Source organism: Chenopodium album, chromosome 1 (genome assembly GCF_948465745.1).
Source record: "Chenopodium album chromosome 1, dcCheAlbu1.1, whole genome shotgun sequence".
Taxonomy (NCBI): Eukaryota; Viridiplantae; Streptophyta; class Magnoliopsida; order Caryophyllales; family Amaranthaceae; genus Chenopodium; species Chenopodium album.
Genome location: NC_137834.1, coordinates 26,064,127 through 26,352,484, shown reverse-complemented (window position 1 = coordinate 26,352,484; position 288,358 = coordinate 26,064,127). Strand labels below are relative to the sequence as shown.

General features: G+C 36.3%; 5 protein-coding genes, 7 long non-coding RNA genes and 15 other non-coding genes across 30 annotated transcripts in view; 18 read left to right on the top strand and 9 right to left on the bottom strand.

The window, feature by feature from the left end:
• Positions 1-3,288: 3,288 nt before the first annotated feature.
• Positions 3,289-6,787, bottom strand: LOC145576962 (uncharacterized). Its single transcript, XR_014098588.1, has 4 exons — positions 6,374-6,787; positions 6,087-6,260; positions 4,033-4,282; positions 3,289-3,916 (listed from the first exon to the last, which is right to left on the bottom strand). It is a non-coding gene; the product is annotated as an uncharacterized LOC145576962 (long non-coding RNA).
• A 3,362-nt stretch (positions 6,788-10,149) lies between these two features.
• Positions 10,150-14,160, top strand: LOC145576901 (uncharacterized). Its single transcript, XR_014098577.1, has 3 exons — positions 10,150-10,268; positions 10,375-10,629; positions 13,972-14,160. It is a non-coding gene; the product is annotated as an uncharacterized LOC145576901 (long non-coding RNA).
• An 8,811-nt stretch (positions 14,161-22,971) lies between these two features.
• On the bottom strand, positions 22,972-24,203 carry LOC145630209 (uncharacterized). Its single transcript, XM_081682463.1, has 2 exons — positions 23,746-24,203; positions 22,972-23,566 (listed from the first exon to the last, which is right to left on the bottom strand). The coding sequence occupies exons 1-2, from the start codon at positions 24,201-24,203 to the stop codon at positions 22,972-22,974; spliced, it is 1,053 nt and encodes a 350-aa protein (XP_081538589.1).
• Positions 24,204-53,269: 29,066 nt separating this feature from the next.
• On the bottom strand, positions 53,270-56,428 carry LOC145630200 (protein FAR-RED IMPAIRED RESPONSE 1-like). Its single transcript, XM_081682452.1, has 8 exons — positions 56,203-56,428; positions 55,892-56,108; positions 54,668-55,808; positions 54,418-54,507; positions 54,236-54,325; positions 53,676-53,795; positions 53,448-53,594; positions 53,270-53,362 (listed from the first exon to the last, which is right to left on the bottom strand). The coding sequence occupies exons 1-8, from the start codon at positions 56,426-56,428 to the stop codon at positions 53,270-53,272; spliced, it is 2,124 nt and encodes a 707-aa protein (XP_081538578.1).
• A 12,040-nt stretch (positions 56,429-68,468) lies between these two features.
• Positions 68,469-70,264, top strand: LOC145576836 (uncharacterized). Its single transcript, XR_014098572.1, has 4 exons — positions 68,469-68,844; positions 69,486-69,618; positions 69,714-69,798; positions 69,916-70,264. It is a non-coding gene; the product is annotated as an uncharacterized LOC145576836 (long non-coding RNA).
• A 58,316-nt stretch (positions 70,265-128,580) lies between these two features.
• Positions 128,581-138,577, top strand: LOC145576739 (uncharacterized). Of its 2 annotated transcripts, XR_014098559.1 has the most exons (4): positions 128,581-128,817; positions 132,984-133,156; positions 135,396-135,452; positions 138,436-138,577. It is a non-coding gene; the product is annotated as an uncharacterized LOC145576739 (long non-coding RNA). The 2 variants fall into 2 exon arrangements; XR_014098548.1 differs by lacking the exon at positions 135,396-135,452 and having other exon boundaries at positions 128,607-128,817.
• Positions 131,248-131,350, top strand: LOC145564089 (U6 spliceosomal RNA). Its single transcript, XR_014094743.1, has one exon. It is a non-coding gene; the product is annotated as a U6 spliceosomal RNA (small nuclear RNA).
• Positions 131,872-131,987, bottom strand: LOC145566370 (U5 spliceosomal RNA). Its single transcript, XR_014095406.1, has one exon. It is a non-coding gene; the product is annotated as a U5 spliceosomal RNA (small nuclear RNA).
• LOC145564497 (U1 spliceosomal RNA) lies at positions 133,002-133,164 on the bottom strand. Its single transcript, XR_014094843.1, has one exon. It is a non-coding gene; the product is annotated as a U1 spliceosomal RNA (small nuclear RNA).
• Positions 134,530-134,726, top strand: LOC145565022 (U2 spliceosomal RNA). The gene has a single exon (XR_014094950.1). It is a non-coding gene; the product is annotated as a U2 spliceosomal RNA (small nuclear RNA).
• Positions 135,828-136,024, top strand: LOC145564717 (U2 spliceosomal RNA). The gene has a single exon (XR_014094890.1). It is a non-coding gene; the product is annotated as a U2 spliceosomal RNA (small nuclear RNA).
• A 606-nt stretch (positions 138,578-139,183) lies between the features above and the next one.
• On the top strand, positions 139,184-139,286 carry LOC145566780 (U6 spliceosomal RNA). Its single transcript, XR_014095489.1, has one exon. It is a non-coding gene; the product is annotated as a U6 spliceosomal RNA (small nuclear RNA).
• A 648-nt stretch (positions 139,287-139,934) lies between these two features.
• LOC145565985 (U5 spliceosomal RNA) lies at positions 139,935-140,050 on the bottom strand. The gene has a single exon (XR_014095337.1). It is a non-coding gene; the product is annotated as a U5 spliceosomal RNA (small nuclear RNA).
• Positions 140,051-149,020: 8,970 nt separating this feature from the next.
• Positions 149,021-149,217, top strand: LOC145564901 (U2 spliceosomal RNA). The gene has a single exon (XR_014094926.1). It is a non-coding gene; the product is annotated as a U2 spliceosomal RNA (small nuclear RNA).
• A 2,021-nt stretch (positions 149,218-151,238) lies between these two features.
• Positions 151,239-151,399, bottom strand: LOC145564194 (U1 spliceosomal RNA). The gene has a single exon (XR_014094767.1). It is a non-coding gene; the product is annotated as a U1 spliceosomal RNA (small nuclear RNA).
• Positions 151,400-153,247: 1,848 nt separating this feature from the next.
• LOC145566776 (U6 spliceosomal RNA) lies at positions 153,248-153,350 on the top strand. Its single transcript, XR_014095488.1, has one exon. It is a non-coding gene; the product is annotated as a U6 spliceosomal RNA (small nuclear RNA).
• Positions 153,262-157,918, top strand: LOC145576646 (uncharacterized). 2 transcript variants are annotated; one of them, XR_014098527.1, is made up of 4 exons: positions 153,262-153,375; positions 154,955-155,038; positions 156,261-156,323; positions 157,815-157,918. It is a non-coding gene; the product is annotated as an uncharacterized LOC145576646 (long non-coding RNA). The 2 variants fall into 2 exon arrangements; XR_014098521.1 differs by having other exon boundaries at positions 154,907-155,038.
• LOC145566147 (U5 spliceosomal RNA) lies at positions 154,668-154,783 on the bottom strand. Its single transcript, XR_014095369.1, has one exon. It is a non-coding gene; the product is annotated as a U5 spliceosomal RNA (small nuclear RNA).
• A 6,178-nt stretch (positions 157,919-164,096) lies between the features above and the next one.
• On the bottom strand, positions 164,097-164,212 carry LOC145566484 (U5 spliceosomal RNA). Its single transcript, XR_014095431.1, has one exon. It is a non-coding gene; the product is annotated as a U5 spliceosomal RNA (small nuclear RNA).
• A 3,915-nt stretch (positions 164,213-168,127) lies between these two features.
• Positions 168,128-168,324, top strand: LOC145565135 (U2 spliceosomal RNA). The gene has a single exon (XR_014094973.1). It is a non-coding gene; the product is annotated as a U2 spliceosomal RNA (small nuclear RNA).
• A 79-nt stretch (positions 168,325-168,403) lies between these two features.
• On the top strand, positions 168,404-169,814 carry LOC145576586 (uncharacterized). The gene is made up of 3 exons (XR_014098491.1): positions 168,404-168,468; positions 168,896-168,957; positions 169,410-169,814. It is a non-coding gene; the product is annotated as an uncharacterized LOC145576586 (long non-coding RNA).
• Positions 169,282-169,385, top strand: LOC145564108 (U6 spliceosomal RNA). Its single transcript, XR_014094749.1, has one exon. It is a non-coding gene; the product is annotated as a U6 spliceosomal RNA (small nuclear RNA).
• A 3,751-nt stretch (positions 169,815-173,565) lies between the features above and the next one.
• Positions 173,566-173,760, top strand: LOC145565364 (U2 spliceosomal RNA). The gene has a single exon (XR_014095018.1). It is a non-coding gene; the product is annotated as a U2 spliceosomal RNA (small nuclear RNA).
• A 1,259-nt stretch (positions 173,761-175,019) lies between these two features.
• On the top strand, positions 175,020-196,263 carry LOC145630189 (uncharacterized). The gene is made up of 5 exons (XM_081682443.1): positions 175,020-175,644; positions 175,777-175,978; positions 195,145-195,526; positions 195,631-195,797; positions 196,041-196,263. The coding sequence occupies exons 1-5, from the start codon at positions 175,020-175,022 to the stop codon at positions 196,261-196,263; spliced, it is 1,599 nt and encodes a 532-aa protein (XP_081538569.1).
• A 26,207-nt stretch (positions 196,264-222,470) lies between these two features.
• On the top strand, positions 222,471-225,117 carry LOC145576490 (uncharacterized). 2 transcript variants are annotated; one of them, XR_014098419.1, is made up of 4 exons: positions 222,471-222,668; positions 223,447-223,599; positions 224,264-224,327; positions 225,006-225,117. It is a non-coding gene; the product is annotated as an uncharacterized LOC145576490 (long non-coding RNA). The 2 variants fall into 2 exon arrangements; XR_014098440.1 differs by having other exon boundaries at positions 225,009-225,039.
• Positions 225,118-241,161: 16,044 nt separating this feature from the next.
• On the top strand, positions 241,162-241,863 carry LOC145630172 (uncharacterized). Its single transcript, XM_081682424.1, has one exon. The coding sequence runs from the start codon at positions 241,162-241,164 to the stop codon at positions 241,861-241,863; it is 702 nt and encodes a 233-aa protein (XP_081538550.1).
• Positions 241,864-285,010: 43,147 nt separating this feature from the next.
• The window catches only part of LOC145576397 (chalcone synthase), a 4,265-nt gene continuing 917 nt past the window's right edge, over positions 285,011-288,358 (top strand). The window contains exons 1-2 of the mRNA XM_081634197.1: positions 285,011-285,240; positions 288,092-288,358. The exon at positions 288,092-288,358 is cut by the window's right edge and continues 917 nt beyond it. Coding sequence (XP_081490323.1) covers positions 285,060-285,240; positions 288,092-288,358 — 448 coding nt within the window. The 5' untranslated portion in view covers positions 285,011-285,059. The remainder of the gene's footprint in view (positions 285,241-288,091) is intronic.

Below are 288,358 nucleotides of genomic sequence, written 5' to 3'. Positions count from 1 at the left end.
GGAGGAGAGAGAATTGTTTTGGGTGTTTTTATCCCTCGAGAGAGTTATAGCTTGAAGATTGGTCCGACGCGCTCTCTACCTGCAAAATACGGAGACTCCAGTTGGTAGGAAATTCGCTTCCGACGATCAAGTTAGTATCGGTTAAAGAGTACAAAAAAAGTGCGAAAAAGGTAAAAGTGAGATCTTCTCAGATTTCGAGATTAGGTGTTTTCTCTGATGTGAGAGAATGTAAGGTTGTTGTAATAAATGAATTGTAGATGCCCCCAAAATGGGAGGAATTTCCTTATTAAATATTATAAAAGCTATCCAAATAAGAAAATAAAGCGAGTATTTAAAAACGACCGAAAATAAAAAGTGTAGCAAGTATTTAAATCAGAAGGAATAGCTAATATTTTTAATGAGTAATATACGGAGTATAAAATTATAAACATTTGATATCAAAATTGTACAAATCGAGACAAATTTAAAAAGATCTTTAATCCTGTTCTCCACCCAAATACGCCACTCCCAAACCCAACCTACAAAACCACCCAAAATGGGTTACCAAACCACCCTAAACAAAACTCGTTTTGGGTAGTTTGGGTTTGGGGTTTTGGGGTGATCGCTTATGGGTTGGAGAAGGGAGGGGATGGGTTCACCATAGACAGTGGAGGAGAGAAGCTGGTAATGGGTGGTAGTAGGGGGGGTTCGAGGGTGGCTAGCCTTTTTTTTTATATAATTTGTTTATTTAATATAATTATAATTAAACATTTAATTAAAATAACAAAATACTATTAATAATAATAAAAAAAAAAAAAAAGACTTGTTTGGTAGACCGCAGGTCATTTGACCTACCCGAGTATTAAAAGAAAATACCCCTAAAAACTTAATTTATTTTAAGTTAATCGAAAAGTTAGCTTATATTGAACTAACCACGCAAAGAATAGTTTATTTTTAACAAATTTTCCTACTTCCTCCGTTATAGGTTATGTGCAACAATTAGACATTTTCCCTCTCTGCTTTATGTCAAATCGTTGCACATAACTTGTTACGAAGGTAGTATTTACTACAATAGTGTACATTTACCGCACATTTAACTCATCATCGTTGGTGGAGCTGTGTGCTTTATTTTAGAGGTTTACTTTCTGAAATTTCAATAAGGGCTTCACAAATTTTAGTAACTCTTGAACTTTAAATGTTACTCTGTAGGTGATTTTTTGTGTAGCTTATATGAAATTGTCCTCATTCAAATTTAACATAACATTTTCTTCAACTGAATTAGATTACATTTCTCATCTCATCACCCATGAAGTACTCTCAAGCTATACCATTACCCCATTACCAGTGGGAGCGCAACTCACTTTAACATCAACGCGAACATTGTTATCCATAATATCATCAAACATTTATACAACAACCTGAAACAACGACAAAGGAAAGAACATTGTTATCCATTATAAAGACAAAGATAGCAAATTTTAACTTGCAACATTCCCACAAATTCACCATCAATTAAATACAAAATTACCCAAACCAATCTATATACTACCTCCGTTAACTATTATTTGCAACAAAGGAATATTTTATATCTCACAAATAATTAACGGAGGTAGAATATACTAAAGTAACAACCGCTGATGTCATCACTGCCTACGTGTCACTTTTTTATTTTATTTTATTTTTTCCCTCCAAAATACATGGATGATGTCATATTTTTCCTTTACAAGCTACCCTATTTAACATTGCTTTGAAAATTAAATTCCATTTGAATTTTTAAAATTTTGGTTTTCTATAGATATTATGTTATTTAGTTATTTATGATTTGTTAACAATAGTTAATAATATAATTTAATTGAAATTTCCTAATTAAATATAAAAATTATGCACTTTTGGGAATTGTATATTCATATTTAATTAAAAATTAATTAGGAAAACGGAGGAAGTATTTATTTTATTTCAATATGTGTTAAAAGCTTATAATTCAATTCTTATTATAAAATCGTGCATCGCACGGGATTAACCTAGTAACATAATAAGGAAAAATTACCAATCACCAAAAACTTATACACAGAAATGTCAACCTTATCATTTTTTAACACGCAAAGGAATCAAAGATGAACACTAATGGTTAATTTTCTCACTATGACTAACTGATACAGTTTTTCAGAGTTAACAAGAGTTACTATCTGTAACTGTATATGAGGTCAGTGGAGTAACGACCTAATTGAACACACATCACCCGAGGGAATGTCACATTATAACGAAATAAATTTGCCCTTTCATGTACCAACTAGACAATTTACTAAAGTATTACTCCCTCCGTCCCCGATTGATAAAAAAATCACGAGAATCAAGGAGAAATAATAATAATAATAATAAAAAAAAAAGAACATAAAAAAGTAAATTTACATTGGGTATGCAATAAAATAGAGAGAGAAAATAATTAAAGTACATGGAAAAGTAAAATTTATATGGGAAAGTTAAATTTACACAAATATATTTGCAAATGTTAAAGAATTTTAGTGAAAAAATAATATTAATGGTACTTGAAAAAAGCAAATGTGACTAACATTTTGAGTCACCAAAAATGACAAAAGTGGCTATCAATCGGAGACGGAAGGCACATTTGATTATAATTATGCCACAAAATAATTACTCCCTCCTTCCCTTATTGAAAGTCCCTTATGGGGAAATTTCACGGGAATTAATAAACATAAATATGTAGTAGTAAAAGTACATTGAAAAGATAAATTTAAATTGGGTATGTAAAAAAAAATAGAGAGAGAAAGTCATAAAAGTACATGGAAAAACAAAATTTACATGGAAAAGTTAAATTTGCACAAATATTGTTACAAATTGGAAGAAATTTTGGTAAAAAAAATAATAATTTAATGGTTGTTGGAAAAAGAAAATGAGATGAACATTTTAGGACTAAAATTTAGCCAAAAGGGACTATCAATGAGGGAGGGAGTAATAAACATCATACATTTATCAAGGTGATGAACTTAGGTGTTGTTTGGTAACAACTAAAAACATAGGAAGTTGAAATTCCTAGGAATTGAAATTGTTTGAAGTTGTTTGATTGACAAATTCATGGGAAGTAGAAATTCCCATGAATTCCCACTTCCCACAAAATGGAGAAAGTAAATTACCTAGGGGGAGCTAAGTAATTTGAACTTTCCATGGAAATTTCCACTTTCCTTGAACCAAATACATTTTAGAATTTTCTTGGAAGTTCAATTTCATGACAAAACAAATTTCCAAGGAATTTGCAATTCCTACATTCAACCAAACAAGCCTTGGATTTTCTCAACAAATATAGGAGTAGAGGACCTTTATTTACAAACAACATTTATTTAGGTAAAGAAATTTTAGACACGCTCACTTGTAAAAAGGTATCAGCAAACTTCACACTTAAATTAGTTAAATACATATTTGGTTAGCAACATGACGCTTAACATCCAAGAGAAATTACTGCAGTCTGAACCTGGTTTTTAAAATAAAACTTCTGATGTAATAGCCTCAGTTGTCACCAAAGACCCCAATACAGTTCTCATCGACATCTTTAAACACTCTGCCTCACTTTAAGACAGGACCGTGTTAAAAGCAGCAGACTCCTAAGAATAGACCAAAACATTTGAAACTTTTCCAAACTATACTTCCTGTCAAGTAATTGTCGGAATATAAGAACCAAGGAAATTAGTAGTCTGAACCAAGGAAATTGTTGTTAAATGAGAAGTGATATAATGAGAAGCAAGATCTCTAAGTAAAGACATATGGAGGCTACTGAAATTTCAAAGCATCAGCTAGATAAAATGATGGTACAAATTCTATACATGTGATTCAACCTTCTTACCCAAAAAAAAAATCTTTCTGATGAAGAGTCAACTGTGGGGAAGCCACCTCACAACAACACAACGAGAGCCTGCTGATAAATCTGGCAAATACAAACATCAAATAAATCTTTATAATTCTAATTGAAGTTAGAAGCATATGATATCAAAATCAAATGAAAATTTAAGCTTACGAAATATCATAAAACAGAGTATATACCCATTAGTGCAAGAGCCTCTACATCTAATGGGCTACTGGGACTTGGTTGAGGACTATGATGAGCATCATTGTCTCTAGAAAATATTTCACCTAAAGAATTGATTTCAAGGGCCTCCTCCAGAGGAGGGGAAAAGTCGGGATCAATTTCACCATTTTCAAACTCTTTGCGAATCATCTCAATCTCATTGCTTATGCTATTATCATAAGCAGTGACACATTGCCATTGCCGGAAATTGCAAGCACCTTCTCCCTGTACAATAGTATAAATTCACAAAGTTGACTAAGCTAAAAAGAGCCAGCAAGCTCAATATTTAAAATCCAAGGAAACAAGAAATAAATGAAAATAACATCAAGTTACTAATTAATAACGATAGATAATGAGATAATTTAATGGAATTGCAGCCAAATTAAGATACTAGGGGAAGACGTTTTAGATGGGGGATTGCCAATTTAAGAATAGACATTTGGATATCTCAACTACATAAGGAAGAAAGATCATAATCAAATGATTGCAAGAGAAAAGCATTAGACCTAAGACGGCTACAAGGATAAGAATGATTGGAAAAATTCATCGGTAGGAATTGTCCAATCAAAACCTCGGCATAAGCTATAAACCCCTTTATGCAATACTATTCTGTTGCAAAGTTGTGTAACTGAACTCAGGTAAATGGAAACTACCTCAAGTTCACAAGTATTCATGGTTGTGAGTGACAGAATTTTTTTGGGATTTGCAGCCTTATTAGAACAAGGGAAGAGGATCCAACAAGGGTATTTGACGCGAATTGAAGACTCTAAGAAACATAAATTGATAGATTAGTTGTCATTCTCTTAGGAGTTAATTAAGTGCAAACTGCATTGGATAAAGCCAGTAGGCATCTTGGCAATGTGTTTGGTTTACCTCCATTCTAAGTTTAAAAAGTGTCGCATATGACTAGATTCCACTGGTACTTCCCTTTAACATTGTTTTGGGCTTGCATTGGGTAGCTAAGTAACTCCCATCCCATACCTAAGCTAGTTCATCTGAGGTTAAAATCTGTTGATACCCCCATGGCCATGAAATCATTGAGCCAAAACTTTGTGCCATGCACCTATACAGCTGCACTTGAAAATTGACATTATACTATTTGTAGGCTAAGTAGTTCTTTGTTACATAAAGATTCAAGGTTACTGTTCCATGGTTCTACACTATACTAACTTCCAATATACACTTAATAACACATCTCCACCAATGTCTACCAAACCTCAATGTATTCATGTCAGTCTGTCCTCCTTATCTCCGTTACTATAAGAACCTTTTGTAATCAATGTGACACATTAAATATCACCTCATATCAACCTAAATCAACATTAGAGATTGAACGACAAGTTAACAACCTTCTTCACCATTAAGCCCTTCTTCGGTTCTCCCTTACTCCCAATACACAAATGTACAATTTTACATACATGATCAACAGGTTCAACACAGAATTGGAGCAAGGCACTAGTCAAAAAACACCCTTGCTTTTAAAAAGGGGAGAAACTTGTGATATCACACCATAATAGGTGTAGATGTCATAAGATCCATCATGTCCAACTCAATAACCAAGATCCCTCGACACACTATTAAATTCAAAACATTATTAATAGTGGATAATACAATTACGGAGTACAATACTTCTTGAAAGAATTGGTAGATGTAAATCATAAAGAGGTTCGATGTCGGCTATCATACCAAAATGACAACTAGGAGAATGGTGTAATTTTACCTTGATCATAACTCTTAAGTTACTTGACAGCTAAACACTCCCCCCTATCTAAAAAAGTTCACACTTTTCATTTCTGTTCGTTCCATCATTTTCTCAAACTTATTTACACACTTTCCACAAGTATGAGTCTGTCATTAACATCACCAACATTCCAAATTCTAATTCAATAATACCAAAATCCAAACTTAACGGTCAACATCCAAAAACATAAATTAACACTACAATATCAATTCAAACAGTGGTCCCAATAAAATCAAAACACATAAACAAAAAATAAAATTCATTCAATTTTTCCAGAAAAAAGCTTACCCTTTTGATTCTGCAAGCAAAATACTTTCGACCAGAATTAGGGCCTTCTTTTTCAGTTTCAACCCTGCAAACTCCAGCCCCACATGAACAAATCGGATAAGGCTTAGGACGATCATGCAAAATCTCCCTTTCCTTCAAATCCTCACAAAATTTGAAGTACCCACAATGCAATTCCTGCAACCAATCAAAAACCCTAATTAAAAACACAAAAACCGTAATTTAAAGATACAATTTTTAGGGAATTAACAAGAAAAGAAAGGGTAGCCCAGAAAAATTGGGACACTAACATAAACATTTGGGCAAGTGTAGAAAAGTTTCTGAGTTTTAGGAGTGATTTTGATTTTTCAGAAACCTCCTCCGCAACGACAATGAGTGAGCGGGAATTGTTGGCCAGATGATATTGCTGTTGTTGTTCTTGAATTGTTGATCTTCTTATTGTTGTGGTTGTTAAACCCAGATGAATTTTCTAGACAATATGTGGAAAATTGTCCAGAATTATTGCAATATTCCTTCCTCTTCATCGTTTAGTCATTCAATTTTGATCATTTTGTTTCACTTTTTTGGCTTTTTTTTTTTGAAATAGAGGATGATCATTACTACCCTTTTGGTAAAAATTTTGAAAACATGAGAGTTGTACTGTACACGTACAGTATAGAAGGAAAAATTTGTAAGCTTTGCGTAAAAATGTTGAATTGTCAGAGTTCAGAAATTCTGGGATTCAAAGGACAATTCGGTTGTATATGGTGGCGCGTGGAAACTTGGCAAGTGAGAAAGTCGAGAAGTAAAAAATCAAATTTGTGGGTTAATGGGCTAGGCCTCTTTTGGATTTACTCCTTCCGCTATGTAATAAAAGTTACTTCAATAGGCGTAACACCATCTCCAATGTTGAGACTTAACTTTGAGTATTAAAATACAAAATGAGTTATTTTTTTACCTCCAATGGTGAGATCATACTCACTTTTCAATTTAGCAAATCAGGTTAAGTTTAATTTTTCAATGGTAAGACTCTCTAAAATATACAAATGTCACTTTTAATTTATAGCCTTGTAAGATTAAAAAATGATTAAAAAAAAAGGGTAAAACTTAAATAAATTACAAAATATATTAGAATATTGACAAGGGCCCACACTTTTTGTCAAATAAGACTCAAAGTTGAGTATCTAAACTTAGCAACTTTTTTTTGGAGTTGCTAAGTTTAGATACCAACTTATTGGTATACATTGCAAAAAATACTCTTTCTCTCCTAAAAATACTTACTTGAGTCTCACCATTGGAGAGGGTCTAAGAGTAACCCAATATAAATAAAAATTATTTACGTTTTATTAGTAAAAAATCACATTTGAAATGACTAAAAATCAATTATTAGTGATTGAATGTAATTAAATTACCTTTATAAAACTTTCCTGGTTGTCTATTTATATAAAAATTGTACTCCGTATATGTTTTAAAGTTACCTAAAAAAAACAAAAGATTACACTAAAATTAATTAAAAATTACCCTTATACTGCTCGATGTACACTAATATTAGCGTAAATCGGGTGTATATAAAATTTTTTCATAATAATATAATCCCAACACTATGGGTTTGTTCTGATTTACTATACTGAATTGAACTGAACTGAATTGTTTTTTAGCAAAAGGAAATCATGAACTGGACTGAACTGCACTGAAATTAAGCTGAAGAGAACATGCCCTATGTTATGAACAAAGTTTTAGGAAAATAATAGGGTCAAATAGGAAAGAGAAATAATAAAATAAAAAAGTTCTATTAGTAGGTTGGTATGAGAAAAAATAAATATTTGTGAAAATGGGATTAGTAGGAGAGATAGATATTAGATAATATGGAGTAATATAAGTGTATCCTTTTCCAAATATGAATGTGTTGGAATTATTACGAAATATATGTAAAAATAAATTGTAGCAATTATTACGAATGGGAGGAGTGTTTGTTCAAGTATTTATTTATTCCATGTTTTAATAAGTGTTACACTTATCAAATGCATAAATTAAAATATTTTAAAGGAAGAAAAACATACTCGTATCAAATTATAGTTGAAAATAATATTTTGCACCAAATGCATAATTAAACTACCATGTATTTATCTATTATCACTACTTAGCTAATTGGTTACAACAACAATAACAACAAGCTTTAATTTAATTTGGGATTGGCTAACATGAATTATCACATGAGAAGCGTACGATATAAAGAAGGGACATAACAGGATAATCAGTTGAAAGAGTTTGAAAAAGGTGAGTAAAAGAAAAGGCCTTCACGAAAAATAAAGGGAGTTTTCATAGAGAACCAAAAATAAAATTCAAGAAAGTTTTAAAAGAGAATCAAGAACAAAATTCAAGAAAGTTTAAAAGTACAATAGTTAAAAAAAAAAACGTTAGAGTAAAAACAAGGGGGTTTAAGAAAACTTTAGCAAAGCAAATACAGTTCATAATAATCTATCATTTATATCGATTCTAATCTATTAAAAGGCGATTCTAAAAACGTTTATACACTACGTAGACCCCTCATTTCGCCATGTTACTTACTCAACTTCTTATTACGCCGTGTCATCCATCAACACCTCAATATGTCACATCATCCACACAACCAACAATACTCATTGGAAAAATATATGGATGAAAAAGTTCAAAAACTTGACCTTTTAGAAGAAATAATGTTATTGCTTAACCATCTACGCCGTTTTCAATTATGATTTAACCTTGCACAATAAATAATATTATACTCCAAAGTATTGAAGACACATATTACATACAAACTATTAGATGTTCTTAAAAATTAGTAGTTGCACAACTATAAAAGTAGTATTTCGGAGCAACGCCCAAGTTACTCACTAATTTTTATAATCGCGTGAATTTAGAGGAAAATAAATATGTATTGATAAAGTTGTTCACATTATTAGGCATACTTATTACATCAAAATAAAATTAAGCATATTTATACATCAGAATTAAAAATAATACTCCGTATTAAATTGGTATTAAATACAGAGTAATGAATATTATTAATTTATTATGCATAACATGAGAAATAAACAAGTTAAACAACTCTGCATATAAAAGGAAAATGTTATACATAGCCTTTAAGGCTACATATAAGCATTAAAAATACTCTTGAAAACTGTTTAAAATTAGAAAATCGTGACAAACTCACACTAATTACACTGATTTACGCGTGTTTTTGTCATAAATTCCTAATTTTATACAATTTTTTACTCCCTTCATTTTTTACTTGTTCCATTAATACTTTTTTGTACTATTTAGTTGACCCACTTTGACTAGTGTTTATGAATCATAAATAAGATCATATATAGTATTGTGACTACTGCTAGAGGTGATCAATGGGCGGATCGGGCAGGGCAAAGGTAAAAAAAAAATGACAATATATCGGGTTGGGTTGGGCCGGGCCAAACTTTGGACCGGGAAATGTGTGCACAAACCTGCCCAAACTAGACGAGCCAAGCGGGCTTTTTGTACTAATTTTGGCCCGAGAAAAAAAAACAACTAAAATTGCATAAAATTGATTTCCCAAGCCCGTCATCTTAAATAGATTATTACTCTGTAATATTTAATTATTGTGTTTTATAATTATTGGTAATTAAATACGAAGTATATTATTGGTCAAAATTGACATATATGCCAAGGTTAAGTGGGCCACTTAAAAAAGGTCGTAAAACTGTGTGTTGATTAGACAAGATGAGTAATACTAAGGGTCAGTTCACTTCATCTTTATTTCAGTTCAGTTCACTTTATTTCCTAATTTTCTTCTCTCATAAAATATTTTGTACAGTTCAGTTCCAATCATTTCAGTTTAGTTCAGCTCAGTTTAGTACGGAGTAAGGGTATGTTCTCATACGTTTATTTTCAGTTCAGTTTAGTTCAGCTCTTAATTTCCTTCTTTTATAAAATATTCAGTTAAGTTCAGTTCAACTGAATTTAGTCAATGAGAACGGATCCTACTTCGTAAATGTGAATATACCATAAACAAAACAAAAAGAGTAGTATAAAAGTAGGACCCAATAATGAAAATGACAATCCATAAGAGCAATGGAATTCCCATTTCGAGTATATATAGCAAAAGAATGTCCCTGCGGCGGAGGCTTGTGCCGGATAAGGACCTCCACCACCCAAAACAACCGTTCCTACTATAGCTGTCCCGGCAGAATGGTTAATTAGTCTGCATTATCATTAATTAGTTAATTACCACTGTTCTATTACACCAAATTCCAGTATTGATTGTTCTAACAATTCTTGTGGTTTGTGTTATGGGCAGGAGATGCACTGTGGTTACTTCGGATGGTGCGATGAGGTGGAACCGCTGCCACCGGTTGAGTTTCTGGGTGTCGGAGAGCTGCCGCCACCGGTTGAGATTCTGGGTATCGGAGAGCTGCCACCACCAGTTGAGATTCCGCGTATCGGACCTAACCGATACCCGGAATGCCCTTGTGGTGCAGGAATTTGTACGCTTAAGGTTCATCGACATGGGCCAAATGCTGGTCGTCAATACTTTGCTTGCCGCATTAAGAGGGTAATTTAAATTTACATCTTCTTCAATCATTGTTGGTTTTGTCCGCCATCTTTTCTACATAATTGGAGTAATGGCCATAATTGATTGAAAATGAAGGAGTTTGTGAATTATTTAAGCAAAATTAATTGTTTCTGCTTCTTTGAGAATTGGGGAAAATGAAGTTTAAGTTTGTCTTTTACAGAATAATAAGTACTTCCTCCGTTTTTTATTTTACTTAAGTGCCCTTTTGTTTGTTTTTTTTACTGTTTTTTAAGTTCCCTAATAAAAACGTGTTTTTTTATAAAAAAAAAAAAAAAAAAAGTAGTCAAAGTCAAAATGTGTCAATTAAATTAACCGAATGTAGTATAAAGTATTCATCAATTTGTTTAGTATTTACATAAAACCTAAGATAAAATAAAATACAGGGAAAATAATCTTTCTAAAAGAGCATAACTTGATTGTTTCCATAAATTGTAAAAATGTATTATTCAATGAATACTCCCTCATTTTCATAATGTTAGTCCCATATACTCTCTACGTTTCATAATGTTAGTCTCATATACTATTTTGGATGTTTCAAAATGATATACTCATTTTGAATCTATTCCTTTTTTATTTTATTTTATTTTCCTAATTCGATCTTATCTATTAATTAACTAATACTAAAACAAAACATTAGTGACATCATTTCTCCTCAAAACCGCATACGTGTCGCTTTCTTATGAAATATTTTTCCACCTAAAACCATTGATGATGTCATTATTTATTTGTGATACTTTTAATTTTGATATTTTTTTATTTTTTTTATTTTTTGATATTTCATAAACAAGCTAAGTAAATGCTTTCAACTTCTTTCAAAATAATAATAATAATAATAATAATAATAATAATAATAATAAAATAAAATAAAAAAAAAAAAAATCATTGGAGTATAGTAAATTGAATAGCAACTTTATACCTTTCTTATGATTTAAAGATCTACTCTGTATTATTTCCTCTCCTCAATTCCTTATCACTAATATTCATACGTCCAAAAAATTCATGAAATATTTAAACTACTATGTATAGTCGCATATTCATTTCAAGAAATCTCCTTCGAATGGGTTTATATCAAAATTGAAAAGATTAATTGTATATACAAGTGCTACACTACAATTTTTTTAGTAAATCATAAAGATTAACATTATAAAGTATCAATATTATTTAGCAAATCATAAATATTTTTAATACGAAAAAAAATATTAATATGAAAATCATTTATGTTGTTGCTTTAGTTCAAAGTATATTTTCAAAAATTGTACTTACCTCTCTCTCTCTCTCTTTTATTTTTTATTTTTTTTAAGTTGGCACATTTTCTCATTAGGTAAGTTTTTTACCTTGTATTTGCTTTAACGTTCACTCTCATTCCTTGTCCTCTCCTTAATACGTGTATCCTAAATTGAATGCGTCAATTAAATAAAAACAGACGAAGTATTAGTTTTATCACATTTATTATTTATTTAAGGTTAAACTTGTGAATATATTAAACTTGTTGTTTTTTCAAAGTAATTTTTGTTTAGAATTTCTTTATTTGATTTAATATGTTATGTATATGTTAAATTCATACTTTGTTTCTTTATACTTACAACACACATTTTATCACGGTATTTAAGAAAAGTGGACCTCACATAATATAATACACTTAAAATTGGGATAATAAGTTGTGAGGAGTATAATCAAGTGGACCATGTGCTTTAAATAAAGGTAATAGTACAATTTTTACCATAAAAACATTCTTTTTATAGTGTGTTGCAACTATTGTGATATTTTCAATTATAGAGAAGTGTTCAAATTATAAAGAAAGGGAGAAAATATATATATTGTAGATGTTGTATAACTTTTTATTAATAGATTTATTTTACTTTTCAACAAAAAAAAAAAAAAAAAAAAAAAAAAAAAAAAAAAAAAAATCTTAAACTTGTGAATATTGTTATTAGTATTCATGAACAAAAGGAGATATAAACATTTTATAGAGTTTTGAAGTTTAAAATTTTTTAAGTGTCAAATTGTTAAAATTTATGTAATAATTAAATATATCAATGATTGTAGATATGCATTCACAAACGTGAAATAAAATTAAATGGGTAAGTCTTGCCACATAGTGTGGCCTACTGTGGCCACATTCAATTATAAGAGTAATTTTCATTTATATGTATTAATAACCTTATTTCACAATAGTAACCTCATTTTTTTCACAAGAGTAACCTCACATATTGTCTATAAAAGTAACTCAAATCAATCAATCAATAATCAATAATTTAATACTAAAAGCGAAACCAGTGATGACACATGTCATTCACTGGTTAAAATTTTTCCCTCCATTTTTCTTTTCCTTTTTTTTTGTATTTTTTTTTATTTTATCAATTCTTCATGAAAATTATTTATAGCATATAATATTCACCTAATGAAATATTCTTATATGTATATATTTTTTATGTTAAGTAATTTTTGTAATTATTTCTACAATATTCTCATGCTAATATTTCTATAATAATTTCATGCTAATATTATAATTTGGGAGAGCCTTACTTCTATATTAATCTCATGCTAATATTTTTTTATAAGAGTATTTGATGTTTCATTATTTTCCTCACCTTACTTATATATCATAATAAAAAAAAAAAACCTATGACTCACTCATTTTTAAGAATTTGATTTTTACATATATAGAAAACTAAAGTTAAAGTTAACTAAACTTGTATAAACCAATGTGTATGTCAAACTACGTAAACAAAATAAGGACGCGATAGGGTATATAGCATGGGTTCTAAATAATCAATAGACCCTAATTTTTTTTTTCATATTTATAAAGTCTAACACATCAATAGCCTTAGAAATTTACATGCATCATTGTCAAAAAAAAAATGTCAATATAACTATTGTTTTTTACGTTTATAAATGTAATTATTTGTTTATATATAATTGTTAAATTAATGTTATAGTTTGTTAAATAATTTTATAAAATCCGTGCATTGCACGGGACTTTAACTAGTTTAATTATTATATGATTAAATCAAGTAATTTAGAAATTAGTAATCTTATTTGTTCATTCGAGTAACCCCTATTATTTTGTTTCAAAAAATAAAAGAATAATTTCACTTATTTAAGAGAGTAACTCCTTTTTCTCATTTAAGTAGCCTACATATACGTTAAGGTAACTCTATTTATTCGTTATCGTGACCTTTATTACGTAACTAATTGTCTTTTATGTGATTATGTGAAAAGGTCACGCCATATGACTAGTCACATATAAGAATTTGTGTAAAAATTATTTCATCAAAACAAATATTTAGTTGATTTATTAATATCATGTGTGTAAATCAGGGACACGGAGCTTGTAATTTTCACCAATGGTTGGATCACGATGAAATTGAGATTGACTCCTGCCCACCACCACCAGAAACACCATAGCTTACATAATAAGGGGAAGATGAAGCAGTTGATGCATAAGCTATTAACTTTTGGAGGAGAACAGGTTTTAGCCTAAAGAACTACTAATGTTCATTACATGTTGGTTTTATGTAATCAGTGATTAGTACTAGTATGGCGTAAGATTTAAACTTAGGTTGAAGTTAGTTTAAATTGCTGCACTTCACATTTTGTTTTTGATGTTGACCATAAAGTAATACTAGCTGTAAACTTGTAACTTGCGCTTGACTTGACTAGCTTGGGATACCCTTTATGCTAAAGAGAAATCTATACTTGGGAAAAAAAAAACACACACACACATAAAGTAGGAATCAAACTTGAGAGTGAGAGTTTGAGACCTCTCTTGGCAAAGCTCACAGTACTAGTACCAAGTGAGCTATCAGCTATTATGTGTGAAAAAAAAAAAAAAAAAAAAAAAAAAAAAACCTTTTAAACATTTTTGGCAAAAGAGAACCCAAATGTGAATTTTTTTTTTTTTTTTTGTTAAAGACTATTAGTGTCTCCAATTTATCCTAATTATCTTTTAGCACTCACTTAACCCATTTTATAATTAAATTCATCTATAAAATAAGAAAAAAGAACAAAAACCACCACCCTCCTCCCTTCCCCCTAGTAGTAACCCTCCTCCCTTCCCTAGCAGTAGCCCTCCTCCCCCAAGCCGCCTTCATCCCCTCATCCCCGGCGACCTACCTCCAGCGTCGGCCGACCTCCCTTTCCCCTTACCCCCGGCCTGTTGCAACCCTCCATCTCCCATCGTACATCTAGCTCTTATTTCTCCCTCAAACACTCATAAACGCACTACCAAAATTTGCTAGGATATTTTGGAAGTTTCAAATCGAGTTCTCCCACACAATCAATGTAATTTTGCTTCGATTTTATATTATAATATGCTTGAATTTTGCAAATTTTAATTTGTCCGTAAATCCTAGAAAAATCGATTTGGGGTGTATCTTGCTTGCAATTGATGCTTGTTTTGGCTTTGATGCTAGGATAATTTAGAAGCAAATTACAATTAATTTAGATTTGATCAGAACAAATTAGAGCAAAAAAATTGAATATAGCTTACTTGTGGTGGTCGCTGGCGAGGATAAGAAGTAAAGCGAGGGTCGATCGGCGATAGAGGTAGGTCGCCGAGGGTGGAGGATTTAGGCGACGGATCCGATGGGGGAGGGGGTGGTTAGAGAGTGATTAAAAGAAAGGAAAGAAAATAAGAGAATAATTAACTGAATTAGAGGACAACTGGAGAAACAGGTTTCTCCTTGCAAAAAAAAAAAAAAAAAAAAAAAAAAGGTAGTTAGAGCCAAACAAAACTATCTGAAAATCCAAAAACCCGATCCGTATTCGACTCGAAAACTGTGGATAACCTATCCGAAATTGATTTCGAATCGGATATTCGATTCGAAAAAATCGGATTTCGGATATCGAAATATTAAATACTTCCCAAGGCCCAAATACCCCATAGCCCAAATAACTAAAGTAGCAAAGTGAGCAAACCCTAACTCATTCGTCCCTTCATTCTCACTGTCCCCCTCTCTCTTCTCTCCTCTTTGCCATCCTCATCGCCCCCTTCATTCTCACCGGCTCACTGCCCCTTTTGCCTTCTCTATCTCTTCTCTTTCATCCTCTATTCTCCTCCTTCAATCTTTGCAATCCGGTTGTAACACCCTAGAAATTCATTTCCTTTAAAATACCTATTTTGCTCTTTTTAAAACTCAAAAAGGAAAATCTAAGACATTACCACCACCGTGAAAACAACTAAGTCAATTTATCAAAGACACACAACAGACGACTCTCTTTAAAAACCATTCAAAATAAGTTAACTTAAAAGTTTAACCAAAAGAAAGTAAAGTCAAATCAAAGTCAAACAAAATCAACCTACAACTTGGAACCATTGTAGGCCTTTCTTAAAATGCAACAAATACTTAAAAACCTTTGCGTTAGTCTCACAAGCATAATGTAATATAATAATTAAAGCAATAGACCACATCAATCTTATAGACACTAAGCATGGTTCGCTCTTCACTCATGCCCATCATGAATATGGTTCATCACCTGAAAAACTCATCTCTACTTGTCCCCGCTATTCGCCAGTAGAAATGAGTCGTCGTAGGGCCAAGATAAAGACAAGACTTACAAAACACACAAACACATAATCAGCAAAGCTGAGTATATAAGAGTAATTAAACACACTAACATGATTTTGTCTATCAACACACAACTTACCTTGTTGCACCTGTTTTCAAGCACACAACATACAACAAAACTTTCAAATAAGTAACTAAATAATTTATTTAGTTTTGATTACGCATCGAACGAGTTTCCCTCCTAACTTGCCCCAATAAAGGGGTACTAACACGGAAGCTAACCGTGTCAGTATAAAAGAACCACTCGTAAGTGGTGGAATTCCTGCGCATAATAAAATGGAAAGTACAACGTCATGTACCCCCAGTAGAAGTTATGGTTAAATATAAAACCCCATAACTCCCCCCATATGTTCATACTCAAGGTATATACGTTCCAAGAGTTTTGGTGAGTAATCTCTTTCACTTTACGTTATTTACATTTTATTAAACTTGGTGATGACTCTCAAACCATAATAACATTAAGCATCATAATTATTCGAACAATTAAACAATCCAATTAAATTATTGAATAATTAGTGAACACAAAATATTTAATGTTAAACCCTTTTTAAATCTACCTCGGTGTCAAACACACCTTAAACGCTTAATGCGCCAAAAATCCTATCCCTTGGTGTTGAAAACACCTTAAGTGCACTAAGGCACCAACATACAATTTATTCCTCGTGTACATAGACACTTACATAGCTCCTTTCCCATGCTTATAGCATCAATAACAATTATATGAACCATAATAAAATTCTCTTTTAATATTCCAAACCAAATTAAACATGCTTTCTATCATGCTATAAATATAAGTGTGGTTCATATTCAACATGCCAAACTATTATTTTCCAAATCATTAATCCATCACAAATAAATCATGTTTCATAATTCAATCACCAATATCAACCAAATCACAATTTCCATTCATAATCTAGCATGATACTACTTGTAATCAATTAATCACATCTAGCATGCTACTACATCGTCAAAAATATGCTAAGTACGCGAACATACCTCAATTAAGACCTTAAAGTAGTCAATTACACTACAACAATTCCCGAATCAAGTCTCCTACATAAAGGGACAATAATACTATATTAATTATCCTTGTATACACAATTTTCAGCAACTTAAACTCACTTTAAACAACTTATAATAATCTGAAAATTATTTTAAAACCCTTAAATAATCCCCTCTTTATGGGTAATTAAACTCTTTCATTAAAATCACAATTTTACTTCTTTAAATAAGATTCCAGCAACATTATTTAATTAAAACTCCCCTAAAAACTTTATTAAAACATACTTTTATGCCCAATTAATTAATAAAATCATTAGGTATACAAAAGCCCCAAATCAAATTGTATAAGAACCCTAAAAATTAAGTCTTTAATAAATTAGAAACCCTGACTTTAATCACATCAAAATCTGAAAATAATACTTATAATAATAATAATCTGAAAGTATTAATTAAAATCTTTAAAATGTGGTTTTGATACTAATTAAACCAATTTTAAATAATAAAAAACAAGATCAAACTAAATAACAAAGCAAGAAAACAAAGAGGAGAGAGAAGAGGGAATCCACGGTGGGGTTGCTGGATGGCGCCGGCTGGGGTTGCCGGCCGGGCGTCGTCGGCGGAGCAGGCCGGCGGTGGTTGCCGTGAGGTGTGGCTGCTGCTTTCACGTGATGGAGGAAGGGGAAATGAGAAAAAGAAGAAAAGGGAAATAAATCTTGACCTCTTTTTGACTTTTGTATGGGAAATTTTAGGGATCTGGTAGGTATATATAGTGTAGGGTAATTAGAGTAGGTTTGAGCTTTATAAAGTCATGTACTCACATGATATAATAGTTGACCCAAACACAAAAGTAGGTGACAGGCTAAAGTCGTATTACCCAATAAAAAATAATTCCTAAATCCTCTAGCTAATGCAGATAGGGAAGTAGGGTCGAATCCACAGGGAAACAAGTCTTTCTATTCCTAATTAGTTATTATAATATAAATTATTAGGTAACCAATTTGTTATTATAAAGGAGAACTAAACTACTAGTAGGAGTAAAAGTGGAAAGGAATAAAAGTAGGAGGAAAAACAATGAATAAAAGGCCTAGGGCATAGGTTCACCAATAAATAACATTCCAGGGTAAAACATAATAATCAATCATCAATGCATACATTAATCAGATCATAAAGGGCTTTCTCTACGTATTACAATCACAGAATTAATCCACCGGTATTAAATCTCATCTCTCGAATCTCGACTTAATTAACCATTTATAATTTAACATGCCTATTGAAACTAGACCTAAACATCAATTCTCATCTCTCGAATCTCGAATCAATATTGTCAAACTCATGCATAAAAGATCAGGCCCAATCTAGTCACAGAGCATTAAACCAATCAATAGGAAATTAATCTAGCATTGATAATTAACAACAATAAATTACCCCTTCATATTATTTATGGATCCCCACAAACCTTAGAAAGGAAACTACTCACACATAATTAAGCCTAAACTAATCAAAGTAATAAAACAAGACATGATCAAAAGAATAAATAAATAACTAAGATTAAGAGAAAAGGAATCGTTACCAAAGTAATCAGGAATTAAGAGTAGAGTTAAGAACAAAGTATTAGAGAGATAAACTAATCTAAAAGCTAAGTAGAGAGAGAAAATCTAAGAGAAGAATTAAGAAAGAGTAAAAAGAAGATACTAAACTCGCTTAACGGAAAAGTATTTATATTAAGCAAGAATCCTAAACTAAAACAAACTTAAACGACGATTAAACCGCCTAATAATAACACGCGCCTGATTGGGCGAGGCACCGCCCGATCGGGCGCGCCTTTTTACTCATCAGGTGTGTTTCTCGCGCCCAGCTGGGGGCCAGCTTTGCTTCCCTCGCCCGACCGGGCGCGCCTTCGGGCAGGAGCTCTTTTGGCCGGGCGGCACTCTTGGGCCACTCTTTGGAGTTCGATTGGGCTCCAATTCTTCGGGCCAATCCGGATTTCCTCTTCGGATCTTGAATACTCGGTTCAAATGCCCCAGTATCACATACACCGAGCCCTTAATCACCGATTCGATGACTCTAACCAGCCCTGGGCTATGAAGGATGGTCGTGCATCTCCAATGCTCGTAGATACTCCATAAAATCCCGGGAAAATACTTTAAAAGTGCAAATCCCTACAAAAGTCAACCAAATCTACGAAAACACTAGAAAACACCAATTAGTAATAAAAGTGGCTCTAAAGAGCCAAAAACAATACTAATTATGACCAAGGGACGGGGGTAAAATACTATATAAAATAAACATATCAGTAGGATGAATTGATTTATTATGAAAATGGACTACATTTGGATTGAATATTTATTAACCCAAATATTAAAACGTATTTTATTTATAATCCAATAATTTAAATAGTTTGACCCAAAATATATTTTAATTAAATAAATAATAAATAATATATAATATATAAAATACATTAAAAATATGGAGTATTACACCGGCAACCCAGCTTCCTCCTTCGATTCTAACGGTTGCAATCCCACCAACGGCCCTCGCTACGCTCTCCTCCAACCACCGTCATAAAAAACCGCAACGACCATACGCATCATCGCTAGCTTGAGCTTCAAACCAGCAACACCAACAATGGCTTTTCTTCTCACTGACAATTGAATTTTTTTTTTTATTATTATTTTTCGCAATTAGTTTACAGATTTGTGTTAAATTTCTTTGTTTTGTACTTGGTTTGTGCAAAAAAATTTTGTTGGATTTTTTATTTTTATAATTTTAGTTTATTTAATTCTTTAGATTTAAGTACCAATGAATTAATTTTATTCGAGAATTGATGCAATATTAATTTTCTATATATCAATGGCTTTAAAAAAATTGTCATTTATTAGGTTCGGATATTGGATATCCGAGCTATCCGATCTGAAATTTTTGGATATCTGATCCATGCTCACCCCAGAAGGTGGTGGTTTTCTTTAACTAAAAAGCTTTAAAAGTTTTTTTATTTTTTATTTTTTTAAAATGGTGCTTTTCAAAGATTTATTCCGACAAATTTTCCTTATTTGTAAGATAATAGTCATAACACTTCCTTGGTTCTTTTATCATTGCACCATAGGGGTTGTAGCACAAATTTTTTGTTGATGGAAAATAGGGCGAGAGAGAATGGTAAAAATACGAAATTGTCAGTGTTGAAATTTAAGGGTATATATAGTGTAATTATATGTGAAACTTCTTTAAAAGGGAAGTGCTGGAATGTTAAAAGAAAAAAAATGGAGGAAGTGTATATATATAGGATATAAGAGAAACATCTATTTAAGTGAGGTTTCAAATTTTGGTAATGGGGAAAAACTTTAAGGTTTGAATGCCGTGATTTTATAAAATGTTAAAAACCTTAAATGGTTTGATAATTATCATAAAATGTTAAAAAATTTTGGGGTTTGGATGCCGTAATTGACATAAATGTTTTCCATTGGAGATTATTGAATTTAGTTTTTAAGTTTTTTTTTTTTAAAATTTAATTTACCATAGTTAACAAATTAAGATTTTGGCATGAGGCCATTTTAAGGCTCAAGGAACCAATTTGAGGTGAAAATTGACATAAATTATTAGAAATATCTCTGGTAACATTTCTCGATTTACATGTGGGAAAGTTGACCCCTTAAAATTTCAGAGGGCTATTAATGCTTAAGGGTCAAATTTAGCAAAATAGTAGTGATAAACGCATTGGTATGGATTTTTTAAAGGTTGGTAAGGAGAATGGTTCTACTTTTCCGAAACCTTTCACGGGTCCTCTCAACCTGGGTTGGTAAGCTAGACACTTTTGGAGTGGAACTCCAAAATGTCTCTATTGGAGTTTAATCCAACAACCTAGGTAATGAGATACAAAATTTACTACTACTCTACTAGACCAAGACCCAGCTTTATAAGCTTCTGGGCAGAGCAAAGCTGTGCTTCCACATACTACGAAGCTGAATAGAACAGATTTTAGCAAAATAGAACAGATTTTAGCAAAATAGAACATAGCGGAGCAGAGCAAAATTACACTCGTATTAGGTATGTATATAAGAAAATCATATTCTTGTACGGAGTAATATCTTAATGGACTGACCCAAAATAACAATCTTAAAAATAAGCCCATAAATCGTACCTTCTCGAGTCTCAAACTCTCAACCCTTAACGCGCTCTCTCTCTTTCTCTCTCATATATAAACAGTTTCGAACTATCATCTTTCAATATCACCAACTCATTACCCTAATTTCAAGTCAGCTGCGCTATTTCTTCTCAGGCGCCCCCCTTTCCTTCCTTTCTTAATCTCTTTTTTTTTTATTCTTTGAAATTCTCTGCAATTTTAATTCAATCAAAACCCATTAACCCTTTCTTGATTTTTTGATTTTTTTTAATAAAAATTGAATCGATGATGTTGAAAAGCAGACGGGCGGACTGAACTGATGCCGTGTTGATTGTCTGCATTGCTCATTTCCTTGAGTTTATCTGAGAATTTTCAATTTTTTTTTTATTTTAAATTTTTTTTTTTATTTTAAATTTTTTTTATTTCTTCACTATTTCTATTTGATTTTTAATATTTTAATTGATGAAATCGAATTCCAGACATCGGCAGGTGTTTATTGTGAATTACTATGATAGACCGTTTATTGTCTGGAAAATTAAAATAAGTGCTCAATCGTTGACTGGTAGTATATAAATGTTGCTACTTAGATACAATTTGTGCTCTAAATTTTCAATACACTCAATTTTCTTCATTTCTTCATTTAATTTAAAGATGTATTAGTGTTAGTGTCGAGTATCCGACACGTTTAAGTTTAAAAATAAACCCAGACATTAAGTCAGGTAACTACTAATAATGAATGGTAGCAACCGTTACATGGCTGGGAAATGAAAGATGGAGAGATAAGTTGATGAATGAGGTTTCTCATTTATCTTCATTGTTTCTCTTGTAAGTGTTCATCGTTGCCCAATAGTATGATTGTATTGCTATTGAGCTACATCTGGATTCAACATCTCTGTTTTTTTTGGCTGTAAATTGTTAACCATTAAATTGGTATGGTGTTAGATTATTATAAATTAGTTGCAAAATTTTTTGTGGAAAAAAGATTGATTATGAGTTTGAGTTTCGGTGGACAAATTTGGACATGGTGTAATTTTATTTTCATAGGGCCTTAAATCTGATGAGCAATCGGATTTGTTTTTGAGGATTGAATCAATATAAAAAGGAGTTTTGGAAGACTGGGATCGGCAATCCAATTAACTCAAAATGTTAAACCAAATCACCAAATAAAATCAGCAATAAAACGCGCAGTAAATAACGAGGGAGCCCCACTTCTTAGAGATAAACATTTTAATTTATCTTCTCTCACAACTTTATGTGTTGAAATTTGTGACATTTTTTTATTTTACTTTTATCATTTAAAAAATAAAAGAAAATGATTAAATTGTGAGGAGATTTATTCACTAGTAATTTTGACCATATTGGAGCTCAATACGACTGATTAGAGATGGGCATGGACCGGGTGACACTGTACGTACAAATTTTTACCTAGATGGCTATAGGCAGCATGGGCTCGGCACGACACTGACACAGCCCGGCATGGTCACCGACATGACATGGCATGACGGCCCACTTGTGTGCCGTGCCGTGGTAATTATCTACCCTTACATCCTAGAGTAGGGAACTCTACTTACTCCCTACATCCTTTTTTTTTACACACAAACACCACAACAACTTTATTAAGAGAAAAACAGATCAAGGTACATCAAGAGCAACAACATTAGTGACACTAGGGGGAACCTCTTCAATCCACACCTTTAAATCACTATAAACTCTACTTATATTTGCTAATTTATGGGCAGCCTCATTCCCCTTCATTCCCACATGACTGACAACAAAGGAAGAACAACAATTTGCTAGCTGAAAAATGTCGCCAATGACAGTACCCACAGCAGACTTCACCCGAGCGCCCCTTTTGATCTTGTGATACAAGTTCAAGCAGTCAACTTCCTGAATGATGTGTTGAAGACCTGCTTCCAGAGCAATAATTAAACCATGTCTCGCAGCCATCGCCTCCGCAACTTCTATATCAAAAGAACCCATCACCAAACAGCAAGTTAACACCATAACATCTCCCAACCAATCCCTCATTATAGCTCCAAGACCCACCTTATTATCCGCAAAACGAGTTGCATCAGTATTCACTTTATACACACCCATAGTAGGAGGAGACCAAGTGTGGCTGCTGCTCGTAGAGATGCCCACACAAGAAGCAAGGACCTCATTTGCCTTAGAAAACTCGCCCACCAGACCTGAAGCTTTCAAAATGACATCTTCAATCAGTATTGATCTATTATCAAAGAGAAAGGCATTTCTCTTCAGCCAAATGCCCCACAGTAAACACCAAAACAAGTCCCACCAGAATTTCTCTTTGAACTTAGAAGCAAGGGAAAAAAAAACAAATCAAGCAGGGAGTTCGAAGCCAAAGGAGAGGTGTCTAAACGGAGCGGGGAAGCATACCACACCAACCTAGCTTCCTGACACAGGAACAGAGAATGCAGAATGGTTTCAGGTTCAGTCCCACAGCAAGGACAGGTAGAGTCAACACTCATACCACGCATAGAGAGGGAGCTTCGGACTGCAATACTTTCATGAAGAACACGCCACCCAAAAAGTTTGATTTTTGGGGGTATGTTAGACTTCCACAACCTGTTCCAAACAGTCGAATTTTCTGCCCCAGAAGAAGAAGCACGAGACTCAAGAGAAGCCCTCAATTCCACATGATAAGCACTTCGCACGGAGAATTCACCATTCTTTGTAAAGTGCCAAGTCCACACATCATCCCCACCATACCTAGCAATAGGAATTTTAAGAATTTCCTCAACCTCCCAATCAAGGAAATGAGAGCTAAGAAGGCCAGCTCTCCATTCCCCTTCGCAGATTAAATCACTCACAACAGAAGGCTTATTATCAGCACGAGTTTGCATAGGAAGAGGTCGGAAATCAGGAAGCGAGGGAACTCTACCTACTCCCCCGTCAAAACGACACACATAGTACTTGATTTCACTTTTATCTATTTCCACTATCTTGTTTACTCCGCCGAACCCTATTTTCCCCCAAACTGATGGTTTGATAACAATTTAGATAGGATCAACGTCGACGTTTTCATCGTGAGATATACACAGTTATACACTTTGTATCTTAATTTTTTTTATTTTTTTTTATTATTATCAATTTTGCAACTTCTCCAGAAAATTCTAGCCATCAAATTATTGTGGTTTCTTATTATTATAGTTGAATTATGTATAATATACTCTGTTTTGTGTTAAGTTAATTTGTGGTGTATTATTAAATTACAAAAGTTTTGGACACAAAGATTAAAAATAGATTTTAATTATTGTTCTACTTTTCTTTATAATTTGATCAATACTCGAAGGGTTATTGAAACGTAATTTTAAGTTTATCATGGAAAAAAATTCTGATAAATGTTCATTTTTGATTTCATTTTAATTCGTAAAAATAGCAAATGCTCATTCATAAAACGAATAATGTTTATATACATACCATTAATTTTTTTTAAAACATACATATCATTAATTAAAAAATGAGCTTAATGAATTTTTATAATTTAAAATTACTTGTCAATCATATAATCATTAAAATTTTCATATTAAGAAAACATAATGTTCATTTATTCCTAATAAAAAGTTTATTTTGAAAGCATGCACTAATATATACAACGCTACAACACTGTGTAGACAACCTTTATGTAAGGTTATTCTTATTCATTGTGGATTTGTGGAGTATGTCCAATACCTAAAACAATAATGAATTTAATACAAGTATTTAAATATACTTGATCATACTTCTATATGTTCATTTATATGTTATTGAATGTTCTAAGTCATATTGTATTACGTTTATATTATTAAATGTTAAATTAGACACTTATTTTTATTTCAATAATAAACGATATTATATATTGGTTTTGTTTTTGTACATATATATCAAATCAGGAACCCGCAAATCGAATATATGCCTCAACTAATGTGTTTTAAACGATTTTAAAGATAAAATGATGGTCGACAAGGAGATTGCTGAATGAGTTATAAACAATTTATTGTCAAAATAGTATTTTGTTTTTAACATTTTTTATGTATAAATGAGTTATATTTTTTGTATTTCATAATTCAGACTATAATCGATATTGTTCGCTAGATTGTATCATCTATTTAACTATATGTTCATTACCATATCATTAAATGTTCATAAATATTAACATAAAAGGTACTCCTTACTAATATGATTCTTTACTCTTTTTCATTGATAAATCCTATCCTAAATAATAAACCCAAGAAGGCTGGATAAAATCTTAGGAAAAGATGTCCCAAATTGCCAGCCAATTCACCAACAAAAAAAAAAATCATTAAATTATACTTGTATATTTAAATCCTAAGAGTAAAATGGATAAAGTAGTGAGTTAGTGACACACCAACCTTGTATGGGATGATCTCCTAAACATTATAAAGTGTTCATATTAGGAAAGTAACATGTAGTAACATGTTCATAAATAAAATAAAAAATGTTCAGAAATCTAACAACTTGAAGTAATAATGATTTAACATTTTGTCTAATGCGAATATGTACATTTTACATATACTAGGATGCTCAATTTAAAAGACAAATATATATGTAAATTTTGGAAGCTAATGTTATGATTATTTCTAATTTAAAAATTCCTTCTCATAAAGTTTGTACAACTACTGCAAACAACCTTTCTAAAAAGTTTTTAATTTTTTTATTATATACAAATGTTCATTTCATATTTGATACATGCTCATTTTATTTTTATTCATGATAATTTCATACTAAACAATTACATGCATTTTATTTAAATGAACATATACATAATACATATATTTAAAGGTTCATTTTGATACTAAAACACTTAGGGCCCGTTCTCTTACGTTGAAATTCAGTTCAGTTCAGTTCAGTTCAGCTCAGTTCAGTTCAGTTCAGCTCCTGATTTCCTTCTCTTATAAAATATTTATTTCAGTTCAGTTCAGTTCAGTTCAGCTCAATTCAATTCAGTTCAGTTCAGTTCAGTTCAGCTCAATTCAGTTCAGTTCAGTTCAGTTCAGCTGAGTTCAGTCAATGAGAACAGACCCTTATTATATCATGTATTAGTTATCGTAGACACCTAAAAATGTCTCCCCAAAACCAAACCCGATGATGAACAACCTTTCATCGCCATTATTGGTCGGGTTGAGTATTTAATTTTTGGAGTGCTCATTTCCCCAAACCATAACTTATTTTCCTCTTTTCGTGCCTTTAAACCCAAAATAATTCATTTCGTGCCCTTTTTTATAAAAAACGTTTAGTACAGTTTATTTTGGTCCATAATCTGGTCCAATTATGGAATAGTTGGATGGGGCTTTAAAAGAGCTTTTCAACGATGTATTATAAGCCCAAATCCGAGTTATAACAAATAAGTTATGGCCAAAATACTAAACCGAGCCCAAACCGAATCTAAGCCCACCTTACCTACGACCCAATGATCATATGTAGGATATAAAAGATTTTATCCCATTCCTAAACCAATTAGGATTAATTGGAAGCTTCTATAAGTTTCTAAAAGATCTTAATTATCCTTTTTGAAAAGATAAGATTAAAGAGTTTGAAATTAAATAAAACTTTTCTTTTTGAAAGTCCTAATTCTATTCGAATTGAAAGAAGTTCAAAGATAGACAGATATTATTTTTGTGCCTCATAGTTTTTATCCAAATTTTATATGGTTGGATAGCCCTTGAAATTATCTTTCCAATGATATATTATAATATCAATTCCGAGCTATAACGAAAAAGATATGAATGAAATATCAAACTCTATCCAAAACTAACACTGTCTCACTATTTCGAGTTTTCGACCATATCTTTTATTCTACAAAATATTTTAATCTGATTCTAATTGGGTTAGAAATTAGACTTCAAGAGCTTTTCAAAGATATTTTTATTTATCTAATTCCAATTTCTGAATCAAAAGATATGATAAAAACAAAACCGCAAAAACTGCAGTCTATCGAGTTTTATTCCGATTTAATTCGTATCTTATCTTGTTTTTTCGGCCCCTCTTTTTCTCTATAAATAGAGGTCATATCTCCTCTTTTTCAATCATCAACAAGCTTGATCACAAAATCATTCTCTCTTCCTCTCTTTTACACCAAAAACCATTCTCTTCTCTCTCTCTCTCTCTCTCTCTCTCTCTCTCTCTCTCTTATATTCTAAGCCTTAAACCTATATTTCTTAATTACACCATTCTTCCCTTAACCACTCCAAGGAGCCCATACTTAACCCGAGGTTCCGTCCTTACCAAGGCGTGAAAGGTATAATTAACTGAGGGTTTGGACCAAATCAACTCTACTTTTTATTTAATTTAATTTCAATTTGATTTTTATTTTAATTGAAGTTACTAACAGTTTATTCATGATGTAGCAATTCAAGGGAACGCGGAAAGTGAGTAATTAATCACTTAATTACTCTAATTTTTATTCTTGTGTGCTAGTATCATGATTATGTTTATAATGATTTGATTTGACTAACAATTTATTGTTGAATTGCTTCCAATATTAATGTTTATTCTATTATTGATCACTATATTGCATGTTTAAAGGGAATATGTAATTGAAAATCACGCCTAATAAGATAATTTGGACAACCGATTTAGGTTCCTTTTTAATCTTGTTGTTTAATCAAGTGATCACTAATATTATAGAATTATATGTTGCATTAATATTCAACCAATTTAGCCTAATAATAGTTTGGAGCAAATTGAATCTTTGTTTGCATGCCTTTGAGATCGCAGGAATTACTTTTCACTATAAGAATCGAGTAGAGGCCAATACGGGTGAATGTGACTCCATGACTCACTTCGTATCATCATACCTGACCCTCCTTTCGTGGTTCCGAACCATATGGAGTTAGTAATCTCATGGATTATGAATGGGGTGTAACCTTCACGGATCAATATGTCCCTTTTCGTGGTTGCCTTTTATGATTCGTGAACGGCTTACAAGTTCCTTAAAAACTTGTTGGCGACTCCCCACTTTCCTTGTCCCTAATCGTATTATGTCAATTCCCACTTCCTATGAGTGCCAAGCATATTCACAACATGTTTTTACGTAGGCGCACTTCGAACGACGCCGACAGTTATATTTATAAAATTTATTATATTATGTATCAATGAACATTTACGCATATAAAAATGAACATTAAAAAAAAATACATATTTATAATACTAAATGTTCATTTGCGTATTATTGAATATTTTACAATTAACATATCTTATTATTTTTATGTTATTAACTTTTAGATATGGAGTACTTACTTTTTAATTAAAAGATGTTTTTTTTTTCATCGGTCAATGAATAAATTTGCAACTGATACGTTAACCGCTATAGGTTATTTTAATGCTAATGTTCTTTTTTACAACCATTAAAAAATATGTTCATTTAAAAAATATTAAATGTTCAATAATAAAATTAAAGTAGTTTGCCAGCAATTTCGAATTTCCTCTGTTCGATATTCAAGCCTCATCGCCATCCCAAATCAATTCAAGCCGCTATGCTTTCTCAGTGACGAACGATCCATGGTGAAGGTGATGCGATGAAATCATCTTCCACATCTACTTCTATTCCATGTAATCAAAACCTTCCTTTAAATTTCTGCTTTCAATACGCTTACCACCGCCATAACCACGACTACCACCATAACCACAACTGTTGCCACTAGAAGCACGACTGAAACTACCATTAAATATAATTTCGAAGATCCGAGATTCTTTATACAAATCGAGTGTTTTAAAGTGATCAATTTTGAGATTTTACCGGAGTTCATACTGTAGACGGGACAAGTTATAGATTGTCGCCGGAGAAGAAGAGAATGGCGGTGAAAGCGCCAAAAATGGACGGACTATAGAGTTTATAAGGATATATATATATATATATATATATATATATATATATATATATATATATATATATATATATATGTATAATTTGGGGATGAGATGCGATGATAGTTGCTATAATTTGTAGGGGGGATAAAGGATGAGAGAGATGTAGTGGGGAAGGGTGTAGGGTTATACAGTGGGGAGGGGTGTAGGGACTTCTACCTACCCTGGAGTGTAGGTAAAAATTTGTACGTGCCGTGGACACAAAAATGAAATTTTGGCACGGCACGGGCACGGTGGCCGGCCCGTGGGTCGGCAAGCTGACACGGCCCAGCACGACAAGCATTATTGTTTTTTGTTAAATTAATAAAATTATTTATATAAATTTAAACGTAATTTATTAATATAATCTTAATTAAATTAAGGTTGTTCAATTAAAAATATATTAACATTAACATAAACAATTAATAAAATTATTAATATAAACTTAAGTTGTTAAAAAATTAATTATATATCGATTTTTTGTAATATACATATATATTAAGAATTAAAAAAAAATCGACTTGGCACGTGGCCCGGCACGGCACAATCTGCTAGGCACGTGGGGCCGTGTCGTGCCGTGGGTTGGGGTGTACCAAAAGTTGGCACGACACGGCACGACCCGGCACACTTCCCCCCTTGACGCGGCCTGTGACGGCCAGGCACGCCACGATGTCCATCTTTACCTGCTGCACCCCCTTCACCCTCCGCGCGTGTCCTGCCCCACCCCTTTTCGTTTATGAATTTTATTAGATTTTCATTTTTATGACACAAACTTTTTGTTCATCAAATTAATATATTTTCTAAATTAAATTTTAAGAAGTTTTTTATAAATAAAAATGAGAGCAAATTTATTTATAAAGATTACTGCGTTCAAATCATTTTTATTATAAGAAATATTACATCATGTTCGTTTTTGTTTATTCGTGTTTCAATAAATGTTCATTTTTGTATCATTGGATGTTCATTTCAAAAGCAACGTGTAAGTTTTACAACGCAAATGCATAGGTCTTAGAATTTTAAAAATATAACTAAAACCTTGTTAAAAAATAATTTTTAATATAAACTAACTCAATTTAATTACAATAATAACGCATTTCCATACAACTATTCCATTACATGTAATTCTTTTATAAACGTGAAAATGAACCAAATGTACATATGTGTCTGGTTAAATGAACATTCTTTGTTAGATTTGGTATAATAAAGTGTGTGTGTGTATATATATATATATATATATATATATATATATATATATATATATATATCCCTACCATATAAAAAGTTGAAACTTACTCTTATGAATAGTGTGTTGACGTTATATACCCTTAAAAAAATTTATTTACCTATCTACCCTACGTTTATTATTTGACCTCTTCCTCTCTTCCTCAACTTTCAATAACTAAGGGTTCGTTTGGCATCACTGTGGTTTTCTGTTTTTTGGTTTTTTAAAAATATATTATATATGTCACATAATGAATCAAAAGTTATTTAGGCTTATTAAAATCATGATAATTTTGAAAACTGACAACAGAAAAGTGAAAACACCTTTTTCTTGTTTTCTGTTTTTGGTTTTTAGTTTTAAAAAAAAAACAGGAAACTGAAAATAAAAAATGATGCCAAACAAGCCCTTAAGTTATCCAAAGATCACTACTTTTCATCTTTCTCTATGATCTTTGACATCACCACGGTCCACATTCACAATAGCAGGTACTCTTCTTCTCTATTTTAAAGACTTTCTTTGTCCTTTTTCTATATAATGGTGTGCATTTCGTTTTCTCAATCAAGGGTTTCAATTGATTGATTTTACCAATTGCGCTTTTCTTAGGCTTTTACACCATCTGAAATATGATTTAATTTATCAATATGATTTAATATTTCATCAATTGTTTCCTCTTCCTATACGCCCCGTTTCACTTGGTAACTTCATTAGTTGTCATTAGTATTTTAAGGTCTATTTGTATATTTTAAATTATTTTTTAGATGTTTTTAATCGAACATGTTTGTTGATGGCTTTAACATTTCTTCCCAGATTCCTGGTAAATTCATGCGTCTTTTGATTTTTTATTTCTTTTTAATTTTTTTTCTTTGTAACTTGATTCTATTGATAGTGTTCTGAATTTTGCTATATTCATTGCTATTTTTTTTAATGATAAGTTATATTTCTATTGTCTGTTGCTCTTAATTTGTAGAAGTTATATTTCATTTGTCATTAGTTCATGTTAGCTTATTTACTTTTAGTAGAAATTCTGAGATTGTATATGGAAGACTATTATTTAACCTGAACTATGTTGCCAGAAACTCTTCACTTTACTCGCAAAACTAATGTCCAATAATTCACACTCCAACATCAGTTTATTATTGATCATAATTATGAGAATTTTCATAAAGCAACCACGCTTGATACTTTGATAGGGATCCATATGTTTACACAAAATTCCAGTTTATCTTCAAGATAAATTAAATTTGTTTATCTTCAGGATATACTCGGTATTACAAATTGATAGTAAGGATAATATGGACTTTACATGCCGCTTACAGGGATGTATGCGTGTGCTCCTTGCCATGTACGATGCCGCGTGTGTTGACCCTAAGTTAACACCGTTAGCTTGTCCATCAATAACTCCGTTAGTGTATTTGGCCCAATAAAAAAGACCTATACCTACATATATAATTTCTTTTCGGTTAAATTTTTTTTTTCTTTCTGGGTTGAAATTAGAGGGTTACAGTAATTCAAAGTCTTTGATTGCCGGTGGAGGCTCTTATCTGAAGACGATTACTAGCACGGTCATTGAGTGAAGACGATTACTAGCACGGTGTTCGATCTGTAATAGATCCAGTTCAAAGACAAGGTCAGTTGCATTCAAACCTGTATATGTTGATGCAAAGTAATATAGTTAATTCATTTGTTTTCGATTTAACTCAAAATAAAGTAGTCAATTTTCAATTTCAATGTGTAACTTCAATTTGTATATCACAACATTCATTCAATTGTATTAATTTCAAATCCTCTGTAATTAGGGCTTATTATATTAATGGATGAATGCAACAATTCTTCTGCATAGTACTGAATTTGTAATGCCCAGTAGGTGGTAATTGCGCCGGTCTGTTTAGGGCCTATTTAATTGTGTGATTAATTTGAATTTACTGGGCATGTTATTGTTTGTTATTATTCGATATATAGTAGTTGTGCTGTATTATCCTCAAGTTAGTTTGTTCCTTGCTAGTGAAATGGGAAAGCGAATTCGGCAAGTGACAGAATGCAAAGCTGACGAGGTATAGTTTGTGGAAGTTTTATTTTTGTTTTTTAGGATTGCTAATCTATTCATAACTCGTGTACCGTAATGTAATTGATCCAAGTGTATGTTTAGCTTAATTATGATGATTTGTTTCGAGTAGAGTGGCTTGGTTCAGGTTTCATTGGCAAGATGCAACAACAAAAGTGTTGTTTTGCATTCAGGACTTTTTAAGGTAAAAATGGTTGGACATTCTAATAAAATATAGATGTTTATAAATTGTGTTAAAAGTGGTTGATGTGAGTCTCTCGCTGCTGTGTGTATTTTTTTAGGATGATAGTTTGAGCGAAGGAGGGTTGATGAAGGCTACCGGGCAAGTTTTGAAAGAGCATTCCATGTCCTTATGTAGACTGAGTTCTAAGAAAACCTCCTTAGACACTAACAGCTTGAATTAGTTTTATATTCTTATACAAACATTGAACTAAATATGTCTACTTTAATGTGCAGCCACCTAATATTAGCTGTCGTATCCAATCTTTTGGTAGAATCTGTCAGAAATTTGATGAAAAAGGGATTAGATGGGTTACGGAGATGGGTTTTGGAGGACTTCTCCATTTTGTATCAGACATGCATTTGCCAAGGCAATTAGCATATTGGGTTATGACTAGAATTGATCCCATTAATAGTACTCTAATTGGTACGGATGGGCGTGTGATTAGGTTTTCAAAGAACCAAGTCCAGTGGATCTTAGGAATTCCGAATGGTTCTAAGGTTGTTCCAAACGCAAAACTTATGGAACCTGAAGCACGTTGTAAGGTACAACAATTACTATTGAAGTACGGGAAGTCAAGGGAGAACAAATCTATCAGATCCTGTGGACGTGTTTACAGTTCAATTGGTATTCAAGTGACAACACAAATGATGGATAGATTGGAGGGTAATTTCGAGGAGGAGGAAGAAGAAGAATTCAAGTCACTTTTCCTTATAGTTGCTCTTCATATGGTGTTGTGTCCAACCCAATCCCCACAACTAGCTTCTGATTTGTTTCCTGCAATAAGTTGTGCGAAGGATTGCGCAGAGTATGATTGGTGTGGGTTGGTGTTGAAAAAATTGATGGATAGTGTTTCAAGTTTTGCACGTCGATTTTATGCAAATGGATATGCTGGTGGATGTGGTGGTTGTGCAATGTTTTCTATTGTAAGGAATAAAATTAAAAATAAAAGTATATGAATTTGTATTTACATTTTAAAATTCAAGTTATTTAAATTGCTTATGAGTGTTCATTGTGAAAATGCAGATATTGTACCTAGATCGGCTTGATAGAGACCCCGTTCAGTGGGAAGTTTACCCTAGGATTAAGGTTTGGAATATGAAGGAAATAGGAATGGCAGCGAAGGCTGATCGCACACGTTCAGGGGACTTTGGAAAGTTGGGTGTAAGTAAAGGAAAAAAGATGGATTCTAATAAACTACTTAACATGTTGAAGTACTTGGTTATGATTGTTGTGTAACATATTTCTATCAAACATGTCTGCAGTTGATTGATGTGGCTTATGGTGAAAGACATAGTAGACTAGCACGGGATACCGGACCCCCTCTTCCAATGGTGGTGCTTAATGTGAGTTTGATTGAATTAAGTAGAATAGGTGTAGGTGTTTTTTTATTTATAGATAATGGCTATAAGTGTTTTATATTGTTTGTGTAGGATATATCAACTCTGATTGTCGCATCTCGTGAACGTTGTAGATGTAAAATTGCATGTGCTCGGAAGAAGAAGAGGAGATTTCCTGATGTTATCGAAGAGGAGGAGAGTTCATGAATTGGAAGAAACCAAGGGAAAGCTCGATCAATTGGAATATTTTTATTGGATAATCTTGTAATTTGTTGTGATGTGTTACATTTTGGACAATTTGTTATGTGTAATACTAGCACTCTACCTATGCATAAGTCCCCCTGGGAATGCATATCCGGTAACATTCAAGATCAGTTAGCTGTGAGTCTGGGAACAAAAAAAATAAGGAAACAAAATATATTTTTTTAAAAAAAAAGCAGAAACCAAAAATCATTTGTTGCATTGTGCTTTTATGTAGTCCATCTATTGTTGGGCTAAATAGAATGGTAGTGTTTGTTTTATTTTGCGATTGCTTGCCGTAATTCGCTGCGTAGTAAAATTGATATTCTATCTGCAAAGGAAAGGCACAAATGTTGAGCCCAAAGTAAACCACATAGCTAATGGTGTAGCGACCCGCCCAAATCAACTTTCATGGTATATATAACATGTATAATACAATAATTTGTTTTATAAAATAGAACATAACAACAACGAACATATAAGACTTGATGGAGTAGTCAATAAAACAAATATAACGCGTTTAAAAAACTTTCATTTATTTCTTGACCATGTTTATTTAGATTAATTTTGTAAATATTTTATAATTTAATGTTATCAAGTAAACACCTCAATGTAGTCATTAAGTGGTAATGACAACTCCTTAAGATTGTCCCATTTAGCATTACTTAATAACATATTGGTCTTAATTGGATGTCATCGTATGGATAATAATATATAATGGTTAATATTAGCAAATTTTGGTCTTAATTGATCTTCATTGGCTAACAACACCTCAATTATCAAAATGGATAATAATACATTTTGGTCTTAATTGGCTGTCATCGTATGGATAATAACACCTCAATTAAGCTAATTTTTTGGACCATATAACTTCATGGGCTGTTATATTGAATAGATTAATATTATATGGCCCACTTTTAGGCTTTAAAACTTAATTGGGCCTAGACCCAATACGATGAATTCAATTGAATTGACAAACTTGATCTATAGTAAGGTAAGTTAGACGGCTAATGGATGGACACTAGGGGTGGGAATTCGGGTCAGCGGGTAGGGTTCGGGTCAGATTTCGGGTAAATTTCGGGTTGTGCTTAAAAATTTAAAAAATAATTTAAAACTTAATATTATAACGATATATGACATTTTGGTCAAATCGGGTCGAATTCGAGTTGTTCGGGTTCGGGTCGGATTCGGGTTCGAGTTGCTCTTAGTAACTTCGTGGCGTGTTCGGAACGGGCTATCGGGTCGGGTCAGGGATTGCCTTCTAGAACACATCTATCTATATCTATATCTATACTTAGTATTTAAAAACACAAACCATCATCCCCATCATGCCACATGTAATTAAAATTTAATTTTCACCAACGCCACATGTAACCTTCCTTCATTAATTAATCCCCTTTCTTATTATTTTAATAAAGAACTAGCTTTTATTCCATACATGTATGAATGTTCCCTTAAAAAAAATAAAAAATTACATATATGAATGTTATTTGATTCAGTTTATCAAATACATCTACAATTACATTCAATTATCACCCCTTCTTGACCTTCACAATCTATTAATTTTCCAAGTAAAACACATAGAAAAACAAAAAGTTACTATTGCACCCTTATAAACATCCCGTGTATTGCACGGGTCAGAAGACTAGTTTACATTAACGAATATGCACTTAAAGTACATTAAAAATGAACAATAGTTATATTAGAATGGACATATTTATGCCGATGACAATTTGGTTAATCAACGTTGTAATTTAATATATATAAGTAAAACTCACTCCGTTTTAAAATTTTCATCCCATATGGAATCAAGCACATAAAATATGAAAAGACATATATTTGAAATATAATTAGGTAGTGTGTAGTAACAAGTTTACAAGAGCAATGGGTATTTATATTGTTGTAGGTATCACACTAAATTGTTTATTTTGATTAACTTTTTATGTTTCAATGACAAATAAGTCGAATTAAATTTAGAATATACATACCCTAATACCTTTAATCAATCAGTATCTTACCAAATGAACTCCGGTTTCAGTTTGTTACTCACATATACTATTTTTAGGGTTTGTTAAATGATGTCCCGGGTTTGAAACTTTTAATATTCCGTATCATTAATATTGATTACATTGTTGATATCAAATTCCATATATTAATTTGACCTTCGTAAATCTATATATTTTTTTATTATTTTAGAACAATGCTTCCCAACATACTTATATGAAGCCATTTGGTGCACATCTATTGAGATGAAATGAAATGAACTTATAGTATACTTAAATGAACATATGGTAAAGACATCATTATTAGTTAATAATACGATTATATAAACGAAGTATTATTGTAGGCGTCGTTCGAATTCCAACATTGCTCCGTAGTGTGGCCCCTTCCTTAATGGTACTTGCAATGGGCATTGGGATTTCATTTGGCGCTCCTTTCTTCAGGTTTTGGCTCTGGAAATGGTCCAATAGGCGTGATCAAGCCTTGACCGTAAAGGCGATCAAAGGCCGCATCATAAGTCATGAGTGTAAGTTCTTTTCTTCTTGGGCAATGGAGTATCAAGGGCTAACACTTCATTGATATCAACTTGGCTTATATTGTTGGTAGTATTTTCGTGCTTAGAAGACGAAGATGAAGGATGGTCGTTCTTCTTGTTTTTCCAAGTGTTATTATTGTTACTACCAGCAGTCTTTATTAGCTCATCCTCGATATTGATGCCGATGTCGTATACAGCTTCGAAAGTGTTCAATGGAAAAAATTTGAGATGTTCCCTATATTTATGAGTCAGATTTTGAATAAAGAGGCGAACCATCTCTCTTTCTTTGGGAGGATCTACCAAGAGTGAAGCTGTTTCCCTCCACCTGTTCAGGTAAGCGGTGAAGCCTTCATTCTCTTTCTGTTTGAGAATGGAGAGTTCACGTTCAGAAGTTTTAGTTTGAATGTTACACTTGTAACGATTCATGAAACTGTCGGTGACATCTTGCCAAGTCGCAGTACGCTTGGCATCTAGGGAATAGAACCATTGTTGGCAAGCATGTTCTAAGGAGAGAGGGAACACCGTAGGGAAGAGTGTTACGTCCAATCCCTTAAGAACCATGGTTGCAGAGAACGCCTTCAAATGGAATATTGGATTGTCAGTAGGCTTGAACTTTGGAATATCAGCGGTGGAGAACTTTTCGGGGAGTCTATCCTTCACATTCAAAGGAGTGGGAGGCCGTTCCACATAAGTGAAATCCTCAGAAATCTTACTCATTTGTTCCTTCAGTTTGTCAAGGGTGGAAATAGTGACCTTGTTTTGTTCCATGGTAGTGACCCTAGTGGTAAGGGTTTGCATCATGGAAGACAGTGCCTCAATGGATTTGTTGATGTTCTCAATGTCTTCTTTAGTGGCCATTGAAAGGTGATGAGTAACGGAGATGACAAAGTTCTCTTTGAACGCCTATTAGATCTGAGAGATTGCTGGGGTAATGGCTCGAACCGTATTGATCTATCTCTGTTCCTTGAACAAGTACTGTGAAATAAAACAATTCACTTAATTGTTTGACTCATTGCTCAAGATAGAAAAGGAAGGAAAAAATAGACATTTGAAAACAGGTGAGAAAACTCCACTCATTTTTTTTTTATTATGACGAAAAAAGGGTGCATGAACCTAATATACGATCATAAACGACCTGGTGCACGACTCGAGTCGGAACATAAAAAAAAGTGTGTGGACTATACTTGACTCGTGAGTGATCAAGTGATGTTATAAGACTCGTGGTATGATCGTATGGCTAGACATGTGAACAATAACCAAAATGACTAACGCGAGGACCAAATTAATACGGAAGGCTAAACTGACGCTCTTTTTTTTTTTTTTTTTTTTTTTTTTGAAAAGGGGTGACGTGGCACGGGACACTTCTCCCGTCAGACGGGATATGTTCCCGTGTCACAGTCAAATTTTTTTTTTTTTTTTTTTTTGAAAAGGGGTGACGTGGCACGGGACACTTTTCCCGTCAGACGGGATAAGTTCCCGTGACACGGTCAAAATTCCTTTTTTTTTTTTTTTTTTTTTTTTTTTTTTTTTGAAAAGGGGTGACGTGGCACGGGACACTTCTCCCGTCAGACGGGATAAGTTCCCGTGTCACGGTCAAAATTTTTTTTTTTTTTTTTTTTTTTTTTTGAAAAGGGGTGACGTGGCACGGGACACTTCTCCCGTCAGACGGGATAAGTTCCCGTGTCACGGTCAAAAAAAGATTTTTTTTTTTTTTTTTTTTTTGAAAAGGGGTGACGTGGCACGGGACACTTCTCCCGTCAGACGGGATAAGTTCCCGTGTCACGGTCAAAATTTTTTTTTTTTTTTTTTTTTTGAAAAGGGGTGACGTGGCACGGGACACTTCTCCCGTCAGACGGGATAAGTTCCCGTGTCACGGTCAAAATTTTTTTTTTTTTTTTTTTTTTTTTTTTTTTTTGGTTTTTTTTTTTAAAAAAAAAAATAATAATTTTGAAACGTTGCTTGTTTATTTTTAAAGGGAGGATACCATCCGACTTTAAAAAAGAGACATAAAAACAAGACTTTCCCTAAAATATGGTCAAAAAAGTGGTGCACGACTTGAAGCAAAAAGTGTGTAAACACGACATGTGAGTGATTAAGTGAGGTTATAGACGTGTGTTTTGACCGTATAGCTAGACACGACTCAATACTGAACACAAAAATCGAGAAAAAAGACTGACGGGACACTTTCCTGGGCACCGTGTCACGGTGCAGACTGGCGTGACACGGTTAAGACTAACCGTCAGACGGTAGTTTTTACCGTGTCACGGCACTGTTCACCGTGACACGGCAGAAAATGCCGTGACACGGTGCACAGTTCCAGGTCAGTTTTGTGACTTTTTTTTTATTTTAATCGATTTTAAGTCCGTACTAATTACTATGTGAGAAAAAAAACCTCGGTCATGGGTCAAAAAAGCAAACACATTAGGGTTAGCACCGAACAAACACATAGCATGTAGGCACGATGGTGTAAAAAAAGTTCGCAACCTAAAGTCAAGGTCTATGTTCAACTATTGGTCAAGCGTTGGGTGTCAAAAGGGTACCATGGTTAAGAGTTTGGACGCGTTAGCAAGGCAGCCTCCCTTGAGGGTGTATGCCAACGGGCGGCTCCGCGAGTTCGTGATGAAATCGAACTCGACTCCATGGTTTGGGTGGATTTAATAACTCGGATGAACCCTTATTGCCATGAGCGTTTTTGGGTTGATAGAGCTTAAATCCCCCGGGGCTAAGACGCATGTAGAACACATACGTTTTTTCAGAAAAATCGAAGGAAGTCGACTGTGGGAAAAGAAAATAGGTCACCGGACAGTTTTTAGGACTGCCGTGACACGGCAGAAATTCCCGTGTCACGGTACAGTCTACCGTCAGACGGTACACTGTACCGTGACACGGCAGAATCTGCCGTGACACGGCAGTCAGAAAATCTGACTGGTGCCCTGTTTGCTTTTGCGCGCAACCGAGTTATCCAATTTTTCCTACGGGACAGACCTGAAAGCGACGTTAAAACGTCTATGCAGATGCAAAAATGCCAAATTAATCACAGGAATATTTTTTTAAGAATCTTTCAAGTCTCATCCACTCATCTTAATTAAATACCGATCACTCAAATCGATAAATAATTAAGAATCCTCCCCAGTGGAGTCGCCAAATTGTAGGCGTCGTTCGAAGTGCGCCTACGTTAAAAGCATGTTGTGAATATGCTTGGCACTCATAGGAAGTGGGAATTGACATTACAATTAGGGACAACGATTAGGGACAAATAAAGTAGGGAGCCGCCAACAAGTTTTTAAGGAACTTGTAAACCGTCCACGGATCATAAAAAGGCAACCATGATAAGGGACAACGATAGGCAACAACGATTGACCCGTGAAGGTTACACCCCATTCATAATCCATGAGATTACTAACTCCATATGGTTCGGAACCACGAAAGGAGGATCGGGGATGATGGTACGAAGTGAGTCATGGAGTCACATTCGCCCGTATTGGCCTCTACTCGATTCTTATAATGAAAAGTATTCCTGCAATCTCAAAGGCATACAAACAAAATATTCAATTTGCTCCAAACCATTATTTAACTAAATTGGTTCAAAATTAATGCACACATAATTCTAACTATTTGTGATCACTTGATTAAACAACAAGATTAAAAAGGAACCTAAACCGATTGTCCAAATTATCTTATTAGGCGTGATTTTCAATTACATATTCCCTTTAAACATGCAATATGGTGATCAAAATAAATAATAGAATCAATATGAACATAAAAAGAACCAATTTAATCATAATTCTAACAACAGAAAAATTGTTAGAAAAATAATAATAAAAAGAGCATAACTCTTACTTTGAATCTGTTTGCTTGCAACTACAAAATAATAAAACGAGTTAGTAACTTCAAGGAAATAATAAAACAACAATTAAATTAAATTAAATAAAAACAAGGTTAATTTTGGGGCCAAACCCTCAAACGATTCTACCTTTCACGCCTTGGTTTAAGGACAGAACCTCGAGTAAAATATGGACTCCTTTGAGTGCTTGAAGAGGGAATTTTGAAGTGAAAAGGGTAGGCTAGTGTTTAGGTTAAGAGCATAGAAGAGAGAAAATAAGAATAATAGAATTCTCGTTGCCCCGTTCATCAGAAATGAGGGGGTATTTATAGGGAAATGTGCTGAGGGAGCACACGGAACCCTAAAATGATAAAAACCCTAAAAAAATATCCCGTGACACGGTCAGACCGTACCGTGACACGGTTAGACTGCACCGTCAGACGGTACAAGTTCCCGTGACACGGTCAGTCTTTGGAGTGTCGCGGGAAATTTTCAGAAAACGGAACGGAAAACGCGTTAAGGGTTTGCGCGGAAAGGACGCGGAGCTTCCCGTGTCACGGCAGACCTCCCGTGTCACGGGAAGTCCCACCGTCAGACGGGAAGAGTTCCCGTGACACGGTCAAGCCTGACCGTGACACGGTCAACTCCAGTCCACTTTTCCGTCTAAATTCATTTTTAACCTAATTTCTTTCGGCTTTTTGAGTGCCGATTGATAATTACGGGCTTTTTTCTGACTTTTAATATTCGGGCTAAAATAATAAATAAATAAAATAAAATATTTGGGCCAAAAATAATAATAAAATAAAAAGGTTTGGGCTTAAATTAAAACTATGCTTTTACCAAACACCAAGACTGATCCATGGACCTTTCAAAAATATGAATTTAATAAAATACGATTTTTTAAGCACTCTCGGGATTAAATACTAAACCCGACCAACAGTGGCGGTGAAAGGTTATTTATCATCGGGCTTGGTTTTGGGGAGACATTTTTAGGTGTCTACAATTATATACTAAGTAAGCGTCATAGGCCATTGAAATCCGTATTAGGTGAATAACACTTGACTCAATTCACTCTTAGTTATGTGGATTTTTTAATTCCTCATTTTTAATTTGCAATTTGGTTAATCATATCTATCTATTATGATTACGTGAATCTATTTAAGTATCCCGTCACAACCTTAAAATTGGTGAATAACACTATAATTATCAAGTCACCTAATCATTTGTTTAATTATTTTTTTTTTTGGATTGTTAATCCTCTCTATCTCTATCTTCTATAATTTAGTAGATATATTATAGTATCCCGTCAAAACAATTTGATTTTCTTAAATATGTCACTTTCTTTCGTAACCCTCTAATAAAGTCGTCCCTTTGTATAAAGTTTTAATGAATATCACTTCTTAATTATGACATATTTCTGTAACATTTGTACTTCGCCTATAGTATTAATTTATTTGGAGAAGTATTATTATCAAGTTTTCAATCCTCCTTTTATATTTTGCAAAACTTGTCTATATAAAAAAAAAACCTTGCGTCGTGTTGAGTTGTAAACGCTTAATAGTATTTATGTAATTGGACAAATGTTGTATACGCTTTATGATGTATACGCTTTAAATTATACGACTTGTAATAAATTCACTAAAAATCCCAACTACATTATATTAGGGTTTTGTTTCCATTGTCGGTGGGTTCTTTATATAAAGGAAGTTGAGCCTCCTCTTCTCATTCGAAGTTCAAGGAGTTATTCCAGCTTCATCCCTCTTGTCCTCTTGTCTCATCCACAATACAAAATAAATATTAAACAACTCGTTCATTACAAATCAAATATGCCGAGACGATGTATCACCAAGTGCCACACCCCAGCTCTCTTGTTTTTTGATCCACCAACCGGATTAGAACCAGAGTTTGATTTCACTAGGTATGAGTACGTTTTCGTTGATGATGATGGTCAAATTCTTGGTACCCTACTAGAAAATACTGTTTGTGATCTCATCCTCAATCCCAATCAAAAGGATAATGACCTATACAACACCCTTTTCATGCGTAAGATATGCACTGATGATAGGCCACAACTTGCTCATATACCAAGCATGTTTGATACGTACCCAATCAGAACTGAAATTGAGCCTTTTTTGCAATGGTGTTTATGTTCTAATCCACCTTCGTCTTTCAATCCCGAAAATATTAGACCTGCCTTACATATACTTGACCCTAAACCTGTCATAGATGTTGATGCCCCTGTATGGGATTTAGACAAAATTTCCCTCCGCCTATGTGTGGGAGCTTACACAAACACATTTAAAGTCTTTAGAGTCCCTTACTTTCCCCTTTTACTTTACCTCTGGGTTGGTTTTGCTGAATCTGCCGGATATGTGGCCGACTATCATAAGGTGGATTTAACCCCTTTTAAGGCTGAAACAGCTGAATTCGTTACTAAGGGTCGCTTTGTTTCCCTCCCTCCTGAATCACAAGTTTGTGTCTGGAATGTTAGAGGGATAGGTAGACCATCATTGAAAGACCATTTTCAACAACTTTACGATAGACATAAGCCTATCATTGTTGTTCTGGTGGAAACAAGGCAAGGCCATGAGAACTTGAGTGTGCTTGTACGTGATCTCCCAGGGAATTATAGTTTTGGGTATTCGGATCCAAAAGATGGGCTTTGTGGGGGTATAGCCTACCTTTGGATGGCCGACGTGGTGGCTGCCGACGAGATGAAGTTGTACTCGGACTTTGTTAGGGCGGATGTGTATTTTATGGTAAAAATTCATTTGGTTCATTTTTAATTGGTTAAACAACTTTGTACTAATAATTTTTATTTTTCCAGGGTCATCCAAAGTCTAGAAGATGTTTATTTGCGTAACTTCTCAATGGCTGAAGGTTTCAACTGTGGTCTAATCTTAACCAACAAAGTGTATTTTCAGTTGTAGTGCTTTTAATTTTTTAATGTTTTATGTATTAAGTTAATGTAATCGAACTTTATGTATGTTTAAACACAGCTAAATAAGACTGATTAGTATATTATGATAGTTATGACTCGTACTTCATTTATGTATTAATTGTGATCGTTATTGGCAACACTAAGAATTATTACCTTAGTGACCTATAATGCGATAACCATTTTAATTAACGATCTCATAATAACATGAGTAGGTTTTATATTTAATTATTAGGTAACTATTAAGTTGTAAATGAGTACATGGTTCTTACTCAACGTACATTTAATTAGGGAAAAATTATATAAAAAGGAATAAACCATACATTAATATTTAATAATTATAAAGATCGTAATGCAACAAAGCCTGCTACCCAAGACAGTATTAAAGCTAAAGTAATTAAGTTATTTTGCCTATATAATTATGACTTGAACTCTCTAATCTCGTTCAACAAGCATTCATTTTGATCGATAAGTTCTTTATTTTTCTTCTCAAGCATGTCTATCCTGTGATTATTTGTTCCATAATCAGGTGAATCCCACTTGAAAAACCCACAATCCTTTGTTTTATCCTGCATATTAAGGGAAAATGCTTAGACTAATATATGTAATTGAGAACTTTGTAAAAACAAATTGTTGTGATATTACCTGCCAGTATGGGCATCCAAAGAAGCTTCGACCATGGTTTACACCTCTACGAACTAACGACATCCTTGCTGGGATCCCATGTCTGCACTCCACCTGTTTCGAGACACTTCCAGAGGTAGAAGAAGAATGAGAAGCCATATGAAAGTATAAAGTTGCACTCCACTTCCTAGTTGAATTTATATGTGGTGCAACGTAAATATTGACGTCTTCTACCCTCAGTATTGAGATAGCGTAGATTGCACGAGTTGTATTTCACATTGGGCTACACGCCTACATCATTTCAGGATTAAGGCCCATAGTAAGACTTGGGCTACTGGCACCAACTACTGTGTACGACTTGCCCAATTAAAAAAGCCAAAAATTTTTGAATAACGAATACATTTTTATTCCCTTTACATTTACATTGTAAGTTTATGATTTTATTTTAAGTCCGTATTTAGTTCGCTTTGGTGATTAATATTAACTAACCCTTAAATTATTGACATATCATATATTTATGGACTCATGTTCCTTTTTTATTCGATGATTTCCTAGATGTGTGTTTTATAGTTTGCTCTCGTCTTAATAAAATTTAGTGGGATAAACTCATGTAAATACTCTAAATAGTGGTTCAGAATAATTATTAATTTTACATATTTTCTTATTTTACATATTAATAACACTTTAATTACTTGGTTTATGTGGAAAAGCTGAAGTGAATAAAATAAACTAAAAACCCTAAAGCCCTGTGTAGAAAAATAAAAATTGTCAATTCCTAGTTTATATTACAACTGTGACATGTACAACTATTTTTCGTATCTTTCACTTTCATCAAATCTTAACAGCATGTTTCGATTTCTATAGTAGAGTATAAAAGATATTGTTGTCAGAATAAACTCCAGATTTTGTTGAAGTGTGCTTTGGAAGCTATTACTCTCTTATCTAACCCATTTATGTGCATGGGCCCCAATGGAATTTTATTAGTAGAAACTAAAATAGCAATACCTTTCTTTCTATAATTCTATGTGTATGTATGTTGGGAATTTCAAGACATTGGAGTGACGTAGGCTTTCCCCTATGGTGAAGACTTTTAATCAATACAAAGGTAAATTAGGTAATTATGGGTTATTCTTAACTTTAAATTATATATAATAAATCTAAAATTAATAATTTATTTAAAAAAAATTATCTAGGCTAACGGAAAAATTAACTTGACTCATCAAATCCTATATGAACTCTCATATATTAACCATACAAAACATATTATGAAATTTCGGTATGCATATTACTCTATAATTAAATAACAAAGTTGTTTATACGAAACACAAAAGATAAAGGTGCGAGATTTGTAATTAACTATAATTTTACATTTCGTCAAAAAGCTTTTTGTGAGTAAGTGAGACTGATGTATGTATTTTTGTGTCTTAATAAATATAGGAAATTCATAATGCCTTCCCCACATATTATTGCAACTTTGAAGAAATTAAGAGGACAAAATTCAGTGATTAGAAGGTTAGGAGGTAGTCTACTAAACCTTTATAAGATACAATCAACGGTTGGTATTAATTTAAAAAATATAAATCAATCAATAACATCACTGTATGACATTATATCACCCCCCTTATTGTTCATATTTTGTATAATTTTATTCATTTCCATAATTTTATATAATATTTTTTATAATTTTATTCATTTCCAAAATATAACTCCGAAAGAAGGCAATTAGTGATTAGAAGCTAATTTAATTTCAAAAAAATTGGACATAATAGGATTACTATTTTTTATAATATTTTTTAATTACATAATTGGATTTGTTCCCTATTACATCTTCATATAACTAATCCTCTTATACTTTTTATACACCTTGTCACCAAATAGCGTGTCCTTAAACCAAGAAACTATAGCTATCCGTATATACTATTGAGTTGTTTTTTTTCGATGTCATTCATTTATTTACCGTCTACCAAAGATGTTTAGAAAACCCGCTACTTTCTTATTCGTATCCTTAAATTAGTGGTTTAATATTAAATCTTCTAATTAACCAACACAATACTCATTTTGTTTCCCCTATATTTTCCTCTTTTAATTGGTCATGTCTTCTTTAGATAATGTCTCCTCTTTCAAATAGAAACCTATTTATGCTCCCTTTTTTTGGATGTCAAACATTTCTGTTAAAAAAGAACCCAATGTTCCGTCCAAATATTCCAAAATTTTGCTCTATATACGTTTGCCTTGCAACTGTGGAAATATGAGTAGTGCTCATCCTCCCTTAACAGCCGTGACCATGTACATACTCCATTCATAAACTAAACCAACGTCCGTTAGTTCTAAGTCTCAGCACTTGTTGATGGTACAAAGTTTAGTTAGCTATCACTTCAATTGCATTAATCACCCCCACTCCTCATACAGTTGGATGTGTACTATCCATTTAATTTTCAAGTTTTGTGAACAGTAAAAAGTTAAGTATGCAAAACTTATGGATGAATTTGATGCCTAGATTATTGTGAGTAGCCGATAATATGGATAAAGCTAGTTCCATACTAAATAAATAATTATTAGAAAAAAAAGAGAGTAATTTAAATTAATACTTTAAAAAATTAATTTGCTGCCTAGATTATTGTGAGTAGCCGAGTATATGGATAAAGCTAGTTCATAATTAACTATTAGGAAAAAAAAATTAAAAGAGTAATTTAAATTAATACTTTAAAAAATCGGAATTTCCCTTGTGAGTTTGAAACAACAAAGTGAATGTTTTAAGATTGGCAAAACTCAAAAATGTACATTGTTCCTATAATAATATTTTCGTTTTCCTAATAGAATGTTCTTTTTGTATTATGATACAAGTTTATTTAATTATATAGAAATTTGCCTTGCATGAAGTAATTATAATTACAATATTTAATTTTGATATTTTTGTATGGTCAGAGAAAGGGAAAGAACTCTACATGATTATAGTTGCGTGTAAAAGTTTCATGTAAACATATTACAATGCCAAAATTATATATGGTTCATAAGATTGTGTCTCACCATTTTGGAGCTCCATAGAAAGTTTGGCGCCGTTTCAATTTTGGTGAGAGGACTGAAAGAATGGAATTCATTAATTATGATGTCATATCTCAACAGCTAAGACTAGAGTTTCACATTGAATTACTGAATTGCCCTCACATTTATGCTCCTATAAGTCGTGACTTTACCAAATTAGTTGCTTGTGCATTTTAAAAAATAGTAGACAACTCCTGGGGGGTAAACTATTATTGGTAAAAGAAAGGCCAATGGTTTATATTGTTTCAGTTTGTGTCGAAGTTTTTGGAAATGTAACACAAGACTAACACTTCTCTTAATGATGAATCATAATGTACATCCCACTTCACTCAACTGAAAAAAACATTATATTAATAATTAAGTCACAGTCTAGGACAAAGGAGTGAAAATATTTAATTTTTTTTTTGGTATTTATATAAATTTAGACTTATATATTTCGTTTAATAGGAAAGTTGGGGGGGAGGGACAAAATAATACAACAAAGTCAATATAACACATGATTTAAGCAAGTTTAGCTTGATATATTAGAACAAGAACTTGCTACATTTACCCGTAATTCATCAACATTAGGTAGTTTAAAATGTCATGTGTATCACGTAAAAAAGAGTAACACCATTACTTATGGATATGTTTGGTAATGGTTATTAATATGGTTCATCTTCTACGTCCAATATGTGCAAAAGGCGTAAAATTTATTTTATTGTTTACCAATAAAATAAGTTGTTCTTGTAAAGGTCGTAAAATTTTACACAACAATGCTTTGAGATGATATAAAAATTTATAAAACTATGAAATTTGTAAGTCCAATTAAATTTTTTAATAAATCAATACTTGTGGAAAATACTCTTGCTTCATCTTTGATCTCAATTTAGAGATTTTGCCAAGTCACTTTACTCACTATTAAATAAAGTAGTTCCATTTATTAATTTTTCTACCTCACACATTTATAACAAGGGTAAAAATTTCAATGTAAACTTTAATATTATATGCCCATTGATCTATCTAGTCATAACACATCTAGGGTTTGCTCTCTATATAAAGAACTTACCATATATCCTATTTCTCCATCCAAAACAATCTCAAATAGCATCTCTTATCCTCTGTCAACATGTCTCCTTCCAAAACAAACAAAGCTGGAGCCTCCAACTCTGTCGGTGCCTCTCTGCCAACCGGACCTAGGGGAAGGAGGTGCCGATCAGGAAACCCCCCAAAGCCTGAAGGGCCAAATGCTCGTCGTACCATACGAGCACTTGCTATGCTGGCAAATGCTGCTCATGTTGTCGAAACTCAGAAGCCTAATCTGGACCCTAATCCAAACCCTATCCTAAACCCAAATCCAAACCCAAACCCAATTCCAAACCCTATCCCAAACCATGTGCCTAATCCGGAGGTACCAGGAGTTGCTGTTGACTTCATGGGTGCTGGTCAAAATGGAGTCGTGAACCCAGACCTGAACGACCCTCCGATAGAGGCTGCTCCTGGCGAGGCTGAGAACCATGTGCAACCTCAGCTTGCTCCAAACGCTCCGGCCTTCATCCATGGAGGAATCCCCTTTTACTTTGCCTTTCAACAAGCTGGTTTGGGCAACGGTGTAAACCTCCAAAATAACGGTATGATTCCTTTTAATTACAATGGTGGTTTTCCCCCATACACTGTTAGGGTTAGAAGCCTAAACTTGCATGATGCCGGAGTTATTTTCCACATTGGGCCAATGGAGACCTTCTATGCAATTTATCGTGAATATGCTTCTCGTGTTGATCTTCAACGCGAGGAAATTGTGATCAAGAAGGGGAACGACGTGCTGTTGCCTTCTATAACTGCTCTTGCTGCTGGAATAAACGATGGAGATGTGCTTTTTGTGGAGCCACTGGTAATGCATCTCCTTTCATACTTTTCATTATACGAATATTTAATTATGTTTAATGAAATAAATTTGCTAATAATCGTTAAGTTTGGTTGCTATTTTACATGTATTCTTAGTAATTGTTACGTTTGGTTTGTAGGCTATTAGTCAACCAATATGCTATTAGTAAAATACTAGATATTATTTTACATGTTTAACTAGTAATTGTTGCGTTTGGTACGTAGGCTATTAGTCAACCAATATGCTATTAGTAAAATACTATATTATTTTACATGTTTAACTAGTAAAATACCATTAGTGTATGATGTTGTGTTTAAAAATAATAATAAATCAATTAACGGTGATTTACTAATATTTAGAGGGTATCAAAATAATTACATGGTAAAAAATATTCAACTTTACTTAATATGAAATTAATTAATATTTTCTTTTAAACCGATTTAATATTTTTTTCTTTAAAAATAATAAAATATTAAGACATATAAAATTGGTTTATAAGGTTATAATGAACAAGGGGTTTGTACAAGGCTAAAGTTATAATTTCAATTTATTATAGAGAGCATGAATATTTATGTGGTTTTAATATGAAAGTCAATATGTCAGTACACTATTTTTTTTTGTATCAAACTTAGTCTAATTTTTCCCATTTCATATTTATATACGTTTAGGGCTCTAGTAGTTGCTAATACTAATGTACTTCTTTATAGAACCATGAGCATAACGTTGATACTAGGATTGAGCAATTCCAAGTCCGAGATCTTGTAACGAACCCAAGAATCATCACTGTTAGGGCTCTGCCCCAAGAAACCCTGTTGGGAATTTACAGGTTGTGGGGAGGGCAGAACAACGTTGATCCTATGAATATCATTGCTTTTTATGAGAACAACGTTGTTACCTCTATGCACACCGTTAGGGAAATTGGTATCAAGAACAATCATGTTCTGTTTGTGCTCCCGAACAATTGGAGGAATGTCAAGACTACCTAAGTATCAACATGTTTGTCTGAAGTATGAATCGGCTATGCAGTCTTTCTTTGTTTAAGTTATGTTAATTCTATGTACTAAGTACGAGGAATTATTATTTTCACCGTTAAGTTGCAAAATTCCTCTCGGATGTATTGAATGAACTTTGGGGATCATTTGTGGTAGTACTCGGTTTATGTAGTTAATTTGTATTAATTTCTATGGTGGATATTTGTTATCCAAGGTGGATGCCTTGGTGCTAGACTTGCCTAATATTAAATGTACTCCTATTATGTTAAATATAATTATGTATTTGATGTGGTATTATTGTTCTACTTTAATGACATTAAATAACTATGTGTTTTGCTTTACGTAGTACTAAAATTTTGTTAAATGATTTTTCTTGTTCAATTAGTGATACTATTGTTAAATTTAAATAAAATTGGAATTATTCAATGGTCAAAGAATGTAATACCATATTGTTTACCACAATTGGGAACAAGTTAGCCCACAAACAATGAGTTCAAAAAATTAACATATCAAATTAGTAAGGATGCGAATTTAGGAAGGATGACATATTAACATATTATATTTGTGACATCATACATGCATCATCATCTACCCTATAGTTTTCTTTTGGACAAGTGTGTTTGGTAATTGCATGTAAATAAGTATATATTTGTTGGCCTCTGATATTCAAACATTGGCATTCAATTAAATTTAAATATCTAGGACCAATTTTGACATTTAATCCAAGGCCATACCTATGTTTTTCATTTTAGGAGCACTTGTATGTAAATATACTTCATTCAATCCCCTTACGACACATACTATGCCTATTAATTATACCCCACCAACTTTTGTTAATTGATCCGGTATATAAAGCCACACAAAGGATTGTTGCACCCAATGCCTTCTTAATATTTTTTTTTTGTAAAAAACCTATAATTCACTTTTATTGATTAGTTTCATCAAACACATGAATGCGTTGATCGAGCCTAGGTTATCACAAGGTAGGTCACTGCCTTCAACGATCTTCACCGGGCCGAGGGATCGGTTAACATGGCCAAACCCTAAATTTTACGACCCACTCCTGCCTCAATATCCCTTTGGGACATAATGGGGCTCTAGGCCATCTTCGACTGATTTCGATAACATGCTACTTGAACAGGTTGAGTATTTGTACTCATGTTATGATAGTGATGATATATCGATAGAGGATTTATCAGTGAAGAACTTGCAGTTGGTTCTTCCTATCCTTTCTCTAACTAGGGTGGATGGTTTGAGTACTGATGGGAGCCAAACATCTAGTTGCAACACTGAAGGCGTGCCATTGTTAGCTTTGAACAAGTTTCCAGTTTCTCCAGAATATGTTAAAGAAAAGAGAAGTTTTTTGAGCTTCAAAAAAATAGTAAACAAGTTTAAAAATGGTAAAAGGGTTGCGGGTTCATGGTGGAAAAAAAATCCATGGTGTATGGAGAAGGTCATGAGAAAAGGTAATTTCAATTTCCCCCAGAAAGATTACAGTATACTGCTTTTGAACTAGATCAGATTTTAGGGGAATGGGCTGCTTTTGTAATTGGAACTTCTAAGCATTTTGAAAGTATTTTGTAATCTGGATATCATTAGGTTTATGCATTATGCTGTATTTTGATATGTAGTCTTTGCGGGCCAGCCTATGGAGTAATTGGTGTTGTAGTAGTATTTTAGGGGAAAATCTAAAATTTACTGAAATGAAATGATATCATTAGTTAGGAGTTCCACAAAAATAGTTTTTAAATTACAGTTTTTAATTTACCTATAACGAATAATTGTTACTTATTAGAAGTGTAACAAGCAAGTATAACATATCGATAAAATAAGAGTTCGAATCGATACCGATTCGATTAGAAATAAAAAATCCGGTTTGGATACGTAACTTTGACAATTTACAAAGTCAAACGGAGTCCGGTCCGAGAGTATAACATGATATATAAAACTTGGGACAATTATTTGCATGTTTTGCGATAAAAGTTTGTTATATAATTTAGTTAAAAGTTAAATGTGTTATGTTATGGTAGGACAATAAGTTAGTTATAATCTAAGGGCTTGTTCTGTTACGTTGAAATTCAGTTTAGTTCAGTTACAGTCAATGCAAAATGGCCCTAAATACTCGGAAATATTATATATATACATAATTTAGTTATAATCGGCTTATTAAACGGATTGGCTTCACCACTACCGAAACAAATACGATCCCTTGTCATTCCTACAACATTGCATACTTTAATAACTTAATAAACACGCACAAACAATATTTATAAGTTTTCAAAAATTTTAATACCCCAAAATTTCTCACATTATCAAATGTTAATTTTTTTATATTTACTTAATTTATAAGGGGGAATCTCCCCCATTTGCTGCTTAATTGTCAATGAAATTATAAATTTATAATCTTGGGGTCTACTAATCCAAATTACGTATACCTTAGTAAAGTTGCATTTTGGTTGGGCCACCCTTGATCCATATTTGGTTTAGCAGCAACCCATAACAATTTGATTGAGCCCAAATCCCACAGGCTACTGGTTGGCCCAAGTTGGGCCAAGAAACGTGTTAATGGTTGGCCCAACTATTTGCATTCCATATCGGGCCGCCATATCACTTGGTTTTGTATTGATGTTTCACATTATTCACCTCTTTTACAGTATATTTATCATTATTCCGGTTTTACACACTATTTTATTGTCATGATTAAACTATCAAACTTGAAAGCAACGACTTTTTAATATGATATTATTAAACTTGAAAGCAGCGACTATTTAATATGATATTATTATTGATCTTTTATAATTACTTAATTAAGAGGCCTGGAAACATAGTCATAATTCAATTAAACAAGGGGGTATTTTATTTGAAAATAAGTTGATATTGAAAGTTGTAGGGGTAAGACTCGAAAAGTTTTGAAATTGTAACTCGCTATAAAAATTTTGTTAATGCATACACGTGTTAGGAATACACGTGAGCTTGCTCTTAAAACCACAGGCATTGCAGTTCATTACATATAATGTGTAACGTAAACTAACGGTCTCATATTGCAGTTCATTAGCCATATTGTTAGAACTTATTAATTAAAAAAAAAAGTTAAACGCGTAGCACGACTAATAAATCCGTTGACATTCACAATCCCATGTAAAGAGTCTATTATGTTATGTTCAGAATGTCTCTGACAATCCAATGGAGCAGTCGAGTAGACTGTCATCACCATCAGGCCAAACCTTGTGTGCGGAGGATGGTGTCTGGTCAACCTGTGGATTGAGGAACTTGTTGCATGTGGGTAGGAATACATAAGTGCGCTAAAAAAAAAATAATTGGCTCACAAGAGTGAATTACCTTCTTCTTTCCATGGTTTTTTGTATTTGCAGGGGTGCTACCAACTGTATCACAGAGCGTCTCAGATAAGTCAATTGAGCATTCCACGAGTAGACTATCTTGCTCATCCAACCAGTCCAAGTGTGAGGATGATATACTAGGCCCAACCTATATAAGCAGATTATCTCCTTAATGGACACTATTACAAACATATGTACATCAAGAAAATAAAGCAACTCATTTAATTACCGTGTTGTTACGGGGTGTTCCATTCTGTGACAAACCAAGAGCACATTCACCAAGTAAACTGTCATCCTGATCCAACCAGTCCAAGTGTGAGACTGAACGTGTTTGCCGAACCTGTGGATGCTATCCAAAAGAGTAAATTTAGTGCAATTTCAAATAAGTTAACGAGCCCATCACATTTGCATTGCTGATTTAATTGTTTCAATGATAAACTCACCATGTCATTCAATGGATTGTTTAAAAATGGGGGGGGGGGGGTTTGCTTACGTTCATCCTACCCTTGTTTTGCTTTGCTGAGGGAAGCATAAAGTAGTATAAGTGTTAACAATGGATAACAATTACAAGCAGTGCAAATGCTTTACATATAAGTAAGTGATTCCAAATAGCAAGAATATACCTTCTTGGGGGGGGGGGGGTTTGTTACATCGCTGTGTGATACGTTTTTTACCCTTTGTTGGTGGGATGGCATCGTCAGCACTTGATTTTTTCTATGCATCAAGTAATGAATTGGAATTAACAATTGAAATAAAATAAAGATAACATATAATTCGAATAAAGCTTACCTTCTTTGGGGGAGGTTTCTTGCTTGCCCTTTTGCCATGGTTTTTACTAGTTTGAGGGGGTGTAGCAAGGCCCGCAGCACTCGTCTTTTGCTGCTTCATCAAATAGTAAAGGTTTTAAAAATGTAACTTAGAATCAGTAGGTAAATCCTGTATAATTGGGTATACCAGTATGGGTAGATTACCTTCTTAGTAGGAGGTTTGTTACTTGCCTTCTTTGCAGGTTTGTTGCCCATTCGAGGGGGAATAGCTAGATTCACACCCCCCATTTTTTGCTGAAAATAATTAATAAAAATATTAAAAAATATATTAAAAAAAAATTAATTACAGGCTATAATGAACATAGAAAGATTACTATGTACTTGTGTGTACAGTATATTACCTTCTTCATAGTAGGTTTCTTGCTTGGCTTTTTGTAAACAATTTCTGATAGACCCTTGTAACGTGTTGATTTTGCCTGCCTCGACCGCTTTTCCTTTGAACTGGGTCTTTGACAAGATTGTCAAACAAACCTCCTTCTTCCATAAAACCTTCGGATGAAGAAGCTGGGTGTTGCACTGGTGACGTTGTTGTATCATTGTCACCGAGGCTGTGATGAACTGTTGGTGATCCATCGCCTGGGTGAACTAGGGGAACAATTTGCTCTAATTTCCTCTTACTACATTCATTAACTTTTGACTTAATTTTTTCCAAATGTTCAAGCACCGTTTGGACTGTCACATCGTCCACCATTGCTGCCTCATCACATATGGGTTCAAACGCGTTCAGCAAAGCCTTGTACCTTTTCACCTCAGAAGTCTTGTTAGGGTCATGGAAAGAAGAATGTATTCGAGTGTGCTTTCTTAGTATGTCCTTACGCCAGCGGTTGACAATGTACCTCTCAGGGATGTCTTTAACAACATTCAAATCAAGTATCCTAATTGTGTGCCTGCACATTATACCATCAGTTTCAAATTTCCTACAATCACAGCAAACCACCTTTGTTTCTTTGTTAAATGTAGCAGAGTAAAATCTTCGCCGGTCCGTTAGAACATCCTCACGCTTCCCTTCAGGAACAACCCAAACACGGTCTTCTATAACATACTTAATTAGTAAGTCAGTCACCTCTGTCTCTTGACGTGGAACGCAGTACATCATTCTTATGCATTCAGTTTGAACCTCTTGGAACTTGGTGTCTGTGTATATTTTTTGGAATAGCTTCTCTACAAGGAAACCACTCACGAGCCTTCTAATGTACTTGGAGCACTTTGCATCCACATCTATCTCGTCCCGAATCCGCTTTTTCAATGCGTTATCGTATTTCATCGGGAATTCAAATAATTTGGTATTCCGGGTAAGAAACCCATCGAAAAAACTATTTATACTCTCCACTCGTTGTGTGGTCTTCATTCCGGCCCAAAAATATTCTTTCATGAACGCGGGAACCCACATATGCCTCTCTTTAAACAAACTATTCAACCATTCATTACTTTGCAACTCGAATGTCACAATAAGTTTAGACCACCTATTCTCAAACTCTTGAATTGTAAAACTTTCGTAAACAATTCTCTTCAACAGGCTTTTGAAGTCTTTGTACCTACATCACATATTTCACCTTGAATCAACACCAAATATAATATTACATGTCATTGTTAACTTAAACCGAATTAGAACACTAACCTTTCACATTTACCAAGTTTTTCCGGAATCTTTCTCATGATGTGCCAGATGCACCAACGGTGACGAGTACTCGACATGAATTCTTCAAGGGGCTTGCGCATAGCAGCTGCTTGATCAGTGAGAATTGATTTCGGGGGTGTGTTTTTCATACACTCCAACCACTGCTTAAATATCCAGCGAAACGTCTCACAATCTTCATGAGACACAAGTGCACATCCTAACAAAATTGATTGTCCGTGATGGTTAACACCAACAAAATTTAAAAACGGAAGGTCATAGTCATTGGTCAAGTAAGTCGCATCAAAACATACTACGGCTTCGTGCATCAACCCACAAAACGTCTTTTAACCTTCCTTCATGATCAAGCCTTTGAGTATAATAAAAATTGACATCTCTAGCTAGCATTTTTTGAAAAAAACTCATCATAGAAACTGAGTCGCCACCCTCCATTTTCGCCCTTCTGTTTTTGTAGACCTCATGCTGAAGGTCTTTAACTGTAAGTCCTACACTTCCCGTCCCATCCTCCTCAATGCCCATACAATCGTGAATTACCCATTTGTGTCTCCCCAAAACCAAACCCAGTGATGAGTGCCTTTCACGTCGAATCATAATCGAATGAAACGAAAGTGTGGAAAGGTCTAGTGTTGCGGAAAGTTTTATTTCTTTTCTCTTCTCTCTGTTTTGGAAAACTTTATTTTAAGAAAACAGCCAATCCAGTTTGGTTTGTCCATGATATGGGTCCAATAGTGGTGTAGTTGGATGGGGCTTGCAAAGACCTTTCCAACGATATATTATAAGCCCAATTCCGATGAATATTGAGGAAGTTATGGCCAATTTACTAAACTGGACCCGGTTTGAGCTTTATGTACGGCCCAATGATCTAGGGGAGGGCCTAATATGATTTATCATTCCTAATGCGATTAGGAATGGTTTTGGTCTTCTAGAATATTCTAGAAGGTTCTTTTCATTCCTAATTCAATTAGGACTCTTTTCAGAGTTTTAATCAAGATCAAATAGCATTTTCGATGGAATTATATTATTTTATCTTCCAGTATGGTACACTTATCAGATTTTCGAAAACGCGTTGAAATCCAGTTTGGCGTCCAACCCCAGGCCTTGGCGCCAGGAACCAGGCTTGGCGCCAGACGCTAGCCATTGGCGCCTGGCGCTAGCCACTGGTGCTGGCGCCAGTTAGCCAGGGTTGGCGCCAATGTTGTTTTGCGATCTTCAGACTCTGTTTTGTTAAATTATCTTTTTTGGCTGATTTTCTCTATAAATATCGTATAAAAAACTCCGTTTTCATTTACCAATTACCAATATCTAATCACCAACTCTCATCAAGATTTTCTTGATTATTCTCTCTCTTTTCTAAACTTTGGTTTTCATACAAAATTCCGCATTCGCAAGATCTAGATACACCTAGCCATATTCGAATTTGCCTTCGCCCTAGACGTGAAAGGTTTTAATTTCTGAGGGTTTGGTCCCAAATCTCTCTTTTAATTATTTAATTTAATTGTTTTGATTATTAATTTCCTTGAAGTTACTAACGTGTGTATTTTGTTATTAGAAAGAGGTACGAGGCATCCAAGTAAGTACTTTAATTGATTTTAATTGATATTATGATGTAGATATCATGTTTATATTGTTGTTTTGATATTCCTAGTATCATGTCTAGGATATTTTTTAATATTAAATATGATTGCTATGATACCTTTTATTCTCTTCCTAATATTTATGATTGTTAGTATCATGTTAGGGTTAAAGATTTGATTTTTATTGTTTAGTGACATGATAGGGTTTGTTATTAATCTTGTTAGTATCATGCCTAGGATCTTGCTATTTTTTTATTATGCTTTAATATTAACATGATCATGATTATGATTGTTGGAATGATTATGAATATTATTATTATTATTATTATGATGATTATTATTATTATTCATAATTGATTATGTTGCTTGATATTTATTGTTATTGCTTGATCACACCTTTCATGCATGTTTAAAGGGAATTGGTACTTGTAATCACGCTTAATAAGATAATTAATAATCTTGTTTAGGGTTAACTATGATTATAATTCAAGTGATCGCCAATAATAGATTTATTTGTGCATTAATATTCAACCAACATAGATAAACAGGTTTAGGGTTAAATCTATTGATTGTATGTTAGTCAGAAAGCGCACATGAATACGATCAGAATAAAGTAGAGGCCTATTATTAGGGCAGATTCAATCTCTTTTAGGTTGGATTTGTACCTTCATCCTCGAACCCTTATTTGGTTCATGACCTTATGGAGTTGACGATCTCTTGGATCGTTAAGGGGTGTAACCTTCACCTCGTGAATGGTTTACAAGTTCCTTAAAAACTTGTTGGCGACTCTTTTGCTCTATCTTCTTCCCTTTTGGACGCCACCGTACTTTAGTGTATGATCACAGTGGGGTTCAAGCTAGTGGGATTTAAAGGCTTGAAATTATTCCCTACAGTTTTTGGCGACTCCACTGGGGAGGATTTCTATTTTAATTCCTGAATTTGTTTCGGCAATGATTTAGAATGAGTGGATGAGACTCGAAAAGTTCTAAGTATTTCATGTGCGTAATTTTGATTAACATTATTATCATATGCATAAAAAGGTTCTCATTGGAAAGACCATTCGTAATGAGTAAAAAACATAGGATTTTACACGTAGGAAATTTGAGAAATGTCTTTCACAACTAGGACTGAAATAACACCGCGCGAAACTGGAAGATTTTATCGAGCACAGAAAGCTGCTGAGGCATGTGGGAAGTAGCGTCAGGGGCCAGAGCTTGGCACCACAGTTTTAGCCGTAGCGCCAGACGCCAGTATTGGCGCCAGGCGCTACAATTAAAAGTTGGCGCCAGTCTCTGTTTGCTGGCGCTGATTTCCCCCAATACCGAGCCAGAAATATGCGTTCTAATTTCGACCGGTTTTTCGTATTGTTTGCTCGATCCTGCTTCCTGATTGAATTTTTTCTCACTTTTCTGAAACCCATATGTGTTCTACATATGGACATAACCCTCTGGGAATTCATGCTCTATCTACCCGATTGAACGCTCCTGGCAACAAAGGGTACATCTGAGATGTTGAATTCACCAAACCATGGAAGTGAGTTTTTTCTAAAACTCGCGGTGTCCCATCCACACGCGCTAACCCTTCACGGTTAGGCTTCTGCGCGGTGCATCCGGACAATTAACCATGGACCCTATTTGACTAAACCATATCCCGAACTTTAGAGAACTAGAGCCATGGTTAGGTTGCGAACTCATTGCATCATATTGTGCCTACTTGACTACTTGTGCATTATTTGTTGTGCATATATGTTCTATGTTTCTCCTAACCGTTTGTTGATTTGTGTTGAGATTAAAATTAATGACTTAAAGAACTTTGCCTAATTAATTACTTAATTAATTAATTTGAGTCAATAAAGTTTATTTTTTAATTGGAATTGACCTAGTACGACTTTAGGCATACCCCAGTTGACTAATAATACCGAAAACAGTCCTAGACCGAAGCTCCAATATTGGCGCCAAAGTCTGAGCTGTAGCGCCACATTACAGTGTGTAGCGCCAGACATTAACTAAATTGTCTGGCGCCAACCACCATAGTGTGACGCCAGTCCTGTCGCTTGGCCGACAATTCGGATTATTGGTCGAGTCATCACCTAAGGTCTAATTAACCAGTTTACTAATTAATTCGGTTAATTTCGCTGTCAATAACACCTTGTCAAGTCATTAATCGAGTCTTGGTCACATAGTCTAGCCACATGGTCATGACACGAGTCTTAACATGTCACCTACACTCACTAGTCTTGGCACACACTTTGAGTACACATCACCATGGCCATGTCTTAGGTTCATGCATGAGTCGGTCTTTTCCGTCGTTTAAGTTGGGGGTACATTTTATTCCTAGCTCTTCACATTCTTCCATCTTTCTTCACCTCCTCCATCCATTGCATGTTGAATAAAGTTTGAGTCAAATAATTAACAATAAATATCCCCAAATTCCTTTCCCACAGTACTTGGTCGAGGAGAGAAGGGCGATTGATCAAGGACAACCTCTTTATTCAAGTCTCGCTTTTTGATAAACCGATTCGTCAAAAGAGGAAGGCTAAAAGGATAATGGCAACTCAAGAGGAAGTTAATGAACTTAGGAGTCAATTGACTAACGTGACTGAGACACTGAAACTACTCACACTTAAGGTCGATGATCCCGTGAAGCAACAACAGATGAACCTCATGCAAGAGAGTCTAAGCAAGCTATCTAGTGACTATAAATTTCAGGGCATGAGTTCGCAAGGGGTCTCGCTGGACAAGGAACTTCTTCCGCATAAGTTCAACGCCACTGACATCCCTAAATTCAAGGCAACAGATAACCCTTACTTCCATCTAAGAGCTTTTGAAACTATCATGAGCATTAAGGGTATCGATAAGAAGGTTTTCCCCTCTCTGTTCCCACTATCTCTCGAAACCGTTTGTCAACAATGGTTCTTTTCTCTCGAGAAAGAAAAAACCTCTTCTTGGGAGTCGATAACAAACGCTTTCATAGATAGATATAAGTGCAACATCCAAGACGAGACAGACCATAGACAACTCGAGATGTTAAAACAAAAGGAAAACGAAGGGTTCACTTCTTTCTTCAATAAATGGAGGGAAACTTCTGCTAATATGGTCAAGGCTCCTACCGAAAAAGAATCTGTGAGGATGTTTATCAAGAATCTCCAAGGGAAGTATTCAAAGCACTTAAAGTACCAACACGACTTGAATACTTTCAAAACTGTTTATAATATAGGCATTGACATTGAAGATGACCTTCTGAAAGATAATAGTGCGAGAGGAAAGAAGAGCGACTATCCTTCTTCTTCCTCTAATGAGGTACATGCTACAAACACCTCTAAACCACGAATCCAAAGATCAAAAAGGGTGTTCACTCCACTTGGTATAAGTTATGAAACGGCTTTCGAGAAGCTACATCACAAAGGACTAGTCATGCCTATAGGGCCCATCAAAGATCCGGTTCCAGAAGCTAGGCCACCTAAGTGGGACCTTAATAAGCACTGCAAATATCATCAAGGAAAGGGTCACGACACTGAAGAGTGTTGGAAACTCAAAGAAGCTATTCAAGATCTGATCGATGACAATGAAACTTCCGAGATTCTAGCCATCGAAGATGACCAAGCATCCTTTGATCCATCACTTCTTATCACACCTATAGGAGAGCCCGTGATCGAGACAGCTTATATGACCTCTCTCGATGAAGTGGCCATAATTGAGGAGGATGAAAGTCTTTTCTTAGATAATACCAAGGAAGACTCGTCAAGTCTAAAAGAGGAAATTCGAAAACTGCAAGATGTCATTGCCATGCTCTTGAATGTGGTAGAAGGATTAGCAAATCGGGTGATGGCCATCGAACAAAATTCTCGCCAAGAGTTTAATGAAGAACTCAATGCTCCTAAGCCACAGGAAAAACGGACCATTGTAGAATACACACCAATAGGAATGACTTACAATGAAGCTTTTGGCTGTCTTCACGATCAAGGTCTCATTCACTCCATTGGTCCCAGTCAAGACCCTCCATTTGAAAAACGTTCTCCTAATTGGGATCCAAATTCCTATTGTCGATACCATAAAGGTCGCGGTCACACTACTGAAAAGTGTCTTGCCCTCAAGGATCGTGTTCAAGACTTCATTGATTCAAATCTCCTTCATGTTCCTCCGTGCGACAAGAAGGCCAAGATTAGTAAAAATGGTAATAGTGGCTGTAAAGGGAAGAAGAACGACTATCCTTCTTCTTCCGAAAACACCTACTCTAGTAATAGTGTTGGTACTTTCGACCTTAGTGAGATCCTAGCCATGGGTAATCGAAAGCAACCAAAAAGGGAATTTACCCCTATTGGAACTAGCTACGATGATGCTTTCAATCGACTCCATGCCAAGGGAATCATTACTCCCATAGGACCTATTAAAGATCCCCACTTAAGAAAAGATTGCCTAGTTGGAATCCAGACGAGCACTGCAAGTACCACCAAGGTAGGGGTCATACTACTGAGAGCTGTTGGAAGCTAAAGGAGGCTATCCAACATTTGATAATAACAAGCTTCCCATACCTCCAGTTAACAAGAAGAACGAGTGATGATAAAGGAAACAACACAAGACAAGAGGCGAGCTTCAACGACAAGATTTTATGACCTCTTTTTCTATTTCTTTTTCATCTTTTCTTTCCCCAATAAGTCTAGCATAGACACTTTTTCCTTTCCTTAGATTAATTTTGTAGATTCTTTATTTTCTTCTAATAAAATGAGCATCTATTTCCTTGTATATGATCATTTCATTGCATTGCATTTAAAAAAAAAAAAAAAAAAAAAAAAAAAACATGTCGAATTAAGCACAAGGTATACTAATGATTTGAGGCACCCCTTGTAGCCACATTATATCTCCTTTCACCTTTCAATTATACAATCCTTTCTTCATAAACCACTTTGAGCCTCGTCTAACGATAAACCCTTCATTTTTTTAATTTTTTTTTCAACCCATATCTACCTAACCTTGGGATTGGATGGTGTGTAACTTATGCAATCTCAAAGGGCTTGAGTAATTCAAAAAATAGCAAAAATAAGCAAAAACAAATATAAATAAAAGTGTACAAAAGGGCAAGTGTTCCAATGTCTTTGATATGAAAGTATCTTCGATAAGAACATGTCTCAGATTGCGTCTCTTATCGAGTGCTCGGTACCGTGCCTGAGAAACATGAATGCCAAGTGAGTGATAGACCGCATGAATGGGATTGCCCACACTTATAAAAGTAAAATAAATGCTAAAGCAAAAAGAGCTAAAAAAGAATAGAAATTCAAGCATGAAAATACAAAGATTCAAAAGCAAAGTTGCACACCCTGGGGGCTTATCTAGGGTCTTGAGCCTTTATCTTCTTCTTCTTCAAACCTTTAGCCTCACCACATTACAACCCTTAAAAAGACCTTTTTGAGGTATACACACTTGTGCGAGGTTCGGCTAGAGCTGCGTTCGGCCTGATTCCTAATGGATACGTAGGCAACCTCACATCGAGGTGCGGCCGTAATAAACATGCATTCATATTCACATTCACACACTTGCACCATGATCATATCAAGGGATCTCCAATGCTCATCCCTATTCATTTAGATCTAGACTTGGGGGCTTGATCCCTATATCATTAGCTTACCTAGCCTAAGAGTCACCACCATTTGATTCTTCTATAAATAATATTTTTCCACACACTTAGCTCTTGTGGCTTAGCTTTAGTGTCACTATCACACACATCACAGACACATGACCAAATACTTCCCTTAGGAACCCTTTATCATGGAATCTTAACACAACGCTGAAGCACGCCTTGTCATATCAACATCACACATCACTCATAATCATCATAGCATCGAAGTATGAAGTGCTTAGCCTCCGTGCCTAAGTTACCCAAATACTTTCATCATGGAGTCAACAGTTGAGATAGCCTAGGATGAATTAATCCTTGAACCTTGAGAGATAGTATCAAACAACATTTGACTAAGCTCATTCAACATGCATCTTCAAACTTTCGATTCTTTTTCGCGTCTTTCTTTTTCGGGAGAAAGTCGGTACCCTCCACAAAAATGACGGAAATTTTTGCTTTTTTGAATTTTTCGAGTCGCACGATCACATTACAATGCACACACGGGTCACGAGTCACACGTGTCATTTTGCTTTGAGTCGAGTCAACCTCGAGTCAGTCAATCAGCGAGTCAAGTTTATACCTTGAGTCGTGTCAAGTCGATGAGTCAAGAAACATTAAGCCTTAGGTCAACCTTAAGATAATTAAAGAAATTGGCAAAGTTCTATAGTCAAAATAAATACAGGTGCAGCAGAACAGGGAAGACCCTATCACAGCGTTCGGCGACAAAATCAATTCTTGGCGCCAGAAATATTTCAACAACAACAGAGCTCGAAGCCTCTCAGAAAGGTGATTTCGACTTCATACAGCAATTTTGGGTTCCTTGGTGCGCCAGTTAGCCCCTATAAGCAATTTGACATGATTAAGTAGTCAGTTTGATTACAATCACAATAAGGGGTCGACCTGATGAAAGATCGTCTCGCTTAGCTTAAAGCGCCTAAGATATGGCTCATTACGGAAACACCGACATACTGATTTTAGCGAAATAAAATTCAGACAAGCCTTAGAGATCGACAAACGTTGGTCTTCGGAAATTTTTCTTCAGAACATTATCACAACAAACATTCAAGCACCGAAGCTCTATTGTTTAGAGACGCGTGAACATTTCCATCAGAAGCTCTTTTGCTCCAGAGACGCGTGGGCATATCATTCAAGCTCTTTTGTTCAGAGACGCGTGGACATTTCTTTCAAGCTCTTTTGTTCAGAGACGCGTGGACATTTCCTATTTTCAAGCTCTTTTGTTCAGAGACGCGTAGACATTTCCTACAAGCTCTTTTACTCAGAGACGCGTGGGCATCCTATTATCAAGCTCTTCGTTCAGAGACGCGTGGACACATCATTCAGAAGATCATATAAAAAAGAAGCTCTTTGTTCAGAGACGAGTGAACATCGAAACAGCAAGGTGGCGTTCCCTGGATTATGGAGAGTTGTCACAAACAGCTGAAGATTGTTTCAAGAGAAGCAATCTTCGATAATGTTCCCTAGGATGTGGAATATTATCATTGCGGAGGAGGATAGTTTCAGGCAAAGTAATCTTCTAATTTGGAAGCAGTTACGGGCGTAGCAGTTTTCAAGCGGGATGGCATTCTCTAGCTTGCAGGAGGTCATCAAAACAGTAAAGCAGCAACAATCGGTTACCTCCAGAGACGTGTGCTCGACGGTGCAAGATACGCGTTTCTTAACTCTTTTATCTGTTTAACAAACGCTAGTTTGCAGGTATCGGCGTTACAAGATTGATTTAGGATCGCAGAACGTTCTGAATCATTCTCCGTCCCTATCGTTACTTTGACTTTCGTTTTCGAAACTTGCGTTTCTCCAAACTCAGTCAAAGTGGGGGCTTCTGTAGACACCCATTTGTGTCTCCCCAAAACCAAACCCAGTGATGAGTGCCTTTCACATCGAATCATAATCGAATGAAACGAAAGTGTGGAAAGGTCTAGTGTTGCGGAAAGTTTTATTTCTTTTCTCTTCTCTCTGTTTTGGAAAACTTTATTTTAAGAAAACAGCCAATCCAGTTTGGTTTGTCCATGATATGGGTCCAATAGTGGTGTAGTTGGATGGGGCTTGCAAAGACCTTTCCAACGATATATTATAAGCCCAATTCCGATGAATATTGAGGAAGTTATGGCCAATTTACTAAACTGGACCCGGTTTGAGCTTTATGTACGGCCCAATGATCTAGGGGAGGGCCTAATATGATTTATCATTCCTAATGCGATTAGGAATGGTTTTGGTCTTCTAGAATATTCTAGAAGGTTCTTTTCATTCCTAATTCAATTAGGACTCTTTTCAGAGTTTTAATCAAGATCAAATAGCATTTTCGATGGAATTATATTATTTTATCTTCCAGTATGGTAAACTTATCAGATTTTCGAAAACGCGTTGAAATCCAGTTTGGCGTCCAACCCCAGGCCTTGGCGCCTGGAACTAGGCTTGGCACCAGACGCTAGCCATTGGCGCCTGGCGCTAGCCACTGGTGCTGGCGCCAGTTAGCCAGGGTTGGCGCTAATGTTGTTTTGCGATCTTCAGACTCTGTTTTGTTAAATTATCTTTTTTGGCTGATTTTCTCTATAAATATCGTATAAAAAACTCCGTTTTCATTTACCAATTACCAATATCTAATCACCAACTCTCATCAAGATTTTCTTGATTATTCTCTCTCTTTTCTAAACTTTGGTTTTCATACAAAATTCCGCATTCGCAAGATCTAGATACACCTAGCCATATTCGAATTTGCCTTCGCCCTAGACGTGAAAGGTTTTAATTTCTGAGGGTTTGGTCCCAAATCTCTCTTTTAATTATTTAATTTAATTGTTTTGATTATTATTTTCCTTGAAGTTACTAACGTGTGTATTTTGTTATTAGAAAGAGGTACGAGGCATCCAAGTAAGTACTTTAATTGATTTTAATTGATATTATGATGTAGATATCATGTTTATATTGTTGTTTTGATATTCCTAGTATCATGTCTAGGATATTTTTTAATATTAAATATGATTGCTATGATACCTTTTATTCTCTTCCTAATATTTATGATTGTTAGTATCATGTTAGGGTTAAAGATTTGATTTTTATTGTTTAGTGACATGATAGGGTTTGTTATTAATCTTGTTAGTATCATGCCTAGGATCTTGCTATTTTTTATTATGCTTTAATATTAACATGATCATGATTATGATTGTTGGAATGATTATGAATATTATTATTATTATTATTATGATGATTATTATTATTATTCATAATTGATTATGTTGCTTGATATTTATTGTTATTGCTTGATCACACCTTTCATGCATGTTTAAAGGGAATTGGTACTTGTAATCACGCTTAATAAGATAATTAATAATCTTGTTTAGGGTTAACTATGATTATAATTCAAGTGATCGCCAATAATAGATTTATTTGTGCATTAATATTCAACCAACATAGATAAACAGGTTTAGGGTTAAATCTATTGATTGTATGTTAGTCAGAAAGCGCACATGAATACGATCAGAATAAAGTAGAGGCCTATTATTAGGGCAGATTCAATCTCTTTTAGGTTGGATTTGTACCTTCATCCTCGAACCCTTATTTGGTTCATGACCTTATGGAGTTGACGATCTCTTGGATCGTTAAGGGGTGTAACCTTCACCTCGTGAATGGTTTACAAGTTCCTTAAAAACTTGTTGGCGACTCTTTTGCTCTATCTTCTTCCTTTTTGGACGCCACCGTACTTTAGTGTATGATCACAGTGGGGTTCAAGCTAGTGGGATTTAAAGGCTTGAAATTATTCCCTACAGTGCCCCTTTATCGAAAAAAGTAAATAACTGCTTCCGAGCCATTGGAGTTAAGTTCTTCATTCTATACTCTTTAACGAGCCTAGCCAAGGTAGGATTAGGAATATGATTTGAATGCTTCAACTCAAGTCTCTTTATTTCCCACTGTCCATCATGATTAACACTTGCATAAACCATCGCTTGACAGTCACATTTCTTAGACTTTCTTTTACTCCGACTCAAATCGTCCTCCACCACAATCCCACCCACTACACCACCTGAACCACTCATTCCCTTCGCCTTAGCCCTCTTCTTCGCTTCCCTTTGAGCCCTCATGTCAGGTTTGCCATAGAATTCACACCTCCACGTTGTGGATATCCGATCTCTCACCTCCCCTTTAGAATACGCACCTTGGACCCTACTCACTCCAAACCCAATTAACTCAGCATATTCTTTATAATACAACTCAACATCTTGCCATGAATTAAACACCATGCCAAGCTTCGGTGCTTCCACAAAATTATCACGATTACTTGCAACAACGGTTTCTACCGTCCCAACAGTTGTGCTTGGAGAAATATGCTCGTTCCCTTGCTGATTGCGTGGACTTGGCTCATCTACAGAAGGTAACCTTTCGTCGCCATCCTCAACACTTAATGTGTCGTCCCCCTGGTTACCCTGTTCTGTATTCAACACCCTACACCTCACCCCGCTCCCCTTGTCTTGCAAAGTTATACCATTACAAATTGCACTCGGTGATTCTAAGTCGTTATCCATCTCAAACACAAGTTTGTGACACAAAACCCACACAAATCAATTATGCAAACATGCAACAAGCAGCCATAGCCGGATTTCAATATACAAACAAATCCATTAGCCCGTTACACCAACCACATATGACTAAATATGATGAAATTCACGCAAAGCTATTTGATACTTGTGAACAAACCCACAATCACATCCGATGCATCAATATCAGATAGATCTACAACCTTAGAATCATGCATTCACATATGTAAGTCTTTATATTCTATCATAATTACATTTTCAATCAGAAAATATACATTCATAGTCGAATTAGCACTAATAATTAAATGCATTCAGTTTGTCAATATTGAAACTACAAAAGATGCAATTTCTATCCAAATATTGAAACTACAAAAGATGCAATTTCTATCAAATTAGATGAAATTTATATCAAACCACAATGATCATATCAATAAAGATACAATTTATAGGTACTGATTACAATTACATTATTATTAAAACTACAAAAACTTACCGGATCTAAAGATGTCGAGCATCAACGCTCAATCGCATCGCGAAGCTATCCCTTTACTTTTGGGTTGTTTGAGCATCTCTAGTAGTTTTGAGTGAAGTTACAACTCGAATTCGTTCCCCATCTACAACCAGGTTAAAGTGTTAGTTCACGGCAGTTAGTTATTTTAACAGAGCCTCATTAATGCCTTAACGGAGATGCTTTCCAACATGTCCTATTACTCAGCTAATTAATGACTAGTCAGCCTATGTGGATTGAACACAGTTCAATTTATTTACGGTTTGCCTCTATGATAAACAATCCGCGTTTATCTTGAGGATGAATGGGGGTCTCCTCATATGTTTATTATGAGTTCTTCTATTGTTATATTTATCTTAGAAAGAGTTAATTCTATAAGATGATTTGACAGTGATGATCTTATGGAATGTTATATCTGTGTTACAGCATTAAAAGTGATGTGGTTTTTTTTTTTATTGTAGTTATATCAACCTTGTCACTAGAATAAAAAAAACCACTATTTATAAGAGTTAAACGGCTTTTATGGAGGAGAGAAACCTAAGAAAGCACTTCAATGGAGAAATCATCATTTGTTTGATGGATTGGAGGAGAAACAGAAGAAAGGTAGAGGAAGAACGAGAGACAAAAGGGGTGTTCAAAGAGAAAATCAGGATCACAAATGTAATTGGCACGTGATGTTACAGTTCATAAAGGGCCAAGGTACTCCGTAATTCATCAAGCTATTTTAAAAGTGAAGGATGTACTACCTCTATCCCACGGTGTTTTTAACTCCATCATAGGTTAGATCATAGATTTTAAGTGGGCAAATATTGGGGGATGGAGGGATTTATTACACAGATAAAAGCCTAGAACAAGTAAATTTGTTCACTAAATGAGAATCTTATTATGCATGCGAAAAGAGGAGATACAACAATGGCCGCTAGGTGAAAGTGTTGTTGAGTATGAAGGTTTTTCTTTCACAATCTCAGGTTTAGACAAAACAATAATTGACTTAAAATGAAATATAAAAAATAAACTAAAAATACTTAAAACCTTCTAATAGTTTGACATAACGTCTTAATCCGAAAGATAAACTAAAAATCAGTCATTTTACTTCTCTTATGTCACCTATGTTCTCGGTTCTCAAAATAAGATAGTTTTGCATCACATACTGTCATTTCATTTCGTAGTAACTGATTTGCTGCCTTTTCAAGTGAATAGATACTTGATATACGCTCATATAAATATTATGGCACCTCTTCGTTGTAAATTTATTGAATTATATTCTTTTTGCTTCTTTATGTATTGATCTTGAAGGATTCTCAATCTATCATTTAACAATTTTTTTCATCATGATGTAGGCTTTGGAAGGAAGGGGTTTTGCCACTCTTCCCTTTTTAACAAGTCTTTTGTTGGCAAGGAACTTGTCAAAGATGTTGTGTTTCCCGTTGTTGTTAATGTCAATAGCCATGGTATTGTGACTGATTGTAGAAGGTAAGTTCTCCTTATCTTTTGTAGTATAGATTTTATTTTGTTAGATTATATATAGCCAAAGCTTATTTGTTTTAAGTGTAATATTTTTATCGTAGATTTCAAGTGTAGAGAACTAGAGAAGTAAATTACCAAGTCACTCTTAATCCAACACCACCCCTGTTTTTCCCCTACATCATCTTGGTATGTAATTTTGCTTAGTAGCCTTTTTTTTTTCCATGTCCTGGGTTCTTTTAACTTTAATTACTCTTCTGCCTCTTTCCTTAACTATGTACTGTTATTTTTTTTATGCATCCACAGGTCAAGATGCTTAAAAAGGTGTGATAAAATTATAGACGGGGCAACAAATTGCTTGGAGAGTATTATAAGACGCAAGGCCGTGGTTTCCAACTTTCAACAGGCTGCTTTCTGGTGTTTTGACAGTATCTCCCTTCATATTATCATCTGTACACTAATGAATATTGCTTAGTTTGATAGAATTTTCCTTCGATTTACAAGATACTTCACCTTTTAAAATAGATTTTGACAATGTGGCATTCATTAGTAAGCATAATTCATATTGTATTGGAATTTCATTCTGTAGTATTTTATAAGAACTTAAGTTACACAATTATATACAAGGTTATGGAAACAGTGCACACTTATATCATTTTTAAGCTATGTGCTTCAATGATTTTCTTTGAATGACTCTTGCAAACGTAGGCTCTAAGAAATTATGCCAAATACCTAAAATATCACACCAATGATCTACTTTTCAGTAATCCTACAATAAGTTCTTTATTTGTTCAATGAAAATCCTACACTTTATTTAATTAGCTTATATCATTTTAAAACTATAGGCTTGGTGTGGATCAAAATGACTAACTAAAGTTCCTTTAATCACCATAGCTCATCCTCCACTAGATTTGAACTATATTGAAGTGAGGGGGTGGAACTTGAAACATTTGATACATTATGCATGCTTGCCATTAACTGCTTAGTAAGTGTATAAAGGCCTACCTAACAAACTTTTAGTATTAAGGCAATTCAACCATAACAACTAACCATCCGCGCGCAACGCACGCGTAGGCTCCTCTATATATATATATATATATATATATGGGAGCCTGCGCGCGTTATATATATATATATATATATATATATATATATATATATATATATATATATATATGTCTCCTTCAACATTCTAACTTGATTATACTTTACAATAAGAGATCAATTAAGTTTTTCAATAATAATAACAACACATTTTTAACAAAAGTACGGGAAATCTAAGAATTCAAAATTGAACATTTACGCATGAATAACAATTACGAATTCAGAAATGAACACACTATAAAGATATAAAATCTTTCAATATGAGAATGAAAACGTAAAAAAATCTAAATGAACATGTCTTAATATGAAAAACAACATATATCAAAATCCAAAAGAATATCTATTAATATGTAAATGACCATTAATAATAATTCAATATGTCATATTACAACTTGATATGTATTGATATAATATGTGGATGAAATACCATAAGATTGTATTACAATTTAAATAAGAATCATCGAAGGTAAATGATGAATGAACAAATATATGTGATTTATTTTTGAACATTTTTTAACATATGAAATTATGAATGAACATACATTAATATATATGTGTGAATATACACATATCCAAATGAACATCTACATATCAAATTCGAATAAACATCTATCAATATTAGAATTAAAATTTATGTAGTATAATATTCAAATGACGCACATAAGCATATATTAACTTAATATGAAGTGAAACATTTATTATTATAGTATGCGTGGATATTTTCAATATGAGAATGAATATATAGGTATTTAAATCCAAATGAACATTTGTTTAAACAAAAACTTTTGCATGCCCCCGGTTTACAATAATTTTATTGTAAATCGAACATTTTTGCGAAATGTGGCCCTTTTTCTTTACATAAGTGACCCTTTTTATTACAAAAGTGACCCATATTTTCATAAAAGTGACCTTTTTTTTTACAAAAGTGACCCTCTTTTTTTACAAAAGTGACCCATATTTTCACAAAAGTGACCCTTTTTTTTTATTTATTTTTTTTTTACAAAAGTGACCCCTTTTTTCACATAAGTGACCCTTTTTTTCTACAAAAGTGACCCTTTTTATCACAAAAATTTATGCTAATGCTTCCAATTACCATACAAGCAACGTCACCATCATTACCTTTGGAAGCAAGGAACGAAGACCTTGATGCCGCGATTGAAGGAATGAACAGCCAAACACTCAACAACCGTTAGATCACTGTTGACGAGGCTCAAGCTTGCGACAGTGGTAGCGGCGATGGTGGCTTCCCGTAGTGGATGAAAAATAAGTGAGGAGAGAAAGAGGCTCAGGCTTGCGGCGGTGGTGGCGGCGGTGGTGGCTTCCGTAGTGAGTGAAAAATAAGTGAGGAGAGAGACAGAAACTAATAAAAGAAAGTAATGAAGAGGCTCACTGCTATTGATTTACAATAGCATTATTGTACATCCGTTTTTTTGAACATTTGTGTTGTTTAAATGCAGTATACATTCATTAATATGTAAATGATCATACACAAAACTAGTGTAATCTTTTCTCAAGACTGAACCCTAATAGATTTAAGGTAAGAATGTAAATGATCATATACTAATATCATAATGAACATCTATCAAAATGAAAATGAACATTAACCTAATAATCTTTTTTAATATAAACTAATAATTTAAATATGAGTAATTGTACGAAAACTCAACTAATAATTAAGAAAATTAGCACAATTATACTCTATACTTAATTTTCAATGGCAAACAATTTTATAAGTCCTTATGATTTTTATAAATATAAATGTACAACTACAAACATGTATATTTTGAAAATAAAAATCAGCATGACCACTACAAAAATGTACTTTGTTGCTTTTTAGAACTACCTTTTATGGTCTACAAAAGAAATTAAACAAATTAGGAAAAATTGTCAAAAATAATACAAACTTTCAGCGGTCCGCCAAAAACAAGTCATACTTTTGATTATTTATAAATAATACAAACTTTGGAGGGTGTCCGCTATAAACAAGTTATTTTACCTGCAACCTGAATGACCGGTCATTTTTTTTAATAAATTTGTTTATCTATTTAATTAACTTTTAACAACAACTTTAATGATTGTTAATTATCAATAAAAATATATTAAATAAATTTCTTCAAAAATATAATTAAAAAAAACGAGTCTTCCACCAACCACCACCGAGCACCGGCGCCATCCCCCCGGCACTGGCAGCGCCCAGACTCCATTGCTCGGTGCCGGCGCCGACTCCCTTCCCCCCACACGTAACCCCCTTTCACTCTTCCTCGACACTAGTTGAACCACCGAACTCCCTCCTCCGCAAAATCGCCAAAATCCCTCCCCAAAATCTCCTTCCCCTGCTAAACCACCAAAAACCCATGTTCCACCTTCGAAAAACCCTTACCGAACCCTCTATCGGTTGCTGGGAGGCCCGATTTGGGTTTTAGAGTGAGAGATGGATTTTTTTTTGGTGGTTTTGCGATGGAGGGAGGATTTTGGGGGAGGGTGTTCGGTGGTTCAAGTCAACGGTTGGGAAAGGGAAAGACGCATGAGGGAGGGTGTCGGCGCCGGCGCCGGAGGAGGGGATCTAGGCGCGGCCGACGCTAATAGGCAGGTAGGGTGGAAGTGGTGGCTGAGTGGCTGGTTTGGGTGGGGATGAGTTTTTTGTTTTAAGAAAATAAAATTAAATACATTAATAATCTTTTAAAAATAAAATACATTAAATAAATAAATAAAAATCAAATTAAATTGCTAAACCAATAAAATTTTGACACGTGTCCCGTATAACCTATTAATCAAGTTACTATAGGTTAAAACTTGTTTTTCGCGAACACCCACCGAAGTTTGTATTATTTAGAATTAATTAAAAGTTTGACTTGTTTTTGGCGGAAAGTTGAAAGTTTGTATCATTTTTGACAAATTTTCCAACAAATTACTAATTTCTTTACTCGTTTTTGAACAATGTATTGTAATTACTACTTTGTTTACCAGATTTGAACAATATTTTGTACTTAATTAGTTATGATGAGAAAAAATCGTGATGTTTAATCATTAAAAAATCCACAAATTAAATTACAATTATGATTTTTTTTTTAGAGATTTTTCTTTTGCTAGTGCAATTTCTTCTCGTATATCACTCATTGTTGTTGAAATTGTAATAAATTTGCATATTTTTTTCCAGAATTGTGCAATTTGAAAAGGTTTGATGAGAGAGAAAATGGAGAAGAACAATGTAGAAACTAGAAAGTGATGACTTTTTTTATTTTTTGTTTCATTTTTTTTGTATATAAACGTGGGGTAGAGGAATTAACCGTGGTTAGTTGGAAGTTACTGTAGTAACTATTTTAACTGATGCAGTTAGTGGGGTTTAGGGATAGTCTGGTAATTTTGGGAGGGGGAGTAGGCAGCATTGCCTAAAGGGGGATGTAATTACACGACACGAGCACGATGACCGAAGGGTGGGTCGTGGGTCGTGCCGCGTGTTCACGATTTCGAAAATTCGGCACGGGAATAACACGAAACATGCGGGCAGAACATTACTTTGGCCCACGAGCATGACCCGCCAGCACGACACATGTCACGACCAAACACGACCTAGCACGACATGCGATACGCCAGGCATGTCACGACCCTTACAAAACAACTACTCATTCGTTGCTTCAAATAAATTAATAATAAAAATAACATAAATAATGAAGAACTATATAATAACAAAAATAAGAATAATATAAAGAACAATAATAATAAAACAATATACACATAAATTAATAAAATTATTTAAATAGTGTATCCATTTTAAAAGTTGTTCAAAAAAAATATATCAATTTTTTTAGATAAAAAAATACATGTGCGGCACGGTGACCGACACAACACGACACGCCATGCACGTGGGTTGTGCCGTGCCATGGACTAGGGTGTGCAAAATGATGGCCCAGCACGGCATGGCTCGCCAAAATGCAAGTACCACACGACAAGAGACACTACTAGGCACGGCCCACAGTGGCTCGACACGTGAAAGGAATGGTGTCCTTCGAAGAAGTGTACTATTCCGTTAGTGGGTTCAGAATTATTAGAAAGATAATATATTCAGTAAGGTCAAGTGATCAGAATACCTGGGTGGAGGCCGCTTCCAATCAGTAACATTAATGCATAATTAATATTACAGCTTAATCTTGACTGAACCCTTCGGGTCACACCCAAGCAACTAACGAACCGAAGCGACGAATTAATTATGAATTAATTAATAAGTCAATCGAGTAATTAATATTTAGACGTCGGGAATTCGAGCTTAGAGCGTCGAAACCGAACGTCGGAAGTCGAGTCAAAAAAATAATGAAAGGCGAGACATGAAAATAATAATAAATCAACAAAGACCAAAATACCCCTAGCATCGGAATGCCCCGAGCAAACCGAGTGCTAGGGGCATGATGGCTAGCATGCGCACCAAGCCGAGCCTAGGCTGGCTGGTGCGTGCTAGCACACCAAGGCTAGCATCGCAAGACTAGGCACAACCTAGTGCGTGCTAGTGCTGCTGGTGCTGCCTTGTGCACGCATTGGCTAGCAGCCATGCCGCAACAAGCCGCAACATGGTTGGGCCATTGCGCGCATGCTAGCGCTGCTGGGCCTGCTGGGCAGCCACGGCAAGGCAGCCCACCTTGGGTGCCTTGGTGCCCAAGGGTGGGTGCCACGTGGCGCGAATTGAGAGGAGTGTGAGGGGTGTGTTGGCCGGTTTTGAGAGAGGGAGTAGGGAGCAAGTTTGGTCCCCCCCTCCTCCAAATGGTCCTTACCTAACCTCTCACATGAGCTTGTCACTTGTTGATTTATTACTAGTTTGATTATTATTTTTATTTTAGCTTTAAAATAAAATGGAAAAATCAAATTCTCCCACATTGATGGGAGAGCTTTTCATTCTCTTATTTTCCCTATAAATACCCAAGTTGGGGTATTGGGAAAATCACTTGAGTGAGAGTTGGAAAAGGCATCACCATTGTGAAAACCTTTGAACTCATTAATCACTCGGTCGGGCCTTGCTAACCCCAAGGCATTGGGCCGTTTTCGGTGGTCGAGTTGTGGGTGGACTATCGTTGGAGGCCGTCGTAATTTCGAGGCTTGATTTCGAAGTAAGAGCCCCTTCCGTTTGGGCGAAGCACGCTCCAAAGGTGATTATCTTGTCTTAATCTTGTGATTAATTTATCTATGTTTATGGTTTTATTTATTGCGAGTGTGGTCTTGGTTTTGGGTTTGTTTCCGCGGTGAGTCGGACTCACCAAACCCCAACAACACGATGCCCACCTCTAAGATTAATAGTCCAAAATGAAGCTCTAGCACTCTAAATTTGAGCAAAACAAAACCATCTCTAATTGTAACTTTGATCAAGGTTGTGTTGAGAATTCTGAAAACAGACTACACTCTCACTTTGCTCTTACTTTTGAGCGTGTTTCTAAGCTTTTTCTTGTTGTATATTATACGATAAGATTAAATCTCATAAACCTTTTATTGAAAGCCACAAGACTTATGCCAAAATAGACCAAAAAAAGACTTTCGAAGTTTATTATGAGCGTAATTGTAACACCCCCAACCCCCCCCCTACGGAAATACCAATATAATACGTATTATTATACCGTAGAGATAGACTTGGGCGTGTTACCGCCGCGTGATTACGCAAGGGTACTCAAACTACTTAACTCAATAACAAAACTTGCAGTGGAAACTCAACTTTCTTTTATTATTACTTATAAAAATAATAACATTGTTATGAGTACTCAAAATAAAGACAAGACCAACATTCCTAAACTAGGTGAAGCAAATCCCGGGACTCCCATATGCTCATTCATGACTCCACTTGAAAATAGTCAACACTGCTTACCATTACGGTAAACAGGGCGAACCAAAACAAATAAGAAATACGGATTAGCAAATTATGCTAAGTACGATAAGTGCAAGATAATGTAAACTCAATTTATTTGCAAACATGCTTTTAAAACCAATTCCAATAATTAATCCAATAAATTCAAAACTCATGATTTAAAATCGATTCTCAATATTCCAATATCAATAATCAATAAAACCAATACCAATTATTTTAAAAACCAATTCCTCATATTAAAAACCAATTCCTCATAATAAACCAATAAAACCAATTCCTCTCCCAAGTATGCACACCCCCCAAGCTAGTCTCCTTATGTTACAAGGCTATTATTGAGGAAAGCCCCGGTCATACAAAGTCCAAGGCCTTATCAATAAACCAAATCCGCATAGTGGGATTACTAACATGCTTATAAAGCATGAATAATAATAATTCAATGGTTCAATAAATCCTTTTAATATCCAATAATTCAAATAAATTCAAACTCATTTTTAATAATTCCACATACTTTCAAAATCAAAACCTTTTAAATAAATACATGAGAATAAAATCTCATATTAATAACTTTTCAAAATCAACAACTCTTCCTTGAAAAACTATTATTTAATTCAACAAACCTTTTAAAATCAATTCCTTTATTTAAACACGATAAGTAATCCAAACCATTCAAAACATGATTTAAAAATCAATCATTCAAAATACTTTTTTTTTTTTTAAATAAATACCTTCAAACGTAAATTATTTCAAAATCATAATTCAAATCAATTTAGTTCAATCACCAATCAAATCATGTAAAACATGTTATTCAAACCAATCACTTTCAAAGGTATCTAGCCACCTAAATGTACCTTGATCCTTGCTAGAAAAATCCACCCAAAAAGAACCTCAAGAACCTTGATCAACACTTCGCACTTTCAAAGTTCAATCACGAATACACCTTGCAAATAAATATAACCTTAATCAATATAGGGTTATCAAATAATTAAAAACCCCCAACTATATGTACATGAACCTTTTAAATTCATTTCTCATCATTAAAAATCTGATTTTAAAACTACTCATAATAATTTTTATATAAATCTCCTATAATAATAATAATAATAATAATAATAATAATAATAATAATAATAATAATAATAATAATAATAATAATAATAATAATAATAATAATAATAATAATAATAATAATAATAATAATAATAATAATAATAATAATAATAATAATAATAATAATAATAATAATAATAATAATAATAATAATTTTAATAATAATAATAATAATAATAATAATAATAATTTTAATAATAATAATAATAATAATAATAATAATAATAATATTAATAATAATAACAACAACAACAACAACAACAACAACAACAACAACAACAACAACAACAACAACAACAACAACAACAACAACAATAATGATTTGCGTTGGAATAAGTAGGCAGAACGTGCAGAGGCTATAACTCCTTCGTTATTACTCCGAATTGGGTGATTCTTGAGCCTAACCTCAAGACTTTTTCGAGAGGAATGAACAATTTTCTGTGAAACGTCAATTCCCCAAAACTTACCAGTAGTGTCCGAAAATTGGCTTCAAAGATAAACGGGATGATTTGTGTAAAATTGAGGAGAAGAAAAGAAGATAATTGGTGTAAAGAATGTGAGAAGTATGAAGGGGTATTTATAGGCTAGCTCATGCAAGAATTATGGCAAGAGAATGTGGGAATAATTATGGCAAGTAGGGTTTATGGGATTACTTGGAGAAGTGAGTAAAAGAATTAAGGAAAGTTTTGATATTAAGGTGATTGTGTATATTTGAATATGGAAGGTATTATGTCATGAAAAATATTAAGGAAATTAGAATTACTTGAGGAATAATTATGAATAAGGAAATTTTAGAAAATAACACCACAAAAAAACACAAATTTTGATTATAACACCACAAAATTTAAAATTTTGTTTATAACACCACAAAAAAAACTTACAAATTTGATAGCCGATTTAGGGTTATCTTGCCGAGAGCTTGACGTCGAGTATTATCGTAAGCTCTTATTCCTTGTGTGGACGGAGTTAAATCCTCATCCTTTATGTCGAGCATCCTTGCAGCCCTAAGTGGACAGACATTAATAGCCGATCCATTGTCTACAAGAGTCATGGGAACATTCATTCTTTTGCAGACTACTGTAAGGTTTAACGCTTTGTAGTGCTTGTCACCTTCCGGGGGTAAATCTTTATCAGAGAAGGTGATTAGATTAATTGGACTAGGGAGATCACTCGTGAGGAAGTTAGCTAGTCCTTCAGGAGTGGTGTCAGAATCTATCCCGATTTTATCCAAGGCATTCATCACAGCTAACCTGTGTTCTCGAGATGTTGCCAGAAGCTTCCATACGTTCATCTAGACTTTTGTCTTCTTGAATTGTTTAACGATGTCATTGTCTTCGATGATAGGTATGGGAGCTTGTTGTACAGTAGGCATAGGTTGTGTTGAAACGGGAGGTTGTATTCTCCCGGATCTTGTGAGGACATCTATTGATGAATCTTCTTCAGCCCAAATGTCGTCCGTGGTGTATGATACAGAAGGTGAAGGTCCTAATATGTCTTTTAGATAGAAATCTTCTTCATCACTGTCCCATACTCCATTAACATTTATGTCCTCTTCTTGTTGAACTTGGACTAATTCCTTTCTATCAATCATTTTCTGCACCAAATCCTTGAATTTGAAGCAGTTTTCTAGGGTGTGTCCTCCTGACTGATGGTATTGACAGTAATATCTATCTGTCCTTTTTAATGATTCAAATGGTCTCGGTTCGAGAGGTTTGACCTTGCCATTCTCGGAGAGCATTTCAAACATTTGTGTATACGGGATCCCAATTGGAGTATAAACTTTATTGCTCTTCTTGGGTCTTTCGGTGACTTGTAAGGGAAAGTATTTTGCCTCATAAGTCGTTTTTACTGGTGTGAATTCTCTCTTAGGTTCTTCATCATATTCCTTGTGAAGTTCATTCAAAATTTTGAGAGTTTCATGTAACAGTTGTGATGTCTCCCTCAGATACAGTGTGAGTATTCGTATTTCTACCTCATTTGCTGGTTCTGGAAGATTATTTTCGACATCGAAAAAGGTCTCTTCTTCTTCCTCTTCGACATTGGTTTCTTTGACAGGCTTAATGAGAGACGAGGGGTCAACTTCGCTTTCTTCATCGGAGATAGCCAAAGTGTGAGCTAGAAGTGCATTGTCAATACTTGGCTTCTTACTGGCAGGGGGCAACGGCAGCTTGTTACTGTCAATTAGGTCTTGAATAGCTTCCTTAAGCTTCCAACAGCTTTCAGTAGAATGGCCCCTACCTTGATGATATTTGCAATGTGCATTGGGGTTCCAATTAGGCGACCTCTTCTCGACTGGTGGATCTCCAAATGGTCCAATGGGAGTTATAAGACCTTTTGCATTTAGTCGATCAAACGCGGTGTCATAACTCATGCCAATAGGAGTGAAGTTTCTCCTAAACGGTTTCTTTTGTCCTTGATTGTTCATGGCGAGGACTTCCCCTAGATTAAAGGTGCTAACATTATTTGAGTGGGCGGTTTTGGAAGAAGAAGGATTGTCGTTCTTCTTTCCTTTCCAGCCACTGTTGGAGTTATTGTTGGCAGCTTTAGATTTAGCCAAGTCATCTTCGATATTAATCCCAATATCATAAGCAGCCTTAAAGGTATGAAGGTTATTTTGATATTTAAGATGTTTTGAATATTTTTCTTGGAGGTTTTTAATGAACAGTCTCACAGACTCTTTTTCACTTGGTACCTCAATCATTTTAGCTGAGGTTTCTCTCCACTTGTTAAAGAAAGATGTGAAGCCTTCGTTCTCCTTCTGCTCGAGAATTTCAAGTTCTCTATGGTCAGTTTCGACTTGAACGTTGCACTTGTACCTATCAACGAAAGAGTTTGCTATGGATTCCCAGGTAGAGGTCTTTTCTTTTTCAAGAGAAAAGAACCATTGTTGGCAAACGGTCTCGAGAGATAGCGAGAACAGAGAAGGGAAAACTTTCTTATCAATACCCTTGATACTCATTATTGTTTCAAACGCTCTTAGATGGAAGTATGGGTTGTCGATTGCCCTAAACTTTGGGATGTCGTTGGCATTGAACTTCTGCGGAAGAAGATCCTTATCCACCGAGACCCCTTGGGATGTGAGTTCTTGAAACTTGTAGTCGCTGGACAACTTGCTTAGGCTTTCTTGCATGAGGTCCATTTGTTGTTGCTTCGCGGGATCCTCGATCTTAAGTGCGAGAAGCTTCAGTGTCTCAGTTACAGTAGCCAGTTGATTCTTGAGGTCATTGACTTCTTCTTGAGTTGCCATTATGACTCTTGCTTTTCTCTTGCGGGCTATAGGTTTGTCGAAAAGTTGGACTTGTACGAAGAGGTTATCTTTGATTAATTGTCCTTCCTTTCTTGACCACGCGCTGTAAATTAAGCCAGTTTGCGCTTTAATTACTTGACTCGAATCAATTTGACTTTATGGTTTTTATTTTAAAAAAAAGGGTATGTAAAAAGTATGCAGTATGCATTTTTTAGGGAGCAATAATGTACATGTGTTTAGGGAACTTAAGTATTATTATTTATTGGAGGATTAATATCCGACTTACCCCCCTAAAAAAAATGACGAAAAATGACGCGCGCACACAAGACTCCCTTAATCATGGTCAAGACATGTGTATTGGTGTGTGTATTAAGTGTAAGTGACATGCTTGGACTCTTGTATAAGACCATGGAACTTATTTCCTAAACTCAAATATTAATTCAATTAAGCATTATTGCCAGCAAAATTAATCGAATTAAACAGGAAACTGATTAATTAGACATTAGGTGATGACTCGACAAATAATCCGAACTGTCGGCCAAGCGACAGGACTGGCGTCACAATATGGTGGTTGGCGCCAGACTTTTTAGTAAATGTCTGGCGCTACACACCATATAGTGGCGCTACAGCTCAGATTTTGGCACCAATATTGGAGCCTCGGTCTGGGACTGTTTTCGATATTATTAGTCAACTGGGGTATGCCTAAAGTCGTACTAGGTCAATTCCGATTAAAAGAAAAAAAAACCTTATTGACTCGAATTAAATAATTAATTAATTAATTAGGCAAAGTTCTTTAAGTCATTAATTATAATCTCAACACAAATCAACAAACGGTTAAGAGGAGCATAGGATATATATGCATAACAAATAATGCACAACAAATAATGCACAATTAGTCAAGTAGGCACAATATGATGCAATGAGTTCGCAACCTAACCATGGCTCTAGTTCTCTAAAGTTCGAGATATGGTTTAGTCAAATAGGGTCCATGGTTAATTGTCCAGATGCACCGCGTAGAAGCCTAACCGTGAAGGGTTAACGCGTGTGGATAGGACACCGCGAGTTTTTAGAAAAAACTCACTTCCATGGTTTGGTGAATTCAACCTCTCAGATGTACCCTTTGTTGCCAGGAGCGTTCAGTCGGGTAGATAGAGCATGAATTCCCAGAGGGTTATGTCCATATGTAGAACACATATGGGTTTCAGAAAAATGAGAAAAAATTCAATCAGGAAGCAGGATCGAGCAAACAATACGAAAAACCGGTCGAAATTAGAACGCATATTTCTGGCTCGGTATTGGGGGAAATTGGCGCCAGCAAACAGAGACTGGCGCCAACTTTTAACTGTAGCGCCTGGCGCCAATACTGGCGTCTGGCGCTACGGCTAAAAGTTTGGCGCCAAGATCTGGGCCCCTAACGCTACTTCCCACATGCCTCAGCAGCTTTCTGTGCTCAATAAAATCATCCTGTCTCGCGCGGTGTTATTTCAGTCCTAGTTGTGAAAGACATTTCTCAAATTTCCTACGTGTAAAATCCTTATGTTTTTTACTCATTACGGATGGTCTTTCCAATGAGAACCTTTTTATGCATATGCCACAATGTTAATCAGAATTACGCACATGAAATACTTAGAACTTTTCGAGTCTCATCCACTCATTCTAAATCATTGCCGAAACAAATTCAGGAATTAAGATAGAAATCCTCCCCAGTGGAGTCGCCAAAAACTGTAGGGAATAATTTCAAGCCTTTAAAATCCTACTAGCTTGAACCCCACTGTGATCATACACTAAAGTACGGTGGCGTCCAAAAGGGAAGAAGATAGAGCAAAAGAGTCGCCAACAAGTTTTTAAGGAACTTGTAAACCGTTCACGAGGTGAAGGTTACACCCCTTAACGATCCAAGAGATCGTCAACTCCATAAGGTCATGAACCAAATACGGGTTCGGGGATGATGGTACAAATCCAACCTAAAAGAGATTGAACCTGCCCTAATAATAGGCCTCTACTTTATTCTGCTCGTATTCATGTGCGCTTTCTGACTAACATACAATCAATAGGATCAACCCTAAACCTGTTTAATCTATGTTGGTTGAATATTAATGCACAAATAAACTATTATTGGCGATCACTTGAAATTATAATCACAATTAACCTAACAAGATTATTAATTATCTTATTAAGCGCGGTTGCAAATACCAATTCCCTTTAAGCACGCAATAAAGGTGATCAAGCAATAACAATATAAAATAATATGTGTCAAGCAACATAATAAATAATCAACATCATTAATAATAATAATATTATCAATCATAATTATAATCATGTTAAAGCATAGCAAGATCCTAGGCATGATACTAACAAGATTAATAACAAACCCTAGCATGTCACTAAGCAATAAAAATCAAATCTTTAGCCCTAACATGATACTAACAATCATAAGTATTAGGAAGAATATAGGAAGCATTGTAGCAATCATACTTGATATTAAAATTACCCTAGACATGATACTAGGAATCATAATAACAATCTAAACATGATATCTACATCGTAATATCAATAAAACCATTAAAGTACTTACTTGGATGCCTCGTACCTCTTTCTAATAACACAATACACGCGTTAGTAACTTCAAGGAAAAATAAAAACAATCAAATTAAATAATTGAAATAGAGATTTGGGACCAAACCCTCAGAAATTAAAACCTTTCACGTCTAGGGCGAAGGCAACTTCGAATATGGCTAGGCGTATCAAGATCTTGCGAATGCGGAATTTTGTATTCGAGAAAACAAAGTTTTAGAAAAGAAAGAATGATTTTTTAAGAACAGAATTGAAGATTCTTGGTGAATGAATATTGATAATCCGTCCATCAAAACGGAGTTTTTGATACGATATTTATAGAGAAAATCATCCAAAAAAGATAATTTATCAAAACAGAGTCTGAAGACCACAAAACCACTTTGGCGCCAGACCTGGCTCATTGGCGCCAGGACCAGTGGCTAGCGCCAGGCGCCAATTCTGGCGTCTGGCGCCAATCCTGGTTCCAGGCGCCAAGGCCTGGGGTTGGACGCCAAATCAGCTTTCAACGCGTTTTCGAAAATCTGATAAACTTACCGTACTGGAAGATAAAATAATATAATTTTAGTCGAAAATGCTATTTGATCTAATTAAAACTCTGAAGAGTCCTAATTGAATTAAGAATGATAAGAACCTTCTAGAATGCTCTAGAAGACTAAAAACCATTCCTAATTGCATTAGGAATGATAAATTATATTAGGCCCTCCCCTAGATCATTAGGCCGTACTTAAAACTCAAACCGGGCCCAGTTTAGTAAATTGGCCATAAATTCCTCAATATTCATCGGAATTGGGCTTATAATATATCGTTGGAAAGGTCTTTGCAAGCCCCATCCAACCACACTACTATTGGACCCATATCATGGACCAACCAAACTGGATTGGCTGTTTTCTTAAAATAAAGTTTTCAAAAACAGAGAGAAGAGAAAATGAAATAAAACTTTCCGCAACACTAGACCTTTCCACACTTTCGTTTCATTCGATTATGATTCGACGTGAAAGGCACTCATCACTGGGTTTGGTTTTGGGGAGACACAAATGGGTGTCTACAGTTGTGTTATAATCAAAATTTGTGTTTTTTGTGGTGTTATTTTCTAAAATTTCCTATGAATAATGAATGGCAAGAAAATATGATGATTAGATATTAAAAAGATGGAGAATTAGAATTAAGGAAAATTAGAGATTTTGGGAGATAATTAAAAATATAATTTTACCAATTAAATTCCCCCAAAATAATTCAATAGGGCCGAAAATATTGAGCTTACCATAGCTCAAATATTTGGATTCCTCTAGATATATTTAGGAAGATTTTGCTCGGTTTTTAAGGAATAAAATAATTGTATAAATAATAAAGAATAATTAATTAACTAAATACCAATTATTCACCAACAAAATAACTAAGAAAAATCAGATTACCTACACATAGGAAATCCAAAATTCCTAGCTAATTGATGGGAATTTTCGGACATATAAATTAATTAATAAAATATAGTTTTTGCCTTAAATAAAATATCCGAAATATATAAATAATCTGGTTTTTAAATAGGATAAATGGATAAGAAATCTTATCCAAAATAATGATTAGTTTTCAAAATGCTTTTGGCGCCAAAATTCAAATATTATTTTAGCTCCAAATAATAAATTTACTAAAATACCCTTTTTATAAAATACTTCTTAATTAATTAATTAGAAAATACGTATGAAAATACGGGGTATTACAGTAATACACCCACAAAGACTACATTACAGAACACATCATCAATAAACACATCACGAGACTCTGTTCGACGATCTAAACGACCACATGTCCCTTCCGGTGGTTCTACAAGCTGCAATGATCAACATAATGTTAATGCATCTTCCCAATAACTATAAAGTATACTTAATCTCTTGTTCTTATGTATTTCATTATTATTTATGACCTTAGACGCTCGAATAATCATTGTATTTGTATTAATAATAACTATAACGCTCGGATCATAGTGAATTGGTGGACAAGTAGCCATCTGTAGGCGTCATCTAAAGCGCGCCTACGTAATCATGTTGTGAATATGCTTGGCAATCTTAGGTAGTGGGAATTGACATATACGATTAGAGACAACGATTAGGGACAAATAAAGTAGGGATCCGCCAACAAGTTTTTAAGGAACTTATAAACTATTCACGGATCATAAAAGGCAACCACAAATAAAGGGACAACGATAGGCAACAACGATTGACCCGTGAAGGTTATTCCCCATTCATAATCTATGAGATTATTAACTCCATATAGTTCGGAACCACGAAAGTAGGATCAGAGATGATGGTACGAAGTGAGTCATGGAGTCACATTCGCCCGTATTGGCCTCTACTCGATTCTTATAATGAAAGTGATTCCTGCGATCTCAAGGACATGCAAAAAAAGATTCAATTCGCTCCAAACATTAGGTGAAAAAACTAATTTGGCACCGATTCAAAACCCCTCAATGCCACCAGTTTTGAATCGGTGCCAATGTGGGGGGTGCCAATTACTTGCATGAAAAGCCACCGGTTCAAACCGTATTATATTGGGCACTTATGGCACCGGTTCAAAACCCCTCAATGCCACCGGTTTTGAATCGGTGCCAATGTGGGGGGTGCCAATTACTTGCATGAAAAGCCACCGGTTCAAACCATATTATATTGGGCACTATTTAGGGAAAAAATTACCCTAGACAGGTGTCCCAATAAAAGAAGGCCACGTGTCAAGATCAGACTGACCCAAGTGGCCCCCTAGCCATTTGACACGTGGCTCCTTCAGATAGATTCTGAAATGGCGGCCCTCAAGGGCCCAAATCCCAAGAGAACGCCGTAATTCGGCGCAGCCCACCACAATCTAGGTCAAGTGACCTAGATAAGGGCACAATTTCCAATGACCCTATAAATAGGGAGATATTTCCCCATTTTGGGGACACATTCAATCATTTATTACACCTGTATTCTCTTACATCATAGAAACACCTGAGCTTGGAATCCGAGCAGATACCCATCTAAATTTCCGTTCTCTTTATTCCATTTCAAGTTACTAACTTGACCGTCGGAGGAGGAGCTCCAACCACCCGAAGTCTCTGTTATTTTGCAGGTACAGCTCAGCCGGATCAGACTACGTGACGTAACTCTCCCAAGGGACAAAAACCCCTAAAACATTTGGCGCCGTCTGTGGGAAGAGTACCTCGAAGATGGTTCAAGAGTCTGTACCACCCCCTAACCGTCTGGGCGAAGTCCCAGAAGTCTTTACAAACCATGAGGATGAAGATCCTCAAGTCGAAACCTTTACAGCCGAAGACGACTCTCTCAGAATCAAGCACATCCAGCCCAGAGACACTCTGGAGCGGGGTGCCTCCCAGGCGGGTACAAGCCGACTCTCTGGGCAGCCGGAAGGGGAAATCCAAACGGCCGCAGGATCATCCCCTGTCACCCGAGACGAACTCATGAGATTCATGACAAGTTTCAAGGGTGAAATTAAAGAGCTGGTCACCTAAAGCCGGGCTGGCCCAAGTAAAGGTCAGTCGGCGAAGAAGACTCCTCCGGAGAAGGGGAAGTCAGTCAAAGAACGGCAGCCCACTCCTCATCCGAAGGAGAAGGCAGCCGGGACCATTGATTGGTAAAAAATTCTCCTTCCTAAGAGGAACAACAACAACACCCGCCGGACTCAGCAGCTGGTGGGAAGCAAAAAATCAATTCTCGATGCCCGGGAGATCATAAACCGGAAGAGAAACCAATCGCTGTCTGAGTCGGCTTCAACGTCGAACTTTCCAGATAGCTTCAACAACATTTCTGCAGGGAGTGCACCCTCCTTGCATGAGAGCCAGACAGGCGGTAATACCGTCCATTCTGGCCCTCATATGATTGGAGCTGTACCGTACGTGCCTACTCAGGTTTACGGACAGTATCCCCCTCACTTCATGCAGCCGGCTCTCTTTGGAGGTCAGGCGGCATATCAAAATGTCCAGCCATTGGACTGGCAGCTCCGTCTGCTGCGCCTGGGTGAACAGCCTTCTGCGTTCACCCGGGAGATAACCGAGGCGGCCCAGCCGGCCAAGGTTAAGAATGTATTGGTTGGTACCTATGATGGTACCACCAATCCGGAAGACCACCTCATGGCTTACACCAACCTCATGTATCTGCAGGGGTTGGATGATGCCACTTGGTGTCGGTGTTTCCCGGCTACATTGAAGGGCATTGCCCAACAATGGTTTGGTAATCTGCCAGCCGGGTCCATCGATAGTTTCAGGAAGCTCGCCTTCCTGTCTGCTTCCAACTTCTCAATGAACATCCCTGCTAAGAAAACAAGCCTTGACTTGAGCACTGTTAAACAGGGAGAGAGAGAGGGGCTGCGCTCATATGTCAAGCGGTTCAATCTGATCAGAATTCATATTCAGGGACTGTCTGATGAGGTAGCTTTTACAGACTTTTTCAAGGGTCTGAGAGACGGGTCGACCATTAAGTTCGACCTAGTCAGAAAATGGGCTTTCACCCTACAGGTGGCCCTGAGGGAGGCGGAAAGCTACATTCAAGCTACCGACCTCTACTCGCCTGGTAGCCAGTCGGACTCAAAGAAGTCCGACAAGCAGAAAGACAGCCGGCTAAAAAGAAACAAGAGAGCAAGAAGAGAAAAGAAATCTGGGCAGTTAGTGATTCTGACCAGCTGTCCCAGAAGAAGAAGAAAGAATTTAAACCGTACGTCCCAAAGTACGAGTTTAACAAGGACTGCAACTCCATCCTCATGGAGATTAAGGACCGACTGTCCTTAGAGAAGCCGAATCCAATGAAAAGTTCCATTCAATCAAGGAACAAAAATAAATTTTGCCAATACCATGAGGAAGTTGGCCATGACACCAACGACTGCTTCAGCCTTCAACGGGCGTTAGACCGTCTGGCTGACAAGGGAATGCTGAAGTCCTATATTTCTAAGTCCCCAGCCGGGGCAAAGAAGAAGAATAAGGGTCAGTCCTCTAAGACTACCCCCAGCCTGCTAGTAGCTTGGATACCGACAAGGAGCCGGTCTACACAATAGCAGGCGGGTTCTCATGCGGTGGCCCTACCATCCGGGGCACCAAGAGCCATCTTCGAAAGATGGACAAAGATGATGATGGGCAAGCATCTGCAAGCTCCTCCTTCCCGGATGTTCTGATCACTGAGAAGGATAGGGGCAGCGTTCACCGCCCACATGATGACCCGGTCGTCATTGAGTGTAAGGTTGCCAACCAGCTGGTTGGGCGGATCCTTATTGATACCGGCAGCTCATCAGACATCATCAACCTTTGGTGCTTGTAGAATCTGAAATACAATGACAGCAGCTTGCATCCGGTCACCCACCCCCTAGTTGGCTTTGGGGGAGGAATGGTTTACCCAGTCGGAAGAGTCGATCTACCCATCCGGCTGGGTGAGAAAGGAAAAGGGCGACATCTGGTCGTCAAGTTTTTGGTCGTTGAGGAGCTGACCGCCTACAACATTATCTTGGGCCGGCCAACCCTCAACGAATCCAAGGCTGTAATCATCCCTTCCCTCATGCTCATCAAGTATGAGAGGGATGACGACTCTGTTGGTTCCTTGAATGGGGATCAAAAGACGGCCCGGGAGTGCTATCTCTCAGCCGTCAAAGATACCGTGGCCCCAAGCGCCCAGGAGCCAATAGACCTTGACAATGTCAAGGAGGCCGATCCAGCACCAGCCCCACCAGCAGCCGGAAAGAAAAGGAAGGCACCTATGCTGGTGGAGGTGAAGAAAGAGAAAAAAATAGCAATCACTGACCGGTGAACGGTCAGATGAGCTCCGTCCCCAACCGGCTGGTGAGCATATTGACATACCTCTGGACGACAGCCGTCCGGAGCGTACCGTGAAGGTTGGGACGGTTGCCTTTGCTAAGTTGGGTGCAGATTTGCACCTTCTGCTGAAAGAATTCAAAGGCATTTTTGCCTTTGAAGAGGAAGAGATGCCAGGGGTCAGCCCGGATCTTGCTGTCCACAAACTCGCCGTGGATCCTAAAAAGAAGCCCATCCGGCAAAAGAAAAGGAATCACGGCGAGGAAAGAAGTCAGGAGACAGCTGCCGAAGTAAAAAAGCTGTTGGATGCTGGGTTCATTCGGCCATGTAATTTCCCCGACTGGGTGGCGAATGTTGTGCTTATAAAGAAGCCGAATGGTACCTGGCGTATGTGTGTTGATTACACAGATCTCAACAAAGCATGTCCCAAGGACAGTTATCCGCTTCCTAAGATCGACAGTCTGATCGATTCAACAGCCGGGCATGCCTTGATGAGTTTTATGGATGCCTACTCTGGCTTCCATCAGATACCCCTGTGGAAGAAAGATCAAGAAAAGACGGCCTTCGTCACTGATCAAGGGCTATTCTGTTACACGGTGATGCCGTTTGGCTTGAAAAATGCGTCGGCTACGTTCCAATGGATGATTAATACGGTCTTTATTAATCAAATTGGGAGGAATGTAGAGGCATACATTGATGACATGATAGTCAAATCCAAACAGCAGGCGGATCACCTTGCTGATCTCCGAGAAACCTTCACCACACTTAGGCGGCATAAGGTTATGTTAAACCCAAAGAAATGCGTCTTTGGTGTTGAGTCTGGGAAGTTTCTCGGATTCCTGATTGATCAAAGGGGGATAGAGGCTAACCCTGAGAAGATACAGGCGGTGATTGACATGAAGTCACCCCGCACTGTCAAGGAAGCACAGAGATTAACCGGTTGCCTGGCAGCCTTGGGGAGATTCCTCAGTCGGTCAGGTGACAAATGTCTTTACTTCTTCCAAGCAATCAGGAAGAAGACCAGATTTGAATGGGGGGATGAGGCTGAGGCGGCCTTTCAACGGCTGAAAGAACACCTCCACTCTTTGCCAAGGCCTGTTAGTCCACTGCCTAGAGAGGTGTTATATATGTACCTAGCCGTCTCAGATCATGCCCTCAGTGATGTTCTCCTTGCTGAGAGAGACGGTGTTCAGCTTCCGGTCTATTTCATTAGCCATGTTCTAAAAAATGCTGAGCTCCGGTACCCCGTGGTAGAAAAATTTGGCCTTGCCCTATATATGGCTTTCAAGAAATTGAAACCTTATTTCTGGCTCATCCGGTTGTAATCTACACCGACCAGCCCCTCAAGCCACCAATGTCTACTTTGGAGTCATTCGGCAGAATGTTGAAATGGGTTATTGAAATGCAAAGTCTTGAAATCACTTTTGAACCTAGAAAGGCAGTGAAAGGTCAGGCGTTTGCCGACTTCATTGTTGAAATGACACGACCGGTGCAACCGAATAATATTGACCAGGTTTGGAAAGTGTATGTAGACGGAAGCTCAACGAAGAACGGCTGCGGTGCAGGAATTATATATGAGTCCCCTGAGGGAGACAAATTTGAATATGCACTGCGGTTTAAGTTTCAAGCCTCAAACAACGAGGCGGAATATGAAGCCCTGCTAGCCGGAATCCGCATGTGTAAGGCAGCAGAAGAAACTAAAATTGACGCCTATTCTGATTCACAGTTGGTCGTCAGCCAGTATGAGGGAACATATGAGGCAACCCATCCGGCTATGATCAAATACCTTCAGGCAATCAAAGAATAGACTGGGGCACTTGAGGAATTCCGTCTGAATCAAGTGCCTAGGTCAGATAACAACCAGGCGGATGCGTTGTCTAAATTGGCTTCATCCGCCTGCTGTGATACTCCTCGGTCGGTCTTTTGGGAAGTTCTTGAAAAGAGAAGCATACATGAAGAGCCCACTGGAATCTTAGACCGAAGCTCTACCTAGATGGATGGAATCCGGGCATATTTAGCAGACGGCAAGTGTAGGGAATAATTTCAAGCCTTTAAATCCCACTAGCTTGAACCCCACTGTGATCATACACTAAAGTACGGTGGCGTCCAAAAGGGAAGAAGATAGAGCAAAAGAGTCGCCAAAAAGTTTTTAAGGAACTTGTAAACCATCACGAGGTGAAGGTTACACCCCTTAACGATCCAAGAGATCGTCAACTCCATAAGGTCATGAACCAAATAAGGGTTCGGGGATGATGGTACAAATCCAACCTAAAAGAGATTGAACCTGCCCTAATAATAGGCCTCTACTTTATTCTGCTCGTATTCATGTGCGCTTTCTGATTAACATACAATCAATAGGATTAACCCTAAACCTGTTTAATCTATGTTGGTTGAATATTAATGCACAAATAAACTATTATTGGCGATCACTTGAATTATAATCAAAGTTAACCTAACAAGATTATTAATTATCTTATTAAGCGTGATTGCAAATACCAATTCCCTTTAAACATGCAATAAAGGTGATCAAGCAATAACAATATATAATACATATCAAGCAACATAATAAATAATCAACGTCATTAATAATAATAATATTAATATTCATGTTAAAGCATAGCAAGATCCTAGGCATGATAATAACAAGATTAATCACAAACCCTAGCATGTCACTAAGCAATAAAAATCAAATCTTTAACCCTAACATGATACTAACATGAATAAATATTAGGAAGAACATAGGAAGCATCATAACAATCATATTTAATATTAAAAATATCCTAGACATGATACTAGGAATATCATAATAACAATATAAACATGATGTCTACATCATAAATCAATTAATCAATTAAAGTACTTACTTGGATGCTTCGTACCTCTTTCTAATAACAAAATACACATGTTAATAACTTCAAGGAAAATAATAATCAAAGCAATTAAATTAAATAATTGAAATAGAGATTTGGGACCAAACCCTCAGAAATTAAACCTTTCACGTCTAGGGCGAAGGCAACTTCGAATATGGCTAGGTGTTTCTAGATCTTGTGAATGCGGAATTTTGTGTGAGAAAATCAAAGTTTAGAAAAGAAAGAATATTTATTCTAAAGAATGAATGAATAATGAATGAAAAGAATCGATGAATGATGAAGATAGTTGATGAATGAAGAGAGTTGATTAAAACTTAAGAATAAAGAGAATTGGTGATTCTTCGTGAATCAAAACGGAATTTTTAATACGATATTTATAGAGAAAATCATCCAAAAAAAGATAATTTAACAAAACAGAGTATGAAGATCGCCAAAACACCTTGGCGCCAGCCCTGGCTAATTGGCGCCAGCACCAGTGGCTAGCGCCAGGCGCCAATGGCTAGCGCCTGGCGCCAATCCCGTTTCCAGGCGCCAAGGCCTTGGGTTGGACGCCAAAGCGGTTTTCAACGCGTTTTCGAAAATCTGATAAATTTACCGTACTGGAAGATAAAATAATATAATTTCCATCGAAAATGCTATTTGATCTTGATTAAAACTCTGAAGAGTCCTAATTGAATTAGGAATGATAAGACCTTCTAGAATGTTCTAGAAGACTAAAACCATTCCTAATTATATTAGGAATGATAAATTATATTAGGCCCTCCCCTAGATCATAGGGCCGTACTTAAAGCTCAAACCGGGCCCAGTTTAGTAAATTGGCCATAACTTCCTCAATATTCATCGGAATTGGGCTTATAATATATCGTTGGAAAGGTCTTTGTAAGCCCCATCCAACTACACCACTATTGGACCCATATCATGGACCAACCAAACTGGATTGGCTATTTTCTTTAAAATAAATTTTTCAAAAACAGGAAGAAGAGAAAAAAGAAATAAAACTTTCCGCAACACTAAACCTTTCCACACTTTCGTTTCATTCGATTATGATTCGACGTGAAAGGCACTCATCACCGGGTTTGGTTTTGGGGAGGCACAAATGGGTGTCTACAGAAGCCCCCACTTTGATTGAGTTTGGAGAAACGCAAGTTTCGAAAACGAAAGCCAAAGTAACGATAGGGACGGAGAATGACTCAGAACGTTCTGCGATCCTAAATCACTCTTGTAACGCCGATACCTGCAAAACTAGCATTAGTTAAACAGATAAAAGAGTTAAGAAACGCGTATCTTGCACCGTCGAGCACACGTCTCTGAAAGTAACCGATTGTTGTTGTTGCTGTACTGTTTTAATGACCTCCTGCAAGCTAGAGAATGCCATCCCGCTTGAAAACCGCTACGCCCGTAACTGCTTCCAAATTAGAAGATTGCTTCGCCTGAAACTATCCTCCTCCGCAATGATAATATTCCACGTCCAAGGGAATATCATCGAAAATTATTTCTCTCGAAATAATTCTCATCCGCATTGACAATATTCCGCGTCCAAGGGAATACTATCGAAGATTATTTCTCTTGAAACAATCCTCAGTTTTTTGTGACAACTCTCCACAATATAGGGAACGCCACCTTGCTGTTTCGATGTTCACTCGTCTCTGAACAAAGAGCTTCTTCTTGATATGTTCACGCGTCTCTGAACGAAGAGCTTGATAATAGTTACCCACGCGTCTCCGAGCAAAAGAGCTTGAAAATAGGAAATGTCCACGCGTCTCTGAACAAAAGAGCTTGAATGAAATGTCCACGCGTCTCTGAACAAAAGAGCTTTGATGATATGTCCACGCGTCTCTGAACAAAAGAGCTTGAAAAGGATTGTCCACGCGTCTTTGAACAAAAGAGCTTTTGAATGATATGCCCACGCGTCTCTGGAGCAAAAGAGCTTGAAAGAAATGTCCACGCGTCTCTGAACAAAAGAGCTTTTGAATGATATGCCCACGCGTCTCTGGAGCAAAAGAGCTTGAAAGAAATGTCCACGCGTCTCTGAACAAAAGAGCTTTGAATGATATGTTCACGCGTCTCTGAACAATAGAGCTTCAGTACTTGAACGTTTGTTGCGATAATGTCTTGAAGAGAAAATTTCCGAAGACCAACGTTTGTCGATCTCTAAAGCTCGCCTGAACTTTATTCCGCTAAAACCAGTATGTCGGTGTCTCCGTGATTAGGCGCTTTAAGCTAAGTGAGACGATCTTTCATCAGGTCGATCACTTATTGTGATTGTAATCAAACTGACTACTTAATCATGTCAAATTGCTTATAGGGGCTAACTGGCGCACCAAGGAACCCAAAATTGTTGTATGAAGTCGAAATCACCTTTCTGAGAGGCTTCGAGCTCTGTCGTTGCTGAAATATTTCTGGCGCCAGGCGCTGGAGTAGGGTCTTCCCTGTTCTGCTGCACCTGTATTTATTTTTTACTATAGAACTTTGCCAATTTCTTTAATTATCTTAGGGTTGACCTAAGGCTTAGCATTGCTTGACTCATCGACTTGACACGACTCAAGGCATAAACTTGACTCGCTGTGATTGACTCGAGGTTGACTCGACTCAAAGTGTTTGACACATGTATTAGACTCAAATCAAAGTGATATGACACGACATGACTTGTGTGTGCATTGTAATGTGATCGTGCGACTCGAAAATGCAGAAAAGCAAAAATTTTCCGTCATTTTTGTGGAGGGTACCGACTTTCTCCCGAAAAAGAAAGACGCGAAGAAAGAATCGAAGTTTTCGAATGCATGTTGAATGAGCTTAGTCAAATGTCATTTGATACTATTTCTCAAGGTGCAAGGATTAATCCATCCTAGGCTATCTCAATGGTTGACTCCATGATGAAAGTATTTGGGTAACTTAGGCACGGAGGCTAAGCACTTCATATTTCGTGATGCAATGACAATTATGAGTGATTTTGATATGATAAGGTATGCTTCAGCGTTGTATTAAGATTTCATGATAAAGGGTTCCTAAGGGAAGTATATTTGGTCCTGTATCTGTGCAGTGTGTGATATTGACACTAAAGCTAGGCCACAAGGGCTAAGTGTGTGAAAAAAATATATTATTGAAAAGAGTCAAATAAGGGTGACTCTTAGGCTAGATAAGCTAATGATGTAAGGACCAAGCCCCCAAGTCTAGCTCTAAGTGAAAAGGGATGAGCATTGGAGATCCCTTGATATGATCATGGTGTAAGTGTGTGAATGTGAATATGAATGCATGTTTATTACGGCCGCACCTCAATGTGAGGTTGCCTACGTATCCGTTAGGAATCAGGCCGAACGTAGCTCTAGCCAAACCTCGCACAAGTGTGTATACCTCAAAAAGGTCTTTTTAAGGGTTGTAACGTGGTTAGGCTAAAGGTTTAAAGAAGAAGGGGATAAAGGCTCAAGACCCTAGATAAGCCCCCAAGATGTGCAACCTTGATTTTGAATATTTGAATATTTATATTTTTATGCTTGAGTTTCTACTCTTTTTTAGCTCTTTTTGCTTTAGCATTTATTTTATTTTTATAAGTGTGGGCAATCCCGATCATGCGGTCTATCACTCACTTGGCATTCATGTTTCTCAGGCACGGTACCGAGCACTCGATAAGAGACGCAATCTGAGACATGTTCTTATCGAAAATACTTTCATATCAAAGACATTGGAACACTTACCCTTTTGTACACTTGTTTTCGTTTTTTATTATTGCTTATTTTTTGCTATTGCTTTCTTTTGAATTTGCTCAAGCTTTCTTTAGAATTGCATAAGTTGCACGCCATCCCATCCCAAGGTTAGGTAAATGTAGGTTGAAAAAAGAAGGGTCTATCGTTAGACGAGGCTCAAAGTGGTTTATGAAGAAAGGATTGTATAATTGAAAGGTGAAATGAGATATGATGTGGCTACAAGGGGTGCCTCAAATTATTGGTATACCTTGTGCTTAGCTCGACATGGATTTTTTTTTTTTTTTTTTGCAATGCAATGTGATGATCATATGCAAGGAAATAAATGCTCATTTTATTAAAAAGGGAATAGAAAAGAAAAAATACAAACATAATCTAAAGGAAAAGAAAAGGTGTCTATGCTAGACTTATTGGGGAAAGGAAAAACTGAAAAAGAAATAGAAAAAAAGGTCATGAAATCTTTTCGTTGAAGCTCGCCTCTTGTCTTGTGTTGTTTCATCATTACCCTCATTTTTTTGTTTGTCAATCATATGACTCAAACTCGATTCAACACACATGGATGGAAGGAGTGAAGAAATATGTAATAGAAAGTGAAAAAAGAAAAAAATGATGGAGGTGGAGAGATATGAAGAATTAGGGATAGAATGAACCCCCCAACTCAAATGACGGAAAAGACCGACTCATGCATGAACCTAAGACATGGCCATGGTGACATGTGCTCAAAGTGTGTGCTAAGACTAGTGAGTGTAGATGGTACTTTAAGACTCGTGTCATGACCATGTGGCTAGACTATGTGACTAGACTCAAGCAAAGACTAAGTTAAGACTTCATGTATATGCATTAAACTGGACATACTGTGGTATTTTAGTCATAACTTTTTATCTGCGACTCTGATTGGGATGAAACCAACACCGAATTAAAGTTAAAACTCGGGGCTACAGATCCATAGGCTGTACGACTAGTATTTCTTTCTAGAACTCCAGCTATTACCAAAACAAGTTGACGTTTGTGCAGTATACGGGAATAAAAATCCGGGTTGACTTAAAGGAACTATGACTCGATTTTATGTTTATTTATTAGCTCAAATTAATTAATTAATTAATTAATTAAACAAAGTCCTTTAGTCATTAATCGGTTTATTTAGTCTTAACACAAGTCAAACAAACGGTTAGGAAAAACACAGAATATATATGCACAACAAATAATGCACAATTAGTCAAGTAGGCACAATATGATGCAATGAGTTTGCAACCTAACCATGGCTCTAGTTCTCTAAAGTTCGGGATATGGTTTAGTCAAATAGGGTCCATGGTTAATTGTCCGGATGCACCGCGCAGAAGCCTAACCGTGAAGGGTTAGCGCGTGTGGATGGGACACCGCGAGTTTTAGAAAAAACTCACTTCCATGGTTTGGTGAATTCAACATCTCAGATGTACCCTTTGTTGCCAGGAGCGTTCAATCGGGTAGATAGAGCATGAATTCCCAGAGGGTTATGTCCATATGTAGAACACATATGGGTTTCAGAAAAGTGAGAAAAAATTCAATCAGGAAGTAGGATCGAGCAAAAAATACGAAAAACAGGTCGAAATTAGAACGCATATTTCTGGCTCGGTATTGGGGGAAATTGGCGCCAGCAAACAGAGACTGGCGCCAACTTTTAACTGTAGCGCCTGGCGCCAATACTAGCGTCTGGCGCTACGGCTAAAAGTTTGGCGCCAAGATCTGGGCCCCTGACGCTACTTCCCACATGCCTCAGCAGCTTTCTGTGCTCAATAAAATCATCCAGTTTCGCGCGGTGTTATTTCAGTCCTAGTTGTGAAAGACATTTCTCAAATTTCCTACGTGTAAAATCCTATGTTTTTGACTCATTATGGATGGTCTTTCCAATGAGAACCTTTTTATGCATATGACACAATGTTAATCAAAATTACGCACATGAAATACTTAAAACTTTTCGAGTCTCGTCCACTCATTCTAAATCATTGCCGAAACAAATTCAGGAATTAAAATCGAAATCCTCCCCAGTGGAGTCGCCAAAAACTGTAGGGAATAATTTCAAGCCTTTAAATCCCACTAGCTTGAACCCCACTGTGATCATACACTAAAGTACGGTGGCGTCCAAAAGGGAAGAAGATAGAGCAGAAGAGTCGCCAACAAGTTTTTAAGGAACTTGTAAACCATCACGAGGTGAAAGTTACACCCCTTAACGATCCAAGAGATCGTCAACTCCATAAGGTCATGAACCAAATAAGGGTTCGGGGATTATGGTACAAATCCAACCTAAAAGAGATTGAACCTGCCCTAATAATAGGCCTCTACTTTATTCTGCTCGTATTCATGTGCACTTTCTGATTAACATACAATCAATAGGATTAACCCTAAACCTGTTTAATCTATGTTGGTTGAATATTGATGCACAAATAAACTATTATTGGCGATCACTTGAATTATAATCAAAGTTAACCTAACAAGATTATTAATTATCTTATTAAGCGTGATTGCAAATACCAATTCCCTTTAAACATGCAATAAAGGTGATCAAGCAATAACAATATATAATACATATCAAGCAACATAATAAATAATCAACATCATTAATAATAATAATATTAATATTCATGTTAAAGCATAACAAGATCCTAGGCATGATAATAACAAGATTAATAACAAACCCTAGCATGTCACTAAGCAATAAAAATCAAATCTTTAACCCTAACATGATACTAACATGAATAAATATTAGGAAGAACATAGGAAGCATCATAACAATCATATTTAATATTAAAAATATCCTAGACATGATACTAGGAATATCATAATAACAATATAAACATGATGTCTACATCATAAATCAATTAATCAATTAAATTACTTACTTGGATGCTTCGTACCTCTTTCTAATAACAAAATACACACGTTAGTAACTGCAAGGAAAATAATAATCAAAGCAATTAAATTAAATAATTGAAATAGAGATTTGGGACCAAACCCTCAGAAATTATACCTTTCACGTCTAGGGTGAAGGCAACTTCGAATATGGCTAGGTGTTTCTAGATCTTGTGAATGCGGAATTTTGTGTGAGAAAAACAAAGTTTAGAAAAGAAAGAATATTTATTCTAAAGAATGAATGAATAATGAATGAAAAGAATTGATGAATGATGAAGATAGTTGATTAAAACTTAAGAATAAAGAGAATTGGTGATTCTTCGTGAATCAAAACGGAATTTTTAATACGATATTTATAGAGAAAATCATCCAAAAAAAGATAATTTAACAAAACAGAGTATGAAGATCGCCAAAACACCTTGGCGCCAGCCATGGCTAATTGGCGTCAGCACCAGTGGCTAGCGCCAGGCGCCAATGGCTAGCGCCTGGCGCCAATCCCGGTTCCAGGTGCCAAGGCCTGGGGTTGGACGCCAAAGCGGTTTTCAACGCGTTTTCGAAAATCTGATAAATTTACCGTACTGGAAGATAAAATAATATAATTTCCATCGAAAATGCTATTTGATCTTGATTAAAACTCTGAAGATTCCTAATTGAATTAGGAATGATAAGACCTTCTAGAATGTTCTAGAAGACTAAAACCATTCCTAATTATATTAGGAATGATAAATTATATTAGGCCCTCCCCTAGATCATAGGGCCGTACTTAAAGCTCAAACCGGGCCCAGTTTAGTAAATTGGCCATAACTTCCTCAATATTCATCGGAATTGGGCTTATAATATATCGTTGGAAAGGTCTTTGTAAGCCCCATCCAACTACACCACTATTGGACCTATATCATGGACCAACCAAACTGGATTGGCAGTTTTCTTTAAAATAAAGTTTTCAAAAACAGGAAGAAGAGAAAAAAGAAATAAAACTTTATGCAACACTAAACCTTTCCACACTTTCGTTTCATTCGATTATGATTCGACGTGAAAGGCACTCATCACCGGGTTTGGTTTTGGGGAGACACAAATGGGTGTCTACAGCAAGCTTCCTTATTCATCACAAAAGGCAGCCGTCATGAAAAAGCGAGCAGCAAACTTCGAGTTGAGAAATGGAGAACTCTTCAAGGCGGGTTTCCTCAAACCTTTATTGAAGTGTGTTACCCCAGAGAAGGGGAAAGAAATTCTCGAAGAATTGCATGCTGGGTACTGCGCCTCTCATATAGGCGGCAGGTCCCTAGCCGTCAGAGCCAGGCGACATTACTTTTGGCCTACTCTTGAAGCAGACGCCAAAGAGTTAGTCAAAAGATGCGACAAGTGCCAAAGGTTTGGCCCACTGATTCGCCGCCCGGCTACTGATCTAACGGCAATCCACAGCCCAGTCCCGTTCGCCAAATGGGGCATGGATATCTTGGGTCCTTATACGCCTGCTCCAGGCGGAAAGCGCTACATTTTGGTGCCTGTGCATTATTTCACCAAATGGGTAGAGGCTGAGTCGGTTAAGAACATTAAGACAAAGGATGTCATCTCTTTCATTTGGAAGAACATCATCACCCGGTTTGGGGTACCTATGTCTATGGTGTTTGATAATGGCCCTCAGTTTGAGACCCCCCAGCTCAAGACTTTGTTGGGAGATCAGGGTATCTCACATTGTTTTGCATCATTCGGCCGACCCCAAGCAAACGGCCAAGTTGAAGCCTTCAACAAACTCATCTCAGACGGCATAAAAAATAAAATTGAAAGAGCCGGTGGTTTATGGGCAGAAGAATTAATTCATGTCCTGTGGGCCATCCGGACTACTGCTAAAAGGGCAACCGGAGAAACCCCATTTCTTATGGTATACGGTGCTGAAGCCGTCTTGCCCATCGAGCACTATGAGCCGACTCTCAGAGTTATGCTCTATGATGAAGAGGCAAATTGGGAGGTCATGCGGCTGGCATTGGACTCCCTCCCGGAACGCAGGGGCAACGCAGCCCTGCGACATGAGATATATCGTCTGAGAATGACCAGAGCTTATAACAAGAAAGTGCACAAGCGTCCTCTAAAGGTGGATGACTTTGTGTTACGAAAAATGGAGGCAACCGGTAGGGCCAATGAGGTTGGGAAGGTAACCCCTAATTGGGAAGGCCCCTACCGGATCTATGAAGAAGTCAGGAACGGCACTTATCGTCTGGAAACCCCAGACGGTCGCCACCTGCCTAGAACTTGGAATGTAGACAATCTAAAAATGTACTACTTCTGAGAATGTATAATTTTTGTAAACAGTAAGTCAATTAATGAAAATTCAGACTTTGTTTGCAGATTTATTTGGCCATTTTTATTGTTTGTCCGCCTGGGCAATACCCAGACGAACCCTGTGTTTAACTTACTAAGTTTGATACTTGGTTTGGTTGAATATTATAACTGCTTGTCCGCCTGGGTAAAACTCAGACGGACTCTTTGTTTGAATAACTAAGTTTGATACTTAGTGTAATCTAATAATTGCTGGTCCGCCTGGGTAAAGCTCAGACGGACTCCTTGTTTAATTAATTACGTTTGATAGTGTAATTTAATAATTTGCTTGTCCGCCTGGGTAATACTCAGACGGAATATTCGTTCAAACAACTAAGTTCGATATTTAGTGTAAATTCAATGTTGTAATAACGCTCGGCCAATGGTCCGATTAAAAACTAAGCACAAAAACGCTTAGTGGCTACACAACCGGTCTCATACAAGACCAAAGGCCAATATGGCCGGATGGTTGCTTATTTTATAAAACCGCCTGTCCCGACATGGACAAAGGCGTCCAGCGACACCCCTCCGGGTGCAATCGTCGCAGAGAACGGACTATTCGTCGGTTCTATGTACAAATGCAGATGACGAAAATTGAACGACCAAATTGGTCAATTCATAGTCGTCTGACCAGAATAATCTATGAAGAACGATTAAGTTACCGAGTATCGGATGCCCTGAGGCATCAGTCGGTCATCGGCTAAAGTTCTCACTTAGGTTATTTATTCCAAAGTTGCACTCACTCCCTATTGGGGCAAAAGATTTGTGTAATGGCTAAGTGTTAACCCCAGACGGAATATAACCGCCTGGGTAAGAAGCTCAAAGCACCCGCTCCAATGGCCGGCTGTGCACTTGGTTTGGGGCAATCACCATTGAGATTGATTGGCCTAAAAACACTCCATACCTCTCCAGTATCAAGTGTTTTCAAGCCAATCAATCAATGTGAAATAAAACCAATCACACAGCCGCCCAGGGGCAAGAGCACCCGGATTACAAATTGCCGCATGCTTTTTTAAGTTAGGCAAAAAATTAGAGAATTGCAAGCATACGCAAAAAATTTCAAATTGGCAAAAAATTTCAAATTGAAAAAACTCATAACACAAACATATATAAACACCGACTGAGTCGGAATACTTCATTAATATTAATAATGGCACAAAGGCCAGAATAAGTGTTAACCGGACACATCCGGTGAAGAAGGAAAGAAATAAAATGTTAACCCAACTCCTTAGTTGGTAAAGATACAACAACACACGGCATACAAGCCGGTAAAGAAACAAAATGGCATACTGCCGCAAAAGTTTGGGGGGAGGCCCGCCTAAGGCTGAGGTGGCTGCTCCGGCTGAGTTTGGCTGGTCTGGCCCTCGTTATGCTCATCCACCGGCTCCTCAGTATCAGAGACTTCATATCCCTACTCAGCAGCCCAATCCTTGAAGCGAGGCGAGGGAGCATCACCCAGTTGCTGGGCATCATACACCTCAGTGGCGTAATCATACCTCAGCTTATAGACCTCAAAGTCTATTTCTGGGTAAAGAAGGCTCCATGTGATCTTCAGCCGGGCTAAGTTGTCCCGCTCATTCTCCTCTGTCAGCCGTTTTTGCTCCTGGGCAAGCTCGTCCGATTGCTTGTTTCGCAGATTGACAAGTTCAATCCCCAGGCGGGTAACGTCTGCTCGGAGCTGGGCGTTCTCCTTGTCAGCATCTTCTAATGCCTTGAGATCTGATTTAGCATCTTTCGGTTGCTTGTCAAGGTCATCAGCCTGGCTGTTAACTTCATCGTTTGCAGCCGTCAAACTCCGGATCAGCTCCTCCTGTTTCAACTCTACTGCTTTAATCTTTAAATTACACATATAATCAGAATATTCAGCAGAGTTGAGGTTTTCTAGGGCCCTCTGTTTGGCGTCATTTACCTCTTCCTGCTTCCGTCCGAAGGAGCCCCGGAGACTGTCCACTCTCAGCATCACCTGAGACAATAACAGCCGGTTTATGAGTTACTTAGCCAAATTAAAGATAAAAGATATCAAGGTAGAGGGATTTTTTACCTCAGCCAGTGGACCCATTATCCGGTCGAAGTCCACGACCTGTATATCAGGTATGGAGTTCTTCTCAGACCGGGTGAGGGTCCTCACCATCCGTTTTGCAAAGCTCGCAAGATCCGGCTCGTCAGAAGTCAGATCTGCATCAAAAGTAGCACTCTGTGAGATAGAAGCAGCGTAGTCGGCACTCATCCGTTGCCGGCTGCTGACCGACCCTTTTGAAGGATCAACCTTGGTCTTGACTCTCATAAAATCAAGTGGCCAAGGTATTTCAATACGTTCCTTACCTTGGGCTTCCGGATGGGTCTCCGGCTTCTGCTCCTCCCCAGTGGTTGCCGCACCGCCTGCAACCTTAGGTGGCTCGCCACCCTTCGATGCCGTAGAGACATCCGACGCTTTCTGCTGCGAGCGTTCCGAGCTTTTGCTCAGTTTTCTCAGCACAGCAGGGGATTTGCCCCCAGTCGTTGGACGACCGGATTGGGCAGATTTTTGTTTCTGGGGTAGAGGGGGGTCCTTCCTGGCGGCTTTCGCAACCGGGGTCTTCTCCAGATCGTCTCCTTGCCTTTATAGCAGCTTGGAGAAGGATCATGGGATCTTCTTGACGGACTCCTGAGAAATAAACAAAGGGTAAGTACACCCAACCGGTAAAGTAAAAAAAAAAAAGAGAAAAAATGCAAACACATAAAGTCAGGCGGTGTTACCCCGCCTTTCTTGGAATCTTTAGCCTCGACGGCTGCCTTCTTGGCAAGTGTCGCCTCTTTGCGCAGCAGCGCCGCGGACTTAGCCGGTGTCTTCGCCTAGTCTACCATTCTCAAGGCTTCGTCTGCAAGAGCAAGAATTTATGGTTAGAAGAAGTTATGGCAAGTTTGCAACTAAAGTAAAATAACAATCATTCCGGATGAGAAGTGTTCTACCCCTGGGAAACATGGTACTTAGCCCGCAGGCGGACAAGAAGCACTCGTCCTTGAAGAAGTCCGGATGGGGAATCCAGTTTTTGGGTACAATAATGTGAGTCCCATCCCCCATGGGCTCAGTTGTTGTTTCAAAGAATCCCGGCTCCAATATTTGCTCCCGGGCCTTAGTAGATAGTGCCGGGAGAGGGCATTTGCGTCCAAGAAGAGCCGGCTTAGTATTGTACCGGCGCAGTGTCCGGTTATGTCTAAGGGTGGGGGAGGAAACCAAATAAAACTTGTCCTTCCACCCGGACCATTTGGACACTTTGTCTAGAGTCATCAAGTATTGGGGCAAGGTAGTCAGAGTATACCATGCCCCATGGCCGCCTGGAGCCTTGCTCAAATAGTGCATATGAGCGAAGGCGGAGAAGCTGGGGTTCAAGTTTTGAAACTCGCAGGCGGCGATGTAACTTAGGATATTCACCCACGAATTGGGGGTGAGCTGCCAAACCCCTAGATCGTACCCCTTAAGGATTTTCCTAATCCCGGGGTAGAGGGGGAACCGGAGGCCGGCTTCGATAACCGTCTCGTAGCAGATGAAGTAATCATCTGCGTGCTCAATATCATCACTCCAAGCCATTACAGCGTTAGCCGGAGGGACGATAATCTCCCAACCCTTTCCAAAAGGGTGCTTTTCCTTGAAGGCCCTGAATCCGCTATTTAGGAGGGCGATGTTACTCGGCAGCATCCGGGTCCTTTTTGGGTTGGGGTTGTCAGCGACCTTGGGCGGCTGTTGATAGTCAGCCGCAAAATTGTCCTGGTCAGAGCCGGAAGATTCGGCTCTTGATCCTTGGTCGGCCTTAGCATCGCCGGCTTCATTAGAGGAGGCGGCTCCCTCGCCGTCTACCTCTCGTACCCCAGAGCTCCCAGAGGTAGAGGGAGCCTCTTCGTCAGATCCGCTCTCCTCCCAATCCCTCTATTCCCCTTCCGGGAAAACCTCATCGGCTGACACTCTCATAGTGCGCCGGCTCTTAGACCGTTTGGCCGTATGTTTCGTTCTGGACATTGTGTCCTGCACAGACACAGAGAGGGAGGAATTCGGAGATGAGCATATTAGTTCCGACAGTCCAGAAGAGGCACCCCCTGTTCTAGACTCAGCCGTTCCGGGGGATCGGCTGAGTGTCCTAGGCAGTGCCGAGTGAGTGGATTGGGAACTCATTTATATTCTCTAAAAAAAAAATTTGGGTATACAGGCGGAAAAAATGGTATACAAATTGAAAAGGAGAAAAGCTAAAATGGTACAGGCGGTTACCTCGCTTTTACTCTGAAAAATCTGAAAACCGCTACAGCCGGTAAACCGGGTGTTGAACTGCTCGCACTCGGGAACGTGAACTTGCTGTGACGCAGACGGGAGCAGAGAATCTCTCTCTAGAATCTCTCTCTTTCTCTCTCTAAAAAGTCAATGTGAACGTAAGGTGTGAAAAGGGGGGGTAACTTTCTATTTATAGAAAGTGAAAGTGGGGGGAAATTTTTGATTTGAAATTCAAAAATTTTACCCGTTACTGTTTACCTTTGATAGGTGGACACGAGTCACATGCCCCACGTGACCCATGTGAGGGGCAAATGTTTAGGGTAAAAATTACCCTAGACAGGTGTCCCAATAAGAGAAGGCCACGTGTCAAGATCAGACTGACCCAAGTGGCCCCCTAGCCATTTGACACGTGGCTCCTTCAGATAGATTCTGAAATGGCGGCCCTCAAGGGCCCAAATCCCAAGAGAACGCCGTAATTCGGCGCAGCCCACCACAATCTAGGTCAAGTGACCTAGATAAGGGCACAATTTCCAATGACCCTATAAATAGTGAGATATTTCCCCATTTTGGGGACACATTCAATCATTTATTACACCTGTATTCTCTTACATCAGAGAAAGACCTGAGCTTGGAATCCGAGCAGATACCCACCTAAATTTCCGTTCTCTTTATTCCATTTCAAGTTACTAACTTGACCGTCGGAGGCGGAGCTCCAACCACCCGGAGTCTCCGTTATTTTGCAGGTACAGCTCAGCCGGATCAGACTTCGTGACGTAACTCTCCCAAGGGACAAAAACCCCCAAAACAGACACTTATGGCACCGGTTTGAACCGGTGGCTTTTCATGCAGGTAATTGGATATAAATATATATATATATATATATATATATATATATATATATATATATATATATATTTATGTCTTTTTTCACTTAAAAATTAAATTAACTAAATTAAATAAAAACATCAAAATAAAAATCGAATATCAATCAATAAAATCAAAAATTTACAATATATAATAAAAAAAAATTAGAATATAAATCAATAAAATAGTTCAATTACAGCATATAAATAAAAAAAAATGTACAATATAAATAAAAAAAATTACAATATAAAAAAAAATCTCATACACATCTAAATCAATATTCTTGCATCTAAATCAATTTAAGATCTAAATAAATATACCTGAACCAATTAAAACAAAAAAAAATCGATTAATATAATTAATCTAAAAAAAAAAAACCTTGAAATTCAAACCCGGAAATTCAATCCCAAAAATTCAAACCTAGAAAAAAAATTGAAATCAAAAAAACCCAGAAAAATAATTGAAATCGAAAAAAATTGAAATCGAAAACACCCAGAAATCAAAATAATTAAAATCGAAAAAACCCTGAAAAAAAAATTGAAATCGAAAATTAAAAATCCAGAATTAGAAAAACAAAAATCAAAATCGAATTAAAAAACCTGAAATCGAAAAACAAAATCAAAATCGAAAAAAAAACAATCAAAATTGAAAAAAAAAAACCAGAAGTCGGAAAAAAAAAAAATCAAAGTTGAATAAAAAAAAACCAGAAATCGAAAAACAAAATCAAAATCGAAAAAAAAATCAAAATTGAAATAAAAAAGCCCAAAATAAAATAAAAAAATCAAAATCGAAATCGAAAAAAAAAACCCAGAAATCGAAAAAAAAAAAAGAAATCGGAAAAAAAATCAAAATTGAAAAAAAAAACTATTAAAATCGAATAAAAAAACCAGAAATCGAAAAAAAAACAATCAAAATTGAAATAAATTGAAATTTGAAATACCCACAAATCGAAAACACCCAAAAATCGAAATAATTGAAATCGAAAAAAAATTGAGATAAAAAACCCAAAAAAAATTGAAATCGTAAAAAAAAACCTAGAAATCGAAAAAAAAAATTCAAAATCGATTAAAAAAAAACCCAGAACGGTGTTGCATGTTGGTGGTCTTCGAATTGTTGGTGGTCTTCGAATGAAAGAAAGGAGGAGGAGATCCAGAAAGAGAAAGAGGAGATGGAGATCGGGGAACAGGAAGGAAAAAGGAGGAGATGAGAGAGAAAGAGCTGAGAAGAAATTAGGGTTGGGGGGAGTTTAAAGCAAGGGCCGCGTTTTTTTTTTTAATAATTAAAAGGGCCCGTTCACAAAGGCACCGGTTCAAACTGGTGGCCTTTATGTTTTTGCCACCGGTTTGAAGTGAACCGGTGCTTTATATCCTGGTTCAGCTTCCCACCAATTTTTAAGGCCTTTTTTGCCACCGGTTTGGACTGAACCGATGGCAATTAGGGGGTGTCTTTTTGATATTTTCTACTACTGAAACTATTACTATGCTAAATATGTTGAATATTAATGCAACATATTGTTATTTCAGATGGTATACTACAAAAGGGGGGGTGAATTTTAGTAAGTTCCTAGTGCCTAATTTTCGCGAAATATAAAATAGTTATAGTTAGGAACTTAAAGAGTGCAAAGCAGATTTTACGAGGAAACCTTCCAGGGCCTAACTGGAAGTAAAACCTCGACCCTTCTCGAGACTTTCAAACAATCTCCTTTATAATAGGCAATTCTCCTAGTACAACCTATTATTACAGACCTTTCTCGCAAGTTCCACCACAGACACTTGCCACTTGATAGGAACCTATCCTACCGGACCTAAGACACACTCAGGTTCCTTTTTTGACCCAAGACACACCTAGGTTACTTTCTCGACCCAAGACACACTTAAGTTCCTTTCACTAACTACGCACTCACAGCTACCACTTGAATTTTAGAGAATTCAAACTCATTACACCCCAAAATCCAAAACACTCAAACCCTTTTTCCCATTACAAGATCTCATCGAATAACTCTAAATACATATCTATGAATAAAGAGATAAAACTAATATGTTGGACACTCGAGATCTGTCTGGAACTCACTGGACGTACTGTAACCAAAACCTGATAGGAACTTTGACCAGGATGACTGACTTAGCTTCGTGGTGAAGGATGAAACCATCAAGCACGACCACTACACTTCGTGAGACACAACTTTAAATGAATACTTATGAGCATATTTATAGTACACTCGAATTATTCATTTCATCTTGAAAAAGATAGGTTTTATGAAAAGATAAGTTTCAAAGATATTTTCTAAAAATAAGTTTTCCGAAAATAAATCTTTTTGTTAAGAATAAAATTTGTCAATAATAATAAGATAAACTTAACATAAAATCAGATTTTATTCCAATCTTATCAAATACTTTTTAAACAAACTTATCTTTTTTCTAAAAGGGATTTATCAGAAGATAAATATCTTTATTCAGGTAAACCAAATCCCTAAAAGATATGCACGTATTAGATAAATATATATTATTTAAAACTGACTTTTAAAGACGTGCATACTTAAGTTCCTATTAGGTTCCTGAACTCTGATAGTTTTTGAGTTCCTGACAGGTCAGTAACTCTAATCTCATCGACTGTCTGGAGTTCACCTTGGTTCTATATAGACTTGTTCCAGACCGACTTTTATGTCCAACTAACATACTTACATGAATCCTAGAGCAATATACTTCTATTTCTCTGTGTTCATTTTGCTTCTCTAAAACTCTTGTTCTAGAATCATGTAGTCTTAATCTATTCTGGATCTCAGGGCTTGCCATAGCATTACACTGGAACAAGGTCGTTACAACGCATCGCGAAGTTCCTGTTAAGAAACTTCTTGAAGTTCCATTTCTGGAACTCTTCTTCTGACTTTACTTGTCCTCATGGACCTTCTAAAGTTCCTTTATATCATTTCCTACTCGAACTCCCAGAGTTTACTAAACCTGCAAACATCACAACACTCGAAAATCCTTATTAAATGGAAGTTTGCTCAATTACTAACATCATCATCAAAACCTCATAAGGGTCAACACATATAATTCTAAAATATTGTGATCACTTGATTTAATAATAAGATTTTAAAGAAACCTAAACCGATTGTCACAATTATCTTATTTGGCGTGATTTTGAATTACATATTCCCTTTAACATGCAATATGGTGATCATAATAACAGTAGAATAAACACTAATATTGGAAGCAATTTAACCATAATATCGTTAGTCAAATCAAATAATAATAAACCTAATCATGATACTAGCAATAATAAAATAAAATAAGTAATTAAATTAATTAATTACTCACATTTCGCGCGCTCCATTAAATTGATACATCATGAATAAATTATTAATAATTTCAATAAAAATATAAATCAAATTGAAATTAAATTAAATTAAATACAAACTAGAGTTGATTTGGTCCAAACCCTTAGTTAATTTTACCTCTCACGCCTTGGTTTAGGGACGGAACCTCAGGTCAATTATGGACTCATTGGAGTGCTTAAGGAAGGAATTATGTGTAGGCGTCGTTTGAAGTGCGCCTACGTTAAAAGCATGTGTGAATATGCTTGGCACTCATAGGAAGTGGGAATTGACATAACGATTAGGGACAAGGAAAGTAGGGAGTCGCCAACAAGTTTTTAAGGAACTTGTAAATCGTTCACGGATCATAAAAGTCAACCACGAATAAGGGACAACGATAGGCAACAACGATTGACCCGTAAAGGTTACACCCCATTCATAATCCATGATATTACTAACTTCATATGGTTCGTAACCGCGAAAGGAGGATCGGGGATGATGATACGAAGTGAGTCATGGAGTCACATTCGCCCGTATTGGCCTCTGCTCGATTCTTATAGTGAAAAGTGATTCCTGCGATCTCAAAGACATACAAACAAAGATTCAATTTGCTCCAAACTATTATTAGGCTAAATTGGTTGAACATTAATGCAACACATAATTCTAAAATATTTGTGATCACTTGAATTAATAACAAGATTAAAAAGGAATCTAAACCGGTTGTCCAAATTATCTTATTAGGCGTGATTTTCAATTACATATTCCCTTTAAACATGCAATATGGTGATCATAAAAATAATAATAATAGAATAAACATTAATATTGGAAGCAATTCAACAATAATAGCGTTAGTCAAATTAAATACAAAATAACATAATCATGATACTAGCAATAAGAGAATAAAATAAGAGTAATTAAATTAATTAATTACTCACATTCCGCGCGTTCCTTTAAATTGCTACATCATGAATAAATTGTTAGTAATTTCAATAAAAATATAAATCAAATTGAAACAATTAAATTAAATAAATGTAGAGTTGATTTGGTCCAAACCCTCAGTTATTTATACCTTTTACACCTTGGTTAAAGTATAGAACTTCAGGTATTGTATGGACTCCTTGGAGTGCTTAAAGGAAGGAATAGTGAAAGAATGGGGAGGCTAGTGTTTAGGCTAAAGAGGGAGAAGAAAATTATTTGATGATCGAGCTTGTTGATGAATGGAAAAGGGGAGATATGACCTCTATTTATAGAGAAAAAAGAAGGTCGAAGAATCAAGAAAAGATAAGAATTCGAATCGGATAAAACTCTTGCGATAGACAACAGTTTCTGCGGTTTTTGTTTTTATCATATCTTTTGATCCAGAAATTGGAATAAGATAAATAAGATATCGTTGGAAAGCTCTTGAAGTCTACTTTCTAACCCAATTAGAATCAGATTAAACTTTTTTGTAGAAAAAAATATATGGCCGAAATAGTGAGACGGTGTCAGTTTTGGATAGAGTTTGACATTTAATTCATATCTTTTTCGTTATAGCTCGAAATTGATATTATAATATATCATTGGAAAGATAATTTCAAGGGATATCCAACCATATAAAATTTGTATAAAAAATATGAGACACGAAAATAATTTCTGTCTATCTTTGAATGTCTTTCAATTCGGATAGAAATAGGATTTTCAAAAAAGGAGTTTTATTCAATTTCAAACTCTTTAACCCTATATTTTCAAAAAGGATGATTTAGATCTTTTAGAAACTTATAGAAGCTTCCAATTAATTCTAATTGGTTTAGGAATGGGATTAAATAATTTGGACCCTCCACATGATCATTGGGTCGTAGGTAAGGTGGGCTTAGGTTCGGTTTGGGCTAGTTTAATAAATTGGCCATAACTTATTTGTTATAACTCGGATTTGGGCTTATAATATATCGTTGGAAAGCTCTTTTAAATCCCCATCCAACTATTTAATCATTGGACCCATATTATGGACCAAAATAAACTGGAATAAACGTTTTTATATAAAGGACACGAAATGAATGATTTTAAACGACACGAAATGAATTATTTTGGGTTTAAAGGCACGAAAAGAGGAAAGTAAGTTATGGTTTGGGGAAATGGGCTAGAAGTTGGGTTGGTTTATGAAATGGAAATATGGATTTAAGAACTCCAAGATTAAATACTCAACCAGACCAATAATGGCAGTGAAAGGTTGTTCATCATCGGGTTTGGTTTTGGGGAGACATTTTTAGGTGTCTACAGAAGCCCCCACTTTGACTGAGTTTGTAGAAACGTCAGTTTCAAAAACGATAGTCAATGTAGTCGATAGGGACGGAGAATGATTTAAGACGTTCTGCGATCCTAAATCACTCTGTATACGCCGATACATGCAAAAAATGTTAATTCCACAGATAAAAGAGTAAAGGAATAGAATGCTTATCTGACACCAGTGTATCGGTGACAAATGAGTTTGGTAGCTTCCTATGCTTGAAGGAATCCACCGGGTGACGTTTGTTGAAATGCTTTCCATGCTTGAGGAAAGCCGACAGATGAGTTTGGTAGCTTTCTAAGCCTGAAGAACGAAACCTACTGGATGACACTTTCCATGCTTGAGGAAAGTCGACATATGATTTTGGCGTTTTTCTATGCTTGAAGAAATCTACCGATAATGCTTTCCATGCTTGAGGAAAGCCGACAAAGGAATTTGGCAATTTTCTATGCTTGAAGAAATCCACCGGATAATACTTTCCATGCTTGAGGAAAGTCAACAGATGATGAGATTGCAAGTCTCTGTGTATCGAGAACCTTACGTTATGAAATGATGGTGGTTCGATTGTCCCCGAACGTGGGTTGTAGATGGTCCGCTTGTCCCCGGACGTGGGCTGTGGTTGGTTCGCTTGTCCCCGAACGTGGGCTGTAGATGGTCCTCTTGTCCCCGGACGAGGGCTGTAGATGGTCCGTTTATCCCCGGACGTGGGCTGTAGATGGTCTGCTTGTCCCCGGACGTGGGCTGTAGATGGTCCGCTTGTCCCCGGACGTGGGCTGTAGATGGTCCGCTTGTCCCCGGACGTGGGCTGTAGATGGTCCGCTTGTCCCCGAACGTGGGCTGTAAATGGTCCGCTTGTCCCCGGACGTGGGCTGTAGATAAGACCTGCAAAATAAAATTTGCCAAGGGACTCGTATATACTGTGATTGACTTGACCAACTGACTTGAGCAAGTTTGACTTGACATGACATGACATGTGTATGACTTGTGATTGTGTGTGTCTTGAGTGAGTGTGTGCACTGACACAAGCAATTAAAAATGCAAAAGCAAAAATTTTTCGTCAATTTTTGTCATGAGTGGAGGGTACCGACTTTCTCCCAAAAAAGAAAGATGTGAAAACTGAACTATATTTTCGAACTTCCCTCGACGAGAAAATTTTGAAAAAGTTTTTTTAAACTTCCCCAAAAGAAAAGACGCGAAAAAAAAGGAAGAAGTTTTGAACTTCCTCGTTGAGCAAGACAAAATGAATCGCATGGATTGAATTGCTTTTCTTGAAAGTAATGTATGCATGATGCATGTCCTTAGGCCAGGAGGCTAAGGAAAATTACATCATGTGACACGATAGATGAATTAACTTAGGTCTTGGAGCTAAGCACCATTTATGGTGTAAAGAAACGATCTTGAACGTCACTGGAAGCTAAGCACGTATACAGATGAAGTGATTATTGCATAATGAATGTTGCTTAGGTCAAGGAGCTAAGCACGATATGCTTTGTATGATTAAAAATCATTGATATATAAATGTTTCTCAGCACATTATGCGATGCATGAAACAATGAATATTGCTCAGGTCAGGAAGCTAAACAAGTATACAATGTTTCTTCTAATGAATGTTGTCTTTAAATATGATGAAACATGCACAGTGTTGAAACAAGATTTCATGATAAAGGGCTCTTATAGAGAAGGATGATTGATATGGATATGGATGTGTGAGTAAAGTGTGTGAATGTGATACTAAGGCTGGCTGCAAGGGTTATGGCGATGGAAAGAGATGTGAGAAGAGTCAAAGATGATGACTCTTTAGGCTAGGTAGGCTAAATGATGTGGGTTCAAGCCCTCAAGTCTAGCTCTAGATGGGTAGGGGTAAGCATTGGATATTGTTTGACTCGATCATGCATGGATATGAATATGAATGTGGCCGCACCTCAATGTGAGGTTGCCTACGTATCCGTTAGGAATCAGGCCGAACGTAGCTCTAACCGAACTTTGCACAAGCGTATGTACACCTCAAAGAGGTCTTTCAAGTGTTATAATGTGGTTAATTTGATGGTTTAAAGAAGAAAAGGGTATGAGGCTAAAGACCCGAGAGAATCCCCAAGATGTGTAATTGTGAATTTGAAAATTTTGAATTTTGCAAGTTTATATTTTTTTTTTTTTTGAATCAATGTGGGCAATCTCAGATCATGCGGTCCATCACTCACTTAGCATTCATGTTTCTCAGGCACGGTACCAAGCACTCGATGAGAGACGCAATTTGAGACGTGTTCATATCAAAGACATTGGAACACTTGCCCTTAGACATTGTTTTATTGTTGCTTTGCTACTTTTTTTTTACTTGCTTTTTGAATGTTATAAAATTACACACCTTCCCATCCTAGGGTTAAGTGAATGTGGGTTAAATAAAAAAGGTCAATCGTTAGACGAGGCTCAAAGTGGTTGACGAAGAAATGGATATGTGATTGAATGGTTAATAGGGAATGACAGGGTTCCAAAGGTGCCTCAAGTCATAGGTGTACCTTGTGTTTAGTTCGACAATTTTTTTTTTTTTTGCTAATCACATGATCTAATGTAAGAAAGAGATGCTCATTTATGAAGAAGGTAAGAAATGTGACACATAGACACATGGATAAGGAGAACCTATGCTAGACTTTTTAGGGGGGAGGGTTTGAAACAAAAGAAGAAGAAAACATGAAATCTTGGTGAGAAGCTTGCATCGTGCTTTGTCTTCATGGCTGTTTATGAGTTACTTCTTGCCGCCTACTGAGGAAAAAAGTTTCTTGTTGTTGATGCTTTGATTGGAAGGAAAGAAGAAAGGAGTGACGTTCCCCTTATTCTTCCAACTATTGCCTATTGATTTTAGACTCAAGTACTGTGTAAGGACGAACTCATCTAATGCATTAACTCAATACTCGGATTGGAAAGGAAGAGTGTATGAAACAATTTTGAAAACTTATGGGAAATACTCCACTCATTCCTATTACGACGGAAAGCGATGCATGCATGGTCCTAGTATACGATCATAAACAATATAGTGCATTACTCAAAGACAAAGTGTGTGCGATGACTCAACATGTGTGATTAGGTGAGTTTATTAAGACTCGTGGTATGATCGCATGGCTAGACATGAGGACGTTGTGAAAAACAAACGACCCAATGACCAAATAGCACGGAAGACTAAAAGACAAACTAACTTGATTAATTTTGTCCAATTTTAATGTTTATGCTATTTACTAGGTGAAAACGGTCCATTGGCAATCCTTAGTCATAAGATCAACCACAATCAAAGACAAAGAACACATGTTAAGGTTAGCACAAAAAATCAATCACAAGAAACTAGGAAGAGGACTAGAATTCTAGAAGAGTTAAGACTCATGGGTATAAAAAAATAAAATCAAAATAAAAATCTATAATCCTATGTTATACGAGTTGACACGGATTAAAGGACCAGGTAAGACTAGCATGACACGATTTTTTTTTTAAAAAAAAAATGAAAAATAAAAAAAGGTAACGCTAAAAAGACATCTAAACTGGACAAGCTGTAGTATATTGGTTATAACTTTTGATATGTGACTCTGATTTGGACGAAACCAACTCTAAATCAAAGATAAAACTCGGGGCTACAGATCCATAGGTGGCACGACACGTAACTCTTTCTAGAACTCCAGCTATGACCAAAACAAGTTGACTCTTGTGCAGTATACGGGAATTAAAATCCGGGTGACTCAAAAATTAAAAAAAAATCTATGGCTCGACTCTAATAATAAAAAAAAAAAAAAGGGGTTTGATAAGAGAAATAAAAATAATTAAAAAAATTTCAATAAAAAAAATGCACACATAAGCATATAGTCACGCATGATGCAATGAAGTTCGCAACCTAAAGTCAAGTTCTATGTTCGACTATGGTCAAGCTTTTGGGTGTCAAAGGGTACCATGGTTAAGAGTTTGGACGCGTTAGCAAGGCAGCCTCCCTTGAGGGTGTATTCTAACGGGAGGCGCCGCGAGTTCGTGATGAAATCGAACTCGATTCCATGGTTTGGGTGGATTTAAAAACTCGGATGAACCCTTATTGCCATGAGCGTTTTCGGGTTGATAGAGCATAAATCCCCCAGGCTAGCCACATACGTAGAACACGTACTATTGTGGCAAAATAGGTAACCTAAAAGGCATATGAATATGTGACAATGCCAATTAAATCGCAGGAATACAATTCAAGAATCTTTCAAGTCTCATCCACTCATCTTAATTAAATATCGATCACTCAAATCGATAAATAACCAAGAATCCTCCCCAGTGGAGTCGCCAAATTGTAAGCGTCGTTTGAAATGCGCCTACATTAAAAGCATGTGTGAATATGCTTGGCACTCATAGGAAGTGGGAATTTACATAACGATTAGGGACAAGGAAAGTAGGGAGCCGCCAACAAGTTTTTAAGGAACTTGTAAACCGTTCACGGATCATAAAAGGCAACCACGAATAAGGGACAACGATAGGCAACAACGATTGACCCGTGAAGGTTACACCCCATTCATAATCCATGATATTACTAACTTCATATGGTTCTTAACCACGAAAGGAGGATCGAGGATGATGGTACGAAGTGAGTCATGGAGTCACATTCGCCCGTATTGGCCTCTACTCGATTCTTATAGTGAAAAGTGATTCCTGCGATCTCAAAGACATACAAACAAAGATTCAATTTGCTCCAAACTATTATTAGGCTAAATTGGTTGAATATTAATGCAACACATAATTCTAAAATATTTTTGATCACTTGAATTAATAACAAGATTAAAAAGGAATCTAAACCGGTTGTCCAAATTATCTTATTAGGCGTGATTTTCAATTACATATTCCCTTTAAACATGCAATATGGTGATCATAAAAATAATAATAGAATAAACATTAATATTGGAAGCAATTCAACAATAATAGCGTTAGTCAAATTAAATACAAAATACCATAATCATGATACTAGCAATAAGAGAATAAAATAAGAATAATTAAATTAATTAATTACTCACATTCCGCGCGTTCCTTTAAATTGCTACATCATGAATAAATTGTTAGTAATTCCAAAAAAAATATAAATCAAATTGAAACAATTAAATTAAATAAATGTAGAGTTGATTTTGTCCAAACCCTCAGTTATTTATACCTTTCACACCTTGGTTAAAGTATAGAACTTCAGGTATTGTATGGACTCCTTGAAGTGCTTAAAGGAAGGAATAGTGAAAGAATGGGGAGGCTAGTGTTTAGGCTAAAGAGGGAGAAGAAAATTATTTGATGATCAAGCTTGTTGATGAATGGAAAAGGGGAGATATGACCTCTATTTATAGAGAAAAAAGAAGGTCAAAGAATCAAGAAAAGATAAGAATTCGAATCGGATAAAACTCTTGCGATAGACAACAGTTTTTGCGGTTTTTGTTTTTATCATATCTTTTGATCCAGAAATCGGAATAAGATAAATAAGATATCGTTGGAAAGCTCTTGAAGTCTACTTTCTAACCCAATTAGAATCAGATTAAATTTTTTTGTAGAAAAAAATATATGGCCGAAATAGTGAGACGGTGTCAGTTTTGGATAGAGTTTGACATTTAATTCATATCTTTTTCGTTATAGCTCGAAATTGATATTATAATATATCATTGGAAAGATAATTTCAAGGGATATCCAACCAAATAAAATTTTTATTAAAACTATGAGGCACGAAAACAATGTCTGTCTATCTTTGAATGTCTTTCAATTCGGATAGAAATAGGATTTTCAAAAAAGGAGTTTTATTCAATTTCAAACTCTTTAACCTTATCTTTTCAAAAAGGATGATTAAGATCTTTTAGAAACTTATAGAAGCTTCCAATTAATCCTAATTGTTTTAGGAATGAGATTAAATAATTTGGACCCTCCACATGATCATTGGGTCGTAGGTAAGGTGGGCTTAGGTTCGGTTTGGGCTAGTTTAATAAATTGGCCATAACTTATTCGTTATAACTCGGATTTGGGCTTATAATATATCGTTGGAAAGCTCTTTTAAATCCCCATCCAACTATTTAATCATTAGACCCATATGATGGACCAAAATAAACTGGAATAAACGTTTTTATATAAAGGACACGAAATGAATGATTTTAAAGGACACGAAATGAATTATTTTGGGTTTAAAGGCATGAAAAGAGGAAAGTAAGTTATGGTTTGGGGAAATGGGCTAGAAGTTGGGTTGGTTTATGAAATGGAAATATGGATTTAAGCACTCCAAGATTAAATACTCAACCCGACCAATAATGGCGGTGAAAGGTTGTTCATCATCGGATTTGGTTTTGGGGAGACATTTTTAGGTGTCTACATTATGTAATTAGGAATATATTTTTAAGGCTTAGAGTATGAGAGAGAGAGAAAGAGAGAGAGAGAGAGAAGAGAATGATTTTTGGTGTAGAAGAGAGGAAGAAAGAATGATTTGGTGCCCCGAACTACAGAAAGGGGGGGTATTTATAAAGGAAATGAATAGGGGGGACTCCATGGAACCCTAGAAGAGATAAAGCTGCGAAAAAATAAACTCTAATTAAGAGCCATGACACGGTGTGTTTACCGTGACTTTGCACTAAACACCATGTCACAGTAATGTCTGCCGTGATACGGTAAAAAGAACCGTGTCACGGCTAGGGATGACAATTTAGTTCGAATTCGATTCGAATCCAACCCAATCCGAAGAAAAAATTCTGATTCGAATCCGATATAAAAAAAAGTTCAAATTCGAATCCACCAAATAAAGTCCGACTCCGAATAGGAGCCGGATCGGATTCAAATCCTATGTAGGGTCCAATTCGCGTGACCTGAGTCCGACAATGAGTAAGACATGCGTTTTATTTTATTTAAATATTGTACATATATTAAAACCCTAACAACCCTCCTTCCTTATTTTTCACATGTAGCTGCCACCCCTCTTTCATTTATTCAATTCCCCTCAATCTCAACTCTTTCTCTATCCTCTCTCATCACCTCATTTTCTTAATTTCTCACTATAATCCAAGAGAATATATCTCATAATATTTTTGAAGAATTAAAGTCACTACTACTTAGCAATTTAACAAGATTATTGTGTTTGGGTGCCTTCTAATCTTCGACTTGGGCTGTTTTTGGCTTTTTTTGTTTGTTTTAATTTTTTTCATGATATATATAATTTCATATAAAATACTCATATGTTTGCGTTTTTTGTAAAATTTTAAGGCTGAATGTAAATTTATACATTTATGTTGGTTTATATTATCACTTATGGGGTAAGTCTGCCGAATTTGGATTCGGAGGTCTGGTAGTTTGGAGGTCCAAAAATCCCGCGGATACGAACTCGGAGGATATTGATCCGGACTCGGATTTGGTCTCGAACCCGAATATATAATCCGTTTATTAATCGGGTCGGATTCGGATCCTGTCAGGTCCGATCCGAATCTGACCCGTTGACATTCCTAAGGATGGCAATTTAATCCGGATTCGATCCAAGTCCGATCTGATCCGAAGAAAAAAGTCCGATCCAAATCCGAAATAGAAAAATCCGAATCCGATTAAAAAAGTTCGAATCCGAATGGAGTTGGATCAGACTCGGATCTTGCTTGAGGTCCGATGGACTCAACCCGAGTCCGAGTCCGACTCTCTTTATGTGATATAATTGTACCAGGTAGGTAAGTAGGTTTTATAGTGTAGATTGTTGTGGGTCATTTAAAAAAGCCAAAAGCCCAAAACCCTTTTCTAGATTCTTCCGCCACTTTCCTTTCTTTTCTACTCCTAAGTCCTATGACCTATGACCTATGCTCATTTTTCTCTCTCTTCAAAATTCCTCCTCTAAAAATCTCCCTTTTGAAATCTTTTAACATTTCTATCTCACCAGCTAATCTCTCTCATCTCCTATTAATTTGAAGACCCCAAATTTGAAACCCTTTAGCATTCTTACCAGCTTGTACTAGTTCAATTCTGCAAGATTCCTTTACAAAGTTTTCTTATCAGATTATAGATCTAATTTTGCAACATGTTATAAGGATGAAATTTGAGGGAAACGTAAGTATTATGCTAGTTTAAATTAATAGTGTTAAATTAGTATATATTTCTACACCTGAGTTTGTAAATTTTATAATTGTAAATTTATAAAGTATCTATTCAATTTATATTTAATTCTGTTGAAAGTTTATTTGCAATTATACATGAATGTAGAGTCTTCCATGATTTTGGATCTACATATATAAAAATAAAAAATAAAAAAAAGTGACAGATTTATTAATTAATTGTTCGGATTCGGGTCGGAGCCAGAGTTGGTGGAGGTTATCGGACTCGGACTCGGAGCCCAGCTACTCGGAGTCGAATTCGGACTTGGAGCCGTATTTTAGGTTCAATTATGTGGCGGGTCGGAGTCGGATCTGACATAGTCCGGCCCGAGTCCGATCCGTTACCATTCCTAGCCATTCCTAGTCACGACAAACAATTTTACTCAATATGTGGCTAAGGTCAAAAAATGCGTGAGGCTTTGTACGCAAAAAGCACACAGGATTTTCCCATGTCACGGTATGTGTGCCGTGACACGGCACAGGATACCGCGACGCGGCGCAATCCACTGTAGCACGGTACTGCATACCGTGTCGCGGTGCATAGTTTTCCAAGATTGCGTCCGAATTCATAAGCACGTTCTATAATGTGGAAAAGACACGGAAAAAGTATCGTGACACGGTGAAGAAAACTGTGTCACGATACAAAGCAGCGTGCCACGTCAGCTTATACCATGGCGCGGTGTTTTAAACTGTTGTGTGGTAATTCTAGTTTTTTAAGTGTTTTTAAATTATGATAACTTTTGATCTGTTAACTCGGAATAAGACATATAATATATCATTGGAAATATTATCAAGTCTATTTTCCAATTCATTTAGAATCAGGTTAAATCATTTGTAGATTTTAAGATATGGCCATTTTAGTGAAAGGGTGTCGATCAGTTTTGGGCTGAGTTTAGTATTTTGCTCATATCTTTTTCGTTTTAAATCGGAATTGAGCTTATGATATATCATTGGAAAGCTTATTTCAAGGCCTATCCAACAAAATAATATTTGGATCAACAATCAGTTTCTCTCGGTTTTGTGATGTGGACATGAAAAGAGAAAAATAAGTTATGGTTTAGCAAAATGGGCTAGGAATTGGGATGGTTTATGAAATTTATTGGGATTGATATATGGATTAAGCACTCCAAAGATTAAATACTCGAGCTTAACAATAACGGCGGTGAAAGGTTGTTCATCATCGGGTCTGGTTTTGGGGAGACATTTTAGGTGTTTACACCACCCAAGGTTTTTACCCACCTTCATTAGGGCTTTCCGTGTCACCATATTGTGTCGATCTTCTTTTAATTTCTATCATTTATATTTCAAAAACTCTTTTAATCTTGTTATTGACATACAAACCAAAGGTTGTCTCTTTAGGCGATTTTTGGCACAAACAAAGTCCGTCATAACAATCCATAATAAATGTGTCTAAAAGCAATATTATATTAAAACCCTTAATTAATCTCTCCTTTAATGGGTAATTAAACCTTTTCATAAAACCATCAAAAGTAGTTCTTTGGGCAAAATTCAAGCATTATAATTTTATAAAAAATTCATTAAAACTTCATCAAAAGCACATTTTTATTTTTAAAAAATCAATAGGATCATTGGGTATATAAAATCACCTAATTAATTCACGAAAGAATCCTAGAAATCATGTATTTATTGAATTGATAACCCTAACCCATTAAAACGTAAAATATGAAAGTAGAGTCACTAAGAGCATCCACAATGGTTAGCTATATGTACATGTAGCTTTGGGTTGCCACATCATTAATCCTCAAACTATATGATTTAAGCTACAACTCTACAATGATAAGCTACATCCTTTTGTAATAAACAAACCATAACAAAATAAGTTAATAAACAAATAAACAAACAAATACATACAAAAATAATAAACAAATCAATATATGTTTGTTGGGTGATAATTTAAATAATTTAACCCAAATTTTGTATTTTATAAGCAAATAAATAATTTATAAAATACATGAAAATATGTTGAAAACCATCTTATAAAAACCAAATTTTGTTGAAAACCATCTTTTAATTTATTTTTTGTCAAAAAACACCTGTTAATTTTTTTTTTTTTGTTAAGTCCCACCCCTTCCTGGATTCCAACCATTGACTCATATTTCCGGCGTTGACTTGCATGTGCAAGTCACATGTTCCACTAAACCCACTTTTTCCTTTATTCCCCCCTTCTCCGTCCATTCCACTCTCCTTCTTCATTACTCTGCTTCAATTCTACAACAATTGGGTCTTCTCCTTTAATCCAATTCCAATTAAAGCTCCATCATTCCCCCCTTTTCCCTCCATTCACTTCCCTTACTCCTTTGCTTCTACTATTTCTCTGCTTCTATTACATTGCTTCTATTTCGTAAGGAATTGAGGTTTCTCCTTTCTAAGATCCATCAAAATTGCATCAAACACAAAGGGAAAACACAATTCAAGCAAGTATTTATACAAATTTCTTTATTTTTAAAAGTTTGAACCATTAATTTAAGGAATTCAAAAATTAGGGTTCATAACCAATTCGATGAACTGAATTTTGAAATTTGAGGATGCATTTTGCCTTTTTTTTTTTAAAAAAAAAAAAAGAGGATGCGTTTTGGCGATTTGTTTTATAGCATAGTTCATCAGAAGTAATTGATGTAGAATTGAAGCAGAGTAATGAAGAAGGAGAGTGGAATGGAAGGAGAAGGGGAAAAAAATAAAGGAAAAAGTGGGCTTAGTGGGTCATATGACTTGCACGCTTAAAATATGAGTCAATGGTCGGAATCCGGAAAGAGGTGGGACTTAACAAAAAAAACTTGGAAAAATGGAAACTAATAATCCCACCCTTGGGTGTTCTGATCAAAACAATCCCATCTTTTCGAAATCCCAAAACAGTCCCACCTTTAACCCCCATCTGCTCAAAACAAGCCTTTTACCGGTTTGTAAAATTGGTAACCTGTTTTAGAAGGTGACTTAACACGTGTCACCTTCTGATTGGTCTTTTTTTAAAAAAAAAAAAAGAATTAATAAAATTAAGATTAATTAAAAAAGAAAATTATGTCTTCTTCCCTCTTCCCTACTGCCGGAGGCTGGCCGGAGCTCCTTCTCCCCCTGCTGGACACAGCCACCCTATCGACGCTACCCCTTGCCAGCCAGCCGCCCTTCCCAGCCTTGCCAGCCCCACTCCCTTCCCCTCCCTTCCTTGCCAATGAAGTCCTACCCTTTTTCCCCGTCAACGAACAACCCCACCTCCTCTTCCCGTCAAATTTGAGATTAAACTAAATTGTTGTTGTTCGATGGCGGCAGTTACAGCAAAACATACCTCGAGTTTCGGGTGGGTCGGGTGGGAGAATGTGATTTTAGATTTTTCGATTTGGTGGCCTGAAGGTTGGGAGTATGCGGTGGAGGCCGATTTGAGGGTGGTTGGGATTAGGGGTTGGGTGGGGGGTATGGGCGAGGTTGGGTGATGTGGTGCGCTGGTCAGTGGTCTGTTGGACTAGCCGACTAGGCGGCGAGGTTGGGGTGGTGTGGTGCGGTGGTGAGTGGTCTACTGGACTAGGCGGCGATGTTGGGTGGCTTAGTACGGTGGTGGGATCTGTTGGACCAAGCGGCGAGGTTGTGTGGTGTGGTGCGGGGTTTTGCTGGACCAAGCAAGGTTGGGTCAGGTAGTGGTGTGGTGGTGTTGATTAAGTGGTGGTCTGATTATAGGTGGTGATAATGGTGAAGTTTCCATTGAAGAGGTTAGGGGTGGTGATAATGGTGGAGTTGCCATTGAAGATGTTAGGGAAGAGAGATTAAAGAAATTTAAAAAAAAAAAATCAACCTGTTAAACAGGTTTTGGGTAAAAGGGATCATTTTGAGAAAATGGGGGTTAAAGGTGGGATTGTTTTGGGATTTCGAAAAAGTGGGATTGTTTTGAGCAGATTACCCAAAGCTGGGATTATTAGTTTCCATTTTTCCAAAAAACTTTTAAAACAGGTGTATTTTGACAAAAAAAAATTATAAGATGGTTTTTAATAAAATTTGGTTTTTATAAGATGGTTTTCAACAAATTTTCCAAAATACATTAAAAATACGGGATATTGCATAGTATATAGACAGTAGTTGTGGTTGTTTTGGTGTAGTGAAATAGACATGTAAGCTTGTAAGTATTGACCACTATCAGGTGTGGACAATAACGACCTAATCCATCGTTGAAATTTTTCTCGCTAAGTGTTGGAAAATCATTACCCCTCCGTATTTAAATAAATGCTCCACTTTTTCAAACACGGAATTTTAGGAGGAATAATAATAGATGTAAAGTAGGTTTTACTCTAAACTAATTAGGAGTGCAGAAACAGCCCTATGTTTGGAACGATGTATAATTTAAAAGATTAATCACAACATATAATATACTCTAAAGATTCTACATTTAAAGAGTGCTTGTTATTAGTACAAACGAAGCCAAGAACTGCAAGCAAAATCCCTATATTGATAGTCCGCCAGCATAATCAACCTCGCAAGAATGCCGGACATGATCACTCAAGGCATAGTGTTTAGATATGATCATCTAATGAGTCATGGGACATACGTAATAAATAAATAACCTCTTAAAAGTCAAGCCCGGTTAAGGCCCTGTGCAAATAGGCCCTCAGCACAGGGCCCCGAAATTTTGAGGGCCCCTATTTTCGGAGCCCAACCCAGCCATAAGAAGGGGAAAAAAAAATCTGATCTCAGGCAATGAAAGGCTGAAAGTTAGCCTCCTCCATTTACTCCCATAATTAATTAGTTTTCTAGATTCATCTTCCCCATACTTCATGAATTGCTCCAACCTACAAATTTCTGAAATATTTTTTTCCTAATTTTCTATCGTCCCTTCTAATCCTTCCTATTTTCTCATTTAATTTTATTATTTTACCCTCAAATTATTCAATTTCCATATTTAACGCTTTGCCTTCTATCAATTACAACGGGCATGAAGAATATTTTCTCAAATCTTGAATTGCTTTCAAGAAAAAATTGATTTCATGTTTTGCACAATTAATCCCCTTAATTTTCGTTTATCAAGTAGTTAAATTTTTTACCCCTACAAATTTCTTTTCAATCTCCTATTTTCTTCAATAACCTTTGTTATCATACTCAAATTATATTTCAGAATTAAAAGAATTAGTAATAATAATAAATTGGGCATAAGCTAAGTGGTTAACAAGAAATCAAGAAGATGCATGCCATGGAGTTGTTGAACTGATTTAGTGAGTGGCGAAGTGGGTTGCAGGAAGTCGGCAAATCGGCAATTAAAGTTGCGGATTTTTATTTTTATTTTTTATTTACCTGGTTGTTTCAATCATTTTTACATTTTTAATAATATGAGATTGTAATTTGATAATAATCATATTATTTACAATTTAAATAAAGTAGTTTGCGATTTTGAGTTTCGTTTAAAATGTTGTTATATGATAATTTCGTAAAAATTAAAAATTTAGGGCCCAATTTCTAAGTTTAGAATAGGGCCTCCAAAATGATTGGGACGGCCCTGTTAAAAGTATAGGAAAAATTGCTAAAATAATACAACGGCTCATTCTTTTTTAATAATACAACCTTTAGGGGTGTTCATTTTAAACAAGACAAAATCGAATTTTCAGTGGGTTTTGAGGTGAGAGAAGGAGATGGGATATTCCCCCTTCCCCTTTCCCATCCCCAATTCCCCACCATAAAAAACTCACCCCATTTCCTTTCCTAGCTAACCTCAAAATCCACCGAAAATTTGATTTTATCTTGTTTAAAACAAACAACATGTAAAGGTTGTATTATTACAAAATAATTCAAATGTTGTATAATTACAAAATAATCCAAAGGTTGTATTATTAAAAAAGAATGGGCCAAAGGTAATATCATTTTTTGCAATTTGTCCTAAAGTATAAACCTAGTAAGAATTGGATTAGTAATAATTAAATAAATAATTAGTCAAGCAATCATCAAGCGCCATGTGACCCTCACATGCACACATGTACACAAATCATCAAGCGACAAGAGCCCCATCACCCCCACATACACACACATACACATGCAACCCCACTTGCTTGCGGGGGGTTCGAAAGGGAGGTTAGTGATGTATGAATAAACACACATAAAAGGGGCAAGAGAGTCTTTTCACATGGAATTTGAAAAATCCTAATCAGCACTCCCATTTTGGTCTCTGACATCCCGTTTTGCTTTTAATTTTTTTTTTTTTATTTCTATTTGTCAAAACCGCAAACATTTATGTTGAATGGACACATATGCCCTTACTCAAACCCCACCCATCTTCTTCTTTCTCTTTTAATTTTTTCACTCTCATCACCCACAAGATCAGAGGCACAACCACCACTTCTCAACCACCATCAACCACAACAGCGAACGTACATCGGAGATGAAGGGAAACAGCAGCCGTACGTCGGAGGTGGAAGAGCAGCGACACCGATTAGTGTAAGGGGCATCACGATGCTCGGCAAAGTAGTTCATCCCCAATTTTTTTTTCATAATCACTGATGCTCACACAAAGCCAAAACACCACGGTAATCGGTTTTAGGCGTCGGTCACCGTGGTCAACCGACGTGCAAAATCGGTCACTCGGGAAGGTAACCAGATTTGAACGCTGATTATCATGGTCAACCAGCGTTGGAAACCGTTTTCCGCCCCGGGGTCATCGGTTTTGCACGCCGATCGTGATGGTTAGTGGTCATCGGAATATAAAGAAACCACCACCCTCCTGCCGATGAGGGAAGGTGGTGTCGTGGTGGGTCGTTTTTACCGATGATTCTTGGCTGTTGTTGGTGGTTCCAGCAAGGCAACAACACAAACAAAAAATCTGGTGGCCTAGTTGTGGGCAGTGATGGTGGTGGTCATGGTGGCGTGATGTTGGTCGTGGTCATGGTGGAGTGGGTTATGGTGGCAATGGTGGTTGATTTTGTGGTGGTTGATGGTTGAGTTTGAGGCTTGGTGGACTTAGGAGAGAGAAAGCAAAGTGGGGATGAGTAAGGGTGATTTTGTCCCTTCATCACTTTTATAGGCGGTTTGATAAAAAAACGTTGGCGGTATTTAGCAATCCACAAATAAAAACGGGAAATTATCAATAGTACACCCAAGGTTCGAGCGTTTATCAATGGTACACCTACTTAACTATTGTTTATCAGTGGTACACCCAAGGTTTCACACACTCATCTACAGTAAACCTAACATTAAACTAACAAACGTTTATTTTGGCTTTTTAATTCGTTTTTTTTAACTTAAAAAACTACCTCCTTTTTTTTCCTCTTGCTTTCCCTCCTTTTTTATAAACTAACTCACCCACCCACTCCAAGTGTATAAATAGTTTTTCCCCCTCTTTTGCAGTTTACTCTTCTCCTTCTTCTCGAATTTCCCTCTTCACTTTCTTTTTATTTTATTTTTTTTGGCTTGTGAATGGCTTTTTTCTGCCATGGGGTCTTCTAGCATGAATAGGAATGGTAGGGTTTGTGAATCAAATCAGTTAATTGCAACTGTGACCCCCTCAAGATATGCTGATATTAAATCTCAAGCTCTGTTTCGAACCCAGGAAGACTCTACTGCAAGTGCAGGTTGTGTGAATTCTTCATGTGGGTTAAAGAGGAGCAGATTGTTACTGACACAGCAGGTAGGGTTGCTAATACACCTGAAGCTAGGGGTGTTCAAAAATATCCGGTCCGAAATATCCGATCCAAAAATCCGATGATCCGATCCGAAATTTCGGATATCCGATCCGGTTTTTAAGGTTTCGGATATTTCGGATCGGATATCCAAAAAAAATTTTGGATTTTCGGATCGAATACGGATCGGATTTTGTCCGAAAATTTTAACTACCCGATCCGAAAACCCGACTATCCGATCCGAAAATTTCGGATCGGATTCGGATCGCAATTTCTCCGATCCGAAAATTTCGAATATCCGAATTTTCGGATCGGATATCCGAAATTGAACAGCCCTACCTGAAGCTACTGGTGTTCAACTTTTGAGGAGAGACTTCAATGAGTTCATGCACAAAACAAATGAATTTGCTGACTTTGTTCATTTTGGTGGTCAAAATTGTTATTGTTATGTATATGGTGTTATTAGTAGCAGCTTTGAAATAATGTAATGATGTTGTAATCTTTTATTTTGATATCGATAAAGCTAAGTATGTTTTTTTTTATGGAATTCTAATTTTAAAATTGCTGAAATTCTTATTTAAACAATAACAAATGATGTGCAAATCCAAATGCATAATTCAATACACAAAGGAAACTATGTATACAGTTGGAGTGGGTGGGTGGGTAAGTAAGTTAGTTTTTTAAAAAAGGAGGGAAAGCAAAGAGGGAATAAAAGGAGGAAGTTTTTTAAGTTAAAAAATGAAAAAAGCCAAAATTAACGTTTGTTTAACGTTAGATTTACTGTAGATGAGTGTGTGAAACCTTAGGTGTACCGCTGATAAACAATAGTTAGTAGGTATATCATTGATAAACGCTCAAACCTTAAGTGTAACATTGATAATTTCCCAATAAAAACCAATATTTGAATAGTAAAAAACACACGGAAGTGAGTACGTAACATGGTCTAACAATTCTAACACATTCCCTATTTCTAAAAAAAAAAAAAAAAAAAAAAAAAAAAAAAAAAAAAAAAAAAAAAAAGGAGGGAAGAAAACAAATGAAAAAGAGTGAAGTTTCCAAAGCCCCCCGCCTTTTTGTTTTCCAAAGAGTGAGCATTGCGTTGATTAGACTAGACACTAAAACAGTCGTCATTGTGTCATTTTGCTAAAACAGTAAGACCACAATCATAAATCATTACAAATCACAAATTACGGAGTACAATTTATTTTCTAACAGAAACGATGAAACAAACACACACCAAAAAAACAAAAAAAAAAAAAAAAAAAAAAAAAAAAAAAACATCAAATGAACTTAATTTGCTTGTTGATTCAATTTGCTGGGGCTTGATTCCGCTCAAATGCTCAATGTTTGAGGGTCTTCCACAACTAATCACTTTCAAACTACTATATTAATTATGGAGAATTTGGTGTTAACTGTTAAGGTAATCTACTGCCTTTGTTCCCCAGCTTTTGTTCAATTATTTATATGCTATTTTAACCCCATTGGTTTTTGGGGTGCAATTATTGTTAATTATTCTACGATGGGTATGATGCTATTTTAATACTGATTATATCTATTATTCTCTGATTCTCTCTCTCTTATTTTATTTTATTTTATTTTATTTATTTTTTTTCTGAATTTTTTTAATTTTTTTTTTGTTGGTTTGATAAAAAGTTTTTGTATTTGGGGAACAAGTTATTTCTTTATGTGGGAAGAAATTGACCGGTTGATCATTGACCCAACCTGAAAAACCGAAACAATTTTTTTGAACAAAAAATTGTGATCTCAATATCTGAGCCCAAACATTATTATGGAAAATTTCGGGTTATATCGACCAAGAATCGTTGTTTTATAATCATAATTCTCTATATGAGCTCTATATTTTTTGGGGGTATCCATCCGTTCATCCTTTAGGCTAATTTGAATTTGGGGGCTCGGGGCTAAGTTCTGGGTGGGTGGTTAGGTTTCATTTCCCTCTCAATTGTTGTCGTGAGGTTTCGAAGCCGTATGAGCTCTTTGAGGTTATGAGGACTTGTTGATTGTTACTATTCGTTGTGTTTAACATACGAGTATTTTTTTATTTTTTTTTGGTAAGACATCAATTTCATCAATAGATTTTTGGTAAGCTCACGTTGCATGCGGTATGAGGGATAGGGATAAGAAATTTTTCAAAAAAAAAACAAGATAGGGATAAGAAAAAGAGAATTTAATCGATAAGACATGGAATATAAAATGTGTCTTCATTTGTTTGTAATGAATAAATTGAGATATTGCTTGATTGGTTGTAAAAAAAAAAAAAAATAATTTAATTTACTAAAATATCCTCAATTGTTTTAATTTTCTCTCTTTTTTCAATTCATTTTACTAGGTGTTTGTTATGACTTATAGGAATCGAGATAAGGATAAAGAAAAGGACAATAAAATATCTTCATTTGAAGTGGGTCAAGATTGACCACTTTATTATTATGCCCCATCGTTCTCTCTAATCTTTTAAACCACATTTCTCCACCCTTTAAGAGCAAGTTTAGCCCCAAAAAGACTTGGGGTGACATCATCATATTGAGTCTTAAGACTTCTCCCATTTTCTTCTTAAATCTCTAGCAAGTTGAGATTAAGACCCACCTCAAGCTTTGTTCAATAATGTTGTTATTATATAGAAAATATAAAGAGAAAAAAAAAATAATGTCATATATTTGAGTCTTAGGGCTAAAGTGATAAATTTGGACAAGTCTTAATGAGTCTTAACAATAATTTGATGACATCATTTTCAATGGGGACCATAAAAAATGATGTCACATCCAAGTCTTAAGACTTTTGGCTAAACTTGCTCTAAGTCCCCAATTCACAACTCGACCATTCAAACATATGTCAGCCTCGTACAAGCCTTCATACCAAAGTACCAAACTATCCTCATTCCTTTCTCATTTTGTAATTTGCACACTTGTAATCCCAATGTAGACACCACTTCACCCAAAAGTCAATTACCTCCCATGACAAACTGCTAAGTTTTTCTACCATGGTTAAGCCACTGAGGGGAATACCAATTCTCACAAATGAGCAACTACTCTCACGGCAGCTTGCTCTTAGTTTTGGCCTATTCAAGAGTTGGATTAGAGATCAATGCTACTGAGTCTAAGAATTGAGTTCAGATTATAAACCAGTTTGAGGACCCGACCAATAATGTAATAAACTAACCTAAAGCAGAGGCACTATGGATAGTCTAATATTTTTTAGGTTAATAATCTGTAGCTTTATTTATAAATAGAGAAAAGGGGAAAGGAAAAGGTAGGCGGAATTTGGAATGAATATTTAAGGAGATTTGTCACCTCACGTTACTTTTATGAGAGTTGTGACCTTAAGTCACTAATAGGAGAGTAGTGAGCTACCTCACTGTTTTGTGTAAACCTTTGAACATTTGATTTAATAAAGATTCAAACTAATCTTCCTCGAACTTTGTTACTGATTTACCGTTTTGTGTTAAATGTTGCTTGACTGATCCGAGTCCATTACAACTTTAGTTATCGAATATGCAATGTTACATTTCTTAGTGGTATCACCTCATTCGACAACAAACCTTTAGTAGGCATATGCCTCAAATGAATGTGTTGTTTTGTTTCCCTTGTTGGCAACTTTTGCAATGGCGGTTATCATAGCTTGAGAATTACAAAGAAGTGCAATCAGAGGAGGGCCTCCACATTAGAATATATGCTAGCACATATTTTGATCATTCTTCTCAGAGCAATACATTTAGATTCTATTGTAGATGTAACTATACAAGATTTGTTGGAATATTTCCAAGATACAGGTCCACCATTGGAAGTCACTCAGGTGGTGTTTTATTTAAAATATTGAATAAAAATTTCAATGAAATGGGAAGAGTATCCTATGAAATAAAATTGGAACGATACAGAGAAGATTAGCATGGCTCCTGCGCAAGGATGACATGCACAAATCGAGAAATGGTCCACATTTTTTTTAGCAACTTCATTTCAAGCCTACTTTATTCTAGTAAGGCTCTTAATGATGCTTTCATAGACATGCTTTTTCTGGTATATTCATTTATCTGGTTTCCAGGTAAGGAAGGAATGACATGTAACAGTTTTTTGGCTCTTGTTCTCTAGATTGTCTACTTTCATAGACATGCTTTGTCTACTTTCAGAAGTCTACAGAAGACTTCTGTATGAAATTTTTTCATGTGCATCTATTGTTTGGAACTCAAAATATTTGGTGAGTGCAGTTTTCACTGACAACAATTATTGAACAAGATGAGGGTAGGATTCATAGAAACATAGAGAATAGCATGACTCCTAGTCTCCTGCACAAAGATGATGCAACAACTTGATAAATTGTTGCTTACTTCATGACTGATAAAAGTTTTAAGTAGGTGATAGGAGCATGCATATAAAAATTAACTTAACAATTTGCAAAAATTGATCTTTGATAATCAAAGGGGTGGAGAGCTGATAGTTTAATAAACTTTCACTTGGCTTGTGGGAAGTTCCATCATAGAACTCCCTCCAAAAATAAACGTATGCCACTTATTGCAGCGAGCACACGGTATTCTTTAGTAAAAGGCGAAAGAATAGTTCGCTCTGTGCTCACTACATGGCTGCGTGTTAAATAGAAAATAGCAGGCTTTGTTATTTATGTAGCAAAGACCACCTTAGATCTTCTTTCTGGACTGATGTGGGACTTTTGTGCCTATCCTTTATATCTTATGCGAAAGAATAGTTTGCTCTGTGCTTAACTGCTTACTGTGTGGCTGCGTGTTGAAAATAAAAGCAGGCTTTGTTATTTTTATTTATGTAGCAAACGTCTACCTTAGATCTTCTTTCTGGACTGAGTGTAATATTCCCACAAATCAAGAGATGTCTTTCCTTGCTGTTATAACTTTTTTTAAAAAAGGAGGCATGTACTAGATCTATTCATTTTTTTGGTTACGCTTTCTACTTTTGTTCATACTTTTTTGTTGGTTACACTTTTTTTTTCCCTATTTTGGCAAACTTTTTCTTATACAAATGTCAACTTTTACACACTCTCTCCAACTCCTTGGTCTGTAGCCAAGTATGTGTAACTATCATTTAGGATCAAAGGTAGTATCTGCAATTTTCTTGGTTGTAAATTCGAACTTTCTGCTGAATAGGCACTTGAAATACCTTTAGGAAATTTGAGCCGAACCCTCATGATAGCAAGAGATTGTGCAATTGTTGTGTTGAGTAGATGACCAATGGTATAATTTATTAACTGATTTTCTATATATATCATTACATGCAAGATTTTTGTAATCTTCAGTAGATATAATGTAACCAAAATATAGTGCACTTTGTCTTTTGTTTTAGAATCACTACTACTTAATGAACCCTAAATAGAGTTAGCATTGTAAAGCCAATTAGGCACTTACTGCATCTTAGTAGTTTTTGTGGAACCAAAAATCTAATGTATAGTGCGAGGCTAATAATGTTACATTTGCCTATTTTGAGTTTCTATGAAACCCATAATTTAATGTATAGTGCAAGGCTAATCATGTTACATTTGCCTATTTTGAATGATAATTGTTTGTTGGTAATTATAAATGGAGGGCTAATCATATCGCATTTTGTAGTGTAGATTTGGAAATAGAAATGGTTAGGGGTTGTGCGAACACAGACCCCCACTGTCAAACTATGACGTACACTCTTCCTCTTTGGGAAGAGATGTTAGCAAGGCACCCCTCTCAAAGTACAATAAAGGCCACCTACCTAGGCCATGGGCCTTCTTGATCGCCCATTGACCCCGTCCAGGTAAGTATATTGCCCATATGCCATCCCTTCATTTATATCTATGATGTTATTCTCATTTCCACACTTTTAATAATGTGGGCAGTATTCTCATATCCTAAGATATATAGGTTGCAATTTAAAGGTTCTGTTTGTATAATATAGGGTCATATTTCTAAGAATTGTAAAGTCATATTGTAATGTCATGTTGTCTTGATTTCGTTCTAGAATCGAACTTTGTGAACTTGGTTTATATTTAGCTTTGTCATATGGGAAGTCAATTTAAAGGTGTGATTGCTATCTAGTCAGGAGAAAAGAGCCTCAAATGTTGCCCCTCTACTTGGTCCACAGACTCCGATCAATCCTCCACCAAAGCTATTTATTTATTTTTTTTTTATTTTTGGAGGTAAGGAGAATGAACCTCACTGTACATCAACCCTCACGGTTTTTTGGTCTGTTATTTGCGGGTTAGACACTTTAAGAGTAAGGGGGAAAGGGTAAGGGATCTCCACCCTCAAAGTGTCTCTGGTGGAGATTGAACCCCTAACCTCAAGGTTGAAAGGTACAATCCTAAACTTGGTTTCCACCAAAACTAGTTGAAGAAATCTTCCACATTTCTTGGAGATGCACAACTAAATAAGAGAGAGAGTTTAAGAGAGAGTGTTTTGCAATTCTAGGGTCTGAATGCATTGTGTCTTGTATATCCTAAACCTTAATCAAACTCACTCATTTCACTCCTCTCCTTATGGTCGACCACAGGTAAAGTTCGTTTATTAGGAGTGGAATTCCCTACAAGGCCTTGTTCCTTGATTAATCCAAGTGTTGTATAGTGTGACCTTACAGGAACCGTTTAAGTGGGCTTTGGGCTGATTTGTTATCAGGCCAAAGGTCATTAGTACACTCTAGTAAAGGCATGATGACGACTCAATTAAACGGATTATTATTACCATAGTTTGATCCATTTTATATTCAACAATTGCACATGAGTCAAGGACACAATTTCTTACAAGGGAGTGTGGATATTCAAAAAAATTCATATGAAAGATATACTAGCAGATGCTTCGACAAAACCATCAATAATGATTGATTCATTTGGTGACTTGGTGTCAGACTTCTATTGGTCTAGCCAGTACGTAAGCAGCATAATAGTAAAATACTTCGTAGTCTAAGTGGGATAATGAAAATAAACAATAATAAAGCCATATTTAATTTTTGTTAAAGAAGAGTTATCATATATATGACGTTAGAAAAATAATATTGAGCTTATGCGTGACGTTTGCAGTGAAGAGCTTGAACAAAATTCCCTGAACAAGGAGTGCTATGCCACATTGAAAAAATAAAGACTAAGCTACTGCAACATTTGGAAATAAAAGGCAGGAGTTGAGACTAAACAAATCATACCTTTCTCGGCCTTTTGGCTAAGATCAAGTGTAGTATCTGTTCTTATCAGTTTAATATCTGATACGTGGGCCAATGGCCCACAACGATATTAAATTTATTTTTTAAGGGGGAAGATCCATCACAGTAGCTTGCTATTGGGATCTTCAGGCGTCGCCCATGCGTAGCACTACAGCACGGGCCTGGCGCATCCCACCAATACTTAGTTCAAATTCTTGGTATGCTACCTTTTATGTTCAGGGAATTTTTTTTGAATGTCAGTATATTATGTTATAAAAGTACAAAAAGGGTAATTTTTTTGGTCATTTCAGTAGTAATACCTGATGAATGGAATATGATTACTGCTAGAATCAGTGACTCATGGGACATGGCTATTAGACAAGTATTTGCTGCAGATTTGGTTCTTCACCTGGTTGCTGTATTAATTGCAGGCTAGGTTCTTTTGATGATTATATGTTTCTTTATTGAAGTCAAGGAGTTAAAACTAGAATTAAGATAGAAACCTAGTGTATCAGGTTGGAAGGTAAAGATTGTAGTAAGGACTAGTGGCTGGGTAAATGCAGGCCCCTTACATCACCAGTTATGATGTTAGCGTTTCCATTTTGAGAAGTTGTTAGGTAGTTACACCTTCTAAAGTACATTTAAGATGTTAGCAAATACTTCGGGCCTGTTCACTTCAGCTTTATTTCATTTCAGTTTAGCTCAGCTCCAATCGATTCAGTTCAGTTCAGCTCCTAATTCCTTCTCTCATAAAATATTCATTTCAGCTCAACTCAGCTCCTAACTTGATGTATGCTGTTCAATCATTTGGTTTCAGATACAAAATTATATAGTTTTTCTCTTATTTTCACGTTCTCTTTCACAGGGCCAACCGACAGTCCAGCACAAACTTTGCCAAGACGAATTCTGTGTAGTTTGAAATGTAAAGTCTCTCACTCCTACATGTTACTTATGAGTGATTAAACTTTCTCTATGTTTTCACGACAACAAGATTACGGACTGCAATGTTCCAGACTTATGCAGTCTTATTCGTAAATAGAAGTAATTATGTGTGATAAACCTTCATTTTTCCACAAAATTCTAGATTCCATGATACCTAGCTCGATTGTTTATACATTACTTATCTATGAACTCCAGAGTCTAGACATCAGATTAATTATAAAACTAGGTTCATGGAGTTTGCTGTAGAGAAAACCTCCTAATAAGGATTGCTCTACTACACTACCACATTGAAAAGGTGCGATGAGGCTACTGCAACTTTTGGAAATAAAAAGCAAGAGCTGAGACTAAACAAATCATACCTTTCTCGGCCTTTTGGCTAAGATCAAGTGTAGTATCTGTTCTTATCAGTTTAATATCTGATACGTGGGCCAATGGCCCACAACGATATTAAATTTATTTTTTAAGGGGGAAGATCCATCACAGTAGCTTGCTACTGGGATCTTCAAGCGTCGCCTATGCTTTGCACTACTGCATGGGCCTGGCGTACCCCACCAATATTTAGTTTAAATTTAAGTTGTTAATATTGACTGTAAATAAAATTCTGCTATCTTCACAACACTGTAAATAATGGACAATGGTGTAGTTAGAGGCCCTAGAGCCATTAAATTCCAGTTCATTTTTAGGGGGCGCTTGGAATGGGGGTAATAAAAGTCAAACTAGGTAAATTATAGTTGATTAGAGGTATTATTGTAGGGAAACAAGGTGTTTATGAATGAATAAAGGTTGTAGTGACATAATGAAAAGAGAGGTGGAGGAATCATTACCCTCAAAATGAGGGTAATAGGTTACCCACCCTCCCCCTAGTGTAACCTATTACCCCCAAAATAAGGGTAATAGTTCCCTTTCTTCACCCATCACCACACCATCACTATATGTAGTATAAATCTTCTTACAATCACATCAGCACTAGCTCCCCCTCTCCTATGTTTACTTTAATTTTGCTTGGTTTGACTTTTATTACCCCTTAATTTAATACTCCCAATCCAAGCGCCCCCTTTAGAGTGATATGAGGGCTTTTTTTAAAAAGGTCTATGCTTGTATAGGCTCTTGTCTATTAAACGTTTCTTTTCATTATCCATTGCGTATTTTGCATGAACATGTCCTTTCATTTAAAAAGAAAAAAAAAAGAGTAGAAACCTGGAACCTAGTCATGAATTGAAATATCTCTTTTATATTATTTGTTTTTTAATTTTGATTTATTAATTTTGTTTTTTAATTTTGTTTTTTAATTCCCTATTACAATCGGATTGCATCAAGGGTCTGCATTAAGCCCTTTTCTTTTTGCAACGGTTCTAGACGAATTAACTAGACCAATTCAAGATGAGGTTCCATGGTGTATGCTGTTCGCAGATGATATCGTTTTGGTGGATGAGACTAAGGATGGGGTTAATGTCAAGTTGGAGCAATGGAGGCAAAGGTTGGAATCTAGAGGGTTTAAGCTAAGTCGGAGTAAGACTGAATATTTGGTATGTCGTTTTGGCACTCAGAGGGGGACAAGCAATGAAGTGGTGAGTTTGGATGGAAAGGATTTGACCATGAGTGAATGTTTTAAGTACCTAGGGTCGATCATCCAGAAGAATGGTGACATTGATCAAGACGTGACCCACAGGATTAAGTCAGGGTGGCTTAAATGGAGAGCGGCCACGGGAGTGCTATGCGACCGCAGCATTCCCTTAAAGTTGAAGGGAAAATTCTACAGGACTGCCATAAGACCAGTGTTGCTCTATGGTACAGAATGTTGGGCTTCTAAGAAAGAGCATATTAAAAAGATGGAGGTTACGGAAATGCGCATGTTAAGGTGGATGTGTGGAAACACTTTAAGAGATAGAATCAGAAATGAGGTTATTCGCAAGAAAGTAGGTGTGGCGGGCATTGTAGATAAATTAAGGGAAAATCGTCTGCGTTGGTTTGGACATGTAAGACGGAGACCCGAGGGTGCACCGGTGCGAAGAGTGGAAGAGTGGGACCATGGAGGGATTAAACGAGGAAGAGGGAGACCAAAGATGACTTGGTTGGAAGGAGTGAGGAAGGATATGAAGTGCATGGATTTACGTGAGGATGAAGTTTTGGATCGTAAGGGATGGAGGAGAAAGATTTATGTTGATGACTACACGGAATAATCAAATTTGGTTCATGTTAGCCGACCCCACTTTTGGGATTAAGGCTTTGATTGATTGATTGATTGATTGATAATTTTGATTTATGTTTTTGTAAGTTAGGATTCATTGAGAAAATTAGGGCATGGAGTCATGGATTTTTCCCTTTTTATTTTGAGATAGGAGAAGTACAAGTTAGGATAGTCTTGCAATTGATATAAACTTTATTGTGTCAGTAACTTAACCCATATATTACTGAAACTTGCTACTCTATTGGAGTGTTTATGATTAGTCCTAAAGGTATTGAGTAAAGAACAATTGTTCTCTACCATTTAGGCAATATCCACTAATTGACACCAATAATTGGCGGTATATGATATGTTAGTTTGTTGGACACAACTATTCAAAACATTTGAATCTCAGTTCCATGATGTTGGGGGATAACTCTTCACTCTCTTGGCCGGTTGAGTTTAACTAAAAATGAAATCTATGTTCCTTCTCACTTTACATGTGTTTTGCATTTTTTCTTTGGATTGTTAGTGATGGTGTTTGGTAAGTGTTGCATATGCTGAATGATGTTTCTTTAAGTTGGAGTTGATTTACAATATGCTGTTCTCTGTAATGTCGGATTGTTCTTCGTAGATTGTAAGTTAATTTTGTTCTTGCAATGCTACTGACTATAAATCATTGTTTTCACTTAAACTTGGACGAAAGGCAAAACTTTGTAGCTGATTTGATGATTCATTTCAATAGCTGATCATTGGTGTTGCTGATTTGGTGACAATTCTTTTTTTTTTTTTCCTCCAGAAAACACTGTTGTTGCCTACTCTAGCTTCTGTAATCTGCAGTACTCTCTGCCTCTGAAAAATCAGATGACTACATTGTCTACATATGTCCAGCTCCACTGCTTCAGCATTTTTATTGAGGTCAAACTGGGGACGGCGTGAATGATAAGGTGAGGTTACTATAACCTAAGTTGTATTTGCTCTATTGCTATTGGGGTGATGGACATATGCTATATAGTTGAATAGCACTTCGTAATTCAATGTTCTGTTTGCAGTTATCTGGACAGAATTACTGTATCATGAGTTAATAACTACATATATATATTGATTCATTATATATTAAGTATGCTTGTAGAGTTCTTGCTTGTTCTAGAGAACCATTTCTCACTGTTCTTTATAAGTTATCTGTTTCATATGTTGGACAGGCTTACAATTTTATTTTCTTGTGGATATCTTTGGAAGACATTTTGGGGGGTGCACTTCTATTAGCAGTGATTAATGTTTCAAGTGCATGACATATTGGCAGCTGATTTATATTTAAGGCCAGGCCAGTGCCTTGTGGCATAATAACTTAACAATTTTTTATCCCTGCATCTTTCATCTGACATTGTTCTTAGTTTCTTACTCAAGATGAAAGGATTATTATCTAATATTGGCATATGCTCCATATTAAGTTTACTAGAGGATTAAATTTTTTAGCAGTATGTCCCACACTGAAAGTATGTATATACACCTCTTTGTTTATAATGTTTAAGCACCTACTTAGTATTGTCTCTTTGGAGACATCTGATAAAATTGGAACGATACAGAGAAGATTAGCATGGCCCCTGCGCAAGGATGACACGCACAAATCGAGAAATGGTCCAATTTTATTTTAGCTTATGAAATTGGTTTCCAGGTAAGGACCACTTTACTGGTTCTTGTTCTTTGTTTGTCTAATTTCATAAGATGTGCTGTAATAGATGAATATTTTCTTTATATATTTTATTTCATGTGCATTTCCTGCTAAGAACTCTATTGTCCGGTGACTTGGTGAGTACAGTTTTAGACTGTGATTAATATTAGAGTCAGGGTAGGATTCATAGGGACATAGAAGAGTAGCATGAATCTTGCATAGAGATTAACCACAACTCGAGAAATTGTTCCAATATTTGTTCAAAACTTAAAAAGTCTCTGCTTGGGACATATATTAGATACTTCACGTGGTTTTCACCAGGATTTATACTCAATACTCTCCTTAAGTGACATGATGCATCGGGTATCATTAAAATAATCGCTTACTGCATGTTTATATGTATGTAAAGCTTATTTCTCTTATTTTCTGTAATTAAGTAGCTAATTGCATTGAAGGTCAAATGAAAAAAATAACATTTGCTTTGTTTTTTGCTAGAAAGAAAGAAAATGATAGGTTAAGGGTCAACATAAGTTGATATGAAAAAGCATGCATTTATTAAGTAACAATGATCTTTGATTACCACGGTTTAAGAGTTGTTTATAAGAAACTTGAACTTGTCTTGTGGGAAGCTCCTATAAGGAACTCCCTCCAAAAATAAACGTATGCCACTAAATGCAGCGAGCACACGGTATTCTTTAGTAAAAGGCGAAAGAATAGTTCGCTTTGTGCTCACTGCGTGGCTGCGTGATGATTTTAATTGCAGGCTTTGTTATTTATGCAGTAAGTCGTTCCCTTTATTTTCTTTCTTGACTGATGTGGGACTTTTGTGTCTTACCCTTATATTTATGTGAAATTTTGGCTGCAGAGTATGAAGAACTTAATATTCTCACACGTCTGTTTAAGGAGAGATGACTCTACACGGTGACTGTCATTAGGTGGATGTTGCGTCCTACAAATGTTAACTTTTCTTTGAAAGGAGGTATGCATTACAATTTACAACTGTTCATTTTTGTTGGTTACACTTTCTATTGTTTATTCTTTTTTGTTGAGTACACTTTTTACCTTTTTCTACATTAGCAAACCTTTTCTTACACAAAGCCCCACTTACAATACTCTTTATCTAACTTGGTCTCTATAGCTAAGTAAGTGTAAAAACCATGTTGGAAAAATCAATTTTGTTTGAACTTCTTGGTATTAGATTTGAGTTATTTTGTAAATTGAACAAACATCACCGAAAGCAAATATTGGCCGGTGTGCAAACGGCTTTCAGTTTACCGACCCCTATAACTAAAACCCCCTAAATCTTTCTTCCTTTTATGATGGCTCTTGTTTAAATTATCAGAACCTAGGAACTTCAGGGTTTTTATTTTTTTTTGTCATGAAATATTATTATTGCCTTAAAGTTAAATTTAATGTAGATGTTAATATAACGAAGAAAGATTATTTTGATTATTGGTAAAAAAATAAAAATAAAAGAAGGGCTTGATATATAGAAAGTGAGTATGTGTTTTATCTTGTCTATATGGGATGCTTCTATAAACTTGGACTTTGATAAAATAGGATAACTACTATGGAATATCAAACTCCAAGATTCCCACACATGATTCAAAAGAATTAGGAAAACTATATATATATATATATATATATATATATATTATTAATTCGGGTAAAGGATCCTTAGTTTTGATACCTAGTGGATACAAGTATGTCTTACAATCATGTTAGGTGGATTTCTCCTTAACCTTCCATGAGATCATGAGGTTAGTAAAACACGATTGTGCACTAATTTTTTCTCAAATCAATAGTTTTCTTGTAATTATAATGTCCCACTAGCCTAAGGAATCTCATTGGGGACTGGGTGTAAGGTGTAACCCCCACAATCCCACATTCATATAGCCAATATAGGTAAGCTCATTAGGTTTGTATTAACTCAAACCTTTAACTCAAACCTTATCTTAAACCTAATCTAACAAGCTATGAACTTATTTAGAGCTTTAGCTCATTCTTACACATATGATAATAACAAAAACTACTACATCATGCACTTTATCAAATTGTAATAGTGATAGTATTCAGAGTTCTTTTGTGATTTCATTTGAACCTAGAAATTCTAAGATTGGTGTCCATCACAATTCACTCCACAATAGGCTTTAAACTCATTCATTGCAATGACTCCAGCACTATAATCATAGGCCTTTGTCGATAGGTGTAGGCGTCGTTTGAAGTGCGCCTACGTTAAACATGCGGTGAATATGCTTGACACTCTTAGGAAGTGGAAATTGACATAATACGATTAGGGACAAAGAAAGTAGGGAGCCGCCAACAAGTTTTTAAGGAACTTGTAAATCGTTCACGGATCATTATAAGGCAACCACGAGAAAGGGACAACGATAGGCAACAAAAATTGACCCGTGAAGGTCACACCCCATTCATAATCCATGAGATTACTAACTCCATATGGTTCGGAACCATGAAAGAAGGATCGGGGATGATGGTACGAAGTGAGTCATAGAGCGCATTTGCCCGTATTACTCGATTCTTATAGTGAAAAAGGATTTCTGCGATCTCAAAGGCATGCAAACAAAGATTCAATTTGCTCCAAACTATTATTAAGCTAAATTGGTTTAATATTAATGCAACATATAATTCTAAAATATCGTGATCACTTGATTAAACAACAAGATTAAAAAGGAACCTAAACCGGTTGTCCAAATTATCTTATTAGGCGTGATTTTCAATTACATATTCCCTTTAACATGCAATATGGTGATCAATAAATATATAAATAGAATAAACATTGATATTGGAAGCAATTTAACAATAAATTCAACAATATAAAATCGTTAGAAAAATAATAGAAATAAATGGAACATAATTCTTACTTTGATTTTGTTTGCTTGCAACTATAAAACAATAACTGAGTTAGTAACTTCAAGGAAATAAATAAATTAAATTAAATTAAATAGAGTTGATTTGGGGCCAAACCCTCAAACAATTCTACCTTTCACGCCTTGGTTTAAGGACAAAACCTCGAGTAAAGTACGGACTCCTTGGAGTGCTTAAGGAAGGAATTTTGAAAGAATAAGGTAAGCTAGTGTTTAGGCTAGAGCATACAAGAGAGAAAAGAGAATTAATCGGTGATCAAGCTTGTTGATGATTGAAAAAAGAGGTGATATGACCTCTATTTATAATGAAAAAAGGAGGGCCGAAGAATTAAGATAAGATAGAATTCGAATCAGAATAAAACTCTTGCGATACACATCAGTTTTTGCGGTTTTTGTTTTTATCATATCTTTTGATCCAGAAATCGGAATAAGATAAATAATATGTCGTTGGAAAGCTGTTGAAGTCTACTTTCTAACCCAATTACAATCAGATTAAAATCCTTTATATAATAAAAGATATGGCCAAAATAGGGGGACGGTGTCATTTTTTAATAGAGTTTGATATTTCATTCATATTTTTTTGGTTATAGCTCGGAATTAATAGTATAATATATTATTCGAAAGATAATTCTAAGGGCTATCCAACCATCTAAGATTTGGATAAAACTATGAGGCACGAAAATAATATCCGACCATCTTTGAACGTCTTTCAATTTGAATAGAATTAGGACTTTCAGAAAGAAAAGTTTTATTCAATTTCAAACTCTTTAATCTTATCTTTTCAAAAAGGATAATTAAGATCTTTTAGAAACTTACAGAAGCTTTTAATTAATCCTAATTGGTTTAGGGATGAGATTAAAGCTTTTGAACCCTCCACATGATCATTGGGTTGTAGGTAAGGTGGGCTTAGGTTCGGTTTGGGCTCAGTTTAGTATTTAGGTCATAACTTATTCGTTATAACTCGGATTTGGGCTTATAATATATCGTTGGAAATATCTTTTCAAGCCCCATCCAACTATTCAATCATTGGACTCAGATTATGGACCAAAATAAATTGGACTAAACATTTTTATAAAAAGGACACGAAATGAATGATTTTGAAGGACACGAAATGAATTATTTTGGGTTTAAAGGCACGAAAAGAGGAAAATAAGTTATGGTTTGGGGAAAGAGGCTAGGAATTGGGTTGGTTTATGAAATGTATTGGGATTGAATATGGATTTAAGCACTCCAAGATTAAATACTCAACCTGACCAATAATGGCGGTGAAAGGTTGTTCATCATCGGGTTTGGTTTTGGGGAGACATTTTTAGGTGTCTACAATAGGTACTAAAGAATTCCTCTTTAATTTTAAAAACTGGAATAATGTTCAAATTGTTTCTGATTTGATCTCATCATAGCATGCATACATTAAGCGAATGTCTCCTTTCTTTTTACAGACATTATCATTCGCTACCCTATTTTTTTTTTATTTTAAAATTGTGAGTCACAAGGCATAAAAACGTTGTCTTCTCGCTCATTCAAATCTAAAACAGTATAATTAGATTACGTTATAGGTTCAGCAATATGTGTTTGGTTAGATGATTTTTGTAACACAACTCTAGGAATAGTGAAAACATAAGTATGTTGAATTTCATCGATCTCTTCCCGAGTGAACTTTACAAATGCCGTCATTAATGTTTAGGAAAGACTCGTGATTTTCATGTATATCTAGTTACAAACTTAGTTTTAAAGGGCGCAAGGTGCACCAAGGCGCAAAAAGGCCTTGGAGCCTAGGAGCAAGGCAAAGGTGTGCGCCTTTTGTAGGTGAGGCGCACTTTATACATATAGAAAATAAATAATGCTAACTCCGATTTTTTTTATTTGCAACTTTGGGGCATTATTTGAGAGACATAAAATATTCCAAAGTTACAACTAAAAAAAAAATCCGAGGTAGTAATTTTTATTAAATAAGTGTAAAAATGAAATTATAAGAAAAGGTGAAAGGGTCATGTGATTTCCCTCTCCACTAGAATTGAAAAAAACCTGCCCATAACAAAGTCTGATGGTATACTTTAGGAAAAATAAACTTACACAATAGCTATTGATGCTTTAAAACATAAGTGGCAAAATAAGGTGTAAAGGTGCAAGAAGCAGCCTAGAAAAAAGCGCTAAGGCGCGTGCCTTTTTTACGTCTATCGGTTTATGAGCCTTAAAGAGCGCACCTAATGCACACTTTTTAAAACTAAGGTTACAAACAACTCTTACTTATTTAAATTGCTACCCTCTATAAGCTAGTCCAAACTCATTATCTCTCCATATAATTTGAGATTATTTTTTCACTATCAATACTAGGAGACGTCCCATGGTAACAATTTGTCTATTTACACACCGGTTCAAACTTTTTCCTTTGTTGTTTTGTAGTTGATTCACAAACCAACTTTAGAAGTCATGTTTATAACATATAAAGGATAAGCAACAAAAATAAAAGAACAAGAATAATCATACTAATGTAAAGTGATTACATTGAATGGTAACTCTATAAGATTCACATATCAAAAATCATTCAAATAACTAGTATCAAATTCAGTAGATTTGCCATCCATAGTTGTATGTATCAACCAAATATAAAACAAATATCTCTAACTGCAAAACTTTTTATACTTCGTCATAGTTTTTTTTTTTTTTTTTAGTTATTCATCAAGACGTGGCCCACAGGATTAAGTCAGGGTGGCTTAAATGGAGAGCGGCCACGGGAGTGTTATGCGACCGAAGCATTCCCTTACAGTTGAAGGGAAAATTCTACACGACTGCCATAAGACCAGTGTTGCTCTATTGTACAAAATGTTGGGCTTCTAAGATCTGCGTATTAAAAAGATGGAGGTTACGGAAATGCGCATGTTAAGGTGGATGTGTGGAAACACTTTAAGAGATAGAATTAGAAATGAGGTTACTCGCAAGAAAGTAGGTGTGGCAAGCATTGCAAACAAACTAAGGGAAAATCGTCTGCGTTGGTTTGGACATGTAAGACGGAGACCCGAGTGTGCACCGGTGCGAAGAGTGGAAGAGTGGGACCATGGAGGGATTAAACGAGGGAGAGGGAGACCAAAAATGACTTGGTTGGAAGGAGTTAGGAAGGATATGAAGTGCATGGATTTACATGAGATGAAGCTTTGGATCGTAAGGGATGGAGGAGAAAGATTTATGTTGATAACTACACGGAATAATCAAATTTGGTTCATGTTAGCCGACCCCACTTTTGGGATTAAGGCTTTGATTGATTGAATGATTGATCACTTTTCTAAAGCAGAAGTTTCAAATTTGTTACATCTCTTTCCTTTTTAATTAATAAGCTCTCTATACCCCTCTCCTATTACATGGGTCCATTTTTCTAACTCTCTCTGTCTATCTCATCTCTAAAATTGACTAGGAGTTTGCAATTTGCAATTTGCAAAGTGATGTAATTAAAAAAACGGAAGAAGTAAAACAAATATCTCTCACTAAAAGAAGAAGAAGAAGAAGAAGAAACTATAATGTTTCATTCTTTTTTCTTTTCTTTCTTTTCTTTCTTTCTTACGTTTGTGTAGGTATATTAAGGTAAAAGAAAACAAAGGCTAATCAAATTACGAAGCTGAAAGTGGTTAGCAAGTGGATTTGAAGTTTAAAGATATAGGAATTAAATTGGTAAGTCACGATACTTACCTCTTAAGTGGAAGCTCAACAAGATCTAGAATTCGCCTTACGAATTGTAAAGGATAATGATATCATCAATATCATTATCCCTTGATTTACTCCTTAATTTTCACAATTAGGTTGATTGTCAACGATTTTTTTAACTATTGTTTAATGCACCTAGACATATACTCTAATGTATCTAGTCATAGTCTAATGCTTACTTGTCGACTATAAATACTCTTGTATACTCATCAATATAATCAAGCTTTCCAACATTTTCTTTCGCATAACTCTATCACGTTATAATAAGCTACGGTATCATAAACTTTTGATCCTTCTCTTCTTGCTTTCGCTACTTCCATGGTACACTATCAAAGCCCTTTGGTGATGTCGACAAATGATGGTAATCATATCAAACTTTCTTGTCGGAAAGCTTCAAACCAAAATCACACTTTTTGCTCAATTCTTTTGCCACCTCGTATTTCTTATACGAAGAGATGTCAATTGTCATACATTTTTTTTTCTCCAAACCTCTTATGGAAAAACAATCCCTTTTCTGGCACCTTGTAGTTCATCTACCAAGTATTGCCAAACATAAACTTACTTCTCCAAACCCCTTATGGACTCCAAAACCATTATGGAGAACCATGAAATTCCCTTCTATACAACCACTAGATTTTTCTATCTTGCCCTCAATGGTAGTGAAAGAATCCCTATATTTTTTTCTTCTCTTCGTTGGAAGCACACAATTTCTTCATTTTAATATTTTGCAGTAAATGATTCACGTGTCACAACAACCATGAAAAAAAACTCTTCCTCACCACACACCTTTATCTAAAAAAAAGACCCTCCGATATCTCTCCAAACCCTCTCGTAGAATTACAATACAACGCAACTCTTCTCACCTACTATACTTCAATTTCTACATTGAACAAGATTTGCGATATTATATCCAAGATCAATCCATTGTTCAGGGGGCATGTAAAAGATAATGAGATCATCAATATCATAATTCCTTGATTTACTCCTTAATTTTACACAATTAGGTTAATTGTCAAAGATTTTCCTAACTATTGTTTAATGTACCTAGACATATACTCTAATGTATCTAGTCATAGTCTAATGCTTACTACTCTTGTATGCTCATCAATATAGTCAAGCTTTCCAATATTCTCTTTTTCATAACTCTATCACGAACCGCATCGGAAGGGCTACGTCAACACTTGTCACACTCCAAAACCCAGAGTCAATGGAAAACACTCTGTGTGAAATTGTACATTTATTTGGCTACAAAAGACGTTATTCCTTATCACTTAAGACTAGGTGTAACCAACTCTCAATAGGACAAATATCATCTTATTTACTTTCCCAAAATATAGATATCATCCCCTTAAGTGATATAGATAAAGTAACAATTACTTGACATAGGATAGACTTTGGAGGCCACTTAATCTCCAACAAAAGAAAATAATGAGGATGTGAAGAAAAGGTGTCTTTTTCCTTAGCATGTTTATTATCAATGTCGAGTCGAGGTTAAACAACTTATAAGAGTTTTCATTATTGAATTGAAGCACAAATTAAGAAACTACTCATTTTATTAATTCAAGAAAATAAAAACTAAATGACTTCTATTAAATTGAAAAATGAAACCTATAGACATAGACTCAATATAATGAAAGGAAACAGCTAGACATAGGACTCTTCTAATCGACCTATTAGACATTGGCTAAACTAGATAGAACCCAAGGGGTTTGTTTAAATGTTTGGCTAGGTCTTGGAGGAATTGAAAACCAAGCATAGATGAGTTGTCCATTGCCTTAGATGGTACTTGCAGTATGCATTTGGATTTCACCTCTTTGATCTTTCTTCTGGTGGTGGATCTTTACACTTCTACAAAGTCACTCTTTGAAGTTGTCTCTTTATTGTTGCCTAGTGTTTATATGAGACTCATAAGCCTTTAGAGTCGCTTGTAGTAAAATAGGTGACACATAAAATTGTATTTTAAAATTTGAAAAAAAATCTTAATGTGTCACCTAATTATTAATGTTAACTTATAAGTTTTTGGATACGCTTATTTATAAATTAGGTACCATGTATGGTTGTGGTAGGATATTTGAAAAAACAATCTTGCGTGTCGTCTATATGGAGTCACTTTTTATAAATTAGCTGACACGTATGGTTACAATTGAAACTATTAAAGAGAAAAACTCTTTACGAATCGCTCTTTATTGATAAGTGACTAATAAGTCATAGGCCTTTGAAGTCGTTTATAACAACGCATAAGGTTGCTATGGGAAATAGAAAAAAACCTTAGACGTCGCTAATGAGTGACTCATAAACCTTTGGAGTTTCCTTTTATAAATTAGGAGACATGTAAGTCTTTGATAGGATTCCTATTATATGAATTTAAAAGAAAAAAAATACCTTCACTAAATTATTATAAGTTACTCATATGCCAAGATTGCCAACATTTAACATTATATATCTAACATCTAAAGTTAAATTAGTGCATTGGCATGTGTGCCTAATTTGATTGTGTCAGCTATTCTGAAACGGAAGAAGTATGTTGCATCATCATCAATGTACAACTCCTACTTTTAGAGTCGAAGTTGTTATAGTATTATTTTTTAACTTTAAAAAAAGTCTTACGTGATGCCTAATTATTAATGGGGGACTCAAAAACTTTTAGAGTCGCTTGTATTAGATTGGTGACTCATAAGCTAGTTATGGGAATTTAGGGGGGGAAAAAACAATGAGGCCAATGACTATCAATATGAGGGTTCAACTGTTAACTCTGAAATCACAAGGTCGAATCCTATTCGAAAAGTGATTTGATGTTTTAAAAACACAAAATTAAATAGATACTTTCGTCTTAGTGTTAGTTAGGCCTTTCCCTCTTTTTAATATGTGAAGGAGTGGCCATTCAAAAAAAAAAAAAAAAAAATGTGAAGGAGTGGAAAATAGTTTTCCTGTCATTTCTTACAAATTTATGAGATTAGTCCAAGATTTGGGGGTTCTGAACAATTAAGCTCACTGATTGTTGAAAGATGTTATGTTAATAATTTAGGGGATCTGGATAATGATATAAAGGAGTGATGTACCACATCGAAAAGTAGCAACGAGGCTACTTCAACTTCAGGAAATAAAAGGCAGAAGGTGATACAGAACAAATCATACCTTTCTCGGCCTTTTGGCTAAGATCAAGTGTAGTATCTGTTCTTATCAGTTTAATATCTGATACGTGGGCCAATGGCTCACAATGATATTAAATTTATTTTTTAAGGGGGAAGATCCACCACAGTAGCTTGCTACTGGGATCTTCAAGCGTCGCCCATGCGTTGCACTACTGCATGGGCCTGGCACACCCCACCAACACTTAGTTATACATTTTCTGGTTTTTTTTACCTAAGACTATAAGAATAAAGGACTAGTGGTCTCTTTGGTAGTATGAGTCCTGATTCATGGTCATTGCACTTCTGCAGGCACTAATGAAGAATTCAATAGAACTATACTTAAACATGGTTAACTGAAACCTACCTGCATATCTGGTTCTTTTGATGCCATAATTGTAACAATAAAGCTTTTGTTCAAATAAAGAAAATACATGCCACTAGTGAGTTGTTCTAATTCAAGTAGGTAAGCGTCTGTATGAACTCTGGTCCCCTTTGCTCTGTTTCATAAGATCTAGCTGTATAGCAGTACTGCAGTACAAAAGAGTAGAAGAGTTTGATGTGATTTTTTATCATTTGCATTTTTCTGTGGATGCAGTTGTACTGACAATGAGATTAATATGAAATTGGTTACAAAGAATATTATCTTGCTTATTCGCAATTGCCTCCTTGAGATATAGTCTAAACATTAGTCTCTCTCTTCTCCATTTTGGTCTTCATGCTCCTTGTAGTTGGTTACAAAGAATAATATCTTGCATTTTGGTCAAATTCTCCTTATGCAATCAGTTTTATTGATAAATGCACACTAACAAATTTAGTTCTCTAAAACCATATATGGCATGTATAAAGGTGTTCAGACTAATGGTTTATGTTAAATACTACCAGGGTCTGTATTCTCTTTCAGCCTTTGAGTGCCACGATGCCTCAAACTGGTCCAAGGCATCATTAAATTCTTTCTTTTATTCTTTTTTTACAAAGTTTCATTTATTTGATTTTCTGTTATTGAGTTGGACTTGCTGCTGGCATTAAATTTTCAGTTGGAAAAATGAAGTTTCCTTCATCCTATGCCAATCACCAATAATAAGAATGAGAATTAAGGTTTGGTAGGAGAAATTTGGCAGATTGATTTTTGATATTGAAAGGGTTGTAGAGTAAATAGTAGTTATCTTGCTGGTTAATAAAGCAGTAATAATGTTCCCTATAAAATCTTTTGAGGTACAGATTGCAAATAAGGTGAGTTGAGCTAAGCTCTACCCAACTCGCACTCAGTTTTTGGTAGCTCCTATAAGTAAATCTCTCCAAAAATAATCATATGCCACTGAATGTAGCAAGTAAAAAAGACTAAAGAATAGATTTCTCGTGCTGACTGCACAACTGCGAGAAGGGTCACACATTCAAGTTATTAGCTCGTATCTTCTTTCTTGACTGACTCTGGATTATTGTGATAATTTAGCTCCAGAGAAATATAGAAATATCTCTTTTCTCTGTCTTATGGGGGAATGATTCTACTGAGACTATGCCATTTACTGGCTGTTGCTTCCACATTATGTCCGTATATCTTTATTTCTTATTATGTCTGTATTGCGTGGTTTTACATTTGAGTTTGCAAAACAAAGTTCCAGTAAAATCCTTTGTCTTTTACTTATGCTTCATCTTGGACTGAAAATGTGTGATCAGCTTTGCTACAACATGTGGGGCAAATAATTAAGTGCTTAGAAGTGCTAGTATCTGAAGATGTTAAGGAAGGTAGGAGAAAAATTAAATCTTTTAGCTCAACTTCCCTTGCTATCGTTTATTGGTTTAGAGACTTGGTGATATTTACTGAGAATTGTTTAGGAAAAGTCACAGCTTTGGGAAGTTGCTCAGCTGATAGTGGACCTAGAATATTGGATAGAAAATGAGTTGTGGTTGGCTTTGCACTGTGACATATTTTGGCTGTAACAAATTCTAATACTAGTAGGTTTTTGGAGATTTGATTTTGTGTGTGGCAAAATGCAGTGTATCGTCCTACATTTGAAAAAGATGAGATAAAGGCTCTATTATAATGCTTTTGCATCTTAATTAGTAGTCTCTTCGGAGACGTCTGATAAAATTAGAATGATATAGAGGAGATTTTATTTATTTATTATTATTATTATTATTAATTATTTCCTTTGGTTTTACTACCATTTTATGCTAATCACTGACATATATACCTCTGATGATTTAACTGGTAATTGGATAAGGGCCGCGCGAACGCAGGCCCCCACTATCACAAATTATGACGTACACTCTTCCTCTTGGGAAGATGTTAGACAGGCACCCCTCCTAAAGTGCAATGGAGGCCACCAACCTAGGCCATGAGCCTTCTTGATCGCCCATTGACCCCGTCCAGGTAAGTGATTTGTTTGTTCATACTCCATTTTAATTTATAGTCATCTCTTTTATACACCCATTTTCAATTAAGTGATGTGGGACAACATCCAACCTTGTTAAGCTGATTTTCATTAATTTGCACTATATAGCTAATAAGTGATTCATTCATGTTTGTGTTTTTGTAAGTGTCAACTCTTCAAATCTAGTACCGAAGATGGAATTATTGAACAAGAAACACATTATATTTGATCAATCTATAAACAGTAGCTGTATCAAAAATAGAAACTGTAGATTATATACAAGTTCATAGATTTAGATAACTGAGTGCATCAACTTTTCTCAAAAACAGCTGCCACTCTAGTCTACTTCTCTTTTGTGTAAACTGCAGACAGGTGGATCCTTTGCATCTCTGTGACTCTGTCTTGCTGATGGGTATTTCTAATTTAGTAGGCGGGGAATGTTTAATACTACATTTGACCTTAGACAGTTAGAGCAATTACTAGATATTAAAACCGAAAGACTTATACTGTTATTATACCTACCAGGCTACCAGGTATATAATTGTATATGATATCTGCACCATACGTTTGCATGCCAACCCTTGCATGGTCTTCTTGGTATCTATGGAGTACTAGTTTTACTAATTGTCCTGAAGGTGTTGAGTATAGAAAACAATTGTTCTCTACCCTTTAGGAAATGGCCACTAATTGGCACCAATAACTAGCGGCATATGATATCGTAGTTTGTTGGACACAACTATTCAAACATTTAAATCTTAGTTCCATGATGTTGGGGATAACTCTTCACTATCTTGGCCGGTTGAGTTTAACTTAAAATGAAGTCCATGTTCCTTCTCACTTTACATGTGTTTTACATTTTTGCTTTTAATTGTTAGTGTAGCACATGGTGTTTGAAAAGTGTTGCATATGCTGAATGATGTTTCTTTAAGTTAGAGTTGATTTACAGTATGATGTTCTCTGTAATGTTGGACTGTTCTTAATTTTTTTATTTCATAGAATGTAAGTTAATTTCGTTCTTGCAATGCTACCGACTATAAATCAATGTTTTAACTCTAACTTGGATGAGAAGCCAAAAATTTGTAGCTGTTTCGATGATTCATTTCAATAGCTGACCAATGGTATTGCTTTGGTGATGATTCATTTTTTTTTTCTTCAGAAAACACTGTTGATGCCTACTCTAGCTTCTGTAATTTGCATTACTCTCTTCCTCTTTATTGAGGTCAAAGCGGGGATGGCATGAATGGTAAGGTGGGGTTACTATAACCTAAGTTGTGTTTGTTCTATTGCTATTGGGGTGATGGCCATATGCTGTGTAGTTGAATAATTCCTTGTAATTCAGAGGTCTACTTGCGGTCATCCGGACTGAATTACTGTATCATGAGTAAATATATATTGATGTAATATAACAAAGTGTGCTGGTAGAGTTCTTGCTTGTTTGTACTCTTTAGGAAATCATTTCTCACTGTTCTTTGTCATCTGTTACTACCCTAAATATCATTTTTGTATGCTGGACAGGCTTTCTTACAATTTTTTTCTTGTTGAAATCTTTGCAAGACATTTTAGGGTGTGCACTTATATTAGTAGTGATTAATGTTTAAAGTGCATGACATATTGTCAGCTGATTTATAGTTAAGGCCAGTGCCTTGTGGCATAATAACTTTACAATTTTATCCCTGCATCTTTCATCTGACGTTGTTCTTAGTTTCTTACTCAAGATGAAAGGATGTTTATCTAATATTGGCATATGCCCCATACCAGGTATACTGGAGAATTAGATTTTTGAGCAGTATGTCCCACACTGAAAGCATGTATGTATACCTCTTTGTTTTTAATGTTTATGCACCTTCTTAACATTGTCTCTTTGGAGACATCTGATAAAATTGGAACGATACAGAGAAGATTAGCATGGCCCCTGCGCAAGGATGACACGCACAAATCGAGAAATGGTCCAAATTTTTTTGAGATTATGAAATTTGTTTCCAGGTAAGGACCACTTTATTGATTCTTGTTCTTTGTTTGTCTACTTTCATAAGATGTGATGTAACAGATGACTATTTTCTGTATGAAATTTTTGCATGTGCATTTACTGCTGACTTGCTGAGAGCTCTATTGTCTGGTGAGTACTGTTTTAGACTGTGATTAATATAAGAGTCAGGGTAGGATTCATAGGGACATAAAAGAGTAGCATGGATCTTGTATAGAGATTAACTACAACTCAAGTAACTGTTCCATTATCTGTTTGCAACTCAGGCATGAACTGCTTAAATAGTCTCTGTTTAGGACATATATTACTGATAGAGAATATCCATAGAATATTCTCATCCTAGGTTTAGGATATATTTTGTATAAACTCCTTCATAGAGTGATTTCCATTGATCAATATTTATAGGGTTACAATGAGAAACCTAATCATATTAGGTAACTATAAGATATGTACAGATATCAAAGATAATCTTATACAAAATATATCCTAAACCTAGGATGAGAATATTCTATGGATATTCTCTATCACAGATAGAGTATAAAACATATTCCTGGGCCTCAACCATCAGCTTAAGCTTTTGGTTGAGTTGGTCCACTAACATGGTATCGGAGCCAGTGTGACACAAAGGTCACAGGTTCGAATCTCATCCGCCCCTCTTTCGAAGTGGAATTAATTTGCGCCGGGTATGAGAGGGTCTGTGTTGCATCCACATTTCAAGCCCAAAGGGTCTTTCATGTGCGGGGGAGTGATAGAGTATAAAACATATTTCTGGGCCTCAACCATCAGCTTAAGCTTTTGGTTGAGTTGGTCCTCTAACATGGTATCGGAGCCAGCGTGACACAAAGGTCACGGGTTCAAATCTCATCCGCCCCTCCTTTAAAGTGGAATTAATTCGCACTTAAGCTTTTGGTTGAGTTGGTCCACTAACAATTACATACTTTACATGGTTTCCAGTTTCCACCATGATTTATACTCAATACATGATGCATCGTGTGCTGTTCAAATTATCGCTTATTGCATGTTTATATGTAAAGCTTCTCTCTCTTATTTTCTGTAGTTAAGTAGGTAATTGCATTGAAGGTCAAATGAAAAGAATAACATTTGCTCTGTTCTTTGCTAAAAGGAAAGAAAATGTTAGGTTAAGGGTCAACATAAGTCAAGTAACATCTTAAATTACCACGAGTTAAGAGTTGTTTTTAACAAGCATTTATCGAGTAACAATCTGTAAAGATGATCTTTGATTACCACGAGTTAAAAGTTGTTTAAAACAAACTTGAACTTGTCCTGCGGGAAGCTCCTATAAGGAACTCCCTCCAAAAATAAACGTATGCCACTAAATGCAGCGAGCACACGGTATTCTTTAGTAAAAGGCGAAAGAATAGTTCGCACTGTGCTCACTGCATGGCTGCGTGATGATTTTAATTGCAGGCTTTGTTAATTATGTATTAAGTCTTTCCTTTATATTCTTTCTTGACTGATGTGGGACTTTTGTGTCTTACCTTAATATTTTATGTGAAATTTTGGCTGCAGAGTATGAAAAGCGTAATATTCTCACACGTCTTTGTTTGCTGTTTTAAGGGGAGATGACTCTACACAGTGTCTGTCATTTGATGGATGTTGCCTCCTACAAATATAGACCTTTTTTTTTTTTCTTGAAAGAAGGTATGTATTACATCTGTTCATTTTTGTTGGTTACACCTTCTTTTTTTGTGTGTTGACTGTTGAGTATACTTTTTACTTTATCCTACATTAGCAAACCTTTGTACACAAGCCCCACTTACAATACTAGGCAACTAGGTCTCTATAGTTAGTTAAGTGTGAAAACCAATTTGGAAAAACAATTGTTTGAACTTTTTTTTTTTTGAACAATTGTTTGAACTTCTTGGTAGTAAATTTGAGTGTTTTTGTAAATTGTCAAACAACCATCACCAGAAGCACATATTGGCCGCCATGGCTGGTGTGCAAATGGCTTTTCAATTTGCCGACCCCTATAGCTAAGACCTCCCAAACGTTTCTTCCTTTTATGATGGTTCTTGTTTTAATTACCTATTCTAGGAACTTTAGATAATTATTTTTGTCGTGAAATAGAACGTTGTTTGACCATTACGTAATGAAAATTAAAACAAACTTATTTGATTTAATGTAGACTTTAATATAATTAAGAAAATGTTATAAAATAATTAAGGAATAACTGAAAATATTGGAGAAAGATATACATGGTGACGTGCTGTTACTTGTACCAATATTTCATTAGATCATGCCATATATATACATGAGAATAATGTAACCTACAAGGATAATGAGGAGTCTATAATTTGGGGGTTACAAAGTGAAGTAAAGGCATATGGGGAGTAACAAGGAGAATATAAAGAGATTAATAGAATAGAGGGAGTTACAAGTCATATTGACATCTATAATAATTATATTTTGCAACACTCCCCCTTGATGTTCATTATATAAAATAGATTTATAGCACATATATGCTGCCTCATTAAAAACCAGGGAAAAAAACCATGTATAGGAGAAAAAGAGTGATGTGCGCAACTACTCCCCCTCATGATTATACCACCGGATTATACCACCGAAGATCTCTAAAATGACGCAATCCAATACGATGAACTTAACTTTTTAAATGTTGCAATTTGAAGTTGCATTTCTTGACTCAGGATTGCATAAATAGAACTTATTTCTGATAATTTTTAATTTTTAATTTTTTTCCTGCCTGGCTAAAGAAGTCAATCAATCCTTGCTTCCATTCACCAATTAAACTATGATGCATTATTTGTTGAGATTAGTAATGCGTTACAAACTTACAAAGGATTTCAAGCTACCAGTCTGTAACTGTGGTTCATGTTGTTCTGAATTTGATTTTTACCAATGGCAGGGTATATTGAAGTTTCAGTCAATCCATATTTGCTTCAAACAGTTCAAACAAGGACAAATAATGGTGAGTCTTTCATTGCAAGCTGTTTAGAATTACAGGTGATGCTTTATTCCTGATATGTGAATTTCCTTGTTGAATTTTTCCTCTGAATCAATCAATTTTTTGTATTTTGTTTTCATGGCTCTACATTTGTAAGCAAAAAATATTAGAAACTCCTGGCTTTCATGTCTATAATTCTAGGAATTATACAGCCTCCAAAATTGCTTTTTTTTTTTTTTTTTTTTTTTTTTTCTAGCCAGTGACAAATCATGAAAAAAATTGAAATGCTGCATGGATTATTAAAAAATAGGCAGTTTTCCATTGAGGTTTTTGTAAAACTATTTGTCCCACATCGAAAAATTGATACGAAACTGATATGTTTATTATGCACTAACTAGAAGCAATTAAAGGATAAAACGAACAAATTGAGAAATGGTCTCTTTTATATTTTCAATATATATATGTAAACTAATTAAATTAAAAAAAAAAAACCCAAACCCAATTAAACCCACAAACACCAAAATCCACATTTAGATTATTACATTAGATTAGAGTTGTAATAATTTGTAATTATGTGTAGTATTAGGGGTTAATAATTTTAAAATGAGGGTATTTTGGTCATTTTATTAGAAAAAAGTTACTACATTAGGAAAGAAATAAATTTGTTGCAAATAATATGTAGCACCCTTTTTTAGTAAATGTTGCAAATAACTTTTAACGGAGGTAGTATTTAAATAGAACTAGCCTTCTGACCCGTGCAATGCACAGGATGTTTATAAGGGGTACAATAGTAACTTTTGTTTTATAATATGTTTTAATTGGAAAATGAATAGTTTATAAAGGAGAAGAAGGGGTGATAATTGAATGTAATTGTAGAGATATTAAGTTGGGGGTAAATGAATCAAATAACATTCATATATGTTTTTTTTTTTTTTTTTTTTTTTGAAGGGAACATTCATACATGTATTGAATTAAAGCTAGTTCTTTTTTAAAATAATAAGAAAGGGGATTAATTAATGAAGGGAGGTGACATGTGGCATTGGTGAAAAATAAATTTTAATTACATGTGGCATGATGGGGATGATGGTTTGTGTTTTTAAATACTAAGTATAGATATAGATTGTGGCGTTAATTATATTGAAATATAATGTCTTTTTGTTTCCCTCTCCAATCTACTTGGATGATTTTTTTTTTTTTTTTTTTTTTTTTTTTTTTGGACTGAGACTCCCATACTCTCATTTAAAAGTTGTTATAGACTTATAGCCTATAGGTGAGCTGAGCTTTTTAATCTAGTAACTCACTAACTGATGCTAAGATAGTTAACTACTTTCTGAAACTTGTCCTACTAATGCATAACATGACTGCTCTGTATTGAGAAAATTGTACCTTAATAGTGCTATATCAATATCAAAACAAATTAAGAGTTTCTCTTTCATTTTCACTGTAACAGCTTAATCTATTTTAGGCTTTTAGCAGCTTTATTACCTTGTTCATGTTTATGTTCATTTAAATTAGGCGAGACTCTTGGGAAGATGTTAGACAAGAACCCCTCCTAAAGTGCAACGGAGGCCACCAACCTAAGCCATGAGCCTTCTTGATCGCCCATTGACCCCCTCCAGGCAAGTAATTTTCTTGTCCATACACATCTTCATTTTATAGTCATCTCTTTTATACACCCCTTGTTAGTTAAAGTGATGTGGGACAAAATCCAACCTTCCAAAGCTGACTTTCATGAATTTACACAATACAGCATATAAGTGATTCATTCATGTGTTTTGTTTTTGTATGTGTCAACTCTCCAAATCTAGGACTGAAGATGGAATAATTTAACAAGCAATACATCATATGTGATAAATCTATGTACAGTAGATGTATCTAAAACATAAACTATGGACGATTTAGATGATTGAAGTGCATCAACTTTTATAAAAAACAGTTGCCACTCTTGTTTGCCTCTATTAATCTCTTTAGTGTAAATTGCCGACAGATGGTTCCTTTGTAGTTTGTATCTCTGTCTTGATGATGGGTATTTCAAATTTTAGTAGGCGGGGAATGTTTAATCAATGATCATCAATAATCAATCATCAATCAATAATTAATCAATAATCAATAATCATCAATCAATAATCATCAATAATAATATATATACTAAAAGACACACCAATAATGACACATGTCATTTTTTTTTTTTTTTTTTTAAAAAAAAAAAAAAAATCTTTTAATGAAGGAAACAAATCATTTACAAAAATAATAATATTTTTTTTCTTATATTCCATATTAACATGTAATAATAATTATGTTTCAAATAAAAAAATATTACACAAATCTTTCTAAATAAATTTGGTATAAACCTAAAATCAATATTTTGATTTTAAAATAATTTGTGACCTGTTTTACAATAAGAAAGAATATAGTTCATATTGTTTGTCTACTTTTGTATTTATTGTTTATTAGAAGCTACAATTAAAAATTGCAAATACCAAAGCAATAATTTATTATTCCTCAACTAATTTATGATTATAATAGTTTTCAATCAATAATCTATAAATATATATAGCTATAGGTCATCGTGCATGGCACGGGATCTAAACTAATACTACACTAGTTTTGTCCCCTTGCAATGCACGGATTTATAAAGTATGATATAATAATAATCAATTGAAATAGAGTTAATTGAAATTAAATGACTTATGTAAAACTTTTTTTCTTCATTATATTTAAATTTTTTTAATTTTTTTTTTTTTTTTTTAAAAAAGAGCATTTTTGGAGGGAAATTTTTTTCATAAAATCATGCCAAGTGTCCCTTCGGTGATTATTTTAGTATATAGTAAGTATAGATTTGACATTAAGACATTTAGACCAATTACTAGATATTTAAAACCAAAAGACTTATGCTCTTATTATACCTACTAGGTATATAAAAGTATATGATCTCTACACCCAGGGCCGTTTTAAACATTTTCGGCCCCATGTTTTAATCTTAAAAATAAGACCCTTATAAAAAAAATACAATTATAATAATGAAAAAATAAACTCAATTTTTTTCCCAATTTTATTTTTTAATTACTCTATCAAGGAATATATTAATTTGGCAATCCAACATTCAATTACAAATTGTTGAAAATGAAAACATTTTACATTTTGTGTTTGAGAATTAAGATTAAAAAAAAAAAAAATCCACAAATCTTCATAACAATTAAATATTTAACTTAGGGTGTGTTTAGGACTATTGTGGTTTTCTGTTTTTCTATTTATTTAAACAAAAATTAAACAAAACGGCGTTTGGCTACATTGTTTAAAAAACAAAATCTGAATACTTTTTACAAAACTGCAACGGAATAGAGAAAACCACCAAAAGTTGTATTTCATTCCCCACATCTACTTCCTAGTGTAATCTTCTTTATTTGATATGGAGTACGAGCAAGCGACATATCTATTATTCTCATCTCATTATCACTCTAGAGGACGTACTATCGACCACAGTGGGGCTGATGAGGTTATGATTGAAAATATATATTATTCTCGTCGCCTCGTCGGAGCAGTGAAGGTGACGGCAAGCGAATCTCTACAATTACTTCTGCGGCATGTTTTACATTCTAATTTTTCCACCGTACCATAAAATTGCTGATTTTTTTTTGTTAGCTTTCCATTGTTATTGGATTTTGCCGATAATCTACCCTTTCTTGTTTCTTTGTATTTTCACAGTCATCCCCTTTTCCGTTGATTGTTTATATTAATTTGAGTTTTTATATGTCAATTAAGCCCAAAAGGAAGGGATAAATAGGGCTAGAAGTAGCAAATGTTGATCGATGATGATTGTACTGTGGATGTAATAAGAAAACAGTGATGTTAGCAGAGGTTAAGCAAATATCCCACTTTTTTTAAAAATTTTTTATTTTAAGTAAATTTGTTTTTTTTTTTTTTTTTTTTTTTTTTTTTTTTACATATTGAGTAAATCTGTTTGTTTTCATTGAGTTTTGAAATTTTTTAAAATCAAAACAAAAACTAGTTTTTGTTTTTTAAAACTCAAAACACTAAAACCAAAATAATGTCAAACGAGCCCTTAACTTAAAAAAAAAAAAAACTAAAATCAACTACTAAAAGTCTAAAATTCTATAAAAATGAAAAATCAGAACAAAAAAAATATAATTACACATAGAATTAATGGATTTAGCATACCTCATGAGCAATCCACAAGCAATGCAAGAGGTTAATTAATTTTAATCTTTTACCTTTCTAGATCAAATTGTTGAGTGATATTATTGGTTTTGCAGAAATATAGTGATTTGATGGGAAAATGTTAGGTGCTAATAATTTTACCGGTCATTAATTTAGGGAGAAAATTAATTATTAAACATTTCTCAAATCGTTTGATAGACTGATTAAATGGCAAAGAAGGGTTAGAGTCTTCAAAGGTTTTATGGAGTTTCTGGGTAAAATATGATAATCAAATGAAAATTAGCAATAAATGAAATTTTGAAGTTTTGACAACTTTATGGGAATTACAATGCATTGTGAGGGTAATTAAGTTCTAGGAATATGGTATAATTGTGCTTATTTAGCTATGATGCGTGTAAATACAAGAAGTTAGAGGAAATGGATTTTTTTTTAAAAAAAAATTGGTCTCCGAAAATGTTAGGCTCTCAATATTACGGAACCCTGGGCCTTAAGCCGGCCTTGTCTACAGCATACCTTTGCATGCCTGCATGGTGTTTTAGCTATACTAGCTAAGAGCATCTCCAAAGGCAAACTACAACATAGTATAGCTTGTCTTGCTACATTAGATTTTGAAACTACAAGAGTTTCAAGCTACAAAGTTCCACATTGATTGGCTACAATACCTTGTAGCTTGGTCCTTTTTCTTTCTTTTTTTTTTTTTTTTTATTGTTTTTATTTTTATAGTATAATGATTTTTTTACTACTTGTATAGTTGATGAATTGTGAATATTTATTAATAATTGTGGATAGTCTAGAAATAATACTACCAAAAAAAAAAAAAAATACTACAAAAAAAAAAAAATACTACAAAAAAAAAAAAAAAACTACTACAAAAAAAAAAAAAAAAAAAAAAATACTACCAAAAAAAAAAAAAAACTACAAAAAAATATATATGATTAAGAAAACTTAAAATATTAAAAAAGAGTGTGAAGGAGATGGATCCAATAAAACCGAAACATATACGAAGTACATTTATCTAGCAATTTGCATGCCAAACTACTAGTATTTAGCTTACGCAGTAGTATTCCATTTGGTAAAAATTAATATGCAATATCTTTTTTTTTTTTAAAAAAAAAAATTAAAATTTAATCTTCAAATTTTCAAGTAGTGTTACTCAGTTGAGCAGTGTTACTCAATCAAGCAAGTCTGCCAATGTAATTCCAACGGTCAAGCTACTGCTGTGATACTTTTCAAATTTGCAAGCAAGTCCCTTAAATAAACCATTGGAGATGCTCTAATAGTGCATGAATTCTTCTTTTGGTGAAAGGGAAATGTACCTACTATAGTCCAGCTCTTCTAAGTTATTATGACAAGTTGTATGCTTATCGACTAGATGGTAACTTGACAGTGATGGTCAAGGTCGGCTAAGGGCCTGTGCAAACAGACCTTTACCACAGGGCCCGTAATACTGAGAGCCTAACATTTTCGGAGCCTAATTGTTAAAAAAAAAAAACCATTTCCTCCGACTTCTTGTATTTACACGCATCATAGCTAAATAAAACACAACTATACCAGATTTCTAGAACTTAATTACCCTCATCAATGCATTGCAATTCCCATAAACTTGTCAAAACTTCAAAATTTCATTTATTGCTAATTTTCCGTTGATTATCATCTTATACCCACAAACTCGATAAAACCTCTTAAGACTCTTACCCTTCTCTGCCATTTAATCAGTGTATCAAACGATTTGAGAAATTTTTAATAATTAATTTTCTCCCTAAATTAATCACCGGTAAAATTACTAGCACCTACCTAACATTTTCCCATCAAATCACTATATTTCTGCAAAACCAATAACATCGGTCAACAATCTGATCTAGAAAGGTTAAAGTTTCAGACCTCTGGCATTGCTTGTGGATTTCTTATGAGGTATGATAAATCCAGTAATTCTATATGTAATTATATTTTTTTGTTCTGATTTTTCATTTTTATAGAATTTTAGAGTTTTAATAGTTGATTTTAGTTTTTTTAAAAGTTAAGTTAAATGTTATTTTTTTTTTATTTTTTTATAATTATTTTTCTTATCTTAATTCTCAAGCACAACTGTAAAATGTTTTCATTTTCAACAATTTGTAATTGAATGATTGGATAGCCAGATTAATATGTTCCTTACAGAGTAATTAAAAAATAAAAATCTGAAAAAAAAAAATTGAGTTTATTTTTTCATTATTATAATTGTATTTTTTTTATAAGGGTCTTATTTATAAGATTAGAACAGGGCTCGAAAATATTTAAGACGGCCTTGGTTGTGGCAGGTTTTGTTACAGAATAAACAGATATGATATACACTTACTGTGCCTACCAAGTAGAGATGCATTTCACAGCAAGGCACTTAAGCAATCCTTGTTGTGGAATAAAAGTGCTCTAGAGGTCGATCAGTTATATGATCATGTATATGGTGTAAGGGGTTGTTTGCTACTAAGGCCAATTTAGTTAAGTTTGGAGTGTACGCAGTAGCTTCATCCATTCATGCGTTATTTTACTTATGTGGCATATAGTCAATAACACAGTAACTATTGATCATCCGTGCATTAATCAATTATGTGTATCCTGAAGTATGTGATTTTTGGTACTCCATATTTGTTGCCTTTCTAAATTAAACCTAAAGCTCATGTTATGATGGTATTCTCTCTTTCATATTTGGTAAGAGGACTTCATACTGGGTTTTAAGGTCTGTAAGGATGCCAATTTGAGGCAAGGGTGTATGACAGTTTGAGGCAAGGGTGTCACTAGCTAATTGATAGATATTATATTTAGGATAATATTTGTCGCAGATTAGGATATATTAAATGTATATCTTGTATGTTTATCGTATCTAGGATTCCTAATGTAATTAGGCCTAGTATTGTAAACTCTATATATTGGATCAATGGTACACACTCCAGATTGAGGAGTTTTCCCGAAATCTAACATGGTAATGACGGGACTGGTACATTTAGAGGAGACTGCTTATTTTCTACAAAGAGATAGGGTTGCCCTTGAGACATGGAATTCAGATACATTGGGAGTCAATGAGATAAAAAACCCGCACTCAATCTAAAACACTGGCCTTGCTAGCTCTCTCTACCTTGAAGTAAACGTTGATGCTGTAAAAGAAAAGAGAAAAGATTTTGGGGTGCTTCTGATTGGAATAATGCAGAATAGATTATAATGGTTCCTAGGCTCCTTACCCATTTAAGGCGTATTTGTGAAAAATAAATAAAATTAATATTTTTTGCTTCATTCCAAAAAAAAAAAAAAAAAAAAAAAACCTACTCAGTTAATAATCTTGCAACTAGTTATTGACTCGGGTGATGCCCCGACACCTCATTTATCATAAGTTTCATCAAAACTAATTAAAAGGGGTTATTATTGAACAATATTAATAAGTGACTGTGTAATAATCAATATATCTTATAATATATACATCTATAAGATATGTCAAATTTTAAATATGAAGGTATACCTATGAAGAGTTTTCAAGTAAATCAAACATTATGTTGGAGAATTAAATTCACGCCGATGAAGAGTTTTTCAAAGTAACAACATGTGGCACCAAATCATAAGTAAGGATGACACATGGCGTTACCATGTTGGAAGCTCCTTTTGTGGAACTCCCTCCAAAAATAAACGTATGCCATTGAATGCAACGAGCACACGGTATTCTTTAGTAAAAGGTGAAAGAATAGTTCGCTTGTGCTCATTGCATGGCTGCGTGGAGTTTACTACATAAGAGTGAAACATTTATAAGAAGTCTTACTTTGCTTAAATGATGTGGGATTATTTTGCTTTCCACTATACAATCATAGTTTTAAGCCATACTAACCACAACTCCACAAGTATACAAGCTGTGTCACATTTTCAAGTTTTCAATACATTTTAAGGCTTCATAGCCTTAGTATGAGGCTCCTGGAGATTATCAACTTGATAAACAAAATACTTCCTCCGTTAATAGTTAATTGCAACAAAGGAATATTTTATATCTCACAAATAATCCCCCTTTGTTGCAATTAACCATTAACGGAATAACGGAGGAAGTATGTGATTGAAGTGGCAATTTGTTAACAAATCAACAATTTTACGGCCACCATAATTTTCAGCCTTAGTATGAGCCAAGTCAATCTTCCACCTCCTCTAATTTTCAGCCTGGTCACGCCGACAAGTTCGTCGGTTTTCGGTCAACTGCAAAGGGTTCTTTTGTTATTTATCCTCGTGGGAGTGTCTTGCTTTGTTAGTTTTTTCAATTCAAGAAGGTTTGTGGCCTGGGCTTTTGTCCCCTTATGTTGCTAGGGTAGCGAACGCGCTTAATGCGCGCAGAGAGTGGCTTGTCCTTTCTTGATGTTTATATTGGGTTGTGTTTAAACTCTCCACGACATAGGGTTTTTAGAGAAAATAGTTTGATATATTAATAGAATGTGTATATTAAGTTGTGTTTAAACTTTTCGTTTTTCCTGCACAACTTTTTCACTTATTTAGAACTTTTCCTCATGAAACATCTATGCAATTATTCAACGGTTTAATATTGCAAAAACATCTACAAATAATTAGGAATATTAAATATAATTAAAAAAAAATCATAGAGCACATATTATATACTAATAGAAGTAATTTAACATTGCATATGCATAAAATAATGGAAAAGTTTTTTGGAGCATTTACTATTTGCAAGTGTATAATCTTACCCAGCCTAGTAATTACTCTACATAAATAATATGGGATTAACTATATGAAACTAAAAAAGAGAAACAGTTACACCTAACTCGCATAAATATTAACATTCACGCAATTAGAGAAAATGCAGCATCAGCTTGCATTTGCAATTTTCTTCCAAAAACTTGAATTTGGTTATGCAATAGAAAAAGCTTTATTCAGCCCCAATTATAGCCTTTAAACCCTTGATAATTCCCTTGACTATACAAAACGACCGATACGTAATGATGCGGCCGCATTTTAAAACCCTGGTATGACTTGCTAGGTACATTAGTGCTCTGATTGCACTTAGGTATGACACTTCAGGACCAAGAATTTCTTCATCATTTTCCCGATGTCGGATATGATCTTTCTCTACATCAAGTGACCTTACAACCATTGGGCTGCTCAATGGACGTAATGTTTTCATAGAAAATCTTTTAAGAACTTTTCCTATTAAGAACTTTTCCTATGTACGTTGATTGATGGTGTACAAAGGGCGGTTGGTCATACCTAAAACCTTAACCTTCGTCCCCCTTTTTGTCATGACATCCCAATAAGGCGCACACCGGGGATGTGGAAACTTACCTAGGGCTGGTATTGGCCAGGTATAAAGAAGGATGTGAGCAATTATGTTTGAGAGTGCATTGTATGTCAACGAAACAAACACTCACAATTGAGCCCAGTTAAAATGCTACAACCTTTACCGGTTCTTATAGCGGTTTGGGAGGATATTTTTCTTGACTTTCTTAAGGGCATGGCCAAGTCAAAGGGCATGGACATTAAAATATGCACACTTCATTACTTTAAAAGAAGCACCACGTATCATCCTCAAACCAATACGAATATCGTAAACAACACCTTGGAAGCATATTTATTGTGTTTCTCGAATGAAAAGCCGAAGATGTGGGCTAATTGGTTGGCTAGAGGCCAATTTTTCATACTTCCTTTGTTATTTTTCACTAGACCTGTATCTTTTATTACGCTTGCCAATGTAAAAGTTTAGCGATCGATAACTTTAATTCTCCATAAGTAAAAATTATAAAAGTTGTGTATATTATTTAGACGAATTCAGAAAGATCTCATATGAATATATTTTTTCTTACTATCATTCACAAAAGACGGTCAAAAGAGATGTGGTGAATAGTGTAAAAGTCAAAGCGGGTCAAGTACAAAAGAACGGAGGAAGTATAATACTTCACCTCACGCTTTGACCGTTTTTCAAGGTGGTGTATGGAAGGGATCCTCCAAACATTGTGAAAGTGGGGAGTTTAAATGTGTGGTTATAAGAAAATGACTGGAATTTATAGGAGTTGCGGATGAATTTGTTCAAAGCTTAACAAAAAATGAAGGCTGATAGAAAGTGAAGGGAAGAGAAGTTTGAGGTAAGAGAAGCAGTGTATTTGAGACCAGGCCCTATAGGCAACACTCAAGGCCAAACGCTCATTTGAGAAGTTGGAAGCCAAAAACTATGGATCATTTCCAATTATCCGGGCATTGGACAAGTTGCTTACTAGTTGGATGTACTAGGGTCATGTAAAATTCATCCCGTTTTTCAAAGCTGTGGCTTGTGGGAAATAGACCAAGCCTCCCTAACCATTACCATGAAACTATTGCTGACTTAGAGATGGTAGTGCAGCCAAAAGAGGTCAACAATGTGAGGTTTAGCTTAGGAAGCTTGGAACTTAGAGGATAGCTAAAGTGTTGGTCAAATGGGAAGGGCTACACCTCTTTGAGACAACTTGGGAGGAGGTTGAGACCATCATGAGCAGGTTTCTCAGACTTCTGCCACCTTGAGGACAAGGTGAGTCTTGAAGGCAGGGATAATGTAATACACCCTGGCATTCCTCAGGTTGTGTACACATATGTACGGAGAAAAAGACAAAAGAGTTGAACAATGTAAGAAAAGCAGTAGCGGCTGACCTCACAATTTACTACTCCCTCTGTCCCATAATTACAGGCAAATAACTCTAAAAAGTACAGTTTTTAAAGAGGATGGAAAAAGTAGAGGAATATTGTATGAAAAACATAAAAAGTGAAAAATGTTGTATAGGAATAATAAAAAGTAGAGAATATTGTGTGAAAAAGTTAAAAAGTAAGTAATGATTTTTTAGGTAAGTGTGTATTTTGTGTGAAAAAGAGAAAAAGTAAGTAATGATTTTTTAGGTATGTGTGTAATTAGTATGGAAAAGCTAAAAAATAAGTAATGATTAGGTGTTATTTTTAGTAATAGGAGGAACATTTTGGGACACCCAAATAGTATATTTGCCTGTAATTATGGGACAGAGGGAGTACAATAGCAAATCACACAACAGCAGAGCAGCCACTTGGTAGCACTAAAAGACAAGGGCAGAGCATCAACTTTGGAAATAGAGATAGTCTTGTAAATATAAAGAATGAGAGGAGGTTAGGCGGAAATAGGTGTTAGAACCTTAGAGACTAGTGAACTAAAGTCACTTAGAGATTGGCAGCCTAAAGTTGCCCTTGTTATCGTTTTGCTATCAATCAAAAAATCCAATCTTTCCTTCTCCATTCTATTTGTTATTTGCATATCTTTGTGTGTGTAGAAAACTAAGTTTAGTTCATTACATATTTTATAAACTTGTCGTTTCTTACGAATGTGTGAGATTAGTCCCAGATGTGAGGTCCTGAATAAATTAAACGCATTGTTTAAAGATGTTAATTTAATGATTCAGGGGATTCATTATTTTACATTTGCATGCTCTTTTACAGCGCCAAATGGCCTAAATTACAATCAAGTGCAAAGACTACAAACTTTGATGTTCCAATTTATGCACCCTTACTGGCCTAGATGTTTATGTGTAATAAACAATTCTAGACATGTTCAAAAACAAAGTATGATATGTTTCAGATCTAAATAGATGTAGTATCTACCTAAGACCCTGAAATAAAAGGCAGGAGATTATACAGAACAAATCATACCTTTCTCGGCCTTTTGGCTAAGATCAAGTGTAGTATCTGTTCTTATCAGTTTAATATCTGATACGTGGGCCAATGGCTCACAACGATATTAAATTTAATTTTGAAGGGGGAAGATCCACCACAGTAGCTTGCTACTGGGATATTCAAGCGTCGCCCATGTGTTGCACTACTGCACGGGCTTGGCGCACCCCACCAACACTTAGTTTAATAAATTTTCTGGTTTTCTACCTAAGACCCTGATACATGAAATTTGCACTTCTACAGGCATCTACTGACTACTGAGGTTGTTAATAGAACTGTACTTCATATGGTTAACTGCAACCTTCCTGCATATCTGGTAATTTTGATGCCATGATGAATTTAATTATTATAATTCAACTAGGTAAGGGTCTGTTTGAACTCTGGTCCCCTCCTACAAATTGTGCTGTTTTCTCTGTGCCTCTGCGGTTTGTGCAATGTCATAAGATCTAGTTGTATAGCAGTATAGAAGACTTTTGGTTTGGTGCGAGTTTTTATCATTTGCATTTTTGAGCTTAATGAATGCAGTTGTACGGTGATAGTGAGATTTATATGATTACACATTTCTCTCTTTGAAGTCTAAACCCAGACATGACTAGTGTTTAAATTGAAAATGCTCTTTTTTCTTTCCTCTTTTTTTTGTTCAAATTGATTGGTTTAATATGATGACATTCCAATATATTTTTTTTTTTTTACTTATGCTCTATCTTGGACATGATATTATGTGCTAGTCTTTGCTACAACAGGTTCAGTTTGCTGGCAAATCATTCAATACTTGAAGTGCTAGAATCTGAAGATGTTAAGGCCGGTAGGTGAAAAATAAAATCTTTTAGCTTAACTTCCCTTGTTAAAGTTTATTGGTTTAGAGACAAGAGACTTGGTGAAGTATTTAGTAAGGTTTGTTTAGGAAAAGGAACGCCTTTTAGAAGCTGCTCAGCTGATAGTGGACCTAGAAGATTTGATAAAAAATGAGTTGTGGTTGGCTTTGGCACTGTGAGATGTTTTACCTGTAACAAATTTTAATAGATTTCTGGAGATTCGATTCTACGTGTTGCAAAATGCAGTGTACATCATCCCACATTGGACTGAAAATAAGATAAAAGCTACATTTATAATGCTCTTGCATCTTTTACGCATTGTCTCTTCGGAGTGATAAAATTGGAACAATACAGGGAAGATTAGTATGGCCCCAGCGCAATGGTGACATGCACAAATCGAGAAATGGTCCAAATTTCTGAATTTGATTTTTACCAATTGCAGGGTATATTGAAGTTTCAGTCAATCCATATTTGCTTCAAACAGTTCAAACAAGGACAAATAATGGTGAGTCGTTCATCGCAGGATGTTTAGAATTACAGGTGATGCTTTATTCTTGACATGTGAATCTCCTAGTTGAATTTTTCCTCTGAATCAATCATTTTTTGGTATTTTGTCTACATGGCTCTACATTTGTAAGCAAAAACATTAGAACTCCTAGCTTTCATGTTTGTAATTGTGGTAATTCAACCTCAAAAATTGCTTTTTTTCTAGCCAGTGACAAATCAAGAAAAAAAATTGAAATGCTGCTTGGATTATTTAGAAATAGGCAGTTTCCATTGAGGTTTTTGTAAAACTATGTGTCCCACATTGAAAATGTAATCTGAAACTGATATGTTTATTGTGCACTAACAAGAAACAATTACAGGGTGAAACGAACAAATTCAGAAATGGTTCCTTTTTTTTATATTAAACTAGACTAACCCTGTACGATGCACGGTTTTAAAATAAGAATTGAATTATAGATTTTTAACACGCACTGAAAGAAAATAAATTTCTCATTTTTCCTAACTAATTTCTAATTAAATATGAATATACAATTCCCGAAAGTGCATAATTTTCATATTTAATTAAGAAATTTCAATGAAATTATACTGTTAATAACTCGTAAATAACTAAATAGCTTTATATGTGTAGAAAACCCAAAATTTAAAAATTCAAATGAAATACTCTCTCCGTTTTTAAATACTTGCTCAACTTTCCTTTTTCGGCCGTTTTTAAATACTTTGCTCCATTTCCTTATTTGGAAAGCTTTTACAATATTTAACTAATTTCTCTAACGTAGTGGACCCACCACATATTCTCTCTCCTCCAATCCTCTCCATTACTTTTGTTTTTTACAATTTATTATTCTTCCACCTACCCCATTACCTCCATATATTTTATTTTCTCCAATTTCTCCTAAAACTCCGTGCATAGAGAAATGAAGGGAATATATATTCAAAGCTATGTTAATGTTAAATAGAGTAGCTTAAAGAGGAAAAAACTATGACATCATCCTTGCATTTTGGAGGGAAAAAACTAAATAAAAAAGTGACACATAGGCAATGATGCATCAGCGGTTGTTATATATATATATATATATATATATATATATATATATATATATATATATATATATATATATATAGTTCCCGTTTTCCTATTTTGGAGAACCAAAATGTTGTTCCCATTTCTGTTTTTGGATAATATGTAAAAACCATTATATCCCTTACTTTTTTAACTTTATTCATTTTACTTCCTAATTTATCTTTAAATTTTGCACATTTCATGTACTTTTATATACTTTATTTCTCTAACTTTTGTCTATGATTGAACTTTTCACTTTTATTATTGTACTTTATCTACTTTCTCCTCCCATTTCTTAAATATCGTGAAAAAACACAAACAAGAACTATATTATGGGACGGAGGGAGTATATATATACTACCTCCGATTTTTTTCAGTTGCAACTTTGGGATATTAATTGAGAGATATAAAATATTTCAAAGTTGCAAAAAAAAAAAAAAAAAAAAAAAAAAAAAAAAAAACAAAAACAAAAAAACAAAAACAGAGTTAAAATATAAGTTATGCCACAAGAAGAAAAATGCTAAAATCCATTGATATTTTAAATTATCTAAACAAACATTATATTTATATAGAACTTGATGAAACCTGTGCGATGTACAGTTTGTCTGAATTTTTAAAAATATATATTTTTAATGTATGTGCTAAAATTTGTTATATATTTAGATAAAATTCATAATAACAAAAGATAATATTTTATATTTAATTAATTTAAACATAAAAATCTCATTCGACAATTTTGCTTACATGACATTTAAATTATTTAATTTTAAAAGAAATTAATAATCTCTTATTTTATTGGCTACAATTAAAATTTATAATCCTACGTGGCGCGTTAAGAAAAGTAAATCCTATATGGCTCTTTAAAAACTCGGGAAAAAACTCCCCATATATATATATATATATATATATATATATATATATATATATATATATATATATATATTGTGGCGTTAATTCTATTGAAACTAATTTTGTGCGCCGGGTGCCCGGGTTGTTTATGCCAATATTATGTAAAAGGTGTATATCCTTTTGATTTAAGATATTTTGACGTAGGATATTGTTGGTTTTTGTAAGAGTGGAATATTCTTTATAGATATTTATATACACTATAAATTAAAAAAATATATATATTACATCCAACCACACGGTGTGACCAGACCAGATTGCTTTGGACCGATTTAAGAATTTTTTATAAAATAATTCTAATTTTTTAATAATTTTATGGAAAACTCGAAAAAACTAAATGATAAGCTATAATTTAAAGTCTTATTTTTGTATGTTTAGTACAAAAAAGCTCATAACATTTTTTTTTTCTAATTTTATCATGGATAATCTTAACCACTATTTAAGGTTTCACGTATATTTTTAGTCAAAAAATCGATCCGATTCAAGACCGGTTTTATAGGATTTTGGACTGGACCGAAGACATAAATTTCCGAAATATATATATATATATATATATAAATTATGAAACTTTGTGATATAAAATATTTTTTTTTATAGTCCGAATTATATCTAAATATGAGAAACAAAGTTAGTAATGCATTTTATAATAAAAAAATTCAAGTAGTAAGCAAGCGAACATTATAAAGTTTATTAGATAAATATATATTTAGTAAAATATTTTATTCGGAAAAATACTAACAAAGCATGTGTCGCGTGATAAAGCAGTCTCATTTTAAAAAACTTTTTAAAACAAATTTGATGATGGAAATAGAATTGAGTTATAAAATATATTTATTAAAAGTTATGATTAATTTTGTATATATATGAAATATTAGAATTCTTTCGACAATAAAATTCTATACAATAATTTTATCTTAAAAAAATTATCCAAAAATCATTTAATTATGTCAAGTGTCGCTGTCTCGTCGCCTGAATGCGTGATCGGATTTATATATTAGTGATATGATATATTGTCTTTTTGTTTCCCTCTCCAATCTACTTGGATGAATTCTGATTTATTATTTTTTTTTTTTTTTCTTTTCGGACTGAGACTCCCATACTGTCATTTAGAAAAGTTGTTACACTAATAGCCTTATAGGTTAGCGGAGCTTTTTCACTAACTTATGCTAAGATAGTTAACTACTCTCTCTTGTCCTACTAATGCACAGCATGACTGCTCTGTATTGAGAAAATTATACCTTAATAGTGCTATATCATAATCAAAACAAATTAAGAGTTTCTCTTTCATCTTCACTGTAACAGCTTCATCTATTTGCTTTTGTTTCAATTAATTCCTTTTTTTGTATCGCAGCAAATGGCAAGCTTATTTATTAGTTATCTTTCCGTTTTACATAAATCACTGACATAGTAACTCTGATAATTTAATTGGTAATTAGATAGGGGCCGCGCGAACGCAGGCCCCCACTATCACAAATTATGATGTACACGCTTCCTCTTGACGTATAATACAATATATATATATATATATATATATATATATATATATATATATATATATATATATATATATATATATATATATATATATATACTTATCAATATTACTGTAGATGCCGTATGGCTATTATTTAATGATATTATTACTTCCCGTCCAAAAAAAAAAAAAATATACTTATCAATATAATTTAAGTTTTCCAACATTCTCTTTCTCAAAACTCTATCAAATAGGTCAGTAGCTTGCTACTCGGGTCTTCAAGTGTCATCCATTCGACACCTAAATTAGTTTTGGTAAATTGTTGTAGCTTTATTGTGTATGGTCGCATGTTATAGATTAGCCTTGTTGAGACAAAATCTGGGGAGGTCTAAATGTACGCATTGTTACGCCTAAATACTATCTATTTATGTTTGATGAATATTTCTCCATGTGTTCAACACATTAAGATGGAAGTCTAGAATGTTTCAGACATGAAAATAATGATATTGGTTTTCTGAATTTTGCTATGATAAACCCCTAAAAAAAACAAAAAAAAAAAAAAAAAGGATTGCTGTTGCTATACCACGTTGAGAAACAACAAGGGTATGACAACTTAGGACATAAATGGCAGAAGTTGAGGCTAAACAAATCATACCTTTCTCGGCCTTTTGGCTAAGATCAAGTGTAGTAACTGTTCTTATCAGTTTAATATCTGATATGTGGGCCAATGGCTCACAACGATATTAAATTTATTTTTTAAGGGGGAAGATTCACCACAGTAGCTTGCTTCTGGGATCTTCAAGCATCCCATGCATAGCACTATTGCACGGGCCTGGAGCACCCCACCAACACTAGTTTAAGACTTAGCTATGCTACCTAAATTTAAGTACGATAATACACGGAAAATTGGAAATCAGTATTGCCCTGCAAAAATGCTGATAAAACATGCTAATTCTAGGGATGGACGGATGGTATTGGATGATTTATGAAGAGCGAAGAATGTGTATCATAAGGTAGAGAAGCATCATATCAGTGATATTTTTTTTTTTTTTTTTGGCAAAATAAAATAAAAATGCATTACCTTTGCTATAATCTGTTTGTTTATTTTTGTTCTTCTGTATCGTCTCTTGTTCCTCGTTTTTTCTGTTTACACTTTACAGATGAGCTTGTCCTGTACTTTCATTCTTGTTAGACATAGAGCTCTCTGTTGCAATTCTTGACAAGTACTGTGGACTGCAGGACTGGTGGTTTTAAATCAGGTCCCATATGCCTTTAGTGTCGTGATGAACCAGTGAGACATGAAACTCTGTTGCAATTCAATTCTGATTTTGTTCTTATAAGCTACTCCGTATATGTTTATTAGTCAACTGTAAAAATAGTTATAAATGTGGTACTTTCTTTATTAAGTTATGGCTTCGATACATACTGTTGAAACCCATTGTAGCCCACTTATGAGTATCCCACATTGGAGAAAGAGGAGAGATGGTTTCACTTTATAACGTAGAGGAGTACCTCCTACTATTGCCAATTGGTTTTAGTATGGAAGCTCCAAAGCCTTTTTTGTGGATCAAACTCTTCTCCTCCTTGTTCGGGTTGCCATGCCCATTTCATATTGTTTCAAAAATTTAACATGGTATTAGAGTAGATAATAATTCGATCCTAAGTTTGGTTCCGCGGCATATTTTCTGCCATTTCTTCTGGTTCGTTTTCTTTGGTTCATTCTATCTTTGTCAATCGATTTTTCGTTCGATTTTTTTGTTTACTGCGATTGAAGTTCTTTGTTGTTCAATTTTCTGGTTGTTTGTGGAATTCTTTTGGTTTGAGATCTACTGGGTTGATTGAAGTAATTGCTAGTGTATTTGATTCTGTTTTCTGGATTGATCGATTTAATTAAGGGTTTGTTTCGATTGATTGAGGTTTTTTGTATAATTTTTTTGGTTGGAAATTGGTTGAATACCGAATTGAAGTTCTTTTTGAATTGGCTTCCGGGATTTGTTGTTAAAGAGTAATTGATTGTTGAGTAGTTTGAATCGATTTCTGGAAATTGTTGTTGAAAATCGTGGGTATTTTTTTTGGAAAAATTGATTGTTTGATAGTTCTTGATAATGGCTGGAATGGAGAATAATGATAATTCTAATAGGAATCTTGAACTTACTCAAGATCCTAATACAGTTTATTATATACACCCTTCCGATAATAGTACTCATAAGTTCATCTCTAAAGTGTTTGATGGTGAGAATTACTCTTCTTGGAAGAGGTCGATGGTTATTGGGTTAGCTACTAAGAATAAGTTGAGCTTTGTTGATGGATCTCTACCTCTTCCATCTTCTACTAGTGCCACTTACAAGGCTTGGGTAAGGTGTAATGATTTGGTGATAGGATGGATTCATGGAGTGTTAGGACCTGTCACAAAGAAGAGTGTCTTCTTTTACAAAACTACAAGAGAAATGTGGAAGGATTTGGAGGAAAGATATGGTCAGGTTTCTTATATTGAATTATATAGGATTCAGGAAGAGATTTCTGCTGTTCATCAAGAAACTGAGGAGATTGCTGAGTTTTTTGCTAGGATTAAAGTTCTTTGGGATCAACTTGATGACGTTAACCCAATTCCAGTTTGTACTTGCAATGGTTGTACCTGTAATGTTACAGGAAGATTTCTGAAGATACAACAGGACTACAGATTGTTACAGTTTTTGATGAAATTGAAAGATCAGTACAAACAAGTTAGAAGTAACATCTTAATGATGCAGCCTCTCCCTACTTTACCTCTAGCTTATAGAATGTTGTTATAAGAACAAAAGCATAAGCAAATTAGTGAGAATACTGTTACTAGCAATAATTCAGAAGCTTTTGCATTTGCAGCAGATAGAAGAAGATTTAATGATAAGCCTAACTATCATCCTTACAATAGACCTGGTCAGAACAATCAGAATTTTGGCTCTCAGACTAGAGGTGGTTTTCAAGGAAGAAATAATGGTGTTGGTTATAAAGGGAGAAGCATGTTTTTCTCTGAGCATTGCAGGATGAATGGTCATACTATTGACAGATGCTTCAAGTTAAAAGGGTACTGTAGGCGTCGCTCGAAGTGCGCCTACGTTAAAAGCATGTTGTGAATATGTTTGGCACTCATAGGAAGTGAGAATTGACATTACGATTAGGGACAAATAAAGTAGGGAGCCGCCAACAAGTTTTTAAGGAACTTGTAAACCGTCCACGGATCATAAAAAGGCAACCACGATAAGGGACAACGATAGGCAACAACGATTGACCCGTGAAGGTTACACCCCATTCATAATCCATGAGAATACTAACTCCATATGGTTCAGAACCACGAAAGGAGGATCGGGGATGATGGTACGAAGTGAGTCATGGAGTCACATTCGCCCGTATTGGCCTCTACTCGATTCTTATAGTGAAAAATGATTCCTGCGATCTCAAAGGCATACAAACAAAATATTCAATTTGCTCCAAACCATTATTAAGCTAAATTGGTTGAATATTAATGCAACATATAATTCTAAAATATTGTGATCACTTGATTAAACAACAAGATTAAAAGGAACCTAAACCGGTTGTCCAAATTATCTTATTAGGCGTGATTTTCAATTACATATTCCCTTTAACATGCAATATAGTGATCATAAATATAATAAAATCAATATGAACATAAAAACCAATTTAATCATAATTCCAACAACATAAAAATCGTTAGAAAAACAATAATAATAAAAAGAGCACGATCCTTACTTTGAATCTGTTTGTTTGCAACTACAAAATAATAAACGAGTTAGTAACTTCAAGAAAATAATAAAACAACAATTAAATTAAATTAAATAAAAACAAGGTTAATTTTGGGGCCAAACCCTCAAACGATTCTACCTTTCACGCCTTGGTTTAAGGATAGAACCTCGAGTAAAATATGGACTCCTTTGAGTGCTTGAAGAAGGAATTTTGAAGTGAAAAGGGTAGGCTAGTGTTTAGGTTAAGAGCATAGAAGAGAGAAAATAAGAATAATCGAATTCTCGTCGCCCCGTACATCAGAAATGAGGGGGTATTTATAGGGAAATGTGCTTAGGGAGCACACGGAACCCTAAAATGATAAAAACCCTAAAAAAGTATCCCGTGACACGGTCAGACTGTACCGTGACACGGTTAGATTGTACCGTCAGACGGTATAAGTTCCCGTGACACGGTCAGTTTTGGAGTGACGCGGGAAATTTTCAGAAAACGGGACGGAAAACGCGTCAAGGGTTTACGCGGAAAGGACACGGAACTTCCCGTGTCACGGCAGACCTCCCGTGTCACGGGAAGTCCCACCGTCAGACGGGAAGAGTTCCCGTGACACGGTCAAGCTTGACCGTGACACGGTCAGTTCCAGTCCATTTTTCCGTCTAAATTCATTTTTAACCCTAATTTCTTTCGGCTTTTTAAGTGCCGATTGATAATTTCGGGCTTTTTTCTGACTTTTATTATTCGGGCTAAAATAAGAAAATAATAAAAATAAATAAAATATTTGGGCCAAAAAATAAAATAATAAAATAAAAAGGTTTGGGCTTAAAATTAATTAACAAATTAAAACTATGCTTTTACCAAACACCAAGACTGATCCATAGACCTTTCAAAAACAAGAATTTAATAAGATACGATTTTTTAAGCACTCTCGGGATAAAATACTAAACCCGACCAATAGTGGCGGTGAAAGGTTATTTATCATCGGGTTTGGTTTTGGGGAGACATTTTTAGGTGTCTACAGAAGCCCCCACTTTGACTGAGTTTGTAGAAACGTCAATTTCGAAAACGATAGTCAAAGTAGTCGATAAGGACGGAGAATGATTTAAGACGTTCTGCGATCCTAAATCACTCTGTATACGCCGATACCTGCAGAAAAATGTTAATTCCACAGATAAAAGAGTAAAGGGACAGAATACATATCTGGCACCAGTGTGTCGGTGACAAACGAGTTTGGTATTTTCCTATGCTTGAAGGAATCTACCGAGTGACATTGATTGAAACGCTTTCCATACTTGAGGATAGCCGACTGAAGAGTTTGGTACCTTTCTAAGCCTGAAGAAAGCTACCGGATAATACTTTCCATGCCCGAGGAAAGTCGACAGACGAATTTGGTGTCATTCTATGCTTGAAGAATTCCACCGATAATGCCTTCCATACCTGAGGAAAGCCGACAAAGGAATTTCGTGGTTTTCTATACTTGAAGAAAAATCCACGGATGATGCTTTCCATGCCTGAGGAAAGCCGACTTGGCGGTTTTCTATACTTGAAGAAAAATCCACCGATAACGCTTTCCAAGCCTGAGGAAAGCCGACTTGGCGGTTTTCTATACTTGAAGAAAAATCCACCGATAACGCTTTCCAAGCCTGAGGAAAGCCGACTTGGCGGTTTTCTATACTTGAAGAAAAATCCACCGATAACGCTTTCCAAGCCTGAGGAAAGTCGACGGTTGCTGAAAATTGATAAGTGTATGGTGGTTTGATTATCCCCGAACATGGGCTGTAAATGATTCACAATTTTGAGCCGATTATCCGACCATATTAAATGTTTAAAATGCCGCAAAATAGGCTTTAACGCTTGCCAGGGGTAAAATGGTAATTTTAGTCCCCCTTAAACATCAGTTGGGATTTTCTGCGTAACTGTAGCGAAAAAAATAATCACCCAATAAACTCGGAAAGTCAGCCAAGCTGGTCAAAAAGCTAAGAATATTCCCTGACCAGGCTCGGATTTGCCGCGCCACATCAGAAGGTTCCCGTGACACGGTAAGGGATTCCCGTCTGACGGGACTAGTATCCCGTGTCACGGGACACATATTTTCCTTTTTTTCTTTTTTTTTTTATTTTCGCTGTTTGAATCAGTCAACAACGGCTCTTTTTGTCCTTTTCCGCCTTTAAATCCGCGTGCACCATTTTTTCATTTCATATTTCTTCTTGCTTTCACATTTGCTTTCACCATTCACCAATTTAGCTTCTCTCTTTCCAAAAGCTGCCGCGCCACGCCTGGCGTTAACCGCCGGCCGTTCAAAGCTCGCCGTGACACGGTAACGGCGACCGTGACACGGTTAGTCTCTCTTTTTTTTTTTTTTCTTTTTTTCCTTCACCTTTTTTGCTTTGCTGCGGCTGTTTGGCTACTGCGCTACTGCTGTTTTGCTGCTACTTCTGTTTCTGTTCCTGTGCTGCCGTCCAGTTCACCGGAGTCCCGTCAGCTTTGAAGGTTTGCCGTGACACGGTTGCTTTTGACCGTGACACGGTTAGTCTTTCCCGTGTCGCGGCAGTTACGCTGGTGACCGGAACATATTTTCGAGTTTTGGAGTTCAAACTTCACCAATTTTGTTGTAATTCCTCGATCTTCTCCTCATTTTCGACTTTTTACACACATCCATGTAAGCTCCCTTTGATTTTTGCTTTGAATTTGCTTCACATTAACAATTTCATGACAAACCCTAAAAAAAATCAATTTGGGGGTTTTTGATTTTGAAGCTTTATGTTGAAATTCTTGCCATGATTTTATTTGTACATGTGTACATGTGTGTTTGTGAGAAATTTGAGACAAAAATTGCATGATTTGATGGAGAATTGAACAAATCACCATTTTTGGGTGCTACTTTGTGAAATAATGTTCATGCTTTGAAATGGTGAATTTTTGTGAAATGATGTGTTGATTCATATTTTGCATATGTACTATATTGTCATGGAGAACATAGTATCATGCGGCTAGGAGAACTGTAGTATTAGTTTGTCGTGGAGAAACTAAATACCATAATTTTGCCAAATTTTAGCCTTGAGGTATATAATTCAATAACCAACTAAATGACTCAGGAAATGATGCTAAGTTTTTAGATTGCAATTTTAAAATATTTAGGAAATGATGCTAAACATTTATAATTCAATAAAGAACTAAATAACTTAGGAAATGATGCTAAGTATTTAGATTTTTATTTATAAATATGCAACTTGAATTGAATGTTTAGGAAATGATGCTAAACATTTAGATTTTGACAATAGCATGCCTAGACGACGAGACTGCGACCTTTCCACCCGCGGCCGGCGTCGGGCTTTTCGGGAGGACACTCCCACGGTCCCTGAGGACATGGACGACGACGTCTTTGAGTCCGAGCCTCGGATATCTACGAGTAGGAATAGGTGGGTTCCACCTTCATGGACCCCGGACCAGCTGGTTTTCTATCGTGAAAACCACGTCTCTCACCGCGCACTCTCTGGCATAGTCGATGGTACACTACGCCAGCACGGTTCCGGAGCCGGTGATTTGATCCCTCGGCTTCACCAGGTTATTACGAGGGATCCTGCTACGCGCGCTTTATGGGAGTCGTCCGGCTTGGTTGATTTTTACTCGACAGTTGTAGGGTTTCGCAGCCCCCGGGGTTGCGGTGCGACGGTCGTTCGCGCATTGTTGGAGTATTTCTGGGATACTACCAACACGTTTCACCTTGCTTGGGGGGAGATGACGGTGACCCCCTTAGACTTCAGCATGATCAGCGGGCTGCGCTTTACTGATCGGGCAGTAAGCTAGATGTCCGATCTATCTTGGGCATCGGCTGAGGTAGCTGATTTGTTGGGTCCGATTGTTCAGCACATCAGGACTCGACCAGTATCTCGAGGTGGTCCTAGGAGTGGACGATCGGAGTCGGCTTCAGTTCTTGCCCGTGGCTTTGATATGGAGGATACGACGGCCGAGCAGCGGGTGCGGATCTTCATCTTGATCCTGATCTCTATGACTCTTTCTCCTGATAGGAGTTCACGCGTGCTCCTCTGCTACCTCCCCTCTTTGGCCAGGATTCCCGAGATAGGATCCTACAACTGGGCCAGTCTTGGGTACGCGGATCTTCTTCTATCCCTACGTCATGGCTGCCGTCAGCTGAATGATGAGTCTCCTATCACCGTTTACGGCCTGTGGAGAGTCGTAGAGGTGATGATCTTTTCCCTTCTTGTTTCATTTCGGCTTGTTCGGTTCGTGTACTAAGTATCACTTTGTTGCAGATATGGTTCTACGAGTACTTCCCAGGCTTGGCCCCTCGCCGGCGTCGAGGAGCGGTCCACGACTTTCCTGTCGGGGCCAGCTGGCGCGACCGAGGAGAGTCACGGGTGGAGTCTGTTCCGGCGCTTCGTGGGGTACTACGCCGAGGCACCTCTTCCGTTGGCGTAAGGATTAGCTTTATTGCGTTTTTTCCTTTTGATGTTGTTTCTGTCGTTTCACGCCTAACTTTCTATGGTTTCCAGGTTCCCATTGATGTTCAGTATCGTCCTTGGGCCGGGATGACTGACCTACCCGAGGCCCTACGTCTTTCAGTGTACCGTACCATTTTGGTTGGTACTGGGCGCTTCGTCTGGTATTTGGGGGAGCGAGTCGTCCGTCAGCATAGCGGCGATCGCTTTGTGGTGCCTTCTTCCCTGCCAGAGTCGATGCTGGACTCCCGCTTGATCAAAGGGTTGATCAACAGGGGAGAGCGTTACACTTTTCCGTGGCAGGAGCTCGTTCACATGGAGAGTGACTACGCGCGGGATTTGCTTCCCTCTCTGGCTCCTCTACCCCGTCTTCCCGAGGTATGATTTCTTTCGAGAATCTTCTTTGCTAGTCTCTGTTTCAAATAGTCAAATAACTTGATTATTTGATCATATTTTCAGACGACCATTCACCCTGTGGGGAGGATTCAGATTCCTCCTCAGTCTGTCCGCTACCCTGGGCCGATCGGTATCACGGAGGATCATATTGCCGACGCACCGGAGGGTTATAGACAGGCGCAGGAGTCCGTGCCCGAGGTTTTTGAGCCAGTGAGTTTTCTTTGACGCATTATCCACTCCTTTAATGCTGCTTATTACTGATTTTTCTTTGTTTTTATCCTCAGCCTAACCGCCCAGAGGTGATGGGAATCATGAAGCTGGTGGACGCGCTGAAGTATTGCATTATCAAGCTTCGGCGTGGTGCGAGTTGTCGGAGCTCTAGCGACGTCCTTGAGGTATCACTTATTATTATTTCTACCGTTTGTTTTATTTTGTATCATTGACATCTTTTGATTTTGTGTTTTTTCAGGAGCGACGGAGGTCCCGCTCGCGCTCGAGGCCCAGAGGCTCGGACGAGGAGGAGCTTGGTCGTGGTAGACGATCTCCCGAGGCTCGCCGGCGTTCTCAGCGAGAGCCACAGACTACTCAGCCGTTCCAGGAGGCTCAGTGGCAGCAGGGTCAGTCTTCTCAGCGTCCGTCATTTTCACAGCCTCCAGTTCCTGAGTTTGGGTCTCCTTTGGATCCTGGTTCATTCTCGGCCCAATTATCCGGGATTCCTCCACCAGTGTCGGGTTTGTTCTCGGTTCCGCTGTATGGGACGATGCCTTCGCCGACGATTCCAGTATCTTTGGGCCAGTCTACTCCGTTCTCCGGCTGGACAGGTCCTGCTTTGAGCTTGACTACTACTGGGCCTACGGGGACTAGTAGGGACGCTACTCCCCGTACTCGGATGGTCGAGGGACTCTTTGGTTCGCCGTTCCCATATACCCAGGGCGAACCACCTACCCAGGGTGGAGACGCGACTGATTCTGATTCTAGAGATTTTTGACCGAGGGTTTTTTGTATTATGACTCTTTGTACATGCTATGATGACACTTGACATATTGTATTACAACTCTTTATACATTATTTACAGTTTATACATCTATTATTACGTGTGTTAGTGTGTGTTTGAGACTCTTTGTGTGTGATTGTGTACTTATTAATGACGCGACGAAGAATATAAGTGGAGTAAAGGAGGGTACCGACCTTCCCCAAAAGAAATAAATAAAGAAAATACTCAAAATAAAATTTCCCCGAAAGAAAAGAAAAGAAATAAAATAAAATGATGAGTAAATGAATATATATTTAAAAAAAATCTTCGTGAAAACAAAACAAATAAAACAAAAATAAAAAGGTGAGAATATTATTAGAAATAAAACTCTCAGAGAAGACTATAAGATAAAAATAAAAAAGGTGAGAATTTTATTAGAAATAAAACTCTCAGGAAAGACTAAAAAAATAAATGTTAAAGATAAGAAAGTATTACAAAAAAAATCCGGATAGATACGGAAAAGATGAAAAAATCAGGCGCGTAAAGTGCCGTGACACGGCACTGTTTACCGTGTCACGGCAAAACCTGCCGTGTCACGGCAAAGGTTCCCGTGACACGGTGGAATTTCCCGTGTCACGGGAAACGTATCATTCAGCGATTTGTTTCACGCGTGCGAAAAGATAAGTTCTGGGCAGTTCCGAGCGCTTTTGCTATAAAATAAGACCAGATTATTCATGATGTGCATAATTACGAAACACAAAATAATTTAGAATTTCATATTTCAATAATCATGTCTCAGAATTTTGATAATACATTGCGCGACTGGTCTTATTCTTTGACCAATGCTGAAAAAAGAGAGTTTATTTCATGTCAGGGGTTTGCTAGCCCTGCGACATGTAGCTATTGAACATGATTTTCTTAGAGCAGCATTAGACTATTGGAGTCCAGAAACGCATTGTTTCAAATTTGATTATGATGAAATCTGTCCTCTACCGGAGGAATTTGGTGCAATCTTTGGATTTCCTGCTAGGAATCTTATAGCCATGCCTACCTTACGTGAATATTATTACCAAGACTTTGAACGCCATCTGAATCTAACAGATCCAGATTTAAATAGAATTGTTTGTGGTAATGAAGTAGACTTAGAAAAACTTGCTAACTTATATTTTAATCGCCCTATCTCTAAATCTTATCATGTATATCGTAGAAGGGCATATATTTTTTGCATGTTTAGCAAGCTACTATTTGCAAACGGTAGGGTAGGACATGCTTGTCTAGCGTCTGTACTTGAGCATGTAGAATCTGGAAGATCTCCTATGCCGACGTGCCTTGGAGAAACATTTCGCGGCCTTGACGAGGAAAAATCTGACCGGAAAGCCATCAGGAAGGGTTCTCTGGTACTATTACAGGTAAAAATACGCTCTGAATAGCCCCCGTGACACAAAACAGTCATCGTGTCACGGTTAGGGTCTGCCGTGACACGGTCAAAACTGCCGTGTCACGGGAATCTGCAGTTTTTTTTTTTTTTTTTTTTATATTCGTGTTGTCTTCTTGTTTTGCAGATTTGGTTGATGGAGCGTTTGGAATTATTTGAAGCCCCCGACGACATTGAAAAATATGGCCCTAACGACTTAGTCCGTAGGAAGAAGAATTATTCTGCGAACATGTCGTATGAAGATTGGAAAAATTTCTTTGCAAAGAGAGAATTTTCCATTCGTTGGGTGGTGCCTTGGTGGAGGCTTACTAGGATGGTTGGCACGAATGAAACTCCATATTGCCGTGTTCCTAGTATCTCCAAACTGACTTTTTACTGTCCTTCTCGACTAATGCGGCAGTATGGACTGGAACAAGTAATTCCACGCTATAACGATAGTCCTCGTGAAGTATCGTTGCATGAAAGTAACGTTCACAAGTATGAGGCTTATTGGATTGGAAGGCCTTTGTGGACCGTTTCTGCAAGTGATCAAGCTCCTCCTCCATTATCTAGTGCATACAAGGCGTGGTTGAGTCCTAGAAGTAGGAGGGAACGATTCGGATCACGCAAGTCTGATGTAAAGAGTCGTCTTGGAGAGAAGAAAGCTCCTCTTAAAGACCGCCTAGGTCCGAGAACACAAGGAATTGAGTTTAAGACTCCTAAGATGCCAAGAAAGAAGACCTATGTGAAAGGAAAGGGTAAAGAAAAGATGGTGTATAGGGAGAAGCAACCGAAAAAGTTCAAGAAAGGTGAAAGGGGTGAAAGTTCGACTAGGGGTGTGACGGTTCGGGCTACAAAAGACACACTAATGGTGAAGGCCGACCTAATTGAACAAGAGAAGGATGTTCCTAAAGAGAAGAGAGATTAGATCAATAGTGCTTTGCATTTTATTATTTAATTTTTATTTAAAATAAGGCGTATGATGCCAATATTGTAATCGCATTTATTTTAATAATAATAGCGTATTTATTTCTTAAATAAAAATTACAATGACTTTTATATATTATCCGAGTCTAGGAGTCGGACGCAATGGAAGAACAAAGCTCGAACAGGAAATTCGCAACGAATGCGCCAATAAATAAAACGGGAAATTGAAAATCAGCCGTGTCACGGTCAAAAGGTCCCGTGACACGGTTAAAGTTCCCGCGTCACGGCAAAACTTCTTTTTTTTTTTTTTTTTTTTTTTTTTTTTTTTTTTTGGCAGGCAGGGTGACGTGGCACGAAATAGTTCTCCGTCAGACGGGAACAAATCCCGTGTCACGGGAGGTACTCTGTTCTTTTTTGCCGTTCAGAGTTTGCCGTGACACGGGATTTTTTTTCCCGTCAGACGGGAATTCTTCCCGTGTCGCGGCATATTTACCCTTTTTTTTTTTTTTTTTTTTTTTTTTTTTGTCGTGACGCAATGTTGAACCGGGCACGTATTAAAGCAATAGAGGGAGGATTTTTTTTATTTTAAAGTGGTCGGGCCCCCTTGAGGGGTTGCCTACGTATCCTAAAAAGGAATCAGGCCAGACGTAGCTCTATTGGGTCATGAACCCATGCGACTAGGTGTAGAATTTTTTGAGTTGATCCAAGTTGGTTAAATTATGGAAGTCGTTGCCGTCCATGTCTACCAATTGTGCCGCTCCGCCAGACAGGATGGCTTTAACAATGTACGTGCCTGACCAGTTCGGTCTGAATTTTCCTCTTGGATCTAACACATTTTTGCGAAGTGCTTTAAGCACTAGGTCACCCTCTTTGATATTCCTGGTTTTGACTTTTTTTATTAAAATGTCGTGCCATACGCTGTTGGTAGGTTTGGACATGATGCAAAGCTGCCAAGCGTTTTTCATCAAGCAAGACCAGTTCGTCGTATCTTGCTCTAATCCAGTCGACTTCATCTAGTTGGCTTTCCAATGCGATTCGGAGAGAAGGTATCTCGAGCTCGATTGGTTGTACAGCTTCGACGCCATAGACCAAGGAGAAGGGGGTAGCCCCTGTCGATGTACGAACAGAGGTTCGATAACCCCAAAGGGCAAAATGTAGCTTACTTGGCCAATCTTTATAATTTTCCGTCATCTTTTCGATGATGGTCTTCACGTTTTTGTTGGCCGATTCGACTGCTCCGTTTGTTTGTGGTCTGTAAGGTGATGATCGATGATGTTTTATATGATATTTCTGTAATAATTCCGCACATTCGGCTTGGAAATGTGTTCCATTGTCACTGATCATCTCATGTGGTACCCCATAGCGGCATATAATATTTTTCTCAATGAATTGAGCTACGTGTTTTGCCGTCAGTTTGGCATATGAGGCTGCCTCGACCCATTTGGTGAAGTAGTCGATTGCTACGAGAATGAATTCATGCCCTCCTTGTCCTGGTGGGGAGATTTTGCCAATGATGTCAATGCCCCAAGTGGAGAAAGGCCATGGAGAAGTGTATGTGTAGAGAAGTGAAGGTGGAACATGCTGTAAGTTTGCATAGATTTGACACTTCATACATTTTTTGACGTACTCGTGACAATCTCGCTCCATAGTAGTCCAATAGTAACCTTGTCGTTGAATTTTTTGGACTAACATCTTTGCATTCATGTGAGTTCCACATATACCAGCATGAAGGTTTTCCATGGTTTTATGTGCGTCTTTCTTGGTTATACATAAGAGATTCCTTCCTATTGCGGTTCTCTTATGGAGTTCTCCCCCGATGAGCACATACTGTGAGGCCAGGAGCCTCAAAGCACGGCGTGCCCTTTTATCAGTATTAGGAGGATACTCTGCTCTTGTCACATAATTAAGGATGTCTGTATACCATGGTTCTTCGTCTTCCTCCTGTGATTCTTGTTCATCATCAAGTGCATGAACATAAGCTGGTTCATACCTTCTCTCTATGGTCAATGGCATTCTGATCGTGTCAGCTGGAATTCGCACCATTGATGCTAACTTAGCTAGTGCGTCAGCGAACTGGTTTTCTTCTCTTGGCAGATACGTATACTCCACTTCATCTAGTTGCTCCGTGAGAGTTTCCAGGTGAGCTTGATATGTAGCGAGACTTTCACTCCTCACTTTCCATCTCTTAGAGATTTGGTTAATGATTAGTGAAGAGTCACCGTAGATTCTGAGTTTCTTGATTCCCAAGGCGACAGCTGTTTCTAATCCCAAAATGCATGCTTCATATTCTGCGGCATTGTTGGTGACATCAAAGTCGAGCTTCATGGAAATTGGGATGTGTTCTTCATTGGGTGATACGAGCAAGACTCCCACACCACATCCCTTTTGGTTTGAAGCTCCATCGAAATAGAGTGTCCTACTATCGTCTTCGGTCATGAGTAAATCTTCGTCAGGGAAATCATACTCATCTTCTTCCTTCTCAGCTTCTTCTAGCGGAAAGTCTGCTAAGAAGTCAGAAACTGCAGAACCTTTGATGGCCTTTTGTGGCACAAATCTCAAATCAAATTGAGCTAGATTGACTATCCATCTTGATAATCTGCCGTTGAGTGTTGCTTTCTCGAACAGATATTTGAGAGGATCCATCTTAGACACGACATGCACTGTATGAGTGAGCATGTAATGTCTCAGTTTTTGTGCGGCCCATACAAGTGCGAGACACAACTTCTCGAGTGGCGTGTATCGCGTCTCATATCCTTGGAGTTTCTTGCTCAAGTAATAGATTGCATTCTCCTTGCTTTCGATCTCTTGTGCTAGCATTGCCCCCATCGTTTCTCTTGTGACTGTAAGGTAGAGTCGAAGAGGAAAGTCAGGTATTGCTGGCGCTAGCACGGGTGGATTTGCCAAATACTCTTTGATTTTGTCGAAAGCCTTTTGGCAGTCATCATCCCATGTGATTGGGACATTCTTCTTAAGCTTCTTGAATATAGGTTCGCATATTGCTGTGAGCTTTGAAATGAACCTACTTATGTACTGCAACCTTCCAATGAAGCCTCGAATCTCCTTCTCATTTTTGGGTGGTGGCATGGCCATGATCGCTTTTACTTTTGAAGGATCTATTTCAATCCCTCGAGAACTGATCACATATCCAAGTAATTTGCCTGACGTGACTCCGAATGCACATTTTGCTGGATTTAATCTCATGTTATACTTACGGAGTCTTGCAAAAAATTTGCGAAGTGCGACAATATGGCCTGGGCGATCTTTAGACTTGACAATCATGTCATCAACATAGACCTCCACCTCTTTGTGCATCATGTCATGTAAAAGTGCTGTAGCTGCTCTTTGGTAGGTGGCACCCGCGTTTTTCAACCCGAATGGCATTACCGTATAGCAATATGTACCCCACTGTGTGATGAATGTGGTTTTCTCCATGTCTTCTTCGGCCATCAATACTTGATTATATCCGGCGTAACCATCCATGAATGACAGGAGTGCATGGTTTGCTGTATTATCGACCAGAATGTCAATGTGAGGTAGAGGGAACCCATCTTTTGGGCTTGCTTTATTGAGATCCCTGTAATCAACACACATTCTGACCCTTCCATCCTTCTTTGGAACTGGGACCACATTTGCTATCCTTTCCGGATACTTGGATACTCTGATGAAACCTGCGGCCAATTGTTTCCTGATTTCTTCTTTGATTTTGAGAGCCACATCTGGTTTCATTCGGCGCAGCTTTTGTTTGACAGGCTTCATACCTGGAATGAGTGGTATCGTATGCTGAGCTATATCCCTGTCAATTCCTGGCATATCTTGGTATGACCAAGCAAATACATCAACAAATTCACTAAGCAAGTTAATTAGCTCTTTGCGTTCATTTTGACTTAGTGTTAATCCAATTTTTACTTCTTTAACAGTCGTATCATTGGAAATATTAATTGTTTCTGTATCTTCAATAACTGCTGTTTTATTTTCGTGTTCTTCCATTGCTTTTATTATTTCTTTGTCATTTTTATCATTAGCAAAGCAATATTGATCAGGGCTAGGGGAATGGCACACATCGTAAGCAAAGGTATTCATTTCATTTAATTCACTGGCTAATACATCAAGAGAGGCAAGGTCAGCTGCGACCTCACCAGAATTATTAGGACTAGAAGGATAAGGCTCAACAAAAGATTCAGGGCTGAACTCTATAGCAGAAAGAGGGTCGGCCTCAAACTCTAAGGACTCATCTACAGACTTAGACTCGGACTCGGACTCGGACCCAGACTCATCAAACATAGGACCCTCGCCAGTGGTTATTTCCAACTTCTCTCCACTTGGCGTAGTGATCCTCAATGTCTTGCGCCATCCCCTTGAAATGTTGTCAGCTTGGACGATTAACTCGGAGGGATCAAACTCCTTGTTTGCTATGACCGCTTGAACGAGCTCAGAGTTATCATTGCAGACCGGCTTGGATTCATTTTTCTCCATTCCAAAAAGAAGATTAATTCCCAGATCATCAGAGTTCAAGCTGGCTGACTTCTCGACTATGGAGAGTTCTTCATCGAGGAAGTCACAATCGAGGAATACCTCGAATCCTGGTTCGCGGATCCCATCATGGACAAATGGCTCGGGAAATTCATAGCATGGGAATTCTTCCCCTTCTTTGATGTACTGGCCGTTGAGAGTAAACGGATATGGATCCATGGCCATTTCTGTCTTTGTGATTCGAGCATTGTTGCGAGCCTTCAATTTCAAGGCGGCCCGTTTCAAGTCTTCCTTTGTCGGTTCGAATCCTAAGCCGAAAGTGTCCTTCTTGATTGCACCAGGATGGCCCCAAGATTTAGCCATTTTCTTCTTGAGCCCAAGGGTCATTCCAGGAAAGTGACCTTGCTTCTTCAGAATGGCGTTGATACTAGTGTTTGAATAAGGATCGAAGTCAAGATGACACTTTTCCTCTTCTTCGATCGCAAGAACATCATCTAAAGAAAAACCCCACAGATCTTCATCTTCCTCGTCGTGTTCAACATGGACGATAGGGGTATCAATAACTTGAATGCGCATAGGAGAAGCATCGATAGTAATCGGAATCCCTCCCACTATGGCTTTCACTTTCTGGTGAAGCGACGACGGAATCGCCTTTAGCTCATGAAGTCAAGGGCGTCCTAACAACAGATTGAAAGAGGCCTTAATGTCCACCACCTGAAACTTGGTGCGACGCTCAACGGCCCCAGTGGTTATATTCAGTATGATAGTACCCACGGCTTGACGGCGAGTATTATCGTAAGCTCGAATCCCCTGAGTGGAGGGAGTCAACTCTTCATTCTTTATACCCAACTTCTTTGCAGTACGGAGTGGGCACACATTGATTGCAGAGCCATTATCAACCAGGCTCATAGGAACATTCATTTGCCTACACACCACAGTGAGGTGTAAGGCCTTATTATGTTGGTCCCCTTCCGGGGGTAGATCCTTATCAGAAAAGGAAATCAGATTGCTGGTACTCGGCAGCTCAGTAGTGAGGAAGTTGACCAGTCCTTGGGGGGTCATGTCGTCATCGACTCCTATCTTCACCAGAGCATTCATTACAGCCTTTCGATGCTCGTGGGAAGTGGCCAAAAGCTTCCATACATTCATCTCCACCTTGGTCTTTTGTAGCTGTTTGACCACATCGCTATTCACAGGGTCGATGGGATCAACTATCGGATTTGATTGTGGTGGAGGTGGAGGTGGGTTAGGTTGTTGCAACCGTCCACTTCTAGTGAGAACCTTGACCTCAAGGTCCCCCCAAACATCTTCACTGGTGCCGAGAGACGAACAGGCTATATCTTTGAGATAGATATCTTCATCATCACTATCCCAAATCCCATTCACTTCTTCAGTGCTTGAGATAAATATAACTTCTGGCAGAGGTTCATTCGCAGGTGAATGAGTATTGACAGATCAAAGGAGACTTCATCTCCCATGATAGCCAAAGCATCAGAAAGAGGACCTGTTTGAATGTTAGGCTTCTTGCCCCCTGGAGGGACAGGAAGTTGGTTAGCATCTATCAGGTCTTGGATTGCGTCTTTCAGCCTCCAACACTTCTCAGTGTTATGACCCTTGCCTTGATGATACTTGCAATAAGCATTGGGGTCATAGCTAGCGGTCCTATTCTCAGGTCGAGGTTCTGGAAATGGTCCGATTGGCATAATTAGTCCCTGACCATGAAGACGGTCATAAGCAGCATCATAAGTCATTCCCAAAGGCGTATAAAACCTCCTCTGCCTTTGGAATCTTTGAGGAGGAGCATTAAGGGCCAGCACATCATTAATGTTGATATTGTTGGTAGCATTATTGGGCTTAGAAGACGAAGAAGAAAGAGTGTCGTTCTTCTTGTTTTTCCAAGTGCTGCTGTTATTGTTGTTACCAACAGACTTCATCAGTTCATCTTCGATATTGATTCCAATATCGTATACAGCTTCAAAGGTACTTAAAGGCAGAAACTTCAAGTGTTGCTTGTATTTATGCGTCAGATTGGCAATGAACAAGCGAACCATTTCCTTCTCCTTGGGAGGGTCTACCAGGAGTGCAGCTGTTTCTCTCCACCTGCTTAGGTAAGTAGTGAAGCCTTCATTCTCTTTCTGTTTGAGAATGGAGAGTTCACGTTCAGAAGTCTTGGCCTGAATGTTGCACTTGTATCGGTTCATAAAGCTTTCAGCAACATCTTCCCAGGTCGCGACATGCTTGGATTCTAGGGAGTAGAACCACTGTTGACAGGCATGCTCTAAGGAAAGAGGAAACACCGTAGGGAAGAGTGTCACATCTACTCCCTTAAGAGCCATAGTTGCAGAAAAAGCCTTCAAATGGAACAACGGGTTATCAGTAGGCTTGAACTTGGGAATATCAGCAGTGGAAAATTTTTCAGGGAGTTTCTCTCTCATGGACGAGGAAGTGACAGGTTGTTCCACATAAGTGAACTCTTCTGAAATCTTACTCATCTGTTCCTTGATCTTGTCCATCGCAGCAGCAGTAACACTGTTTTGCTTATCTTGCTCTACAGTGCTGACTCTAGTAGTGAGTGTCTGCATCATGTCAGACAACCTTTCGATTGTCCTGTTGAGGTTCTCGATGTCTTCCTTAGTGGCCATTGGTTGAAAGTAGACTGGAGACGGATCTTGTGGAGATGACTGAGGTGGTTTCCTTGTACGCCTCTTTGGTACGAGAGGTTGTTGAGGTATGGACTCGAACCGTAACAATCTACCCTTGCTTCTTGCCCAAGCGCTGTGACACCGAAACAAATACACCTTTAATGACCAAACTTGACCTTAACCTATCCGGATTAATTTTTTTTTTTTTTTTTTTTTTATATCGAAGCTCTACTTATTAAAAAAAAAAAAACATGGGAGGATACCATCCGACTTACTCCAAAAAAAAAAACGACACAAACGAAACTTCCCTAAAAAACGGTCAAAAGTGGTGCATGACTAAAAAAAAAGTGCGGACATAATATGTGAGTGATTAGGTGAGGTTATAGACACGTGTTTTGACCGTATAACTAGACACGACTCAATACTGGACACAAAAATCGAGAAAAAAGACTGACGGGACACTTTCCTGGGCACCGTGTCACGGTACAGACTGGCGTGACACGGTTAAGGCTTACCGTCAGACGGTAGCCTTTACCGTGTCACGGCACTGTTCACCGTGACACGGCAGAAAATGCCGTGACACGGTGCGCAGTTCCAGGTCAGTTTTGTGATTTTTTTCAGATTTTAATCGATTTTAAGTCCGTACTAATTACTATGTGAGAATAAAAACCCTCGGTCATGGGTCAAACAAAAAGAGCAAACACATTAGGGTTAGCACCGAACAAACACATAGCATTTAGGCACGATGATGCAAAAAAAGTTCGCAACCTAAAGTCAAGATCTATGTTCAACTATTGGTCAAGCTTTGGGTGTCAAAAGGGTACCATGGTTAAGAGTTTGGACGCGTTAGCAAGGCAGCCTCCCTTGAGGGTGTATGCCAACGGGCGGCTCCGCGAGTTCGTGATGAAATCGAACTCGACTCCATGGTTTGGGTAGATTTAATGACTCGGATGAACCCTTATTGCCATGAGCGTTTTTGGGTTGATAGAGCTTAAATCCCCCGGGGCTAAGACGCATGTAGAACACATACGTTTTTTCAGAAAAATCGAAGGAAGTCGACTGTGGGAAAAGAAAATAGGTCACCGGACAGTTTTTAGGACTGCCGTGACACGGCAGAAATTCCCGTGTCACGGTACAGTCTACCGTCAGACGGTACACTGTACCGTGACACGGCAGACTCTGCTGTGACACGGCAGTCAGAAAATCTGACTGGTGCCCTGTTTGCTTTTGCGCGCAACCGAGTTATCCAATTTTTCCTACGGGACAGACCTGAATGTGACGTTAAAACGTCTATGCAGATGCAAAAATGCCAAATTAATCACAGGAATAGTTTTTCAAGAATCTTTCAAGTCTCATCCACTCATCTTAATTAAATACCGATCACTCAAATCGATAAATAATTAAGAATCCTCCCCAGTGGAGTCGCCAAATTGTAGGCGTCGCTCGAAGTGCGCCTACGTTAAAAGCATGTTGTGAATATGCTTGGCACTCATAGGAAGTGGGAATTGACATTACGATTAGGGACAAATAAAGTAGGGAGCCGCCAACAAGTTTTTAAGGAACTTGTAAACCGTCCACGGATCATAAAAAGGCAACCACGATAAGGGACAACGATAGGCAACAACGATTGACCCGTGAAGGTTACACCCCATTCATAATCCATGAGATTACTAACTCCATATGGTTCGGAACCACGAAAGGAGGATCGGGGATGATGGTACGAAGTGAGTCATGGAGTCACATTCGCCCGTATTGGCCTCTACTCGATTCTTATAGTGAAAAATGATTCCTGCGATCTCAAAGGCATACAAACAAAATATTCAATTTGCTCCAAACCATTATTAAGCTAAATTGGTTGAATATTAATGCAACATATAATTCTAAAATATTGTGATCACTTGATTAAACAACAAGATTAAAAGGAACCTAAACCGGTTGTCCAAATTATCTTATTAGGCGTGATTTTCAATTACATATTCCCTTTAACATGCAATATAGTGATCATAAATATAATAAAATCAATATGAACATAAAAACCAATTTAATCATAATTCCAACAACATAAAAATCGTTAGAAAAACAATAATAATAAAAAGAGCACGATCCTTACTTTGAATCTGTTTGTTTGCAACTACAAAATAATAAACGAGTTAGTAACTTCAAGAAAATAATAAAACAACAATTAAATTAAATTAAATAAAAACAAGGTTAATTTTGGGGCCAAACCCTCAAACGATTCTACCTTTCACGCCTTGGTTTAAGGATAGAACTCGAGTAAAATATGGACTCCTTTGAGTGCTTGAAGAAGGAATTTTGAAGTGAAAAGGGTAGGCTAGTGTTTAGGTTAAGAGCATAGAAGAGAGAAAATAAGAATAATCGAATTCTCGTCGCCCCGTACATCAGAAATGAGGGGCTATTTATAGGGAAATGTGCTTAGGGAGCACACGGAACCCTAAAATGATAAAAACCCTAAAAAAGTATCCCGTGACACGGTCAGACTGTACCGTGACACGGTTAGATTGTACCGTCAGACGGTATAAGTTCCCGTGACACGGTCAGTTTTGGAGTGACGCGGGAAATTTTCAGAAAACGGGACGGAAAACGCGTCAAGGGTTTACGCGGAAAGGACACGGAACTTCCCGTGTCACGGCAGACCTCCCGTGTCACGGGAAGTCCCACCGTCAGACGGGAAGAGTTCCCGTGACACGGTCAAGCTTGACCGTGACACGGTCAGTTCCAGTCCATTTTTCCGTCTAAATTCATTTTTAACCCTAATTTCTTTCGGCTTTTTAAGTGCCGATTGATAATTTCGGGCTTTTTTCTGACTTTTATTATTCGGGCTAAAATAAGAAAATAATAAAAATAAATAAAATATTTGGGCCAAAAAATAAAATAATAAAATAAAAAGGTTTGGGCTTAAAATTAATTAACAAATTAAAACTATGCTTTTACCAAACACCAAGACTGATCCATAGACCTTTCAAAAACAAGAATTTAATAAGATACGATTTTTTAAGCACTCTCGGGATAAAATACTAAACCCGACCAATAGTGGCGGTGAAAGGTTATTTATCATCGGGTTTGGTTTTGGGGAGACATTTTTAGGTGTCTACAGGTACCCAGCTGATTACAAGCCTAATGGCCAAAAGAGATTTGCAAATATGGTTCAAGGTGATGGTTCTTTCTCTGCTGATTAGAATAATGATGGTGATGAAGTAATGATCTTGTCACAGCTACTTTTACAAAAGGGCAGTATGCTAAGCTGATGAATTTCCTGGAGACACCTAATGATGATAATACAACAAGTGCAACAGCTTCAAAAAAAGAGACTAAGTCTGCAGCCTACTTTGCTGGTAAAATGTGCTTATGTTCAGCTTTTAAACATGGCTGGATTGTTGATAATGGAGCAACAAATCACATCTGTTATGATTTATCTTTGTTTGATTCTTATTCTGAAATGCAACAAGGTGATAATACAATAACCATACCTGATGGGAGTGAAGTCACCATTTCTAAAATAGGAGAAGTCACCTTAGAACCAAATATAGTCCTAAAAAATGTTTTATATGTCCCTGAATTCCAATTCAACCTTATATCTGTTCATAAACTTTGCAAGGACTTAAACTGTAGTGTTAAGTTCACTTCTAATTCTTGTATATACAGGATCCTTCCTTGACCAGGGAAACTGTTCTTGGTAAATAGAAGTCTGGGTTATATCATGCTGCTGATAATATTCCTCCTATTCCTTTTGAGGGCCTTAGTTCTCCTACTGCTAAAGATACTAATCCTACTTCTCCTACTATTGTAAGTAATCATATAGTTACATATGCTAGTGTAGAAAATAATGATGCTAAGCTTTGGCACTTGAGGTTAGGTCATCTTCCTTTTAAGCAAATAGGCTATATTTTACCAAATGTGAAAAATAAAGGTTTCTGTGATAGTATATGTCAAATCTGTCCTAAGACCAGACAAACTAGATTGTCTTTTTCCTCTAGTGAAATAAAATCTTCTGCTCCTTTTGAGTTAATTCATGTAGATATCTGGGGGCCTCTTCGTTTTAAAACCTAAAATGGTTGCTCTATGTTTCTCACTATTGTTGATGATTTCACCAGAATGACATGGATTCATATGTTTCAATATAAATCTGATTCTGTTCAAATTCTGTTTGATTTTGTTGCCTTTGCCGAGAAACAACATAATCTTCCTGTTAAGTGTATGAGAACTGATAATGATAAAGAATTTACTGAGGGTAGAATTGTTGAGTTATATACTGGAAAAGGGATACACCATCAGACTACTTGTGTAGGAACCCCACAACAAAATGGGATTGTGTAGGCGTCGTTCGAAGTGCGCCTACGTTAAAAGCATGTGTGAATATGCTTGGCACTCATAGGAAGTGGGAATTGACATATACGATTAGGGACAAGGAAAGTAGGGAGCCGCCAACAAGTTTTTAAGGAACTTGTAAACCGTTCACGGATCATAAAAGGCAACCACGAATAAGGGACAACAAAGGCAACAACGATTGACCCGTGAAGGTTACACCCCATTCATAATCCATGAGATTACTAACTCCATATGGTTCGGAACCACGAAAGGAGGATCGGGGATGATGGTACGAAGTGAGTCATGGAGTCACATTCGCCCGTATTGGCCTCTACTCGATTCTTATATTGAAAAGCATTCATGTGATCTCAAAGGCATACAAACAAAATATTCAATTCGCTCCAAACTATTATTTAGCTAAATTGGTTGAATATTAATGCACACATTATTCTAAAATATTGGTGATCACTTCAATTAATAACAAGATTAAAAAGTAACCTAAACCGGTTGTCCAAATTATCTTATTAGTCGTGATTTTCAATTACATATTCCCTTTAACATGCAATATGGTGATCAATAAATATAATAGAATAAACATCAATATTGGAAGCAATTTAACAATAATTCCAACAATATAAAATCATTAGAAAAATAATAGAAATAAAAGTAACATAATTCTTACTTTGATTCTGTTTGTTTGCAACTACAAAATAATAAACGAGTTAGTAAATTCAAGGAAATAATAATAAAACAACAATTAAATTAAATTAAACAAAGTAGAGTTGATTTGGGGCCAAACCCTCAAACTGTTCTACCTTTCACGCCTTGGCTTAAGGACAGAACCACGAGTAAAGTATGGACTCCTTTGAGCACTTGAAGAAGGAATTTTGACATGAGAAAGGTAGGCTAGTGTTTAGGCTAAAGCATAGAAGAGAGAAAAATAAAACTAGAGAATTAATTGATGCCCCGTACATCAAAAATTAGGGGGTATTTATAGGGAAAATGTGTTGAGGGAGCACACGGAACCCTAAAATGATAAAAACCCTAAAAAAGTATCTCGCGACACGGCAAACTGTACCGTGACACGGGAAATCCCACCGTCATATGGGAAACATTCCCGTGACACGATAAATTTTTGGTGTGACGCGGGAAATTTTCAGAAAATGGGGAAGAAAACGCGTTAAGGGTTTACGCGGAAAAGACACGGAATTTCCCGTGTCACGGCAGATTTCCCGTGTCACGGGAAATCCCACCGTCAGACGGGACTGATTCCCGTGACACGGTAGGTACCTGCCGTGGCGCGGGAATTTCCAGCCCACTCTTCCGTCTAAATACATTTTTAACCCTAATTTCATTCGGCATTTTAAGTGCCGATTGATAATATCGGGCCTTTTCTGACTTATTATCATTTGGGCTAAAATAAGAAAATAATTAAATAAAAATAAATAAAAGGTTTGGGCCAAAAACAATAAAATAAAAAAGGTTTGGGCTAAAATTAAATAATAAGTTTGGGCTGAAATTAAAACTATGCTTTTACCAAACATCAAGACTAATCCATGGACTTTTTCAAAAATATTAATTTAATCAAATACGATTTTTTAAGCACTCTCGGGATTAAATACTGAACCCGACCAATAGTGGCGGTGAAAGGTTGTTCATCATCGGGTTTGGTTTTGGGGAGACATTTTTAGGTGTCTATAGAAGCCCCCACTTTGACTGAGTTTGTAGAAACGTCAGTTTCGAAAACGATAGTCAAAGTAGTCGATAGGGACGGGGAATGATTTAAGACGTTCTGCGATCCTAAATCACTCTGTATACGCCGATACCTGCAGAAAAATGTTAATTCCACAGATAAAAGAGTAAAGGGATAGAATACGTATCTGGCATCAGTGTATCGGTGACAAACGAATTTGGCAGCTTCCTATGCTTGAAGGAATCCACCGAGTGACATTTGTTGAAACGCTTTCCATGCTTGAGGAAAGCCGACTGAAGTGTTTGGTAGTTTTCTAAGCCTGAAGAAACCTACCGGATAATACTTTCCATGCCTGAGGAAAGTCGACGAATGAATTTGGTGTCATTCTATGCTTGAAGAAATCCACCGATAATGCCTTCCATGCTTGAGGAAAGCCAACAAAGGAATTTGGCGGTTTTCTATACTTGAAGAAAAATCCACCGATAACGCTTTCAATGCTTGAGGAAAGCCGACTTGGCGGTTTTCTATACTTGAAAAAAAATCCACCGATAACGCTTTCCATGCTTGAGGAAAGCCGACTTGGCGGTTTTCTATGCTTGAAGAAAAATCCACCGATAACGCTTTCCATGCTTGAGGAAAGCCGACTTGGCGGTTTTCTATACTTGAAGAAAAAAAATCCACCGATAACGCTTTCTATGCTTGAGGAAAGCAAACGACTACTGTAATTGCTGAGATTTGCAAGCACTAGGCGAAAATATGAATTGGCCACCGGTTCAAAACCCCCCTATGCCACCGGTTTTGAACCGGTGGCCATTTGGGGGGTGGCAATAATCTTATTAAAAAGCCACCGGTTCAAAACCGGTGGCAAAAACAAATATTGCCACCGGTTAACCGGTGGCAATAATGATTCCCGCAATTTTTTTTAATGATATTAACAAGCATTGCCACCGGTTAACCGGTGGCAATAGTGCCCATAAAAAACAAAAATTTTTTTTTTTCTTTTTTGCATTTATTTCACTTAAATTGTAGCAGAAAATATATATACATGTAAAATACATAAAAACACACATATTTTCATCAGTATCTAGTAATTATACACTTCTTAAGAGTGAAAAAACTAAATTAATAACTACAACTAAATTACTCATACAACAATTCCAAGAACTAAATTAATCAAATTACACAAAACTAAAATTCCAACATTAAAATCAAAAAAAAAAATTACAATAAAAACCCAAAATAAAAAATTACAACATTTAAATTAAAAAAACAACCCATATAACACCTAAATCAATAATCCTGCATCTTTATTCTTCGATTTAACATCTACATCTAAATCAATATACCTGCGTCAAACAAAAAAAAAATCAATTAATAACCCCGAAAAAAAAAAAGAAAAAAAAACCCAGAAAAAAAAAATTAAACAAATACCCAGAAAAAATAACCCAGAAAACTAAAACCCAGAAAAAAAAAAAGAAAAAAAAAACCCAGAAAAAAAAAATTAAGCAAAATTCCCAGAAATTAGTGAAAACTCAAGAATTAAATCGAACTAAAAAAAATCGAATCGATTTTCAAAACGAGAATTAAAAACAAAATGAGAATCAAATCGAACTCAAAAAAACAAATTGATTTTCACGAACTCAAAAAAAAAAAAAAAGAAAAAAAAACCCAGAATTAAATCGAATAGGACCCAGAAGGAGATCGACTTAGAATCGATTAAAATCAATTAAAAAACGAATTAAAATCGATGAAAACACTCAAAAAATCCAAAATCGACTAATTAACCCAGGAAAATCAATAGCTAGTAATGAAACAAAAACCCAGAAAAATAAATTAAACAAAAATAATAACAAAATCCCATAAATAAGTTTAAAAAATCGAGGAAAAAAAACCATGAAATTGATTCACGAACTCAAAAAACAAAAACCCAGAATTAATTGATTAAAATCAAGTAAAAACCAAATTAAAATCGATTAAGAAACTCAAACAATTCCAAAAACGATTAATTAAACCCAGAAAATCAAACAATTAAACCCAATAAAATCCGATTAATCAACCAAGAAAAATCGATTAATTAAACACAAACCTCGTGCCGCTCTTCGTGATGCATGTCTTCGTGGTGGTCTTCGTGGTGGTCTTGGTGATGATGGAAATGAAAGAGAAGAGAAGAGAAGAGGGAGAAGGAGACGAAGGAGGAGATCGAAGAAGGAGATGAGAAGAGGAAGAAGAAAAGAGGGAGAAGGAGATCTAAGAGGGAGAAGAGAAGAGGGAGAAGGAGATCGAAGAGGGTGCAGATGAATTGAAAGAGAAAGAACTCAAAGAAGAGAGGGGAGAGCAGGAGAGAGAAAGAACGGCTGAGGGGAAATGAGGTAGCTAGGGTTTGGAGTTTATAAGGGGGGCGTTTTTTTTTTTTTTTTTTTTTAAATTGATTATTGCCACGGGTTCAAACCGGTGGCCATTACCATTTATGCCACCGGTTCGGTTTAAACCGGTGGCAATGTGAATTAGCCTATCCCGCCCATTTTTTAAGCCACCGATTTTCAAAAACCGGTGGCCATAGAGCGGTGCCTTTTTGTATTTTTCTACTAGTGAAGTGTATGATGGTTCGATTATCCCCGAACGTGGGCCGTAGATGATTCACACCTTCAAATCGATTATCCGACCATATTAGGTGTCGAAAAATAGACTTTGATGCTTTCTAGGGGTAAAATGGTAATTTTAGTCCCCTTTAAGTATCAGTTAAAATTTTCCGCGTAACTCCAGCAAAAAAAAAATAACTGTCCAATTTGCGCGGAAAATCGTGCAGCTTTGATCAAAAGTACCAGAAACATTCGCAGCTAGCTTAGAAAAAAGTGCAAAAGAATATTCTAAACCTCGTGCCATGTGGAAGCATCCCGTGCCACGTGGAAGCATCCCGCGACACGGTAAAAATTTGTCGTCAGACGGGATCAATTCTCGTGTCGCGGAGCAAACTCCCGTGACGCGGGAATCCTGTTGGCTGAAAACCAGTCAATTAGCATCTTTGACCAGTCAAAGCATGTGCACCACACAATATATGACCGTTACGTGGGAACGGGATCCGTTGCACGAGATTTTTTGGCTTTAAATATCAACCATTTCTCACATTTTGCTCATCCACCATTTTTCTTTCTTGTCCGGTTTTCACCCAAAGAAATTCCTTTTGCTAGGATTGTCGTGTCTTTGCGGCTTCTCGCCAGTGCTCGGAGCTCGTTCCTGTCAGCCGGAGTCACCTACCGTGTCACGGCATTTATGTGTTTTCATCTTCTTTTTCTCTTTTTTTTTTTTTTTTTTTTTTAATTTTTGCTGCAACTTGCTGCTAATCGTTGCTGCTTGCTGTTAATCGTCGTGCTGCTGTTGCCTGAAGCCGCCGCTGGTGTCGCCGGAGCTCCGTCATCGTCTCAGAGGCTCCGTGACACGTATGACAGCAACCGTGTCGAGGCGCTGCTTCCCGTATCGCGGTGAGTGAGCTGGGTTGCCGGAGTTTTTTCGAGCTTTTGTTGCTCGATTTTTCACCAAATTCACTCCAAGTTTTTGCTATACTCCTCATATTCGAACCTCTACAAGGATTTATGTAAGTTCCTCTTAATTTTGTCTTGAAATTGCCTCAAATGAGTAATTTCATGAAAAAAAACCTTTAGAAATCAATTTGGGGATTTTTGATTTTGAGGTTTTATGTTGAAATTCTTGCCATGAATTTACTTGTATATGTATGTATGTGCGTTTGTGAGAAATTTGAGACAAAAATTGCATGATTTGATGGAGAATTGAGCAAATCACCATTTTTGGTTACTACTTTTTGTGAAATGATGTTCTTGTTGTTCATGTTACTTCTTTGCACTTGAAATGGTGAAATATTGGTGGTAGATCTTTGTAAAATATGTCATGATGTGTTGATTCATCATTTTTGTGCAATTCCGAAACATATTTCGTGTATGTACTATATTGTCATGGAGAACATAGTATCATGCGGCTAGGAGAACTGTAGTATTAATTTGTCATGGAGAAACTAAATACTATAAATACTTCCATAATTTTGCCAATTTTTAGCCTTGAGGTAAAAATTTAGCGTATAATGCGATAAACAACTAAATAACTTAGGAAATGATGCTAAGCATTTAGATCTTTATTTTTATAATAGCATGCTTAGGCGACGGGATCGCGATCTTTCCACCCACGGCCGACGTCAGGCTTTTCGGGAGGACACTCCCACTATTCCCGAGGGCATGGACGACGATGTCTTAGAGTCTGAGCCTCGAGCTTCTACGAGTAGAGGTAGGTGGGTTCCACCTCTGTGGACTCCAGACAAGTTGGTTTTCGGCTGTGAAAACCACGTTTCTCATCGCCCACTCTCCTGCATAGTCGACGGCACGCTTCGCCACCACAGTTCTGGAGCCGGAGATTTGATTCCTCGACTTCACCAGATCATTACAGGAGATCCTGCTACGAACGCCTTATGGGAATCGGCTGGTTTAGTAGATTTCTATACGGCGGTCGTAGGGTTTCGCAGCCCCTGGGGTTGCGGTGCGACAGTCGTTCGCGCATTGTTGGAGTATTTTTGGGATACTACCAACACTTTTCATTTTGCTTGGGGGGAGATGACAGTGACCCCTCTGGACTTCAGTATGATTAGCGGGCTGCGCTTCACTGACCGGGCCGTAGCTCGGATGTCTGATCTGTCTTGGGGAGCGGCTGAGGCAGCCGATTTGTTAGGTCCGATCGTTCAGCATATCAGGACCCGGCTAGTGTCTCGAGGTGGTCCTAGGAGCGGGCGATCGGAGCTGGCTTCAGTTCTGGCTCGTGGCTTTGACATGGAGGAGACATCGGCTGAGCAGCGAGTGCGGATCTTCATTCTGATTCTGATCTCTATGACTCTTTCTCCTGATAGGAGTTCACGCGCACTCCTTTGCTACCTCCCTTCTTTGGTCAGGATCAGTGAGATAGGATCCTATAGCTGGGCCAGCCTCGGATACGCCGACCTTCTCTTATCGTTACGTCATGGCTGTCGGCACCTAAACGACGAGTCTCCTATCAATGTCTACGGTCTGTGGAGAGTCGTAGAGGTGATGATCTTTTCCTTTTCTTGTTTTATTTTAATTTGTTCGACTTATGTGCTCAAAGATTACTCTTCATTGCAGCTATGGTTCTACGAGTACTTCCCAGGCTTGGCTCCTCAACGGCGTCGTGGAGCGGTTCATGATTTCCCTGTCGGGCCAGCTGGCGTGATCGAGGAGAGTCACGGGTGGAGTATGTCCCTGCGCTGCGTGGGCTGCTACGCCGAGGCACCTCTTCTGTTGGCGTAAGAATTAGTTTTGTTGCCTGTTATTTTCCCTCTGACGTTGTTTCTGGTGTTTCATGCCAACTTTTTATGGTTTTCAGGTTGTCATTGATGTCCAGTATCGTCATTGATGCCAACTTTTTATGGTTTTCAGCGCACCGCACCATTTTGGTTGGTACCGGACGCTTTGTCTGGTATTTGGGGGAGCGTGTCGTTCGTCAGCATAGCAGCGATCGCTTTGTGGTGCCCTCATCTCCACTAGAGTCGATGCTGGACTCGCGTTTGATTAGGGAGTTGATAAACAGGGGAGAGCGCTACACTTTTCCTTGGCAGGAGCTTGTTCACATGGAGGGTGATTATGCGCAGGACTTGCTTCCCTCTCTGGATCCTCCACCCCGTCTTCCTGAGGTATGATTTCTTTTGAGGATTTTTGTTACTAGTCTCTGTTTAAATAGTCGAATAACTTGATTATTCGATCATATTTTCAGACGACTGTTCGCCCTGTGGGGAGGATCGAGATTCCGCCTCAGTCTGTCCGCTACCCGGGGCCGATTGGTATTACCGAGGACCATATTGCTGACGCGCCAGAGGGTTACAGACAGGCGCAGGAGTCTCTGCCCGAGGTCTTTGAGCCGGTAAGGTTTTTTTTTTTTTATGCATTGTTCATCCTTTTATCACCGCTTGTTACTGATTTTTTGTTTATTTTATCCTCAGCCTAACCGCCCGGAGATGATGGGATTCATGAAGCTGGTTGACGCCCTGAAGTACTGCATCATCAAGCTTCGACGTGGTGCGAGTTGTCGAAGCAGTTCTAGCGATGTTCTTAAGGTAGCCTCATTTTTTTACTTCTACCATTTGTTTTTATTTTGAATTTGTTGACGCCTTTTGATTTTGTATCTTTCAGGAGCAACGGAGGTCCCGCTCGCGCTCGAGGCATAGAGGCTCGGACGAGGAGGAGCTTGGTCGTGGTAGACGATCTCCTGGGATTCATCGGCATTCTCAGTCTCAGCGAGAGCCTCAGATTACTCAGCCATTTCAGGAGGCTCAGTGGCAGCAGCCTCAGTCTTACCAGCGCTTTCCGGGTCAGAGTCAGGGGCAGCGACAGTCGTTTTCACAACCTTCACAGCCTGAGCTTGGGCCTGTTTTGACTCCCGTGGATCCTGGTTTATTTTCAGCTCCATTATCTGGGATTCCTCCACCGGTTTCGGGCTTGTTCTCAGTTCCGATGTATGGGACGATGCCTTCACCGACGATTCCCGTGTCTTTGAGTCAATCTACACCGTTTGTCGGTTGGACGGGTCCTGCCTTGAGTTTGACTACTGCTAGAGTCACAGGGACTAGTATGGACACTACTCCTCGTACTCGGATGATGGAGGGACTCTTTGGATCTCCGTTCCCATATTCACAGGGTGGAGATGATACTGATTCTGGTTCTAGAGACTTTTGACCGAGGGTTTTTATTTGTACATACTATGATGACACTTGACGCTGTTTATTTATTATGACTCTTTTGTACATTATTCACAGTTTATGTATTTATTAGTGTGTTAGTGTGTGCTTGAGACTCATTGTGTGTGATCGTGTATTTATTAATGACGCGACAAAAAAAACGTAAGTGGAGTAAGTGGAGGGTACCGACCTTCCCCAAAAGAAAAAGAAATAAAAAGACAAGTAAAAATAAATAGAATAAAAATGATAAAAAAAAATAAAATATTAAAGTGATGAATAAATAAATAAAATAAAATGAGATGATAAAGATAATAAAAATAAGGATTTTTTAGATTTTAACACCTCACAAAAACCCGAAAATGGTTTTTAACACCTCCAAAAAAAAAAATTTATTTTAACACCACACAAATTTCCAAAAATTGGGTATTACCACCTATTAACTGATTCCGTTTAGGAATCCGTTAAGTGGGCCCATAAAGCCACGTGTCGTTTTATTATTGGCCAAAAAATAAAAAAAATTAAAAAAAAAAGAAAATAAAAAAATAAAAAAAATAAAAAACCTAAAACTACCCCAACCACCCCTGCCCCACCACCGCTCCACCACCGCCCTCCCCCCAACCCACCACTGCCCTCCCCAAAGCCACCATCGGCAACGCGTCTCCTCCCCCTCTCTCTCTCAACCCACCAGAACGCCCCCTTCCCTCCCCCGCAACCGCAATCGACCCAAAAACCACCAAACCCGCAACCGCAAACGACTACGAATCCCCCAAAACAGACACGATTCCGGCCACAAATGGCCGAAAATCGGCCGGTTAAGGCCACTTAGCCCTAAAACCGGCCGATTTCGGCCATTTGTGGCCGGATCTGTGGCCGTTTTGGGGAAGGAGGTTTTTGGGTTTTGTGGTTTTTGGGGGCGAAGCGGTTGCGGGAAAGGGAGGGGGAGGGTTCAGGTGGCTTAGGGGTGCGACGGCGTCTCCGGTGGTAGGTTCTGGGAGGTCAGTGGTGGGTTGGGGGAAGGGTGGTGGTGGCGCTGAGGTGGTGGCTGTGAGGTTTTTATTTATTTATTTTTAAAAAAATCTTTTTTTTTAAACAAATAAAAGGATGACATGTGTCACCGTGGATCACACTTAATGGAATTCCTAAACGGAATCCGTTAAGTGGTGGCAATACCCATTTTTTGTAGCTTTATCTGGTGTTAAAATCAATTTTTTTTATTGAGGTGTTAAAAACAATTTTTGGGATTTTATGAGGTGTTAAAATCTAAAATATCCTAAAAATAAAAATAAAAAGGTTGAGAATTTTATTAGGAGTAAAACTCTCAGAAAACTAAAAAAAATAAACGGTGAAGATAAAATACTAAAAAAAATCCGGATAGATACGGGAAAAGATGAAAAAAGAAAATGCGTGGGGTGCCGTGACACGGCACTGTACACCGTGTCGCGGCAAAAACTGCCGTGTCACGACAAAAGTTCCCGTGACGCGGTGGGATTTCCCGTGTCACGGTACGCGTATTCTACAGCGGTGTGGTTTGCGCGTACAAAAAGATAATTTCTGAGTAGTTCCGAGCGCTTTTGCTATAAAATAGGACCAGTATATTCATGATATGCATAATTACGAAACACAAAATAATTAGAATTTCATATTTCAATAATAATGTCTCGGAATTTTGATAATACATTGGGCGACTGGTCTTATTCTTTGACCAATGCTGACAAAAGAGAGTTAGAATTATTTCATGTCAGGGGTTTACTAGCCCTGCGACATGTAGCCATTGAACATGATTTTCTTAGGGCAGCATTAGATTATTGGAGTCCAGAAACACATTGTTTTAAATTTGATTACGATGAAATATGTCCCCTGCCGGAGGAATTCGGTGCAATCTTTGGATTTCCTGTTAGAAATCTTATTTCCATGCCTACCCTGCGTGAATATTATTACCAAGATTTTGAACGCCATCTGAATCTAACAGATCCAGACTTAAATAGAATAGTATGTGGTAATGAGGTAGACTTAGAAAAACTTGCAAATTTATATTTTAATCGCCCTATCTCTGAGTCTTATCATGTATATCGTAGAAGGGCATATATCTTTTGCATGTTTAGCAAGCTTTTATTTGCAAACGGTAGGGTAGGACATGCTTGTCTAGCGTCTGTGCTAGAACATGTCGAATCTGGAAGATCTCCTATGCCTACGTGCCTTGGAGAAACATTTCGTGGCCTTGACGAAGCAAAAGCTGGCCGGAAAGCCATCAGGAAGGGCTCTCTAGTACTGCTGTAGGTAAAAATACACTCTGAGTAACTCCCGTGACACAAAACAGGCACCGTGTCACGGTGGGTGTCTGCCGTGTCACGGGAATCTGCACTTTTATTTTTTATTATTATTTTTTTTTAACGACTGATTATTTTTTTTTTTTTAACGACTGATTATTTTTTTTTTGGCGCATATTTGGTTGATGGAGCGTTTAGAATTATTTGAAGCCCCCGACGATGTTGAAAAATATGGCCCTAACGACCTAGTTCGCAGGAAAAAGAATTACTTTGTGAACATGTCTTATGAAGACTGGAAAAATTTCTTTGCAAAGAGAGAATTTTCCATTCGTTGGGTGGAGGCTTACTAGGATGGTTGGCACGAATGATACTCCATATTTCCGTGTTCCTAGTATCTCAAAACTGACTTTTTATTGTCCTTCTCGACTGATGCGGCAGTATGGACTTGAACAAGTAGTTCCACGCTATAACGATCGTCCTCGTGAAGTATCGTTGCATGAAAGTAACGTTCACAAGTACGAGACTTACTGGATTGGAAGACCTTTGTGGACCGTTTCTGCAAGTGACCAAGCTCCTCCTCCTTTATCTAGTGCATACAAGGCATGGTTGAACCCTAGAAGTAGGAGGGAACGATTCGGATCACGCAAGTCTGATGTGAAGAGTCGTCTTGGAAACAAGAAAGCACCTCCTAAAGATCGTCTAGGTCCAAGAACACAAGGGATTGAGTTTAAGACCCCTATAATGCCGAAAAGGAAGAGTTATGTGAAAGGGAAGGGTAAAGAGAAGATGGTCTATAGAGAAAAACAACCGAAGAATTTTAAGAAAGGTGAAAGGGGTGAAAGTTCGACTAGGGGTGTGACGGTTCGGGCTACAAAAGACACTTTAATAGTGAAGGCCGACCTAATTGAAAAAGAGAAGGAGGTTCCTAAAGTGAAGAGGGATTATATCAATATTTCTTTGCTTTTATTTTTTTATTTAAAATAAGGCGTATGATGCCAATAATTGTAGTCACATTTATTTCAATAATAGCATATTTATTTCAGCCTTAAATAAAAAATTACAATGACTTTTTTTTTTATTTATCCGAGTCAAGGAGTCGGACGCAATGGAAGAACGAACCAAAACCTCGAACAAACAATGAATTCGCAACGAATGCGTCACTAAAAAAAAAACCAGAAAACCTGAAATTCCACCGTGTCACGGTGAAAAATCCCGTGACACGTTACAAATTCCCGCGTCACGACAATTTCTTTCTTTTTTTTTTTTCAGGTCCACCGCGCCACGGTGGACTGTACCATGACACGGTAGAATGTCCCGTGTCGCGGCAGAAATCCCTTTTTTTTTTTGTGACGCAATGCTGAACTGACGTGTATACTTGATCAACGGAGGGAGGATTTTTATTTTATAAAGTGGTCGGGCCCCCTTGAGGGGTTGCCTACGTATCCTAAAAAGGAATCAGGCCAAACGTAGCTCTATTGGGTCATGAACCCATGCGACTAGGCATAGAATTTCTTGAGTTGATCCAAGTTGGTTAAATTGTGGAAACCGTTACCGTCCATGTCTACCAATTGCGCCGCTCCGCCAGACAAGATGGCTTTAACAATGTACGGGCCTGACCAATTTGGTCTGAATTTTCCTCTTGGATCTAACACATTTTTACGAAGTGCCTTAAGCACCAGGTCACCCTCTTTGATGTTCCTAGTCTTGACTTTTTTATTAAAATGTCGCGCCATACGCTGTTGGCAGGTTTGGACATGATGCAAAGCTGCCAAGCGTTTTTCATCGAGTAAGACTAGTTCATCATATCTTGCTCTAATCCAGTCGACTTCATCTAATTGGCTTTCCAATGCGATCCGAAGAGAAGGGATTTCGATTTCTATTGGTTGTACAGCTTCAACTCCGTAGACCAAAGAAAAAGGGGTAGCCCCCGTTGATGTACGAACAGAGGTTCGATAACCCCAAAGGGGGAAATGTAGCTTACTTGGCCAATCCTTGTAATTTTCTGTCATCTTTTCAATGATAGTTTTCACATTTTTGTTGGCCGATTCGACCGCACCATTTGTTTGTGGTCTGTAAGGTGATGATCTGTGATGCTTGATATGATATTTCTGTAATAATTCCGCGCATTCGGCTTGGAAATGCGTTCCATTATTGCTGATCATCTCATGTGGTACCCCATAGCAGCATATGATATTTTTCTCAATGAATTGAGCTACGTGTTTCGCCGTCAGCTTAGCATATGAGGCAGCTTCGACCCATTTGGTGAAATAGTCGATTGCTACGAGGATGAATTCATGCCCCCCTTTTCCTGGTGGTGTTATTTTTCCAATGATGTCGGTGCCCCAAGTGGAGAAAGGCCATGGAGAAGTATATGTGTAGAGAAGCGAAGGTGGAACATGCTGTAAATTTGCGTAGACTTGACACTTCATACATTTCTTGACGTATTCGTGACAATCTCTCTCCATACACTAGTAGAAAAAAGGCATTAGGCAGCGGTTCAAACCCGGTCTAAGGCACCGGTTTGAACCGCTGCCTATTTGAGGGGTGCCAAAAACCTGCTATTTGGCACCGGTTCAAAACCGGTGTCATAGGGTTTAATAGGCACCGGTTAACCGGTGCCATAGGGTGAAATAGGCACCGGTTAACCGGTGCCTAAAACTGCTCTCCCGCCATTTTTTTTTGGGTGGTGGATAGTTTAGGCACCGGTTCCTGCCTAACCGGTGCCTTTTGTATAATTTTTTTTTTCGTTTCTTTTGTTTTTTCAATCATGCAATAATATTTTAAAAAAAAAAACCTGCAATAATAATAACCTGTAATTCCAGCAATTATATTAAATATAATAATTAATAATTTTATTATTATAATAACTAATAATAATATTATTAATTATTATATACAAAAATAATATTAGATACAAGAATTCAATTATATATATATATATATATATATTTATATATATATATATATATATATATATATATATATATATATATATAGATATAGATATAAATATTCCCAAACGCAATACAAAAAAAAAAAACAGTTGCTTACATATACAAATAATAGTAAGTACACATATATAATGAATAATAAGTTATATATAGTTCAAAAGTTAACATAAATAATTTACAATTACAATATAATGCATGTCATTTACATGTTGAAGGTGATGAAAGACGCCAACATGTCACGAACTTCATTAAGCTCCTTGATTGTGAACGGACCATCCTTTTGGACCTTGCAAAACTTGAAATACAAAAACATTATTTTAAAAATAATTAATTAGGCAAAAAATATGTATTTTTATCAAATATTACCTATACGACTTCTATATAGCCCATTTACTACATTACTTATCAAATGAACTATTTCTTTCTCATACATGTCAATATTGGATAGTTGTATGTGTGTAAGCCCTAAAATTGTATAGGAGAGCATTTTGTTAAGGTTTATGACGGTTTTTACCCAAAATGACCCGAATATGGCCTATATTACCTTACTTTGCCCATTTCCTACATTTCTTATTAAATGAACTTTATTTATCTCATAACATGTCAATATTATCTAGTTATAGGTGTATAAGGAAAGAAATCACATCAAAAGAGCATATTAACACAAAATGGCTCTAATATGGCCCATATGACTTCTATTCAGCCCATTTTCTACCTTTCTTGTGAAATAGCCTTTTTGTTTCTCATAACATGTCATTGTTGGATAATATTAGGTGTCTAAGGCTATAAATCACATCAATATAGCATTTCAAGAAGTTTAACAACGCATTTTACTCAACATGGCCCAAATAGGGCTTATATGACTTCTATGTAGCCCATTTTCTACATTACTTATCAAATGAACTATTTCTTTCTCATAACATGTCAATGTTGGGTAGTTGTATGTGTGTAAGCCCTAAAATTGTATTGGAGAGCATTTTATTAAGGTTTACGACGCTTTTTACTCAAAATGGCCCGAATACGGCCTATATGACCTTACTTTGCCCATTTCCTACATTTCTTATTAAATGAACTTTATTTATCTCATAAAATGTCAATATTATCTAGTTATATGTGTATAAGGAAAGAAATCACATCAAAAGAGCATATTAACACAAAATGGCCCTAACATGGCCCATATGACTTCTATTCAGCCCATTTTCTACCTTTCTTATGAAATAGCTTTTTTGTTTCTCATAACATGTCATTGTTGGGTAATATTAAGTGTCTAAGGCGTGAAATCACATCAATATAGCATTTCAAGAAGTTTTAGGACTTACCTCATCAAGCTGTTGAGTGTCCGTACAATGAGTCACAATGTCAAGCATGAATCTCATCACATACAAAGCACAATCAAGTCCATTCTCTTGTTGTGCGCACTAGCATATGACAAACAAATCACATCAGTGAAACATGCAAAGGAAATGAGCAAATATTTACTACCATAGATTTTCAAGATAATCACAATAATATCATGTAAATTACCAACGGTGTCTTCCATGTTGGACCCTTTGGAGCACGACAATGTAGCTTCTTCATAACACTGTAGTATAAAAAAATACAATCAAATTTGATTAGTCGTATGATTACTAAATTAGTTATTATTAGTAATAATCATCACTATAGGTTGCTATATATATTTACTTTTGCAATATAGACTTCACGAGCCACTTCTCCGATGATCGAGCTGAATCAAGGTGATAAATTGTGTTAGTGGAATTACAAATCACCATGAGGCTCCAATGCTCCCTACATGTAATGAGGCCAAATCGATATTTAGGAGTCAACATATAATGAGGCCAAATCGATTGAATTTGACATGGTTAGACTTACTCTCTATAACATGGGGCGAATATGAACTTGTCTCCCGCACGCGCTGATTCCCTTATACTCTGTTCAACATAGTACAACACGTCATGGGGGTTGCCTATGATTTTAGTAGTGGATAACTGCTCGGGGCATAACCACCCAACTTTACAAGGAGAATCAGTGTCAGTTAAGTGCTCCTGTAGTGCTCTGCGTGCATGAACATTGATTAATTTATCAGATGTAGGATAATCACCATCAATTTGAATAACTTGAAAAAAGTATATATTATGTGGGCATTGAAGTACCTCATGAATGTTTGAATGAGGGAAATGTTAAGTTTTGCACCACGTAGAAATTCCTTCACATCTTCTTTGCTGATCCATGCAATTGCATCCTCATCATAGTGGAACATTTCCTTAGGAAGTGCAACTTCCATGGGATCGACCAAATGACAAGCACGGTTGTGAAGAAAGGTCATGTCAGTAGAGAGCGATTGAAGAACAATGTCTTCAACAAGTGGAGTAGGTGGCATGGGTGAACCTTTCGAAGAGTGCAACTTCGACGCTTGTTCACTCTTGGACTGTTGTTCACTTAGCTTCTTCTTATGTTGATCAATTCTTTTAGGCTTCTCCACCCTCTTTCTCTTTGAAGTTTTGCTTCCATTGGAAATCTGAAATAGTTTGAGGAATAATAAGTTTCAACTCACAATCACTTATAATAGCCAAGTGAGTAGCCATTTCGGGTCAAAATGGCTTTTTTTTATGAATTGGACCCAAAAACTTAGAACTTGGCGATTTTTATGTAATTTCAAATGACAAACACTTATAAATATGTGATTATGAGTTAATTTGAGATGCAAGGAGTTTATAAGTTGAGAAATGAAGAAAATAGCCAAGTGAGTAGCCATTTCGGGTCAAAATGGCTTTTTTTGATGAATTGGACCCAAAAACTTAGAAATTGGCGATTTTTATGTAATTTCAAATGACAAACACTTATAAATATGTGATTATGAGTTGTTTTGAGATGCAAGGAGTTTATAAGTTGAGAAATGAAGAAAATAGTCAAGTGAGTAGCCATTTAGTAAATTGTCTCTAAACATATATATAGCACCATATAATTATAATGTGTAAGTGCTACATATTTTATGTAAATCAAATTCAAGTACAAAACGTGAATATACCATTCATATAGTGAAAAAATGCATGTTTCCAAAGGGTCCTTATCACTCCAACCTAACCCATCCTTGAATGTCTACTCTCACTAGTGAATGTATGTCAACTTTCCAATTTTAAGGAAAATCCGGCAGCATTTCCCCCTAGTTCTCCAAGTACACGATGTAGATAATTAATTACCCACATATGTACCCAGAGAACATAGTGAGGAAATGGTAAGCCGAGATGTTCCTTAAAATCGAAAAGAAAACATACATTCACCACCTAAGTGAGAGTACACATTCAAGAACAGTCCCAACCGGGGACTATTCAAGACTTTCTCCTAATGAGAAAGCCTTGAACGGGTATCTAGGCATATGATGATGCAATTCAAGTATTCTATATATTGTTGTATTTATTTGCAATTAAACAATACACAAGTTGCAATTTCATGAATAAACTTTTATTAAATGGATGAATAGAAAGAAAGATAGCTAAGTAAAGTTTAGTAGTCATACCAATATAGCAACTACCCACTTGAGCTCAATATGTACGTAGTCCTCAAGCTAATTAAACTCTTGCTTCAATTCACATATGAATCTATATATTAAAAAAACAAAAATTAGCAACGTCACTAATTCTCTAATATATTCACAAATCTCTAATGTATTCACAATTCTCTAATTTATTCACAACTAATTAAGTGGCAATATCACTATTTCTCTAATTTATGCACAATTCTCTAATTTAATCACAATTCTCTAAATTATTCACAAATCTATAATGTAATCACAACTAATTAGAAGCAAGGTCACTAATATACACATTAAAACATACAAAAACTCGACTAAGGAACAAGGTAATGCAAAATTACTAATATATTCAATCGAGGATCAAGAGTCAAAGCATTCAATCACAATAATTTGACTAAGAAATCACCATCTGGAACAAAAAGAAAAGTGCATGGAGAAAAATAAACTCACTCTTTTTCACCAAGCTTCACTGTAGTTCCTCCGTATTCACGGTATCCCCTTCTTTGACAGCAACAGGAATATGATTCCCCGTCTTGTCACGAAGGCCAGGTCCAACAGCAAGAACTTTGCCAGAATTCAGCTGAAATCGAATCCAAGCAACAAAATTCAGTAATAAATCCTTAAACTGATTCAATTATCAAAAACCAAACTCCCCAAAACAAGGCATCATAAACAAATTTCACAGCCAGCAATGTAGCACAAACATACAATTTTAATCCCAACAATGTAGCACAATTTTAATCTAAAATAAGATGAACCCATTAATTTTCTTTGCATTTCATATACAATCTAAGCACAACTTTAATCTAAATAAAATAAGATGAACCCATTAAATTGAAAATGAACTTACCCTAAATTAGTTAGAGGTGGAAGAAGACCCTCGCTGTGAGGAGGCGGTGCGCGCTGGTGGAGGTGGAGGCGGTGCGCGCTGGTTGAGGTGGAGGCGGTGCACGCTGGTGGAGGTGGAGGCGGTGCGCGCTGCAGTTGTTGTTGTTTGTTTGTTTATGAAAAGACCCTTGCTGGTGGAGGAGGCGGTGCGCGCTGGTGGAGGTGGAGGCGGTGCGCGCTGGTGGAGGTGGAGGCGGTGCGCTGTGCAGCTATTGTTTGTTTCGCACAGAGAAAGGTGGTGGAGGGCAGGGTAGGGCAGGGAGATTCACGGCGGTGGTTTTCGACACCTGAAAGCGCCGGTGAAGGTGGCGGTTGTGGTGGAGGGAAAAGGTGGAGGCACGACAAAGAAGCTAAGGGATGAATACGAATGAAGGGAAGGGAAGGGAAGGAAAGAGAAAGAGAGGAAGAAAAGAGGAAAGACGCGGTTTTTTTTGTTTTGAATATGGCACCGGTTTGAAAGGCACCGGTTCAAACCGGTGCCTTTTTTATTTTTGGCACCGGTTCAGGCTGAACCGGTGCCTTTTCTCTTTTGGTAAAAAGCCGCCCAATTCTAGACCGGTTTTTGGCACCGGTTTAGGCTGAACCGGTGCCATATGGGGGGTGCCTAATTCTTTTTTTCTACTAGTGATAGTAGTCCAATAATAACCTTGCCATTGAATCTTTTGGACTAACATCTTAGCATTCATGTGCGTTCCACATATACCGGCATGAAGGTTTTCCATGGTTTTATGTGCTTCTTTCTTGGCTATGCATAAGAGATTTCTCCCTATTGCAGTTCTCTTGTGGATTTCTCCCCTGATGAGCACATACTGTGAGGCCAGGAGCCTCAAAGCACGGCGTGCCCTTTTATCAGTATTAGGAGGGTATTCTCCTTTTGTCACATAGTTAAGGATATCTGTATACCATGGCTCTTCATCTTCTTCGATCTTGTGGTTCTTGTTCATCGTCGAGTGCGTGAACATAAGCCGGTTCATATATTATTTCTATGGTAAGTGGCATTCTGATTGTATCAGTTGGAATTCACACCATTGATGCTAATTTAGCTAGTGCGTCGGCGAATTGGTTTTCTTCTCTTGGCAAATACGTATATTCCACTTCATCTAGTTGCTCCGTGAGAGTTTCTAAATGAGCTTGATACCTAGCGAGACTTTCACTTCTCACTTTCCATCTCTTGGAGATTTGGTTAATGATTAGTGAAGAATCACCGTAGATTCTGAGCTTCTTAATTCCCAAGGCGACAACTGTTTCTAACCCCAAAATACATGCTTCATATTCTGCGGCATTGTTGGTGACATCAAAGTCGAGCTTCATGGAAATTGGGATGTGCTCTTCATTGGGTGATACAAGCAAGACTCCTACACCACATCCTTTTTGGTTTGAAGCTCCATCAAAATAGAGCGTCCATCTATCATCTTCGGTCATGAGTAAATCTTCGTCAGGGAAATCGCACTCATCTTCTTTTTTCTCAACTTCTTCTAGCGGAAAGTCTGCTAAGAAGTCAGAAACTGAGAACCTTTGATGGCTTTTTGTGGTACAAATTTCAAGTCAAACTGAGCAAGATTGACTATCCACCTTGATAATCTGCCATTGACTGTTGCTTTTTCGTACAAGTATTTGAGAGGATCCATCTTAGACACGACATGCACTGTATGAGTGAGCATGTAATGTCTTAGTTTCTGTGCGGCCCATACAAGTGCGAGACACAATTTTTCAAGTGGTGTGTATCGTGTCTCATATCCTTGAAGCTTCTTAATCAAGTAGTAGATTGCATTCTCCTTGCTTTCAATCTCTTGTGCTAGCATTGCCCCCATCGTTTCTCTTGTGACCGTAAGGTAGAGTCGAAGAGGAAAGTAAGGTATTGCTGGCGCTAGCACGGGTGGGTTTGCCAGGTACTCTTTGATTTTATCGAAAGATTTTTGGCAATCGTCATCCCATGTGACTGGGACATTTTTCTTGAGCTTCTTGAATATAGGTTCACATATCGCTGTGAGCTTTGATATGAACCTACTTATATATTGCAACTTTCCAATGAAACCTCGAATCTCCTTCTCATTCTTGGGCGGTGGCATGGCCATGATCTCCTTTACTTTTGTGGGATCTATTTCAATCCCTCGAGAACTGATCATGTATCCAAGTAATTTGCCTAACGTGACTCCGAATGCACATTTTGCTGGATTTAATCTCATATTGTACTTGCGGAGTCTCTCAAAGAACTTGCGAAGTGCAATAATATGTCCTGGGCGATCTTTAGACTTAACGATCATATCATCGACATAGACCTCCACCTCTTTGTGCATCATGTCATGTAACAATGTTGTAGCTGCTCTTTGGTAGGTGGCACCCACGTTTTACAACCCGAATGGCATTACCGTATAGCAATATGTACCCCATTGCGTGATGAATGTGGTTTTCTCCATATCTTCTTCGGCCATCAATACTTGATTATATCCGGCGTAACCTTCCATGAATGATAGGAGTGCATGGTTTGTTGTGTTATCGACCAGAATGTCAATGTGAGGTAGAGGGAACCCATCTTTCGGGCTTGCTTTATTAAGGTCCCTGTAATCAACACACATTCTGACCCTTCCATCCTTCTTTGGAACTGGAACCACATTTGCTATCCATTCTGGATACTTGGATACTTTGATGAAACCTGCGGCCAACTGCTTTCTGATCTCTTCTTTGATTTTGAGAGCCACATCCAGTTTCATACGGCGCAGCTTTTGTTTGACAGGCTTCATACCTAGAATGAGTGGTATCGTATGCTGAGCTATATCCCTGTCAATTCCTGGCATATCTTGGTATGACCAAGCAAATACATCAACAAATTCACTAAGCAAGTTAATTAGCCCTTTGCGTTCATCTTGACTTAGTGTTAATCCAATTTTTACTTCTTTAACAGTCGTATCATTGGAAATGTTAACTGTTTCTGTATCTTCAATAACTGTTGTTTTATTTTCGTGTTCTTCCATTGCTTTTATTGTTTCTTTGTCATTTTTATCATTAGCAAAGCAATATTAATCAGGGCTAGGGGAATGACACGCATCGTAAGCAAAGGTACTCATTTTATTGAATTCATTGGCTAATACATCAAGAGGGGTAAGGTCGGCTGCGACCTCACCGGAATTATTTGGACTAGAAAGAGAGGACTCAACAAGATACTCAGGATTGAACTCTATAGCAGAAAGAGGGTCGGCCTCAGACTCTAAGGACTCGCCTACAAACTTAGACTCAAACTCGGACTCGGACCCAGACGACTCAGACTCATCAAACATAGGGCGTTCGCCAGCGGTTATTTCCAACTTCTCTCCACTTGGCGTAGTGATCCTCAATGTCTTGAGCCATCCCCTTGAAATGTTGTCAGCTTGGACGATTAACTCGGAGGGGTCAAAATCCTTGTTTGCTATGACAGCTTGAACGAGTTCGGAGTTATCATTGCAGACGGGCTTAGACTCATTCCTTTCCCTTCCAAAAAGCAGGTTGATGCCTAGATCATCAGAACTCGGGCTAGCTAACTTCTCGGTTGTGAAGAGCTCTTCGTCTTCATCAACAAAGTCACAATCGAGGAACATCTTGAATCCTGGTTCACGGATCCCATCGTGGACGAATGGCTCGGGGAATTCATAGCATGGAAAATCTTCCCCTTCCTTGATGTACTGACCATTGAGTGTTAATGGATATGGATCCATGGCCATTTCCTTCTTCATGATTCGAGCGTTATTGCGAGCCTTCATCTTCGATAGAGCTTGTTTCACATCTTCTTTTGTTGGCTTGAATCCCAAGCCAAAAGTGTCCTTCTTGAGTGCACCAGGATGGTCCCAAGATTCAGCCATTTTCTTTTTGAGCCCAAGGGTCATTCCAGGGAAATGACCTTGCTTCTTCAGGATGGCATTGATATTGGTGTTTGAATAGGGATCGAAGTCGAGATGGCACTTTTCCTCCTCTTCAATCACTAGAACATCATCGAGTGAAAACCCCCAAAGATCTTCGTCTTCTTTGTTGTGCTCGACATGGACGATAAGAGTGTCGATGACTTGAATGCACATAGGAGAGGCATCAATGGTAATTGGAATCCCTCCAACTATGGCTTTCACTTTTTGGTGCAGCGATGATGGAATCGCCTTTAGCTCATGAAGCCAAGGGCGTCCTAACAACAGATTGAAAGAGGCCTTAATGTCTACCACCTGAAACTTAGTACGACGTTCAATGGCCCTAGTAGTTATGTTTAGTATGATAGTACCCACGGCTTGACGGCGAGTATTATCATAAGCACGAATCCCTTGAGTGGAGGGAGTCAGTTCTTCATTCTTTATGCCCAACTTCTTTGCAGTATGGAGTGGGCACACATTGATTGCAGAGCCATTATCAACCAGGCTCATAGGAACATTCATCTGCCTACACACCACAGTGAGGTGTAAGGCCTATTATGTTGATCCCCTTCCGAGGGCAGATCCTTGTCAGAAAACAAAATCAGATTGCTAGTACTTGGCAATTCAGTAGTGAGAAAATTGACCAATCCTTGAGGAGTCATGTCATCATCAACTCCTATTTTCACCAGAGCATTCATCACAGCCTTTCGATGCTCGTGGGAGGTGGCCAAAAGCTTCCATACATTCATCTCCACCTTGGTCTTTTGAAGTTGTTTGACCACATCGCTGTTCACAGGGTCGATGGGATCAACTATCGGATGTGATTGTGGTGGAGTTGGAGGTGGATTAGGTTGTTGCAACCGTCCACTTCTGGTGAGAACCTTGACCTCAAAGTCCTCCCAAACATCTTCACTTGTGCCAAGAGATGAACAGGCTATATCCTTGAGATAGACGTCTTCATCGTCACTATCCTAAATTCCATTTACTTCTTCAGAAATTGATACAAATACAACTTCTGGCAGAGGTTCATTCACAGGTTGAATGAGTATTGACGGATCAAAGGAGACTTCGTCTCCCATGATAGCCAAAGCATCAGAAAGAGGGCCTATTTGAATGTTAGGCTTCTTGCCCCCTGGAGGGACAGGAAGTTGATTAGCATCAATTAGGTCTTGGACTGCATCCTTCAACCTCCAACACTTCTCAGTATTATGACCCTTGCCTTGACGAAACTTGCAATAAGCATTGGGGTCATAGCTAGCGGTCCTATTCTCTGGTCGAGGTTCTGGAAATGGTCCAATTGGCATAATCAGTCCTTGACCATGCAAACGGTCATAAGCAGCATCATAAGTCATTCCCAAAGGCGTGTAAACCCTCCTTTGCCTTTGGAATCTTTGAGGAGGAGCATTAAGGGCCGGCACATCATTGATATTGATATTGTTGGTAGCATTATTGGGCTTAAAAGACGAAGAAGAAGGAGTGTCGTTCTTCTTGTTTTTCCAAGTGTTGTTATTATTGTTGCTACCAACAGTCTTCATTAGTTCGTCCTCGATATTGATTCCAATATCGTATACAGCTTCAAAGGTACTCAAAGGCAAAAACTTCAAGTGTTGCTTGTACTTATGAGTCAGATTAGCAATGAACAAGCGAACCATCTCCTTTTCCTTGGGGGGATCCACTAAGAGCGCGGCTGTTTCCCTCCACCTACTTAAGTAAGTGGTGAAGCCTTCATTCTCTTTCTGTTTGAGAATGGAGAGTTCACGTTCAGAAGTTTTGGCCTGAATGTTACACTTGTAACGATTCATAAAGCTTTCAGCAACATCCTCCCAGGTCGCGACATGTTTGGATTCCAAAGAATAGAACCATTGTTGACAGGCATGCTCCAAGGAAAGAGGGAACACCGTAGGGAAAAGTGTCACATCTACTCCCTTAAGAGCCATAGTTGCAGAAAAAGCCTTCAAATGGAAAAGCGGATTATCAGTAGGCTTGAATTTGGGAATGTCAGCAGTGGAAAACTTCTCAGGAAGCTTGTCCCTTATGGACGAAGAGGTGACAGGTTGTTCCACATAAGTGAATTCTTCAGAAATTTTGCTCATCTGTTCCTTAATCTTGTCCATTGCAGCGGTAGTGACATTGTTTTGACTGTCTTGTTCTACCGTGCTGACTCTAATGGTGAGTGTCTGCATCATGTTAGACAACTTTTCAATTGTCTTGTTGAGGTTCTCGATGTCTTCCTTAGTAGCCATTGGTTGAAAGTAGACTGGAGATGGATCTTGTGGAGATGATTGAGGTGGTTTCCTTGTACGCCTCTTTGGTATAAGAGGTTGTTGAGGTATTGACTCGAACCGTAACAATCTACCCCTGCTTCTTGACCAAGTATTGTGACACCGAAACAAACACACCTTTAATGACCAAACTTAACCTTAACCCATCCGGATTTAAAAAAAAAAACTATTATTATTTTTAAAAAAAAAAAAATGGGAGGATATCATCCGACTTACTCCGAAAAAAGAAACGACACAAAAACAAGACTATCCTAAAATACGGTCAAAAGGTAGTGCGTGCACGACTAAGGGAAATAGTGTGTGAACACGATATGTGAGTGATTAGGTGAGGTTATGGACGCGTGTTTTGATCGTACAGCTAGACATGACACTAAACTGGACACAGCATCCACATACGTACGCACAAAAATCGAAAAAAGACTGACAGGAAATTTTTCCTGGGCACCGTGTCACGGTGCTGACTGTCGTGACACGGTGCAATCTATCGTCAGACGGTAGAAAGCCCCGTGTCACGGCACTGTTCATCGTGGCGCGGCAGAACATGTCGTGACATGGTGCGCAGTTCCAGGTTAGTTTTGTGATTTTTCCAGATTTTAATCGATTTTAGGTCCATACTAATTACTATGTGAAAATAAAAACCCTCGGTCATGAGTTAAACAAAAGAGTAAACACATGAAGGTTAGCATCAAACAATCACATAGTCATTTAGGCACGATGATGTAAAAAAAGTTCGCAACCTAGAGTCAAGATCTATGTTCAACTATTGGTCAAGCTTTGGGTGTCAAAGGGTACCATGGTTAAGAGTTTGGACGCGTTAGCAAGGCAGCCTCCCTTGAGGGTGTATGCCAACGGGCGGCTCCGCGAGTTCGTGATGAAATCGAACTCGACTCCATGGTTTGGGTGGATTTAATGACTCGGATGAACCCTTATTGCCATGAGCGTTTTTGGGTTGATAGAGCTTAAATCCCCCGGGGCTAAGACGCATGTAGAACACATACGTTTTTTCAGAAAAATCGAAGGAAGTTGACTGTGAAAAGAGAAAAAAAGCCACCGGACTGATTTTAGGACTGTCGTGACACGACAAAAATTCCCGTGCCACGGTACTGTGCACTGTCAGACGGTACACTGTACCGTGACACGACAGATTTTGCCGTGGCACGGCAGTTAGAAGATCTGACTGGTGCCCTGTTTTCCTTCGTGCGCAACCAAGTTATTCAATTTTTCCTACGGGACAGACCTGAATGCGACGTTAAAACGTCTATGCAGATGAAAAAATGCCAAATTAATCACAGGAATATTTTTTCAAGAATCTTTCAAGTCTCATCCACTCATCTTAATTAAATATCGATCACTCAAATCGATAAATAATCAAGAATCCTCCCTAGTGGAGTCGCCAAATTGTAGGCGTCGTTCGAAGTGCGCCTACGTTAAAAGCATGTGTGAATATGCTTGGCACTCATAGGAAGTGGGAATTGACATATACGATTAGGGACAAGGAAAGTAGGGAGCCGCCAACAAGTTTTTAAGGAACTTGTAAACCGTTCACGGATCATAAAAGGCAACCACGAATAAGGGACAACGAAGGCAACAACGATTGACCCGTGAAGGTTACACCCCATTCATAATCCATGAGATTACTAACTCCATATGGTTCGGAACCACGAAAGGAGGATCGGGGATGATGGTACCACTAGTAGAAAAATTGAAAATGCCACCGCTTAAAGGCCACCGGTTTTTGTAAACCGGTGGTTTAAAAAATGGGCGAGCATATGGGAACAATTATTGCCACCGGTTCAAACCAAACCCGTGGCAAAATGCTTAAGGCCACCGGTTTTGAACCGGTGGCAATATTTGAATAAAAAAAAAAACCCCGACTCTTCTACTACTTCTTCTCTCTCCCAGGCAAATCTCTGTATTTCACTCTAAAAAAAAAACCCCTCTGCAAATTCGAGCAAACCACGACTCCTCTTCATCTCCCTTCCACCACGACGCCACAGCACCACCATCCACCACCTCCGCACTCCCTCCACCACATCCGCACCACCATCCACAAGAAGCGCAGCACGCACCACCATCCCACAGCCACCGCACCACCGCATTCGTCACTAATGAAGATGTCAAAGCAAGTCCTTAAAAAACTTGGAGAACGATCCCTAGATCTCTAATGGTGACGCTGCTCCTCACAAGGTTCATCCCTCTTTTTTTTTGTTAATTTTGTATAATTTGGGTTAGGGTTTCGAATTCGTTGAGTTTTTGGGTTTTGATTTTGGATTTTGTGATTTGGTTATTGTTTTTGAGTTTGAATTTGTATGTGATGGTTGATTTCGAGTTTGATTTTGTCCCTGTACTTCGATGATTATTGTAATTTTCGATCTGATTCCCAGAACCCCCTTTTTGATTTTTCTTGTAATTTTGATATTCAAGTGTTTTCACTTAGTTTAGATTATGGGTTTAATTGGGTTTTAGTAGCCTTAGCAGACTTGATAGTAAGTTTCGGAGTTTGAAATCAGATTACACAACTCAGTTTTATTGCGATTGATCTAGGGTTTTGTTAATTTGTTTCAATAATTTCGATTGATCTAGGATTTTGTTAATTTGAGCTTTTGGAACTGTGACATACAAAATGAATTATGGGTATACGGATTATTTGAATTGTGAGTATTTTTGAGTATTTGATACTTCAATCTTTAAAATTTCAGTAGTTTGGTTTGTGGATGTATTGTGAATATTATATTGGTTGTCATTTAATTTGATTTGGTGGGTATATTTTGACTGATTTTTTCATTATGGACTTGACGGTATGGGTATATATTTTGATTCCTTTGAACTTACTATTTTTATCAATATTCTGATTTCTTCGTAAGACCATAATGTGTTGAGTCTGAGTGCGAATATTGTCTCTTGGAAGGTTAACATGATACTTGATAAACTAATACTTGACTGACTACTCATGTCAATCACACAGGTGTCAATTATCAATTTGGATATTTACGAATTTGGCACTACACCTATATTGAGGGGCTGAGATTGGAAATTGAAGGGAAGATAATGAAGAGTCCAAGTATCAATGAGTTCATCTCTACATTACTTCAGTGCATTCGGAACAACATCAAACTGTGTATGCTTCTTGTGTCTTATAAGTTTGTGCTCCCTGGCCCCTGCACTTTGCATTTGTTAGTTTCAATTTGTGCTACATATTATAATTATTTGTGATGGTATAGTAATGTGATGATTTGTTGTGTTGTCTTTCTTATTTAAATTTAAATGCAATATTTTGACAGGGAATGTTTGTATTTTCCTTCTATCTGGAAAGGGTTGTAGTATTTTTTTGTTTGGATCTTGGTTTAGAAGGAAGTTAAAGAGAGATTTTGTAATGCTCTTGTGTGCATAAAAACTTTTAAAAGGTGTATCTTTTCCGATAGGGATCTTGATATGAAATGAACCATAAGATTTTGAGGTTTATTGCCAGAATGCGGAAGCTTAGTTGGATTTCAGTTCATCATTTGGTTTTTGTAGTTAGTTCATGCCTGATATAAGTATCTATAATTCAGATTATTTTATCAAGGTATAAGATTATTGGAAGCTCGTATGATTGTGTAGCCTGTGTCATGATATATTTTAGATTTCCCCAGATTAAAGCAACTCCTTGGCACATGGTATATTACTTGTAAATGTGTTTTTTTGTATTTTTTGTTGAGTTAATTTTGGTTTTTTTTTTTGTTGATTTTTTTTTTTTTTTGGATTCTTTTGCTGAATTTTGGTTGGTTTGATTTTGATTACAGCCAACAAAACGATGTTTGTGATTCAAAAGCTGGTGCTGATCTTCTTTACATGATTCTTTGCAAGGTAAATTCCTTTTTATTATTTTTAATTTTCATAATTAAATATTTTGTTTTGGGCATTAGAATCTAGGTTGATATTGCGCTCTCTTTAATGGGGAGGATAAAGAAATGTAATTTATTGTATTTATTGTATATGCTTTTGCTCACTTACAAGATGATGAAGTAAATAGGTAAGGAGTGGTAGTGTTTTATGTTGATTGTATCTAGCATTGTTATTCATTCGTTGCTTATGTGTAGTAGTTGCATCAGCTATAATGCGGGAAGCTGTAGTTCTTTGAGTTGAAATAGCATTAATTCTCCCATAATATCCGATGATATTGAGGTTGTGCTATCTGTATGACTGGTCTAAAAAGGTGATTTCACATTATAGTCCATTACATATCTACCTGTCAAAATTTGCAAATTTGGCCTACTATTTTGTAATAGTCTCTTGATGTTCACTACTAGTTTGGTTGTTGACAGAAAACTTCTTATGTGAGCATAATGTTATTAATTTCATTAATTTTGAAATTTAATCAACATCTTTAGTAGTGCTCATTATTTAGCATGATAAATATAATTAGATGATTTGAAGATAATAAAATGGATAATTACAATTTAGTAGTGCTCATCTTTCACAGTTGTGAGGACTTTCTATTTCCCTTTTCTTTTCTGACATTTCTATCTTATGCATTCGAGCTAGTAGGGAAGCCTGAACCAAAACCTTCACCAACTTCAGAAAGTGGTACATTTATTCTCCATACTTAATCTGGTAAAATTACAAGGGACATAGCCTCGCAAGGCTGTTGGTGCAACTGCTGCCTCGCAGAGCAGCTGCTGCCTCGCAGGGGTGCAGCTGCTGCCTCGCAGGGCTGCTGCTGCTGCTGCTGCCTCGCACTATATGCCGACTTTGCTGCTGGTGTTCTGCTTCTGTGCTGTTCCTTATCTGGTGTTCTGCTTCTGTGCTGCTCCTTATCTGGTGTTCTGCTTCTGTGCTGCTCCTTATGTGCTGCTGTTCTGCTAGTGTAATATTACAACATTTATTTTATTTTAATTTTTTAGACAAAAATTGTAATATTACAACATTTATTTATGAAAATATGTAACTTTATATATATGTTAGTGTTTATTTACCAATTTAAGTGGAAAAAATGCAAAAAAAAAAAAAAAAAAATTTATTTTTTTTGCCCATTATTGGCACCGGTTTTGAACAGGAACCGGTGCCAATAGCCCCTTAAAAAAAAAACCGGGAAGTGCTATTTCCACCGGTTAACCGGTGGCAATACTTGTTTTTGCCACCGGTTTTGAACCGGTGGCTTTTTATACGAGTATTGCCACCCCCCAAATGCCCACCGGTTCAAAACCGGTGGCATTAGGGGGTTTTGAACCGGTGGCCAAATGCTTTTTTCGCCTAGTGTACGAAGTGAGTCATGGAGTCACATTCGCCTGTATTGGCCTCTACTCGATTCTTATATTGAAAAGCATTCCTGTGATCTCAAAGGCATACAAACAAAATATTCAATTCGCTCCAAACTATTATTTAGCTAAATTGGTTGAATATTAATGCACACATTATTCTAAAATATTGGTGATCACTTCAATTAATAACAAGATTAAAAAGGAACCTAAACCGGTTGTCCAAATTATCTTATTAGTCGTGATTTTCAATTACATATTCCCTTTAACATGCAATATGGTGATCAATAAATATAATAGAATAAACATCAATATTGGAAGCAATTTAACAATAATTCCAACAATATAAAATCGTTAGAAAAATAATAGAAATAATAGGAACATAATTCTTACTTTGATTCTGTTTGTTTGCAACTACAAAATAATAAACGAGTTAGTAAATTCAAGGAAATAATAATAAAACAACAATTAAATTAAATTAAACAAAGTAGAGTTGATTTGGGGCCAAACCCTCAAACAGTTCTACCTTTCACGCCTTGGCTTAAGGACAGAACCACGAGTAAAGTGTGGACTCCTTTGAGCACTTGAAGAAGGAATTTTGAAATGAGAAAGGTAGGCTAGTGTTTAGGCTAAAGCATAGAAGAGAGAAAAATAAAACTAGAGAATTAATTGATGCCCCGTACATCAGAAATGAGGGGGTATTTATAGGGAAAATGTGTTGAGGGAGCACACGGAACCCTAAAATGATAAAAACCCTAAAAAAGTATCCCGCGACACAGCAAACTGTACTGTGACACGGGAAATCCCACCATCATACAGGAAACATTCCCGTGACACGGTACATTTTTGGTGTGACGCGGGAAATTTTCAGAAAACGGGGAAGAAAACGCGTTAAGGGTTTACGCGGAAAAGACACGGAATTTCCCGTGTCACGGCAGATTTCCCGTGTCACGGGAAATCCCACCGTCAGACGGGACTGATTCCCGTGACACGGTGGGTACCTGCCGTGGCGCGGGAATTCCCATCCCACTCTTCCGTCTAAATACATTTTTAACCCTAATTTCATTCGGCATTTTAAGTGCCGATTGATAATTTCGGGCCTTTTCTGACTTATTATCATTTGGGCTAAAATAAGAAAATAATTAAATAAAAATAAATAAAAGGTTTGGGCCAAAAACAATAAAATAAAAAAGGTTTGGGCTAAAATTAAATAATAAGTTTGGGCTGAAATTAAAACTATGCTTTTACCAAACATCAAGACTAATCCATGGACTTTTTCAAAAATATGAATTTAATCAAATACGATTTTTTAAGCACTCTCGGGATTAAATACTGAACCCGACCAATAGTGGCGGTGAAAGGTTGTTCATCATCGGGTTTGGTTTTGGGGAGACATTTTTAGGTGTCTACAGATTGTAGAAAGAAAACACAAGCATTTGTTAGAAACAACAAGAACTCTTTATTTTCAGTCTAAAGTCCCACAGAGATATTGGGGGGGGGTGTGTTTTGAGTGCAGCTCATCTCATAAATAGAATGCCTTTGTCAGTCCTGAATCACCTTACTCCTTATCAAAAACTCTATAACAAATCCCCTTATCTGACTCATCTTAGGGCTTTTGGCTGTCTTTGTTATGTATCTACTTCTAAAGTAGGAAGAAATAAGTTTGATTCTAGAGCTGATCCTTGTGCTTTCATTGGATATTCACCTACACAAAAGGGGTACAAAGTTTTACATTTAGAAAATAACACAGTTTCTGTCAGCGGGGATGTTCATTTTCATGAACAACATTTTCCTTTTCATATACCTAAAACACAAGGGTCTACACCTTTTCAATTCTTTTTACCTAATCAGAACAATGATCACATTTTTTATGATCCTTTTTTAGATCTTACTAAAGGTTATCCTACTCCAAAACCATCTTTCCATCATCAGATTCCTGTTCTTATTTCTTCTGATAGTTCTTCTTCCTCTCAGACACACAACATTGCTCAAACAGGATCCAATTCCTCTAGCTCATCTTCCATTTTCTCTAAAACTTCAGATTCATCTTCTAATTCTTCTTCTCTTCCATATTCTATTCCTTCCCCTATTTCTTCTTCTAACAGTTCAGTAAAAGTTAGGGATGTTCTTTCTGTTTTGATTCCTGACAACTCAGACACTAGAAAATCTTCTAGACCAAGACAAAATCCTACATGGATGTCTGATTATGATTGCAGAATTTCTACTAGAAATACCAAAAAGGCTCATTTTTCCCATTGGTGTAATCTGGTATGTTATTCTAGCATACCAGAATCTAAAAAGGTCTTAAGAGCCCTATCCTCCACCATAAAAGAACCTAAAACTTACAAAGAAGCCTCCAAACATCCAGATTGGGTTGTTGCAATGAAAAAAGTGATAGAAGCCTTGGAAAAGAATCAAACATGTGAAGTTGTTGATTTGCCAGCTGGAAAGAAACCAATAGGTTGCAAGTGGGTTTTCAAAATTAAGCTTAGAGCAGATGGGACCATTGAATGGTTCAAGGCAAGGCTTTTTGCAAAAGGATACACTCAAAAGTTTGGAATAGATTATGAAGAGACATTCTCTCCTGTTGTGAAGATGTCTACTATAAGATGTGTCATTGCCCTGGCTGCAAGCAAAGGTTGGGATATGTTTCAGCTTGATGTTAACAATGCATTTCTACATGGGGACCTAAATGAAGAAATCTACATGATAATGCCAGAGGGTATGGGAAGCTTAGCTGGAAATGTGTGTAAGCTCAAGATATCTTTGTATGGACTGAAACAGGCTTCAAGACAGTGGTATGCAAGGCTGGTTACAGAATTAAACAAGAAAGGCTTTGTTCAGAGTCACATTGATGCTTCCATGTTTCTGAAAAGGAGTCAAGGAAAGATAACAATTGCAGCAGTGTATGTTGATGATATAATACTGACTGGGGATGATGTTCAAACTATTTCTGATCTTAAGATGCATCTTCATCAAGTATTCAGCATCAAAGACCTTAGTAGACTCAATTACTTCCTGGGAATAGAGGTCAGCTATCTTGATGAAGGGGTAGTGTTGACACAAAACAAGTTTACTCAAGAGTTGTTGTTTGAGTGCAGTTTTCCATTAGACAGAAGTGCTGTGACACCTTTGCCTCAGAACTTGAAGCTTTCTGCAGAGACAGGTGATTTGTTGGCTGATGCTTCTTTATACAGAAGTTTGGTGGGAAAATTAAATTTTCTCACTAATACTAGGCCAGACCTTGCCTATACAGTTCAACACTTGAGTCAGTTCATGCAGTGTCCTAGAACTACTCATTGGGATGCTTTAGAGCATACTCTAAGGTATGTTGCTCATACTGCAGGCCAAGGAATACTGTTAAAGGCCTCAAATGCTTTGACCTTACAAGCATTTAGTGACTCAGATTGGGGAGCATGTCTTGATTCCAGGAAGAGTGTTACAGGCTATGTTCTGCAGCTTGGTTCTTCACCTATCAGTTGGAAGTCAAAGAAACAGCCAACTACTTCAAAATCCTCTTCAGAGTCAGAGTATAGGGCCATGGCATGTGCTGCTGTAGAAGTTGTTTGGATGGTTAGATTACTACAGGAGCTAGGTGTGCTGAATTTGCTTCCTGTCACCTTACATTGTGACAATCAGTCAGCCTTGCACATTGCAAGGAATCTAGTGTTCCATGAAAGAACAAAGCACATAGAGATTGACTGCCATTTTACAAGAGAAAAAGTAGTGGAAGGTCAGTTGACTTATCTTCCTACAAAGTCTCAATTGGCTAATGTTTTTACAAAGATTTTGCCCTCTGCTCAGTTTTCTGATTTGCCGTCCAAGCTAGGACTGTTCAAACCACAGCCTAGCTTGAGGGGGGGGGGGGTGTTGAGAATACTCTAGATCAAGCCCAAACTTATTGTTCAAGTATAGTCCAGGCCACATGATTAAGTCAAGTCAATACAAAGTTTGTTAGTTAGTTATAACAAATTGTTCTTTAATTTCTTTTGGACAATTAGTTGGCTATATATATGCCATTTATTTCTGTACAAAGAAGTTAGTTGTAATAGTTCCTTCTTCTCAAAAATAATAAAATCCTCTCTCGTTCTTTGTCTTCTTCATCTGAGCTTTAAGCATTTTAATGGCAGATCGTTAGTTTTAACATGGTATCAAAGCCCAGGTTGTGGGTCTCTCTAAACTGGGTATTTAATCGCTACTGGATAAGGATTTACCTCGACAGGATGTCCAGCCCCTAAGAGAATTATTGTTCTAAGGACACTCATAAGTGAGGGGGAGTGTTAAAACCCATTGTAGCCCACTTATGAGTATCCCACATTGGAGAAAGAGGAGAGATGGTTTCACTTTATAAGGTAGAGGAGTACCTCCTACTATCGCCAATTGGTTTTAGTATGAAAGCTCCAAAGCCTTGTTTGTGGACCAAACTCTCCTCCTTCTTGTTCGGGTTGCCTAGGCCCATTTCATATTGTTTCAAAAATTTAACACATACATTGTCTCTTCAGAGACATCTGATAAAATTGAAATGATGACACGCACAAATGAGAAATGGTCCAAATTACCCACCACCTTAGTACCTTATTGTCTTGTGATCAGTTGTGATTTTAATTCTCTAAACCTATCTTGTCAATGGTTGGAACTTGGAAGCATTATCTTAATCTGTATTTTAATCTGTTGTGACTAAATTGTTGGATTCTCTGTTATATGTTCAAGAGTACCATAATTAGGCGAATAGGTAATATGAGGCTATTTCTTTTTTTTGGTTATATGAATTACGCTGGAAAAATTGGAATGGTTGTAAAAAAACATGAAGAATGAACAATAGCCTAAGTATGTACTTGTTTTTTGAAAAACGACTACCATATTATTTTTATGATATATAATATGATCGGCTCATTTTTTACGTTATAAAATGGCCACAATTAGTGTTATAATATCAGCAATGTAAATATAATTTTTGAAAATTTTAATCCAACATAAAATAAATATTTTTGAGAAACTATAAATTAAGAATAAAAATTACATTAATGAAACTAAAAATATAATAAATAAAAAAAAATGTTGATAATACTATTTAATGCCATTAATAAAGTAATATAATTAAATATTTAGAAAACAATATGTCAATTATGAACAATATAATCATTAAAACATTATGCTAGTCATATTTCAAACGACTACTATAATATCTGCTTCTTCACTTTCGGACCAACGGACTTGTAGCAAGTCTACATTTCTACTTATAGATGTTTGTCTAATTTTAGACAGTTGAAGCTATTTAGGATCCAAAACATAGAGATTTTTCTCATCTCATGCTCTTGAATGATTTAATATCCTGAACTAAGTATCTATTTGATGTTAGTTAAGGATCGACTTGGGCCATAGTTGATCACCTCTAAGATGGGGATAATAAGGGGGTGAGGATATGAGTAAAAACAAAAGTTATTAGTTATCCCTGTAAAAAATTTTGAGGAGCAGTTATCCCTTTAAAATAATAACCAGGGAGGGGTGGTATAAGGGATGAGGTAATACAAGGGATCAAAAAACTTTTCTACCCTTTATGAAAGGGAAGGAGGAGGAGGGAGAAGGAAAGTTAGTAAAGGGTAATTAAGAAGTTTTCTTATTAATCCCGATCTAATTCCCAACTCATACGGAGTCCCAAATAAGAGATAACATCATTTTTATCCATCTTTATTCCTATCACTTTCTTATCCTTCTTATCCATATCACTCGTAGCAAACGCCCTATAAGTACACAATTTGAAATCATAGAATTACAATGAGTGGGAATGAGAGAATAAGGGAATGGGTGGATTTTGGAGGGAAAAGGGGTTCTTCGAAGTTCATATACCATCCATTGATTTTTATTCCAACGATATTTAACATCTATTTCAAGTAAAGACAATATAGACTAAAGAAAGTCCTTAGTTAAATTGGCTAGAGACGAGCTTTGTGCAAGAGATTGATGAGTCGAGGATTTCCTTGCACAACAAAGCACGAAGCTGGCTTTCAGGGTTTTGTCGAGGAAGTCCCTCCAATGCCAAAGTCAGTACAGTTAATATGAGAGAGTATTAAATGATAAGCAAAATAATTAATTGCTTTAGGCTAATCGTGAATACCTAAAAATGGTGGAATTTGGAATATTTATACCTATATAGGAGTAAATAATGTGGACTCTACTGGACACCTGGTGAGCTCTTATGACATGAAATCCTTACAATGCTTATGAGCTTGGAAACCCTTTAAGAGATTAAGGCCCAAAATGGGAATTCATCTATTAGGCACCCAAATAATGTCCTATAGTTATTATAAGACTCTAGAGGATTCTAACACATTTAATCCACAAGTTTGGCCACTTCAAACTTTAATTATGTATGACAGATTGACAGCAAATGATTAAATGCTGATATTTTAATGTCAATATATACCATCCATCAAAATGAAACTAATAAGGTCTTTGGCGAGGAAGTATTACCCACTATCAGGTATGGGTAATACTACCCAATACCACAATATAATTTATTTTTTTTCTTTTTTTCCATTTCCTCTTCATCTTCTTCCTCCCTTAAATCCTTTACCCACCTCCATGGATAGTTCCCATTGCCGGCCAAACCTCCGCCCATCACACCTTCACCTCCTACAACAAGAAACCCACTCCAACAGCTACTACCTCGCAACTACCTCCGTTAAAAATCAACGGAAATCACCCAAAAAAACATAAACAAAAAACGAGAGACACAAACTTATGGCTCTAGCCATTAAAATCGGTGAGTTTTATGCCGAAAATCGTTGAGTTCTGTCGCAATTGACGATGGTAGCCATTAAAATCAATGAGCTCTATGCTGGAAATCGTTGAGTTCGGTCGAATTTGACGATGGTACCTGTTTGTCGATGCTCAGTTATTACTGATTTATGTACTGTTATTATTAGTTTGTGTACTGTTATTCTTGGGTTGTATACTGTTATTCTTAATTTGTATACTGTTATTGAGCGGAGAGAGACTACATTTTTACAACATGGGTAAGTTTTACGCAATATTACATTTTTGTCCCTGGTATGGGCCCAACGAGCCCATACCTGGTAGTGGTCTATCACTACTCGGTCTTTGGCCTCATTTGATAAATTTTGTGCACCCTCCGTTTTATTACGTTCAAAATCATTACAGTTTAAAGTTGGGGTAAAATTTAAAGTCTTAAACCTTATGGAAATTAAAACACTTTAACAGATTACTTTGGCGGATCTATTTAGGTGCATACTGAGTCACGTGACTTAGTAGTAACAAGAAAAAAATTGATTTTTTAAAAAAAAAATAAAATATCAAATAGACTGCTTATTGTAGAGAGGTCTCTTTGATGTTGCCATTGTCACAAGAACTTTGCATTGCGTCAGTGGTTTACTTTAAAAAAAAAAATTGTTTCATTAAAGAGACCGGTTATACTTAATAACCAATGTCTTAAGTTATCTCATTTTTAATTAATAAGTTATTAATAATTTTTGCTTCTATTTATATCCTATATTTGTGCAACCAATTTTAATATTTTCCCACAAATCTTATCAATTAAATAAAAAATCATAAGGTTAATGTAATAGTTATATAGTACTATTTGTTTGTAACATGTTATTTATAGTAATTTCAACTTGTAAGATTGAATTTTAAGTACTACGGAGTATTTGGTTGTAGTATGGATTTTTGTGTCCTATTTTAGATTGAAATTAATTTGGTGAAATATAATTTATTTATTTTTTTTAAAATATAATTTTTGGATTGAAATTAATTATGAACAAGATTTGGAAAAAAAATTTGTATTTTCACAAGTGATCAATAATTGATAGTGACTCACCATGTCGGAAATCCTGGATCCGCCACTGACGGGTTAGCATCAAGGCACCAACCAACAAGCCACTTTCAACTTCTCTTAAGTTGTTGCATGTAATTATTTGATGGGAGGATTATATAAATTTATATCTAGACAATTTTATTAGCTGGATTTTATAGAATTTAACTTCTCTTAAGTTGCTGCATGTAATTATTTGATAGGAGTATTATATTTATATCTAGACAGTTTTTTAGCTTGAATTTATAGAATTTGGTTCCTTTATCTGTGGTCCCAAGACGACTTCCTTGGTTGCCTTAGCCCAAATACAAATATTTATCTTACCACCTAATTGTGCAAATTGTAAGGTGCACCTGTCACATACTACCTCCGTTTCTTTTTAGTTGACACGTTTTGACTTTAACACTATTCACATTTCTTCCTTTGACCGTATTTGGTGTTTTATACGTAATGAAAAATATAGTCACGTGGGATCTTGTTAGATTCGTCACGTTATATACTTTCAAAATATCAACTTTTCATAATTTTTGCTTATCGATAATTAAATATATTAATAATTGAATAAGTGCATTGGCAAACGTGACTAAAGAAACGTGTCAACTAAAAAGAAACGGAGGAAGTATACTTTTCAAAATTTATTTAAAAAATTTGAATAATTGCAAATTTTGAATATTTAGTAAAAACAATCTAAACATCACGAATTTTCCTCAAAAAAAAAAAATCTAAACATCACGAATTTTGAACATTTAGTAAAAAAAATCCAAACAATCGCAAATTTGAACATTTAGTAATAAATTCTGAATATCCCAAATTTTAGACATTTAGTATTAATTTATGAACGATCACAATGCACGACGTCGATACTTTTGAACATTTAGTTAAAAAAATCTGAATAATTGCAAATTTTTAACATTTTGTAAAAAATATGAATAATCGCAATTTTTGAACATGTAGTATATTAAATACAACACTATATAATAAACAATAATATTTTGAAAGAAGTTTGTCTGATTTGTTGTAATTCAATAATTCTGTAATATAAACTGAACATTTACTCCATATAAAATGAACTTTTTCTTTATAAAATATGAACATATAAAATTGCATGTTTATGTTCAATTTTTGTGACATGTTCGTATTTTTTTTACTAAATGTTCATTTTTTTTTTTTTTTTTTGTAAAGTGTTCAATATTTTTTACTAAATGTTCAAAAGTATAAACGTGGTGCACCTAATAACAATTGACCTGATTGAATACACATTAATATTCCATAGTGTTATATATTTATATACTTCCTCCGTCCCATTTTGATAGTCACTTTTGGTAGAAAATCACGGGTAAACATAAATAAGAAGTACAAAAGTACATTAAAAAGTAAATTTACATTGGGTATGCAAAAAAGTAGAGACTAGAAAGAGAAAGTAATTAAAATACATGGGAATGTAAAATTTTACATGGGAAAGCTAAATTTGTACAAATATTTTTGCAAATAGGAGAGAATTTTGGTAAAAAAAAAATGATATTAATGGTACTTGAAAAAAGCAAATGTGACTAACATTTTGGGTCACCAAAAATGACATAAATAGCTATCAAAAGGGGACGGAGGGAATATATAGTACTATTATTATACACCTAATTAGCCCAAAAGGTTAATTGGATGGAACACCATTGTGTGTGTGTGTATAAATATAAATATATATATATATATATATATATATATATATATATATATATATATATATATACTTCCTCCGTTACACATTATGTGCAACAATTTCCATAAACGGATGTTACACATTATGTGCAACAAAGTAAATATTTCCATTTGTGGTAAAATTTTTTGTGTAAAATGACCAAACTACCCTTACTTAATTTCAGTAAAACACCTTAATGAATAAGATTATATGTTATTAAGATATTAACCTACATTAATTCTTTCATGATTTACCCTTAATCGCAATCTCTCTCCTCCCTCACAATCACATCCACCACCATCATCAGATTCATCACCAAGTTTTCTCTCACCTCAGCTCCCTCTTAGCCATTGCCGCCGCCACCACCTCCACTATTATTCTCACTCTTCTCTCACAGCCACAACCCAGCCCGAAATTCCCCACCCCCTAACCCCGAATCCACCTAAGCACCACCTTACTCCACCCGAAATTCACTAAATTCTCCAACCACCACGAACCTTGTTATTGCTTCCCTTTCTTTCTTTTTTTTTTCCTCTCACAACCACCGCCGATCAAGTTGCCGATCTCCTTATCCCTTGTCAAAGTCGCCATCGAATCCTTTTCCCCTTGTTATAGCCGCCAATTCTCATCTAAATTGAAACCCTAAAAATTGATTTGGGTTTATGATGGCTGTGAAATGGGCGAAGTTGGTTTTGGCTGTGAAATTGGGTTACGGTTGCGGTGTTGTTGCGATTTGGCTGGGGTGAGTTTTGGGTGATTGGGTACAGTGGTTACAGTTGCGGTGTTGGTGTGATTTGGCTGTTGGGGTTTCGGGTCATGGTGGTGATGAGGGAGTGGTTACAGTATAGGGTGGTAGTGGTGGTTTCAAGGAGTGGGTGAATGTGGGTGGTGGTGGATAGATGTTGCTGATGGTGGGTGGTGGGCGTGGTGGATGTTGTTGCTAGTGGGTGGTGTCGGAGAGAGGCATGGCATGTGATGGTGGTGGTTGATTAATTTTCCCCCTTTCTCTCTCCTACCCTTAATCACAAACCCTTCACTTTCTTAATCATCCTATTAAGAAATTTTGTCTTGGAAAATGTGCAACAAGGTTTGTTGCACATAATGTGTAACGGAGGAAGTTTATATATATATATATATATATATATATATATATATATATAAGAATCATAGTTATATAAGAACCAATCTCAACCATAGGATTAGATTGAGATGAATGGTTAATATTAATGGATAGCAAATAATGGCATTATTGTAATTATCAAAATCTTTCAACTTTAATTTTCTCTCTCTTCAAACCCAATCCAACCTCTCTATTTTCTCTTTCCTAATGTTATTGAATTCTCTCTCTTCAATACTAAAATTGCTCCAAATCAACTAGAAATCAACGATTCTCTTCAAAATTTCTGCTTAATTTAGAGATTGTTGTTCATAAACTTGCATATAACACAAGTTGCATCAAACAACTTTTTGAAAAAATTTCACAAAAATAAAACCTTAGATTTCGCAAAATTGATTCAAAGTGAAATACAAACTGACATTGGCAAAGAACAACAAAATGCTACGAATATAAGCCACGAAATGCAAAGGTAAGTGATAATCTACTAATTTCGACGAATTTTAAGTACATTTTTTTTGGCCTATTTTAGGTTGATTTTTTTGATATTCTTTAGTATTCAAATTGTTGCAACAGGTTTGATTTTGTTTATTTTATTCAATTTTGGTGTTAATTTTGTTGGTTGACATAATCATGCAAGTTATTATGTATTTTTTTCTTTTGCGATTTTCTTACAAATTTTCAGCAATTTTATTCAGACTTTTCATTGAATTTTATCAGTTTTGTCTAAAATTGATCACTTATTTAATTAACATTTTTGTATTTGCTCTTTATAATAAAATCATGTTTATCTTTTGTAGACATAAGGCTCCATTTAATTTGAAGAGCATCTTAATGAAATTATGTTGTTTTGTTAGAGCTAAATGCTAACGTGTTATGCTTTGAATCTTTGATAATGTCAAAAGTTAACATTAGAACATATGTTAAGAACAAAGGTTTAAAATATAGAGAAAAACATTAGAACATAGGAACAAAAATTAGAACATATGCAAAAAAATTTAGAACATAGGTTTAGAATATAGAAAAATATAATTTTAGAACATACAAAGAAATTTACACATAAGTGTAGAACATAAAAAGAAAAATTAGAACATATATAGGCATAAAATATTAACAACAAAGAATAATTAAATTTTAGAACATAGGGAAAAAAATTTAGAACATAGGTAGAATAAATTTAGAACATAGGAAAACAAAATTAGAACATATAGATTTAGAACATAGGAAAAAAAATTTAGAACATAGACAGTGAAAATTTAGAACATAAGTAAAAAAATTTAGAACATAGAATTAAAAAAAAAAATTAAACATAGTAAAAAATTTAGAACATAGGCGGTGAAAATTTAGAACATAAAAAAAAAAAAAAAAAAAAAAAAAAAAAAAAAAAAAAAAAAGTTAGAACATAGGTAGAAGAATTTAAGAACATAAAAAAAAATTTAGAACATAGGAAGTGAAAATTTAGAACATAGGCAAAAGAATTTTAAACATAAGTAAAAGAGTATTTAGAACATAGGAAAAAAAAAACTTTAGAACATAGGTAGAAAAAATTTAGAACATAGGAAAAAAAACTTTAAAACATAAGTAGACTAAATTTAGAACATATGATAAATGAATTAGAACATAAGTGGACTAAATTTAGAACCGAGGAAAAAAAATTAGAACATAAAAAAAAAGAATTTTCTGTAATATGTTCTTTATTTAGCATTCATATTTGCTATACACTACGGAGTAGGAAATTTGATTATGGACTTGCAATAAAAAGTAACAGATAAATAGAGGAAAACATGAAGGATTTTTTATTAATAAGATTACAACGGCTACAATGAGGAAATATCATAGCTACTATTCTTGAGGACTACTACAACTACGTACTACTACACTACTATTAACTTCTCCAACAACATGAATCTAGTGTTACATTGCTAATCCTTTATATATCAAGCTTTATAAATGACACTTTTTTTCCAATTTGAACTTAGATAGTCGCTTCTTATCATAGTTTTCGGCTTATTTTTTGTTTTCATTATGTTACTTGAAATGCAATTTTTTGCTAATATAAAAAAAAAAAAAAAAAAAAGTAAATTATATTAGAGCATAAGAAAAAAGTTAGAACATAAGCAGAAAATTTTAGAACATAAGGAAAAAAAATTAGAACATAAGTTGAAAAAAACTTAGAACCACATAAGAAAAAAAAATAAGAACATGGGAAAAGTTTTAAAACATAAGTAGAAAAATTTGGAACATAGGAAAAAAAAATTTAGAACTTAAGAAAAGGTTTAGAACATAGTAAAAATAATTTAGAATATAAAAGAAAATTTAGAACACAAGTTTAGACAGAGGGTGAAAATTTTAGAACATATATTTAGAACATAGATGAAAATTTTAGAACATAGGAACAAATTTAGAACATGGATAAAAAAATGTCGAACATGAAAAAAAAGTTAGAACATAGTCAAAAAGTTTAGAACATAAGGTGAAAATATTTAGAACATAGGGTGAAAAAATTTAGAACATAGGAAAAATATTTAGAACACAGAGTGAAAAAATTTAGTACATAGGAAAAATGTTTAGAACATAGGGTGAAAATTTTTAAAACATAGGGAAAAAGTTTAGAACATAGGGTGAAAAAATTTAGTATATAGGAGAAAAGTTTAGAACATAAGGTGAAAAAATTTAGAACATAGGAAAAAGGTTTAGAACATACATAGATAGAAATCTTTTTTAACTTAAAGTGAAAAAATTGAGATTATAGATAGAAAAAAATTTAGAACATAAATTTTCAAAATATACAGAAAATTCATTAGCTACCCAATTCGTCTTTGTGGCAATACCTTTTGATTAACTTGTAGCCAACAATGGTGGATTTGCTAAAGCCTAATACTACTAGAAACTGTTGATTTCAGGACCTAATTGGAAACAAGATATTGCTGAATTTTTTTTTCAGAGCATTCGCAGGTATGTTGTTAAATTAAAGGAGCATTAAGATATCATAGTGTAGTCTGGTAAACTAGTTGAGTTAAACAGTATATTGGATTCCAATGAATGATTATTATGGTTTACTTTTGATCATCTTTAATTAACTTGTGTTTTAATTTGATGTAATTATAAGCTTTTTTTTTTTTTTTTTTTTTTTAAGTCATGTTCATTTGCTTGCTTAACCGTGTACATGTGTACTACATATTTGCTAACTTGTCTTGCTCTCAAACTCACAACTGTATGGATAATCAACATCCTGAGTACATAGTACCCCCTAATTTCTAGTTTGGCATGTCCAGACCCATTGCGTCCGAGCTACTATTTGGACTAATTCCGGGTCTTGGAGGTAACCCATACTCATAAATACATTTGTTTTACAAGCTAATTGCATACTCCTGCAATTATTTTATAAATACATTTTCAACATCTATATATATAGGGACACGTCTTCCCAGGCTTATTGGTAATAAAGGCAATTGAATTGATATTAGTAAGTCTTTTTTACTCTAAAAACATATAAAATGTCATGCGTGCAAATTAACATATTTGTATACCTTTATCAACTCTTTTAAGTTATCAAAACCAATAGCATCTGAGGAAGGAGTGGAGCTTGGCCTTGTTGATGCTGTTGTGCCTCCTCAAGATTTGTTAAAGGTATCGCGAATGTGGGCTTTGGACATTGCAGAGGGCTGCAAACCTTTGGTACGCTGCCTCCACATGACTAACAAGCTTGGTCCCCTCTCTGAAGTTCGCGAAATATTGATGGATGCGAGACAAAAGGCCACACAACATACTGCTAGGAATATGCCTCAGTACCAAGCCTTCCTAGATGTTATTGAGGAGGGTATTATACATGGAGGTTACACTGGGATCTTAAAGGTATTTGGACTTGATTATTTCTATGATTTCAATTGATTATACAATAAAAAACATGACTTGAAATCGTTTTTCTATTGTAGGAAGAAAAAGTTTCAAAGAACTACTTTTATCCGAAACTTCCAAAGGTTTACTTTATCAACATTGATCTCATGATGAGAAATAAATCAGCTATCTCTACAAGTTAATAAAAATGAATATAAATTTAATAAAACAAACTATAAGCTAAACCTATTAGCTCAAATGGTAGAGCACTATGCGTATGCATAGAGGTGTAGGTTCGATTCCTACATAGGTTATCTCTAAAAGTAAATATAAAATACTCTAAAGTCATTCAAAATATCTCAAAAGTAAATTAAAATAACCTAAAAGTAAATCAACTTAGCTTAAAGGTGTATTAAAAATTAATTGGCTTTGGATATATTTTGTCATCATCAAACCTGAAAACTTCAAAAAAAAAAAAAAAAAAAAAAAAAAAAAAAAAAAAAAAAAAAATTATCACAATACCAAGATTGAATAGAGAACCAGGTTATGCTCTATTATTTCTTTCTCCAACTTAAAGTAAACATGAAACACTTTAAAGTTATTCAAAATGTCACTTTAAAGTTAAACACTTTAATATATTTCTTTCTACCAATTAAGCTAGTAGATTAGTGTTATTAACATGTTTATGTAGTACCAATTCTAACAAAGAAAACAAGTCATGCAAAGTAATTCAACATAATAAATAGAGCTACTATATAAAGCATTCATAGTAAAGAAAATTTACTTAAAGGTAACTTAAAATATCTTAAAAGTAAATAAACTGATCTATTAAAGTAGGCTAGTATATATTAAACATTCGAAGCAAAGGAAAGTAAATAAAAAAATGTTAAAAGTAAATAAAATTATCGTAGAAGTATATATATATATATATATGAAGATCGAAAACGCAAACCGCAGCCTTTTTGGTTATGAGATGGAGTACAAAAGACTTGAAGAAAACGCAAACCGCAGCCTTTTTGGCGTGGGCTATTTGGTCTGAACGCAACTATTTTGTCTTCGAGGGCAAAATCACCCCTAACACAATACTACTGGAACGTGTTAAGAGGTTGGTTGAAGAATATGGAGCATATGCTAAGAAGATTTATGGCACTACAAGGCCTATTCCCAGGCGAAGCCCTTCAAGATGGATGCCACCAACTGATCCGATTATCAAGCTCAATGCAGATGCTTGTTTGGAGACAGAGGGGTGGGTGGGGATGGGTGTGGTTGCTCGCAATCATGTGGGAGAAGTCCTATTTTCAGCAACCAGGAGAGTGCGTGCGTGGTGGCCACCAGAGATAGCAGAAGCAAAGGCACTTCTTATGGCAGTGAAGCTCGCACGAAGATATGGACTGCAGGATGTTGTGCTTGAATCTGATTGTGAAGTATTGATTAAACGTCTCTCGAATGTTGCAGTTTTCTTCTCGGATTTGGATGGTGTGATTGAGGACATTTTATCTCTAAGTTGTAATTTTAATTCTTTTACTTGGTCTCATGTCAAAAGGGGGGGCAATTGGGTAGCTCATCATCTTGCCAAGATGATTCCTTTTGGAGTAGAACAAGTGTGGATTAGTCATTGTCCTTCAGATGTAACACCATATGTACTCTCAGACAATTTGTCTCTTGATTAATGAATTGCTCGATGAGTTTCCCTCAAAAAAAAAAAAAAAAATATATATATACTTGGAATTTTTCAGCAGCTAGCCATGGTAGGACAACAGAGGAGTTGAAGGCACCAAAACTTGGCTCAAGAAAAATTTAATAGAGCATATGAGATGTAGAACTAAATACATCCAGAAAGATATAGCAACACATCATCACACCCCTCGCCCCACTTGCAGCCAGCCTCAAGTACCTTGCAACCCACCACATATATGCCCAATTCAACTGCCTAACCCACTCAACAACAACAACCAACAACACATTGTTACGTTGCTTCCATTATCAGCCGACGTGTTTGGTTATGATCATCAAGGGGTGTTACAGATACCTTGCCACCCTGAAAATTTTCAAAAAATCATAGGTAAGCTATATAAAAAAGATAGATATCTTGCCTTATACTATGGTATATATTAATCTTATTGGGTGCTACTCGTATACTATTGCTACTATGTTTAGTGAAATATGCTAGATTGATGTATGTAACTTGTTTGAATTGGTTTTTCAGTTCAATTCCTAGCTATTTTGCTCTAGCGTTATACCATCGGATCACATAGTATAATACATAGAGTTCTAGCTAGGTTGAAATTATACACTACTTTATGCCAGCTCAACTTTTGGTTTTGAGAGGTTGATGATGTATTTCTTTTGTAATATAATGACAAAAACGTAATTAATCTGTTATTTTAACTGTATTTATATATACAAGTATTATTTTTTCATATACTTCTATAGTTCTATCTATTAATGTACATTTTCTAAACTCACCCCTGCTCCCTGGCCATAGATAGCTACGGTATATAAAAAGGAATATAAAGTAAATAAAAAAGACTTTGAAGTAAATTGAAATATTATAAAAGTTAATTAAAAAATCTCAAAAGTAGAGTGAATAAAAATATAATTTCATGGTCTCTATAGTAAATAAAAAATAATATAAAGTAAATTAAAATGACTTTACAGAAAATTGAAACATTCAAAGTAAATAAAAAGATCTCAAAAGTAGAGAATAAAAAAATAAGTTTCATGGTCTCTAAAGTAAATAAAAAAAAAATGTAAAGTTAATCGAATCAAAATATTCTAAAAGTAACTAAATAATGCTAAAAAGTAAACCAAGAATGCTAAAAAGTAAACCAAGGTATCATTGAAGTAAATCAAATTAGCTCTAAAGTATATGAATAATAAATTATCTTCAAAATGATAAATGACTATGGGAACATTGTTATAGCACAAAACCTCGAGTCATTGACTTTCATATCCTTACAAGGCGAGTCAAATTATAAGAAACAAATATATTGAGTGTGATATGATGTAGAGGTTTTCAAATTAAAAGTAAATAAAACTATATCAAAAGTAAAAAAAAAAAAAAAAAAAAAAAAAAAAAAAAAAAAAAAAAAGGTAATCTAATAAAACATTACGAACTCTAATCTTCATATTACACACATAAACCTACGTGGGATTCGAACCCACGTCTTTTGTGCACTTGCACAATGCTCTACCTATTGAGCTAGTAGGCTAATATAGAGTAAGAATAATTCGTTAACACAATCAATCGTTTTTAGTTTCTTTATAAAGGAAATAACAAAAGTAAATATAATATACTCAAAAGTAAAAATACATCTCCTTCCAAACGTATTCACTTCACACCCAATCTACGTGTCACAAGAAACCTGAACCTTGCTCTACTGCATATTCAATCTCTAACCTTCCAAAGATAGCTACTACTAATAAGGTATAATGAAATAAAAAATCAAAATATTTATCATTATAAAAAAAAAAGGAAGCAAATTAATCACAGTTATACTAACCAATATATTATAGAAACTAGTTAAGAAGAATGTTGTTCTTTATGTCTTTGTGAACATATGGCGGGCTTGTATATTTATGTAGGTAGTTCAGTCCTGTGGCAACATCACAAACCACCTGCATTCTTTGTCCCCAACTCAAGGTTTTCTTATCGGGGCAGTCTTGGTAAATCCAATCACTCTAAGGTCCATTACCTGCATATTCATAGACAAAGTACCAAATTCCATCCTAAAAGCAAACCCTCAACAATCTGATGAGATTTAAATGGTTGATCTTGTTTAGTACATTAATCTCTTTGCTGACATCTCCATCCATCTTCTTGATTACCACCTGATCGCCATTTACATTTCCCTTATACACCATTCCCTTAATCTAATGATTAGTACTGCAATTCACTGTCGCTGCTTGCAGGTCCTTGAAATTGTATACTTTCAGGGAAGCTATTTTCCCTTATACACAGATCCCTTGATCTAATGATCGGTACACAGACTGCACTCTTGCTCACAGCAGCATCCCGTAATTAATAAATCTCGACAGAATCATTATTCAATCAATTACATAAATCTAGACTAATATGATTTAAATTTCATAAAAGTAAACCAACTACTTAATCGAATAGCTAAAATTCTCAACTTAAACAAACAATGTACATCAATCTAAATATCATACAACTAAAATTAAAACTTATTGACACTAATAAAGATGCTAAAATTACCTCCAAAAACAAAATGACTCTGAATTTCTTGAGATTTGATGCCCTGTATGAGACCACACACACACACACACACACACACACACACACACACAAGTGCACACATACACAAACAATTAACTAGAAAAAACAGTCAGATTTCATAGTTCGGACATCTTAATTCAATTTTTAAACTACTGTGCCTACAATTTGTAGTGTATATAGATCATGGGCCTCTGACAAAACACTAGAAGAAATTCCTATAGAAACCCACCTCCCGATCCTTGCATTACTTGTAGTAAGCAAAGAAAAAACATGGAAAAGCAAGATACATAAAGAAAAAGGTTGCTCAAATGCTCATAACTTAAGTGTAGAAAAACAATCTATAGACTAACACTAACACTTCATCACCCTTTTGCTGACGCCCTTTACCTACTGCTTATCAGGGAAATGATTGCAAGTCAACCAATAATGCTACTCAGAACTCCTATAATCACATAGTTAAGCCCTGGTAAATTTGACTCCTTGGTGAGGGGTACCTCTTTATTCATTTAATAGGAAAAACTTGAAATTGTGTGGAATATATTTTCTGAAGTTATGTTCACTATCCTAGAATATTATTCCAAATATACAGAGAAATGTTTAAGAAAAAAGTTCAGAGTACAGTGATCATTTGGACTTTAAAGCAGCTTGTTCCCATATATGAAAAAGAAGTATCCCAAAACAGAATACCTGTAGAACTTTATACATGCAAGCCTTTGGGCCGCCGGAAAAGGAAGCAAAGACAACAGCCTTTAAGCACTACCAATACACACATACATAACACAACACCAACAAATTAAACCCTCAATTAAAGAAAGGCATAACCACATAAGATTAAAGTAAAGGTTTAAAATATTAAAGTAAATAGATATACCAGTACCTTAAATCTATAAATTCAGAAAACACCAACAAAATAAAATAAATAAATTTGATTGATTTCTATAATTTTCAAACGAAAACCTAGTACAATAAAATTGAAATCAAATCCTCTACCTTGGACAAAAATTCGCGAGAAGATACGACAAAAATCACAACAAAATTACAGCCAAAAAAACCGAAACTGCAAATTAGTAAAATAACCAAAACCCTAATTTTAAGCTCGAAATCAGTAAAAAATCAAAATCAAAATCGCAAAAAATGGATTCAAAATCGAATTAAATTAAAGTAAGTAACACTAATGACAATCGAATCAACTTACTTGCCCATAAAATTGCTAGAACTATGCACGAAGATGAAAACTAGAAATCATAGGAGAAGAGAGAGTTTGTAGGAGGAGAGAGAAAATGAATTGATGAGAGAGAAAGTAATAATTGAAATAGAGACAATTTAGAGTAGTCATTCTACTTGTATTCGATAGATTTACAATTATGCCATTACTCAACAAAAAAGGCGGACAACATCTCAGCCGTCTGATCAAATAAATCAAGGGCTCAGATGAATTCCTAGTTCTTATTATAGGTCTAGGTATTCACCTGATCCCATTTATATATAATATATATATATATATAAGATCCTTCATATACAAGGAGAAGGATTTTATAATGAGAATGATGAGAAGTAATCTTGACCGTGCCAATTAATCTAACGATTACATTTTACTTTCGTAGCATGCACATTTACCAGAAAAAATTATGCACATTTTGTACATAAGTTACACACATTATATTTAAAAATTATACACATTAATTTTTTACTATCATTTTTCTCTTCATTATAATTAATTTTCTCTCTCTCTCCTCCATTAATGCTTATTCAAGCTGTAACTTCTATATAGATGAAAAACTAAATGTGGCTATATGCTACTTGCAAACCCGGTAATAAGGATTGAATTTCCATGCTTCTCTACATAGGGGTGAGTTCGAATGTTGAATTGCGGACTCTCTCAAATCATCATAATGATGAAATGGGGATACCATTGTCAATTTATAATGATAAAATGTGGAAATCATCAATCAATTAACTAGATTTTAAATCATAAATAATAGATATACCTTGCTCATTAAGAGAATGTTCAACAATTTGTTCATTTAATTAAGGAAAAATTGGAAAGAATAATCCTACCTTTAGCACATCTGCTCAAAATAATCCCACATTTGCGTATTTCAAAAATAATCCCATCTTGTCCACCATCTTCCCAAAATGTCCCTTTTTACCTTCAACTTGTAAAACAGGTTAAATTTATTTTATTTATTTTAATTTTTTTCCCTTTAATCCCTCCTCCCTCACTTCACCCCTTCCATCATTGTCAACCACCTTCACACCACCACCACAAACCAGCACCACCTCCAAAAGCTTACCCAACCGTTGCACAACCCCGACAACCGTAGCATTCACCTCGCCATTCACCCAAACCAACTGCTGAAATTGGCTTGATTTGGGTTGCAAATGCTGAAATTGGGAATAATAACGCTTCTCCTTCCCTCTTCCCCGACCAGAACCATCCCTTTCCCTTGCCGGAGCCTGCCCTACCCCTGCGCCTCCCCCCGTCTGGATCACCACCAAAATCTCCCAGATCCAGCCGCCAAGAACACCACACTACATCTCCATCCTCTCACGACCAACAACCCACAAAGCTGTTGCCGCAACATTCGACTATGATTTTCTCTCCTTAATTAAATCAAGAGATACAACATCCATTCTATCTCTGGATGTGCGATTCCTTCATTTCATGGGATTATTTTGCAACTTTCTTCTACAATTTTTAATTTTCTTTCAAATTTAATTAATTATTTATGAAATTATTTTTCTTGATGATGATTTAATTAATGCATTAACCACTTCAAACGTAGAGTAGTGTTTGGTAATTTGTGATCTTGAAATTTTGATTCATCAAATATGCTAGATTTTCTGGGTGGGCTTTTGTTGTCTGTTCGACGAGGATAGGGGTGGGGGAGGGGGGGAGGGGGAGGGAGAAGGCGGTGATGGTGGCGGTGGGGGGGGGGGGGCGGGGTGTTTCAGGGCGATGAAGGGGGTGGTCGTACACAGGCTGGGGCTGAGAGATTTTAATTTTTTTTAATGTTTTGTTTTTTTAATTGTATAAAAATAAGACCAATTAGAAGGTGACAAGTGTCAAGTCACAATCTAATACAGGTTATAAATTTCATAAACCGATAAAAGGATCATTTTGGGAAGATGGGAATACAAGGTGGGATTATTTCTGGAATACGTAAAGGTGGGATTATTCTTTTTAATTTTTCCTTTAATTAAAATATCCATCTTCAGTACTGTAGACACCCATTTGTGTCTCCCCAAAACCAAACCCGGTGATGAGTACCTTTCATGTCGAATCATAATCGAATGAAACGAAAGTGTGGAAAGGTCTAGTGTTGCGGATAGTTTTTATTTTCTTTTCTTTTCTTTCTGTTTTTGAAAACTTTATTTTAAGAAAACAGAAAATCCAGTTTGGTTGGTCCATGATATGGGTCCAATAGTAGTGTAGTTGGATGGGGCTTGCAAAGACCTTTCCAATGATATATTATAAGCCCAATTCCGATGAATATTGAGGAAGTTATGGCTAATTTACTAAACTGGGCCCGGTTTGAGCTTTATATACGGCCCAATGATCTAGGAGAGGGCCTAATATGATTTATCATTCCTAATGCAATTAGGAATGGTTTTAGTCTTCTAGATTCTTCTAGAAGGTTCTTTTCATTCCTAATTCAATTAGCATTGATAAGTTGACTTTGTTGACTTTTCAGAGTTTTAATTAAAATCAAATAGCATTTCCGAAGAAATTATATTATTTTATCCTCAGTACGGTAAACTTATCGGATTTTCGAAAACGCGTTAAAATCAAGCTTGGTGTCCGGAACCAGGCTTGGCGCCTGGCGCTAGTGCTGGTGCCTGGCGCCAGCTAGCCAGGGTTGGCGCCAACTCTGTTACCTGAGCGTCAGACTCTGTTTTGTTAATTTATCTTTTTTTGGCTGATTTTCTCTATAAATACCGTATTAAAAACTCCGTTTTCATTCACCAATTCTCACGATCATTCATCTACAATCAGTTTTAATTAGCATTCTTCAATCTTTCAATTCTTTCTCTTTTTCCTAAATTTGGTTTTCTCATACAAAATTCCGCATTCACAAGATCTAGAAACACCTAGCCATATTCGAAGTTGCCTTCGCCCTAAACATGAAAGAAAGAGGTACGAAGCATCAAAGTAAGTACTTTAATGATTTATTTATGTTATAATGTAGATATCATGTTTATATTGTTATTATGGTATTCCTACTATCATGTCTAGGATAATTTTAATATTAAATATGATTGCTATGATGCTTCCTATTCTCTTTCTAATATTTATGATTGCTAGTATCATGTTAGGGTTAAATATTTGATTTTTATTGCTTAGTGACATGCTAGGGTTTGTTATTAATCTTGTTAGTATCATGCCTAGGATCTTGCTATTATTATGCTTTAATATTAACATGAACATGATTATTATTATTTTGATGATTATTATTTTTATGATGATTATTGTTATTCATGTTTATTCTAATGATTGATTATTTATTATGTTGCTTGATATTTTATATTTATTGCTTGATCACGCCTTTTATGTATGTTAAAGGGAATATGTACTTGTAATCACGCTTAATAAGATATTTAATAATCTTGTTAGGGTTAATTGTGATTATAATTCAAGTGATCGCCAATAATAGTTTGTTTGTGCATTAAATTCAACTAACATAGATTAAACAGGTTTAGGGTTAATCCTATTGATTGCATGTTAATCAGAAAGCGCACATGAATACGATCAGAATAAAGTAGAGGCCTATTATTAGGGCAGGTTCAATCTCTTTTAGGTTGGATTTGTACCTTCATCCCTGAACCCTTATTTGGTTCATGACCTTATGGAGTTGACGATCTCTTGGATCGTTAAGGGGTGTAACCTTCACCTTGTGAACGGTTTACAAGTTCCTAAGAAAAACTTGTTGGCGACTCTTTTGCTCTATCTTCTTCCCTTTTGGACGCCACCGTACTTTAGTGTATGATCACAGTGGGGTTCAAGCTAGTGGGATTAAATCTTGAAATTATTCCCTACAGTTTTTGGCGACTCCACTGGGGAGGATTTCTATTTTAATTCCTGAATTTGTTTCGGCAATGATTTAGAATGAGTGGATGAGACTCGAAAAGTTCTAAGTATTTCATGTGCGTAATTTTGATTAACATTATTGTCATATGCATAAAAAAGATCTCATTGGAAAGACCATCCGTAATGAGTTAAAAACATAGGATTTTACACGTAGGAAATTTGAGAAACGTCTTTCACAACTAGGACTGAAATAACACCGCGCGAAATTTTATCGAGCACAGAAAGCTGCTGAGGCATGTGGGAAGTAGTGTCAGGGGCCAGAGCTCGGCGCCAGCAATTTAATCGTAGCGCCAGACGCCAGTATTGGCGCCAGGCGCTACAGTTAAAAGCTGGCGCCAGTCTCTGTTTGCTGGCGCCAATTTCCCCCAATACCGAGCCAGAAATATGCGTTCTAATTTTGATTGGTTTTTCGTATTGTTTGCTCGATCCTACTTCCTGATTGAATTTTTTCTCACTTTTCTGAAACCCATATGTGTTCTACATATGGACATAACCCTCTGGGAATTCATGCTCCATCTACCTGATTGAACGCTCCGTGCAACAAAGGGTACATCCGAGATGTTGAATTCACCAAACCATGGAAGCGAGTTTGTTCTAAAGCTTGCGGTGTCCCATCCACTCGCGCCAACCCTTCACGGTTAGGCTTCCGCTCGGTGCATCCGGACAATTAACCATGGACCCTCTTTGACTAAACCATATCCCGAACTTTAGAGAACTAGAGCCATGGTTAGGTTGCGAACGCATTGCATCATATTGTGCCTACTTGACTAATTGTGCATTATTTGTTGTGCATATATATTCTATGTTTCTCTTAACCATTTGTTGACTTGTGTTGAGATTAAATAAATTAATGACTTAAAGAACTTTGCTTAATTAATTAATTTGAGTCAATAAAGTCTAATGCTTTAATCGGAATTGACCTAGTACGACTTTAGGCATACCCCAGTTGACTAATAACACCGAAAACAGTCCCAGACCGAAGCTCCACTATTGGCGCCAAGGTCTGAGCTATAGCGCCACACTATGGAGTGTAGCGCCTGACGACAGCTATGTCGTCTGGCGCCAAGCTCCACAGTGTGACGCCAGTCCTGTCGCTTGGCCGACAGTTCGGATTATTGGTCGAGTCATCACCTAGGGTCTAATTAATCAGTTTTCTGTTTTAATTCGATTAATTTTGCTGTCAATAATGTTTAATTGAATCAATAATCAAGTCTTAGTCACATAGTCTAGCCACATGGTCATGACACGAGTCTTAACATGTCACATACACTCACTAATCTTAGCACACACTTTGAGTACACATCACCATGACCATGTCGTAGGTCCATGCATGAGTCGGTCTTTTCCGTCATTTGAGTTAGGGGGTACATTCTATCCCTAATTCTTCATATCCCTCCACCTCCATCATTCTTCTTTCACATTCTATTCCAATCTTTCTTCACTTCCTCCATCCATTGCATGTTGAATAAAGTTTGAGTCAAATAATTAACAATAAGTATCCCCAAATTCCTTTTCCACAGTACTTGGTCGAGGAGAGAAGGGCGATTAATCAAGGACAACCTCTTTATTCAAGTCTCACTTTTTGATAAACCAATTCGTCAAAAGAGGAAGGCTAAGAAGATAATGGCAACTCAAGAAGAAGTCAATGATCTTAAGAACCAATTGGCTACTGTGACTGAGACACTGAAGCTTCTCGCACTTAGGGTCGATGACCCCGTGAAGCAACAACAGATGAACCTCATGCAAGAGAGTCTAAGCAAGCTATCTAGTGACTATAAATTTCAGGGCATGAGTTCACAAGGGGTCTCGCTGGACAAGGAACTTCTTCCGCATAAGTTCAACGCCACTGACATCCCTAAATTCAAGGCAACAGATAACCCTTATTTTCATCTAAGAGCTTTCGAAACTATAATGAACATTAAGGGTATCGATAAGAAGGTTTTCCCCTCTCTATTCCCACTATCTCTTGAAACTGTTTGCCAAAAATGGTTCTTATCCCTTGACAAGGAGAAAACCTCTACTTGGGAATCGATAGTAAACGCTTTCGTTGATAGGTACAAGTGCAACATTCAAGTTGAAACCAATCATAGACAACTTGAGATGCTAAGACAAAAAGAGAATGAAGGTTTTACTTCTTTCTTTAATAAATGGAGGGAAACTTCCGCCAAGATGATTGAGGTCCCCACCGAAAAGGACTCTGTGAGGATGTTTATCAAGAAACTTCAAGAGAAGTATTCAAAGCACTTAAAATATCAACACAACTTGAATACCTTCAAAGCCGTCTATGACATAGGTATTGAAATCGAAGATGACCTCGCAAAGCAAAAAGCTACTAACAATAGTAACCACGGTGGCTGGAAAGGAAAGAAGAGCGACAATCCTTCTTCTTCCGAAAACGCCCACTCTAGTAATAATGTTAGTACCTTTGACCATAATGATGTCTTAGCCATGGACAATCAAGGATCTAAAAGGAAACCCAAGCGAGAGTTCACACCCATTGGAATGACCTACGATGCTGCTTTCGATCGTCTCTATGATCGAGGATTAATCAAACCTATTGGCCCTACCGAGGATCCAACACCAGAAAATCGATCTTCGAGATGGAATCCAAACTCCTATTGAAAGTACCATCGAGGGCGCGGTCATACTACTGATGAATGCTACAGGTTTCAAAACCTCATTCAAGATCTCATAGAGGCAAATAAGATCCCATTGCCCCTAACTAGCGAGAAGACTGGGTGATGATAAAGCAAACGACACAAGACAAGAGGCGAGCTTCAATGACAAGATTTTATGACCTCTTTTTCTATTTCTTTTTCATTTTTTCCTTTCCCCAATAAGTCTAGCATAGGCATCTTTTCTTTTCCTTTAGATTTATTTTGTAGGGTCATTATTTATTTTCTTTTAATAAAATGAGCATTTATTTCCTTATATATGATCATTTCATTACATTGCATTCAAAAAAAAAAAAAAAAATCCATGTCGAATTAAGCACAAGGTATACCAATGATTTGAGGCACCCCTCGTAGCCACATCATATCTCATTTCACTCTTCAATTATGCATCCTTTCTTCATAAACCACTTTGAGCCTCGTCTAATGATAGACCTTTCATTTTTTCAACCCACATCTACCTAACCTTGGGATGGGATGGTGTGTAACTTATGCAATTCTAAAAAAGGCTTGAGTGAATTCAAAATACTAAATTAGCAAAAAATAAGCAAGCAAAAATAAATAAAAGTGTGCAAAAGGGCAAGTGTTCCAATGTCTTTGATATGAAAATGTCTTCACTATGAACACGTCTCAGATTGCGTCTCTTATCGAGTGCTCGGTACCGTGCCTGAGAAACATGAATGCCAAGTGAGTGATAGACCGCATGATTGGGATTGCCCACACTTATAAAAATAAAATAGATGCTAAAGCAAAAGATAAAAGAGAGCTAAAAAAGAGTAGAAACTCAAGCATTCAAAAGCAAAGTTGCACACCTTGGGGGCTTATCTAGGGTCTTGAGCCTTTATCCCCTTCTTATATAACCTTTAGCCTAACCACGTTACAACCCTTAAAAAGACCTTTTTGAGGTATACACACACTTGTGCGAGGTTCGGCTAGAGCTACGTTCGGCCTGATTCCTAACGGATACGTAGGCAACCTCACATCGAGGTGCGGCCGTAATAAACATACATTCATATTCACATTCACACACTTGCACCATGATCATATTAAGGGATTTCCTATGCTCACCCCTATTTACTTAGAGCTAGACTTGGGGGCTTGATCCCTACATCATTAGCTTACCTAGCCTAAGAGTCACCACCATTTGACTCTTTTCAATATATTTTTCCACACACTTAGCCCTTGCGGCCTAACTTTAGTGTCACTTTCACACACTGCACAGATACATGACCAAATACTTCCCTTAGGAACCCTTTGTCATGAAATCTTAATACACCGTTGAAGCATGCCTTGTCATATCAACATCACTCATCAATCATAATTGTCATTGCATCACGAAGTATGAAGTGCTTAGCCTCCGTGCCTAAGTTACCCTAATACTTTCATCATTGAGTCAACAGTTGAGATAGTCTAGGATGGATTAATCCTTGCACCTTGAGAGATAGTATCAAATGACATTTGATTAAGCTCATTTAACATGCATTCGACAAACTTCGATTCTTTTTTTGCGTCTTTCTTTTTCGGGAGAAAGTCGGTACCCTCCACAAAAATGACTAAAAATTTTTGCTTTTTTGCATTTTTGAGTCTCACGATCACATTACAATGCACACACGAGTCATGTACACATTGAGTCATGTCGTGTCGTTTCACTTTGATTTGAGTCTAACACATGTGTCAAACAGTTTGAGTCGAGTCAACCTCGAGTCAGTCAATCATATCGAGTCAAGTTTATGCCTTGAGTCGTGTCAAGTCAATGAGTCAAGCAACGTTAAGCCTTAGGTCAACCCTAAGATAATTAAAGAGATTGGCAAAGTTCTATAGTCAAAAATAAATACAGGTGCAGCAGAATAGGGAAGACCCTATCACAGCGTTCGGCGACAGAGTCAATTCCTGGCGCTAGAAATATCTCAGCAACGACAGAGCTCGAAGCCTCTCAGAAAGGTGATTTCAACCTCATGCAGCAATTTCGGGTTCCTTGGTACGCCAGTTAGCCCCTATAAGCAATTTGACATAATTGAGTATTCGATTTGATTACAGTCTAAGTGATCGACCTGACGAAAGATCGTCTCACTTAACTTAAGCGCCTAAGTATTGGCTCATTACAAGCACCAAAGCATCGGTTCAAAAGCAAGCACTCAAACGACAATGTTTCCAAATATGGATTGTCGCGCATTCTTATTAAACGACAAAGTTTTCCAAAAATTGGATTGTCATCCCCAACTGACAATATTTCCAAAAAATGGATTGTCGTGCATCTTCTTTAACGACAATTTTTCCAAGATTGGACTGTCATCTCTGGAAAAGTTTCCAAGCGTGGATTGTCGTGCTCCTTCTTTGTTGGCAAGTTTTTCCAAGTTCGGATTGTCATACATTCGTCGGCTCGTTGGCAAGTTTTCCGAGATTGGATTGTCATACACCTAGTTCCCTATGGAAAAATTACCCAAAGGATTGTTGTAGGTCTCTATTCATCATAAATTTCGGCAAAGGTTCCTCAACGTGGATTGTCATTCATTTCAATAAGTGGCAAATTTTCCCAAAGAGGATTGTCGGTCGACTCTTTTTTGCAAATGTTCCAAGACGCGGATTGTCAATAGTGGCAATATTTCCCCAAATGGATTGTCCCATAGCATTTGGCAAATTTCCAAGATGGATTGCTTTCAAGAGTTATATTCCAAGATATGGATTGTCGATCGTGGAAAAGTTCTTATGAAGGATTGTTACGAAGCATTGGCAACTTTCCCAAAGATTGGATTTTTGGCAAATTTTCCGAGATACGGATTGTCGCTTCATCGTGGCAACATTTCCAAGGATGGATTGTTACGTGGCATTGACAACTTTCCTTAAATCGGATTGTCATACATCAAACAAGAGTTGTGTTGGCAACTATTCCCAAAGAAAAGAGGATTGTCATCACAGCAAAAGCACCGACATACTGGTTTACAAGCCGCAAAGTACCAACGTACTGGCATAGCAAACATTAAGAAGCAGTGATCTTTTCGAAGACTATCACAGCGGAAATTAGAGTCATATCAAAAAGAAGCTCTTTGTTCAGAGACGAGTGAACATCGAAACAGCAAGGTGGCGTTCCCTAGATTGTGGAGAGTTGTCACAAACAACTGAGGATTGTTTCAAGAGAAATAATCTTCGATAGTATTCCCTTGGATGTGGAATATTATCATAGCGGAGGAAGGTCGTTTCAGGCGAAGCAATTTTCCAAATTGGAAGCAGTTACGGGCGTAGCGGTTTTCAAGCGGGATGGCATTCTCTAGCTTGTAGAAGGTCATCAAAACAACAAGTAAAGCGGCAGCAAATCGGTTACTTTTAGAGACGTGTGCTCGACGGTGCAAGATACACGTTTCTTAACTCTTTTATCTGTTTAACTAACGCTAGTTTTGCAGATATCGGCTTTACAAGAGTGATTTAGGATCGCAGAACGTTCTGAATCATTCTCCGTCCCTATCGCTACTTTGACTTTTGTTTTCGAAACTCGCGTTTCTCCAAACTCAGTCAAAGTGGGGGCTTCTGCAGACACCCATTTGTGTCTCCCCAAAACCAAACCCGGTGATGAGTACCTTTCATGTCGAATCATAATCGAATGAAACGAAAGTGTGGAAAGGTCTAGTGTTGTGGATAGTTTTTATTTTCTTTTCTTTTCTTTCTGTTTTTGAAAACTTTATTTTAAGAAATCAGCCAATACAGTTTGGTTGGTCCATTATATGGGTCCAATAGTAGTGTAGTTGGATGGGGCTTGCAAAGACCTTTCCAACGATATATTATAAGCCCAATTCCGATGAATATTGAGGAAGTTATGGCCAATTTACTAAACTGGGCCCGGTTTGAGCTTTATATACGGCTCAATGATCTAGGGGAGGGCCTAATATGATTTATCATTCCTAATGCAATTAGGAATGGTTTTAGTCTTCTAGATTCTTCTAGAAGGTTCTTTTCATTCCTAATTCAATTAGCATTGATAAGTTGACTTTGTTGACTTTTCAGAGTTTTAATTAAAATCAAATAGCATTTCCGAAGAAATTATATTATTTTATCCTCCAGTACGGTAAACTTATCGGATTTTCGAAAACGCGTTAAAATCAAGCTTGGCGTCCAACCCCAGGCCTTGGCGCCTGGAACCAGGCTTGGCGCCTGGCGCTAGCTCTGTTTCCTGAGCGTCAGACTCTGTTTTGTTAATTTATCTCTTTTTGGCTGATTTTCTCTATAAATATCGTATTAAAAACTCCGTTTTCATTCACCAATTCTCACGATCATTCATCTACAATCAGTTTTAATTAGCATTCTTCAATCTTTCAATTCTTTCTCTTTTTCCTAAATTTGGTTTTCTCATACAAAATTCCGCATTCACAAGATCTAGAAACACCTAGCCATATTCGAAGTTGCCTTCGCCCTAAACATGAAAGAAAGAGGTACGAAGCATCAAAGTAAGTACTTTAATGATTTATTTATGTTATAATGTAGATATCATGTTTATATTGTTATTATGATATTCCTACTATCATGTCTAGGACAATTTTAATATTAAATATGATTGCTATGATGCTTCCTATTCTCTTTCTAATATTTATGATTGCTAGTATCATGTTAGGGTTAAATATTTGATTTTTATTGCTTAGTGACATGCTAGGGTTTGTTATTAATCTTGTTAGTATCATGCCTAGGATCTTGCTATTATTATGCTTTAATATTAACATGAACATGATTATTATTATTTTGATGATTATTATTTTTATGATGATTATTGTTATTCATGTTTATTCTAATGATTGATTATTTATTATGTTGCTTGATATTTTATATTTATTGCTTGATCACGCCTTTTATGTATGTTAAAGGGAATCTGTACTTGTAATCACGCTTAATAAGATATTTAATAATCTTGTTAGGGTTAATTGTGATTATAATTCAAGTGATCGCCAATAATAGTTTGTTTGTGCATTAAATTCAACTAACATAGATTAAACAGGTTTAGGGTTAATCCTATTGATTGCATGTTAATCAGAAAGCGCATATGAATACGATCAGAATAAAGTAGAGGCCTATTATTAGGGCAGGTTCAATCTCTTTTAGGTTGGATTTGTACCTTCATCCCTGAACCCTTATTTGGTTCATGACCTTATGGAGTTGACGATCTCTTGGATCGTTAAGGGGTGTAACCTTCACCTTGTGAACGGTTTACAAGTTCCTAAGAAAAACTTGTTGGCGACTCTTTTGCTCTATCTTCTTCCCTTTTGGACGCCACCGTACTTTAGTGTATGATCACAGTGGGGTTCAAGCTAGTGGGATTAAAGCTTGAAATTATTCCCTACAAGTACATAGGATTTGCACATTACGATTAATTAAAAAAAAAAACATATATAGCTTAAAATTAAAAAGTTATGCATGTTTAAATTTTACTCTTTGATATAATCCTCTATTCCTCTATATGTTTGCTAATGTCCACGACTTATTTTCTAGAGCATGAAATTCTTTGAAATCTGGAAAAAAAATGGTGGGAAAAGAGATAATTAGGGAGGAAAGGAAGACAAAGGAGAGAGAGATAGAGAGTTAAATGGGGATATTTTCTATGTTAATCTTCTTTTAAGCTCTGAAAAATAAATGTGGTAGAGGGATGAATGGAGAGGAAGAGAAATGGGGGAAAATATTATTTACATTTTTGCCATTAATGAAGCTTTTAATTAGAGCCATTAGATCATCTTATTTGAACACATTAGATTACTTCTCATCCTTCTCATTATAAGAGTCTTCTCAATTGACCCTAAATTGAGAAGTTCCTTAATTGAAAAGGATTTTATGTGTGTAAAATTTTTATTAAATGTGCATATTTTTTAATAAAATGTGCAAAAAATTTTTGTCCAAAATTGAATGTGCATATTTTTTGCACATAATGTGCATAAGTTCTCGTTTTTCTAGAAATTGCAAAAAAAAAGTTTCAGGTCCAAAATCAAATTTACATATTTAGTAGATAATATATGCACATTTATTTCAAAATAAATGCACATTTCATCCTTTTCATCCTTCTCATTATAAGATCCTTCTCATTGGATCTCATTATATATATATATATATATATATATATATATATATACACACACACACAGACACACACACACACACACACACATAGGGTCAGGATCTAATGAGAATCACCCTCTATGTGAGAGCCTATCTCTTATGTGAGGACGAATCTCAGCCATTAAATTATATTAAATCCAATAGATCAGATTGTTCAAATGATAATAGTAGCAATGTAATTCTTAAAACAAACATACCAGCACCCAAAACACAAATCGCGTACAATTTGTTTACTCCTCTTTCTCTCTCTTCAAAGCTTGAAGGTGGGATTACAATGGAGACTAAAAATTGAAAAGCGACTATTTCTCTCTCCTCTTCTTCACTGCTAATTTAACAAATGAGCAAAAACTTAGTTGCTCATTTGCCAAATGAACAAATAGTTAGTTGCTCATTTGTTAAATGAGTAAACATTTTTTAATCAAGAATCATTACTTTGCTCATTTTTTTTTTTTTTGACAAGAGCAAAGACCGACCCTCTACCTATGTACTAGTCACGAAATCAGCTAAATTTATTCTACATTGCCTTGCAATCAGCTAAATTACTTTGCTCATTTGTGAAATGAGCAACCATTAGTTTTCTCATTTGTCAAATAATTAGCTACTCATTTGTAAAATAAGCAAGCATTTCTTTGATCATTTAATTGGGAAAATGAGCAATCAATTTTTTTATCATTTAGCAATTGAGCAAATAGTTAATTGCTCATTTGTCAAATGAGCAAAGATTTCTTTAATAATTCATTAAATCAAAAGCATTTCTTTGCTCCACTAGTAGAAAAAAGCAAAAAGGCAACCCTTAATTGCCTCCGGTTCATTCCAAATCGATGGCAAAAATAAGCAAAAAAATGGGCGGGTAAATGAACCAGTTATAATGGCATCGGTTCAGTTCAAACCGGTGGCAAAAACATATAGCCCACCAGTTTGAACCGGTGCCATTTGTTATTAAAAAAAAACCCCACCCCTTAAATCCCCCCAACCCTAACTTTCTTTCTCTCTCAGCCGCTCCTCTTTCTCTCTCCTCTCCTCCTCTTTCCTTCTCCTGCTAAGTGCTCACCCCATCTTTCTCATCTCCTCCTTCTCTTTCTCATCTAGATATGTCTCCTTCTCCCTCGTGTCCACCACGAAGACCACCACGTCTCCTTCTCTTTCATTCGAAGACCACCAACTCATGCAACACCGTTCTCCCACCACCAAGACCACAACAAATCGATTTTGATATTTTCTGAGTTTTTTAATCGATTTTAATTCGATTTTTTTATTTTAATAGATTTGAATTCGATTTTAATTCTGGGTTTTTTTTCCCGAGCTCTTGAATTCGATTTCAATTTCTAGTTTTTTTTTTCCATTTCAATTTTTTTTCCAATTTCAATTCGATTTTAATCGATTTTTTTTTTTCGATATTGATTTTTTTTTTCGATTTCTGGTTTTTTTTTTTTTGATTTTTTTTTCGATTTCTGGTTTTTTTATTCGATTTGAATTTTGGTTTGTTTTTTTTTTCCTGGGTTTGAATTTATGATTTTTTTTCTAGGTTTGAATTTTTGGGATTGAATTTCTCGGTTTGAAATTTTTTTTCTTCCAAAGCTTATTTATATTAACGATTTTTTATTATTTTAATTGGTGCAAGTATATTGATTTAGATCTTAAATAGAAGAATTAAAATGCAAGAATATTGATTTAGATGTGTATGGGGTTTTTTTTTTAATTTATATTGTAATTTTTTTTATTTATATGTTGTAATTGATCTATATTGTAATTTTTTTTTTATTATATATTGTAAATTTTTTATTATATGATTAATATTCGATTTATATTTTGATGTCCTTATTTATTTTAGTCAATTTAATTTTTAATTGAAAAAAGACAAAAAAAAATATATATTAATTTTTGGGCACTTTTGGCACCGGTTAACTGGTGCCAAAAACAATGAAATAATTTTTTTTGGCCATTTTTGCCTTGGCACCGGTTAATCGGTGCCAATAACAAGTTTTGCCACCGGTTTGAACCGGTGGCTTTTCATGCAAGTAATTGGCACCGGTTCAAAACCGGTGGCATTGAGGAGTTTTGAACTGGTGCCAATTTCGTTTTTTAACCTAGTGTTCATTTGTGAAATGAGCTACCATAATTATTTCTCATTTGTCAAATAAGCCAATAATTAGTTACTCATTTGTAAAATAAGCAAATATTTCTTTGATCATTTGGAAAATGAGCAATCAATTATTGCTCATTTAGCAAATGAGCAAATAGTTAGTTTTTCATTTTTCGAATGGAAAAATTGAAAAGAATACTCCCACCTTTCGCCCATCTGCTCAAAATAATCCTACCTTTTCGAATTCCAGAAATAATCCCACCTTGTAACCCTATCTTCTCAAAATGAACCTTTTACCGGTTTATGAAATTAGTAACCTGTTTTAGAAGGTGACTTGACACTTGTCACCTTCTAATTGTCCTAATTTTAAATAATAATAAAAAAAACAAAACAATTAAAAATAAAAAAAAATTATCCCAGCCCCGGCCACGACCACCCCCATCATCGCCACCATCACCACCATCACAACCCCCTGCCGCCACCCCTTTGTCACCACCATCACCTCCATCAAAACCCCTGATGTTGGTTATCACCACCATCACAACCCCTGCTGCCGCCCCTTACCACCATCACAACCCGAAACCCCAACCCCTTAACCCGATTTCCCACTTGAAATGGAAGAAATGGATTAACAACAAACCTAACCCTGAACCCGAAGTCGGTCGGCGTCTGGATCGACAGAAAAACAACCTCCTTCCCACCTAACCCACGAAAACCACCTCCAACCCGATTTAGCCTGCTATTTTTTTTTCAAATTGGAGGCGTTGATTTGTGGGATTATTTCGTGATTGTTGCCGTCTGAGGTAGTGGGATTATTTTGTGGGTTGTTTGCGAGCTGGTGGGTGGCACGACATCGCTGGTTGTTTGTTGCTAGATTAGAGATGGTGGCTGCGTGCAGTGAAGTTGTTTGGGTGGAGGTCAGGTGGTGGTGAAAGGGCGTGGGGATGGGAATAGGTTGGAATTAGGATTTAGGGAGGAGGTCAGGTGGTGGTGTGGAGGTGGTTATGGTGGTTGACATGGATGCAGCTATGGAAGGGGTGAGGTGAGAGAAGAGAGATTAGAGGAAAATAAATAATAATAATAATAATAATAATAATAATAATAATAATAATAATAATAATAATAATAATAATAATAATAATAATAATAATAATAATAATAATAATAATAATAATAATAATAATAATAATAATAATAATAATAATAATAATCTAACCTGTTTTACAGGTTGAAGGTAAAAAGGTTCATTTTGGGAAGATGGGGTTACAAGGTGGGATTATTTCTGGAATTCGAAAAGGTGGGATTATTTTGAGAAAATGGGCGAAAGGTGGGTGTAGACACCCATTTGTGTCTCCCCAAAACCAAACCCGGTGATGAGTGCCTTTCACGTCGAATCATAATCGAATGAAACGAAAGTGTGGAAAGGTTTAGTGTTGCGAAAAGTTTTATTTCTTTTTCTCTTCTTCCTGTTTTTGAAAACTTTATTTTAAAGAAAACAGTCAATCCAGTTTGGTTGGTCCATGATATGGGTCCAATAGTGGTGTAGTTGGCTGGGGTTTGCAAAGACCTTTCCAACGATATATTATAAGCCCAATTCCGATGAATATTGAGGAAGTTATGGCCAATTTACTAAACTGGGCCCGGTTTGAGCTTTAAGTACGGCCTAATGATCTAGGGGAGGGCCTAATATAATTTATCATTCCTAATATAATTAGGAATGGTTTTAGTCTTCTAGAACATTCTAGAAGGTCTTATCATTCCTAATTCAATTAGGACTCTTCAGAGTTTTAATCAAGATCAAATAGCATTTTCGATGGAAATTATATTATTTTATCTTCCAGTACGGTAAATTTATCAGATTTTCGAAAACGCGTTGAAAACCGTTTTGGCGTCCAACCCCAGGCCTTGGCGCCTGGAACCAGGATTGGCACCTGGCGCTAGCCACTGGTGCTGGCGCCAACTAGCCAGGGCTGGCGCCAAGGTGTTTTGGCGATCTTCAGACTCTGTTTTGTTAAATTATCTTTTTTTGGATGATTTTCTCTATAAATATCGTATTAAAAATTCCGTTTTGATTCACGAAGAATCATCAATTCTCTTCTTCATTCATTCTCTTCATTCACAAATCATTCATCAATTCTTTTCATTCATTATTCATTCATTCATCTCTTTCGTTAGAATTCTTTTCTTTTATTTCTTTTCTAAACTTTGCTTTTCTCATACAAAATTCCGCATTCACAAGATCTAGAAACACTTAGCCATATTCGAAGTTGCCTTCGCCCTAGACGTGAAAGGTTTTAATTTCTGAGGGTTTGGTCCCAAATCTCTCTTTCAATTATTTAATTTAATTGTTTTGATTAGTATTTTCCTTGAAGTTACTAACGTGTGTATTTTGTTATTAGAAAGAGGTACGAGGCATCAAAGTAAGTAGTTTAATTGATTAATTGATTTATGATGTAGAAATCATGTTTATATTGTTATTATGATATTCCTAGTATCATGTCTAGGTTATTTTTAATATTAAATATGATTGCTATGATGCCTTTTATTCTCTTTCTAATATTTATTCATGTTAGTATCATGTTAGGGTTAAAGCTTTGATTTTTATTGCTTAGTGACATGCTAGGGTTTGTTATTAATCTTGTTGGTGTCATGCCTAGGATCTTGCTATGTTTATTATGCTTTAACATGATTATAATTATAATTTATGATTATCATTATTTTTATGGTGATTGTGATTATTTTATTATTGTTATTAATGATGATGATTATTATTTATTATGTTGCTTGATATATTTTTTTATTGTTATTGCTTGATCACCTTTTATTGCATGTTTAAAGGGAATTTGTACTTGTAACCACGCTTAATAAGATAATTAATAATCTTGTTAGGTTAATTGTGATTATAATTCAAGTGATCGCCAATAATAGTTTATGTGTGCATTAAATTCAACCAACATAGATTAAACAGGTTTAGGGTTAATCCTATTGAGTGTATGTTAATCAGAAAGCGCACATGAATACGAGCAGAATAAAGTAGAGGCCTATTATTAGGGCAGGTTCAATCTCTTTTAGGTTGGATTTGTACCTTCATCCCCGAACCCTTATTTGGTTCATGACCTTATGGAGTTGACGATCTCTTGGATCGTTAAGGGGTGTAACCTTCACCTCGTGAACGGTTTACAAGTTCCTTAAAAACTTGTTGGCGACTCTTTTGCTCTATCTTCTCCCCTTTTGGACGTCACCGTACTTTAGTGTATGATCACAGTGGGGTTCAAGCTAGTGGGATTTTAAAGGCTTGAAACTATTCCCTACAGTTTTTGGCGACTCCACTGGGGAGGATTTCTATTTTAATTCCTGAATTTGTTTCGGCAATGATTTAGAATGAGTGGATGAGACTCCAAAAGTTCTAAGTATTTCATGTGCGTAATTTTGATTAACATTGTGTCATATGCATAAAAAGGTTCTCATTGGAAATACCATCCGTAATGAGTCAATAACATAGGATTTTACACGTAGGAAATTTGAGAAATGTCTTTCACAACTAGGTCTGAAATAACACCGCGCGAAACTGGATGATTTTATTGAGCACAGAAAGCTGCTGAGGCATGTTGGAAGTAGCGACAGGGGCCAGAGCTTGGCGCCAAACTTTTAGTCGTAGCGCCAGACGCCAGTATTGGCGCCAGGCGCTACAGTTAAAAGTTGGCGCCAGCCTCTGATTGCTGGCGCCAATTTCCCCCAATACCGAGCCAGAAATATGCGTTCTAATTTCGACCGGTTTTTCGTATTGTTTGCTCGATCCTACTTCCTGATTGAATTTTTTCTCACTTTTCTGAAACCCATATGTGTTCTACATATGGACATAACCCTCTGGGAATTCATGCTCTATCTACCCGATTGAACGCTCCTGGCAACAAAGGGTACATCTGAGTAAATTCACCAAACCATGGAAGCGAGTTTTTTCTAAAAACTCGCGGTGTTCTATCCACACGCGTTAACCCTTCACGGTTAGGCTTCTACGCGGTGCATCTGGACAATTAACCATGGACCCTATTTGACTAAACCATATCCCGAACTTTAGAGACTAGAGCCATGGTTAGGTTGCGAACTCATTGCATCATATTGTGCCTACTTGACTAATTTTGCATTATTTGTTGTGCATATATATTCTATGCTCCTCTTAACCGTTTGTTGATTTGTGTTGAGATTATAATTAATGACTTAAAGAACTTTGCCTAATTAATTAATTAATTAATTAATTAATTTGAGTTAATAAAGTTTTTTCTTCTTTTAATCGGTATCGACCCGGTACGACTTTAGGCATACCCTAGTTGACTAATAATACCGAAAACAGTCCCAGACCGAGGCTCCAATGCTGGTGCCAAAATCTGAGCTGTAGCGCCACTGTATGGTGTGTAGCGCCAGACATTTACTAAAAAGTCTGGCACCAATCACCATATTGTGACGCCAGTTCTGTCGCTTGGCCGACAGTTCAGATTATTTGTCGAGTCATCACCTAATGTCTGTTTCGTCAGTTTCTGTTTAACTCGATTAACTATGCTTAATTAAATCAATGTTCGAGTTTAGGCACTAAGTCCCATGGTCTTACATAAGAGTCCACACATGTCACTTACACTCAATACACACACCAATACACATGTCTTGACCATGATTAAGAAAGTCTTGTGTGCGAGCGTTATTTTTCGTCATTTTTTTTAGGGGGGTAAGTCGGATATTAATCCTCCAATAAATAATAATACTTAAGTTCCCTAAACACATGTACATTATTGCTCCCTAAAAATATGCATACTTTTTTGCATACCTTTTTCTTTAAATAAAAACCATAAAGTCAAATTGATTCGAGTCAAGTAATTAAAACGCAAATTGGCTTAATTTACAGCGCGTGGTCAAGAAAGGAAGGACGATTAATCAAAGATAACCTCTTCGTACAAGTCCAACTTTTCGACAAACCTATAGCCCGCAAGAGGAAAGCAAGAGTCATAATGGCAACTCAAGAAGAAGTCAATGATCTCAAGAATCAACTGGCTACTGTAACTGAGACACTGAAGCTTCTCGCACTTAAGATCGAGGATCCCGTGAAGCAACAACAAATGGACCTCATGCAAGAGAGCCTAAGCAAGTTGTCCAGCGACTACAAGTTTCAGGAACTCACATCCCAAGGGGTCTCGGTGGATAAAGATCTTCTTCCACAGAAGTTCAGTGCCAACGACATCCCAAAATTTAGGGCAATCGACAATCCCTACTTCCATCTAAGGGCGTTTGAAACAATAATGAGTATTAAGGGTATCGATAAGAAAGTCTTCCCTTCTCTGTTCTCACTATCTCTCGAGACCGTTTGCCAACAATGGTTCTTTTCCCTTGAAAAAGAAAGACTTCTACCTGGGAATCCATAGCAAACGCTTTCGTTGATAGGTATAAGTGCAACATTCAAGTTGAAACTGACCATAGAGAACTTGAAATTCTCAAGAAAAAGGAGAATGAAGGCTTCACATCTTTCTTTAACAATTGGAGAGAGACCTCAGCTAAAATGATTGAGGTACCAAGTGAGAAAGAGTCCGTGAGACTGTTCATTAAAAACCTTCAAGAAAAATATTCAAAACATCTTAAATATCAGAATAACCTTCATACCTTTAAGGCTGTTTATGATATTGGGATTAATACTGAAGATGACTTGGCTAAATCTAAAGCTGCCAACAATAGCTCTAACAGTGGCTGGAAAGGAAAGAAGAGCGACAATCCTTCTTCTTCCAAAACCGCCCACTCAAATAATGTTAGCACCTTTAATCTAGGAGAAGTCCTCGCCATGAACAACCAAAGACAAAAGAAACCGTTTAGGAGAAACTTCACTCCTATTGGCATGAGTTATGACACCGCGTTTGATCGATTAAATGCAAAAGGTCTTATAACTCCCATTGGACCATTTGGAGATCCACCAGTTGAGAAGAGGTCGCCTAACTGGAACCCCAATGCACATTGCAAATATCATCAAGGTAGGGGCCATTCTACTGAAAGTTGTTGGAAGCTTAAGGAAGCTATCCAAGACCTAATTGACAGTAACAAGCTGCCATTGCCCCCTGCCAGCAAGAAGCCAAGTATTGACAATACACCTCTAGCTCATACTTTGGCTATTTCCGATGAAGAAAGCGAAGTTGACCCCTCATCTCTCATTAAGCCTGTCAAAGCAACCAATGTCGAAGAAGAAGAAGAAGAGATCTTTTTCGATATCAAAGATAACCTTCCAGAACCAGCAAATGAGGCAGACATACGAGTGCTCACACTGTTTATGAGGGAGACATCGCAACTGTTACGTGAAACTCTCAAAATTATGAACGAACTTCACAAGAAATATGATGAAGAATCTAAGAGAGAATTCACACCAGTAAAGACGACTTATGAGGCAAAGTATTTTCCCTTACAAGTCACCGAAAGACCCAAGAAGAGCAATAAAGTTTATACTCCAATTGGGATCCCGTATGCACAAATGTTTGAAATGCTCTCCGAGAGTGGCAAGATCAAACCTCTCGAACCGAGACCATTTGAATCATTAAAAAGGACAGATAGATATTACTGTCAGTACCATCAGTCAGGAAGACACACCTTAGAAAACTGCTTCAAGTTCAAGGATTTGGTGCAGAAAATGATTGATAAAAAGGAACTAGTCCAAATTCAACAAGAAGAGGACATAAGTGTCAATGGAGTATGGGACAGTGATGAAGAAGATGTCTACCTAAAAGACATAGTAGGACCTTCACCTTCTGTATCATACACCACGGATGACATTTGGGCTGAAGAAGATTCATCAATAGATGTCCTCACAAGATCCGGGAGAATGCAACCTCCCGTTTCAACAAAACCTATGCCTACCATACAACAAGTTCCCACACCTGTCATCGAAGACAATGACATTGTTAAACAATTCAAGAAGACAAAGGTTGAGATGAATGTATGGAAGCTTTTAGCAACATCTCGAGAACATAGGTTGGCTGTGATGAATGCTTTGGATAAAATCGGGATAGATTCTGACACCACTCCTGAGGGACTAGCTAACTTCCTCACGAGTGATCTCCCTAGTCCAATTAATCTCATCACCTTCTCTGACAAAGATTTACCCCCGGAAGGCGAAAAACACTACAAAGCGTTAAACCTTACGGTAGTCTGCAAAAGAATGAATGTTCCCATGACTCTTGTAGACAATGGATCGGCTATTAATGTCTGTCCACTTAGGACTGCAAGGATGCTCAGCGTAAAAGATGAGGATTTAACTCCGTCCACACAAGGAATAAGAGCTTACGATATTACTCGTCGCCAAGCTCTTGGCAAAATAACCCTAAATATGACGGCAGGAGCAATAGAACATGCTACTACTTTTCAAGTGGTGGACATCAAAGCCTCATTTAACCTATTGCTAGGACGCCCTTGGCTCCATGATCTAAAGGCCGTCCCTTCATCTCTCCACCAGCAAGTGAAAGCCATAGTTGGAGGAATCCCCATCACTATTGACGCTTCGCCGATGAGGATCAAGTCAGTAGAAAATCCAATCATCAACGTGGAGCACGACGAAGATGATGAAGACCTATGGGGCTTTAACGAAGAAGTCTCCTTAATCCAAGAGGATGAAAGGACATCTCTTTGCCACGACCCCCATTCCAACATGATTATCAACACCATACTGAAGAAACAAGGACACTTCCCTGGGATGACCTTAGGAAAGAAGAAGGGGATAGCAAAATCGATAGAGTCACCTGGCCTCCCTAAACTAGATACTTTCGGACTTGGTTTCGAACCGACTCGGAAAGATCTCAAGCGAGCCCAGGACAAATTGAAAGCACGTAGGGACGCTCACATTCAAAAGAAAGCAATTCCAATGGATCAGTACCCTCTTACGCTTAATGGTCAGTTTATAAAAGAAGGAGAGGACTATCCATGCCATGAATTTCCCGAACCATTTGTTGTAAATGGTGTACGACAACCAGGATTCGAGATTTTCTTGGATTGCTACTTCACTGATGAAATCCCAACTCCCGTCCATAAGGAGAAATCACCCCCATGCTTTGACTTTAACGTTATGGGATTACTTTTTGGGCGAGAAAAGAATGAGCCAATTTATGAAGAAGATAACTCCTCACTCATTCAAACGGTCCTACAAAGCGAAAACTTTGACCCCTCAAAGCTAATCACTCCAGCTGAAGGATCACTGCAAGGGTGGCGCAAGACTATCAAGGTGATTACTCCGAGTGGAAGAAAGATATCGATCACGACAGGACAAGGGCCGATGTTCGAAGAATCGTCAGAGTCAGAGTCAGAGTCTTGCCCTTTAGAATCTTCTAAGTCTTTAGCTATAATGCCTCCCCTTCCTATTTCTTCTCCTAGGATAGTTAGTGATCCAGTCCCTGAGGACATATCACTCTTTGATGTAATGATCTCAGAGTATAATAATATCACTCATTCTTCTTACTCCTCGTGTTCTTCCCTAACCCAAGATGACAAACATTGCTTAGCTAACGATGAAAAAGATAAAGAAATTATTAAATCAATGGAAACACTTGAAAAGAAAACACCAGTAATTGAAGAGACTGAAACAGTTGACATCTCAAACGATTCAACTCATAAAAGAGAAGTTAAAATCGGACTAACATTGAATAAACAAGAAAGAATCTATTTAATTAACTTGCTTAAAGAATTTATCGATGTATTCGCTTGGTCATATGAAGATATGCCAGGCATTAACAGAGAAATAGCTCAACACACTATACCATTAATACCAGGAATGAAACCTGTAAAACAAAAGTTGCGTCGAATGAAACCCGGCGTAGCACTTAAAATAAAAGAAGAAGTTCAAAAACAAATAACTGCAGGTTTCATCAAGGTATCTAAATACCCCGAATGGGTTGCCAACGTCGTCCCAGTTCCAAAGAAAGACGGAAGGGTAAGGATGTGTGTCGACTATCGAGATCTAAATAAGGCAAGTCCAAAGGACGACTTCCCTTTGCCACACATCGATATTCTGGTAGACAACACAGCAAATCACGCGCTTCTCTCATTCATGGACGGATACGCAGGGTACAATCAGATTCTCATGGCGGAAGAAGACATGGAGAAAACGTCCTTTATCACACCGTGGGGCACTTGCTGTTACACGGTAATGCCATTTGGGTTGAAAAACGCAGGTGCTACTTACCAACGTGCAGCAACTGCCTTACTCCATGACATGATGCACAAAGAAGTTGAAGTATATGTCGACGACATGATTGTGAAATCAAAGGACCGTCCAGGCCATCAAGTAGCCTTAAGGAAATTTTTCGAAAGGCTAAGAAAATACAATATGAGGTTGAATCCATCAAAATGTGCTTTTGGAGTCACCTCAGGCAAGCTCTTGGGATACGTCATAAGCTCTAGAGGAATAGAGGTAGATCCAACCAAGATTAAAGCAATCATGTCAATGCCACCGCCCAAGACCGAGAAACAGATTCGAGGATTCATTGGCCGGTTGCAATACATAAGTAGGTTCATATCCAAACTAACAACGATATGTGAACCAATCTTCAAAAAGCTCAAGAAGAATGTACCAGTAATATGGGATGATGAGTGTCAAAAAGCCTTTGACAGGATCAAAGCCTATCTCGCAAATCCTCCCGTATTAGCGCCAGCACTTCCCGGAATACCTCTTAGGTTATATCTGACGGTTACCAAAGAGACAATGGGAGCCATGCTAGCACAAGAGGTAGAAAACAAAGAGAATGCAATCTATTACTTAAGTAAGAAGATGCTCGAATACGAAACACGCTATACACCACTCGAGAAATTGTGCCTCGCTTTGGTGTGGGCCAAAACTAAGTTAAGACATTACATGTTGGTACATACCGTTTTCGTAGTATCTCAACCAATTTGCTGATGCCTTGGCAAGACTAGCCTCAATGGTTAGGATTCCCACGGATATCGAGCAAATGCCTCTAACTATCGAAAAAAGAAACAAACCGGCATATATACAGGCTATAGAAGATGACGACCCAGTCCAAGACGAAGATGAAGAACAAGAAGAAGAACCATGGTACACAGATATTCTCAACTATGTCACCAATGGAGAATACCCTCCTCATGCTGACAAAAGAGCAAAACGAGCCTTGAGACTTTTTGCTTCTCAATACGTACTCATAGACAACGAGCTACATAAAAGGGTACCTAAAGGTCGAGCTCTCCTATGCGTAGGAAAGGCGGATGCACAAAGAATAATGAGAATGGTCCACGAAGGAATCTGTGGAACTCATGTAAACGGCAAAATGTTAGTCCAGAAAATAATGCGAGAAGGGTATTATTGGACTACCATGAATAGGGACTGCCATCAATACGTGAAAAGATGTCCTAAGTGTCAAATTTATGCCAATTTACAACACGTTCCTCCATCTTTGCTCTACACCTACACATCACCATGGCCATTCTCTACATGGGGAATTGACATAATCGGCAAGATCACTCCCCCAGGGACAGGAGGTCACGAATTTATTCTAGTAGCAATTGATTACTTTACGAAGTGGGTTGAAGCGCAATCATATGCTAAACTTACTGCAAAACATGTAGCACTCTTTATCGAGAGAAATATCATTTGTCGATATGGAGTCCCACATGAAATGATAAGTGACAATGGAACTCACTTTCAAGCCGAATGCGAGGAATTGCTACATAAATATGGTATCCAACATCATCATTCGTCCCCTTATAGACCTCAAGCAAACGGAGCAGTCGAGGCAGCTAATAAGAATTTAAAGACTATCATCGAGAAAATGACAGAAAATTATAAAGATTGGCCTGACAAGCTTCACTTTGCATTGTGGGGTTATCGCACGTCAATCCGTACGTCAACAGGAAATACACCATTTTCTTTGGTATATGGAATGGATGTCGTACAACCTATCGAACTAGAAATACCATCTCTACGTATTGCGCTAGAGAGTAAACTCGATGAAGTCGAATGGACTAGGGCACGATATGAAGAATTGATCCTACTCGACGAAAAACGACTAGAAGCTCTACATCACACTCAGTGCTATCAAACTCGTATGGCTATACATTTTAATAAGAAGGTCAAGGCAAGAAACATCAAAATAGGAGATTTGGTATTAAAAGCGCTAAGGAAAAATGTTTTAGATCCAAGGGGAAAGTTTAGACCTAATTGGTCTGGCCCCTACATTGTCAAAACAATCCTGTCAGGTGGTGCAGCAAAATTAACTGACATGGATGGCAATGAATTCTCAAACATGACCAATCTTGACCAACTTAAAAAATACTACCCATAATTACTTGAGTAGGACACTCAAGAGAGCTACGTTCGGCCTGATTCCTTAGGAAAGGATACGTAGGCAACCCATTACGGGTGCGACCACTTTATTTTTCGACATCTCCGCGTTCCAGAATCAACAAAAAGTCAACAAAAAGTCGAAAAATTATTGGCGTCACAGAACAGAGTCTGGCGCCAGCCAAAAGCCATTAGCACCAGACAATGGAATTGGCGCCTGGCGCCAAACCTCAATAACTGGCGCCAATCTGCAATTACTGACGCCAGTTCAGTCATAAAATCTGGGCGAATTTCGGTGTTTTTTGGAAAATTTTCGACTTCCGTACTCGAAAGATTTCTGGAAAATTAATTTTTTTTCGGTTTTTCATTGCTTTAATAAAATAAATTTAAAGTGACAATTTAATTGAAAGCTGAAATTTCATTAATAAAATAAAATTACATTGTTAATGGAATTTAAATAAGGCTGAAATAAATTAACTTAAAATAATAATAACAATCTAATAAATCTAAAGCTAAGCAATGTTCTAATCTTTCTTCTCCTTCTTTGCTCTTTTCCAATTCTTTTCTGTTTCCTCCTCTTCATCCATTACTTTAGCTAGTAGGCATCCTTTAGAGGACCTACATTCAATTTTAGAATAGATTGTTTCTCCTTCAGCTAGCTCCCCATGCTTCTTTTCCACCCAAACCTTTTTCTCTGTGGCTTTCCTTTTCCCCTTGTCTTTAGTAGTTTTCTTCTTCTTAGGCATTGTAGGTCTTTTGAACTCAATTCTTGCACCTAACCGTTCTTTGGCCGGTGTCACCCTGTCACCTAGACGATTCTTCACATCGGTTCTACCCTGATCAATTGAAGATTTCTTCAACAACCACTTCTTTACATCATTAGGTAAAGAAGGGGGAACCTTTTGGGTAATCACTTCCCATAAAGGTCTAGCGCTCCAGTAAGTGTCAAATTTATCCACTTCTTGAGATACGGGATACTCATAGGGAGGACGAAGATCCCCGGAAGAAATATTTTGAAGCAAGCCATATTGTCTCTTTACTCTGCAGGGATAATAATACGTCACGCGAGACAAGCTTGGGAGACGGCAGAAAGGTTACTTGTTAATACCAACCATCCTTTTTATTTTCCACCATGGGATGACCCACTTGATAGCAAAATCACGTGATTCAAAGACTCTCTTCCACCCATGGCGCCCAATTTTAGGGATGCGCTTCTTTCTTCTCACAAAGCAAGTGGGAGTATAATTTTCAATGTCGTCCGGAGGGCTAATTAATCCTAGCCTCTCCATTAGCCACATCTGTAAAAAAATTCCAATGCAAATAAATTAATATTACAATACAAAAAATATTTTTTGATTAAAAATATTATTTTTCTACCTGTAATAAAATTGGAGAGCCGCGAAGAGGTGCTTTTGGGTCCCTTTTCAATTCATCTAGACTAATCATAGTCTCTCCAACTATCAATGGCATCGGATTTCTCCCTGATTCAATTTGTTCTAGCACAGTGGTTATAATTGATTGTCCCTCATTAATTTTACCACTACTAAGACAATACTGATTAAGCATGCAGAATAAGAACGCCCTTCTTCTATATATGTGAAAAGATTCAGAAAGCGGTTTATCAAAATAATAGCGTGCGAATTCTTTTAAGTTCACTACATTGCCATCTACTATTTTTGATAAATCCCTTTCCTTCAAGTTAAAGAAGCGCTCAAAATCCTTATAGTAATATGCATCTACTCTAGGGATTACTACCAGGTCTATTGCAGGGAAGCCTAAAATAGCACCAAATTCCTCTGGCAAAGGGCTAATTTCATCATACCCTATTCTAAAACAATGTGTATCAATGTTCCAAAATTCTAAAGCGGTATGTATGAGTCTATGTCTAAATCTACCCCTTTGATGCCATAAATTCCCCCCAAGTGAAATAAATCCAATTCTTTTCTTTCTCTAGCATTCAGAGATCGACACCATTCATGGGAATATTGGGTGAAGGTTTTAGTGGCTAAAGACATGATAATTATTTTTTCTAAAAGAGAAGAATAATTTTTTCGCTGGAATTATGTGAATAATCGGCTGAGCAGGGGGCTATTTATGCACAAATTACGAGGAATTTCAATCTGACTGGAATACGGAGTCAGCGTCAATTGGCGTCACATACCCGAAATTGGCGTCACCCATCTGCTCTTGGCGCCACGCGCCACAGGCTGGCGCCAGCTGACGCCAAGTCAGCAGGACGGCCGAGCGTGCTCAGTTTGCGTTTTGATATTAAATTGGCGTCGGTTAATGATTTTATGGCCCCGTTTTAATTTCTTCTAAATATTTTTCTACCCTTTTCTTAATTAATTAAATATAGCAATTATTTTTAGTTAATTTTTATTTCCTTTTTTTGGATTTTATATTAAATTTAAAAAAAAAAAATCAGCTTTTTTCTCCGTTTTATTTTTCCTTATTTATTTTTCTTTTTGGGGGAGAGAGTCGGATAATACCCTCCATCAATAATAAAAATGACGGAATTTTTGCGCAAAATTGTTATCACATTTGCACACACTAACATACACTAATATAATAATAATAATAATAATAATAATAATAGATAAATTTACAATAACACAAAATACAAAGTGTCTAAATAATAAGTCAAAGGCAAAGTTCTATAAAGTCAAAATAAAATACATATACAGAAATAAACTACGGCGCCGGAGGACGTAGACCCATCATGCCATAAAACTGCGCCGTCCGAGGAGTCACCTCTCCGCCAGCTCCGGCCTCAGCACCAGCTCCAGTCTCCGTAGGAGGAGGGAAGCTCAAAACAGAACCGCTCCAGCCAAGGTCAACCTGAGGCTGAGACCGCGGAGGCTGCTGCGATGACGAGCCAACCTCGTACATCCCACCACCTCTGAAAGCCGAGGTAGCCTCTCCTACCGGTGCAACAAGAGCACCCTCAGAAGAAGACCCTGAGCCCTCAGCAACGTCGGCTCGAGCAGCCTCGGAACGACCACCTCTACCTCCTGACGAAGTACGACGACGTCTCGAGCTAGACCTCGCCGGCTCTCTCCGCCCCTCAGGCCTCGTACGGGTGTGAGAAGCAATCGGCTGACCCTGCAAAAAGAATTAAATCAGAAACAAGGTAAAACTGAAGCATAACGCAGAAATAATAAGTGAAGAAAAGTTACCTCTCGGACAGCGTCGTCTCGACGACAGGTAGCCGCGTTCCTCATCCGAACGAGCTGGCTCCGGAAGGCATCTATGCATCGTGCCATAGCCGAAACCACCTCGCGTGAGAACTGTCAAGAAAATAAGTCAGTAAAAGTACATGATGACTGAATACAAGATTCTGTAATGAAAAAATAGGCTTACCCTAGTCTGGTGACGAGGAATCGACCGCTCCACGAAGCGCTCGCCCTCAGGAGCCGGAGAAATCATCTCCTCGATCAGCTCGTACGTCCCCTGGTAATGGATGGACATACGGGGTGGCACAAACTCAGTGGGACCATCCTGATAAGACGAAAAGAAATCAGCAAGGTATTACTTGGGGGCTACTTAGCGAAAAATAAAAAGCTAAAGATCTTACCCTCACATCCTCGGCCGGTACAGGGGCTGGAGCAACAAAGGAAGTAGCTCCTCAGCATAACTCCGCCCAAGGATCACATGGGACTGCCAGAGAGAACCAGACTCCTCGGCCATGCTCGATAACTCTCTCTCGTTGAACATATGACGCGGCGGGGGGGCAGGAACGACGAAAACATCAGAAGAGTGTTGGATAGCAACTCTCTCCCCTAAATATACAACCGCTCCATAGGTCCCCAGAAAGTAGCGGCGCTCAGCAGAGTACTGTGCGGCTAACCCAGGGATTGTCCAACCACCCCATGGTCGGTATACTACCTCAGGTCCCTATAAAAAGCACCAATCACATAAGAACATGTCTAAAACATCACAGAAGAGCAAGATAAACACTAAAAGTCGTACCGAGATGATCTGACTTCGGACACGTGCAGTAGACAGGTCCACGTGGTGGCCGCCCCAAGAGGCGCTCACCGGATACCCCCTCGGCGATGGTCTCGCCAGCGCAATGGAAGAAAAGTACTCATAGAACCAGATCTACAAAAAGCTAAAGCATGAATAAATGCTAATTAACATGTAGGGCTAAACTTTATAGGGAATAATGTTTACCTCTATGACCTTCCAGAAAGCAGACAAAGCAACGTTCGTCCTAAAGGACCGGTGGCGACACGAGTCCCTCAGCGCGCGAACGAAGTCAGTGTAGGCTAAGCTGGCCCAGTTATAAGTCCCGATCCGCCGGAGATGACGAACAACAGGGAGGTAGTAAAGCAACGCCCTACTACCCCTGTCAGAGGAGAATGTCCCTGACAACAACATCAGCACAAAGATGCGCACCCGCTGCTCTCGGGTGGTCGCGTCGTCATCAAGAGCCGCTGCCAGCGTCGAGCGGCGAATTCCCCTAGCACTGAACTGAGTCGTCTCGACCTCAGCTCGGGCCCGAACAGCAATTGGCCCCAACAACTCCTCGACCTCTGGAGAAAAGACGTCGATACCGCCGTCGAACGGCAGCGGCACAGAAGTGAACTCCAGTCCTGTGATGAGACTGAAGTCTGTAGGAGTGACCATCATCTCACCCCATCGAAAATGAAAGGTGTTGGTAGTGTCCCAGAAGAACTCCACCAAAGCACGTACTACGTGGTGACCCCCGCTGGAGGCGACCATAACCTCGGAGGTCACGAACAAGGCAACCAGTCCGCAGGATTCCCATAGGAGTCTCGTCTCTCGGTCTCTGGCGATATGCATCCTATACAAATCGCCTAGACCATCACAGCCAGAGCCGTGGTGCCGTGTCCTCCCAGGCTCGGTTCCCCATCTCACCCTCTCAGAAATGTGGTGGACAGGGGCAAAGAACAAGGTCCGCTCATCCCACTCCGGGAACCGACCAAGCGAAGTGGACGGTGTGGTGTCGTCCTCCACGGGCTCATGCTCCCGTCTAGTGTTTCGGGACCGTGAACCTGAACCTCGTTGTCTAGCCATGCTACATTGCGCAGAATCATCGTAAATTAAGATTCTATAGTATCTAAGGTTCGCCTAAGCCGCATGATACTATGTTTGCAAAAAAAAAAAAACAGAGTACGTAGTACTAAAACAAAGCACAAATTCAAATTGAGCATGACAGTATTTTTTCAAGCAATCAAACAATTTCTTGCAATACTATAGTGATTATTGTGACAAATTGAACAAGAATTGCTAGCAAAAATATCAAGAACAAGTCACAATGTTCTTCACGACCTTTAGAGGTCCAACAATGGCGGATTGCTCATTTCTTCACCAAATTGAGTCAAACAAGTCTCAAATTACTCCTAAGGCAATATACAAGCATAAACAAGCAATTTCATGGCGTAAAACTTGATAAACAAAGCAAATTGAGCATTATAAGTTTCGAATTTTCATGAAATTCGTGAATAAACATGCCAAGAATTTATAAAAACCGGTGTGAGTTTGAGGAAAACTTACATAGATCGGGAAAATAGATGAGAAGAGCTTTGGTTTGCAACAAATTTGAGCGAATTCGGTTGAGAAACGAGCAAGCAATGAGCAATTGAAGTTTCGGACTTCTTTGGAGCAATTTCGCGACGAACAGAGCAGCAAATGAAGAAGAAACGGGCATTTAAAAGAAAATCCCGTGCTGGCGCCAGTCCCTAGGCATTGGCGTCACGTTCGGTGCTTGGCGCCAAACGCCAACGCCAGCGCCTGGCGCTAATGCCTTTAGGCTGGCGCTGATTGATTTTCAGCGACGCCAAAGCAGCCAGCCACCTGTTGAGGTTGTGCTAGCCTTCTGTAATATATTTTGGGTTCCTTGGTACGCCAGTTAGCCCCTCTAAGCAATTTGACATGATTAGGTAATCGGCTTGATTACATAAGGTGATCGACCTGATGAAAAGATCGTCTCACTAAGCTTAAAGCGCCTAAGCATTGGCTCAAAAGCAAAAAGCACCGACATATAGGTTCAAAAGCAAAAAGCACCGACATATAGGTTCAAGAGCAAAGGGCACCGACATACAGGTTCAAAGCAAAAGAGCGCCGACGTACAGGCATAACAAGAGCAAAGTTCAGGCGAACTTTTAAAGATCGACGGGCGTGGATCTTCGGTAGTTTCCTTTGGGAAATTATCGCATCAAATGAGGATGACTTCAAGAGAAGATGTCTTCGGCATCATTCCCTGGCTTGTGGAAAGTTGTCACAAACAGCTGAAGGTAATTTCGGGCGAAGTTGTCTTCGATCATAATTCCCGAGGCATGGAAGATGGTCATAATGCGGATGAGAATTGTTTCAAGGGAAATAATTTTCGATGATATTCCCTGGACGTGGGATATTATCACAGCGGGGAAGATAGTTTCGGGCGAAGCAATCTTCTAATTTGGAAGCAGTTACAGGGCGTAGCGGTTTTCAAGCGGGATGGCATTCTCTAGCTTGCAGGAGGTCATCAAAGCAACATACGGCAGCAAATCGGTTACTTTCAGAGACGTGTGCTCGACGGTGCAAGATATGCGTTTCTTAACTCTTTTATCTGTTTAACTAATGCTAGTTTTGCAGGTATCGGCGTTATAAGATTGATTTAGGATCGCAGAACGTTCTGAATCATTCTCCGTCCCTATCGATACTTTGACTTTCGTTTTCGAAACTTACGTTTCTCCAAACTCAGTCAAAGTGGGGGCTTCTGTAGACACCCATTTGTGTCTCCCCAAAACCAAACCCAGTGATGAGTGCCTTTCACGTTGAATCATAATCGAATGAAACGAAAGTGTGGAAAGGTTTAGTGTTGCGGAAAGTTTTATTTCTTTTTCTCTTCTTCCTGTTTTTGAAAACTTTATTTTAAAGAAAACAGCCAATCCAGTTTGGTTGGTCCATGATATGGGTCCAATAGTGGTGTAGTTGGCTGGGGTTTGCAAAGACTTTTCCAACGATATATTATAAGCCCAATTGCGATGAATATTGAGGAAGTTATGGCCAATTTACTAAACTGGGCCCGGTTTGAGCTTTAAGTACGGCCTAATGATCTAGGGGAGGGCCTAATATAATTTATCATTCCTAATATAATTAGGAATGGTTTTAGTCTTCTAGAACATTCTAGAAGGTCTTATCATTCCTAATTCAATTAGAACTCTTCAGAGTTTTAATCAAGATCAAATAGCATTTTCGATGGAAATTATATTATTTTATCTTCCAGTACGGTAAATTTATCAGATTTTCGAAAACGCGTTGAAAACCGCTTTGGCGTCCAGACCCAGGCCTTGGCGCCTGGAACCAGGATTGGCGCCTGGCGCTAGCCATTGGTGCTGGCGCCAACTAGCCAGGGCTGGCGCCAAGGTGTTTTGGCGATCTTCAGACTCTGTTTTGTTAAATTATCTTTTTTTGGATGATTTTCTCTATAAATATCGTATTAAAAATTCCGTTTTGATTCACAAAGAATCATCAATTCTCTTCTTCATTCATTCTCTTCATTCACAAATCATTCATCAATTCTTTTCATTCATTATTCATTCATTCATCTCTTTCGTTAGAATTCTTTTCTTTTATTTCTTTTCTAAACTTTGCTTTTCTCATACAAAATTCCGCATTCACAAGATCTAGAAACACTTAGCCATATTCGAAGTTGCCTTCGCCCTAGACGTGAAAGGTTTTAATTTCTGAGGGTTTGGTCCCAAATCTCTCTTTCAATTATTTAATTTAATTGTTTTGATTATTATTTTCCTTGAAGTTACTAACGTGTGTATTTTGTTATTAGAAAGAGGTACGAGGCATCAAAGTAAGTACTTTAATTGATTAATTGATTTATGATGTAGAAATCATGTTTATATTGTTATTATGATATTCCTAGTATCATGTCTAGGTTATTTTTAATATTAAATATGATTGCTATGATGTCTTTTATTCTCTTTCTAATATTTATTCATGTTAGTATCATGTTAGGGTTAAAGCTTTGATTTTTATTGCTTAGTGACATGCTAGGGTTTGTTATTAATCTTGTTAGTGTCATGCCTAGGATCTTGCTATGTTTATTATGCTTTAACATGATTATAATTATAATTTATGATTATCATTATTTTTATGGTGATTGTGATTATTTTATTATTGTTATTAATGATGATGATTATTTATTATGTTGCTTGATATATTTTTTATTGTTATTGCTTGATCACCTTTTATTGCATGTTTAAAGGGAATTTGTACTTGTAACCACGCTTAATAAGATAATTAATAATCTTGTTAGGTTAATTGTGATTATAATTCAAGTGATCGCCAATAATAGTTTATGTGTGCATTAAATTCAACCAACATAGATTAAACAGGTTTAGGGTTAATCCTATTGAGTGTATATTAATCAGAAAGCGCACATGAATACGAGCAGAATAAAGTAGAGGCCTATTATTAGGGCAGGTTCAATCTCTTTTAGGTTGAATTTGTACCTTCATCCCCGAACCCTTATTTGGTTCATGACCTTATGGAGTTGACAATCTCTTGGATCGTTAAGGGGTGTAACCTTCACCTCGTGAACGGTTTACAAGTTCCTTAAAAACTTGTTGGCGACTCTTTTGCTCTATCTTCTTCCCTTTTGGACGTCACCGTACTTTAGTGTATGATCACAGTGGGGTTCAAGCTAGTGGGATTTTAAAGGCTTGAAACTATTCCCTACAGTGGGATTATTCTTTTCAATTTTTCCTTTGTCAAATGAGCAAATACTAGCTTAGTTGCTAATTTAACTAAGTTGCTACTTAGTTGTCAAATGACCAAACATTTCGAACGGAAATTGAATTGAGAATCGCTAAAAATCGCAAAAATATTGACGAAAGCCTTAATTAATGAAGAATTCAATTGACAAAAACCTTAATTAATCAAACTAAAATCAAATCTAAACTAAAATAAATCAACGAAAATCAAACTAAAATCAACGAAAATCACATTGACAAAGAATCAAAGAAGTTTGAAGAAGAATCAAAGCCAATAGCAGTAAGAAAGGGAGCAGAGAAATTGAAGGAGGAGAGAGAAAATGGCGCGTCGAATGAAGGAGGAGAGAAAAAACGTTTGAATATTGTTTTTGAAATTATGTTTGATTGGGATAAATCGTAGCCATTGGATGCAATTGATCCAATTGTTGTAATATTTTCTCACATATAATAGGGTTCTCACATAAGGGATATGGTCTCATATGATCTATATATATATATATATATATATATATATATATATATATATATAATTGAATAAATGTAAATTAATATTCTCATGATATTATACCTAATAGATAGATTATTCTTGCTGTAACCCTGACTTTATGCACAATATAAAAATATTTTTATTAATGAAAATACTTAAATTAAATCAAGGAAAATTACCAAAAATAAAATAAAATTATTGTGACTCCTTGCTTGATAGTCTTATCCACTAGGCCAATAGGCCATAACATACCCATCATTGCAGACTACCCTCCAAAAAAAACCAGCCATTCATGGTAGGTTAGAGTCAAATACTACAAACTCGAACTAAAGTTTGGGTCTTGCTTTTCTCTCTTCTCTCTGAACCTAGTCTTTATTGTCAATTTTAAAGGAGCTTCTATCAGATTTCACCGGTGGAAAACCCTAGTTGTTATTTTCTTTTAACCTTTTCGTTTTAGATTACAATAATGATTCCCTCGAAAGAAAGGGTTTTTCTCCTTCGAAAGAAAAGGTTTTTTCGATCTCCTTCGAAAGTCAAGGTTTTTCATATTTTTTTCAAAAGAAAAGGTTTTATTTGTGTTTATTTTGGTCCGGGAGTGCGGGGCTACTATTGATTATGGCTCGGATTCGGGTTGCGGAATTAACACAAGAATTTACTTTCTCACAAAATTGCCAAATGACGACGGATTCACTCAAAAAGTTGTATAAGACAACGAATCGAGAAGGTGTCGAATTGTTATATTTATGTATTTGGATTCTTAGCCCTTCCCTGATTAATTCTTGTTTGATTTTGTTAAAATCGTTTTCATTATTGTTTATTGTGAATGGTAGATGTCGTATAACTTTTATTAATGAAATTTAGTGTTGTTTAGCACTTCTTTCAAAAATAAAGTTTGGGTCTTGAATTGATGACCTTCGAAATTTACTGGATCGGTAGCAAGTAGCAACCCTATGTAAAAAGCAAAGAAAAAAATAATAATTGAAAAAAAAAAAAAGGTATCATAAATTTCCATATAGAATATTCATATTACTCCATAGTATATTACCCATCAAGGGCTCGAGGCACCAACCATACACTTGTGTGATGCGTACCCATTTTCCTTTACAAACCTACATACTAGCCAAAGAAGTAGTAATGCAGTGTTGTTATGTATATGTTGGTACATATATAGCAAATTCATAAATATTTTGTAAATTAATACTACTAGGCTGTAAAATTGTGTCACTGGTAGTGTAACTGTATAATGATTGGTTGCAATAATGGTACTAAAATAACTATGATGATACATTCAAACCCTGAAAACTAAAGTAAAAATATGTGGTCTCATTACCTTTCTTTGTTTTTTTAGTATTTAGAGAGCCACAAGGGAGTGACGTGAATCGAACCCAAGATCACCGAAAACCGAGATGAGGTAAGCTTACACAACTTGAGTAGTTGAGTTATCTTTGATTCTCATCACATCACCTTTACTGTTATACTAAGTTATTACTATTATGCCCTTGTTATGTACCAACAAATACATACCAATATTCCCTTAAAACTCCTTGCTAATCATAAGTCCATGTGACTAATTGCTATACTATAAATCTAATAATAAATTGTTACTACCTTATTCAAATAATATTTAATGAATGGTAAAGGTAAGTTAAGTTCAGCAAAAGTTAGTTTAGTTTAGTAAAAATAATTTTATCGATAAAAAAATGTATATTAACTTTTACATTTGGTTGGCCGTGTGGCCCGCCATTACGGGGCAACTTGTTTAGTGTTATAGTCTAGGTGTTACATAGTTATACTATTACTACAAATTTGGCCAAAGAAGGACCCGTGTTCGATCCCCCGTAACGACAATCGGGAGGGGACTGGAACCTAACCACCCAGAACTGATCCCCGAATCCAGATTAGCCCAAAGGATGAACCGGATGGAACACCAAAAAAAAAAAAAAATTGGCCAAAGAGACCAATAAAAAAATAAGTTATAAAATCAGCAAAAATAATTTATTTTTTCAATTGAATCTGGGAGTTTGAGCTCTTATTTGTCAAAAATTAAAATTAGGGTTTTATAAATTCAAGGGATTTAGAGAATTTGAATGTCATTGCCCAATAGTGAAGATTCTAGTCTAAAAACATGAACAGATGGGTGCTACTCAAATCTTTTGTGTTTTTGTGTTAAATTTTCAATAAAAAAAAAAGGAAATTTTGACAATTACCACCTTCTGTTATGTCCATTTTAGCAATTACCACCTTCTATTTTTCTTTTTGAAAATTACCACCTTCTATTTTCAAAAACATCAAAAGTTACCACCTTCTTGCCTTCCAACTACCATGTGACATCATTTTGGACTCATTCTTTCCCTTTTCTCCTTATTTCTCTCCCATTTCTCTTCCATAACTCGATTCTTACCTTCTCATTCACTTATTTTCCCCCAAAAATTCAGAAACTCTTCAATTCACTCCTCCAAATCAAAATTGACGGAAAATTATTGGTGGTTTGGGGGAAAAAAGTGAAAGGGGAGATGAGAATCCAAATAGGAATGAGAAATGTGAGGGAAATAGGGAGGGAAGGGAAAGAATTGGCCCAAAATGACGTCACGTGCTAGTTGGGGGGCAAAAAGGTGGTAACTTTTGGTGTTTTTGAAAATAGAAGGTGGTAATTTTCAAAAAAAAAAAAAAATAGAAGGTGGTAATTGCTAAAATGGACATAACAGAAGGTGGTGATTGTCAAAATTTCCAAATAAAAATTAAGAAGCTATTGTTCTCAAAAGTCAAAACTAGTCTTTTAAATAGTAATTTTTGGCAAATTTTTTTAGAAAATAATAATTAAAAAAATATTGATCAAAATTTGACCCCCTATATATGCTGTGAGATGTTTTTATACTGTAATTACCTACTAGTACTGTCTGTTCTCACCTCAAAAAATACTTAGTAATTACAAGTACCCTCGGCCTTTTGTAACTAAGTTTTCTAAATGTAATTTAAATTATTATTACACTGTAATAATTTTTTTCTACTCATGATTTATTTTCACTAAACTTAACTTGTGGTACTAAATTGAAACTTACAGTCTTACTTGCTTTTATACAAGTAGCTTTTAGTTGTTGTTGTTGACTTGTTGCTATTATGTGGCTCTACCGCTGTACACCAAGTGAGAAGAAATATGTGGAACAAAAAGACAATATATTATGGTTTAACACTTTTCTGGCACAAATATCCTACTCATGCATATTATTCAATTCATATAATGTATAATATATATGATCATTAATTTATTTAATTTTCATCAATAAAAGGATATTTATACTTCTCCGTCAAAAAAAAAAAAAAAAAAGAAAGAGTAAATGTAAAATAATAATAATAAAAAAGTGCTTTTAGTAGTTACATATAGGGATTATTTATTTAGGAGTTACTCAATCGTTTAAGGGTTACTTATTCTAGGGTTACTTAGTTGGTTAACGCGTTTACGCCGGGGTTACTCAGTCAGTCAAGAGTTACTTATTCTAAATTTACTCAGTCGGTTAATGCGATTTTCATGCGAGAGTAACCCCTGACCGATACTATTTCTTGAATAAGTAACGACTCCTGAATAAGGGTCCCCTTTAAGTAACCCCTAACCAAACGAGTACCCCAAAATAAGTAACTATTATAAGTAATCCCGGCCACACAATGTGGCCAGCAATATATAAAAATTTGTGGGAAAAAATATTTATACTTATTGACTTTATCCAAAGAATAATTACTGAATAATTTATAAAATTTGTATTTTACCAAGATCACAATCTTGATACATAATATGGAGTGACTGAAGTAGTGCAGCTTGAAAGGAAAACAAGGTCGCAATTTCTGCTAATCTAATTGCAGAAATCGTCCTAGAAGAAATATATATATTATAATTATAAAATAAAATAATATGAATAGTGAAAATAACACAATAATTAAATTTAGGTTGATGTTAGAGTGAATAGATGTGGCAAAATATCTAACCACAAAGGGAACAAACACGTGGACACTAACTGCCCTTCCATGCAACCTACCAAAACTCTTTTCACTCGTATAAAGTCCTACGTTACGATTTCATTATTCATCCTACAACTTCTACAATATTACTACAAAATATAAAAATACTTTCCTATTTTATTTAATAATTTTGTGAGTAACATCTTTCTAAAAAAAAATGACAAGTTCATTAGAGGAAATTCGCAAAGCTCAAAGAGCAGATGGGCCAGCAACAATCTTGGCAATTGGTACTGCAACACCACCTAATTGTGTTTATCAATCCGATTTCCCGGATTATTATTTTCGGGTTACCAAGAGCGAGCATATGACTGAGCTGAAGGAAAAGTTTAAGCGCATGTGTACGTATTCTTTATTTTTATACACTTAATTAATTTGTTTATTATGTGTTTGCATTGATTGGCTATATATATCTTATGATATTTGATAATGCAATATAATTATTATATTGATGTAATGCAGTAGTAACAGGTAAAGATGTATGTTTGTAGTTTTTCTAACAAAAAAAAAAAAAAAAAAATGTATGTACATTCATGCATGATGCCATTTATATATTTGCGTGGCTAGTATGATTTACTTGCATGTTTTTCTAACCTTTTCTTCCTCAAGTAACAAGTAAAAAGCTTAAATCTCAAAACATAGTTAGTTTGATGAAAATAAGGTAAATATAACAAAACTGAAGTAACTTAAGTCAAATTATTATACTATTATTAATTTCAAAGTGTCATATCTTTTTACTTGAACTTGTAGCTCCAATATTAGTTTCTTTTATGCAATCATTAATTAATCATATTATTTATAGTTTAGAGCTTATGTAAAATGCTTATTTCTACGAGTTTTTGTCTATACTTTATATTATTAAGGTTTTATAAGACAACACATAAATATAAGTGGTACTCCGTACCTAATATCTATGTCTTAATTTTTAAGTGGAAGAGTATAATTTAGGAAAACATATAAAAGTTATGAGTTAAGCACACAATTAGGTACTCAATTCTTTAAAATTTCACCTTTTAGGTACTCAATTCTTTTTACTTTGCTTTTGGGTACCGAGTTAAGATTCAAGCCAAAAAAATTAAATCAGCCAAAGAATTGAGTACCTTGGGTTAAAGAATTTAGTACCCTTAGTTAAGTATGTGGGCCCCATCCGATTAAAAAATTAATAATTAAAAAAAAAAAAAAAAAAAAAAAAAACATGCTCTTCTGGAACTTTGCTGCGCACTTCATTCTCGAAGAACAAAGCTTTCTTTGTGCTCGAATCTGGTGAAAACGACACCAAAACCGCCATTTTTTTGAGGTAAGCTCAATTTCTCATCATTTATGTTGTGAATTTGATATAAATTTTAGATTTTTTGCCCATTTGATGATGTAATTTGCGACATAGGGTTTTCGAATTTTGGGGTTTTTTTGTCCTTGGACCCCTTCTTCTGTTAAGATGTTAAAATACGGTGAATAAGAAAGAACACTGGATTGAAGACAGGAACATTGAAGCTAGATATAATTTTTTATATGCTTCAGCTTAGTGTGTGGAGGGGGGGCGTATCTTCAATGAAACTGGCAATTAAATTGATTAGAATATAGTATTTTCCAAGTCTTTGAAGTGATCAGGAAGAAATATGACTCAAAGTTATGTGATTATTGAACCTGATAGTATTGAGGACTGAGGAGACAGATATGCTCATAGCAGGGGATAGATAAAGGGCAAGCAATGGAAAAAGTTGTATAAAAAGTGAAATACGGAGTACATTTCTAAAAACTAGAAGAGCTTAACGAATTTAATTCGCATCACATATACTCCACTCAAACTTAAAAACCCCTAGAAAATAGAGAACGAAATTAGGGATTGAAATGGGGTAAAAATTACAAACATAATGAAATAATTACTCGTTAAATTTCCACCTTGTATGAAAGAGAGAGATGAGCAATTGAGCATGTTTTTTTTTTTTTTTTTTTTTTTTTTAAATATTAATTTTTTAATCGGGTGGGGCCCACATACTTAACCAAGGGTACTAAATTCTTTAATCCAAGGTACTCAATTCTTTGGCTGATTTAATTTTTTTTGGCTTGAATTCTTAACTCAGTACCCAAAAGCAAAGTAAAAAGAATTGAGTACCTAAAAGGTGAAATTTTAAAGAATTGAGTATCTAATTATGTGCTTAACTCAAAAGTTATAGGTTCTTTAATTATATTAATAGTAGATTAATTATATTAAACTAATCAAGTCCTTTTTTTTAGGGAATATTATAAAAATCTAATTCATGGGTATGTTAGTCTTTAGATGGGCATGGACCTTCCATGTGTAATGAGGTCATGGCCATGTCCAAGTAAATTTTCTATATTAGATAGTTGTTAAACTTAAATAACCTAATTAGACATATATATACGAAGTATAACATTGGCATATGATTAATTTTGAGAAAGGAGTGAGAGGTTCAAATGTTAAATATTGATTGCTAAAATCTGTAATTGAGAAGTAAAGATTTTATTTCATTACTAGTTGCAAAATTATATATGTTTGAAGTAGGTAGTTGAAGAATGTTTTTTGTATGCTCTTTTTACATACACACCCAAGATATTTTTGTGTTCCACCATATTAAGTCACGTACTGATGACAAAAAGAGCAACCCATTACTACGCTTTCAATGCTTAGCTTGAAGTCTTGTTGTGATCTGACGTTTCAATTGGAGTTCAGAAGGTAATGTGCTAGTGTGTATTTAGGTGGTACCTAACCAATAGTTAAAAAAAAAATTACCAAAAAAAAAAAAAAAAAAAAAAAAAACTTACTAAAGGTAGATATTTACTATAAATGAGTAGTAGTAATAATAATAATTTTTTTAAGGTAAAATGAATTGCCACACTAAGCTACCTAGTATCCCTTACGGATTAACTTAGTCAAGACTAGTAGTTTGATACTATCTTCTTGAATGTATGCGGAAGGGAATGGGACCTTCACTATTATTATTAATGTGCCCTTTTCTCAAACTTAACACATTACACATACACTAGCTACTACTGAATAACATAACTTGTTTTGCTACTATATTACTAATGACATACATTTGTACGAAGTAGTTGAATACATGTCCACATCCTATAAATTAAATCACATGGTTTTTTAATTTTGTTTTTATTAATCATAGTAATTACTCGTATTATGTTCATTATTCTTAACAACATTTTGAAATTATACAGGTGACAAGTCCATGATTAAAAAACGTTACATGCACTTGACAGAAGAATTCCTCAAGGAAAATCCTAACATGGTTACTTACATGGGATCTTCCTTGGATACTCGCCAAGACATTGTGGTATCTGAGGTTCCTAGGCTCGGCAAAGAGGCGGCAGTCAAGGCCATCAAGGAATGGGGTCAGCCTAAGTCTAAGATCACCCATGTCATAATGTGCACCACCTCTGGTGTTGACATGCCTGGGGCCGACTATCAACTCACTAAACTTCTTG

Excerpts from the sequence above, each read along its gene's own strand:
- LOC145630209 (XM_081682463.1), bottom strand. The coding sequence starts at position 24,203 with ATGCAAACTCGTGCTGATAATAAGCCTTCTGTTGTGAGTGATTTAATC. Across the intron at positions 23,567-23,745 it reads TTCCTGTGTCAGGAAGCTAG|ATCAATACTGATTGAAGATG; the intron begins GTTGGTGTGGTA and ends CTTTGATAATAG.
- LOC145630200 (XM_081682452.1), bottom strand. The coding sequence starts at position 56,428 with ATGGGCATTGAGGAGGATGGGACGGGAAGTGTAGGACTTACAGTTAAA. Across the intron at positions 54,508-54,667 it reads AAAATCAACACGTTACAAGG|CAAAAAATGGGGGGTGTGAA; the intron begins GTCTATCAGAAA and ends AATTATTTTCAG. Across the intron at positions 53,796-54,235 it reads AGAAACCTCCCCCAAAGAAG|CATCCACAGGTTCGGCAAAC; the intron begins GTAAGCTTTATT and ends TCTTTTGGATAG.
- LOC145630189 (XM_081682443.1), top strand. The coding sequence starts at position 175,020 with ATGGCTGGAATGGAGAATAATGATAATTCTAATAGGAATCTTGAACTT. Across the intron at positions 175,645-175,776 it reads TCAGTACAAACAAGTTAGAA|CAGATAGAAGAAGATTTAAT; the intron begins GTAACATCTTAA and ends TTGCATTTGCAG. Across the intron at positions 195,527-195,630 it reads TCCAATTCAACCTTATATCT|AAGTCTGGGTTATATCATGC; the intron begins GTTCATAAACTT and ends CTTGGTAAATAG.
- LOC145630172 (XM_081682424.1), top strand. The coding sequence starts at position 241,162 with ATGAGATGGAGTACAAAAGACTTGAAGAAAACGCAAACCGCAGCCTTT.